The sequence below is a fragment of the Rissa tridactyla genome, chromosome 4 (genome assembly GCF_028500815.1).
Source record: "Rissa tridactyla isolate bRisTri1 chromosome 4, bRisTri1.patW.cur.20221130, whole genome shotgun sequence".
NCBI classification, from domain to species: domain Eukaryota; kingdom Metazoa; phylum Chordata; class Aves; order Charadriiformes; family Laridae; genus Rissa; species Rissa tridactyla.
This window is the reverse complement of record NC_071469.1, coordinates 86,083,481-86,371,838: the sequence shown is the minus strand read 5'-3', so window position 1 is coordinate 86,371,838 and position 288,358 is coordinate 86,083,481. Positions and strand designations below refer to the sequence as shown.

At 37.3% G+C, this 288,358-nt stretch overlaps 1 protein-coding gene across 7 annotated transcripts; it reads right to left on the bottom strand.

Moving 5' to 3' along the window:
* Positions 1–64,210: 64,210 nt before the first annotated feature.
* CDH8 (cadherin 8) lies at positions 64,211–196,313 on the bottom strand. 7 transcript variants are annotated; one of them, XM_054199061.1, is made up of 12 exons: positions 196,003–196,313; positions 157,783–158,077; positions 141,326–141,445; positions 128,125–128,292; positions 124,073–124,260; positions 121,084–121,337; positions 113,867–114,007; positions 100,311–100,321; positions 96,097–96,203; positions 89,227–89,344; positions 65,882–66,133; positions 64,211–64,751 (listed from the first exon to the last, which is right to left on the bottom strand). In XM_054199061.1, the coding sequence occupies exons 1-12, from the start codon at positions 196,252–196,254 to the stop codon at positions 64,258–64,260; spliced, it is 2,400 nt and encodes a 799-aa protein (XP_054055036.1). In that variant the 5' UTR covers positions 196,255–196,313; the 3' UTR covers positions 64,211–64,257. The 7 variants fall into 7 exon arrangements, with proteins under 7 accessions (XP_054055036.1, XP_054055038.1, XP_054055034.1 ...); XM_054199063.1 differs by lacking the exon at positions 100,311–100,321 and adding an exon at positions 101,815–101,859 and having other exon boundaries at positions 96,097–96,218; positions 113,871–114,007; positions 196,003–196,265; XM_054199059.1 differs by lacking the exon at positions 100,311–100,321 and having other exon boundaries at positions 96,097–96,208; positions 113,861–114,007.
* Positions 196,314–288,358: the final 92,045 nt, after the last annotated feature.

Below are 288,358 nucleotides of genomic sequence, written 5' to 3'. Positions count from 1 at the left end.
CACGGGGAAGACAAATGGCAACAGCCCATCTCACTTTTACCTGTTATCAAACTGAGGACAAGCATCACTAATGCTCCACACATTTTTAAACTTCTCTTTGCAGCCACAAGATTTAGAACTCTACTTAGACTTTACTTCGTAAGACTGATCTTATCCCAGAACTTCAGGATCTGTAACTCTTGACGCATGTCCATAGTTGCTATGTCTAAATACATCTATGTACCTTCCCTAGTAATTACACACAGCTGATCTCTCACTTTGAGTCCTCACAGGATAACTAGTATCAATAAATATGTCATGACAGTCAAAAAATATGCCAGTTTATCTGGGGGAGTCTCTCAAAAATTCTTTCACATTATTAAGAATTACAGTAATAAATTTTGTAAAAAAATGACTTGAACATGCTTTCTCTCTCTTTTTACTATAACAGAGAAAGTCTGTTTCTGGAAGAGTCACTATTTGCCCACCAGAATCAGAGTGCTGTGCAGGTACATGCTAGCAGTATCACAATTCAATTACATGGAGGAAGAAGAATTAGAATACTTAAATCTGTTCACAGTGATGGTATGTTTCACAATAATAATAGTTTGTATGTTATTGCAATTAACAGCAATTTCACCACTAAATTAAATAAAAAACATATTTAACCATCTCTGTATCCAGCTGGAAAAAAGAGGACTTCCCTCAAACACAAAGTCCAGACTTACAGGAATGATCTTCCAGCATCTGAAATCCTGAATTAAACACGATTACAGAAGTCAGAGACCTTTTAGACCTTCAAGGGCAAGTACAGAATAAAAGAAGCATCAAATTTACACTGACATTACTTTTTATGTAGGCCAAAAATATGAGTTCTCTCTGCAGTCTGAAGTCAGAGCTAGACCCACTGGTCTCTAACCATACACCCTCTTCTATTTCCTGCTGCTGGTTCATTCCTTTTATTTTCTGAGGGAAATCAGCTACAGACAGCAGCAGAGTCCTACATGCTGGTCAGAAGATTCTAGAGTTTTCCTTGCTAGATTATATGCAGGGCTCAGGAATGTTAATATGCTTTCAATTTAGAATATAATCTTCCCCCCGCCCCGCTTTTGAAACAGGCTGTATCTAAAAGCCAAGAAGTTTGAAGAAAAGAGAGCTTCCCAGCAAAGAAAGTTTACAGGCTTCTTTAGGCCCTAGGCACAGGTTAAGGCCGTCTCCCCCCTGCTCATAAATGGATGATATGTTGCCACATAACTTAGTCTATAAGGACCTTCATTAGGAGTTGAGGCCTTACGCAAAAACCTACAGACCAAAAGGTCTCTGGATCTAGCATGATCACAAATGCAGATTATGCTTTTTTTGCCATAACAGTTACCTGCAACTGTACCATCACCGGATTCAGAAACTGTGTATTCCAGTTTAAGGCTTTCCCAAAGGTATAATTTCTCAAAGGTTAACATGCAATTAAAGTAGAAAATTTATTATACTGGATGGAATTTTAAAAAAGCAAACACACAATCTGTGTTTGAATTACTTTGGAATAGATATTTCTATTATATCCCCGGTAAAGTACTTCCAATAAATCACAGCATTTGTAATTAGTTATTTCAATGAAGCATGCTCAGCGTATCAAATATTCATGAATTGATGATACAAGGCAGAAATCTATGAAATATAGGAGATAATTGAGTTCCTATGCGATTAATTCATCATTGTTTTAGCAACAACAGCATTCTACATAGTCTGTTCAACTTGTAAGTAATGTGTATGTTTTAACAGGCACACAACAAGATGTAAGAAGATGGACATCAATGCATAGTGTTTGATTGCTCAGTGAAGATACAGTCTAATTAAATGTACTTTTACTAACAGATGTTTATGTGTCTATTGTAAGACTGTTTCTCTTGCAACCAATTGTCCATTTTTTAAATATATTTCTGTAAGTTAGCACCTAGCTGGTGAGTGGGGGCAAACACATATGGTTTTGTTTCTAAATAACCTCTGCTTCTCCACATCAAAACTTGCACATTAAAAAATGTAAGCGTGGGATCTAAATCACAAAGCCACTTAAAATGTATTTAGATATTGGTAAGATATTTTCATGGAGTAGTGTGATCTGAAGGGTACAACAATCAGATCTAGAAGTGCCTTAAATCTCCTTACGCCTCTAAAGTCTCTCTCAAAACTCTTTATAAAAAAGCAAGACAGACTATCAACACATTATTTTCCTGTAAAAGTATAGAAGCTTTTATAATATCTAAAATCATTACTTAAATATTGCCATGTCCAGCCTACTCTAAACACCAAACAAATCAGTGCTAAAATTAACATAATGTGTTCAACTTTGAACTCCCTGCATTTGCTATGTCAATCTACAGCTATAACATTTTAAAGTGAACAGGTGAAAGAAATAATTGCAAGATAACAAAAACACGAGAAGATCGCCAGCTTTCTGGGCATCTTTCTCAGCCGGTCACTATAAAAGTAACAGGCAGAAGCAGCCTATTGGCTGTCAGTTTGGGATTTCATCCTTCAGAATGGCTTTCCAAGACTTTATAAAAACTCAAACCTATGTTTTCTCATATTGTAAGAGTCTGGTTTTAACTGTCTCAAGTGACAAATCTTGTACTCTTTCCTTTAGAAGGCTATTCTGCAATCTAAAAATAGAACAGGAGAAATGAACAGTTAACAGGTAGCCCTTACAGAATCTTTTATATGCTTAAGAAGCTCTACAAATATGACACAGTTTTGAACTACATCTGTCAGCTGTGGCCATATTTAAACTGAAGACATTTCTTCATATGCCCCTATCTCATCTAGTCAATAAAACATTCAAAATATCTTTGGCGTGAGGCACTCTCAGTGTTGTGACCCAGGTAAAGCCTCTAGCTTCATCATGGACTCTGATGCAAAACAGCCAAAGTGAATGAGCAAAGCTACCCTTTCAGGCCAAAGCAAGACAATATAAGTCAGTCATTCTAACAAAAAACCTTAGAACAGCAGAAATTTCACTCAAACACCATCAATAGATGACTTTCTCTGCCTTGTCCAGAAAATACCTTTTGCAAGCCAAATGGAAGGCTTCTTTCTTTCACTCTTCTCCCTGCCCCCCAGACTAGAAAGTTTCCTTTTTTTTTTTGTTCTCTGATCTTAATCTCTTATTTCATTGTATAATTATTTGATATCATATATATTATTCGAACAGTGAGCTTTATTACCATCATACTATATTGCCGTATTTACTATTTACCATATTGCAAGTGTCATGGTTTTGTTACCATTGGCTACTGTAAATTTTCAAAAGTATGTGAATTTCTTGGTTTTGTAGGATCTGTGAATTTTTATCAGAAGATGAGTTTCCATCCTTATAAATGAAACAATTTTGCTTGTGCAAACTACTCATCATCACAAGTGAGTCGTTTCACATGAGCATGAACAAAGATTCTCCAGAAAAACCTGCCTGGTCTCTTAGTTTGGAATCAATCTATCTGAATGACATGTTCTTGGAAAAAACTGTTGCAGTATTTTACAGGAACAATTTCACAAACATTTCCTGGGACATATTTGAGGGAATATAATAAAAAATATATTAAAAAAATAATAAAAACTCTCAAGAAGCTAGGACTCACTGCTGAGAAGACTCCACATCACTTTCACCTGGTTATAAAGAAACCCTTAGCTGTATTCCCAAGTAGCCCATCCCGAGTTCTAAATACTGATCACAAGTCAGCTTGTGAATGCTATACTCTTCCGACAAAACTAAAGGTTTATCCATACACCTTGTGAAGGGAATCAACACAGTGCATACACAAGGGTTAACGAAAACCTTCCATTCTTTCATTGTGTACCTAATATTCATGTTGATTACAAATGAAATCCTAAATCAACCCCTAAGCATCCACCATACTGAAAAGTGACAGGTGAATACCACAGGTCAGCACTATCCTCAGTGAATATTTAGTTACAGTAGGTACTCACAGGCACCTGGAGCATGCTTGAATTACTGAAAAAGTTATTGAGATTCTTTTCAGAAGAAGCTACCATAAGTGAGAAAGGGGGATTTCTCCCACACACACACAATCATTCATTATTAACTCCTCAGATTGTGTTTACAATTAAAATTTATGTGGATTCTCCTAGTTTTCTAATTCATACAACAGAACACTCTAGTGACAACTGGAAAGTACTTAGGTACTTATTAACCTACTTAAGTCATACTTCATGGCTTTATGCTGTGCCTAATACTATTAACATCCTTATGAACTCTTTCACATCCTACCGCTCCAAATTCCCCCAATTCCTTCCTGATAAGGGCACTTTTTCCCCTGCTGCTAGCAATTCCCAGTAAAAGTCTTTAAGCCTTGGTCCCTCTTATCCCTTCATCTTTTTCAGATCAACAAAGAGGTCGAGTATCTCCCAGGAGATACTTAGCTGGTCTGTCAACCTAAGTATATGCTCTGTACAATAAGATCTTTGAATTTTGCAGCTTTTACTACACATTTTCTTTATCAGATTTCACCATTTTTTGATCAGAATTTTTGCCTGAACTTTTCACTCATAGTACTCCCCAAATTATCTCAGCAATTGAAAGAAAATGAGTTGTCTGTTTCCTGTAGCAACACTATTTAGCTCTCCTAATTATCTTCTACACTGCATCACCCTCCTTCACTGTTGCTTGAAATGCTCTGAACAGAAAGCCAGCTCTGTAGTTTTGCCTTAGTATCTTGAATTTCTGAAGCTGTCATTGGTAGTTAGTGTCAACATAAATAATACAGTTTAGTGTTTGAGAGAATGTGTTTTTAACAGCTGGCTGTATCCCAGTGTTACCATTTACTGTTGGTCACAAAGCTTTCCTCTCCATTGGAGAGTCTTGCTGTTTGCCTTTCCCTGCCCAGTCTTAGGACAATACTGTTTGACAACATGAGAAACACTATGCTACTTCGTATAGATTTATAAAGCCAATTTCTGCCTATGGAGACTAACTTGTTTTTTATTATAGGTAGCATAACTGACTGTTCTTCATCACCAGCAGAAGCATTTTCTGGCTCAATACAAGCAGTGCTTTTAATGCCATATAGGTTATTTTAGTGCACAGTGATGCTTTTCAACAGTAAATGCGACATCTTCCCTCTGCATTGTTTCTGGGAAAATTGATTGTGTTGCCCTATGTCAAACCACACATTCGAAAGCGCAATATCTAAATTCATTTTAATGGCTGTACCTTTCACCTGCTCACGTGGTCACTATAAATATTCCCAGATAATTTCTCTACGAAGAAATGAGCCACCTATCATGTTTTTCAACACACTATTAATTTTGTTAACTTTCCTAGTTCTAAATAAGTATCCACTGTTGAAGCATTTATGAAACTTTTTCTAAATACAAGCTACATGCAGAGCACTTGGACCCTGTTCTGTTTTACTTACAGATCCATCAGAGGAAGACTTCATAACAAAGCCACTGTTAGCGCAGCTTCTGATTCTTTATTTATTTTACATTATTTCTTTAATACCAAGCACTTTATTTGTTCAACTTTTTGTTCAATTTTTTTCAGCTCCAAAACTATCACACACAAGTATTACAAAGTTCAAAATTTAGACAGTTGCTTAAAGAAATAACGTGAAAGGAATAAAAGATTCTTTATTTCAAAACTGAAACAGTCATATACGAAGACAATATTATATGATCTGCCTTTACGTTTAACATCTTTAGTAAACACTTCAACTGGACCTCTTTATTAAGAAAGGATTATTGGTTTAAATTTCCTATTCCTTAAACAGGGTTCAAAAGTCTTTATAGACATATTATTGCATCCATAAATGAAAACATTTTAATGCTAATGTGCACAAATATATTCTGACTATTATTATTGACAGGTCCTTGGACGAGGGAAAAAAATTTAAAAAAAAATATCAGATTTTATAGGCAGACTGCTTTCTTCTAATAACTGTCCTTTCTGGCTGAGAGGCCAGACTCTTGATCACACTCCTTAACTGATATCAAATTAGCCTATCAGTTAAAGATGATGCACAGTTCCCAGTAAAGCTGTGCCTAAAGCGAGGCCTGGCCTTGTACGCATCTAGAAAAAACTGTATTTTTATATTTGAAGTTTCTCAGAGAGCCAGATCTTTGCCTTTGAAATGCAACTATCAGTCAGTAACTTTGCTGGCAGAAAGGTGAAACAAACCAAAGCTTGTGCTACGTTTCACACAATAAAATTGCGCAATACAAACCTGATGTGCATAATAGATTATGCTACATATTTCAAATTACACATGCACAGGTAAATTTTTCAAAAGGGTGACCTTCTATAATTATGCATTCTAGAGCAGTGTTAAAAATACATTTAACATTTGAAATTCAGATGGTTATAGTTATAAAGCCGCTGACTCATACTATCTGAAAAAGTAATATAACAAGTAGGATCTTAACTTGATGCATGACTTACTAAACCTTAATAATTTATAGAAATTATTAAGTTAACCCTGTGCTACTTAAATGCACTTGTACAGAATTTCGCACAGATTTGAGCAATTAATATTACTTGTATTTAACCTACTTTCACATTTTTTAATTTAACCATTATGTTTCATCAAAACATCTCAAATCTACTCTGTTTTTCCCAAAATCCAGGGGAGGAGGTGGAGGGGCAAAATAATAAATGTATCGCTGTGTGTGTGTTTTGCAGGTAGATGGACCGTAATCCAGAATCAAGTCTAATGATGAACAACTGTCTCTAATATAATGCCAAATTCTGCAAAGCACACCTGTATGACCCTGGATCAGCTTCAAAGCAAAGATGACTGCTGAACTGACACAAAGAAAGCATATAACCTGAAGACTTGAAAGATTTTTTTTTTTAGTAAGTAGAAACAAAGAACAAAAACTTTTGAGTTGGTAGCAGTTTGTAACTCAATTAAGAGAAAAACACAGACATGAAGAGGCATAAAACCTTGAGAGGGAAAACAAAATGAGTTGGAAGGTAGTAGTTCAGAAAGATCAAGAATCACCATATTCCAACAAGCAACACAGGCTGACCCCTTTCCATCTGACTGGTGACTTCCTGGCCAGCAGCAACTCACGGGTGACTCCATCAAGGATGGTAAACATTATACTTAGCCTATATTAGTTCCAGCCTTCTGTATTAGCAAATAAATAGCTCTTCTCTGTACAATCAAAATTTTATCTTCTATTCATTATGACCATTACTTATTATTCCTTGACTTTTTTTCCCCAAACTAACAATAGCAGACTGATAATTCTTTGAGTCCCAACTGGAAAATTATCAACACCCAGTGCTTTGTTATTCCTGAGGGTTCTGACTGCCCTCTGAATTTCATCACATTCTAATTCTTTACACACAATTCAGTTGTTTAGAAAATAGCTGTCTATCTCTATTCATTTACCCATTAAGACTCTCACTACACTACTACTTCAAACTTTCTGTAATTCATTGTTGGTAACTATTTTGGATTCTCAGCTCATTTACTCTTTCACACTTTCATACTACTGCCTCACCTGTTCCTCAAGGATTCAATCCTATAATCAATTATCATCCCAGTGTTTTATACTCCTCTCAAAGAAAGAAAAAGATGCTGGATGTATTACCACCATTTACATTTTTATTACGTATAATTATTAAGTAATGCATAAAAACTAAACAGAAGGTTTAATGTAGTAAAGGGTCTTAGATTTGTGCATGAAATTACCAGTTGAGAAAAAAAAAATATCTCTTTTTATATATCTGACCCCTCATTCACCACATGGCAGCAATTTACTATCATTCTAGCAAAACAACAGAATTGCTGCCTAAGGAAACCCTTACCACTTTCGGAGGGGAAATAAAAAAGGGGCTGGGGGTGTTGGGGGTGTTTAGTTGGTTTGGGTTTTTTTTGGGGGGGTGGAGGAATGTTTCTGGTTGTTAAAAATTTTTTTTTTAAGTAGGCCCAATAATCTGCAGGGTAGCATGTAAAATTCCATGCTAAAACCAAATTATGGATACATAATCTTTTCGAAGAAGAAGAATGGGAAAGTAGAGAACATAGCTTGGCCACAATCTACAATGCTGTTGTACAGTCCAAGCACCTAAGATGCACAAAGAGTTCCTGGCTACATGCATTTTTATACCTTTAGAACTCTAGTTGCAAAAGAGTGAAAAACATCCGAACTTCATTTTTTTTTTTGGAGGAAGTTATGCATTCCCTGTCCACTTATGTCACAAGGGCCTTTGACAGCAATTTAACACCCTGTTAATTTTGGATTTTCTTGCCAAGTACTCCTCCCCCATTTACCTTAGCGTGACTTCAGTGTAAGATTTCTTCACAATATCTGATTCTACTCCCATGAAAATGCACCGTTTCACAAGGACACCAAAACATTCATGCTCCCATACGTTTCTACAAAGTATCCACAGGGTAACATTAATGCTGTCTGAGACCTGGTAAAAGTCTTCCCGCATCAGGAAATAACTCAAACATGTGAACGTAAAGAGGGATATACCTGTTATTGATGGTCCCCCCCAAAACCCTTCAGTTGTACTTCTGAACTGCTTCATCTTCTCTATTAAACCACACAAATATAATTTGTTGTATTGTATTTTATCTTCACAGTATTAATTAACCTATGGATAACTGTGAATGTGCATTATCTGCACTCCATATCAGTCTTCAATTTCTTCACGCAATCTTCAAACCATCTTTTGGACTTCATACTTCAAGATATTCTCGTGGTCCCTTTGTGATTCCCACTACTGTATCTCTGAACATTCTCCCACCAGGTATCAACACGATTTGTAACCTTTACACAGTTTTCTAAAGCCTAAGACCTCTTCTTTGTTAATAGATGCTCCTATCTGTATTTTAAACTCCTCCCAGATAGCTATAACAGTTTTTTTAGCTGATTCTTAATTGTGATACGGCTCCTTCTCAGCCCCAGTCTCACAGGATGGGGGGCTCAGTGACAATCAGCTCTCCTTGATTATCCAATAAAGCTGGATGGCAGTGTTCAGCGGTGTATCTTGAACTGTCAAACTAATGCATTTCATATGGCTGCTGTTAATATCATTTCCTGTTAAATGATTTACAAACATTTTTCTTTCCTATTGACTCAGATATAAATGAAAACGACATAAACAACAAAGTGCCTGAAGAGAAGGTTGGATTTTGTTTACAGCTGCTCCTACTGTATTTGGACAATTCCAAATCTTTCAGACCAGTCAGTAATTGGTTTGAGAGGCAGCTTGGCTCATCAGCATCTGACAACCTGTAACCCCTGCCCGAAAGCTGAAGGCTTACCAGCCCAACCTCTTACTTTTTGCAATAAACTGGGTCTGAGCTACAATTCAAACTCCCTCCACTCTTCTACTGAATTTGTTTCTGAGAAGCAGCCATTAACCACCTGTATACATTGAACAACATAACTAGACATGACATAGTTGTATCTGCCCAAGTCTTTAAGTTTAGTCAACATATTGAATGCTGTTCTAGTATTATCTAAACAAATACAGTTATACCCCATATTCCACAAATAGGTATGATCATTTGCACAATATTTTCTTGTGAACAATTCTCACAACCATGTAATTAACTATAATGCATACTTTGATGTTAATTGTAGTCATGTGCTGCAGCATATTCATTTCAGCAGCATTCCTGGACATACAGATGGAACATTAGGGCGTAAGCAGAAGCACCTGTAGCTATCATTCCTCTATTCTTTTCAGCTCTCTGCAAGTTAGCTTTCTATAGTTGTTCTGTCCCTGACTGGAAGACAGGAGGCTTTTCTCTAAGAGCTAAAATGGGGTCATGAGGGTAAATCGGTCTTGATTTAAGCTTATTTTGCAGAAAAGCATAAATACATTACAAAGCTTAGCTTCTATTCCCCTAGTTCCTAGTACTTGGGCTTCATTTGTGAGATGTTTTCTTTACTGAAAAGATGGACAAAGTACACTCTCTCATACTTCCCTTCCTGATGATTCATATTATCATATGCTATTTATAAATCTGATTTTAGTTCTATAAATAATTCTAAAATTTTAACAAAAAAGGTACCCTGAAACAAAAATATAATGAAGGCAAACAACCAAGGAAAGGATAATTGGATTTTTCTCAGGCTATGCTAATCCGTAGACTATAAATGCTCTCTGGTTACACTTGAATACTGTTAATTTGCATGTAGCTGGGAGCACTGGCATGAACCACTAACATATTAGATCATGACACCTGACACTAAAAGCTCTTTCAGACATCTAGCATTTCATAGTGGAATAAGTTGACGTAGCATACTTAGACACATAAAACTATACTTTTTCTACAACTATAAATGAGAGGAGATTACTTCTAATACGGTATAAAAAAATTAAGTGTGCAAGTATTTGATGAAATGTTTCCAGTAAGCAGAAGCTAACTACAAGCTATATACGCAATAGCTGTTTACGCCTTGCTTGGCGAAAACAATCATTCAGACATTGGTATTCAGACAGTAAAGTGCTTGTCAAGATCAAAATGCTAATCATTGCTTGCTGAGAAAGTCAGTTGTTCCCAGCTGCAGTGAAAGCAACATGTAGCTAGAAGCAGCTGCAGCATATTATCACTATCTAGTCACAACTGAAGCAGGATTCCTAAGCAAGTGTATCAGCAAATGGTCACCACTGAGTCCCGGAAAATTTACAGAGCATGGGACTACAATGCTTTTATTGAAGGTTAAAAAAAATTAAAAAGTTAAATTGGTATTAAAAGGCTCTTAGTTCCTAAATCACAATGACACCTTTTCAATCAGCAAAACAAAACACATCATCTGTGATTTCCAATGATGACTCTTTGAACAAATTATTTGCTCATTGACTCCAGAATAAGTTGTGTTATTCAATTATATTAACACATTATATTAAGTCATACATCTATAAATTCTTACATCTACTTTTCCTAATAATACCATTTCTGTAAAAAAAATTAAAAATATTTTTTTTAATTGCTGGGTATTCTTATCTTGCTTACGTATTTTGAAAAAGACCAAAGTATAAGGATTAAATGAGTAAGAGAGATAAAAAAAAAGGACAAGCCTAGACAAAACCACTGTTTCAGATTTAGCCTGCAATCAGGTTTATGCGTATATAAGTTCCAGTGAACTCAGTTGAGTAGCAGCATTCAGAGATATTCCTCTGTCCCAACACCATGAGTTTAATTACTATTTTATATACTGTGTTCCACCGATCCATTCGAAGGCTTCACACTTGCAAAGAAATTTAAGTGAAATGTGTATATAAAAGCCTCTAAAGAAAACCTGAACAGAATTTTATCATTATGAATTCTATACATTAAAGTTATCAGCACAGAAGTGTCTTAATATCAAATACTCAATCACTGATTTTTGAATGTAAGTTTCAAAACTTATATTGCAGAGGAGAATCTTATTTTTGCACATCTCACAAGAAGTTTCACTAAATCAATTCACTAAATGAATTCAGCAATACCCATTGGGGTAAATACAAAGCGTCTAATTAGTGTGTTTCACTGACCCTACAATTCATGAGCACTATACTTTTCAAATGGATTCCCCAATGAAACAGGTCATAACATCCCTAGGAAAGTCCAACTATTGTCTATTACACCCATAAAATACACGTCCAGTACATATGACTGAAATCAAGATCATTCTAATGCAACTTCTGAGGAGAATATCAAGTATATTTTCAAAATCAGTGTTGTATTTTCTTGGACATTGCACATAAAATTCAAAGACCAAAATCGAAATGTTATTCTGGCAACAAGCAACTTTTTGAATCATCAGATCCTGAGCACCTTTCTGAGATGCCCGAAGAGTAATAAGGTACAGCAGAATTGCTCTGTGTCAACTACTTCAAAATTTATAACTCATTCTGTGAAGGTGAAATCACTTGTTTTCCACCTCCTGCTTACACAGAGACGCATCCATTTTTTTCTTTAATTTTAGGTTAGCACAGTCATCTTGCTGTTTTAGAGCAGTGAAACACTTATGACAAAGCCATCAAGCAATTGTAACAGGTTTTAAACTAAATTTGAATGCAACTTTTGACACTGCATACAGTTTCAGCCTGTGCAAGCCACCAAAGTCACATTAAATTCAGGCAAAGTCTGAAGTGTAACTTAAGATTTCCCAAATGCCATTGCAAAGCAGTAAGACAGAGTTTGTCTATAGATTTGATTCTGATTGTAAATAAGCAATACCATTCACAAACTTGTGAACATCACAGTCATAGGCCTGACGAGAACTTACCTTAAGAATCAATGGTTGCCCTGTGTCCTCTAGGACAATTAAGATGTATGAGACTGAATCTTCCAAGGAATAGCACGTGATTTGCAACTATCATCTTGAAATGACAGACAAGATCCCTCCCTGCACCCCAGCCACCTGTGTCTAGGACAGTCAGAGACAGCACTCAGGAGGATAAATAAAACCCTCAGATGGCTGACACAAACGCTTCTTTCTCTCAAACGTTTTGCTGCTGGAACACCCTTTTCCAAACAACAAAGAAACAGGGCCCTGTTACGCACGGCTGCATTAGGATCAGCAGAGAGGTGAACTAGAAGCAATCTTATCCTTTGTAATAAAAGACAATTTTGGTCACATCTGTTTTCCAGAATTAAACCCGAGGTTCTGAAAGTTTTAAGTGTACGCAAAATATCTTTAAGTGTATGTAAAAAATAAGTGTAAGGGTATCATCAGCCAGTGACCCTAAAAGCCTGAAAAACAATGTCTACCAAAGGTTAGATGTTCTCATACACTTACCACTTCACAATATGCCTTTACAGCTCACTCACAGAAAAACACTTCCAGAAAGAAAGCTGTAGCTATACAAAAAAAAGGCAATGGCAGCAATTTTCAGAGTTGAGGAATTTGCAACTTAAACAGACTTGTAACAAAGAAAAACATTATTTGCCTTTGTTGCAGGGTTAGAAATTCAAGGAAAACTAAACACCTTTCTGCAAATAAAAGATAAAGTGCCACCAGATAAGTGAAATACTGGTTTATATCATTCGCCTGTTCATATCAAGATGTGTTTGAAGTGTAGATGTTAAAAAAAGAAAAAAGGCACCTAGCTTTCAACAAAATAAACAGACAAGTAGTCAAATACTTGTTAAATACAGTGCTAACTTGGCAAAAAAGTCAAAGAAAAATAAGCTGCAAAACACATTTAACTGAAAAACTTTTATCAGAATGCAATTTTTTCATTCACAAATAGCTTTATGGCCACAAGAACCAGAGTACCCACTCGAAACTGGGCAGATGATAGTTAATATAAAAACGCAGTGAAAACCTATGAAGAACATCATTACTAAGCACTATGGTGAAACTGCTATATTGAAAGATACACTTGATCACTCTACAGTTCAGAATGTCACATTCAGTTCTCAAGGCATGGCACAAGCTTTCTCCATAATTTTCCAGAAATGAGCTGGCACTATGTTTTTTAGATTGTTGTTGTTTTAAGGCTTTTTATGTTTTAACATATGGATATCATACCTCAGGATACAGCTTCAGGCAACAGCCAAGCCAATGATTACTTGATTCCAAACGATCCAAACCTTTTCTCCATCACTACCCGCATTCTACTGTTACATCCTATGCCTCAAGACCAATACTCCTTTGACTTCATGATGTAGCCATTCACAAGATAAGCTAGCAAAATACCTAATTATATTTCCACTGAGTTTAGTCCCTATCATCTTAACTCTTTCACATGGCTCACCACAAGCTGAGGTGAGCACAAAGGGTGACACAAAGGAAACACCACTACCTAGCCAGCATCTTTTAGACAGCAAATAGGGCACTAATCAAGGCAGCTGTATTGCAAAGCTGCACCTGAAGCAAATAGCTTCCACTGAAATTAACAGGATTCAGTAGGACCTCTAACCAGCAAATCAAGTATCATGCCTACCCAAACTTGCTAGATACCTAATTAAGATTCTAGTGTTTATTATGTCCGTTCCCAATTCCTTTATTTGTAAAATAGGAACAATAGTACATCTGTATGTATGGTACTCAATTTGACAGTAGAGAGTGCAAGAATATTTTGGATAAGATTTTAATTAACTGAACATTAAAAAAAAATAATACAGTGCTATTGTGTGCATATATAATAATAGTTGCTGTAAATGAAGCCAGACTGATGAATACATCAGTCAGGACATTTAGCCTAGGCTTCAGGCCCTTTAGCCTAACTTCCCCATAGAACCTTTCAGATTTTCAAGAGCTTGAGACAAATGCAGCTTGAAGGAGAGTCAAGCTGGTCCTTAGGTGGATCAATTCACTGCTCTTACCCATCTTAGTTATAAGGACCCAATCTAAAGCTACATAGAGCACGGCTGAATTATCATCTTGAAGTACCCACCCTGCTTTTTAGACCAAAAATATGAAAAGAAGCCATCTTACAAAGTGTCGATCGAAGATACAATTTCACCATTTTTCTGCATTGTAATCCATGTTTGCTTGTTATCAACGCAGACACTCACAGCTGTTAAACCTGCCTGGATGCAACTCCAGTGGAACCTAGTTGGATATACTTGTTAATGATGCCCTGAAGTATTTTTTAATTCAGCTGTAGTGCATTCTTCCATCTACATCACAGCATTATGTATCCTTCATTCACCATTAAGTCCTCTGTATCAGAAACTGTATCATATGCCTCTCAGACTTAAGCCATAGATTTAGACACATTATAATTGCAAGTATATTCATATGCCCATCAGACAACTGGTACTTTCTGAAAGCTCATCTTTATTTGCAGTTCCTCAACTTAAGAAAAGACAGTGACTCTGCAGGAGGATGACCAAAAAGTGGGTGACTGCATGCAAGCTAGTAATGTTCTTTATAACTTCTGAACCTTCATTGGAGGCCAAAGGCTCCTGCATCTAAAGAACTGCTTACAATGTTTTGGTTTTCTAACATTCTTACTGCTCCATGGTTAAAAAAAAAAAAACAACCCCAGAATAAATAAAAAATAACTATAACAAAGCAAGTTTCGCTTAAACATCCAAAACAGCTACCCTAAAAATAAGGAGAAGTCAGCTTGAGCTGTCGGTCTTCCTTCATGTGCTATTAGACAGCCACTGAAAGCCAACATAGATTTAATGTAGTATCAGCAAAAACAAAAAAAGAAAAAAAACTACAACCCAACCAACAGGAAACAAAGGAGAATGAGTTCTGATTGCAGTATAATTTGAAATTATTAGCAATAAAACATAGGTACGCATTATAGTTCAAAATTAATTGCATTTTTATGCATTTACAAGCACAAGTATTTAGAGAAAAGACAAGCAGGGACTCATCTCTTCTCCTGCTTTAATACTCCAGGAACTAACTTATCTATGAATTATCTTATAAACAGCATGCTTTAATGTAGCAAATTATTAACAAGATACTTTATGCACACAGACGTCACCATGAAAATAAAAAATAATAAAAACATATCTCGCATACTGTGTCTCAGTTCCCCAAGTCTGTATTTTCTTTTTCTAACATGTTTTTTGTCTCCTATTTTTACTTTAACTTTTTCAGATTGCTGCCATGTGATACACGGAAAAGGTATTTTTAATATACACAGAGATAAGCACACAGGTTTTTATATATATGTATACACATACATATGTCTGTGGGTGCGCACATATACACAAATGTGGGGAAAATTATTTCCTTTTCTCTTAAGAAAATGAGTAGAGTTTTTATGTTTTCCAACTGGCACTGAACAGAGAAGCATAGAAAAAGCAAAAAATTCACTGGCAGACAATCTGGTAGATCTATGCCAAACATGGGTTTGAGCAGGATGAACTCCATGTGCTTCTCACCTTATGACAATATTTATACATAATTTTTTCCTTAAGCCTTGTTTTTGCCCCTGCCATTCCATGTAAAATTCACATTTGTTCATGTGTCTGAACACTGCAACAAAAAGTGTTTGAAAAATTCTGAGTAGGATTACTCTTCTGCATTGATACTTGCTCACATTAGACTGTGCCAATGTTATGGAACACTGAATATATTTACTGTGGCAAGTGATCCAGTCACAAAGCTAAATCTCTAGGGAATGATGATTTTGCCCATCTGTCCAAGACTAGAAAGTAGACTGTATGCTTATGCCACAATATTTCATTTTTCATGTGTTAGTCTGAGCATGCTAAAGCTGAATATCTATCACAGGCCACAAAGAAAATTACAGATAAGGAAAACATGCAATATAGCTGCAATCATGACACACAACTCTTGTTATAATTTATTGAAAAGGTTGTTCAGCATACTGTATATTGTAAATGAAAGGAACAAGGATACCAAATAATAAATTTTAATGTAAATGTAATTGTTTTACTGTTCTAAAAATAACTAAAAAAGTAGGTTTTTATTGCAATTAATATTTACAGATTTGTAATACATTTCAGTTGGAACTCAGCTCAACCTGAGTTGGAGAGAGCTCTGTTTATTTCCAGATAGAACATCTGAGGTAGCCTCATTTTAATTTTTACCTAGCCTGTTTAACCAATGAGCATCTAACAAGTCAAAAAATTCAGTTTTTTACTTTAGCTGACACAAGTCATGGACCTTCCCCTAGCTACCTTGGGAAGCCATCAAGAAGGCAAAACTGTTTCCCCACAACCTGTTTGAACCCCAGTTCCAAACAAATGATTAAATTCTAAATTAAATATACCACAAGCTAGGTTAAAATTTGACAGGATAATTTGCAGAGCACATGAGAAAATTCTTGAGATAAGAAATGAAAAATAGATTCATTGCAAGTAGAGTAACTGTTGTATGCTGTGCACTTAACACATGTAACCTTCGAATCACATGCACATTAATATTCAAACAATGGGGCTTACAAAATATCTGAGGCCTTAAACATCCTGCAGTGTTTCTGAGGCCTCACTAGGGACATATACCCTTGGTATCAAGGTTATGAACATACTGCTAATAGAACAAAACAGGATTATCTTCCTCATTCTCTTCCCATCAGACAAATATACACGCAGGCATACATGTAATCCTTGCAAAATTGTCTAGCTCCTGTATCAGCTAATTTAACTTTCCCTAAATCTCAAACACTACCTAGTAGCAAAGAAACTAATAGATTTATCTGGCATTATTGTGTTCATCTCTACATTCCTAAAATAAGTTTTCATATTCCCAAACACAAAGAAAAATATTAAATTTATTCCCCCAAATTCAGGTCCATTAGTATTTTATTGTGAGGGTAAATACCGAACCCTCTAACAGTCCAGAAGTGCTTCAAGTAATTCAATTTTGAAGAAAGTCTTAATAATATATGTAGCAGCATTTTACCTGTAGTAGCAGTAATATTGATCTCACACCATTAAGGTTTGCAGCATTTTTAAAACCCATTACCTTACTGCATATTAGCTCTCACTAGAAGAAAGGACATCACTTTTGCTGTTAACTTCTGGCAGACATCAACACAAAAAGGTAATTCTACCTGCTAGAGTGTCTGCCTGCCTGCTTGATAATGTCAATCAATAAGCAAAATAATCACTTTCTTACAGTTATCATAAAACAAGATGTCTGTTACAAATTCAAATACAAAAGTTGTATTTCTGTATTCAAAATATTAATGAGCCTTAAATGACTTACTCATACATTTATTAACATATACTTCATGAATGTCAATAGATACTTTATAAAGTATAAAAAGTAGTGGATTAGCGTAACAGTGGCTGGATGACACCAGAATGGATTTACAACATTGACGGCCAGTGCATACAGCAGGTCATCACAGACACTACTGAATCATAAAAGAAAGACCTGTCAAGTTTCAGATAAAGCTGGCACTTGATGATGAGAAATTATTTACTAAGCGCTCTTGTTGAACCATTAGGGAAATCCTTTCTTCTTCTTTCACCATCCATTCAACTCAAGAGAACGCTATGTGCTTATTTTAAAACAACATATAGCAAAAGAAAGTACACTTTCAGAACAACAAGCAATAATGGAAGTCAATATGAGGATACTAGCTAGGGAAAATCCTGTGCTACAAATGTGAAAGTGTTGGGATTTTCATCAACAACATCAGAATTGTTCCAAATAATGTATCTTGTGAAAGATTATAATTAGGTTAGCAAGGGGACTGGGTGGGTGTGGAATTATTGAGAATGCACATGTAAAAAAATAATTTTAAAGGCATTGCTGCACCTCTGGTATCCATGTTTTTCCTCTGAATTCTCAGGACTTCCCAGGAATGCCAGAAGAAAGGCAGATCTGCCTTAGTTCCCACACAAAGTTAGAACATGGTTAGGCCATAAACAATTTGTGAATAGTCAGCATTGCTTTCTTATACCATCAAATTTTGTGCCCTGCCTACCCATTCCTCAAGCACAGCTTGCTACTGAAGTCTGACCTGTGCATGCAGTTGCCTAAAGATTTCAAAACCCCCAAGAAATTCAGCTCCACTATCAGTTTGTCTGGGTATACAGCTGAAACTCAAACAATTCAACTGTGAAATGTGTTTCTAGGTTCACAAAACGTCTCTAGCAGTAACTGTGGACCTCAGAGGATTTTGGACACACCTGGTTCAAGCCAATTATGAAAAGTTGGTATTAACAGAAATATTTAATAAAAAAGTTACATAATATTTGCCCAAATACAGAAGATTATTTTGGAAGTGAATTAGTGATTTATTATTCTTCAAAGGAAAAAAACAATTTTAAATAGGCTACAAATTTCACTCACTATAGCAAAACTAACACACCTCAAAATTGCATCAGTAAACATTTAAACTGTTCTGGGATAGGATATACCCTAATCCACTAAAATCTGAAATATCTTGAAAGCAAACATGCATATAGCATACAGTATCCATTAGTGCATTAATACTAAATGAACCCACTACATTGTTTCCATCTACTAACATAAATGTTGATAATAGGGTGCTGAGAAATCAATAATTTTTGTATGTCAAGAGAAAAGGCGATATCCATAATCTTTCTCAACAATTCACATTTTAAAATAGATCAGTGATTCTTCCATACATTCTGTGTATAGATTTCAAGGCTTCCCATTCTTAAGTTAGACCAGGCAAGCATACAGTTTCACCTACAAATTTCTCAAGTGAAAAAAAACCTATCTATAAACCCCAAAAACATACAAATAAAAAAACCCCACAGAGACAACTGCTGCTGGGGCAAATCTGTTATTCTGTTTAAGTCACTGAACCTATGGAAATTTACAACAATATTAGATTTGCCTCTGCACAATTGCAACAATATCTATATGTAGGTAGTTGTTTGATCTCTAAGAACTAAAACATACACATATTTACACCGTGTTTTTAACAAATACTCCAACTGAACCCAAAAAAATACAGCTCAAGGAGTAAACTTCAGTTATTAAAAATCACATATTAGCCCTATTTATTTTAAACTTTGAAGTCATGTAACAAAGAGGAAAAGAGATTTTAATAGGTACGTGTTGACATTGCCTAGGTACTTTGTCATGGTAAACAACAATAGTGATCAGGATTCTCGTATACAGTAAGCTGAAGCAAGACTGTAGAAAACTTCAGTCCCTTACAAATACGCTTACAAAAATAAACATGTATGCACATCAACCCACTATTAACAACCTCTTTAAAAGGTGCAAAGTTTAAAAACTTACGTTATGCGTATAACAAGTTACATACAGAACTATTTTTCCCATTAGATTTCAGCATGCTGTAAGATTGTACTTAGTGCCATAATGACCCTAGAAGACATCTTCAGATACTTGCTGAGGGACTGCTATCTTGTTTGGAATGCCAGAATTCACAGTGTAGGTGTACTTTTCACCCTAACATCCACTGAGACTTGGCAGCACCATGTAACAAGTGACAATCTTATCCTAAACAGAAAACAACAGAGTTACTGATCACCTATTAATAAAACACCTGCCTTACTCTGCTCTGCTGAAGGTACAGCATGTGACTCCTGGGAAAGACCTTCCCGTGTAATGCATCAGCCCATGCTGCAGCACCTATCCAATGCTACAAGTTCTTCAAAGAGATTAAAAACCACAGTAAGAACTGTTATTTTTAAAATTCAGTCATAACTGAGTTCCTTAATAAAGGAACAGAAGTAGTATAGACACAAGAAGCTCAGTTTTCATCCAGTATCTTCATAGGAAAAAAGACCTTTTATTTTTGGTGCTTACTCTAAACAGAAGGAAAATCCTCAAAGAAAAAGTATGTTCTTTCACAAGTTCAGGAGTTACAAAAGATCAGGCCTTATGGAGAACCTGATCCAACTGTTGATGAATGCTTTTGTAGGCTTCAATGACTTTTCCATCATGTTGGCCCATAATAAAGATCACCTTCTATGAAAAAGACTTAGGTTACTTGACATGCTTAAGTACAAAAATCAAAGCTCACTTGCACCAAAGGGATTACTTGGTTCCACTCCCTCAGAGGTCAAAGACATTTTTAGCTTTAACAACACAGAACTCTGATTATCTAGTTCATTAAATGCATAGGGAATTTTTTTGTAATAATTAACATACCTGAAGTTTGATATGATTTCTAGCACCTAATTTACGCAGTGAGATGTTTGTGTTTTGAATTTCTGAATTGCTTCTGTGTGAGAGGTAGACTTTGATAAGTTTTTAATTAAACTGATAATATCACTTTAAAAGCTAAAACACCTAAAGGACACAAGTAATAACAGATTTTATACGGCTTAGCAGCTTTATAAAGCTTGCTTGCTTTGTGGAAGAAACTGCTTTTGTGAAAATGTGTATTTGCCATCTGATTGCTTCTGAAGAACATTTAAAGAAGGTTAGACACCTCTGGCTTTAAGAAGTATTGTGTATTAACGTTCCAACAATACAGTTTTGTTCTGTATTTCAAAATGGGAGGGCTGTAAACCTTTCCCACTGAATTAAATAGCTTTGCATTTCATGGTCTCTGCTCCTCTCAGGAAGTGAGCTTTGCCTGTGTGTTAGACTCTATGCTATAAAATGACATTTCTACTTAATTACATTGTACTTGTAGTTTAACTACTACAATTATATAGAAAATATCACTAACATCCTAAGAGAGGGCCACCTTTTAAAAAGGTGAGTTCCAGTCTGGCTCACAAACACTGAAATTAGTCAGTACATCATCTGTGGAATGTTTTACATGCTACTAAGGAAGCAAGCAACCAAGCAGTTTTCACAGCCACAAAGAGCCTGTAACTGGGCTCCAACAGAGCCCAAAAGTATCTCCAACAGATCTGAACATTCTGAGCTTTTGAACACCTCTGTCAAAATGACCAAATAACTACAAAGATTAAAAACTGGCAAGACTGGCAAGTCTACCTACATGGAAATTTACTAAATTAAAGGGTAGAACTGTTTCCTATGTGGGAATGAATAGGAAACTAAATTAGTAAAATCCCAGAATCGAGGCTTCAGCTGCCACGCTAACGATTTTTGAAAATTCCATCAAATTCTCTTCACTGAAGAGAATATAGAAAACCTCAAGTGGCACAGAAAAGCAGATCCATCAAAAGGCATACCTCTGAACATCTTGCCCAAAGTCTCCACATCTTTATGTGATTGACAGAAAAAGAAAAGCTGATTTTATCAGATACGCTGTGAGTTAGGTTACTATTACAACTGACTAGATGGTTCCCAAGCCCAACATCAGACAGCAGTAACAGGAGGACTTAAAGTCAGGCTGTTTAAATTGTAGCCAGACACCTGTTCCTTAATCCAGTCTCAAATCTGCATGGTTTACCACAGAAAGTCCACTGACATCAACGTGATTCTATACAGGGACTAAGTGCAAAATTTTTAAGCGAGCCACGGCACAGAAAAGATGAATACTGCAAATCTGTCCTTGCTTGAATTGAATATTGAAGGAAGCCTTCACAATGTTCTTTTAAACCAAGATTTAAAGACTTGCCAAGCATGAGTTTGACCTCACAGTACTGTATGTTCAATACAATGAGAATCTGACACAAGGAAGGGCAAGACCATACTGTTTGTTATGTACCCAGAAAGCAAATCACTATTGTTTTCATATTTTCCCTTGGATCCCTATTTTTATGGCAGATTTCCATTACCTTTGCATTTCAGAGAAAGCATCCTATGACTAAATAATCAAGTGCTTGATTTTATAAGTAGTTTATTTTGAAGTCCTGTCATTTCTTAATGAGCACTAAACTGATAGATTAAGAAATCCGAAATTATAATTAAGAACTGATTCGAAAGGTATGTCACCAAATACATCTATATTTTCAAAAAAATCTTTCCATAGTATAAATGCATTCATTCTGACCTCAAACAAGAAAATTAGTCCGATATCTTACCAGTAACAAAACCACAAGATGAATTCCAAACAAACAATTTCACAGGAGCGTATTCAATGTATATTATTTTAGTTTCAGTTATGCTATTTTTCCTCCTGAGAGTTTATATAACATGATGTCATGGTTTAACCCCAGCCAGCAACTAAACATCACATAGCTGGTCTCACTCCTCCCCTCCATCCCCTAGTGAGATGGGGAGCAGAATGGGAAAAAGGTAAACCCCTTGGGTTAGGATAAAGACAGCTTAATAGCAGAGCAAAGGAAGAGAAAATAATATTAATAATAATAAAAGAATATACAAAACGAATGATGCACAGTGCAACTGCTCACCACCCACTGACTGATATCGAGCCTGTCCCTGCGTAGCAATCCCAACCACCTGGCCAACTCCCCCCAGTTTATAAACCAAGCATGATGTCATATGGTATGGAATACCCCTTTGGCCAGTTTGGGTCAGCTGTCCCAGCTATGATCCCTCCCCGTTTCTTGTACACCTCCTTGCTGGCAGAGCAGGGAAAACTGAAGTCCTTGACTTAGTATAGGGAATACTTAGCAATAATGAAAAAAAAAAAAAAAATCAGTGTGTTATCAACATTTTTCTCATACTAAATCCAAAACACAGCACTTTACCGTTACTAGGAAGGAAATTAACTCGATCCCAGTCGAAACTAGAATGCATGACTATTAACCGGAAGCGTGTAAAAAACACCCCTGCACACATTTTTCTTGCTCCATATCAAACCAAAAATTAAATCCTTTTTTTCTTTCTTCTGATGAAACAAGTGCAGCCCATATAAGCTCTGAAGTCAAGTCTCTTGCTGTGTATTTGACTATGAAGGCTGCCATACAACAGGAATCTTATTTAACTTCATCCTACATATGAAAAATTTTCTGTAAGTCTAAGGCAAACTCAGCAATAGCTCTCCACTTGTATTTAGCTTTGAAACCCGCTATTTCTATTTCAGACTGCAAGAAGGGCTTATGTGCTTTAGAACTCATCTAGCTTTTCCATCTATAAGACCTGGTCCAATAAAAGTTATTACAAGCCTTGGTCTCCTCTACTTCCTTAGACCATCACGCCAATAGGGAAGTTCCATCCCATACAGGCCTTCAAAAATTATTTGAAAACATTCATTCTCTGAAAGAATCAACTTTAAATTTCACTCATCAGATCATTACCAGCTACAGAGGCAGGGAAATTTTCTCACTAATATTGTTGAAATTTGTAATAATTTGGTTACTTTTCCCTGACTCCCAAGTGAAATACTCATCTGAAATAAGACACCTGAGATGCACAACTGCATGGTCTTTCCATGGTCATAGCAGAGAAATAGTTTACTGTATATTTTACCATGGTTTTTTAATTTTTTTTCCCCCTCAACTGTATTAAAAGGGATTCATACTGCAATCATCAGCTCTATTCTCATAAAAGACAACTGATAACATCTAATATTGGTAATTGCCAAACGCAGTGACGTAATTTACTTCTGTATTTGATGTTATCAGATTTGAAAAGATGAATAACAATGGAGTGGGTAGGACTTTTATTTATTGATCATTGAATATATAAGTATATTTATAGTATATGTTCTTTTAAAAAGTGTGAGCGAGCCACAAATAAGATGCCTGCCTTAACTATCATATCTAGCATCTGTACTATGCATGTAAGCAGGTATACCTTGCTTCATTTTATTCCCCAAAAAAGCATCTTCAGAAACTGGCAGCCTTCAGCATTTCTTTCAATGACATTAAGAGTCCCAAACCTTAGTGTCTAGAGCCTGGTGAAAAGACACTATTGCAATTAATACATTCTCTTACATGGAGTACTAAAACATATGCACATAAATGTCTCTGGATTTAAGATATTTGGGCAGCACTTTATAACATTCTGATCATATATGACAATATATGAAACAAATGTTTCTCCCAGTACTCACCTGAAGAGGTCCCTATTCAATTTACTTTTTTCATAGAGGACTGTATCCAAATACAAAGCAACCAAGGCTCAAATTCTCAGACGAACTCATCACCATAACCATTTTTAGACTGCTAAAACATAGCAAATGCTATATGACAGGTTTCAGGTGACATGCCTGAAACCGAACTCTAAATCTGCCAAAACTTTGGCAAGTTTTAATCTGTTCTCATCTTTTCTTTTTCATAAAACAAAGTTCTAGGATAAGAAAGTCAGAGAGGCTACAGAAAGCAACTCTCCAAACAAACACAGGAAACCAAACGTACTTCAAAAGACTGGCATGGTAATTTAGCTGTTGGACTCCCATTAAATTCCAACCAAGAATGGAAGCGTACAAGAAAAATTCTTCATGCTGCTTTCAAAATGTAAGAGTAGGTGTATCCGTATTCACAACAGGGCTGCAAATGATTGAGATGTCAAGGTTTCCCCCACCCCCAGCCTTTTTTTTTTTTTTTGGTAAAAGTATTGGAGCATAAAAAGTACACCAGGAAATAGTTGAACTGATATTGAAAAAAAATGCTACAAATGTATTCAGAATTCACACTATTTCTGTGCTACATATAATAAACACTGTGGAAGCTTTAAGTTGGTCTTGTTTTATTTAACTTTATTTTCTGCTTTCAGTAACAAGCCTGATCCAAATCACAGAGGATGACCGAATGGAGATTTTTAAAGGACTGTTGCTGTGAGATACTCAGCCAAACTTTCTCAGCACTGGAGATATGCTATGTTCAGATAAACACCAAGAAACTGATGTTATAATCTAAAGTTTCAAATATATAAAAAAAGGCAAGCTGTCCAACTATGTTGTCTGACAGTGTAACACAGTGCATCACAGCACATAAGGATATGACGACCCTCCTATTTAAAACATTTAAAAATAAAAATTGAACCTTATATCCAAGGTGATAATTACCATAATGTTATCAAACAACTACTCTCTACTTCGATTTCCTACTATCAACTACTCAATTTACATCTACTAACCCAAGATGCCTGCTATTGCTGAGGTTGTTTCATACACTTTTCAAAAACTAGCAGGCTTTCTTTTTTTCTAATGCTTCCTTAAAAATTCCCGAGAAAATAGATCGAGGCAATCTGCAAAGCAAGATAGTCAACAATTATTTTTTTTAATTTTTTTTTTTTTTTTTTTAAATCTTAGATAGCATCGACAATCAATTTTTTACCCTTCAGGAAAAAGATGGTTGCCTTAGTAACAGAAAGCAAATGACAAACTAACCAACAAATACATTTTAATGAACTATTTATTTTAAAACAAAAGTGTTTTTAATCTGTACTTATGTTACTACAGAATATAAAATCACTAAATGCCTGCTGAGTGGTTATGCATACGGCAGAAAGAAAATTTCCTAGGCAGAAACTCCTGAACTGTGAACCCTAATTTTAAACCAAGTTTCATGAAAGTCTAAGATAGTACACTGCTGGTAAGTTTCTCTTGTTCACAAGCGTGGATTTGAATACACCATGATTTTAAGATTTCTGGTCTCGTTTGTAACCTCAACTATCAGTCTTAACTTAAGAATCCTATTGCCAGCAATTTATCCATATTTTACAATGGCATACGATCTTCAGAAATACTTACATGATATTTGTTACATACCACTTTAAATATTGCTATGTATTCCTACAAAAATGGACATAGTAACATGAAATCCATCCAGACACATCCAAATACCACAGAAGAACCCATAAAATAGACTCCTTTACATTACAACATTTGAATTGTGGCAAAGGTACCACAGTTTTCCACGGCTTCCTACACTATAAAGATCTTCTAAGGGACTAACATTAACAAAGCTGTGAAGACTCCAAGAAAAAAGTACACATTTTATAAATTCAGGTGGGGTTTTGTTGATTTTTTGTTTTAGCAGGGTTTTCTTTTTCAGATCAATGGAGACAATGGCATCGTACTTTTAGAAATGCATGAGGAGAAATAATTAGTTGTTTAACACTACACAAGAAACTTATCTACTGCATTTTACCCCTACATGAACATGTGTGGAGAGGTAAATCCTGGAGGGATTCAGAGAGATTAAGGTACTGTGATTCTTACAGGAAATAAACAAAAATATTAGTACAAACTAGTAAGCTAGAAAAATACATATCAAAAAAACCCAAACGAGATAATGAAGGAAGCATGGACCACACAAAAGGTTCCTCTGCACACCCATTAGAACTCCCTTTACATCCACAACAACATTGTAAAATGCCTAAAACTGAGCAAAGTCTGTGTTTCTGTAACACTTTACATTACCTAGAGCTGGAAAACGAACTGTGACTTGGTTAGAAGGAGGTATGTAGTACATGGGATAGTTAAACACAATGCACTCCAAATACATAAATGCAGGTGACACTTTTGTCCTGCGGATGAGTTACACGAGACTGCTATGCAAAAGTAGAGAATTCTCAAGACATCTTCTGATGCGGATGAACACCAAACAGGGATGGAGGATACACACAAGAGATCCTACAAGACTTCATGGAAGAAAAATAACAGTTAGCTGGGTTGGGGGTTTTGCATTGTTTGTAGGTTTGGGTTTTTTTCAGAAGCCAGATAACTCCTAGGGATCCCAACATCCCTTCCTTTATGTGCTTCTATGCATAAAGCCCTTTCCCAAGTCACTTCTGACAACCCCATCATGCCAATAATCCATTCCTACTAATAAGAACAGTGTAATAAAACAACTATATGTTGTCATAGGAGGGCATTTCTTTCCCTACCAGCACATAGTTTTCAATATGCAATATAGAGTACAGTATGCTTGACTGCCAGTATTTTTGTCCAGACTATGTATTTATAACTTTATGAATTACTGTACTATTCATTAGATGCTTGGGTGTGCCAAAGTACAGTAAAAGTGATCTTAACTGAGCAGCAGCATTACTAACGTATGGCATTTCAACTTATTTATTTTTTTTTTAAAAATCAGTTTGACGTACAGAGCATTCTTAATGTTCAGTAAATTAGTACCCAAATAATTTCTTTACAGGCAACAAAACTTGTGTCTGCCTGTCTGCCTAAGAACTGTTTGTAAGGCTGTAGGGCCTTCTTCATCTTTCAGTGTAGAAAATCTGTAGTTAGAGGGAAAACATCACATATTTAGGGGAAGACATTTTAGCCTAGTCTCATACAGAAAGAAGGCTTAAAAACACAAACACTTCACTCCTGTCTTCCTTCCAATCACTTCCTAATGTACAGATTTCACAGAAAATCAGATAGGTGAACAGATTATTAAAACCATTCTTAAGGGACAAAAGGATACAAGAAAATCTACCTAAGAGAGCCCACACAAAAAGCTTCTGTACAAGGGTGCTCATAATTAAGTATTTGGCAATTCTGCAAGACAAACCCTTACAACTCTTCTAATATTAGTGTTTGCAGGATTATTTGCAAGTATTCTTACCTTCCTTACAGGAATGCAGTAACATAAGTACTGAGTGTATTAAAAGAGATGGATAGATGTGTTTTGATACATAGCTTGACTTAGGATTATAAAAATATAAATTTAGTGGTTAAGTACAGCCTGGAAAAAGGAGCGATGTTTACACTGGTAATACTCCAGGAGTAAGTTTCTGAGGCTTAGGATTTAGATTTCAATAAAAATCTCTTTTTATTGTCCTCCTCTGGGAAATTAAATACGCTTTCATGCTTTAGAAGCTTCAGTAGCAATCAGCTAATGCAAACACCTAGAGTTGGATCAACTGGCTTTATCACTCCAGAGCCTACCTAGAACCTGTTATATCTTCACTGACAGCCTTGGGGAGACACTAAGTAGGCATGAATTTGTCTGAAGGTCAGGCAGTCTGTATATGCACCACAGGGACTGTAGGGACCACCCAAATTACCTTACCTCTTGTGCCAATCATCAGCCCACCAAGCTAAAACTAGGTGTGGAAATAAAATTTCTCAGTCACCACAGCTTCCGCTTATTTATGACAATTTCATTTTGCAAACATAAACCTTATGCAGATGGTAGATACCCAGTGCATCAATCACTTCTCATACATCAGACCAGGAGGATAGCTCTACTTGAAAAAAACCTTTTTTTTTTTTTCCCCTGAATAAAAATAATAAGGGCAAAACCCCCAAACCTCAAAGTGAAGAGTTGTTCCATTCCAGTCCCTAAAAAATCCAGTGATTCCTTTGCAGAAAGCTCTCTAATTGTTGTACTGAAATGTAATCATCTGTAAGACCAGGCTTGTCAGAAATCCATTGAACAAAGTTGAAAGTAAGAACCTGCCTCCATAATCCAAACTGCATTAGGTCTGTGCAGAGTCCCATAGGGGATAATTACGTTTGCAAGTCTAATCATCCACTGTAATAGAACAGTCTTTGTTCTCACTAAGCAGGCCTTGTTGCAGTTCACCATCTGAGAAATGGGAATATCTGATGTCAATAATCAATTGACCTAAAGAAAACATTTTGCATTTCAAGAACTTCAGACGTTTTGAAAACAAAGAGTTCTCCTCCCCTTGCCCTACACCACATACAGATATTTGTAAAGAATATTTAAGATTGTCTCTTTGAATCCTAATGATTCAAATGCATCACACAACCAATTACAGATATAAAGTACAGATCACACAGCCGCTCCTTATGTAATATGTAAACAGAACTTAATATGGTTAGATCTGTGTAAAATTTAATTTAAACTGTGTCTACAGTCCTCAGGTGTCAAAAATTGAACAAGTGTATAAATGTTTATGCTACCACCCTTGATACCTCACAGTCTGACCAGGTTTAGTTGGAATGCCAATAAAAACCAGGAAAATATTTTAAGTAAATGCAAGACTTCTCTCTTGGCGCAGACTCCCATATTTCTGCAGCAGAACATCTGCTGGACAGAAACATGTGCATATGCACTTTACTTGATGCAAATGATTTGTTACGCAAATTATCTGCAGATAAACATTAAGTCCAACATGTCCCATGCATTTGTTTTGCAACATTTGCACAATGGATCTTGTGAATTCAGAAAGCATAGAGGCTTTGTGCTCATCTAAAGCTGTGAACTGGATTCCTGAGTGTCTATCAGTTTAGCTGGAAAAATTGCTCACTATGCAAATACCTGAAAACTCTAGACACACAGAACAACAGATCTGGAAGGAAAAGACCAGCTGCTTGTGGAATTCATTCACAATATCGACGAGAACAAGAATTTTTAAAATAATATATGGTGTGAGCTTTTTTCAATCGGTCATGAATGCGATCCCTAAATGAACCAAATTCTTTCCTAATGAATCTGGTCCACAAAATCTGTTGCAAAAAGCCCAAGCTGGAAGTATCTGTTGCTCAAAGTTGTTTTATTTAAATGGTTTCTCTATTTCTTTAAGCAGGTTGTTCACTGCTGTATCTTGATTTTACAGGAATTCTTTTACAGCAACGTGTTCTTAGAAGTAAAATTTCTCCCTCCCTTTTATAAATGAGAATACGTATATCCACCTAAAAAATTTCTCTCATGAAACGAAAATTTGAAAATAAATTGAAATATTGTTTGTAATACCACTCCTAAATTTCTGCATTTGCACTACAACAATGGATTTTATATTAAATACCCAAAAACACACCAACCCACACATAATGTGGGCAGAAGACGCCTTCAATAAAGAAAGCTGAAATAAAGAAACCTGAAGTTTGGGTTGAGTTTTTTCCTTCTGAATTCTCAATAGCATCTTTTCTCCCAACACAGCAATTTCAACACAGCTACTATTCATCCATGGCTCACATCAAGAGTCACTAGTAGATATTTTTAGCCAGCTTAGGTTTCACATTGAGCAAGAAACTTCTTTAAATAGTATTGTGGTGATAGATATTATTATAGAAAAGTCCCATTTTAATTTTAAGACACAGAGAATTAGTATCTTTTTTTTTTTTTTAATTTATAGAATAACAAGAGCCAGCTCCCGCCCTACCGACAACAAAACACACCATTAAGACAGATCTGCCTCCATGTTTGAAGGTTCTTCATTCCAGACCTTTTTTCCTGAGAAACATGGTCTTTAACCAAACCAATTTTCTTGCAACAAGGGGTGTAATTCACAAAACAGAAATCCAGACCTCAATCTAAAAGTATCACAATAGTTATGATTAATTTGGAAAGAGAATGTAGTTCATACTGCAAATTCTGTTCGTTGCTGAAATTTGCATCATTCTGGCATCTGGCTCAGATACTTTTTTTAATTACATCACCTTGTTCAATTTGGGTGAAGTTTCAATTTTCTTAGCCAATTCAGAAAATCTTTGTATCTCAATAAACAGAAGACACTTCCATTGAAAAGAAAGGTAAACTGAGAAACACATTTTAGTGCCTATAACTAGCAATTATAAAAGCCACTATCTGCTTTTTCACCAAGATGTCTTTGCCTACTTATAATATTTTAGACTGTTAGTAACACTGAAAGTTGTTTGTGGCAAATACCTGCTACTACACATCATCAAACCAAACCCAAAGTAATCCATTAAAGTGTTTATAAGTTCCCTGCTGCTTCTGAACAACTTGAGGTACTCTGTAACTCATTATTTCTCAGTCTAAGAAATAATTATGCACCCAGCAGATCCTACCCTACTTTCAGCTACCTTGAACCCACAAGTCTGATAGCCCTTCTCAGTTCTTCAGTGAATGTGCACAGCTGCCTGACTTTATGTGCCAAAGTATTTGCTTTATAACCTGGTTCCCCTGAGGTAGGAGACTGCACAAGCAGAATGAGCCACAAGAAGTCCATAAACTAGACAAGAAGGGACCAAAAAACCAGTGAAAATTACACGACACAACACAATTTCCATGCTCTTTAAATAGCACCGCAGTGAAATGCAGTCTCAAGACAGCACTAAAAAAAAAAAAATAAAAATCGAAATGATTTGTAAATTGTATAGTTAGTACATCAGATTCTCTTGCCATGACGTATCACCTCGGTAGTGTCATTACATTTTCCCAAACTACATAGCCATACTGCAGACAGCAAGCCAAACTTTTGTTTATCAGATTAGGACTTTTCGAAAACAACACAATGGAAACCAACACTTTCTTATAAATCAGTTTCAACACATGGATAGCCATCAACTCTCTTCTTCCATTGACTTCTCAATGGCCAAGGTAGGCATAAAGTAAACAAACATGTACATGACTATCAAGAAACCAAGTTTGCGCATCAGCTTGCATATCATGTTTTTTCATTGCTAGGAGAGTGAACTCTACAATGTGTTCACGCAACAGGGAATTTGCAATTTTAAATACTAAAATCCATTTTGAAACTGGGATCAGGTCAAACCAGGCAGTATCTCCTCGCCAATATTAGAATCCCTTATAAATTATAAATATCAGCACATCTACCTTACTAATTCAGAAACAATGAAAACATTTCTCTAAAAATTCCAATTATAGCAGTCAAATCCTCAAATTCCACTGCATTTACTCAAGGAATTCATCAATCCTACCTCAATAACCTAAAAAGGATTACTTCTGACCATGAGGACATTCCTCTCTACAATCAGAACACATTTTTTTAAAAAGCCAACCAATCAGCACAGGAGAATTTTTTCAGTACAGTATTTCTTCCTCCACCACTCTCTAAAATTCAAATGCCACCTCTTCCCCATTTTACTAAACTCATACTCAAAAGAGAGCTTTTTGTCAGAACATACCGGAGAGCCCACACTGTAGAAATAAAAATCATGCTAACATATCCACCATCAAAATAAATGGCATAAGAAAAATAAACATTTTCAGATCCTTCATTCTAGAGCTGTATATACTTCATTTGGCCTACCAAAAGCCATCAGGTGAAAATAAACATCTACTACACTACACAGTTAATTAAGGGGGTGGAAGGGGAGGGAGGAATCACACTCGTCAGGGGACCTACCAGAAAAAGTCACTCAACTCTGGAGTCTCTCTCTCAGATACCTTTCAAAGATGAGCCTAGAAACTAAAAAATAGTAATTTGGATATCAAAACCACTGACTCAATAGAAAGGACAGTGAAGCTTCTAGATCAGTTTCATAAAATTGTAAAGCAACTATGACTGTACCCTATTCTACCTAGTAAATGAATATTTACTTACCTACTTCATCCCTCCAGGCAGGTCGTGACTTTCTGGGTTGGTGATGCTGATTCAACTCCTCAACTGCAGCAAGCTTTGCCCATTACTCTCTGGGTCCGCAGCTCCTCTTGAACTGTCTTTGGCCTGGCTGGCTTGGTCTCCCTCTCTGCATAGCAAGCTCCAATGGCACTGTTCCTACCACATCCTGCAGCCTCTTGAAGCTTCCATTCCTTGAGAGTGCCTGCCTTAGCAGCTCCCTCAGCAGACAATCTCTCCTTTCCTCCAGGAGATTCCCATCAGCAGTCACTTCAAAAGAACAGTGTCTAACACAAAGCAGAAGAAAAATTAAACAAAACCCAAATACTTCTGTCACAATCTTTCACTTTTTTTTTAAGTACTCCTCCTTACAGCTTTGAAAAAGCAAAATTGTTCCATTGCTTACAACATCTTACAAAAAGTTTGTTGGGAAGAACACAAAAATAAATAGGAAAACACAAAGGAAAAGCAAGGAATGAGCTTTCCCCCCAGTAAAACTACAAATAAAAAATAAAAAAATCTGTTTCCATAATATTTCTTCAGAACATATAAAAAATTTTTCACCCAGGTCAAACATTTAAGATTACTCAAGTGGTAAGGCTTTGTAGCATATCACTTGGATTCCTTCTCAGATTCACAGAAGCTGGGAACATTACTAAACATATGAAAGAATCCCTTGTAAGGGTGAAACCTCTAACATGTATGAGCTTACCACAGCCACTCCTCTCTGATAGAAGGGGGAACAGTATTAAACAAAGTATTTTTTTTTCTCTTTTCTCAATGCACACATTCTGCATAATCTGTTTGACCCCACATCTATCCCTTCCCTTCAGAAAAAAAACACAGTGCAGCACATAAAAGGTCACCCTTCAGAATACAGTCATTCACTTCAGCAGGTTCTAAGCTGACGTCATTTGCATCTTTCCACAGATGGAGCAGTGCAAGCGTGAACAATGCCTTTAGATTCACTCTTTATGGAAAATGTGGCAAGGCTGATGAAAATTAAACTTCTGAGGCCAAGTAAAAGTTGCAAGCTCAGAGCAACTTTGTTAGCCTGAGGATACTGCTGAAGTGCACACCTTGATGCAGCCCCAGGTCATTTCTAATTCACATACACACTGCTGCAAGTAATTCCTAGTAATAACATAAACTAAAATTTATGTTGTCCATTCCATCTACTGTTGTTTCTAAATTTCATGAAAAAGTAATTTTACTTGAAACGCATTACTGTGATTAATTCAATATTTTGTGTGCTTGAGCCTAGATGAAAAAGAACCTTGTTTTGGCATTTGTATATAACAGCGCCCTTGATCTATTTATTTTCTAATACATAATAATTCCACCTCCCCCTCAAAAAAAAGTAAAAATATGAAGTATTCCTTTCCTTCCATAAAATAAATGATAGGGCTGAGCCACTATAAAAGTTTCACCTATTAAACATGAAGAAGGTATATACAGAGCAGTTAATATCTGGGACACGTATCTCGGCGCGGGGCGGGGGGGGGAGTGGGGTATGGCGAAAAGAAAAAAAAGCAGAATTTTATGAGAAGTTGGAAATGAGTCAAAATTCACAACTGATTCTCTAAAAAGGGATAGACCTCACTTCCCTAGCATAAAAAATAAATATACTGGGAGTTACACAGCATTGAAATATTTAATGCTGTTGAATTGAAACGAGAAAGAGACTGCTTTAAAGTATTTCATCTTCTATAATAATTTTTCTTTTTACTCTATTTTAAAAAGGAAGAGCTACTTCAATGTTTTAATAAGCAGAAAATATTGTTAATAGAAAACAAAGAGTCTACGTTTCAATAACTTTTTTTAAAAAGAGGTTAAAGAGTAGCAAATTGTCTTTTTCAGGAGTAATGAAAAAAAAAAGAGTTGCCATGGATATGAAACAAAAATATATTCATCCCTACCCCCTCCATCTAAACCACAAGTATTTTCAACTACATTTGAAAGTGTTTCAAAATAAAAAAAAAAACACACAGGATGTATATTAACAATGTAACTCTGTAAATGTTCACTAACAAGAGGCAAGTCCAATTGTCTTGATCCCACCGCTCAGCAGTTACTTTTCTTAACATCCCCAATGAAGACGATAGGCTACTTGTATGAACATCCATGAACCCTTTTTCTCCTTTAGTGAATGATCTGACCTCCAAGGTGGTCAGTTTTGGCCAAACTGTACATTCCTTAAATTGCCATCTGTAATACTAACTAAAATAAGAAACAAGTTATCCTATAGCAGAAGCAGCAGAAAGCAGAGGAAAACAAAGGGTGTAGAGAGTTATGAAAACCTATTTGAATATTGAACCTATTGATTCATGTTTTGCTATGATCCCTCAATCTATGGTTTTATCAGTTTACCCTGCTTTAAATTAAACAGACAGCACAGCACTGAAAATGAGTCACTAGAAGTGATAAAACTTTGACCTCATAAATTTCAAATGAGAACAACAGGCTACACGCTTGGTAGAATCAACTGGAAATTTTGGTATGGCCAGAATTTTAATTAGAAAATTATTGTCTGGACAAAACATCTAAATATGTAAAAGCTTGTTCAAACTTTTAAGAAATTTGTCACAACTGTGGCCAATTCATGCGTTCTGATAGCTGAAGACACAGAGTCCAGTGCAGCCCACAGCAACGGGCACAGATGCCTCTGTAAGTCATTCAAACAGACGGCTCTACTTCACCCTACATTAAATCCATCCATAAACACTAATTCAGTAGCAGCAGACTTGAAGTCCAGTACAGAGCTGCCAAACTGTCCTATACTATCCAATATGCTGTGCAATAGGGATTGCACCCACTGAACCCCCTGAACATGGCTTATAGTTTTGTACAAATCCATACACTTTGCATAACTTGGAGCTTATATAAAAAGTTCGTTTAAATATTCTTAAATATGAAAGGTCACACACCAGATAGAAAAGATAGAAATTAAAAAAAAGATAGAAATTAAGGCAGCTCCATGCACCTTAATGTAGTGAATCTGCATGCCTGGAAAGAAATAGCGACTGCATTTATGCGTCTGAGTTAAATTTCCTTCGGTCCAGTAAAATGTAAAAAGCACTTTGAGAAAATCTCTCTCATTTCTTTTAGTCTGGTAAAATGCAAAAATTACTTTGAGAAAACATCTCTCTTATGCACGCAATCCCATTGTTAGAGCCAAGGCAGACAAAGAGCTACACCTCATTTCTCTAGGAAACCAACCTCCAATTAGTAGGTGACCATGCAATTAGGTGTTAGTTAAACACTAACACTCGTCACTGTTACAGACTTTATTTTGTAATCTTAGGAAGGAATTAATAAACTTTGTTTTTTTCCCGTAAGGAAGAGACCAAAACTCACCAGTTTCTTGACAGTCTCACCATTCTGTGACTTCCACGGCATTAGCTACCAACCAGGCGGGGTAAAGCTGGGGCACCCACCCAGGCTCTGCACCCACCAACACCAGCTGGAGGACGTCACCACAGCCCGAGTGATTTTTAGAAAAGGAGGTAACAGACACTCAACAACTGCAGCGCATGGCCACACCACGGAAACCAAAACTGTGGTAATGGCCATTTTCACTTTTTTTTTTTTTCAGGGCAGCTTCACAGTAGCCATCTCCCCACAGTGTGTTACCCCACAGGGTAACATGGCCGACTCCACAGTTTCTGAGGGAGAGAAACTGCAGGACACACCAGGCTGAGAAAACAAAGAGCCAACAAAACACCGAGCACGGTTACACCGGCACCGAGTGACCGGCTCGTCAAAGGCCCTTGACAAACCAGAGCGTTCACCGCCCGCACAGCAACAGCCGCCATCAGCTGCTCCCTCTCCTACCGAGCTTCCAGAACATTCTCGGTTGCTAGGCGGACTTCGCCTCAGAGACACCCCCGCCCACGGCGCATGCAGTCTTCAGCCAATCCCGCTCGGGTTGGAGGGCGCGTTTTTTTTCGATTGGTGCATTCGGACCCTTCCTTTCTCGTGCCTCACAGCCGCCCCGCCGCGGGCTTCCCACCCCTATCCAGCGGCTTTACCGGCCCTACGGGGAGGGGAGCTCTCGGCTGCTCTTTCTCCGCTTTTCCACATCCCCACAGGTGAGGCAGAGCAAGAGGGGGAGGAAGGGGCCGTAGATATGTGGGGGAGGAAGGGGCCGTAGATATGTGGGGGAGGAAGGTATGGAAGCCCCTTTTTCCCCCCAGGAGGAGCAGAGTATGGAGCAGGGACAGCCTTTGTCCCTCAGCCATTTTCCTGTCGTGTCAGCCTGCCATCCCGTTGTGAGGGAGCACGGTGCTAGAGGACAGTGAACGTGCCCGGCTGTCGTGGGTCTCTTCTGCTGTGGCTTTTCTCTATGGCGTTTTTGGGGCAGAGAATTTTTAATTTATGGAAAATTAATGCAAATGTTAAGATTCCAATGGTATCTCCTAGACGAGAAAGGAGGAAATATCCAGTCCACGTATAAGAAAACTTTCAAAGCAAAAGATTGCCTTTTGTCCCTCAACACAGGCAAAAGCAAGAGCCTGCTTTCGGAGCTGCTTGATAAATCTTTTGTCCTGTCTTGTCTCCCACTCTTCTCTCATCCCCCAAATCAGAGAGAAACATCCAAGCTGGAAACCTTTTAACTTATGTAATTGAAACTTACTGAAGTCAGAATCAAATCGAAGTAGTTTCTGGTAGAGAACAGTGTCAGAAAACTTTAATGGTCAGTGACTCTGTCTTTCCCTGAAGTAAATTTCATCCTGCTGAAAGATCTAGCAGGTATGACAAGTGTCCAATTCTCTTAAAGACTTAGAAGTAATGCTCAGATCAGTGAGGAAAAAAGTTGAGAGAAGGATAACTAGAGAAGCTAGAGCAAAATCAGCAGTTGTTAGGGTTCACTTGAGGGGATTGTAACTTCTTGGCCTCTAAATGAAACTTAAAGTGATTTCCAAGGCATTGGTCCTGGTTTTTATATTTGCCTATGCGACATAAGCTAAATAGATTGTGAAGAAAGGAAGCAGAGAGGCTGCCAAACTTTTTTTTCTATTGGAACAGCAACAGTGGTGATAAAAGATCAGTACAGATTTGGGTGGAAACATGGAATTTATGAAACTAGAGGAATGTAAAACCTCAAGTGAAGTGAATGATTTTTGTCAAATATGCCAGTGCACAAGGTATTATTAAGGTAGGGCTTGATCAGGCAATGTGCAGCTCAAGAATGAGGAGATGGCCAGGCCACTTCTTGGCTGCTGCTAGGTGCTCACAGGACTGGAAGGTAGACATCTACTCCAAGTTAAGTCAGCCTTCAGACAAAGATGAAATCTGATTTCCGTCATTGGGCAAACATACAGCTCTGGGGGTTCACTCTGGCCTGTCCGTTCATATTTATATTGCCTGTAGTTGAATAGTTCAGAGCCATAGAAAAGGGCTCAGTGTAGAGCCATAAGAAGGGGCTCGGTTTCACAGGTGGACTTTTCCTGAAAATTAACAGGGATTAAGCAATACTAATAGATAGGTAATTGTGTAGTTACAATGGAATCAGCTAATTAAAGTGATGCCAAATGGGAAATATCCACTGTTCTGTTTTGGCAGGCAACACAGAAAAAATTACCCACTGCTTGTGTGTATGCCTGAGCCATTTATATCGCTAATTCCAGACCTTTTCTCTGACTGAGTTAAGGATTAAAATCTCTTATGAAAACAGTGTTAACAGGAGAAAAGCAAACAGGAAAGCTTAGTTTTGAGACGACAGTTACATTCTGAAATTACGGTCTGGAAAGTGGTATCCTCCCATCCTGATCAAATTTGATCTTTACAGTTCTTCAGCACATGTTTGTTTGTGGCAAAGCCAAAGTTTCTTTTCACTAAACAGTGAAATCAGAAACCAAGTTAGAATAAATTCATTTTTAATCGCTTTTTATGGTGTTAGCCTTCTAAAACAAGTATGGAGGAGCAAATGGGATTCTGTCCCATGTTCAGACTCAGTATCAAACATTTACTGAATCGGCTATACAATTTGTTGAGGATTACTGAAGACGCAAAAAAAAAAAAAGTAAATTTATTTTATCCTTTTGCTACTTAGAGAATATTTGGGACAAGCATGGTGCATCCTACTTTCATAGAAAAACAGAAATGGTTTGGCTGGAAAACAGTTCCAGTCTCTGGGCCGTGCTTCCTGCCTGCCCCCACTGGTGTGAAAGATGGAGGAAAGACAGAATAGATGAGAAAGCAAAAAAGTAAAGAAATTTATTCAGTAGGTTCACTCATTTCTATGAAATGTGGTCTTTTTTATGAAAATGTGTGTTGGCATGCAACAAATATGAAGTATGATTTTTTTCATCACTTTTGTGAAGGGGAAAGGGAGTGATCACTGTCTGCTTTAACCTGTAGAGTTTTTAGCAGCAAGAACAGTCTCTAGAAATAATAGGATTATATAATTATAATAATATTAAAAAGTCTTTTAGTGGAAGCAGAAGGTGTAGGGAAAACGTTGAAGAAATACTGGAAATCCATTTTCTCAAACTTTTTAAAGGTAGCCAGACAAGCCATTAGTAAAACTAATGTAAGGCATAATCCTACAATAGCAAAAATGACTACATGACTTAATGCATCCTTTCCTTTTTTCTGTCTCCCACAATTCTTTTGATAATCTTATCATTGTGTAACCATCACAAGCAGCATCACCAGAAGTAATGGTTAGCTATTCTCAGACCACTTTTAAATTATTCACAGCAGCTATGTTTCCATTTTTCTGACTCATTCTTTTAGAAATAACAGGAAGTAGAAAACATGGAAATGTAAGAGTTATGACATTACATTTTTAGAAAAACAGAAAGCTAAAAATTATCCAGTCTGTTATTTCTTTTCTCAGCATTGCAAGAAACGTTGTCATCTTACTGAACAATGACCCACTGAAGCACTGAAAAAAACCCCCAACATCAGAACTTGCTCAATGCCGGACAGATCCATAGTTTCTTTTCTGCTACTTTTACAAGGAAAGGGATGCAAGTAAGTACGAAGCTTTGCTAGGATAGAAACAAGATTTGGGTGCTTTTGGGTTTGGTTTTTTTTTTTTTTTTTAAATTTTAATATTAATGAACCTCTATGGTAAGAGTAGCCCCAAAAGGACAATCTCAGCAGACACCCTTTAGTGCATCTTGCACAAGAATGCTTTTAAATGTCACACCCCTTCTGCCCTCCCCAAATACTTCAGTACTATTTTCTGGTTTAAAAAGAAAAAAAAAAGTTATCAAAAAAAGAATAGTCATTTCAACTTAGGCTTTTTATCAGAGATCATCAAGTAATTTACAAAGGTCAGTTTAATTATCCTTATTTTATGGAAGAGAAGTCTGGGGCACAAAGAAGAGTCTTGGCAAAGAGTTGCAGGCAAAGAAACAGAATTGAGGTCTGAACCCCAAAAGCCTACACACCAGCTCTCACTACCATCTGGAAACTGGGCGGGTTTAAAAAGAGAACAAGTTCTCCACAGGGCATTTCACTGTCCTCATTATTTTTAATTCTTTTTGATAGTATTATAAAACAAAACTCTAACAAATAAGTAAGTAAAGTGGTATTTCTAGAAGGTGTAAGAGAGGGCGAAGACAACAAACATGACAAGGGGATGGCCACTCTACAGCCCCTGTCTGCCACAAGAGTATTCCTCTGTTGGAAGAACTCCTCTAAACATTTTGTAAATTGGCTTCAGGGCTGCTCCCTTATACAGAAATACAGAAAAATGCAAGAGAAAAGCTTCTAAAAGGATGATCTGGCTCAAGATGTCTATGGTAATAAACTATTGGACAGAATGTCTTACACAATCTTCCAAAAGCAATTCAAAATTACTTGGAAACAAGCCAGCTGGACTGGAAGCCGGCTGAAGAACTGCAAACAAATGGTGATGTTACACAGTAATGTATCAAGTTGTCCGCTCAGACACCAGAAAGAGCAGTGTTCTGTCAGGTCTTATTTAAGGCATTGCTCTGCACTGGAAAGTGACAAGATAAAATGGCACCTTCTTTCTCAACAAGTCTGATCTATGTATGTATCCAGTCATATCTAATTAGTGACAAAAGTTTATTGCTATTACTCCTGCAGAGCTAAAATAGTTTAGAGTTAACCGAAGGGTATTGCTGCCAGTACCTCATTGAAATAGTTTTGTAGGTTCAAGTCAGTTATAGCTGTACAATAGGGGATACAGAGGTGCCATTATTTTTATTATTCTATTATTATTTACTATTTCCTTATTTATTATTATTTTCATTAAAGTAGTTTAGTTCTTTTTCTGAACTTGCAAATCTCCTTATCTCTTCCTCTCCTTTCTTTGGAGAGGGGGCAGGGAGGGCCATCTGTCCTTCTGATTGGCCAATCCATCCAAAACCATGACAATGCTTTAACTGCAATTATCTCAAGTGATAAAAAAGAATATACATTGTGATTGGGCACTCTTTCTTAGCCACAATGCTAGTGAATGTCTTGGAAACAGTACCAAATTCAGCAGGTGGTATTGATCTATCTTAAAATAAACTAAGCTAAATAATAAAATAGTCTAAGGTAAACACGTGCAATATACTACAACATAGCATACCACATATAATGGATTTCTTGTGGTTCGTGAGTAAGCGTCAAGTATTGACTGCTCATAATAGAATCTAGCACAAATTAGGGATACAGGAGTCTCGGCAGAGACACAAAACTTCCTTACAAAAGAATGAAAAAAAGAACGAGAAATAAAGAGAAGACAACAGTGCTTTCTGGTAGATTTTGATGTAATGACTGATTCATTTTTATTAATAAGCAGAAGATTCACCCACCCAATTCTGGATGATACAAGAATACTGTTTCTAGCAAATACCCAGGAAACAGGAATGCAGCCTAAATTGTTTTTTCCCTTATCCTGCCACAATTACTACTACAGAAAGTCACATGTAATCCTTTGCAAAATATGCCTGGCAAAAGGACTTGCTTGATGTTTGCATTTTGAGATGCACATTTGCTAGGAGAAGGCCTTACGGATGGCTTCTGTCCTATGGCCAACATTAAGAGAGCGTGTCACATATCCTTAATTTGCCCTTACACTCCCCAAATGTGAGACAAACTGTTTCTACAGCAACCAAAGACTAAAACACAAAACCAAAAACAACAGTCAAAACCAAAACCAAACATCCCTTACTTAGTCATATGAAAACTTAGCAATACAACTGAGTTGTTCCCCATACTGTAGGATGTTTTCATAAAAAAAAAAAAAAAATCACAGTTCATCACACAAAAAACCCTCTGAATACAAACTTCATTGTTTCTTGCAGAAATTAACTGGTGTTAACTTTCACCATTTTTCATACATTTCAGCATGTTCATACTACTCCAAACTTTGGAATTCATTCCATTTTTCATTGTGACCTGCAAAATGAGACTGAGGCCTAAAGGTTACTACCACGTGGGATTATAAAAAGAGGCTCAATAGCAATATCAGCAGTTTAATTAAAGATATTATTTCTTCCAGCACACCTCAGTTCTCTTACATTCTTACACCAACTCTCAGTGTGACTGCTGCACACTTTTAAAAAGTTATGCATCTCCTTAGAATAGCCATATGGCTGAATTCTGCATTTTAAGTTGTGACATGCTTACTTCTATTACTTCAAAATTAGTCCTAAACCCAAGATCTTCTTTCAGGAATCCAAAAGACACTGCCACCTTATTCTAAGGGACACAGATTTTCTTGATTATAACTGAAGCCCAGTAAACTTCACCTTATTCTCTCACTTTGTTGCTTGTCAGTGCCCATGATGAGTTGTTGTCACTAAAAAATGTGACTAAACAAATGATGAAATGGGTAAAGAAACTGGCATTTTTATAACTACTTGTGAAGTGAAATCACACTTTGGAACACCTTATAGTGGTGTTTTAAATATTTACATACATGTACTTCCATTGCCTAATTTTTCTCATTGTTAAGGATTTTTTTTCCCTAATGTCTGATTTAAATGTTTTCTTTTATGCAGTAATTTCACGCTATTGCTCCTTATTATGCCATTTTTAGCCACTGTCAATAACACAACAGGGATTCTTACTGCTCAATTATTTGTAGACATTTATGTCCCTAGCATAGTCCCCCCTTTGACTCCTTTTCTCCTGGTTGTGCATATCAAAGTGTGGTTCTGTCTGCAAAGTGTAAAGTGTATATAATGGGATATGGTGTTTATCATCCATCATTTGCCTTTGTACCAAAATGATACAAAATTTGCATGTCAAAAGCGTTTCTCCCACTTCTCCAACTGCTTGAGCAGCAAGCTCTGTCTGGGATCTGAAAGTCAAGCTGTGTTCCTTCTGCTTCATACATCATCTTTCTAATAAAAGTTCTGCAGTGAGACCCAGCTGCAATTCTGCTGATGACGCATGCAACAAAATACATAGCAGCTCGTAGTACCGTTGGCTTGACAGTCATAACAGAAGTAAAAACTAGATGCCACTCAAGTGATTTGTGAGTGACTTGAATTAATCACCTGGAACAGAGCGATGTCAGTAGCATATGCCCAATATCTAAGCAAATGTCTTTCATTTAGATGTAAATTCTGAAGTCTAGCATTGTGTACAAAATACTATCATTCCAGAATACGAAGTACATAATCTTAAAACGTTTTCACAGGTTTAAAGTAGTGATTCATATTTCACTATTTTCTATCAAGTTGTTTTCCAAACGTCCTTAACTGTCATTAAATGTAGTTTCTTCTTTAATGTGAACTCTCACTGCAGGATCTAGATAATGTTCTACTGACATGTGAGGGGAAAAAGAGAAAATCGAAAGCTAATTTTGAGTTTCAGCTGCATAACAGCTTGTTTAATTTAATCCATTTGAGAGCTATCCAGAATTAAATCCTACAGTATAGGACACAGGTCCTTGCATAATCTTTCTACCAGGGTGAAAGTTGCCAGCAGTCATCCACAGCTAGTGTTCAACCCATGGCAAAATGGTGTTTCACTTCTGTAGGTTTTACGGGCCCTACGTTACCTCCCAAATTGTCCCTTGCACATTAGTGAATTAAAGAACTAGACCTCCTATCCATTCTGTGAGAAACTGACCTGAATAGACGATTGTGAATTTGGTAATTTTTGAGATTGTCTGATCCATGCTAAGATACATCAGAAGGTAGGTACAGACCATACCCTTCTTGCAGAGAAAAATCCATGTCCTCCTTCGCTTCTTGCCAGTCTGAACTTAGATTTACCTTTTCATAGAAGCCCAGAAAAAAGTCATAACCTTTGCGGAGCCACTACCTTGACAAAAGTTCTCGCTGCAAATAAGTGGGCTTACATTCATGTTGTGTGATGAATTAGAGTAGTTTTATGTAACATCGTATGTCCCACAGGGCATTTTTTGTATGTTTACCATGAATTTAAGCATAATGTCAGGATTTAGGCCTGATGTTGATAGTGCTATTGGTTACAGAGTCACCAGACTTCTCAGAAACCACTGGCTTTTATTAGATTTGTGAAGTTAGTCTGCCATTGATTAAGGTCATAAAGGAAGTAAGTTACCTAAAGTTTGCCAACTTGATTGGACTATGGCACAGAGACTTTAATGCAGATTTCACAAATTACATTTAGTTCTTTTGAAAAGAGCATCGTTTCACTTGAATTTACAGTATCGGGGTTTGCTCTCTCCTACCCACCAATATCTAGCAATATAGACTGAAGTGGGGAAAAGTTTATGGGGTTTTGTAGATTTTTTGTTTTGTTTCCAAGTAAACACCTGACTCTCAATTCTGTTTATTTCTTTTCTGGAAACAATTGACTGTACAGAGTTCAGAAGTCCTGAAAGCAGCATTCTATGTCTCTGCCTATCCATATGCAGTGTAAAGAGAGGCCAGAACAGGCACAGAGAACAGTGAGTAGCAGAAGCAGCTTTTCTTTGGAGTTGTTTCGATACAAGTGTTTCTCAGGCAAAAATGAGGTATTGGAACAAGGGAAAATGATAAATTGGGACTGTACTATGTTTCTTTTGTAAGGACAATATTAAAAAAGAACGCACAGAACTGAGGTAAGCTGAAACACACAATGGAGCAATGACAGAGTTCTGAAAGCAAGCAGCAATTTGAATCAAAATAGAACAATTAATAGACTTGGTATGAGAAGACTAATACTTAAGACTGAAATACTTGAAAAGATTAATACAAAACAGCAAAACATGTAAAATGCCGAGTCCCTGTGATCGTAACTAGAGTGCTTGTACACTTGTTAGTGCAAAACAGCATCATTAGGCATGCTAGAAATCTGGTCTACTTTAAGAACATTGGACATATGATGTCACAATGTATTTATTTATTACATCACACCATGCTCAGGCTGACAGATTATTTGAAACAATACTACTATTTTCAAAATGCAGAGATGGAAACCTTTCCTAAAGTTGTCTTCTCAGATTATTGCTTTTTAAATATATTTAATAAAAAACATTAGTTAATGGAGACTGTAAATGCACTACTGTGCTACTCTCTATTTGTGGTATTTTAAATTTGATTGAAAACAATTAGCAGATGAGAGAGATGCCTGTGAGCATTCATTAAAATGAGGCTTGTGGATTGTGACTGCTGAATTTCACTGTGCATCTGGAGCTGTTTACACTGATGGCACAGTTTTCCATCATAATAAAAGAGGGACTGTTCCCTATAAAGGTTATGCTGGCAAAAAATAAAGTGTATTAAATTTTTCCAAAACTTCCCATTGAAAAAGCAGCAGCTTGTCACCCAAGGGGAATTTCTATATCGGATGACGATGCTCATGGACAATTTAATTTGTTGTTTAGTTTAACAGCTTGTAAATCCCTCTCCGATAAATAACATGCAGTTGTAAACGCTGACTGCTAATGAGATCATTGACCCTAAAGGTCATACTGGCAGAATCCCTCATTGTTTGCTTAAGGATATAATTTTCATTTCATCGAACTGAAAACTGACATTCAAGCATAATGTGATGAGAAATTAAACAAAAATATGGCATTACTAGAAAAACTGTGCTATTGTTTTATCTTTGAGAAAAAAAATTGTTAGGTTGGACTGAAATGCTACTAAGGCAGTCAGCTGATGAATATGTGGCTGTCAAATGGACTGTAGGAAGAAATGAATATGCTGAAAAATATCATACTGAAAGTGAGCATGTTCTGAACTTGAACATTCAATTTTGTTTTTCATTAAAACCTGGTTGAAATCCAAAACTCATCTGAAGGTGAGGTGAGTGGGGTAAGGAGTGGTTTTATTAAGGTTTTGCTTTTTATATATTAGAAAATTTTGTTGCTGCCTGCTTTTTTAATATTGAATGGATAGAAGAATCCTAGGCATGATTTAAACTTAATGCACTGGAGGACAAATAATATGGAAAACAGTCGTAACATAAAAACAGCCAATATGGTAAAAATCTTTAGACTTGCTTAACCCATTCTACATACCCAGTAGTCTGAAAAAAGCACAGAATTAAGTATGAGGCTGCTGTGTTACCGTTTACTTTCTCAGTATGTCGTAGTAGATGTGCTCCTATTTTATTCTTTCTCTGCACCCTGAGTGAAATTCGTGCAAAAAAACTCCAAATTAGTCTAACATTGATTAGCTTCTACCAGCTGTATATCATCTTCAGCGTTACTTGTGTGATTTCAACTACACACAACTCAACAACTGGAGTTGTGAAGGATCAAAAAAGAACACTAACAAAGTTAGCTCTTGGGGCAAGATCAAGATCCCTCTTTGACTTAGATTAGCAATAGGAGTTGTCAAAAATTCTAGACATGCAGTAACGTGTCATTACAAAATAACTACTTGGAGAAGTCTGGAGTTCAACTTATTTGCTCAGCCCTATCCTTAGTTTTCATACAGTTTAGTTATCATTTACGTACAAGGAATATTTTGAGCTTCTGTGTCAATGTGTGTCTTGAATCATGAATTACTTGGTTAATGTCCAACAGTATACCCAAAAGTGAAATATTTAACAAATACAGGAGAGAACATGCATTACTCATCTGAGTTAATCCAGGAAGATAAATAATGTAAATGAAGTACACAATACATTATAATTTTCAACACATTAATTTGGGATAATCATGGTGATTACATAACCAGCTATCTGATCAAGACACACATGAACAGATCTGTAATGATACCTCTGATACATCAAATATATTGATGGATATCTCAGTACCTTTGTAAACATCTGATAATCTACCGAGGAAAGTATTTCCACAAGAAATACTAGCAGTTATTCATATATTGTTATTATGAAAACATTAGTTATATAAAAAGCTCTAAATCATAGACCGCTTGGCAAAAGTACACAAGATTGTACACAAGATAACTCTTTGCACTACTACAGCTTTTGCATACACATTTGAAAATTCAAGGTACTTTAAAAGGGCAATCTCTGCCATTTAGTTCATAGGAAATGTAACATATACTAACAAAAAGACTAAAATTAGCACTAATACTCACAAATCAATCTGAAGAAAATTATAGGCTGTATGTAGGTAGATGATACCTCATTTTTATATTTATGCATATTCAAAACTGAATAAGAGCCATGTGCTCTCCATGTCCCATTTACATCTCTAAAGGTTCAAGAACAGGGTATTCAGGAATTCCAAGGTCTCCATGGCAATGCTGTGGGTTGAGCATCTGTTCCCTCTGAATAAAAAGTGATGACCATATTTTTATTCTACTTGGCATTGGTTATCTTTAAGTATAGTCACAGCTCTGCTTTTTATGAGATCTTCACATTCCATCATATTTTCCCCTATTCTTAGAGGAGAATTTGAGAGATCATAGTAATCGATAGGAAGAAAAAACAAAGGTTGCTTGCTGGACAGAAGAAAAAGTGAGGATTACAAGTTTTCAGAAAAGACCTGGTTATACCCTTGCATTTCTAATTTAAAAATAATGAAATATTTAAATATCTTTAAGTTTCTTTTTAATTTGGAGCCCTGCACTGTCAGGCAAGCAGTGTAAGCAAGAAGGAGTTGTTATCTGCTTAATGTCCCATTCTTAAACCATTTTACCTGTCTTTTTTTTTAATTTTAAATAAAAGCCAAATATGCTGCTCTGCAGACATCAAACTACTATTCAAGAATTTAGTTTTCAGTGTATATCAGGGCATTTACTATATCATCACCTGGTTTTACTTCATGTTCTTTTTAGCCTACAGCACAGACTTGTACCATCTTAGTTAACATGGATTCAAACAACACCATTTTCTATTGTAGGGAAGCTGTCGCAGAACAATGAGGTAAACATCATTTATCTACTATAGACCACACTGTTTGTAAGTTTAATGAAATGGGGACTTTTTCAAAGAAGTAAAAGAAAGGTAAGTTTTGTGATGTAAAAAATCCCAAAAGAAGAAATTAAATGTTAAGCAACAAACACCCAGCCACACAAAAAGCAATAAAGCATCGCAGTGGTAATTCTAATTACAGATGCTTCAGGATTTGCCAGATTCCTGTATACAAATACAGTGTTTAGAGGTTACCCATCTAGAATCACTCTATTTTCTTGTCTGTTGATCAGCAGCAGCGCTGCAGATTTCCACTGGTATGTTCTCCACATTGGCATTTTGTTTACAAAGTCTGTAGAAATGCCTTGAATAGTCATAAGGCTATTATATTAAACGTACTTCCCAGACCCTCTTGTCAGTTTTCTTCTTAGCTTCCTGGTGTCATGCACAGCCAAGATCACTCATTGTCCTTCTGTTTAGGGCATTACGATTCCCTCTCTGAAGACTGCTGCTTATGATTAGCTAGCTAGCACTGGAGCATCCATTGCTGTTTTATACTAAAACGGCTAAATTTTTACTCCTCAATCACCAAAGAAAGCCACAATCCAAAAACTACACCGTGGGCTTTGCATGAACAAAGGCTTCACTGCAATGTTTTCAACAGCCAGCATCCATACAGGAAGATGTCATGCTGTCCACGCAACAAAGCTGAAGCTAAATGACAGGCTCCATCATCCAGGCAACATTTCACATTACCACTTGATATATCCAGCCTTTATATACAATTACTTTGCTGATACAAGAGGTAAAATAGTGTTTCTCCATCCTCTTTTTCTTCCTCGTTAATAAATTGAAAACTTCCTTATTTAATCCTTTAAAGAAAAAAAAGTGAAGATGACAAGGAGTTGAGGAGGTTAAGTGCATGAAATTTGTATTTCGCAGCTTAAAACTGGTGAAAAAGAAATTGAATATTTTTTATTTCCTTAGAATTTGTCACAGTTGACACTTTCAGTGCTGCGGAAACATGAATACAAGGTTTTGTGGACTTTTGTCTTGGGGGGGAAGTAAAGAGCAGCAGGTGAAAGTATTGCAGGCATATATACAGGTTTTCACAGAAGAGTAAAATCTGGCACTTCTTCTTTACTGCCATTTGACTGACAAGAAGCTTTGTGTTTTCTATCAAAAAGCTAAAAAGCTTCAACTTTGAACAAATTTCTGTAACTTCACTTATTAATTTTAATGAAACACCGCTAGTAGTTTCTGTTCCTCTGCTATTGTGAATATTCCATATACATGCCACTTTTTATTCCCTAGCCACTTAATTAAGTCTCTGCATGTGTGTTTGGAGCGATGAACATGGATGATTGCATTTATGCTAGTACAGGAAACAACATATAGTATGTTTCTTTACACTATTTATGAAACCACAAACTTCTATACATTGTATTTATGGCAGAGACTTATGACTCAACAAAGTGACTGTAAACAATACTTAAATATCTTCAATAAAGAGCAATTGAAATCTTTACATGACAAGAAATAATTGTTTAATGTTACTGGAGAACCCAGAAGAATTAGCAACTTGCATGTAGACCTAATTGTTTAATACATGTGAGAGATGGCAAGGTGCAACGAGAAAGAATTGAATACTGGATTATTATGACATACTGGCTTTATGATTCTTTACAGTACCAAGAATTTACATGAAATTCCAAGTCACCAGTTTCTCTTTATCCTCCAAAATGGAAACTAACTCACCTTTAAGTTCTCTATCCAGTGTGTATCTGAAGATGCTCCCATGTCTTAATCATACCAGCGCCTTCCTAGCAAACGCACCTCAGCAGTTTCATATGGCAGCGCTTATAGACAGGAGTATATGAACAGAAGGACAATAGAAATTTCTCTCATATCACAACTGTAGGAATATGATTTCCTCATGTAAAAGCAAGTCAGATCAAGATGGGGTCATATACCAGCTTTGTAGGCACATTGACAGTAGGTAGAAGAACCCATCTAGTAAGTTGAGCTTATTTTAGTCACTCCATTCCTACCAGTTGGAGGTGCTGCTTTGGCTTATAAGAACTCAGTAGACGGGACAATTTTAGATGCTGAAGTGCAACATCGCTATGTAAATTCTGTGAACTGTTCACAGAGCTGTTCTTTGCTTTCTTCAGAAAGAAAAGCATCTACCAGTTAAATCATACTGGCCATGGTCTTCTGGGAGCAAAAGCTGTCCAGCTGTTAGCGCTTTTTAGAGTACACACTGTTAACTGCTTTATCCCTGCTGGGGAATGCATGATCATTCTCAGGTCAGGGCTTGGATTTCTAGATCAGAATTGAATACTGAGAAACCTAAAGAACACAATAATGGCATTTAAGGCTCGACTATTGTGTATCAATGAGAAAATAAGCGTCTGTGGCTAGAATAATTTTACTTTATTCATAGGCTGGCAATGCAGGGTAATATTCTGTCTGAAAGAATTGCACAAAGAATTTTATTGGACTAATCAGAGCCCCTGGTGAACAGACCTAATTACTAAACTGCCATGGAAACATCAGCACAGTTCCAGGTGATTGATAACTTTTGTTATTTCCAAAACGCAGAGAACAGGGAGAAGGAAATATTTAGATAACAAATAATGCATAAATATAGGGGGTAATGTCATACCTTTAAAGTATGTGGCTCTTTTATGGAACTACTGTTATCTCATCCTTTTATCCATAATCATCATAAAAAGCAAAACAGAAGTCATTTGCAGACATTCTCTTCAGGCCTACTTTTTTTCCTTAAAACACTGAAGGAAAAAATGCCTATGATCTCTTATCATATGGGATAAATAAAATAGAAAACAAGATGAAAGCAAAATTGCTAATGGGAATTGTTATACAGATGTTACCTAGGAGCAATGTCCGTATGTGGGCATGATTAGTAGAAATCGAGAAGCAGGATATTAGGCAAACCCAGTGATGTCAGTCCTTTTCACGGGCTTCATCTGACTGTGGATTACCACTTCACGGAAATTACTGCAGATTCACATTGGTGTAAAAAATGATTAGATGGAGGGTTTATGGAATGTCATTACCTTCTGGATCATAACTATCACTAAAAAGCTCACCTGCCTAGAAAGCCACCTGTTTGTTTAGTTGACAGCCTGACATATTATATTGTAATAAAAAGGAAGAGTAACAGGGTTCTGAAGCGTACTGCATTTCAAGGATTTGAATGAGAAATCTGCAAACTTTCTTCCAGTTTTACAGAGAATGCATTATTTCCTTTCACAAGATGCACCCTTCCATTTTTTCCCCAAGATAAGTTCCCCTGTGTTTCTTCCTTGCAATCTAGCTGAGAACAGACGATAGTGGCCATTTGTCCAAGATCTCCACATGTCAAAGACACTCATTCAGAACCTCGTGTGAAGAGTAGCACCTTGCTGTGTATGCCTGTCAACTTCAGAGCATATGCTCAGCATGGCCAAACTACCCAAGGATGCACCACACTTACAGTGCGTGCAGTATAGAGCTAAGCTAAACATCACTGACGTTCACAATCCTCTCCTCCAGTCCCAGCTCCCTCAGGAACATGAACAACAAACCCATAATAAGCAGTTTTATTCCCTAGCTTGCCGACAGCACATTCTGGATTCAGGGCATGCTCAAATCACTACTTATCTCTATCTGCTTAGATCTAGAAATACAAACATATAATTGAAATGTAAAATTTCTGAGCATGGGAACAGCAGCCTGTGCCACATGATCTCCACTGAGATTGCTGTAGAGTGAATAAAAGCCAAATTCAAACTAATGTCAGAAAGAAATAATTTTAAACAGAGCAACCTTCATCTTTATTTCATCTCACTGATGTGATACAGAAAAGGCCTTTTATGAGGGAGGGATGATTCTAAAATTTTTGAAGGTTCATTTCAAAAGCCTTTTGAATGATTATCCAAAGCATCCCTTTGGTATAAAAAGCAGACTGGAGTAATTTTTCATCTCTTGAGACTACTCTCCCTATTTGGACTACTCAGAAATGCCTTTCCCACATAGTACTTCCATTCTACTCATAGGTACCTCACAGGAGTGCAGAGACAGACATGCAAATTATTAATTTACAGACCAAAAACCCACAGGATTTTGAACTGAGTAAGAAATTCTAGTTCTGTCCATTTAAAAAGATTTTATAAAAAACTAAGGAATGAGGCAGCTCACTCATCTGAATGTTGACAAATCATTAGTTGCTCAGTTGGTCACACTGACATTAGACCCAAGGGAAGGTTCTTGTTTACTTCAGTAAAAGCTGAACAACATCACAACTACGTTAAGAGATTGCAATCAAACAACAGAAACATGAAATCTGGTATTTTCTATTACACTTTCTTCAGTAATAGTGTATTCTGTTAATTTGTCTAAGCTACTGTATAGTCTGCTGTAATACAAAGAGGAAAGAGGGCTATCCTGGTCTGAGAGGACGTGCATAGGCTTTAGGTTAAGGTTCCTGTTTATTACATTTTCTGTGTGACCCTACACAAGCCCTTTAGCATCTCTGTTTCAGTTCCTTAATTTGCGGAAGGTGGTTAATAGCATATTGTTACAACATACATGTGTTCTAACTGTTAAAAATGGCAAGGCATTCAGCTACTACAGTAATGGAAACATTTAATAATGTACATCAAACAGACAGAAGTATATACCTCCCCTTCAATTCTCTTAGACTCTTGATGGAATCAGTCTCTCCAAGAAAAACTTCTTAGTGTCTTGAAGTCCTAGAGTCTCTAAAGTCTGGCTATTAATTAAACTATTAATGTGTTCTTTCTCTGCTCCACTATGGAGGCAAATAACCAGGCTAATGCTTTAGGAACCTCGTGTGAATAGCAGCAGGTTTTTTTTTAATTTCCATTATAATTCTGTCTCTCACCAATACATTCGCTCCTTTTTTCCTTCTTTCCTACCTTTCCACTAACCTCAGGCAATATAAGGGCAAATTGTTCCTGTTCTTTCTTTATTGATGAGATAGACTTCAGGAATTATCTAGCTTGAACGTCACATTTTAATTTTTTTCAGAGACCCTGTAATTTAAAACAAGTTCATCTTCTGTTCTTTTCACACAGATATCCATAAACACAGTACGAGTTCCTGAAAGATACGCTTTTTTGGCACGTAACACGCCCATTTAAATGAATGAAGTTATGATTAAAAAAATCACTTATTACCCAGAATTCAAACACACCTCAAAACATGCGATGAACATACAATTCATCTATACCATTCCAAAGGGGGTTATAATTAAAAAAAAATAACTGACTAAATGACATTCACCTTAGTAAAATACATCTACTTTCATGTCAGAAAACAGAGAGGAGCTGGGAGAGAAGAGACTTGGCAGAAGGGTTGATTTTTTTTTTCTGGTCATCCCACATCAAATAAAAAGTTTGGCATGCAACACATTCCACAGGAACATCATCAGCAAAGCACACAGACATAAGTCAGGAATATTTTTTGAGAGAATAGCACATAAAATAAGACAGGCACAGAGTAAAGGGTAATGAGAAATTGACCATTGTTCTGAAGTATCTGCTTGGGAACTATATAAATCCTCTTTATTGATCCATGTATTACAATGACAATTCCTACTCAAAAATTCAAGTTATTTATAGTATCGTATGACTTCTTTAAGCTTATTGCATATTTTTACAAAACAAGTCCTTTTTTCTGCTCTCAAGAGGAATTATTCTTACAGGGAACTAGATATTTTATGTCTAATCTTCATATTTTGTGGTTTTGATTCTAATGCCTTTCTTTACTCACGCTTAGTAATATGTTCAGTATTACCATGAAAGAGCAAAAAAGTCATACTCTGATCCTCTGATGGGACAGAATAACACTTTCTGATAAAACTGAGCTCATTTAGGCTACACCTAAATAGATAGTCCCAGGAATGCATCCAAAGCATACGTCCACATATAGTGTTTCCTCATATACTGGTTTTCATGGAAAGACATTCCAGACTCAAAGGGGAAAGGAAACCACTACAAATTTTGGACTTATTTAGAACTTCTACCAGCAGGGGAGCAGATCTCTAAATATTTCTCAGAATCTTTCAGTACCTCTCCTCACATTTATTTGAGGTGCAGTCTTCATGAAATTTCTTAGTTAATTGATTCTTACTGTGCTTTTTTAAATACATGGATAATAACAGTCAGATATAGCCAGCTGATCCAGAAATATTGGGGGTGGGGGGGGTGTTAGTGATTTGTTGTGTTGGGGTTTGTGGGTTTTTTTGTTTGTTTGTTTGTTTTTTCTTTTACGTTCAACTTAAAAAAAGCTAAATGCTGAAGTCAGCCCATGGCTGCAATCACTGAAGCTCTCATGGACTTCGACTTAGCATATTGGTTTATGCCAACATCCACCCCAGGGTCTTTACCATTTCTATTATGAAGATTCTTTCCTTCTATCCACTCAGAATTGCCTTTGTTGCAAGTTGTGGTCATTGACTCTTACCCTTTCCCTGGGTGCTTTTGGGAAGAGTCCGACTCTCTCTTTCGTTATTATCCCCCTTCAGGTATTTGAAGACTCCCACTAGGTTCCCCATTATCCATCTCTTTTCCAGACTAAACAAACAATCCTTTTCATTCTCTAGCGCAGTTTAGGCTTGTTACTTTTCACAGCAAACATAATAATTTTTCAGAAATATGGAAGTAAAAAGGATGTGTAGATGGTTAGATGCACAGAGAGGCTATGGAATTTCCATCCTTGGATACTTTCAGAATTTAATTGTACAAAGACCTGCACAACATTGTCTGCTTTTGAAGTTAGGGCTTTGAGAATGAGGTTGGACTAGAGACCTCAGGAGGTGTACTCCAAACTAATTTTTTCTATGATTCTGTGGAAAATATGAGACTGCTGTCTGGCGTCATGCCTGTGTGATATTCACTGCCTGCTAGACAGCTGTGCAGAGTGTATGCTCATTCCCAGCTCAGTCAGTATTGGCCACAGTGTGTGTATCACACTGAAGGATTGACTGGCAATCAAATTCAGGCTTAAACCTGTGACTTCAAGAAGAACTTCTGAGTTATTTAGCTCTTTTTTAACATCAATACTAACATCATCGGGATCACTGCAGTTCTCTCCCTAATACACGTACAAATTAGTGGTGATGGGCAAATCCATTTGTTTTGGAAAATGGTCTCTAAAGAAAAAAAAATTACTACGTTCCTTTGTTGCTGTGAAATTCTACTGAATCCGATGCTGTTTCTCTGAAATTGACCAGGATGGTTCCTTTTTGTAAAAAGATGATGACCTCACATATCTTTCCTTCAGTTAGCAATAGGCAAAGGAGCTGTATAAACATCATCAAATCAAAGAGATGAAATATTGCAACACCAGAAATACTGTAAGATGTTTGATTGTCTTTCACCTTTAGGTGAAAGGCAATCTGAAATAAGAAATTTTATTTAAGGCATAGTGAAATGATGAGACATATATTATTGCTCAGATCATGGGACTCTGATGAAGATTCCTTTTATAACAAGAAAAAATAAAGTTGCTTGTGTTGCAGATAAGAGTAATGAAAAAAATAACCTGAGTAGATGTATAAGTTTTCTAAAAGTTATCTCACCACAGTAGACATGCTTGAGAACTGTATAAAATAGACCATTCATCCTTTTTATAAAGACTTGACTTTCAGGGAGTTAAATATCCATTGCAGACTGTTTTTCAAAATTTTGATAATTTTGTTGTCATTCTCTCCCATACTTCACACACATAGTCTGTCTCATGTTTATAATGTATTTGGGAGAAAGAAATTCTGTTTTTTTTTATTCTCATTTGTACTGCTTTCTGCTTTGCTACTCATCCCAGAAATCACTACATTCCCAATCTGATTTGGGGTTTACTGCATACATACTAAAAATAATTATACTCAGGCTCAGATTGCAACACAGTGATTTGATTATAAGTGACACTTTATGTTTTAGCTACTCATTCACTTTCAACTCTTGTACATTATTTGAATTCTCACCAGCTGACTGGTACAATTTTGAACGTTTTCAGCTTACACTGCACTACGGAATTGTAAAGCCATTGGGTACAGGCATGAAAGTTACAATGATGTATGAGACTGCCAACATAATGGCAATAGCCTGCAAGTTTGAAGCCTATTCTCTATGTTTGTGTCCTCAGAGAAAATCACTGCGGTGCTGAGGGCCATATTTTGTGGGTTTAAGTGTTAATTAAGTGGTATATAGGTCTCCCTCTAGTTCCCTGCACAGGGGAAGCTTTTACCCTTTGAGCTAGGTGAACTATTCACAGCAGCAATTTTTTTTCTTTTTTCAGCTGTACCCCTTTTTCATCATTAGCCCTTCACAACTTCTAGAAACTTGTTTGAATGTTTTACATAAAGCACCAAGTGCTATGAACATAAATGACATTCTATAAGTACTTCTAAATATTCATAATTTGAATTTCAGCTTTCAAAGAAAAATGTTTGGGTTCCTAGGACGAATACAAAAATGATTGCTATACACTTACCTGCTCAGGTATTAGGTTAGATGAGGATGTGTTGTATTACATCTGACTTAGTACCTCAGTTTGTTTCTTCCTTGTTTTTTTGTGCTTCACCTTCCACCTAAAAGCAATCAGAAACAAATGCCAAAACAGAAATAGCCAATTAGCCCTTCTCAGTCTACAGCATTCACACCTGGTGCAGCAGCCACTTGCTAGGACTAAGCAGGTCATTACCCCTTTAGTGAGTAGTACGTTCCTTACTCACAAAAATCTCTACAATAACGTATCGCACTGTATGGAGCCTCACACACTTCCTTCTCTACCGTAGCCTACTGTATAACAAAAGGGTTGCTTACTTTCCAACCAAAGTTTGTGTGGATAGGTCCAGTCTCGGAAATGCTTTCTACTGTTTCTACTGTTTTCTAGTCTCATATGAGAACAAAAAATTAGGATGAGGAAGCATTTAACAGCATAGCGCTAAAACCTGGAACACAACTTCTGTCTTCCTAACAACTTTTCTTACACTCTGTAAGCCTCCTGTTCACTCTGAAGTTCTCACATTGAATGTATGCAAGCTCTTCATGAGGACTACCGCTCCCATAATTCCTTGTTGAAAACTCAAGAGATATCAAGCCATCAATTTTCATGATCCACATGAAAGGACCACTTGCAGCAATAATGTGTCTTCTCTTAATAGAAATAATTTTTCTATGACTGTCAGCATATGTATTTGTTTCCACAAAATAGTCCACAAAGCACTGAAAATATTACTGAAATAAAATGTTATAGCTACTGCTCAGTTTTTCATAAGGACAAACAATAGATTTCAGTTTGCCAAAGTTCCGTGTATATTGGTACTTACAATCAGGCTTGAATGATGTAGGAAGAACCCAAGAATGTTCAGCAGTGGAGACAGAGTTTTCAATGGAAAATGTAACTTTCTATCAAAAAAACACATTATATCAATTCCTGAGTGGAGAATAAGGATTTTATCCATGTACTGTAAACAACGTAAACATTCAGAGTAGCATTTCCTGGGGCTAAATCCAGCCCCCTTTGTCATGCAAAGCTAGCTGGCAGATGTTGATTTCAGTGCAAGTACCTTTAAGTACCTTTGGGGATTATTAGAATCCATATGTGGGAAATGAAAATTAAAGCTGGACTGAATCACTTCGAAAATTTAGGAACAGATATCTGGATTTATTTTTTTAATTTTAAATGTCTTTCTTTTTTGTTTCTATTCTCAACTAGAAGTTGGTTTGTGACAACAAAACTTTCCCATCATTGTGTACTCATTTGACCATCATGATAAGTAGATTCTCAAAATTAATAAATTCTGTTTGTGTCACATTAAGGTTGCAAAAACCTCAATCACCTAATTCTTTTATGCATCTTTAAATGATAAAATATATTTGGCAACAGAAACTGTGGAAAAACTTGAAAAGCAGTTATTAAGGCAATCACAGGTTCATAAGATAATACTTTTCTTCTCTAAGCTGACATTAGCACACTACCTGAAAGGAAAGCGTTCTTTCTTGAGTCAAAAAGCTCTCAAACAAGCTGCCACAGGGACAAGACCAGACACAATGCTAAATTTAATTAATTAATTAATTAAACAAGCCAAAAGGATTCATGAGGATGGGACAGAAAGAAGAGGGTAATGTAGTCTTCTGCTCTGGTCATATATTAGGCTGAGTCTATGCAATCATGGGCTGAAAATTTCCTGTTTGTTTTCTAAATTATAAAAAAGAACCAGCAGACATTATGACAGTTTAAATAAAGCCCCTTTATCATCAGCTGTTACTTTTATTTAAGGAAGAAGTATTATATACAATAAAATAAATGGCTGCTGTTTCTTGTGAAATAAGAGGGTTGGAAAATATCCATTAAAACCCTGCAGCATTTGATGATTCATACTTGACCTTTTTCTGCAAGGATTAATTGTATCTCCTGCTCAGTGTTGCAATGACATTTTACCTAACAATACCCTGCCTTTATTTGGTATAACAGGTTATACTGGGTTGCTACGGCTTGAAACAGTTAAGACCTGAACCTGCAGAAATTGAAAAGAAGCCAGTGCTGACTGGAAGACTGTAAAAGCTCTTGCAATACAAAGACTATAAAGCTACATCTACCGTTCTGTAGATGACAGGCTCTTGGCCACCTTCCCCACTTTGCCATGGAACTTACCTGGCAGGAGGCTGGGATAACCCCCTGCCTCGGGTAACCTGTGAAATACCCATGTGCTTGATAGGTGCAACAAGACCCCTTGGTTGTGTGAAGGAGGGAGGTCATATCTATTGCCGAAATAATCTGTTACTTACCTCTAATCAGCTCTCCACTTGCCTGTATCTCACAGGTGAGATACTGGACCAGGACTTTGAATTCAGCTCTGGGTTCTATTTGTGCATGTGTTTTTGAGCATAAAAAAACTATTCTTTCCTTGTTCATAGGTTTAAGTCATTACATACTTTTTTTGATAAAATATAGGAAACTTAACCTTCAACAGTATCTAAAGAGACTGAGGTATTCCCTTGCATGTAAAACTCATACCAACTGCATGTGAATACAGGTATGCCAGTGGATTTGCCAATGACTCCAAAAGTGATCACATCTGTGTCTGGGAATGTGGGACTGTTGGAGTTTATTTTAAAGGTGATTCAACTGGTTGTGCATTGCTTCCAATTACATAAATCATAGTTCAGTTTTTAAGAATGTACATTTTTTATTTTCATATTAATTGTTAAAACTGTCAGCTTGTGAAATTTAGCAGAATGAACTGTGTCAATGTTGCCATCAGTGAAAGTTCCATTGACAAAGAAAGAAATGACAAAAAGACCCCCTACACCTTCCCCCCAAACATAAGACCTGATTTATAATTCAAAAACCAAGTTGTTATGAAGAGCAGGGAATTGACTTTTTTCTGTTAAAAAAATATTTTGAAGGTAAAAAACAAAGGTTAGACCTAGACAACATGAAAATCCAAGTAAGGTACAAACTCAGGACCCATTCTATAAATACCCATTTTTTTTTTAACCATCAGTAATCCATGCTGTGTGCCTTCCATCTTACTGGCTGGTTATTCCAAACTTCACAAATCAGAACCTTTCCACATCAGTAAAGAAACAAATCTATGTGTTCATAAGCACCATGGAGTGAGTCTGTATATAGGTATCTACCACAGAATAGATGGCCTGCGTTCGTTTGATGAATAAGAATTTGAGATGCCGGTATCAGGCTTTAAGTAGTTCGTTGGGGATGCATAGAAGAAAGAACAGTTCGATTTTGTATAGATTGAGGAGGATCTTTCCCTGGATTATATGTGGGGTGATGAGAATGCGCTAGGGGAACATCTGCAACATTTTTGTTTTTACGAGAATTGAGGAGAGGGTACTGCTGTCCTCAGACCATAAACGCTTCCTCCGTTCATGTAATGAAACAGGTAGCCTCTACTCATCCCCTCTGTCTGCCTGTTATCATCATACAGGCTTCATTTAAGCCAGCATCTGAAATAGTGGAATGAGAAGAAAGAGAATTTTGTAAATTACTATATATCCCTCTGAAGAGAAGGCTGAAATTTTCATTTTGATCATTTCGCTGGTTTAATTTTTGCAAGGGGGGGTGGTGGGGAGGAGAAAAATAAGGAGTAGTTGTGCTGCAATGCTAATGAGCACATTTACAAGGCTCTGCCAGAAACTCTGTGTTTCAGCTTGCTTTTATTAGCTGTTTTGGAAGATGTCTTAGTTGCAGTTGCACAAAAAGCATTGTCAGGGCTTTTATATTTTCTCATTTAGAATACTATGACATTACTTGGAGAGGGACTAGTTCTGCAGCACATAAGCCAGTATCAGTATTGTATAATACAGCAGCTAGACTCATTTTGCAGTGTGATTACAAAACCCATCACAGTGAATTATACAGCAAGTTAAATTGGTTTCCACCTTCTGCAAAGCCAGAATATTATCTTGCACAAATAGTGTACAAATGTAGAAATAATACAAGTCCAACTTATCTGAGCGATAGACTACAGAACGCTTCCACCGCTCGCTCACTCCGTCAATGCTCTCTATTTCTCTCTGCTGCTAATGACACCTGATCCATTGTGAAAGCAAACTCTAATAATGGTGAATACTCCCACTTTTTTTTTTCCCTTTTACTAAGCTTTAATTTGCTAGGACATCCTGCCACTGCTAAAAAATTTCCAAATCTGAAAAGTATTTTTTTTTGCGTAAGTGCTTTTCACTTCTTTTGATCAGAAATACTTGTGAATATGTGTCCCATTTCTAGGATTCAATGACCATGCAGGCTGTTAAAAAAAATTGCCACATGTACATGTAACTGTATGGATATAGTATAATCAATTATTTTTCTCTGTGTATTAAAATCAGCCGAGCCATCCCTAGCAGAGCTGTACAAATAAAGTTATTTCAGACATACTATTTTGCAGATATTCTGTCTGTTTGCCAGATTGAGAATTGTTACTGCTGCGCTGCAACATAGTTGATGGTATTTGGAGTTGCCATAGTGTTAAATGTTTCTCCTGTGATCAGCAACTGCTGATTTAAATGAAAATCTTCAGCCATTTTTTCTCCAGTATATTTCACAGTTATTTCAAATTCATCATAGACAAAAAGGTACAAATGATATCAGGTGAAAATGAGCTTTCCATGATTTGATTTCCAGGTCATAGCACACAAATAGCATATGCTTTCAGCTACTGTCAAGGACAGAACATGTTGAAGACCTTTAGTCATCTGAGTTATAATTAGTAAACATGTACACACATTCACTTCACATTACTTGCATATTTAAATGTGTGAGCTGAATTTTGTGACTGGATGACATCCAGGCCAAAAAATTAGAATTCCAGCTTTTATGTGTGGGATGATTTACTTTAGCAGTTCTGACAAATGAGTATGAGACATAGCTAGGTGAAGGCAAGCCAGAATCAATGGGACTCTAAGGCGCTTGGCACTTGTAAAAGATTTTGAGAATTTAATTCTCAAATTTATCAGTATTAATAATTCTAATTTAATGCATTTTCCTTGTCACTTACAATGAGTCAATTGCTAATTAAATGTTGTTGAAAAAGATGAATTACCATTTTTACATGCTTAAAAAGAATGTCGCTAATATGTCTAAATCTAGATGTGAAATGTAGAACGATATGATTCTAATCCCCCTAAATACCGTTGTTATCCAGAACAATTTTATACTGAGTTAATTTCATTGTCAAAAAAAGGAGCAAGTCCTGGAAAACTGAATGATCAACATTTAACCCTCTAACATGTATTGGTAGAAATTTTATATTCAAATTACACAGAATAACTTTGTAGAATGAATCATTTCCCTTTGGTGGAGCAGCAATGACTTCAAGAAATAGCACATTGCTATTGACAGATCACAAATTCATTATTTTTTTTCTCCCCTTTGCATTGTAGATATTCATGTTTAAAACCTGTATAAATGCACAATTTACAGCTATGCCCAGCAGTAGTAGCTACCAGCTCTTTTTGACTGACAATGATGAGATTTCTGTCATGCTTTGCCTCTCCTACAGTGCCAGTGATGGGATTTTTTTTCCTGGAAATCTTATTACTGAATGCGCTGTCGTGGTCTCAGATGGAACTTTCAATCAAAAAGGCAATCAGAAGGTTATCCATTTGTGAGTTTTCCTACAAAAGAGCTTTGCAAACCTCTACAGTACAAACTATAACTCATAGTCAGAGCTACTTGCCCTAAACGCTTATGTGACTATAGACAATAATGTGATCCATATCTCACAGCACCTTCCTTTGCTCCCAGGAGTGGGATGTAGACTAGAAATTGGCTCAGTCTAAGTTTCGAATCAGACTTTTGCATTTACGCTACTATTAGATTTGGCATGGCAATTCAGAACACCCTGGCACTTGGTGCAAGTGATTAGTAAGAATGTGTTTCACTGTCACTACAGACTGTTACATAAATATGTTTGATTTCATTGAATCTTGATGACTGCTTCTTTTCTATCTTAAGATAACTTCACTGTTTAGTTTATAGTATCACCAAAATTACTAGATAAAGTTATTCAGAGGCATTTTTTTTAATGCAGTGTAACTTAAATGAACTGGATACTTCATTAATTTCAATAAAATTTTTATAATACATATAGAAGTGGTCTTACCATATTAGTTGTCCACAAACTACAGTCATTAAAACCAGCCATGCCACAGCTAAAGCAAAGTAAATGTTTCCATTTTGAAATACAAGCAAAATTGGGGGTGATGTATTAAGACATTTTTGTTTGTAGAACAAACATTACTGAGGAGCTTAAAGAGAGGGGATTGTTTTTTCTAGCAATACTTCAACAAAAAAAGTGTGAGGTTATTTTTCAGCATGGCGCAGTGAATTAGACACACATAACTGCTGTGGTCACAGGCTGCTGCATATCTAATTCTGCAAACGCTATCAAAAAATGCTTCAAGAATTATCCTTTTATATTTTGACTGCATTCAACTAATAAATAAATGATTTTGAAGGAACTACATTCCTCAACAAACTATGAAGTTATTCAGGCAGATTCCTTTCTGCAGTGTACAGGTAAAACTGAAAGAAAAGCAATAACAAGAAAAGTATTTATAAAAATATATTTCACAAAGTAGGAAACAATACAGGAGTTTCTCTGAATACAATACATGGAGTAAATAAACAAACAATAATATAGCTTCAAAACAAAGTAGAAAATTAAAATGATTTGCATGTAATACGTAGTTTTATTATACAATTGCTACTTCTAAATGGCAAGTTTGCATTACAAATTGAGTATGCTTGCAGCTTCTAGTGTTGTTCTTTCTCTGTGTGCAAGAGCCCTGGTGCATCACTATGAGTATTATAGAAAAGAAACGCTAATAACATAAGCAGTAAAATTATGTACACACTGGTTCCTGCTCTAATACAGTGGAGAACTATAAGCATGTTTTTTACTGTACTGTGTTATGTGTGGATTTCTAAAAGTCTATAGTTTAAATATTCACATGAACCAGTTTACTTCCAGCTGTTTGTGCTTGTATTAAAAACACCAGGTACTAGATTTATGAAGAAGATATAAAACTGTCAAAAGTTTTCTCTGGGAAAGTTTTATTCTTGCCAGCATTCTCTTAAAATTCAGCTACTGCAAATGGATAGGTTACTGCTTTAATCTGCAACAATTTGTCATTTTTCTTTTCAAAATGTACATGTATTAAACATTCATTATATATAGAAAAAAATCTAACGGATATAATTTAGTTTTCTTCATAATCTTACTCTATAGATTATCAGTCTTAATAAATAAAAGCAGTAATGGACATCAATAAAATATTTATTTCAAAGATTAAACAAATAAATTCGATCTTTAGCAATAAAATCAGCCATTCTTTCATATATGTAAGTCCATCCCCCTTTCACAGTTTTTTCTTTCCTTTCAGAAGACGAAGCACAGGATTGATCCTTCTTCTACAAAAAGATCCTTTTTGTAAAGCAAGGTTTTGTAGCCCTGCCTCTGAATCTCTGCACATTAGTAGGATTTATTACCCATCACTGGAATGGATTAAGAACATGTGAATATTTTAAGGCTTGACACAATATTTAAGGATGATATTCAGTCTGTGGTTACGTGGCCAACAATTACTGTATGTACAACGTATGGTCACTGCACAGTAGAAGCCAGTAGGAATTTACAATGCTATTTCTATTCAGCATTGCTAAGAAGACCAAGATATTGCTTTTAACATTTCTGTGGTGGGATCTTTGTTGGCAATGCAGAAACAAACCATTAGCTTTACACATACTGGCAGGAGCTACTGTTCAACAGCAAAATCCCTGCAAGTCCATTTTCTAAGAAAGCACCAATTTCTTTTTATTCTTTTCACTCACTGAAGATAATCAAAGATCCAAATCTCCATCTTCAGAGTGGTCAAGTGAATATCAAATATCCAAAGACTTCTAGACACTCCACATACTTTACTTCACACTCCACAAGACTTAACCTCCTAACATATACTTTTTTTTTTTTTTGGTTCAACATTACAATGTAGTTGATTTTATAGATGACTGGCGCTAAACTTGCCTCTAAAACAAAAAGCCACATTAGTTTTAACTAACAGCAGTGGCCCTAGAATATTACATGATCATTAAGTCAACAGTGAAAAAGTTTGTAATCCACTGTCAAGTTTCTTTGTCACTTTCTCCAACTGAGTAAAGTTCTCCAAGTCTTTTAAAGCGAGGACCCCATTCACTGAGGTAGTCAAAATTCTGATCTGAGTCTGATGTAGAGGACTCCAATGAGCTAAGGGAACCAGCCGCTGACCCTCTTCCTTCATAGCCATAAATCTGGATAGAGTCATATGGTGGAGCCGTGGGATCATTATCGGCTTCATGAAGCCTTACATTAATAAATTCATCAACATCAACACCATTAGGAACAGGTGCAAGACCCTGCCTGGGCATAAATTGAAGATCAGGCTTAATATCCTTACGAGGCAAAAATCCATTAATTCCATCTGGATTTTGCAAAGTTGCAATGTCAAAAGCTTCTGTGTCTTCTTCTCCACCTCCTTCATCATCATAGCGAATAATATTTTCCCTCACATCTTCATCATCTTTGATGATTAGAGGCTCATTCTTGTGTCTTCTTAGTGTTACAAACAGCACCACAATGACTGCAAAGAAAGCATCACAGGCTGATTAGGTGAAATTTTCCAATCAAAGCACTACATGTTAAGCACAGTTGTGGAAGGTGTTAGTTGCTTTTTGTGAAAATAAGAGTAATAAGGGTAGTGAGAACCTGAAAGACCTACAACTTCAAGCCGAATCAAGTGATGCAAATTTGATTAGAAGCTCTTGTTAGTCCTCTAGTTTTCTATTATCAGCTCATATTTACATCGGAAATTCAATTTTATATCAGCAATAAGATTTCACGTACTTCCATTTTTAAGCCTCAAATTTAGACAACTTTTCCCTTTGGAAAAGTTACAAACCTAGGTGAAGTCAAGCTATTGTGATTCATTGAACATAGTCTATAATGATCTACATTATGGATGGAGTTCTCCAAAATCAGAGGATGTTTTTTCTGAAAACATAGCCTTGGTGACAGAAGGAAATTGGTTTCTTTTTTTTCACGTTTTGCAACAGGCTCACACAATATAACTGAAAAGAGAACGAGACAGTAAGGGAGAAAGAAAGAGCTTAGATACGTCAGTTTTAGAATCATGGACAGATGCATAAGAAGCTCTAAATTGGTTACGCTGTTGTTTTTGCAGCTTAATGCTGAAATCTCAGTTACTGATGTAAATCTCAGTTACAAAGTGAAGCTGCAAAGTGCAGAAATAGGCCTCTTCCTTCATTGTTCTCTCCCCTACTTGCTTGATGTCGTATACAAATTTTGTATGTTTTATTAAAATATACAGTGCTTCTTATCTTGTAAAACTGTAATGTCTCTTATGCCATTACAATCCAGAGCAAACTCATACAAGTCTTACAAGATATAACAAATCCATTTTCCATCACGCGCAGTATATACTGTGTTCACCTTGTTGCTTAACATACCTGATTTGATTTCCTGTTTTATATTCCATACCTGTTTACTATGTACCTTGTGTATAAGACTACTCAGGATTGGGACTTTGCTTTATATGATTTTGTTCTTAGTACAGCAGGGATGCAGTCCTAACAGTAATGCAGATTACATTCTGTTCGATTTTATGTCCTTCTATGTGACTTCCTTGCTTACTTACAGCCACACAGGAAATCAGAAGAATTTTGAACACCAGGCTGTGAAATGAATACATACCTAGCAGCAAAATGATGCACGCTAATATTGCAATTAGGGCCCCCATACTGAGTCCAATGGGAAGTACGTATGCTTCAACGTTACAGGACTGGACAATACCATCACTGCTGCAACCACAGACTCGAATAGTGAGAGTGCTAGTGCTGCTCATGGGAGGATTCCCACTATCGCTTATTACGATTGGCAGTAGATATACTTCTTGCTTCTGCCGGCTGAATCCACTATGCTTTGCCAATATGCTGAGAGTATTATCTGAAAAAGGGAAAATGTGCATTGTTTCACCACATAGAATAACTGCTAAAACCATAGCTTTTTCTTAATGTGTTCAAAAAGCCTCTATACAAACACATACATACTTTATTATACTAAAATGGCAGGTGCATGTGACACAAAAATCCTTCCCCTTTCTGACTGGCTGCCCATGCCCCAGTTGAAGGGGTGCAATGTACGCATTTTCTCGTGTTACGTGGTATGATCATAATGGCAACCCCTCGCTTTCTTCTCTGCATACATCCCTATAGTTGCCTTCCCGTCATGATTCATTACTGTTTTTCAAGTCACACAGTCATAAAAATTCAACCAGTACAACAAAGAGAGAAATGAAATTAATGTTAAAGTAACCCAAACTTAATAAAGCACGTTCATCAATTAAAACAAATGTTCCATGCATTATAAGCACAAATTGCACAATATTTTGCCAGCTATAAAAGGTTCTTTTTTTTTATTAGTGAGCAATATGAAGACAAAGAAAGGAAAAGCTGAATGTATTAAAATTTGTAGGCCTAATTTTCAGCATTCTAAATGTTTATTTGGCCTCAATGATGGAAACAGAACAAACAAAACAGAATGTGTCTCCTATGAAGGCAGCCAGTGAAAATGAGTCTAGGACATTCTTACCTCTGCACACAGATGCAGATACTTAACTTCAGAAACATATAGAGGCATATGACTACATGATCTCTACCCAGACATAACATTACACAGTTAAACCTCTTATAGTTGCCCTGTTTACTTAGAGTAATCATATAAATTCTATTGTGTATTGTTGCAAAAATTATAGCTTTTAGCCATCTAACATCGTATGACTGTCAAATATCAATGATCTTCTATGTGCCAGAATGCTCAGGTATAAACAATGGTTAGTGAAATCTGCAGAACACTTTAATTTATTTACATACTTAAATATTCACTATAGCTTTTAACTGCTTTATTCTGTGGAATAAAAAAAGATTAATTCAGTATTATAAGTTATATACTAACAGAGTGCATATTGACTTGGTACTAGTTTGGGTTTGTGTTCTTTCATCAAAAATAACACCAAAAGTTAATAAAAAGATTCTGGCACACACAGAATAGGAATGTGTGTGTTACTGAAGAATCCAATGACAAATTAAAAATAAAGCTGCACATCAGATTCCAGAGAAGGAGACTGTAGCTCCTTTCATTAATCTCTCTTCTCCTGTGCTAACAAAGTTAATTTTCCTCAAGTATTGTGAACAAAAGTAAGCCTCCTGATATTTTAGATACGATAAAGACCCAATTATTGAGTTTAATTCAAAAAAAGGTATCCGAGTGCATGACAACATGTATACGCATATACATGTATTGACTGTAAGAAAGCTTTGTATCTACTTTGATTTTGGTATCGGTCAGGTGCTCAATCAAAAGCATGAAACAGTTTAGAAATGTTTAATTTGTACTAACTGTGATCACCAGGAACATTTCTGGTGGCTCATGGTATTTGTGCAGCATGTATCACTGCCCCGACATAAAAGACACGTATATGTTCAAAATAGCTGGCAGTCTATGAAGTACAAAAGCCAGAGAAAGTTGCAGGGAAGGACAAAGAGGAAAACGTTAATGAAGTGAATACTGTAAAGGCATTTTTCACATCCAAAAAAAAAAAATTTAAAACACAGTATTTTATTATTGAAGTCCTTCGTAGTAAGGAGCCATACTGATATGGAATAAAGGTAGTTACAGAGTATAATGATTACAGAATGAAATATCACTAAACTTTATGATGTACTGAACCTATATCAAGATATCAATCAGTAGATAAACTCCTATAGTTAATTCATTCCTGCCATAAAACAACAGATGAAGAAAGATTATTTTATATTTAAGCACATGGGGTAATTGTCTCCTACAAGAGCACAAACGCAGCTTTTCCCATTCAGTGACTAAGAAACTGAACCTCTCTTCCTGAAGTTCAGGGTCTTTGATTTTGCAGTCTTACTGTATCCCTTCCGTGGTGGAATCACCTACCAATCACACTTCTGCAGCCTAGACATGTTCTTACTATAATTTATATTGCAGTTTATGTAATCATTTCAGCATTTTTCAAAGCATTTCGAGTATGTAACACATGAAGATCAACCCCAAAATTAATTACTTTATAAAGCAGCATAAATATGGTCACTTGATAATATCTTTGAAGAACAAAAAGGATTCCTAATGATTTTTCGTTCCAGGAATCCTGAGTTTTTATCTATTCAAGTTGGAAACAGTCACATCAAAACTGATGGCACCCTGGAGCTAAATAAATAGTCTAGTCCTTCCTTGTGCCCTTTTTAAAATTAAAGGAAGCATATGTGTTTACTGAAGATAAATTTCAGATATAAGCTCTTAAGAATTCTGACAACTCAAATAGGACCAAACTCCTTGATGATACCCAGTGTTAGATGTGCCACTATGATGCAGTGGAAAAGTCAAGTATGTTTTAAATCAACAATTAGCACACCTTTAGAATTAAGCAAAAACTGCACTCCTCCTCCTTGGTTGAATGTGTAAGAGATTTAAACCCACACGTGTACAAGTTAAACCACTTCACACTTGCTCTCTAGCTGAACTGCAAGGAACAAAGGGAAATATTATGTGAGTAAAATAATATTGTACCTAGTTTTCCTGGATGTTGGTGTGTATAGCTTTACCAAAGTAAGAGTGACTACCACACCTATTGTAACATGTAAAAGGTACTTTTTTTTATCTGATAGCATTCTTTTCCTCCTCCGCACCACGCCATTTTCAAATACTGAAAAACAAATTTTTATGTACATTTGACTTTCTCCTGCAAAATTAAAAATATCTCAGCATAAATTGCATCCTTAATCCCTTTGCTTTAACCTTTCAAAGGAGAAAATATATGCGGGGCTCAATTTCCAGCTCTTTCTGTCTTTGAGGCAAATCCCACTCAGAAGCGTCACATCTGTAATCAGTTATTCAGAACTCCAGAGACTTCTACAGTTATAGTATTACATAGTGACTTCTTGTGCTCTAGAAATCTGTACTGATACAGCCTGTTCCTTCCTATAAGCCTGGTACAGTCCTCTGTCCAAGCTGGAGGAGGGACTGATATGCTGAGCCCTAGCATCCCTGCCCTTTACAGAAATGCAAAAGAGGTAAGGCGCCTGCTTTAGGAAGAAATGAAGAAAAGAAGCTGCTCTTGTTGGTGACAGCTTCGTATCCCTTCCATCTTTCTGACACACTGCTACTCTGCCTAGTTCAGAAAATTCTAATAAACCAGAATCAGAAAGTAAAACAAAGTAAAAAAGGAAGAGTACTATAAAGAGACAAATGGAAGAGGGCAGAAAAAAACAAGAGGAAGGAGGGATGGAGAAAATAAAGTGCCCGTTTCTGCCAATCAGTGAAGCTACTGTGAGTGTAAGAAACCAGTAATGGTTATTAATTCAAGTTCAAAAGAAATGAGATAAGGTAAAAGATAAGCAATGTATGTGGGACATTCAGCTGAACTATTTAAGTGTAAAAGGAATTGAAATGGCTGAATAATTAGTACTATGTAAGAAATGCAAGACAAGGAGAGAAGAGAATAACCTTTCCTTTTTTACACAGGGTTGTTTTTTTGTTAAAAACTGCTGTGTTAGACTAAAGTTGAATTTGTCGTGCCTGAGAAGAAACTGGCAATCAAAGTAGTCAACAGGAAAAGCAAAGTGAAGTGGCCGAATGGTTTTGCCAATGGATGGCAAGTACTCAGTTTTGCCCTGGGAATTCCTTTCCCTTCTTTGCTATGTCCTAAAATAAATACACCTTGGTATTGCTGGAGATGTGACTCTTGAGTGAAGAACAATGACTCCCTAACTGATGTTTTAGTTGGTTCCGACAACTTGGAAATAAATCTTAGCAGCTGATTAGCAATAAAGTCTGTTTATCTCATTGCTTTCTCCTCTCTGTGGACATTCTCTTTACCGGTAGCTGACAAAACAGCAGGAATCTCCTCCAGGAACAACCTCCAGCACGGCTGCATGAATTAACTTGGCAGCAGGTGCTCAGCAGGAGACGGGACAATCACTTTCCACTCATCTTTCCAATTAACCCACTGATCCTCCATTATAGCGCTGTTCAGGTTATTTATTTATTCATGTTACTTTTAGCAAAACAAGGAAAATTAAATGCAGAAAAAAACCCAACCCTCTCTGTTAATAAAGCTCTGAGGTAACATGCCACAGGCAAAGAGGGACATTAAATCTTTACCTCCAGTGAGATATATTCAGGAGATCCTCTGGCACGCTCAATCAAAATGAGCCTCCCTGAATTCTGTACCCTTCTGTGTGAGGAAGGGATTGAAATTCATTGAAATGCCAGAACCCTATTAAAAACCATTTCACTGATGATGTACCAACTACACGGGATGGACTAGGAGCTATATTCTGTCCTGCAGGCTTAAGGAACAGTATAAAATAAGTGATCTTATTAATTATGTTAACTCATCACAAATTTTTGCATCAGTGTAAAGTCAGAGTAACACAGCCACAGGAATACGTAATTACAATGTAGATATGGAGTTCATTTTTACCTATTTTTAAACATAAGACCAAACCAGTCATTCAGATCACCACATGACTCTCAGTTTCTGAAGTTTACAAGCAGATTTGCAAAACAACCATAAAAAAGACTGTTATGGGAATATCTTCCTCACAGCTGGAACAAGGAATGACAATGCAGAAGGTCTTTACAAGACAAAAGTAGTTTGAATAACCACAACTGAGGACATGGTTACCACAGGGCTAAGGGCTTCCTGCAGATTCCCAACTTTTCCCAAGACCCCCTCATCTTGTTTCAGACTCTTGGATAAAAGATTTTGAGAAAAAGTAAATGTAGTAATTTTAATACAAAGCTACTTTTGGATTTGCTGGACATGAGTGACTTTAATGGCCATCAACATCAATCTGGATGTGAAATCAGCAGACAGGAATCAACGTCATCTTCCACTTTGTACAAGAATGCATGTTGCAATTTTAAGTCAAACAATAAAATGCCGGAACAAAAGTAAAAATCAGAAGCAGTAAGTTTACATCCAAGTGTCATTTTCTCAGCACATACTATTGGAATTCTTTAATTCCCTCACGGTCTCTGATATTTTGAGATCAGTGAACTTCCCTGCTGTGTAACCTTACACCTACATAGCTCTTTTTCTGTATTTCTTTTTCTATCCCTTTTATAATGTTCTTAGAAAGATCAAATCATTAATGGTATTAAAGACTTTGTGGTAGAAATTGTTATCTATGCTGGATATGTTACTTATGTGAAGGAAGAATTTTAATTGGAAACTTTACAGCTGGAAACACTAGAATAACAGAAATATATATTTCTTCATGTTTATTAGAGCTATCTTTTTGTGTACACTTTTTAGCCTTAAACAGATTATCTGTGATAGAGAGTCCTTTGACACAAATAGAAGAGCAGCAAGAATATCCTTATTGTGATACTCCCTGCTTTTTTTGATAATGAAAAGACAAGGACAGCTTATTCATTTCCTTTCTTAGTTCATAAATGGCATCTATTCTCACATAAAAACTTTAAATAACTGAGTAATTAAGTTATTATCATCAAGGTTTCAGTGGAAACTACCAAAGTACAGGCAGAAAAAACAAAACGTAAGACATTATAAGAAATGTTAGTTATATAGTACTTTGCAGTCATCTGCAAATGCACTAGAAGGGAACATTCAAGAGAATGCTAAGATAGCATTTCAGCTCTTTGTGATGCGCTGATCCAGCTCTGTGCTGGATGCACACCAAATACATTTTTATGTGAATTCATATATGTATATATGTTAATATATATATATAAATATATAGATATATATGGAACTGTGTCATGTGTAATATTTTACACATGTACCAGATCGTCCTTGATGAATGAATGTCTCAAACAAAATCCTGTGGAACCGCAGTTTACAAGAAAGATGACCCTTTGCCTAATCTGTATGGTAAAGACATGAATGTTCTATTCAAGTAGAAGGCTTATAATACGAAAATAGAGAGAGACCATTTTTATAGTATATTTTGTCTGATTTATGATAGCCAAACCATATGGGCACTGAAGCATTCACAGGTATTTCAAACTGACCTGCTTTTCATGAATGTCAAAAATTTGTGATGTCTTCAAAAAAGCAGATTGATGACTGCTATCAAATTTGATAGCAGACATCAGGTTCAAAAGAAAAAAGTTTTTGCGCTATAAAAATTCAGCTGACTGATCAAACTGTCTCTCCTGCACCATAGTAAGTCACATGCCATACTGCCATATATAATGGCAATTCACAAAACATTCCTGTGACACATTAGCAAACACTTGAATGAATTTTTGTTTTTCTAGAGACTTGGATTTTCTGGAATCCCTTAAAACACCAAAAAGAACATACGAAGAATATATTTCATGGGCAAAAATGTACTGATGAGGAGAAGAACTGGAAAATGTCACATATTTTGTATCTTTGATTATTTTTTTCTTTAACAGTCGGACTAAATAATAATAGCTTATGCCAGAATTGAACTGCTGAATCAGCTAATCAATAAAAAAACTAAACATGTTTCCAAGTCTTGTATTCCTTTGCAGAAATAAAAAGTGCTGCTGGGAATTTTGAATCATGAGCAAAGTAATAATGTAAAAGAATACATCATTCTCATATGTAAAACTTCTTGGAAATGGGAATAATCATGTTAATACTACTGTGATACCAAACTTGTAGTAAATACATTCTTGACAGAATAAAAACACACGAATTAACAACAAAGTGATGGAATAAGCATTTCCTCCTACCTTTTTCCTTTGAAAAACGTGAACTTTAGATAATAGTCTGTGTAATTTCTAGTTCTATTCCTTTGGAAAAATCTGAACTTTAGATAATTGTCTCTTAAGTATTCTAAAACTTTCCTTTGACCTTTAGTCCAGCAGAGCTATAATCAAACATAGCTATATGGTCACTTACAGTCTAGCAGCAACTCTTATCTTTTGTACCTTGGGGTTTTAACCCATTGAAGGAAGGATAGAAAATCCCTGCTGAAGAAATAATAACGTAGAAGGATGTATTGAGTCTGAAATAACAGTAGTTTTATTGTTAACAGGGTAGAGAAATAATTAGGACATACTACCTCTCTCTTTTTAATTTACAGATAATTTCTGCAAGTCAAACCAGGAAACTTTGGGCTCTGGATCTGTTTAAGCTATGCTGTTACCACAGTTGTCTGAACTGTACCCAACATACCTGATTTTAATCTCACCCGCTGTGATGTTATGCCCGTTTATCTCTCTTGAATCCCATGGTGCCGGTTATGATTGACATTCCCATAATCTCAAGTAAATTCAGGCCAGTGAAGATGTAAGATATGCTAAAACAGCACTGGCTCTTGCCTCTCATTTTTCTCTTCTGTATTCAACAAGCCAGCCACAAACTTGTTTACTAATAATCACATTGCTTTGACATGCTTTACTTTATTCGGATCACATCACTACATGGCATGTGCATTGAATGTTACATCTGTAAAGTGTAAGAATTAATGCAGGTTGCCAAGCTCTAGTTTAGAAGGAGAGATGAAATGGCTGTCAAATGTGCTTAGCATTAAAAATACATTATTAACACAGCAATTTGCATAGACTGATGGATCATTTTTGAAATCTACATATTCTAGTTAATTCTATTATCTTGTTATTTTAACCAAAAAGTTTCAGAAAGTAATACTGTGTTTTATAATACTTTGATAATATAATGGCTATATTTTGCATTTGAACCAAGATATTTCCATTATAATGTTACCAGATTCCAAGAAAATGCTGCAAAGATAAATAAAAAGCTGAAACATCCAAGGCTTTGCCATCTGTATTTCTCTTTATGGATAATGGATTCTTATTCTTTCTATGAATGCGTACTTACTCGTGCAGTCTAGAAGGTGAAACTGATGAAAGATGGGTACCTAAACCCCTTAGGTTACTGTGAGATTTACAGTTTTACGCATTACATTGATTTGGGGTTCTCTTATGTGTAAAGCTAAATCTCAAGCAGATTCAATGAATTTTATAGTACTTTTGTTAGGTGATGGAAGAGTTCCAAGAATTCCGTGCTATGTTATTCACCCTCCTCACTTCACAAACATCCTCCAGTTCTCACTTCAGTGGCTTACTTCTAGGGTCTGGAAAAGTTCAGAGTCTTCACAACTATGAAGACAATCACAGATGTTTGAAGTGAATCTTTCTTTCTCGAATGTAAACTATGAATACCATAGTAAGAAAAAACAGACTTAAGCAGGAACATTTTAGTTTTAAAATGTGATGTGTTCTTGGCATTTAAATGAGTTTCACACTCAGCAACTTAACATCCAATTCACCACGCCATGATAATTGTCTTTTCTGTTCCAATACCATATGGAACATATACACACATGCGCTAAGAATTTAAAGCTATTTACCAGTAGATCATATAACAGTCCTTTAAAACTGAATCTGGAATCAGACATATCAACCATATTGAAGTTTTGTTACAACAGCTAGAGAGCCAAATTCAAGCCATGCCAGTGTATTTCTAATAACTGCTATTTTTTTTAATAATGTTCACTTTGAAATAGAGTGGCAGAAAGCAACAGTGTCAGAAATCAACTGCCAGACTACCAAAACAACCAACCAGTGTTTATTTGAATGCCACCTATTTGTACTGGTGTAATAAAGGTTCTTGTCAGCACTTCTATTAGAAAATGCCAGTTTTCAGGGGTTTATAACTCTGACATAGCAACTTACTACGAGAAGAAATTCAGAATGTGTAGTGTCTGCCAAAGAGCATTGAAAGTTAAGTACAATGTACATTGGCTGAGGCATTTTAAGTCAGAAAATAAATTAAAAAAAAATTTGACTTAACATTTTCTTGAGCTGGTGCCACTTAAGAAAAAAATGAGGCTTTGATTTTAAAAAGTGATGGATCCTGCTGTTCTTATATATGCAGAATTCCCTTTAACTTCACTGAGAATAATTTCTGTGAGAGAACTGAAAGGAGTGCCATTATACATTTTTGTAAATGTCATCAAGAGTTATATTAGCTTTTTGTAATTTGAAAGACTGAAATGCTATGGTATAAGATTGCCCCTGGGCACACAGGCAGCATGATAATGACTTTTTGAAGACGTTCTTATATGCAGATTACGTATAACAATAACAATTTGTTATCATCAGGCCATTAATGGCAGTAATTTATGCCTCTGTCTTACACCCAAAGTATACACATAATGTCTTATTATATGCACACCTCTCAATGAAGATGTCTCTCCTATGGTGAAGACTAATGGTCATTTGAAATGCAGGGAACAGCAAAATGCATCCAGAGAAGGAATTTCAGTAAGTGAAAAAAAAACAATTACCTGTCTATAGAGTGGAATAGATTATATAAAGTTTTCCCAGATACTCTTGGGAATATTTCTGCACACCACGGAAACATTACATAGAGAAAACTTGGCATAGCCAGAAGTTCCAAACTAGCATACACAGTCAGGTTACTAAGAGTCAAAGCAGGTCTACAGGAACACACGTGCATATCCATTTAAATTTCAAGACTGGGACATACTGCAAGACCCTAACTTTGCTATATATGCTCTGTGACACAACACATAGCTTGGAAAGAAGCAGTACCCAGGGAAAGATGTTGACATTTGAAGTCTGCCTCACTGCTGTAGAGATATTACAAGGTCAATGCTTAGATTAGTAAATATCTTGCAAACTATAGAATCAGTTCATAAGATGTTTTAGAATTTTCATAGAATCACAGAATGTTGAGGTTGGAAGGAACATCTGGAGGTCATCTGGTCTACTCCCCTGCTCAAGCACAGCTACCTAGAGAGCCCAGGACCATGTCCAGGCAGCTTTGGAATATCTCCAAGGATGGAGATTCTGCACATAGTAAAACATTTGTTAGTCACAAGTGAAATACGTGCGTGACAAAACAGAAGATGCCTTATTCATTCATTCTCTTCATATGAAGTGGAGAAGTTGTAAGGTACAAATACAGAATGCACAGCTATACTAAGAGAAAAACTTGCATATCACAGTGAAATTGTCCCTGTTGTCTTCTAATTCACAATGAAGAGTCTGACAAAGTACAAATTAAGCGTATAGGCAGAAGCTGCAAAAAAATCTGAAGCAGGATCAAGTAAAAGTATTACAGGAGACTAGGCAATTCTACTGGAAAAGGAGAATGAATCTTAATATACCAAGAAAACCCTCAAGATCATGAAAGAATACCTAAATAGTCAAAAAAGAGTCCAGAAACAAACACTTTGAGAAAGATACATGTTTCCTCACTGGGAAAAAGAAAAGAAAAAAGATTAAGAAAAACAATTTTAGTCTAGAAAAAGCTAAGTTCTTTATACAAAGTTTTGAAGCAAGTAGTTCTGCTAGACAGACTGCATTAGAATTCTATAAAGTTTTTAGCAAATACATCTTTTGGTCTTGCATGTTAACAGACGACAAGCACAAAATAAGGGAAAGTCAATTTGTTATAAAAAATATTTTTCTAATTTCGAAATAAAAAATAGTAGTAGAGACAGAAGTTGTAATGTTGTGGGATAGATAAAGATGATATAGAAGGAGACGTACGGTGTAGAATTGAGTCTAAACTACCTTCCTCTATACTTAGTATTCCAGGTTGTATCAAAGATACAACAATGCTTTAGCTACAGCTGTCATTAGAGTGGGCTCCACCACTTCCTTCCCTGAGCTACAGAATAACTTCTACTTTTTTTCTAACTGGGAGTTTCAGAAGAATCCAAAGAGACACTGTAATGTACTCTTGAAAATCTCAGTCTTTACTAATCTATAGGGAGCTGCTAATAGGTACCATTAATGTCAAATGTGAGTATCAGATGAATGTTTTAAAAGAACATCTGCAGTGTATGCACGGCACAATGACAGGCACAGCAATTAAATGACTTGTCCAAAATCATACAGGAAACCTGTAACCAAGCTATACAAAACTATTCTGAACCCCAGAACAGTTCTTTAACCAAAAAAACCCAGTACTCCTGTAGAGTGCTCTGTCCGATTTTCAGCTGGGATAGAGTTAATTTTCCTTCTACTGGTTGCTGTGTTTTCAGATTTGGTATGAAAGCAATGTCCATAATACATATTGGTGTAGTTGTCGCTAGGTGATGTTTATACTATTCAAAGACTTTTTTCAGCTTCCCATAGAAGCTGAGAAGGAGCAGAGACAGAACAACTGAATGGCTAATGTAATACTCTATACCACAGACGTCATGCTTGGTATATAAATGGGGGTTGGCTTGGTGGGGGAAGGATCTGTAATCACTGCTTGGGATGAGCTGGGCAACCAATTAATCAACTTGTGTTGTATTACTTTACCTTGTCTTGTATATTCTTTTACCATTATTATTATTATTGTTATTCTCCTTTTTCTATTATTGTTCTATTAAACTGTCTTTATCTCAGCCCATGAGGCTGGGTTGATTTTTTTTCCTTTCCTTTTCCCTCCTTTTCTCCCTCTTCTCCCTGCCCTTCTTGGGGGAAGGGGGAGAAGGCGCGAGCGGCTGTATGGTCCTGGCTGCTGGCTGGGGTTAAACCACGACATGCTTTTAGTTCACAAGGTCTTAATCTTCAGTGGGGTGAACACTGTATAATTTACAGAAGGGTCATATATAATGGATGAAAACATTATAGAAAGTGACATGACAGAGTTAAGCGACAAGTTCAAAAAGGCTACATGAAACATTTTAATCTTATTTCTTAATATTTCCTATAACCTAGATTTTAGCTTTAATTTTAGGTTAGACTGAATCAAAGTTTCCTAATAAAACACAAACAACCCTAAAAACTTCTGTGTGTTTTTATGAGAGCAATTTGAAACTTATGTCATTTATTACATTCTAAAAATTAAAGAGAAGAAAAAAAGTCAGTGTTCATATTCAAGAGAGTCCAACGTTCTACAGAATACAACGGAGTACTTTCATCAACATATCTTAATATGGGCAGACAGCTACCACGACTCTGCTGATTCACCGCAATCTACTCCACATCCATCCATGGTACCTTCGAAGGACCCCACTAGCTCTCCCTCTTCAACACCATCAAGCAGACATCTGGTCCTTTTCTTGAAGTTCTTCTATTTATCTCTCCCTAACAAGCTGGCTTATTATCTCACTTCAAACAGGGGGCCATCTTCACTCCCTCTATAATCAGCACTGATTACCAAGTATGCACATCCTATCATTTGAGGATATGCAAACTCTTTCCCCACACTAGACAGGTCAACTTACGCGTTTCATTTATTTTGTACATTTGGCTCAATATATAAGATCTTTGGGTTCAGTAAAATCATGTACTCTACCACTTTTAGGCCTCTGAATGGATTGCTTTCTAGGCATATTTATTATATAAAGTACTAATAATTACATAAATATATCCCTAATTAGTGGATGCTTGCCAAACAGAATACATCCTAATTAGACAGAATTAAACGAAGACCAACAAAGTGATTTATTTTACAACAAGGCCACCCATACAAATTACAAAATCAGAAGTTGATGGGAAAATACCATAAGTGGTACAAAAAAACCCCCAACCAACAGAATAAAAGCTTGGTCTCCCCTATTCTTTAAAGCATGATGTGAGAAGTTCTGGTCAAAATGATTAAAAATTTCAGATTTCCTTCATTTTGCTCTTGCCAGGGAAATACAGCCCATTCTTGAACAGTCATCTTCTTAAAAGGAGTAAGGAGGAAATGAAAGGGTACGGAATAAATGTGACCACACCAGACAGCTTCAGGAGAATGTATAGACACAGAGCTCACATAATAATCAATGTAATGGTCACATTGTAGGAAGAATGACTGAGATACCAAAAATAATTACTTCCTTCCCATACACCACTTGTGTAATTGGTTCAAAACAAGATGCAAATTGGAACATGGTATTTGTCTTTTTAATTCACATTATAATGTTAGTTGTGCAATAGTTTATCAGACGAGCCTTGAGGCTAAGTGTGAAAAATTAATACGGTCTATTTTAATGGAGGAACCATGTACAAATAGTCTGTATACTTTATATCTGTTATAATGACAAAAGGAGATTTTTTACTAATCAAAGGAAAATTTAACAGCTAATATGTGATGATTCCTGCTTATATTGTTTTCATTTTTAGCCTGTTCAGATTCTTCCTCTAGTAGAAGCGTTGGGGTTCTTTTAATCTTTACAAATGAAACTTTAAAATGGGACTCCCATCTAATTTCTCATTAATTGACAAAAGTACAATTAGAGCAACTAATAAATTAATTGTTATTCCCCCTCAAAAGATTGTACTTAGAAAGCAATAAACCAAAGAAACATTCCATAATGACAGCAACCAATAAATTCACAAGATGCAAAAAAAGGAAGAAAAACTGTCCTGTGCCATAATTACCCATTAGGTTCTTAGAGAGAAAATCCAAATATTTGAAACAAACCAAAACCTACCAATGAGGTGAAAAGAGGGGGACTTCTTAAGATGCAATATGTCTCCGTTGGGTAATATATTGAGGTGATGAAGAGGTAGAGGCCCTACCAGAACCTTCAGCTCTAAGACATCATTCCTCCTACTTTAATTAATTTAATTAAACCCACTTAGAAGAAATCAAACATAGTCAGTGCATTGGCCATGAACACTTCCACTACAGGAACTGTTTCTTGCAGAAAACCTGGAGGAATTAGATTCACCCATGAAAACAGAACTGGTACTTTGACAGAAATCTCTTAACATATTTTCAGAAGATTGTTGATTAAAAATCTGGAAACTTATATCCAAATATTCTATATTCACTTAGTTATAAATACTACTATGAAATAATTTTAAAGTCCTAGAATATAATTATCATGGGTGCTGTTGACATTCAAGGAGTTATGGTTTTTAAAGCACCTGGGGAACCTTTGAAAATTAAAGGGCTACTGGAGCAATGTTTAATTGGAAGACAAATTCCAGAGAGACGCTACTGCGGATCTTACTGTTGTCCTTATAGCACTTAGTTGAGAAGTTTTTTACTCATTAAGAACAACGCCTTTCTGTCTGCTAAGCAGTTCAGTTTTGAGACCCTGATTTAATGTTTATTTTCCCCATTATGTGTCTGAAATGAAGTCACACTGAAGATTCAATTTGTTCTTATCTCTGTTATTTCTTTCATCCACATTCCATATTATTACTAAAATAAATTTATTTTCATGCTAATTTGCTGAACAAATTCTTTTCCTCTTCTGTTTTGTTGTCATAACCTTTTATCCCTTACTTAGTCTTTTAAAGTCATGGCAGTGTTGCTCCTTTTTTCTTTAGTTTTATTATGAAATTAAAGAAATAAAGTGGAAAAAGATAAGTATGTTACACTATCTGAGCATGATGAAAGTCCTACAGCAGGAAAATTCACAGCTGTCCAATCCATCTCCTCATCATGAGTAAGCACTGTCGTACATATGGTGCACAATACTGACCTCAGATCTTTTTCACTCAGATTGCATCTGGTTCTTAATTAGTTTGATTTATAAAATGAAACATAATTGACGCCTTGGCAACATTATGTTGCTAGCAGCACAAATAAAAAATTAAGGAGGAGTGAAGTAAAAGCCTCTTTGGTCATGTATGCATAATGGCATGCTGCGTCTATACTGTATTATCCTGTATTTCATCACTACATTTCGTGTTGTTTTGGGCTGGGTCATGTTTACATAAATGTCCTGAAAGAGCTATGTAATTGTGATTGATTCATATGGTTAAAAAAAAGGCGCTCTCTGCAAGGATGCGATGCTGTGGAAATTAGTCTTATTTTCCAACATGCATATATAACTGTTCTGTAGTTGTCTGAAAGTTTTTATTTGTAAGGCTTTGAAAAGAATTGTCATCACAGAGCTAAACTAAAACAGGACTGAAAGGTTAAACAGCATTTGGAACAGAAGCGCTCCCAGAAAAACGCTTTGCCAGCTACAAAACTATAAAAAGTACAGACGTGCTGGGGAACACAGCAGAGCTGAAGAAGAGCCTAAAGATGCCTAAAAGAGGACAATCAGCTTACCAGATGGCCCCCTCCTTGCCGGTTCATTCATCAGGTTGGCCTGTCCAGTCGAATGAAGACTTGATGGATGACATCTGGCTTAGGGCGGAGGAGAGAGGGAATCTGTCTGGAGCCCTGCATCCTGAATACAGGAGAGGAGTGAGTAAGGTTTCAGATGGACAGAACAGACAGAATGGTCAAAGCGTGGAGGAGCTTGGTAGCTGAGTTAGCCTTTGAAGAGCTGATTCTATTTCTCTGACATTCAGTTTCAGCTAGAGCAGCTACGTGCACCAAGAAGGATGCAACTTTCTAGCCTTCGAAGTGGTGAAAAGCACATAACCATTGTAAGAAGGTGTAAATCATCCAGATAGGGTTAAAAAGTACGTTTGCAGAGGAACTGCACTTAGTCTTCACCTGTTCTATGGTACTAATTAGAAGGGAGTCCAGAAAGAGCAGTGATCTGCATGCAAGAAGAAAGATGGGAAAGACAGCAGAAGCAGGTGTCAGTGAAGGAAGTGGCACACAAAGAACCGGAGTGGAAAAATGCTGGTTTCCCATCTACATTCACGTAATCTTCACTTCAGAAAATAACATCACATCCTTCTACACCAAGGAAGTAGTTTTAAATCGCACTCAACTGATATTCAACATCAAGGAAAAACAGAACATCAGGGAGTAACAGAACATACTCAATAGTGATGATAGTAAAGAAAGAAGGGGGAAAGAAGCAGAAAGGTATAAGGTATGAAAGATATATACTGAGAATATTATTTTCACTGACGTTCTCGGACTAGATGGGACTAACACTACACTGCTGTACCATGGAAAAGTGTAACTTTGCTAGGACCACAAAATGGTATAGTAGAAAGAAACTGAATATATTACTTCAACTGCAATGTGAAATCGTACAATGGAAATGGAAATGCATTCAGTGCCGGGCAAGACAGAACTTCTGACCGTTACTGGAATGTATTGGGGTTCCTCGGTAACATCATTAACTTAAAATGCTAACAGTCTTCTAGAAATATCTGTCAGATATGTAAATAAGAAAATTGATTACTTTTCTTACGCAGAATGATCTAACATATTTTCTCATCCAAAGCATTTTCAATCAGGTCAATTGTCTAAGGACGAAGGATGAAGGAACCCAAGTGTAATAAGTAAGAAACTGTATTTCCTCTGTTACAAAAAAAAAAAATTATTTCAGGGACGCGACACTTACCACCTAATGCATAACCACTCGCTCCAGGAAAAGTATTTGCACTGCGTGAATACTTTTTTGCGTATTATTCTAGAGGAAGCTAGAATCTGTCCTTTCCTTTTTAAGGCCCTGATACCCCTGCCTGCCTGCTCCAATCATGAGGGAGGAAAGGTAGCGTAGTGTTCTCTTATCCACACAGCTGGACCAGAATTCTTACGTGCTTCCCAGCACACAGACCAGGACACACTGGAGACGTCTCGGATCCAGCAGTGCAATATAACTTGTAGATCATAAGTAGAAAGTGGTAGTTCAGGCCTGTAAATCCCATTTTGTTTTTAACTGAGAAAGGTAAAAATACATCCAAAACATAATTAATGGTTTTCTGAAACATGATTTCATGTCAGAATAGTCTAAATCCATAGAACTAAACCATTTAATGGAGCTTAGCTACCTTAACTATCACATGATTTTTGATAAAACTTAGACCTTTCTACTCAGCAAAATATCATCTTTATGCTTTCTTGTTTTAACTTCTGTAAATTACAATCTATAACATAAGCAAAAAAGAACTTATTGAACAAAATCTTTCAACCACATTAAAAGGGAAATATTTCAATAATTTTATATTAACAATTTCATTATTAACTATGTCATTCATTAAAAAAATCAATAATCTGAGGTTGTTCTGGTATCCTCAGTTTATAAGAATGTTGAACTTTGCTATTTAAACAGCTCCACTTTTAATGCCATGCTGAGAAAAAGATTGATAGTATGATATTTATAATACGTTTTTTCACACTATGAACACTCCTGGAGAAACATGATGTGTGCTTGTGGATGGCAGATTTTGGGGACATAAGTGCCAGATTATAGGTTACGTTGTGTTTGTTGTTTTTTAATACATTGGAATACTTTATTTTTAACTCTACTACTTTCACACTGAATGCACCTTGCTATGCAAGGATTCCCTCTGATTTCTGGTGACAAAACCATGCCTATTAAGACAGATGCTGATCAATGCTGTTTTCTAGATTATGCAGTATATTCTTTTACAATTTTAGATGCAGTCTTCTAGATGTTATTCCATACCACTAATATTGGCAGACATGATAGAAAAATATTTATTTACAGGCTGCAAGACACATCTCTGATCATATCACTTACTTTTACTTTTCAAGAAAACTACTAACAAGGATGTGATTTGGTATGTTTTAGAATTGTACTTTGAAAGTCTAATTATTGATATATAAAAGAAATGAGGATGTTAATTAAACACATTAGAAGTATACAAGCATGTGCTTTCCCTCGAGAATTGCCATTGTGAAACACCCTCTGGCGTAGATGGCAGCTGGGCCACAACATTTCCCGAGGCTCTTGAAAAATTGCACGAAACTGCAAAAATGAATGAGGATTTACTGCTCATATCCAAGGGACCATATGGGTGCTGTTATTCTAGATGTTCATTGTACATCCATCAAGAAATGATGGGTTTAATGATGTCCTTGCTAAGGCAATTTGTACCTGAGGTCAGTGGGTTAACTTTGAAATTGGGCAAACTGGAAGGAGGGCAATGAAATAGCAGTGCCACCTCTTAGCTCTCTGAGGTATATATTTGGAAAGAAAAGTCAATCAAAACACAGAAGGAGCTTTAGCTGGCAGCTGAGACAATGGCAGAGCGACTTATCAGGAAATGCCAAAAGAAAGTGATTCAGGGAAAGAAACTCATTTTAACACATGAGAGTTACTCTTGTGGGAACAAAAGACTCACCCTCCAGGTATGCATTTGACAGATGCTGCTAAAAATATTTTTCAGGAAAAAGATGTGGAAAAAATCTACATTAAAAACACAGCGACACAGAAGTACTTTCAGAAATGAAGTAGTGATGATCGTTTGTTTTTATTATTTGGGATATCTAAAAGAGAGGTTGCATGTAATTATCTTCTCTGGCTATTTCTAAATAGTTTAGAAATATTTGTTTATTAATGGTAAAGAGGTGATAATAAATAGCAAATATTTAAAAATAAGATGTGCAATAGTATACAAAGGCATGCAAGCCAGTTTGTGATTGAAGTGGTTATACCAGGCTATTTTCTTTTGAATACATGACACATTGCCTACACTTTCAAGGCAGCACAATGAGGACATAAGTGACAGATTAAACTTGCTAGATGGAAATAACAGAAGAAATGGACATTTAAACATGAACATTCTTGGAGCTATTATAGGTACCATAGGTATAATAGACTAAGCGTGGCCGAGAATAAATATGAAGTTCATTATAGAGAACCAAGAGAACAGTTCATCACTGAAGTACATATAATGCTTCAAGTTAAAAAGAAAAAAAACCTCTTTACCATACACTCACTAAAATCCGTTTGGCCCAAATTCAGAGCTCAAATAACCAGATGGACATTGAATATTCTGGGGAGAGAAGAGGCTGGTTACTTGTAGGGCTACTGGACTTCTGCAGGGATATGACCGCAAGCCATTAAGATGGTTCTGTTAACCTAAAGATGAGGCCTGCCCATGTTCTGTCAGCTCGGGGATTGCTTCTACTCCATAAGCCCTAGTAAGAGGGATGTAATATCACATCGATACAGTAGAGATGCACCATTTCTTCTGGCAGAAGAGTTACTGCATCCAAAGGCACTGTAGAACATTTGATTCGGGGTTTATTCCATCAGGAAACAGAATTTGGCAAAAGAATAATGGAATCGCAACGGAAACACCTTTTGGGAAAAACTTTAAGTCTCTACTTTACAGCAAAGATGTGTTTGCTAGTTTTTGAAAGTAAAAATTGCACTGGCAGCATATCAGAAGGTTTACATCTGTGAAAATGCTTTTATCACAAAATTCTGTTCTCACTTGAACAACCTAAGGAAACCATAAGAACATCAGGAATTCAATGCTGAAAACAAGTATTGCTGCGAGCGTATTGTTTGGGATGCAGGAGACGACCCATGTACTGGCATTAGATTTTAGGTAACGCTTTGTGAAGATCACTCACCTGAGAAAAGACTGTCAACAAATGCTAATTCCATTTCCAGAGGCCTCATTTCAATTTACTGATGCCATGACAGTACAAAATCCTTATCAGTTGTCTAAATTCCTGTCAGCTTTTTGTCATTTATTGTGATCCTACGGCTTTTTGGAACGGTTAATTCCATTCAGCTAAGGAATCTACGACACATTGCTGGAGTGTATCAACACCTGCCTAAACACCAGATATTTTCATCTGAAGTTTTAGGGTTTTTCTGGTTTGAAGTTTGTCAGAAAACATTACACAAAACATTTATTTTCATTTTTCACGTTTCTGCTCTTCTGCACAAAGACATGAGAAAGGGAAGTGAACGCACAGCCAGCCTGTATGAGTTTATGCAGTCAAGGATTTGTTATGTCATGGAGCCACAGGCTTAGTCACCTGGACTAACGCAGAAAACATTACCTGATTTTCGTGTTGCATTAACTTCTTCTATTTTTATTACATAATTTATTTCTCTTGTGAAGGTATAAACGTTTATGCATCTGGCAATCTAAATGATCAGTATTCCTTGCATTACAGTTTGAGAGAGTAGGATAGCTGTACTTCAGATTATCAGTGGCTGCTGATTTAGCCAAGGCATGAAGCCTAAGGAAAACCACTCAGTAACAGAAATTTGAGCTCAGAAAAGAACAGAAAGAACAGATCAGGGAATATGAAGAACGAAGATTTCTAAAGAGATGATCTAAAGACATTCAGTGAGATGCATGATGACATTTAAATTTACATTTTTACATTATTTACATCAGAAAGGCACTACAGCCTCTACAGTTTTGGGCATCTTTTGGGCAATCAGAAGGGACTGTGAATATGCAAAGTTAACAGACCAAACAAATAAAGGATACTAGTATATCATTTCAAGGAACAGATTCTGCTAAGATCACAGGATAATTTCTATAATATATAATATAATATTAGGAGAAGTGGAGCTTTTTGTGGTTTCTGATGAAGATAACACCATTGTGTCACTCAGTTAAACGTATTTGGCAATAACAACGTAGCCGATCATAATATTTGTAGTATATTTTGGGCAACACAGTTAATTACTGAAGTATCATGTGAACTTCCCTTAGGGCAATCTGGAAAGTTCAAACAATAGAATTAGCCTGTATGCAGCAAACTAAATTAATTAATGGTTATGCTTATGTTCCATATAGGAAGAGAAAATTCCCGTATACATGCATCTTTTATATTCCTTATTATAAGGGAGAGAAACAGAACATCACCATCTTCACATGGCAGATGCCAAACTGGGTTGTTTGCATACTAGTGCCACCAGATCAGTGGTGTCACTAGTCATTACTTCGTGAAGTAGAGAAGTAATTGCCAAATGCTACAATCTTACCTAAAGCACAAAAGAACCCCAAAGGGTAATATAATTTCGCAAACACTCTTGAGGAGGGGTACTTTCGTTTATCTCTGCACTTGAGAGAATTTTGGAGAAAGGCAAGATATCAAAAATCATGTAAATAAAGAAAAAAATAATTGCTAGTTCTAGCAAATAAAAGATTGGGTTTCTATATTAGGTTTCCTGAGAAAATGAAATCCATTTATAATATCCATAAAAGGATAGCGTCTCTTCAGCAGCCATCAAGGCAGTCTCTGCTGCCTTGAAAAATTTGTCAGGGCCAAGAATATGGGAGGGAGCTGAGGCTGAGGTCACCGCCAGGAAGGTGTCTGTGATTTTGCCCACCAGTATGAGGAAAAGGTTTTCTGTTCCAAGCCTAAGTGGGTTGTGCACCTATCTGAAACAGGATTCTCCAGAAAGTAGGGTTTGTTATAGGCATTTTCTTACATTGCTTCTAATAAACCACACCAAACTGGCTTTTGGACAGCCCAGACACTCATTAGTGCAACTAAGGAGAAATTCGTCTTGCAAGTTCAGTTTTTCTAGGAATACTGGAGTTTTTTCAACAAGAACAATCACTCGTGCTTATCTAGCTGATATATGCAAGACAAAGTCATGGTCAAGTTCATTGTTTAAGTGGCATAACTAAATAAAGACTTACTAAAGATTTATGATGTTTAAATGACACGAAACCTCACCTCAACCAGATTATACCCTGATTTTGGCTTTGACAGGAATATTTGCTTCCCGTGGGAGATCATGTTCTAGCATCAACCACTGACTGCATCGCTGGCTGAGCAATCTTGATAGAAAAGGATGGTATGCATAGTTGGAATTTTATTCTTGGATACTGCAAGATTAAATCAAAAAAGTCTCTTCACGTGGCTTTTTAATTTCAAGAGATTTCAGTTGGTTTTTTAAGAGGATTTACACATTTAACTGATGCCTTCAAAACTGTAAAACTGAGTAGCGACGTTGTAACAAAATTGGACCTATTTTTCTAAAACATGTTATAACGAAAGGTTCCTCACTCCCGTTTAGAACAGGAATCATTTGCCATTGGCTGTGACTAGGAGTAAGAGTGGGTCTTAAAAGGGTAACAGATTGGAAGGACAAGGCAAATTAGTGATGTGACCTAAGTATTTAAACATGAAGAGAAATGCTAAGACCTTTTTTACATTGTCATGCTGTGCAAAGCAAACCACCTCACGTTTAGGATGTTTAATTCAATTTGTGTTACACTACTGATGATTATGAAATGCATTTTGAAGAGATTTGGTTTATCTTCTCCTGTGAGTGCAGAAAACGTACAGAGACGTATTTTCTACTTGAAAGTACAAATATAAGTAGAGACACACTTCATGAATGCTATAAGAGAAAAACATATATAACGAAAAGAAAAATTCAGGATATATTTAAGCAGATTTAAGAATTTAGGTTTTTATGGTATCATTTAACAAAACAGTGGCAACATTCTTCTTGGTTGGAACAGCTAGAATAAAAAATGAAAACAGCATTTTCCCTTTATTTGACATTTCATGTGTTACTTTTATACTCATGCACATACATCGCACACATACATCTTCCTATTAGTAATGGACTAAATAGGGATATCCTTCATTATCGTTCAAATAAGAGAAATAAGAGACTGAATTTGACTAAAATTCCTGACAGGGTAGTGTTTTATTAAAAAGCCAAGTTGGGAAAACTTTGTTGAATATTCAAGTAAGTGCAAACACATAAAGCACTACTTAGAGCATTCTTGTGGTCATTCCTAGCTCTTTCTCACATGACCTTCAAATATATCTGTGTGCCAAAGAAAAGGATCAGTGTAAATTTATCGCTCAACGCTATTTATTGGGTCTTTTTTCCCATCACGCATCAAATTCCATTTCTGTAGTACTACAAAATGACATTATGCCCTTCCAGAAGTGCTCTAAAGCTTAGTGATACAAAGTGCCCTTCTGGGCTTTGCTGACCTAGCAGATTTCGCTTTCTAGTAAAAGTGCCTAACTGGAATACTTTGGAACCTTTATAGACACAACAAACAAGCTTAAAAGGTGTTTCCTTTGGGGGATTTAGTAGATACTTAATTTTATGCTCCCATCTATGTACAGTCAATGTAGGATCAACATTTATTTATCAACATAGTTTCAGATTTTCATCTTACAGCATGTCTCTGGAATTTCAAATTAATAGAAATAAAGCAGGCAGTAAATCCATCCTTTCATTTTATTTAAGCCAGTGAGCTGTCTTCAGGATCTAAAAATCAGTATTCGTTTTACTTTCTTCTTATCTACTGTAAAGATATTGGAAATAGCTTAAGAGAAATATTGAAGGTACCATTAAACATACTATTTACATTGTAATTGCTAAGGGACAAACTGTTAAAGTAACTGGAAGTCAACAAAGCAATTCAAAACTAAGTTGTTCAGATACATATTTTATATTTACCTTCATTTTTCTTGATGGTGAAATTTGGATTGTTGACCATTTCAGGAAGAAGACTGTACAGGAAATAATGCCCATTTTTAGGATCATCTTTGTCAATGGCACTGACAATCTGAATTACCTGCAACAGAAAACACTCTCATTAAGTATTCCCACTCCTGATAAACATACAGTATAGAAAAAACCATTCCATTCTATCGGACATATTCTCATTTGTCTACATGCCAGACTAAAAATGCTGATTTATAATCTTGCAAGGCTTTTACAGACCTTAGACTGAAAGTCCAGGGAACAGGGACTGCATCTGGCCCATTTAGACTGTTTCCAGAACAAGGAGGCAGAGAATAAGGAGAGACGGGTACATAAGAGAGGCCAGTAAAAACTGCTGATGATTTAGGCAAGTAATAAGTAATCGTTCAGCAATAAAGACGAAGGAAAACTGTTTCAGAAACACTTATGATGTCTATGGTAGCCTTCCATTCATACAGCCATGCTTCTCACTGGACCAAAATGTATAATCGATCTTTAATAATTTCTCCTTTCCTCCACCACCATTGTTAACTTCATTAAATAACTTTTTTTTTAAATTCAACTTTTTGTGTGAAGTTTTATATGATAAATAATCTAATCTGAAAAAAAAAAAAAAATCTAAGTCTATATTTGGATTTTTTCCTTGATCTTAATGAAACCTCAGTTATTCCTGTACTAGGAACATAGGTTTGTTTTAAAATACCATTATTAACAAATGATTTCCAGAATAATGCAGGATACCAAAGTTAGAAGACAAGAGGGTGTTTGATTATCTGGGTAACTTTGAATAATCGAATAACTTTGTATGAAGCACCTCATATGATTTACATGACCAACTACAGTATCTGCAGCGTATTTACCTCCATTTACCTCTGTTACTTCCAACATAACTCAGAAAGATACTGCAGTTGATCATCTTCAAATCATACAGAGCTGCATAAGAATATGAAAAAAGGAAACATTATTTTAAAATAATGTGGAGATCTGAAGGTTTAAAAAAATATTTGGTGCAATTTTGATTTCAAGTATTTTCCAGAGAAGTAGAAACAAAGACAACTATGGATCCAGATCCTGCACTCAGAGTTGAATTTCAGTGGTAGTTAGTTTATGCTAGATGAGGTTTGTAAGAAATTTAATGAGATTTATTGACCTTTCCCATGCCCATTGAATTCAGTAATATTTTTGTCTTAGGTAGTTATTTTTGCAATGCCTAAAGCAACTGACCAATAATTTCTTGGACAATTAAATTCAAATTAGGAATCACTACAAATTTCATTTTTAAACAGTACAGTAAAAAACGAAAACAGGGTCTGAAGCTGTCCAAATTCAGAGACTTATACTTTAAATTTTCAAAGTTTCACTAACAAAATGTTAATAACTAATATTTTATACTGTAAGAGAAAGGACTATCAATCTGTGTATGTTACGTATATGATCACAGTCAATATTCCATTCTTTCTTCTGTGTTCTTCAAGAGTCAAAGAAAGAATAAAATCTTACTAGATAACCACAAGGAGCAACATAAAAACATAAATATTTGAAATTATGTATGTAAAAAGATGTTTGAGCAGGTATTGATACAGGCATACATAAGACTACCCACGAAGGAATTTGTGACAATTAATTCCTTGCCTAATCATATTCTGGATAGGTCAGATTTATTATCAAAGATCTACTGGAAAAGGTTTTAGATAGTTTAAGTACCACTTTTATGTGGTATTATTTTTTTTGGTAACAAGGTGGAAACCTTGATTGATAGCATTTCAAACAAGAAGTATGGTATTGGAAGAAAGGGACAAGAAAAGGCCTAACATAGATTTTGCTTAAAGAAGCAGGTCTCTAATTTAATAGCTGCATAATGGATCCTAGAGAGCTACACAGTGTGAGAAAATATAAACAGCTGAAAAATATTTAAGCAGATGTTATCTATCCTACTGCAGAGATAGTCCCGTTTACAGATGTGGAACATTTTCAGCTTCCTCTTTGCAGAGGTGAAGGTGGCACAGCAGCTACATGCGTTGGGCGCAGGGCTGGAGTAGGTACTAGTAATTCTGCATCACAGCTAAGTGCAATTTCGAATGGAATCCCGAACAATTATCTTTAAACAGATATATTTTATGATCGTTCCTTTTTTGAAACGCTGCTAGAACAGGAAAGCAATAGGGGAAAGGCACAATGGCACAGTGAAGTCTGGAAGGCCAACTGGTGCAGTTTACCAGATGGTTACGCAATTTTGTCTCTACTGGCTACAAAACTGTTAATTCTTTCCACTATTATGTAAGAGAGTTGACTGTAAAAATTCACTGCACTGTCTCTAGGTTTTCAATTAATATACCTGAAAGCCAGTAGCCAAGATCATTAGTAATATGGGTTTTCAGTTCACAGAAATTTTATGAAATAAGCTTAAAATATCACCTAGATTGGAAATTTTCAACAAATAGAAACTGCAAATTTTTTGTCCTTCCCCCCCCCCCCAGGAACTATAGATACCTCTTAACATCCTGTAGAATTATATGAAAAAAATTACATTTCAGTTCTTTCCATCCATTCCTTCCATTGTTTACCAAATCACTCTTTCTCTGAAAATGCACTGAAAATTATATGCAAAAGACAGGCTCAGTGGAATACTACATTTGTTGTGTTACACGCACACATCAAGGAATTAAGAGTGTTCCCATAGCAACCTTATTTCTTTGTGCGTTAGCATTAAAATAAGCTCTTTAAAAAAAAAAAGAAAAGGCATAACATATATACAGTGATACAAAGATGCCGTATCTTTTACTGCATAGGGGTGAAAAAAGTCCAGTAATTCTCATTACCACATTTTTATTAGTTTGCTGATGAGCATACCTTATTGCGCAGTGTTGTGTGATCATGTAATGGAACACTACTGAAGTCATTCTCCAACTCTGAATTTGTGGCTTATAACATGGTAGAGAATCTTCCAGGGCTGACCTGCCTTACCTACCACTAGAGATATTTTTTCTTTCCCAGTAATAACATGCATAACAAAGGTGTTCCATGTAACAAAACTGGTCAATAGTAGTAATAAAGGAAACAAGAACTGATTTTTTTCACTGTGTATCCATATGCACAACAGTGAAAGTTAATAACCCTTTGGGTGTTCAATCTTGAAATTTCTGAAATTCTTCCATGTAAAATTTCAACTTTGATGTTGTATTAAAAATTCATGCATATATTTGATTCTGTACATGCACTTAGTAGACACATAGTAAATCAGCATATTTTGCATAACAGGCAGCTCTGGATTGAAATGAATTGTTAAATGATCCCCTAGGACAACTTGGCATTATCGTCTGCAGGTTTGTATTGCATTGCTACAAAGCCACATATGACTGAAAGAGTATTTATATTTTATAAAAGATTACCAGTGTAATCATAATGAACGATGTAGAAGGATAAACAACAAAACAAAGTTCTCATCAATGTATCAGAACTTTATGTGTGGGATTTTAATATACAATACTGTTTACAAGTCTTTCCCTGCAATGCAACTTGGTAACCTAACTCAGAATGGTTCCTTATCGTTAGCAAGGATATTAGTAAGTTCTGTTCTTCCAACTCTGAACAAAACTTATGCAGTTACACTGATGTTCCTGGTTATTTCTGAAATACTTTGCAGACTCATAATACCATAAGCAGTAGACTCATCACAGCACAATTTTAACTTTGCCTTTTCAGCTTGAGCCAGCCCTTTACTGCTAGAACCTGCATTTTGCCATTTGAATGAGCTTTGGCTCTCCAGAGAGACAGACATCTAGCTGAAGATTTCTTCCTTTAGAAAAAGCTGATTCTGTTAGTAGAACTGAATAAAATAGAGACAAATTGTGAGAGACTGGAGGAACACTGTACTCAGTTTTATATTGCTCTAGTTTGAACACTGGCTTGAGCACTGATACATCATTGTCTGCACTACTTAACCGTTTGAAATTTTGTAGCTTTGTTTTGAGCCAACAGCATTTCACTGGAAGTCTGGGTATGGACTGGGGAACAGTGAGCGAGGCACTTTTACTCAGCAAAGCACATGTTCTGTTCTAGGAATACAGGAAAATAGTTTAGCTGGGCTGCAGAATAATCAACTCTACAGCTATAGCCAGCAAAACCATGAACGTTCTAGCTCTAGTAAGTGGAATTATGTGAAAAAAAGGAATAATAGGGAAAAGCATGAGCTGATTTAAGGTTAACTTAGAGGTACTGTAACACTACATTCAAATCTTTTTTTTTTTTTCCCCTTTAAAACTGACAAAAAACATTTCCGGCAACTTTCTGTTGTGTGTAAAGATGTGCAAGGAGCACATAAAGATGTGCATGGACAAATACATTTCCTCCTCCTCTCCCTTTCCTACTAGCTAGCTGTAGTACCTCTACTGTTAGAGGTAGGTTAAAGCAAAGAAAATGCATCTGGCAATGTTATACATCAACAGTTTTTAATATAGTCTGTCACATCACCAGCAGCTGCACTTGCCACTTGCAATTATATCAGAACCCAAAATAGAACACTTAGAAACTGAACTGGAATAGATGGTTCAATGTATTTAGGGGCTGCAAATAAGGTTTCATAAAAGGTTCAAATGTAATCTCCCTTATGGTAATTCAAATTTGATTTAAACTTAGATTTAAGTTGAACTGCAAATGTAAATAGATTGGAATATCATAACACAACTGCACCTTTCCTGCACATGTAACATTCAGGTTTAAACTTTGGAGAACTATCCAAATTAGGCTTTTGTCATTACATAAGAGAGTAGTGTCTTTCTCATATTAGCTTTTTCGTAGCTGAGACATACTTAATTTTTTAAATTCTACATCTTGACAGATTAATATGATTTATTCCAAAATTTGAATTTAGAATAATAAGCATAAGAAAACCCAATCAGGTAGTGTAGATACTAACATCTTTACAGGAGCAGATAATTTTTGAATGACGACTTAAATTTACAACCTAACCTTGGTGATCATTCTGGACTGGTTACTGTTCCAATAATATTATTTGTTTAAAACACAGAATAAATTGCAGGATCAGTGCCACCTCATCCATGCTGGCAGTCAAATATTTAATAACCATCTGTAAAGTTCACACAGGGATTCAGGCTCAAGAGTGACATCTGCCATCCGATCAAGAGTGTAAAAGGTGATGGTAAGATGAAGAATATTATGGTTTAATGAAAGTTTTCCATAAGTGCTTAAACAAAAGCCTCTTTTACCGGCTGAGTCTTAATCATCTCATTTATTGCTTTAGTCCAAAATGAAATGCGAACATTTTTCACCATCTCTCAAACCACCTGAAATTTGATAGGAATATATAGATACGTATGTTCAGAAAACACTGTGCAACACGGCTTCCTGATTTCAGGGAAGCTTACTGAGCCCTGGATAAAGGTATACTCATTAGAATTTAATATATCCTCGAAAATGTAACTACTCAGTATCTGAAATCCACCCTGAGCTAAACAGAAATCCATTCTGAGCTAGAAGAACTTAAATACCAACAGTAACATAACTGTCTGCCCATAAGGGCACATTTCAGTAATCTGTTCTTCATCAGTTAGAGAGAATTCTCACTTCTGAAATGACACATTTTTGACACCTTTTTAATAAACAAAAAGGGGTGCTAGAAGTCAAATCATCTTCTGTAATAACCTAGTCATGGCAGAAGTAGGTTGTCATATTCTACTATATAGGTTGTCATTTAAATACTACTAAAGGAAAATGATTTCTAGTTCTATTGTCAGGTAACCTTCTTTGGAGAATAGCGAATTTAATGCCTAACACCCACATGAGACACAGGCATAGTTGGATTAACAAGACTAGTGTCATGCTGTCAGCTGCTGTTTATTTAAATAAAATGTCACAATCTAGAAATAAATTAGAAAGTTTAAAAACAGTGAATTGTTGTAACATACAGTGTTTCTCAGGCTAGTTAAAAAGTTAAATCTCATTTACACTGCATTACTTTCTAAAAGTCTGGACATTTTCTTGCATCTTTATCCTGTCATTTATGTGGCGTATGAGATATTCTTCCCTATTTCTGTACATTTGTGCTTCAAAATGGATGCCTTTTAAGAAATCTGTTTAATTGTCTTTGAAAAATGCTACACAGGTTAAATCTTGCTTCTGATATCTTGCTGTGTTTAGTTCACCTTGTAGAGTGTTGTGTAAATTACTTTGACAACCCCTTTATTTCATTAAATCAAGAAGCAAATAACCTGTTAAGTCTTTTTTTTTTTTTTTGGTGAAGTATAATGAAAACTCGAACTCCCCTTCTCCAACACCCCATCCCTCTTTAGATATTTCACATGCAGTTACAATTCGCTTGACTTTCCATCAAGCTCTGGTTTGCTTTCTTGTTTTTTCACAATTGTCATAGAAAAGTGAGTAAGAACTAAATAGATAGAGGTTATAACTGAGGTATGGGTAAGGGGAAACGGTTTTATTGTTTTAAGTATTTCTTCTAAATTATACCTGGGACCAGCTGCAATATAGTTCAATAACTGAACTGGATTTTAAGTTGGATTATACTGTTTACATTGGATTATACTTTTACCTGTGAAGTGATGTGGGAGCTTAGAGACACTCAGCATTTTTTCTGGATATTGTCCCAAGATACCTACCTTTACAACCTATACTTCAAATATATATATGTATGTCCATATAGAGACAGACGTACCACAGAATACGATCAAAGGTTTATCTTAAATGAATGTTAAGAGTTGTTAGCATGAACATAGGCACATATTTTGAGAATAAGGATAAGATGGCAGGGAGGAACTGCTCCCCACTCACACACCAGAGTACACAACATAAAACCACGCAGATACGTACTTGTCCAGGCTTCCCATTCTCACATAAAAAGGCTTCGTGCTCTGATGCAAACTCAGGAGCATTATCATTTACATCAAGAACTTTGATAGCAACAGGCACCCGGGACACTTGACTGTGGTTCCCTAAGAAAAGAAATCGGAGCATAAAAGGTAAACATATTTAATGCAGGACTGATACATAAATGCTTACAGAGTAACCATACTCTTCCTGTCTTCTGTCCTTGCTTAATTGGGTTGTCTTATCGGTAATGGATCGTAGAGTTGGAGCACGAGATAAAGAAGGATGGCCAGTATTTTATGGTTGAAAACAATAAATAGATCCCTATTGCAAACAGCATTTGTTGGAGATTAGCTCAATGAAGACCTTTCTTGGACTAAATTGGTGAGATTTTTCTTTGATGAAGTTTGTATTGTTTTATTGATAAAGTCCATTATACATGGAAAAGGGAAGGCTGTAAACAACATAGATTTATTTCTTTGTTTATCTTTGGCAGAGCAGAGAGTATTTTACTCTATTAGTTGTTCTGACTGCACATCTATTATATCTTCATTACAAATACGATTAATGCGGAGACCCACATTGTGAGAAAGACAGATGGTAGATTGACATAGGCAAAACTAGATAGTACCTTGGACTATTAAAGCACTTTGATTCATCTGCGACTGACCACAAGTATGACCTGTGAACTTCTTTCTTCACCAAAGTAAAGCCTCATTATTTTAGAGCTATTTTGCATGAAAGTGTTTATCACTGTAAAGAATAGAATAACCTGGTTAATCTGTAAGGAAAGAAAAGCTAAACCAACAGTTCTCATTCTACATCGAGTAGATTTCACAGTCAGTTTCTAGTGTCTTTCCTTCTATTTAGTACAGCTAATTTACTTTAAGAGATTATTCATAAATATTATATAAATATTTTTCCCCAAAAGTGAATAATTTTTCCCAAAAAGTGAAAACATGAATTCAGTTTAAACTGAGGTGACCAGCTGACCTGAAGAGATTAAAACACTGTTCTATAGCACGTGCATACCTCTACAAGCAACTCCATACTAGTTTCAAAATCCATCTCTTAGTAAGTATTATTTTACAACCATAGTGTTTTATCTTGTTATTTCATCAACAATTTGAAGAACTGCACACTGTGCAAATTAAACTCTGGATCTGACTTGTAATTGAACTACGTGCTTTTGCCTGAATTATTACTGCAGGCAAGAAAGCTGCTACCATAAGTCAGGGTATCAACTTACTCACAGGTGTGAGAGCTTAGCAGCTGCCCAGAGCTGTCGTCAGCCCACGTGGGTTCTGTTCTCCGGCAACAGAGAACTGGCTTAGGGGAAGGTAAGACAAAAGTTCCTATTGCCTGGTATTCAATGTACCTCCTGTAAGAAATGTCTACAAAGTAGAAGTAGGTCGTGCTCCACCAGTGGGCAGGTAGCTCCTGATGGCAGCCATATAAGTAGAAGAGATGATTAAAGGAAGAACATACACTGTTATTTTGTGTGGTTTCCATCAAAGTTATTGTTTGTGTGGCCTAATCAAACTCTACCTCTTGCATCCTTTTTTTTTTAACTTGTATGTGTAAATTTCAATTGCTCTACTAACATTAATTTGAAAGTTACTATTTCGAAAGACACAAAACCAGGCTATCACCAAATGTACTAGTGCTATAAACGAAGGCTTATGTTTGCTGAGATATTAAAATTCCACCCGATTAGGATATAAGATTACAAGACATCAGACTTTAAAAGCTTCCTATTTGAAGCAGTCAAAAGTTTTAGTTCAGAAAGATGTTACAAAAGAAAAAGAAACCTCCACCAAAATAATGTAAGAGTAATATTCATGTCCATTTTGAATCATATGATCTTCCTTATTAACAGGTGAGTTGAACACTTATGCCATGAAATAATAATGTATTTGAAATCAAATAAAAGTTAATACGCAAATCATGAATCCCAAACATTTTAAACGCTTTTTTTATCTTAACTTGATAAAAATACAGACAATGAATCTTGAGCTTATCAGAATTCTTAGCACTAGTGTCATATTTAAACACTAAAGATTTACTTTTATCTAAATTAATGAAATGATGGCAGTTCAAATTTTAAAGACATTACAGAGAAATGTAATTAATTAGATAAGCTTCTAAAGAAATTATTCATGTCCCTTGTGACTGTCCCCAAAATGTTTGTCTTTCATCAGAAATACAAACATTACATTTAAAGATATTATAATTAGAAACTTGATGAGAATTCATTTAAAAAATTAATTTACTAAACACAAGAGGGACCCAACTGGTTCGGAAATCTCCAAACAAGGGGATACCCACCGCCAATTAGGGTTCTTGTGACTATGCTGAAAGTTATTGTTGAGAAAGAGAGAGAGAGATGGAGAGGGAATTTTATCTACTGCTTTACTGCCCACCACGCTGAATACATTGCATTATTTTGTCATTGCAAACTTTTCAATTAAATTTCACTTTATGCTTTTTCCCTGTAAATAAAAATCAGCCTAAGCACACCTATTCACAACCAAAGTAATGAATTGCAAGCAACTGAATTGCAACTGAATGAACTAAGCAAATGCAGGTTTCACTCATGGATGAAAACTCTGTCAAGACAGAGGAGTTTCCTCTGTCTGTTTTCACACTTCTAATGTCTGCAGACTTCTCAGTGGTAAAACACACACACAGAGGATGTCCCTCTCAAGTTTAAATCCACCTCTGTTAGCAATACCCCATATCCTTGAACTTAAAGTAGAAAGTGGTGGAAGTGGATCCCCTCTGATCCACGGAGTGCACAAACTGTTACATTTGCACGGGCAACTGTCCTTCATACAGCTGGTCTTCATACTGATTAGTATTCAGGGTTCAGAATTCTTCCTCATTTGCATGAATGGAGAGTCAGTTCTTTCTAAACTAGTGACGAAACTGAGTTTTAATCACTGAGGGGTTTTGTTTGTTTTTGTTTTTTTTTCCCCCGCTGAACCACCCAGTCAATAGAATTACGGGAGACTGAGTCTTCTTGCATGTACCACACAGATAGTGAGACTGATTGATTACATTCCAATCAATTATTTTATGCAAAATCATACAAGACTGTAAGGTTAGAGACTCTCTAAGGAACTAAACGAATTTCTAAAAGCTTCACCACGTGTATCAATTGTGACACACAGTATAAAAAGACCTACCTTGAATTTTGCAATACAAGTATATCATTAGGACCGTCACTTGAGAAGCAACGGCTTGGTTTGAAAATTTAGCACGTTGAGGTGCAAGATTAAAAAAAATTGAGAAAATTTCCACTAGTCTAGTTTACTGAAATTCTTTTCAGAATAAGGCTGCACAGAAGAGTTTTGAATTTCAAATACATTCAATTGGTCATTTGTGGACACCACTGCCACAGCAGAACGCGTAGCTATAACACACACATGCAAATTGTGCACATAATTTCCTAGAAGTAGAGCTCTTTTCTGTCTCTGCTGAAGTCTCAATTACTGCCCACAGTTCTCAGATCCACCAGCCTGCTGCAGATGAGCACAGCGCACACACAAAGAAAGGAACATCTAGACAGATAGAAGCAGAGGATGTCTCAATAAAAATAACTAGTGGAACTTACTAGGGATGGTAAATAAATTTCCAAAAATAATGGGAAGTCCAGCTGAGTTTAGAAGTGCATACTGAAAGTTTAGAAGAATTGTAAGGATCTAAAAAGCTCTTCTGCTTTTCTCCCCAGTTTTCAAGATTCTATTGGAACATTAGATTCTTGAAATACACACTTGCTGCACTCAAGTAACGTACCCACTGAAACTTACTCAGGATTTAAAAAGGCTGCAGAATCTCATTCAAAAATGAAGAGGTAGATGAGATAATCAAAGTCAAATTTAAAAAATCCCATTATAAGGCTATTTAGTGTCTCCAAACATGAACTTCTGGAGGCTACAGACCCATGCTGTTGGGATCAACTCGTTCCTTCCTTCCTGGAAAAACCCTACATGTCTGAGACGTGTGTGTATCATTGGAAATTTGTAAAGCAAAGCACCAAGCATTGTTACCGTTGATACTGCAAGGCAGCAAGAAATACTAGGAGTAACTAGAGATTATAAATCAAATTTTTGGTCTTGTGCCATAACTAGCAGAACATAAACTCCCATAAACACTTAAACACTTCATAAACATGCTTAAAACACTTCTCCACTCTCTTTCCTTGGCAGATGGACATAGAAGTGGTCTTAAAGAGCAGTGGTCTTTAGGAAAGAGGATCATTGGCTGCACAAAATTAAGTTAATCTAATCCAAAGAAATCCAGTTTAACCCAGTTTTTATTTAATTAAAGAATCCAAAATCACTTCAAGGTTCTAAAGTACTCAGTACCTGAATAGAAAGTAGACTCCTAGAAAATAAGACATCTTTTATTATTATCATCATCACCACATGGCTTGGAAATAGCTATTTCAAGCTTCTCTGATTCAGTGAAATTCCTACTATAATAATATTTTAAATTAGAAGTAGAGGAAGTCCTAGTTCTAACAGAGAAATCAAAACAAAATCTGAATCACTGACTTAATAAAAACAACAGCATTTGTTTTACATCCCTTATATTTCAAACTTATTAAGTTGTATTTTAACAGATCCAATCCCCACGACTTTATCAAGATTTTATCTGATGACTTTACTAAGATAATCCACATGCAGGACAATTTTATTTCTTCCCTTAGGGTTTATGTTGTTGTTTACTTTGTGCAATCCTTTACCTGTACAACAACACAGTTTATAACAATTTTTTTTGCCATGTAAAACTGACAAATCGAATTTCAAGAATCCCGAGAAAGAGAAATGCTATTGTGAAACTGAAATTTTATTTATGTTGACATTTAAGTATAGAGATCACATACTGCAGCAAGTACCATGTTCATTTGTCTGAAGTGTTATGTCATGATCTGATTCAAGAGAGACCGAGTGCCTGAAACGGACTCTGAAGTTGTCAGGAAAAGCCATCAGTAACTGGCAATATTTCTGTTGAACATAACGGAACATAAGCTATTTCTGAATTAGGATAAAATTCAACCAACCAAACAAAAAACCCCAACAGGACTGGTCATCATGGACATTTAGATCTCCCTTGAAATTCTTGTATCTTTAAAGGATGAGAAAATACTAAGAGTTGTGGAACATCTATACAGTAATATAAAATTTATAAATAAATAAGTAAATATAAAGCACAGCAGAAAGGCTTTGTGCAAGTTGCGAGGACAAGAAACAAACACTGCTTCAAAACTAATGTTCCATTTATATTTATTTCAGCACACTGGAGCATATTAGAGGAGTACAGATTGTGGCAAGTCTCTGCGTGCACGTGTGTGGGAGGCAGGGAGAAAGAAAAAGATGTGAAACGTATTTCTCGGGTTTGTTCCTTAAGTCATTCTTTGGGAGAAAAATACTAACGGAGTTGAAAAGTTTTGTCTCCTTTCAGTAGATCACTCGCTGTATTTGATTATGGTCTCCAGAAGAAAGATGAACAAGTCAAGAGCAAAGATACGTTACGTTCTATTTTTATTTCCTCACTGATAGACTGTCACGAGTTTAACCTAGGACTTGCTCAACATCTTCCACCTCTTTCATTCTTGTCCACTTTTCTACCTCTCATTGCCATGAAAAAGATGTCAGACTCTTGCAAAAAGCATGCTGCCACAGGCATGGACAAATGCAGAAGAACCATACGTACCCGCTAACCAGGTGGAGTGCGAGGAGGGAATTTCCACTGCGTATCCTGGAAAGGAGGAGGGGAAACTGAGGACAGACTACATTTTCAAGTCCTTGATTTCAAAGCTGAATTTTTAGTTAAGAGGTTTCCACGGTTTAGCAACTCCATCTGTAAAGAGGTGACTAAGAGAGGCCACATACACCTACCATATATACCATAAACCACCCATACAGAAGATGTATAGCTTGAGACTAAAGGACAGATTCTACTTCCAGGTTGCTAACAAAACCAAAAGAAAAAACAGAGTAAAATTCCTGTGACAGACACACAACTATGCCAGAAAATGTTAATTAAATAAAGCTATATTCTTCAGGCCCTGTTCAGACAGTTTTCACTCGCCTTCATTTTCTGTTGGGTTTTCTTTGGTTTTTTGCATTAGTGCATGTAAGACTTAAGATTTGCTTAATGTAGCCCAGAACCAATAAGAACTTTGAATCAATCACCTAAAATTTGCAGAAAAATGAAACACACCTGCAAAAAGACCAAATGGGTAATTTTTTTCATCAGTGACATTCCACCCTGCCCTGCCCCGAGTTCTTCGCTTGCCATTGTAGTAGCAAAGGACCGTAACCAGACCGTGTTGGGCTGCACTTCCCTTCTCTTCAGGGCCTGATTCACCTTCTACTGAGGTTAGTCAGATCTCTTCTACCCTGGAAGTTTAATTTAGTCCCTGACCTTACAAATTTAAGATTTAAAATGTAAATGTAATTTAAATTAAAACAGGGGGACTTCAACTGGGTACTTTGTTAACTTTACGGTATTAACATTGGTTTATAAAACTTGATAATCAAATTCTATTTTTAAAAAGTTAGTATATTCCTTTAATACAGATACAATACTTATTGATGGAATCAGCCTTCATTTTGCTTATCTGAGGGCAGGCTATAATTTGACGTTCAAATGCAACCTCTTTGTTATTTTTCATACCATTAAGCCGTGCAGTTATTCAGCAGTCTAACGAATAGCTACTCTGTAATTACCTCTGATACTCTGTGAATTGGAAGATCCGTTTGCAAAACTGGGAAATGTTTGTAATTTTTTGCAGAAGTATCATATTTTGTTTGGTGTATATGCATGATATTGTCTTGTCTGAATGCACAGACAGATCAAAAGGGCTTGGAAAGGCAAAACTACATCGGAAAAGCAAAACATCCCCTCAAACGTAGTTTACAGCTGCGAAGAGGGTCTCTTCTACTATAACCCTGCTTATAAGGGGAAATCAAAAGACACTGTTTTGTTTAAATTTAGCCATGCATGACAAGAGAGGAAAAGTTATCTGCTGCTGCAATGTGATTGAGAACAGTAAGCGAGCTGCAGTTTTGTCCTTGAGGGAGTAGAGGATGCTGAAACTAATTTGTCTCCACCTCAGAGCTGGAGGGGCATGGGAAGCACAGGCCACCCCCACCCCTCGCGCCACTCTCCCAAAACCCAACAACCCAGAAACAGAAGTGTTTCTGGTTGTTATAAATCACTTTGAATGATGGTCTCCCTTTAATCGCAATGTTAATGTTTCGAAAAATCCACCTTAGTGTCACAACCTCCTGCTCATTTTCATGGAGCCCCAAAAGAAAACGCTAGGAGATAGAGCAGATACCAGATGTACTGGGTGCCACAGGCGTGCTCACCACATGTAACCTACATATTGCTTAAGGAGTGATGAACCTGCATAGGAGGAAACAGAAGGGGATATTAAGGTAGGGGGAACAAAGAGATGGGATGAGGCTTGAAAAGAGCTAGAAGGGGCGTCTGAATCATAAACTGTAGCGCTTTTCAATTATTGAGTAGCGATTACGGGTACTTGTCTCTTGTCAGAAGCTCTGGATGCAAACAGCATGTCCCTAGAGACTGTTCTTCTGCATATCTAATTTTGACCACAGTGAGCTTTATATTCATCGTGACACATAATCAAGATATATGTGACACATCAATATTGAGTAAACAAATACATAATTCAAAATAAATTATTAGTATAGCTGCTTGAGCGGGTTGTATTGGAAGCTGCTATAGTCACGTCAGGTTTATGACAATGAAAACAATTCTGTTTTATTCACAGATCCTAAATAAATCCTTAGGGGAAAAAAAAGAAAAAAGTGCATTGCCAACATCTTTCCACCCACACATCTACCCAGAGACCAAAGTGAAATAAATGCTGACAGAAAACAACCTGTATTTCTGATACAGTACTGTGTAATTGAGCCTTATTTGTCCCTAACGAGGATGCCAGTCAGGCCGTAGTTTGCAGTTATGTCCCTTTCAATAAAGGAACTGTGTTACGTATTTCACTGGTGAACTGTTATGAATGCAAAAATTAAAAATATGGTTTCAGTTTTAGCAACTAATAGCAGTGGACTTATAAACTATAAAGAACGGCAAGCTAGAAATGTCTGAAGTTAGACAGTTACATTTTTTGCAATAAACAATGCAAATTAAAAGAAAAAAGTTATACCTAACTTCAAGGATAAGCAAGAACAAAACAGCATTTGCAATCTCTGTAAGCAGCTGCAACTAGGAAGCACTATTCTACAGAGCCATCATTTTAGCAAAAGTCAGAATCTACTAAAAGCTTTTGAAAAAAGTTTCTTCCACATCCTTGTGGCAGCTACCAATAAGAAGGGAAAAAGAGTTAAGAAACATGGAACCACAGAAAACCATAGGGAACCACATCTTTCTGTTACCTTTGTTATTATTGCTAGCGTATATAATAGTGTGATGAAATGCTGCTACATCTTTACTTCTTGTGGATTCCAGATTTTCTGGGGCACCGTAATGCCTTACTCGTTGCGAGGAAGTAACAGGTTTTCATCTTTAAGTATAACAATGAGAAAAAGTTTCCAGAAAATAAGATGGTGCTATTAAGTGACAGAAAAGGATTTGCCTTAAAAAATAAACCAGTGAATAGGCATGAAGAAAACTGACTGAAGACAAGTTTTAGGACACAACAAATATACCGGGACATGATTTGCTGCTGTGTTGCTCAATTCCAGCTTAATCGAGGGAGTTGCACTAGCATAAAACAGTCAGGAATCTGGCCCACACTTTAAAGCAATTATATTGTTAATATGCTAATACATCATGCATATTAAAATGTTATAAAATATTGACTTAGATATGCAAGGTCTTATTGTCAATTATAATTAGCAATGAAATTTTATAATGACTAGCAGCAATAATAACAACAAGCAGACCGATTGAGGATAAGATGCCTGAATTATTTTGATTTTTTTATTTTAAATGATTTCGTGATCGAAATAAAATACTTAGTAGCTCAAATGAAATCCCTCTCTTCCTTACTGATAGAAAAAACATCAAAATGCTTTAATAAAACTTTTATTAAACACAAATTTATTACAGAAACATTCAAATGTCACTCACTTTATGGCTCATTTCTTTTCTGGGACTGGTTTTCTTAATATTGCAATTTAATTACTCTTATGTTTCCTTCACAGATAAAATATTGCCGGATATGCTGGATTTGAATCAGATTCTATGAGTTTAGCATCAAACCATTCTTACTTGCATGCCTTCCACAAGACTCAAAAAGATGTCCCCGATATATCAGTATGTACCTTTAAAAAATTCTCTATGTTTTTTAGCCAGAAAATACTGTCATTCTTTGCTATCCAACAACTCTACCAGAAGCTCAAAGCGTGCTGCTCTGAGTAGACTCGTTAGTCTAGGAAGTAATGTGCTTGAAGAAGACTGACTAAAATGATACTCAGTTACAAACCTCTTCTCTGACCTACTCTCCTGCTTCAGCCTCACGGAACAAACAGCCGAGATTTCAGATAGTCACATTCCGCTTAGAAGTCCATGAATTCTATTTATCAGACTCGATGAATACTACACAGCATTTTTAAGATCAATCACATTTTCTTCAGAAATTCTAATTCGAATGTTCCAAGTGCAGATGGCCAGATGTTAGTTGTTCAGTTTAACAATGCACTCACTTTGCTAATACAACATGTATATATGCCTCCGGTTTTCTCAAAGTAATTAACAAACATGCTTCACATGAATTAGTCAAGTACATTTTCACTAATGACCCCTGTATTCCTTACTTGAATCCTTATCTGTTTGGTGCCCCAGGAATCACGGAACCACAGAATCACGGAATCTTCAGAGTTGGAAGGGACCTCTAGAGATCACCTAGTCCAACTCCCCTGCTAGAGCAGGGTTGCCTAACGCACATCCCTCAGGGCTGCATCCAGGCGGGTCTTGAAAATCTCCAGAGAAGGGGACTCCACAACCTCCCTGGGCAGCCTGTTCCAGTGCTCTGTCACCCTCACCGTAAAGAAGTTTTTCCGTGTATTTGAACGGAACTTCCTATGTTCTAGCTTGTGCCCATTGCCCCTTGTCCTGTCGCTGGGAACCGTTGAAAAGAGTCTGGCTCCATCCTCCTTAAACCCACCCTTTAGATACTTGTAAACATTAATCAGGTCCCCCCTCAACCTTCTCTTCTCCAGGCTAAAGAGTCCCAGCTCTTTCAGCCTTTCCTCATAAGGGAGGTGCTCCAGTCCCATAATCATCTTGGTTGCCCTACGCTGGACTCGCTCCAGTAGTTCCCTGTCCCTCTTGAACTGGGGAGCCCAAAACTGGACACAGTTTTGTGTTATTCCCTTCTAAAAGACCAACTAGTATTTGTGTTTTAACCTTTTAACAGTGTTCTCAATTCCAGTATGTTTTTGTGAAATCAACATTTGTAAACCCAGAACTAAGATGTCTGTAATGCTTTAGAATGCCCTGAAACCGGAAATAAAAGACAACTGTTCACGCATAGCTCTCTCATTTTGCTTGCAATTATTATGTTTATTACCTCCTCTGACTTTTTTTTGCACTGAATTACTCAAATGCTGTATGCGCAGCTGCCTTACATGCTTTCCTCCAAAATCAGAGGTTGCTAACTTCCATTCAGCATCCCATACCTGAATTTCAATGCCTGCTCCTGAACTACCGAGACCATTTTATCTAGAGATTGTTTCATAAGAACGTTCCATTGAGCTGTGAAAAACACTAACGAGAATGTTTGTGATATGTCTGAATGCACTTTCCCAGCCGAGAGCTGCAAACTGGCCTTACGGGATATACCAGCCCTCCACTGCCCAATGGCAAATGCTCTGCGACCCGTTAGAATCTATGGACTTCCACATTACCCCGTATTTATGAGCAAATGAATAAGAACCACCTTACTAAATTCTGTGTTTCTGTGCAAAAATGATGGACTATCTAGTTTGAGTTCCACTAAGCCTGAGAAAAAAGGGTCAAGAGAAAAAGTTCATATTCCTGAGCTTTTCCTGTTTAAACCTCCATAAAGGCTTATTTCCTTCTCTTTCTAAAACTTTGTGAAATTTACTCAGCCCTAAATTAGAGGTAATTATATGATGCACCAACATATCTTCCTAAAATGTTAGAATTACTGCTAATAACGCCTATAGTCATTTTTACAATAAAAGGCTAAATAAAATTAAATAAATGAAAGCATGAGCAAAGGTATTCATAGCATTAAAAAGCACAGTGTAGCTGAAGGCTTATTCTGAAGAGTAATTATGGCGCTCTTCCTTTTTAATTAGTGTCCTTGTATTTTTTAAAGGAATATACAATATAGATAACTTTAGTAGAGCATGTGCCGAGTGATGATTCAATTATTGTATTTATACTCTTGGTAAACCATAAAGAGTCTTTCTGGCTTTATGCCCTTTCCCATTAGGTGATAAAATTGCCTCATACTTCTTCATTTCTAAAGAATGCAATTGGTATGGGTAATTACCTTTGTCAGATAGAGCCCACAGCTTTGTCCTTGAGATTCCTATGCTCTATGCCTGGAAAATATTTCTGGTCGTCAAATCAGCATTTCCATTTCAAGATCTTGTCTATATTTTCATCTGTTGCTTTGACTAGTCATTCACGCGAATTTCTACTAGTCATGGCAGTTCTGGTACTTTCCCACGTACTCGGGCAGGGGGGTTAGCTAGCCACTGGTATGTTTTTTCCTTTAGCAAGTGAAGCTGAGTACCAAGAATCATTTGATAAAGCAGTCAATCAAAATGAAAACACTAGCTCCATGACTGCAGTGCCTGGAGAATAAGGAAAACAGGAATTCCCTTAAAACCCTTCATTCAGAGGTTTAAAGCTTGGCTAAAAGCACTGCTGTAGGCTAAGAGAAATACCCTCTCCCAGGCAGTCCTGCACTGGCTCTGGAATTCCCCAGCGGAATGATTTCTTGCATGTCTCTGCATGTGATGCAGAGTGTGAGAAGAGGGAGAGGTTTTAGAAGAGCCTTCTGTAGCCTGACGCGACAGGGCACACGGATGGACACTCCATCTCCCTAGTTCCCGTGTGTCTGAAAAGGCTTGAGTCTATGCTCATTATAAAAGAGCCTGCCTGTGCTTGAATATGCTCACCGTAGTGCCTCACAAACCGCAACCGACATTCCACCTGACTGCAGTCTGAGGAATCCAGTGCTGCACATGGGCATAGGAAGAAAATATAAATCCTGAGTACCTCACTCAATGTTATGTCAGGTGAAAGAAAGCTTGGGGACTTTTAAGGGATCATCATTTATCGTCTTTAAAGTTTATGAGCCATGGTTTCTGTTATTTGCTGGTGTGTTTTTCACAAATCTCAGAGGCTGCCAAGTGGAACATGTTTAGCAGTTCTTTCTTGTTGAAATCTATGGTATGTATGGTATGATTCAATGAATTTCTACTATGTAATACCCATAGTCTTGAGAAAAGGATTACCGCACTTTTTTAAAAGAGAATTCCAGATAAGCATTGCTAATAGTGAATGCTTTCTGTTTTCAAGTATACTTTTGTTTTCAAAGAATTCACTAGAATCCTCAATCTCAAGCAGATCTCAGGTACAGTTTAGGAGGGACGAATATGCAAATATCAGGATATTCATATTTCAATTGGAGGAATGTTATGCAGTTAAATTATGTTGCTAATACACTTCTTTCTTGCCTAAGTTAAAAGAGCTTTTCTGAGATAAGTCTTTGCTTTGGTTTCAAACTACGTAGTTCTCCATTTATTACTGCTTTTGTTATATCAATTAACCAGCAATGACTGAAGTATAGGGCATTTCCTTAGTATTAATGAGGCACGAAGTGAGGATGCTGGAGAAATATCTGCAATGTGGCTGTTACAGCCATTAGAAGATGGAAATGGAAATCCATGGTGCTGGGGGCAGAAAGAAGATAGAGTTTAATTATTATATACCTTACACGTGTACGACAATCTGATAGCTTGAATGATCCGTGATTCTGGACTCCAGTCAGAACCTGTGCAAACTGTAGCAAAAACGTTCTAATAAATAAATGATGGCTGTTTGATTTTCTTTGAGTAGCTGAGTAGCATTAACAACACGTAACTCAGAAAGTACCGCAAAACCTGTGGGGGGAACAGAGAATCCTGAGGAGGTTAGCCCAGCCTGCACTCTGCTCTGCTTCACTGCCCAGCAAAATTGCTAACCAGTTAATGCCAGCAACACGAGCATGCCAATGCGAACAGTACTTAAAGCTATAAATGTAACTTATACAAACTAAAAAAGGTATTTGTGTGTTCAGATGAATGGGATCACGTTATGACTGAAAGGATCCTGACTTTACTAGATTTTACTGAATGGCAGAAAATTCCATTTCAAAAAAGTACCAAAGAACCAAAGACGTGATGAGCCTTTGTACACACAAAAATAGATGCACCAAAAGAATGTCTGTAAGTTAATCATTCATTCTTACTGCGCTGCAATCCGGGCTCGCAGAGAATACTTGCATATGGCCCCAGATTCCTTTCCTGTTCAGGACACAGCTCCAGACAGCCCAAACCTACGAGCAGCACAATCAGGCTCGACTTACAAAGCAAACCTATATCCCCCCCCGTTCTCTCAAGCATCCAGTTAAAATAAACCTCCCAACCTTGGCATACAATTTTAAGCTCATGTAAGTCTCAACTACATAACAAAACAATGAGAAATCTCAGTAGCGTAGTATTTAAAGTCCAGCATCAGTAACAGAAAACAAAGTTCACGCTTTATACCCTCAGACCAAAAGGTACGTTCTCAGGGAAAGGTCATTTTGCCAGTGATGCTGCTTCCTCCAGCCTGTAATCACCTACGTGTTCCTGCTCCTGACTCGTTCAGCACAGCAAACTTGGATGTATGGCAATGTAGAAAGAAAATTTAAGAATCAATTCATAAGCGCAATAACTTTCAGTATCCCCCTTGCCATGAGTGTCAACACACTTATTTCTTCTGTGAATCCTAAGCCTGTGTTTCAGAGTGATCTCTCAAAGAGGTCAAAGCTCTTTGTAATATTCTTTTCTCTTGAAAATCCATGGGACAGAATTCATCAACGTGGAGGAGGCACCACATGAACAGAGAGGAAAAGAGTGGAACAACAAAGAAGCAAAAATTCATTTGACAATAAAAGAAAGAAGTATAAGAAATCACACAATAGAAAAAAATGTGTAAGAAGAATGGAACATTTAAGAGTAGACAGATTTAAGGGTAGTATTTGAGAGGATCAAAGCTGCAGAATGAAGTTATCTACTGGTTTTTCATTAAATTCATGGAAAATATGTAACTTAATCTGAAATAGTGAAACTGTCACCTAATTATCAGCTGTACCATGTTAATCACTTGCAGTCCAGTCGTTGTCACTGATTGCTCTTTGCATTGTTTCATCTTTAGTAACCAAAAAAAAAAGATTCACATGGATGAGATATTTGAAGAATTATCTTTAGGGGGCATGAAACATAGTTACTGTGATTTAAACAGAAGGCATAAAACTATATGCAACTTGCTTATGTATTTTGAGAACCAGAACATAAAGGCAATACAAAAGTTTGGGCAACAGCCTGAGGGAGAGCCACTCGAGGCAACTTTTCCTTAGTCTGCCCAGCTAGTTATCCACCCGAGGAGAAAGCAGGGAAATGACAACCTCCAAAACGTCTCACATGGCACAGGGCTCAGAATATGGTAGTAATGCTATTTGTCACCAATAGCACGAATTTGTTCTAAATTAGAACTAGCCAGACACTTGCCTGTGAATAGGAAAAGAAAATGTCCTTCGAAAAAACCCCACCAAACCGGTCTTTTGTCTGTGAAGTGCTTACAGAAAAGTCACAGTGCCCATTGATCATGCGTTTGTGTTTCTCCTCCCAGTTTTGCTAGACATTAAATGATCGAGTTCACATTTGGGGGCACTCAGATTACAATAAAGAAGTAGCATGTTTAAAATTATCAGCACACATTCTAAATCTGATCACTTCCCAGAAGATCAGCCAGACTAAATCTACATATCTTCATCCTCAAGCCCAGTGAAAATGCAAGAGTAGTTATGCTCAACTCAGCCAGACCAATCTTGTCTTGGAAGGTTCCCACCCGAGAGACTGGCTGAGGGGCGATACAAAAGAATAATTTTGTCATGGTGGCAGCAGAAAACTGCTGAAAATACCTGTGCTTAAGGCACAAATTTAGCTGCAGGTAACTTACCAACATCAAGTTCTGAAATAGTGATGTATGTTTTGGGAAAACTTGGTGTTCGTATATGAAAGTGTTGATAAATCGGGGTATATTTAGGATCTACCATGCTCGGAATCAAGAAGAAAAATACCAATGTCATGGCTTAACATCGGTAAGGAAGTGTAATGGCAATGAAATGGTCCCATCCTTGCCCCACAGCAACAGAGGTGAGCCTCGAACTGAACCCGAGGAGCAGCTAGCCTGGGAAGAGAAAACGTTCCTGGACAATCGAAGCTGAAATATTTATTTTTACAGGAGAGATCAGCAGTCCAGTAATATTACTGTCAGTGAAAGCATCATAATGACACATTTTGTATTTTCATTTACTGCTTGTGTCTGCCTCCAACAGATTTCTGTTATTTTTATAACAGAGATCTTGCTTATTATTGTGTTGGGAAAAAAAAAATGCCCATTTTACCCTGCCTGACCGTTCTATGGACACATTTAGTTTCTGGATGAAGAGTTTAAAAATAATTTCTCTTAAATAAGGAAAGATAGCAGTCTATGAAATTAAGCTCTTGTTTTATGTAATTTAGGAATTTAAAAAAAAGCCATCAGCAGGAACACAAAAGCTTAGAATGAGATTTGCATTCTTCTTTTCCTAGCCAGCCTGATAAGATGCAATTTTACAATAGTGATCGATGCTGAGGCTCCCATGAAGTCTAATCACAAGGATAATTTCTGAGAAAATTCCTGAGCATAATTACGTTTTAAAAATCTGAAGATGCAACAGGCAGACTTGATCCTGATGTGGCTTTGTAAAGTGGGCTTCTGTTACCTCTGCTCTGACACACACAGATAAGGGAGATAAAAACACAAATTGGAGGGGTTTCTTGAAAAAAAATATTCTTTTTGCTTTATTCTTTTTCAATGTGCTGGAGGAAACAAAATGTAAAATTACTTCCCTTTCATATCTTACTGATCCAATGTCTGAAAACTTTGGATCACAAACTATCATACCTTCCCACGCCCCTGGTGAATCTCATATCTGACATTCCTCATGTCTTGAGAAAATCAGTATGAAAATTTTATATCTTTCTCATTTAAAAACATCAAAATTATTAATTGGTTTGGTATTAACCTGGTCAAAATATGCCCCATGAAACCAGAGCTTGCTTTCTTTCCTTATGTTGTTTGATTCCCTCTGTTGGCTTGGCTCTTGCACTTACCAAAGTAGTGTTTGCGGCAAGATTTAACAATAATTAACAGGGCACTGTTGGCACTACTGCATTATTGGTAATGAAATACACAAATTATTAAGGTAGGTCATTAGAATACAGTTTATAAGTGTTGTAAGTTGAGAGCTTAGTTTATGCTCAGGCCTACCTTACTCATTTGTGTATGCCATTTTACTTACCTGTCACGTTTGGTTTTGAAAACAAGTACCATAGAAAAATACTGGACAACAAAAATGGGCCAAACAAGCATATTTTACCCTCCCATTCATTATATTCATACCTACAGTATTATGAAACTGAGCACTGAAAGTTCTCCATCATAATACTATATCCTTTAAAAAAGATACTCTGGGGGAAAAGCAAGCATTAACATCGCCCTGTTTTCTATATGCAAGAATTAGCAGTGCTGATCATCCGGCTACAAAGACAAATATTCTTATGACAATGCGTCAAGTGTGTATGCACGGATGGGAATCCTGCATATTCATTGATCGCAGAACAGACGCATCAGCAGAAACATTTTCTTCGTTGGTGTTTCAGTTAAGATGATGACATGGGATGACAGGCCTATGTGCTGAATCTGTTCTTTCACTGCAGTATGTTTATGTCAAATGTATAGTCTAAAATACAGTATAATTTATTATAAATATTAGCACTGTCATATGTGACCCTGTCAGCAGCGCTTACAATTCCAAATTAATCAAGAATTCTTCTTGATTAAAATCTAGGAACCATATTCCCAGACTGGGCAACAATCCTGGCTCCCAATGACTTAGGTGTACGGATAATCCCAATAGTTTTGTGGATCTGAACAATCCATGTCCTTGTCTATAGCTGTATATGAGTAAATTTATTCATATGTATCCAATAGGACTGCTTTCGTGCAACATTACGCATGTGCTTAGTCATTTATGGTACTGAAACAAAATATCACTCAGCGTTAAGAACTTCTGGGTTGAGTCTATGATTTACTTCTACAATAGCAAAGCTTTATTTTTTCTGTCTTAATGTAACTAACTAAACGTAAGGCTTTGGTTTTGGGTTTTTTTTTAAACATTTTTTAATTTATCCTATATACCTGTACAAATGTACTCAAGTATTTCTTCAATATCTGTGCTACTGCATTCACTGAAAAAAAAGCAGTTTTGAAAGCGAAAAGAAATGGAACTTCAGCAGAAATCAAGTTTTCTTTCAAAAATTCTGTACCTTAAAAATCCAACGCGTTTTTCTTTTTCCTGAATTATATACAGTTTCCACTTCACACGCTGTTAAAAGTAATTAGAAACCCAAGAGAACTAAAAGTCGGTATATACAAATACTTACTAGTTTCAGTAGCTACAATAGTTATGTTGTGCCACATATTTGTTTCTCTGTCCAGGGGCGTTGCCAAAGTTATTTTCCCATCTTCTGCGTTAATGTTGAACTGTCGCTCAAGGTCAGTGTGCCGATCGATGGAAAACCTGCAAAACAGACATCCCTGTAATCTACTTGACGAGGCTGGTGTAATCCATACAATCACAAGACAATTTAGGGAGCCCTCTGAGAGCTGCAGTTTTATAGCCAAATGGATGGAGAAGCTCAATAGCATAATAATTTATAAGACAAAATGACAAACTGAGACTAAAAAAACTTATTAATTATTGCCCAAGGAGTAATTAGCTGTATACCCAGTGTGAAGGTCATAAAATGCCCTCAGGTTCACTGGGTAACATCTTTGAAAAACGGTGCTGATCAAGAGTTAATTACACAATCCATCACGTTTATTAGACAGTTTCTATGGTATTTCACAGTAACCGCTGATAATTTCAACTGTAATGTATTAAGCACACAAAAATGGTGGGCTTCATGGTTATTTTAGAAAGGGATGAATAATATTATTTTACCAATAAATTTCAGATTAATCAAGCATAAGCTATTCACCAAGCCCATTATTTGGTTATGGTTCAAGCAGCTCCATGGGCAGAACGCAGCTAGTGAATCACCATTCTCCTATAAAACACTTCAAACTCTGAAGGACGGATTGTTTTATGGATTGACACTGCTGATTTTTAACAAAACACGTTTCATCTGACAGGGAGTCAGAGTTTGCAAGTGTGACTGTCCAGGTAAATTGTGCCGCCCAAACAGAGCTGGCCTGACAACACGAGCGAGCTGCAGTAGATCGCTCCAGCAGCGCATTAAGCAGGATGATGATTTAAAGCTCAGAACAGGATCTCCGGGAAAGCTTTTATGTTTGTCCATTTTCACAGAGCTATTCTATTAATGTACTGTTCGCAAAAAAGAAATTAAATCACAAAATTAAGCCTTCCAATTTTTTGACAGGACAGGTACGGAACAAGAGAGTTTAGTGATAAACTATTGATATGGTTCAACAAAAATTGACTTCAAGGGGTTTTAACTGAATCCTAATTGTGGATTTATATAAAAGCCTTTTAAGCCTTTGTGCCTATGTATTACAGAACCTAACAGCATGCACTGACAGTTTTTACATCTGTTCTGCATTATATCTAGGCATAATAGGGCGAGTTAGGATACAGTATCAGACTGGATTACATTCTAGAGTGGTCAGAAAAGTGACTCAGACTGTCAGTTTCTCATTTCTACTTTTTGCAAATATGCTGTTAAATTCACTGATAAAAGAACAGGAGCGTATTTTGCTACAGTGACAATGGCAGAGTTATCTGAAAATCAGTTATTCCATTCTGGTTTATGCTTTATCATAACCAATTGCCAAAAAAACCTTCTCATTCGGAAGTTCTTTTATATGCTACAATAAACATATTCTGATGAACTCAAACTCATCCCAGCATAGCACAATTGATTTTGGTAGACACAGAATTAGGATCTGATTTCAAAGTTTAGGATTATAGCTTTCATCTTTTTTGTTTCAGTGTCGGATACTTTCACATTTAGAACAAAAGATACATTGCAATTAGATTGCTTGTGCAACGCATTCAGTAAGATACAGTTAACATTCAAAAATTTAGCTCTCAATTATGAAAATTTATCAAAATCTTAACATTTAAATGTTTAAATGTATTACTAAAGATCAAGGCTAGCAGGATCACATTTGCAAGGTACTTAACAACTAAATGGACTTAAGAGTGAAAGCCCCTGTTTAACTAGGAAATGGGATTTGTTAGACATTTAAGTTTTCTGTTTTTAAACTCTGAGAACTAATTTTACTAACTTAAAAATGAATAGCTTGGTTAAGAAGAGTACCAGAAAAAAAATAAAGTAAAACTCCAAATACATGTGCCTAAAGCTAGGCACATGCATCTATATTTGGACATTTAAGTAAACTGATTTTCTAGGGAGCTCCACATACCCAGTTCTCACTGGTTTAACGGGAATTGCACTATCCTCAGCATTTCTGAAAATCAGGTCATTTGTGTGGAAGAATAACGCTGTAGGTGCCTAACTTCAGGCAATCATTTCTGAGAATGTATCTTAACCTTATTTGATGTCTCCCTAGTTCCAATTAAAGTATTAGAAGTAAAATTCTGGTACAAGTGAAGTTAGTAAAAAACATCTTACAGACTTTCACAGGCTTAAGATTTCACTCAAGAAAATAGGAGAAAGAGAGCAATGAAGATAACGTTTTTAAGATGTCATCACTTAAAACTAGACCTTTTAATTCTTCATGTTTATGTAATGATGCAGAAAGAACTCTTCTGATATCAAACATTTATGAAATTTTTACTGTCCACAAATGAAATAAAATACAAAATGCTCATATGCTATTTAATGTTTAGTTGACCTCGGCTTGACATAAATTCCACCGAGACAAGACACAGTTTTTCCCTAAGGATGAATCCTTTTTTAAACTTCCATATAGAGCCTTCCTGCAGTACATTTTTTGAAGTTATAGAAGTGGGAGCGTAACATCTGTGAGTTTATTGTATTGCATTTCATCTCACCCCAACAGTGTTTATTCACAATGCAAAACCAGCATTCAAATTGAAACATTTTTAACGTAAGTTACATGGCTTTACAAGACTACAAAGAGGTAAAACCCTCTCCTGATTCTAATTTGATAAATATTTGGTACAAAATAAAAAATAAAATCTGCAGCGTCATAAACCTGGGAAAACTAATAGTACATTTGCAGTTTCCTTTTCGTGATAATGGTATTGTAACTCTCTCTAATGGGAATGCATAGTCAGATCCATCAGCTGTACATAAAACATACACTTCTCTAAAAACGAGAAAATAATATCTTGGGAAATAATATCTTTTGAAATTGCCATAAAGCCAGCACAGGTTATTGGGAAGTTTTGGTTAGTTTATAGGTCTACTATGGCAATTACAGGAACAACCCCACAGTGGTTTAACATAAGACTTAAAATTATTCTCCGTCCTGCTCCTGCACTATTGATATTGCCGTTATGACTTAATTTGATCTATGCTTTATTTGCACCAATGTAAATAAGAGCAGAAATCCTTTTTTGCTGCACCTGCTGAGATTTGAATCGTAGTACTGATACCTCATCAGTGGTAAATCACCATTGTTTATTAATGCCAGGCAGATTGGACATGCTACTTAGTGACAGATAAACGGCTGTACCATTAGAGAGGCAGAAAATATCGTATCTAGGTTTTTAAGGCCTGCTGTGAATTAAGAAAATGATCAACTGCTGCCAAAGATGAAATCTCTGTCGATATGAATGGGGAAAACCTGCCACAGTGAAGCTTATCTCTCCTCGGAGAAAGACACTGAAGGGCAGTGATTTATAGGAGGGCAGAGACAGTAGAGGAAGAAAGATTATTGCCCATGCTTTTTCCTATGCGCTTGGATCATGCTTTATCCAAGATAATTTACTGCAGATAAATAGACCATGGTTATAAAATAACAACAGAAACATGAAATAAGTACTACTGGAATCAATAGATTTGTATGCTAATAATGATCTTTCAAGCCTAATTATACTGTAAGCCAGAACGTACCACCCTTACTAAATAAACTACAGTAAAGCTTTACAACTAGCTTAGCTGAATTCACTGGGTCCCCTTCCCAAGGGAGATGCACGCGGTCCAGACGTGGTAAGGTGTGAGCCTCCACCGCACGCTTCTGAAACGACTAGGCTAGAATAAGACAAGCTACTGACCATTATTTACAATTACTACCCAAATTTGTAAATCCTTTTCACCATCAGGCTTCAAAGTGAGCCAGGCCCTTAAGCAACATGCAGAACAGAATAGCAAATAAAGATGGAAGAGAAATTTTGCTGCTTATTTTAAAAATACAGGGTTATGAAAGACAATGACATAGTTAGACTAACCTACCAACTGATATGAAGAGATAGTTCATTTTCATTGGAGAACCAGATAATGAATAATTCAGCTGACTCTTACTTTATCACTTAGCCATTCAAAGATGCCTCTGCTCATCCACAATTTGGGCTCAACAACAACAAGAAAAGTCCCATACAACATATGCATCCTTCAGTCCCACCCAGCTAAACGTGTCTAAATGTCTTTGTCTGGTCCAGAGATTTCAGACTAATAACCAGTGCCAAATCTCTGCGTTTGACACAAGACTTTTTAAATAACCCTCTTCAGGTAAATCCGTGAGGTGGGCACATTCAGAACCAGGCTGGTAACCCATCGATGGACCCGCTTGTAAATCTATGGTAGGCTTCGTGCCTTTTGGATCAAGTGATGGAAAGATTCAGAGAATACATTTCGTCTCTTCTAAGCAAGCATAAAAAACAAAGTACTGTTCCATTGGATAGAAATGAGGTTAAACTTTTGTTTAAAAAAAAAAGAAAACATAGGAGAAGTTTCTTCCCAGGCTGTTTTCTAGAATAATTTTTCTAAATTCTTTAACGTTTTGTCTCATGACTCAATTATCAGACTATTTCTATGTTCAGAGATATCCAAGTTTTATTTCGTTTACGGTACCGCAATACTCTGAGTTTACTGAGTCTTTGTGTAAGACTAACGTGCAGCAGACGTGGTACTGGTAGCACATGAGGTGATTCGTATTTTCTTTTGTGTTGATAGAGTTTTTATAACAAACGCACACAAATGCTCTGCCTAACCAAAATACTGATAGAACTGTTATCTATTGAATTGAAATGCAATTGGTCATTGTCTCCTAAAATTCTGTTTTTTAAAAAAAAATGAATTAAAAATGCCCAGGCAGTATTAAAACAGTCCATTATTTTTAGAACAGAAAGTTTTCATTCTGTTTTTCTATTTTTTAACTTATGTTTAATATTTTTGAAAGTATACCATAGAACATATACATAAAATTTATGCCATATACATGATGCCATAACAGAATAAATGTTTAAAATGCACAAACAATATGAAACGTTCCAATCCAACAAAACAACGCTCCCACATATTTTTGTTAGAACCTGACATGTTCCGATTTTGTTCCAAATTGGAAAGGAAGTAACTGCATTTCTGCTCCCTGATATTCTTCCTCTAGCAGTAGAATTAATAACATGAAATCTCTTTATTTGTCTTAAAATATTTTTCATGCAAAAAAAATGAAAAAAAGGAATTTGCACTTTCCAGAGCTACCCCAGATAAAGCCAAATTAATCAGGTGAGCAAACAAGAAAAAAAATTGTATAGGAAATAGAGCTTTAAATATTCCTTAATTAGCTATCAAGCCAATATTGTAGAAAAATTCAATCCAGTACTGCATATAATATTTTTAAAGAAGATATAAATCACACTAATTACTTACACTTTTGTTTAAATGTAATGACTTTTGGCCAATTCTGTTTCATATATATCTATTGTTTCTATATGACTTGATAAACAATAACATTCTAATGCAGTTTGCATATATAAAATATATTTGCTTTTAAATGTTTAAAAATATCTCGTTCTATAAAACGATGAAAAAATAGAAATGAAGTAAACATTTTACTCAGTTCAATTTTTCAGGCTTGGACAGAATAAAGAGACTCAAGTTTAGGACGTAGATGGGCTTCTAGCTGGTCCAAATTATTAGGAGTTTGGGGCAGGGCTAGAAAAGTATTCCAAGGAATCAGAACAAGACTGCAAAAACAGCCAAGGTAAAACAGAAGCAGAGTTGAAGCCAGGCTGAGACAAGGAACAAACGGGACACAATCAAGAGGCAGAGGAGCACAGGAGCCAGCCAAGAGCAAAGCAGAACAGGGCAGAGGGAAGGAACTAAGGTTAAACTGAAAGAGAAATTGCTATCGAGCTGGAGGAAAGGGAAGAAAGCCAACTTGCTGCCACCATGCCTGGCTTCACGCACCCTTTAGAGGACCCTGTCTTTGTAGTGGCAGCACAAGCCCTTTTTCCAGATGCCAGTGGACCGCAGTAATAAAATCAGGGGTGGAGTCACTGCTTCAATTGTGATAGATCACACTCGGTGCATTTTATATTGCTTTTTTCTGTTTAAGCAACATTTTTCTAACCTGGGTAACTCCCTTCAATTTCCCATTTCTATGATCAGATTACCATCTTTGTTCCTCCTGACAGCTCCTCTAGTAAGAAAATAAATTCTGTGTCTATTAACACTGTCTGGGTTGTATACTGCAGTAGAAAACATATTAATCAACTAATTTGTAAGGAAATCTGTGATAGTTAACGCTACATTTAGCTCATTTTGAAAGGATGATTTAGAAACAAGAGACTCCAACGTACTCTCCAACATCTTCATACACAAGTTCTAACACATTCAAACTTGTCAGAAATTTTGAAATTCTAATTCTAAAAATACTAAAATATGATATGCAACCCTAAATAAAGGTTTAAAGTTTGGCTCTGCAACAAACCTGATGTGACAATGATAAGAAAATAGTCTTGAAAACTGCTAGTGTAGCTTAAATTCCCTAAGGCAGTAATGTACAGTCATGATTACCATTAGACTCCCGCCAAATACACCTTTACTATGAATTTGACATTTTGGTCTTTGTTTTCATAACACTTTTGCTAATACACGTAGCAAAATGTGTTTTGGGAACACTCGCTTCATACCATACTAACCACTACAAAAGGGAGGGGAAGATGTGGTCTCCTCAAAATGAGATAGAAAACACTGATCTGATGAAATAACAGATTTTGTTCAAGTTAGATCAGAAAACGAAAACATTGTAAATCAAAGACACAGAAGTCAGACCGGCATAATCATCTCTGAATTTCTATCTTAAAACCAGGACTGGGTTTAGCCAAAGGAATACAAAATATGTTTTGACAACCTTATAACTACGTGGGACAAACTGAGTATTGTTAGTGCAGAAACTAGCGGATTATTTACAATAACTGCAGAGATACGCACTGATGACTCAACCCCATCAGACCTCATACGCCCTATTTCTCATGTTCATTGCATTCCTACTGTTTCATGAGACTACTCATGTGGCAAGGAGTATTTTTGTGATTTTGAAAATGATCTAAACTGATAAATCTAACATCATAAAATAAAACCTTTACAAGTATTTCTGTAGAAATAAAACGGCACGAAAAAAGTATCATACAACATATAGGAAAATACACTTGGCATTCTGCCAGCAGTTTCTTCAAAGAGAAGGTTAAAGTAGCACTACCTTATAGGGCTGGAAGACACGTCGGGGTCATGGGCAGCCACCTGACCAATCACAGAGTTAATGGCAGCATTTTCATGCACTTCCAGTAGGTAAGTAGGCGATGAAAAGACTGGTGGCTCATCAGCATCCTCTATTACAATTTTTACTGTTGCTGTATCCTTGAATGGTCCTCCACTGATGAAGCGAGGATCAATATGAACGTTGGCTGCTTCTACCTTCAGAGTATAGGATTTTTTGGTCTCAAAGTCCAGTGGCTGTTAAGAATGACAAAGACAAATGTCTTCTACTAATGGCCACAGAGAAAGAACAAATGAATATAATGCTGATGGATGAAAGTTATGTGCGTTTAAGTACATTCAGTGAGTTTTAATGCAATCGCTTCCCACTCCCAGAAATCCAACCTGCAATTTTTCTAGGCATATATTGATATCTGTTTATTAACCAGCCTCAGAGAAAACAAGACTCTTTGTTTCCTTGCTTTTCACAAGAAATTTACCAAAATATTCTCTCATGAATTATACCATTACAATTACATAACAGATAAATACTACAAATTTGTTGGCGCTGACGACTTGCATACTAATCATGCACTTAATCAGTGCTTTGTTAGTTGGAGATAAGAAAAAAAAAATACTAGCTCCACAAAGAATAAATATTTTATTACTTCCAGAACAATGTGAGAAATGCAAACAACTAGCAATTATTATTTGTTGGATATTATGTGGAAAAATGTAGAGCTAATCATATAAGAAAATACTTCAATATTATTGCACTTCAGGTAACTGCATTTCTGTTTATAGGGGTAAATGAGGTAGACATCTCTCAGGAATTTCTCAAAACTGTAGCAATTCCTATTTCTGTATCTTATTTTTTTTTCAGAGAGAGAAACACGAAACCGATTACTTTATTCTATCAATATATCTGCCATGTCACCATTGTTTTTACTACTTTACAGTTCCATATTAAAACGTAAAAGATGAAAACACAGGGGATTTAAAAGAATGAAATACCAAATAAAAACCAAATCTGTGACACTTTTGAGTATTAGAATTTTTCATTATAGGAGATTCAAGTTTGTGTCTTGAAGCACATCAGTATATTCACTATATAATTCTCTTGTGTCTCACAATGATTCAAATTTCAAAGATGCAAATTGCCAAGTATTGGAAAGATATTAAGATTTGCATTACAATGTCCCAGGGATAAAAAGAAAAGGACATAGAAACTCGGAATCTGCAATGCAAATATCGGCAAGAGCGCAAATAGGGACCTTCAGGAAGTCTGTCAAAGCCTTCAATATGTACATTTTCAAATTTTGTTGAATTTTTTCAGGTATGAATCAAGGTCTAATGGGATTTGCTCTTTCTCACAAATTCTAGTAAACACGAGAAAACCTTGCTTCTTTAGCAGCTCTTAAATTAGGAAGCTTTTGTAATTATGAATGGTGATTTATAAATCGGCATATTCACAATTTGCCAATCATAGCTCCTATATAATTTTTTTCAATTGCTTTTCATATGCTTTACAGAAATGACAGCACCCCAATACATTTAGTCACGCTTAATCAGAATATCGTATTGAAAATTTACTCTGCATTGTCTAAAGCCCGTGAATTTATGCTGCAGGAAATCTGTTGGTGAACAGTACCCTCCATGCATCGTCTACTGTAGTAGAAACAAAGTGATTATTGCTGTCAAAATGAATATATGAAACAACATCATGTTAGAGACTCAGTTATGAAATAAAGCCTAGGGAACTGGGGCAAAAGGCTAATTGCCTTAGTTTACGAAAGAGGCCACAGCATACAATAAATAACAGTAAGGAAGATCAAGGATGTATATCATAATTTTCTCTTTAGGAAAACAGATCTCAATTTAGATAAATATACATCATTTTATTATGTATCTACAGTGCTGACCTACTCACTGAGAAACAGAAAATTGAAACTTTGGATAGGTACTCTGCCTGACCTCTTTTATTACAGGTACAAGTTGCATATTAATTACCTGTACTCACTGGAATGTAATGGTTTGGTTTTTTGGTCTTTGTTTTGTGTTATTTTTTTTTAAAAACGCAAACCAAAGATTCATTTAGAGTGCTCTATGCTACATATTTAAAACCCTCTATGCCAGTGTTATAAGTTATATTCACATCCTTTTTCAGAACACAGCGTGAGAATCAGCTCTCTTCTCCTTCCCCAGAAAATAATAAAAATTAAGTCTGCAATTAGCTTTTCATTGACTTTAAAAGCCAAGTTCTGTTCTAGATATGCTGTCTCTCCCCATGTTTCTGTTTATAACTAAGTGGTCCTTCTGCTGTGTACATGCAAATACCTCATCTTGCATACACCAAGACTGTACAAGCATAGAAAAGGTAATGGATTCATAGTCTTCTTTAGGGCCTGAATTTGGCACTTCTCATGGGAAACAGTGCTGGTGTCCTTGATAAGGTTCAGTGAAATCACTATTCATTGAGCGAAGAGTTCAACATGAGAAAAGGTGGACAACGAAGCCTCTCACACATCAGGTCCTTTAAATAATATGCTGTGATAATTTTTTTCTCTAAACAGTATTTGACCAGCTATACAGCAAATCAAATAATAGAGAAAATTTATTTGATGAATACTGAGCCAAGATTTTATGGAAGTTTATACCACCACCAAAGCAAATTCCCATCTACTCTTCTCCTTTGGAAACAAGGAAGCAAAACCTTTTGATTTGACCACATGGAAGCCCAGATAAGATTTTAACACATGCCCAGCACAGAAAATACTTCCATGGACATCTCCCCAGTTGTCGCCTAAATGACAATTTTGAGGGACATGGCTAATATGTCCCTTTTTTATCACTTCGCTGGCTTGACACCTCATCCATAGATAAAAGAATCCTTGGAAAACCCGCATTTTCTCACAAAGTACAGTCTGGCTGGGTAGTCGTATGTACAATAAACTTTTTTTTTTTTTTTTTTTTAAAACAGAAATATCATTTACCTTTCTCACTCTAATAATGCCGTCCTGAGTTTGGGCATCTGTAGTAATTTCAAATATATCCATTCCATCTCCTTCAATAATATCATAGGATGATTTAGCATTTTCTCCAATATCCAGGTCATTCGCTTTCACCCTTCCTATCGGTTCACCAAGAGCAACATCTTCCATTACTGAGAAGTGATACAGACCTTACAAATAAGAGGAAAAGACTAAACATTATACCCAATTCCAGTACCTCTGGTGTGCTCTTCATTTGTTTATACTTCCCCAATGCAAACTTTTGAGATGTGCAACAGATACAAAGCACATTTACACAAGTTATTTACAAGTTATTTTCATTACAGGAGTATCCTGCTTCTTCCTTGCAGGGATGCTTAATGTTGGCAAACATAAATATTAACCTTCTTCCAACACTGGAAATCTGCAACGTTCTCTACTGCAGGCACTGTTGAACTTACCGTTTTATTTACACACATGCAGTTATATTTTTTATAGAATTCAGCTGTGAAACTTTGTCTTTTACTCTGTAGAAAACTAGTCTAATACTTTAAAGACACCTTATACAATTTCAGATCTTAACTACTTTTTTGGCTCTTCTAGTTTGATTCGGTTTTGGTTTTTTAACCCCTTCCACCTCCCTTTTGCGATAAGAAACTAATTAAGAAACATTCAAGGAAACTTCCAAAATTTATGTTTTAAAGGAAATAATAACTTTTCCTAACAATCATCGCTGTATTTATTATTTGGTTGTAGGGTTAGACTAAAACCCGCTAGAAAAGTGCTATTCAAATTGTCAATATTTTTATTTTTTGCAATACTTGCTTCAAACCTTCTAACCTAACAAGTGTCAAAAATCTATTTAGAACTTGCAATATATTGTTTTAGGTAAGCATTTTATCAAGAGAAAAAAATCTAAATACCCGTTTTCTATTATAACTCACAGTTCTTAACTGTATTCTGAAAAACAGAGGACATGTGCATGCTTTAGCTCAAACATTCTTTATTGGGTGCCTATTTTTTTACCTCTTGGTAATTTACACTTATTGAAGCTACAGTTAATACGTGATCTAATTAACTGCAGTGCTACTTAGTAATTAAAATCGTCAAAAGGAATTCAAGGTTAGCAGACAAGACCTTTAAAATGGTTTTTGACAAAGGGTTCTGGATTTATTCTTTTCTATCCTCACAGTTGTTCTAAGAAAATGTGTGATTTTGACTGTTATGTGCAGCTAGTAGTTTTCTAAAAACAAAATGTTCGGAAGTTACTGCTTTAACTGTTTGTAGGCTGACTGCAGTCGCAACATTTGAACGTAGGGAGGAAACTGTGAGGAATCCACAAGTACATATATTAGCTATACATACAGTCTGTCCCAAAGTCAAAGATTTTTTTTTTTTCTTTAATGTTTCTAGGCTAAATTATTAGAGATAATTTGGAGATCATCAAGATTCCTCGAGAATATTCATAATGGCTCACAAACAATGAGCAGCCAAAGCAATCAAGTGCCTCAGGAGACTAAATTATGTGTTCATAATTTATACTGCCGTCCACACTTTGTGGTTTGAATCTCCAGACACAGCTGATTGCATTTTTAAGTTGGTATTTTTCTCTCTGATTTATTAAGATAGTTTACAAAATATTGTAAAAAAAATTATTATGATGCAGCTGACGCTTTTACACAAATTGCTCTCAAGCATTATGAATCGCCCTGTCAAGATGTCCTAGCACAGAGCTGACCAAAAATCCACATTACGTATCTTTCAAAACCCTTGGTTTTCACGGCAGTGCATGGTTCTTCTCAACAAAATTGTATGGTAAATTGCCAGGTTAAAAACTTCTGTGACATGAAAAGCCTCTAAAATTATTTCAAAGAGATCACAGAAGTAGTGAAAGTTCATCTTTTTCATTTCTAAAACCCAGGAGGCTAACACTCTTTGAAATCAAACCATAAATATACATTTCTGTCCTGCCTGGAAACAATAAACCGATAAAACACACCGCTTTCTGAGTTCATTACAATTTATTGTGAAAGCAGCATGTATTACAACTTATGAATTTCTATTTCATTTTGGTTAGGCTCTATTGTAAGTTTGATCCTTTCTTATTCTCCTTTCTGGGCAAATGCAAACTGCGCTTCAACGGTGTAAAAAAAGACTCGATCAGCTCTTCTGTAAGGCCAGAGTCATGACTAATCTGTAATGCTAGGCAGCATACTATCAATGCTTTGTTTTAAGAGAAAGAATTTGTAATAATATCCAGTTACAATGCTTACTGTGGCTCATCCTCCTTAAATGCAATATATATATAATACAAAGTTACAGTAGATGCAGTTTTTGTCTAATGGTAATGGTCAGAGCTATAACAGGGCGGTTATTCCTAGATGGTAGCTTGAATTCTGCACGGGAATGCACCAGCTACAGTGGCTTCAAAGACAACAACTCACTCTTCGTTGTAGGAAAACTAATCTACATTTTCCACATAAGAAGTCTGCGTCAGGGATCTGCGATGCTGTCTTCCTCACGCGACCCGGCCCGGGTGCCGCTGTGTCCAGACGAGGGGAGCACAGACAAGAGGCAGCAGTTCCATCCCCCTGCGCCTTCACTCCTGCTGCCCGTCGACACCACCAGCAGAACCACCAGTTAGTACCCCTTGTGTGCCTCATTTTCTGATCTGCTTTTCTCACGCTGGCACTCAAAGGCTTTTTGAGACAGAAAGCGCTGATACAAATACAACGGCCAGGTAAGCTGGGAAAAGCAGATCTGTATTCACAGAGTTAGAGCTGCGGCACACGGCAGGTATAAAAGAAATGCCCCTCTGCATGCTGGCGATACGGTTCAGCCAGGACTCTCATCTACAGAAGTTTACATTATTAGAGAAACTGTCATCCTATTTTGGAAAACACCACTACACAAGTGCAAGCAATGCAATATGATATGAAGTAAAAAATTGATGCATTTCTTATTTTATAATGAGAAAACCTTTTATTGTGCACAGAGTGCTTATCTGTTAAAAACCACTAAGATGAGGTAATAAAATATATATTTTGCAAATAAGCTTTTACCTCTGCTTATTTATATTTTTTCCTCTCTATCTTTCTGTATATGAATTTTCTAGACTACAGGAGAGTGTTTATCACACACTGGGTACTAGGACAAACCCATTTCACTCTTTGTGTCTTCAGAACAGGGCAAAATGGATTTCAAGTCATACATATGTGGAAAAGAATTAATCTTACACTGGGTGCATAAGTACCTTGTTAGAAAAACATGCTTCTAATAAAGTAAAAATGCTAAAAAGTCTAGACGTGAACATTCTCCAACCCTAAATAGACTCTTAATACCTTACAACTTCAGTTTTTCAGAACAAGCTGGATAAAAAGATAAGCATTAGATTGCACCTGTTCCAAATAAAATCAATCCATTCATTATGCTCTTCCCTCTTCTTTTTTCTTTTTCTCTTCATCTTTGAAATAGACTACAAAGCTTGTAGAGAACCTCAGCAGGATGGCAAATCATTTTAACCTAGCCCAGCAAGACACCATTGGAACCACAGCAGTAAATATAGATTTTGGATTAAAGATCAACAATTATCTAGACTCAGACTTATTTTCTTTGTTTTTTTCACTATTACCTGATTAGTCAAACCTTTATTACTTTTGTCAGTATATATGTCTTTTGCTGGTAGCGTCACTTGTCTGCATGAGATGGAAGCACATACAACAGCAACTAAAACTAGCACTTAGAAACAACTGCACTGAAAGCAAAGAAGTATATATCAAAAAAAGTCCCCAAGCCTTTTTGTGTGGATGTAAGAGGGGCAACACGGAAGACAGAGAGCTGTGTGCACTGTTGTAGACATAATTCCCTCTTTCCTAAGCTCTTAATCAGGCAGAGGACTATTAATGTTTCTCTGGTAGCAGCTACATGTTTTTAAATTACATTACAAACCCAGGCAATATGATTAAATAAAAAAAAAAAAAAAGAGCTTGATAAAGAAACGCCAGCGCCATATAACTTTCTTATATAGGAGAACACATACACGTAAGAGCACTTACTCTGTGCAAACTTAGGAGGATTGTCATTAACATCTGTGAGTGTAATTGTCACTGTTGTAGTTCCAGAGAGTCCGCCCATATGTCCTCCCATGTCCTTTGCTTGGATGACCACAAAGTATTCTTCTTTGGCTTCTCTGTCCATGTTGGGAAGAGCTGTTTTAATTATAGCTACAATAATGGGAGGAAAAAAAAGTCAGGTACAGAACCAAATTCAGTTTTGCAGCTATTTTTACAGATATATGTATTGGTATAAAAATTGAATTGCTAAAGGTGCAGTTAAATTGCCTCTTAATACCAAGGCTAAAGAAGAATTTCAGATATTCAAAAAAGTATAGTAGAGGTGACCTACCTTGATTTAATTAAACGTGCAATGAAATTGTGGTCCAAAACCCAAGAATTAATTGTACCTGTGATACCAAACTTTTTGGTTTCTGTTCTACTTCCCACAGAAATCCATCCATTGCCCACAGAATTCACAAACAGAAGGCAACCACATCGTAAACTTAATCTGTAAACACTGTTAACCGTATCTGTCAGATTAACTGTTTCAAATATTTTAAACCCAAACCCATTATTTAATCTGCTCTTGTATATCAGGCAGGCTACGGTTGTTCCCTTAAGTCCTAAATCAAGCACCTGAACTTCTACTGGAGAACGCCAGCATGTCTTTCAGCGTGTCTCCCAGCATAGTCACCGCTACTGCAAACTCCCCAAGTCACTCCGTTGTCCCCACTCAAGGTGGGCTGCTTGCTGGATGATGATCTCAGTAAGCTGCTATCACCTATGCTATTAGGTTAGAAATTTTTAAAGATAGAGAAGTTAAATAATCTGCAGTATATCAAAAAATAGAGTGTCAGTGGGCTAGCAGGAAGGTCTCTGCAAGGGACAGACCAATTAAATACAGGGCCAGATCCACTGCAACCTCCTATAGGTTTCATGGACAGAAGAAATAACAGAAGAAATAATATTTTTTTCTTTCCAAAACTTCTCCACCTGTAATGTGCTATTATATTCATAACACTCAGTATGGAAAGTGCAATACTAAGGGGTAATTACTAAATGGTAAATTTAAATAATGTTCATCGCAGTCTAATAATGTCCACCGTAATAAAAAGATAATAATCATCTAACGAAGTCCCATTAAACATAGGGAAAACAACTCTAAATGTTAAATGGAAATATGGTGGTTTTTTCCTTTTAATCCTGTTTTTTAATTTTTTTTTTTTTTTTTTTAAATCATTCATCTGTGAAAAGAGAGCACAAAGTTCAAGTTCCTGAATGATCTTAGTGGTTAAGTGAAGGGTAAGAGTGCCGAGGGGGACTGAATCCACCATTGCAGCCGTTCCTTTAAGCCATGGTGCTTGAGGATTCTTCTCAGGCATAAAGAAGAGCCTCCCTTTTCACAGGCCTGGACTTCCGGAGCTGAAGAACACAGTTTATGGGCAGACATTAACAGTAACTCAGCAAGTCTTCGGAATTCATTAAAAAAAGAAGGTAAGAATTCTATTTTGTACTGTATGTTTGTTAAGATTCGCATGTTGAATAGAGTGGCCAAGTTCCCACCCGGGATCACACATACCTGTTACTGGGCCTGATCATATCTTTCATTAGCTCTCACACCGTTTGGGGTTTTTTTTAACCCATTCTTTGTTAAGTCTTGTCAGGAGTTTTTAGATGTCAATCAATACTTATTGCAAATCTGTTAGTTTTGATTTCTCTATTTAGACTAATGTAGCTGTGGAGATTTCAAATGCTTTTTTTCTTTCACATGTGATAGTTTCTATGAAATAAGCTCCTTGGAAATGGCACTGGCTGAAGTGCCAAGATTATCTATTCCTGTGTTTATAGTGGATAAAGAAATATTCCTGGTCTTATCCTTATTGGCAAAGGAGCAGACCTCGGGCGCAGCCAGCTACACTTCTAAACTTCAACAACGAAACTCCTTGAAGGAGGTGGTGCTCTGGACCCTGAGAAGCACAATGTGAGCTGGTGCTTGTAAAACCAGCAACGCAGCCTTGAAGTACAACATTCGTGTAATTTAACTATGTTATACCATCTACAGGAGGGGACAGAAGTTATTCTGCAAAACATTGAAGAATATGCTTCTGTTAAATTTTCTGAATGAAAACAGGGGAAGAGTAAACCCAGAAGATAATAATAAAGGTTTATCAGATGTGATAGGGGCAAAACACATTCAGTAGAAGAGTAGGGACATTTCCTCCATAGCAGCCTGGGTAAGCAGAGTAAATGACATTTATTTTTAAAAGCATTTGACAGTTGTGACTGGTTTGAACTGATTGGTTTACTATTTAGGAATAATATGATGCATTCTGTGAATAATTCTACTGTTATAAATGAGATGACTCATACAAAAGATGCTAAAGCAAACTTAGTGTACCAGAATTTGGTCCACATCAATTTTTTTCACTAGCAGAACCAAACCAAAGATCAGCGAAACCGTATTTCAATGGGTTTTCTATTAAGCCTACTGTAACTTTTTCTCCACTATTATTTTTCAGACAGAGTTTCCCTCGGGCTGTTTTTTTTTTGTTTGTTTATTGTTTTTAACCTTGATTTAGATAGTTAAGTCTAGCCTACAGATGACTTGTATAAGATGCCACATTTTGTATTCTGTAGTTTCCTCTGAGACAATTAATTATTTCAATAAAGTGATGATTTTTCCTAGATGTATTTTAACTTGTCTCTTAATGTATGGAACAGTCGCCCTTGTCTATGGTTTGAAAGATATCAGGAAGATTAAAATACCTTAAAAAGTGCCTAAATTAGAATTACCGTTTCTGACTTTTAAGACATAAAAATTTGGGGTTTTTTCTGTATAAAGATACTAACACAACCTGTTATTTCAATAGTTTTATACCTGTCTCTAGCTGCTGTCTCAGCCCATAAACCATTTGCCAGAAGCTAAGAGTCAAAGACAAAGTCAAGTTTCAATTTCAAACACAATAAAAAGCTAAAAAAAGTTTACTGTTTGAATTACTACAAGAGGAGCTGAAGGTTTTTAAACATCAAATGAATCCCAATTACACAGGCTGATTGTTACCAACAGTATTTCTATATTCAGAATCTATAGAATGGAGGTCAGCGAAAGACAAGTGTCGGTATCTCTTATGAGGCAAATTAATATACACAAAAAGGCTCCATCCTCACCTAAATAACATGATCAAGACAAAGACAGACTAAGAGACTTAGGCATAGAGAACTTCATGGATATTTATTTGTTCTTTTGCTTCATTCACCAGTTCTCAGGCTGGGCTCACAGGAAGTACTGAAACTTTCAATCTATTTTTAGAAAACAATTCAGGCTCACCAAATCCTAATACGCATACAGCACACAGAACATTAACTCACTGAGCCTTCAACCTCCTCTACTTCAATTCAACCCAGAAACAAATCGAGAATAAAAACATAATCACTTTCAGCATGCTATGATGGATGAAAATGATATGTGCCAAACAGGAGAGCAGTTTAAAAGCGGGGAATGAGAATTACCGTAAACTAATGTAAGGCAGGTAGATGCTTGTTGGAAGACTGTATTCAGAACAGTTATCAATGGCTCACTGTCAAAGTAGATAGATGGATGGGGTGGTTCACAGGGTTTGTTCTGCTTCTAGCATCATTCAATATTTCCTGAATGACAGAGGACAGGAAGAACTTATCAAGCCTTTCAGATGACACAAAGTTGGGAGCCACTGCAAGTACTGGAAGAACAGGATTAGAGTTCAAAACAATTTTGACAAATTGGAAAGTCTAAATAAGAAGGATGCAACCCAATTTGGCAAGTAAAAAGTATTCTGTGTGGGTGAAACAATTAACTTCACAATTACAATAGAGCAGATGACTCACAAGACAGAAAAGAATGTGGAGTCAAAATGAGATTAATATGAGTCAACAGCATTTGGCTGATAAAAACGCTCAACCATCTCCTGGTATATTATCTAGTGTGTTATATGGAAGAACTGTGGAATAATCCTTCCAGTTCACTCATACTGGTAAGGCTGCAGCTGCAACGGTGTGTCCAGTTTTGAAAAAAACTGGTTTATACAGTTAGGGAAGTATGAGGAAAGACTTCACAGCCCAATATGTAAAAATTACTGGGAGCTACTCTCCTTTTCCACTGGGGATAAGAGAAGAAATTATGGGCCTGAAACACAAACCACAAAATGGGTTTAAATTGCAGCAAGAGAGCTTTCAGTTAAACATTAGGGGAACACTTTCTAAAAGAGAAAGTAAGTGCAGACAGAAGGCTGCCTGTAGAATTTGTAGTATTTCCATTAGTGAAAGTTTTTAAGAACCTACCAGACAAATGAGAATGAAAAGGGATAAACCTGATTCTTTTCTGGGGCAAGGGCGCTCACCGTGTTCTCGCTTGAGGTCCCTTCCCTCCACATTGTCTATGATAAGGCTTTATCTCTATGTATTCTATAATATTTCACAGACCTTCATCCTGTGGAAACCTTCAATGGACATGCAGTACAACCAGCAAACAGATACCTGCATCCCAATTTGGCTACAGAACCTCTGACTAAAGCTGGAAACATCAAAAGAGGGCTGGAAGGTAAAGTAATCTATTTCTTCAAAGAATGAAAAACACCCCCAATATTGGAAGTACTTTTTTTTTTTATTATTTTTTGGCTGAGTTGCTTTTCCTAAACAGCTATTGGTGTCACACTGCTCAATAGCAAATAAAACAGCTGCAAAACGGGGTTTACTTTTACAGTGGTCCTAAATGCACACACTGAGCAATTTGCACAATCTGCCTCACAACTTGAATCGGTTAAAATGCACCCCTGTGGACTACTTTCAAAAACCTATTTGGAAGAATATACACTGTCTCGCACTGAAAAAGATCAGGGGAAAAGAAGCAATGTGTCAGAGGCCAGAGCTGATGAAGAGAAAGAAGAGAAGTAAAAGGAACAATAGAAGTAAGGATCTGGTTTTCACTTTTCACTTTCCTCTCCCTTTTTTTAAGGATCTCTTTATGGTACCACTATAAAACTACACATAATAGTAATTGAGAACATGGAACAAAACTAAGCAAGCACTACGCAGAACTGGAACCCTGCCCTGAAAAGCCTTTCTCAAGCACCTCATTCATCTCACACATTTTGATGAAGACTTCCTGCTATTTCAACTTGCTTCCTTGGAACTTTCCCCTCTTCATTTTGGAAGAGCTAAGTAATTGCTTTGATCTTCCTTCCGTGCTAAAATCTTGGTGGAGATTCTTATTAAATATAGCAGTCATTTAGGGCCCAAACTTCTGAAAAATCAATCTTGTAATTTCTTCAGAGAGCCGTGAGATGCATTCTTTGTATTCCCATGAAGCACACTCACTTCAGTGATGTTTCAGCAGTCCATAAAAAAGGTTCACTTGGACGTCTGTGGAAAACCCATACAATAATTCCTAAAAAATTAATAGATCACGACTAACTTTCTTGAAAATTAAAAAAAGTCTAGTACTTCGATGATGTTATAGAGGCATACTGATCCACTATTTCTAATTCAATTTACCCTTCATAAAAATCATATTTTAAATAAAAATGATCATCAAATATTCTCCTTTCTTATTTAGTTGTAATGCCTTAGGATTTTTATTTTAGCAAGACAAGAAAAATAACTGCAGTCTCTATCAAAGTTGGTTGACTTTCTAGTAAAATTATCAAATTACAGAAGTTGTCTGAACTACATTCAAATGTAGATATATTTCAAATCAAAGACTTCAGCCACAGTAAAAATAATCACTAGGTGAGGAACTGAATACTGTGGAATACTATTTTACGTGGAGGGATTCTGTGCCATTTTTGTATTTTCAAGAGAGAAGCTAATAAGTGTACATATTTTATTACCATGTTTATTTTTTAAAATTGTGTGGGGAAGATGGCACTGCCTGCGTCTCTGTTAAATTGTGAGATGAAGATCGAATATTGTTTTATTAATTCTCTTGTTTCTTGAGCAACGTACAATTCATTGTATTTTCAGCCCACATTACTTCAATTTTTGTGTTTTCTGATCATGCTTTCCTTCTGAAGTAGACCTTGCAAGTTTGACACTGTGCATAAATTAACACTACCTATCTTTCGCTATATGTATTCTGCTTGAAGAATATCATAGAGGATATGATTGGATAACACCTATTATAATACCGCCTTTTTAACTCAGATGAACTTTTATTTGGGTTTTATCGTATGGGTAAAAAGCCTTCATCTCTACTTCCCAGCCATTCTCTTTTCCCTGGGACCAAGTTTTGCTGGCATAGTGAAAGGACCGCCCTCTCTCCAACGGAGAATTAATGCAGTAAATAAATATTTTGCACTGCATTGATGACCTTGCTTCCTTAGGATTTTATTTGTAACGATCCTCTCATACCTATAATTATATTAGACACTTTACAGAAAGTAGCCTTACATTCTTTTCCAGATGCTTTCCAAACCTAGCTGTGTAGTTCAAATTTCTCCAATTCAGTCTCTTGAAGCACAACTTTATTTAGATACGCAGCCCCTGTTTTCCTACTCAGCATGAGGAACACGGTTAAGTCCTAACTATCTCACTAGCTTTCAAAAATGATAGAGGCATTGCTCTGAAATACAAGAAATGTGTGGTATCAGCTTTTTTGTTACTACTATTATTAGATAAACTCTAGAAGCAGAATTCACTTCTTTTCAAATGCCAATCTGTCTTGATCTGAAGCCGCTCATCTTTTAGCAACTATAGACCATCATAACTGTTTTCAAACGTCTCTGCAGTGATTTTATACTTCCTTTATTAATCAGAAAAGACAGCTCTTGCTGCTCCTGAAGGACCCAATCCCACATACCTCATCTGTAATAGTTGCACCTTGTACTTCTAAGTAAAAAGCAGGAAGGGTAGGACTGACCCTCAGGGTCTGCTGCACTCGTGGTTCGTCAGTACAACTCCCTCTCCTAATGGGCTGTCACCAAGACAACTCTCAGAATCACCAAAGAATCCCTGTACAAACACCTTAACGCAACTCCTAAGGTTGCACAGCATACTTAGTACACAATGACAAGAAAAGGCTTATACTGGTTTGAAAATAGACTCTATTTTCAGCATCGGGCCTAAGTGCATCAAATGCTGTCAAGACAGAGCTGAAGGTGCTGTAACGGAATCGACCACACATAAACTGCAGAAACCCTTCCATGTGCTGGAGCCGATCCTGCCATCTCAGGAATGCTGCTCTCCGGGCTGCACGGACCTACCTCTGTACGCTGCCTTCTCCTCTAGGAAAGGAGTTCCTACACCTCACTTGCTGAGACAGAACAACACCTACCCACCTGTCCTGGTTCCGGTGGGGATAGGGTTAACTTTTCCTGGTATTCCATGCCATGTGAGCCACGCCCACCCTGAGCTGCCGGGGGAGGGGGCAGGAAGTTGCTGCTTAAAAGCGGGCTGGGGCGGCCCGGGTCCGGCCGGCGAGCGGCGAGGGAGCGGCGGTTCCGTAATCGCGTTTGTATATTCCCCTATCCGTGTTGTTGTTGTTGTTGTTGTTGTTGTTTGCCTGTTCCCTTTGCTGTTCTGTTAAACTGCCTTTGTCTCAACCCAAGAGTCTTGCCTTTTCTTACGATTCTTCCTGTGTTAGGAAGGCAGGAGCGAGCGGCACGTGGTTCTTTGTTGCCGTCTGAGGCTAAACCACGACACCACCCCAGTTCTTAAACTGATTTCAGTTAAAAAGATTAGTTAACTTAAAATCTGTAGTAACTGGCAAGGATATCACAGCAGCAGTAGTTAATACATCGAGGTAGAAAACAGCAGCTTAACCCAGGCTCCGACTAATGTTGAACAAATTCTTTCTCTACAATAATCCCATGAGGGTTTAAATCTAAACTATTTAGACACCGAACTATTTAGAAAGGCTCTGTTGAACATGAGTTAGTTCTGTTCCTAGCAGCTCATTACTTTCCCCTTACAGTTGCAGATTATTTCCTGTATAAAAATTGTTTTCCCATCTCTCTCTGGTTTGAAAATGCTACCTTGTCATTTTGTCATGAGTAATTACAGAAACAGTCCCCATGCCTCTCTTTTATTAACACCTCTCAAATATTTGTGCAGTGATTTCATATCCTCCTTTAATCACCTCTTATCCAGTTTATACAAATTAAGTTCAATCATTCTTTCATTATAAGTAATATCCTTCTCACCTTAGCTACCCTGCTTTGAACTTTCTTCAGCATTTCAGTAGTCTTTTTTATGATGATGGGTCTCACCAGTACTACATGCTATATTCTGAGGGCAGTTTGTGCTATCATTGACACGTACCATAACTAATAACATTAACAACCAGATAGAAGAAATAGTCTGTAACATCACAAAAATGTCTGCAAGTCAAAAGTTGCTGTCATTTCTCCTCTGGCTGCCTCACTGGTTTTCATTCTGCTGGACTGTATTTCAAGGTCTAGATGGAGGAAGATAATAAAGACTGCAAATTAAAATAAAAGATTCAAACCTGACTTCTGCTGAATGCCATTTTCATTCCTCCTAGGCCTACTCATTTATGTTCCTATTTCAGAACCACAGGGTTCAATACCGTGGTCCAGAGAGGGCCATATACTAAATCATTAAAAGGTCTGTTGATTAAAGCACGTGCACTATCACCTGGAAATTAAAGCTATGTAGAGAAGAAAAAAATTAATTATTCACTCTCCAAAGAAATACCCACATTCTATCAGGAGAGTCTTTATTTTCTAGGTCTCCTGACTCTTCTGTTCATCTCAGCTTTACTAACTTGAACTTTGCCTTTGTACCAAATGACTATATCCAAGATGTCAGCGTTTAAAATCTATTCTTTTTCAGATACAACAAGGGTTTATGCTTGAATAGTACAGTATGTTTTCCAGTGCAGTAGGGCTTTTGGCGTAATTTACCTTGTTCATGTAACTATATTTCAGGTACGTGTAGGAGTGACATTACTTAAGTTCATGTGAAATGTAAATAAGTCAGACACGGCTGAAAATGTATTTTCTCTGCCATTCCTATATTGTAGAACACAGTGTCACTTCGTATTACGTTCCATTATGATAATCTTATTTTAAAGCTGACAGTCATGATTTAATATTCTTGAAAAAGCTTAAAAGTGAGAAGTGTACTTTAGCTACTTTTAGCAGTCTTAAGGAACTCCCTTCCCCAGCATTTTGATTGTCATTATTTGGATTATGAGAGAATACATACAACTTCTGTACCTTTATAAATAATACACACGAGTCAGGAAACCTGTCATCAGTTAGTCAGACATAACGATAATGATTTACGGAATATATTTTAGTCCACTGTGAGTTTTGTTACTAATCTCATGTCATCACATTGTAAATTTAGCCACTTATAGAAAATCTGAATCTGTATCTTTGTGATGTATTATTTATGTTTACTCTTTATCCATTAAACCAGTGGTCATATTAAAATTCACCAATGAAAAGTGAGAAATATTCAGAGCAAGCCATCAAAAAAGCATTTACCCTAAGCCATATTCGGAGCACTGAATGAAAAATAACTCCTGAATTACCTTCTTTCATGTGTCTATAACTCAAACAGAAGAACTCGTGAAGCAGACCTGCAGAAGTACATGCATTTTTCATCTAGCATAATGGAAAATTATTGTTTTATGGGTCACTTACCAGTACTTATTTCTGTACACCCAGCATTATAGAATTGTTTCAGCAAGGAGTCTCAACCAAGAGCGCGATTCAGATAAGGACTACACCTAGTTAAGTTATTAGGAATAAAAAAGCAGAAGAGTAAGCAACTGCTTTCCTCAGGTTTACCTTTAGGCGTAGCGACCCCTTCTACCGCAGGCACAGAGCCATATCCCACACCTTTGCTCCCTCTTTTCATTCAGAGTGCTACAGAAGGGAGAGGAAATCAGGAGGCGTGACTGGGATTATCCCTGATGGTCAGCTCTCAGCATACCATTAAAACAAAGCAGCAAGGTCAGACAATCTTTAGTCTGAGCCAGGAAAAGGAAAAATTATAGGCCCCAGTGCTGGCAGCTGCACAGACCTAAATCTAGTCTGAATTTCTAATAAACAAAGCTAATAAAAGGCCAGTCATCTAGAATAACAGTAAGCAGATCAGCTCTAAGTAGCTATACGTTTGATAACATTTGATATGCTCCTATGAGTAACAGAAAATATTTACATTCTTAAATGGATCACTTTAACATAGTCCATTTCTTAAAAGAGTGATTCCATTTTGGGAAAGACAAAAATCCAGACACAATATCTGTGTTCAGAAACAATTCTGTTTCAAACAAATTGGAAAGGCTTTCAACTTAGCAGGGGCACTAATGACATGTAACCACAGAGACAGCATAGCTATGCACAGGCTCCCCCCGCCCCCTCTCCCCCCCAAAATCCCCAACCTCTAAAACATCCACCACGCTCAAAGGGTCACCTTCAGGTCTGATTTGTTTTGGATAAGACATTACTCCACCTGGCTGTTCTGCTGTGATTTGTACACTGCTGCCATGGTACCCAAACATCTTCCCACACGACAACTTTCACTGCGGTTCCCGGGTACATACAAATGTGTAAGAAAACACGTTTTCCTGGCCTAGTTACTGAGAGGGAACAAGTATTAGTTGTGATGGTTCACATTGCTAAGGTTGGATAAATATAAAGAAAAAATTAACAACCCATAAAACTCTCTCTGGCAGGTAATAAAGATTACCATACCCTTGCTCCAAACTTCCGGTATTGCCAAGAAAATCTGCTGCCTAGTTCCTTACATTTTCTGAAATCAACACTTCTCTTCAGAAGAACCTCAACTATACGGCTGCTGGGGTTTAGAGCAATCTTTTTCACCCTGTATAACATACGGCTGTAGTTTCTACATGACTACCTGCATCTGCTTTGCTAAATGACTAGACTTTTATGTATATTTATTGTTTTCATATTCTAAACAAATGCACGCTGGAGGGCTCTACACAATGATATTCACTACGGCTAAGATTTCTCTAAGTGAATGAAGACACATCTCAGACACAAGAACAAATTCTGCAAATTTTAAAACATTACAAGCAATGGAGAGATCCAACTAATAGCATAGAAACAACCCCGGATTTAACAAACTATTTGGTGGGAAGCTGTAAGAGCAGTATGGTAGCTACACTACAGGTGAAGGCCATTACATAGAGATGGAAAAGAAACGGGCGGACGGCCCGAGTACATAAACTCATTCAGTTGTAATGGTTGTAACTGATGTGCTCCACAGATCTAGAAAAATAAGGAATCTTGAAACCACTTACTCATGCAGAAGCAGCTCCATAATATGAAGCCACTTACTCAGGGACTGTGGCAAAGCCACAGTTGAATTCTTTATGATTAAATTCCCTTTAGAAACTAACATGTCATTTTCATGGTAACTGAATTGCTACTCAAAGGAATATTTGTAACTGGAAATGAAGGAGGGGGAATTTAATGCGAGTGAAAAAGGAGAAAAATCATGATTTTCAGGTTCACCAAAAAGCTTTGGAGTTTTCTCTGGCTTTCATGATAATGGAAGTCACTTTCCTAGGAGATGAACAGTTACTTCATTGGATTAAGCATAAGGTTTTAATGCAATAGATATAACAAACCTGAGTAAAATTAAACAATTTTTTACATTTGGAATATTTCTTTCAGACTGGTTTTGCGCGAAAGAAGTGAAAAATCTTCTGTGTAGGTGGAGAATACACTTCCCAGCTCCCCCGCTAAAGCGCTAACTTTCCCTAGTAGAAACTGAGAACGAGCCCACAGCTAATCCCCCTCTAATTAGAACAGCTAACTCAAGTCATTACCGCATGCAATAATCTGTAATATTAAAGAAAACAGAGTCATACTTTCTGATACTTGACTGTCAGGGGCCTGTTTAGAGTTTTATTTCCATATGACTTGTAACAAATCAGCCAGCATTAACTAAGGGGCTTGACTAATAACACCTTCTTGACATCCTTATTTTTGAAACAAGCTCCTGTTCTTCCATCATGCTGTGTTAGTTATTCTTTGTAAAACTCTATTTCACATGTAGCATAACATAAAATACTGAATCACATTCCAGAGACTGTTTTCACACTTAGGACAGCTGTCCTTCAACCAGAAGAAAACCCTTTAATCTACTAATCCATTAATCTATTAATATTTATCGACCTACACTATGTACTGAACGTCCCTGCAAGTTCGGGCATTTCTAGGACAGGGAAATAACTTTTCCCATGCATTCTCGACAGAAAGAATTAAAGAACTTCCAAGACTTTGAAGAGTCTAAGAGTGCTCTGTTTAATGTTGGTGAGAAAACTTAGCACACTTGATCTAGCAAAAGCACCCTTTAATTATTTCTCCTAGCATTTATTTCACAATTTTGCTAATCTGCATGAGGACAAGAATTTTTACTCCTGCTTTAATCCTTTATGGTCATATAAATTCAGGTGGGTTTTTGTATGTTTTAAAACGAGTTATAGTTTTGTTCTCCTTCAAGAGATCACAGCTGCTTGACTCAGTGATTAAAAAAAACCCTTCTAGTAACAGGTGAAAGAATGTAAGAAATAATACCAAATCACTTTAAAAAACACTTCTCAGTTGTAACTAAATGAATTTGCTGTAAATACGACACATGTACAGAAAACAAGAGGAAATGGATTTATTGGCACTTCTTTCAGATGACTTTCAAGACTTTAAAAACCACAGAGAAATAAAGTCACCTTAAACGCACATTAATAAAACTTCATACCAACACTCAGTGTCATGTTCTTTCTTTCCCCTGATCCATCCAATCAAGAAAGAAAAATAACTTTTAATGAAAACATCCGATACAGTCACTAAAATTCACAAGTTAAACTGTACTTTCTTTAACTGGAAATACTACAGTCTCATTGAAAATTACGTTATACTCATTAAATTCCTCAGGCCAAGTCTTTCAATCCCTAATCAGTTATAAGTCACACGGCATTGCCACTGCCTTCGGTTTTGCTTCAGTAACTTCTGTAATATTAGCATCACCATCACTTGCATTATCTTTAACATAGATTTTTCTTTGTCTTTTCACATGATCAGACTCCGATGGAATACAAGTGAGATGTTACAACTCAGTAACACTGACAGACATCTACTTACGCTCCTTGTTTAAGTATATTATATACTCAAGAGAGATGGTCACTTGTGTAAATCTAACCCAGGGATTCACACTCAGAGTCACCTACCTGTATGTGGCTCAATAGAAAAGTAAGGCTGTCCTTCCAGAATGCTATAAACCAGCTTGGCACTATTTCCATAAACTGGATCATCTGCATCTGTAGCTGTGACTTTAGTTACAAAGGTGCCTAAATAAAAAAAATATATACAATTAATGTTTATTCACTTACTAGAAACGTGCATAACTTATTCAAAAAAATAATTAGAAACAAAAAATAACTTCCTTGAAACTCTAAAGAAATCTCTGAGATATATGACAATAATAAAAGAAGAAAAAAAAAAACATCAGTAACAACTTAAAATATTACTTGCGGAACACAAACAAAACATTTTCCTTCAACATGATATATGCCAGCAGACTGGGTTTCTGGGTAAAGGAAAAACCTTTTTAGCAGCTGTATTATTTAAGGTTTCTTTGTAGAACGCATTTAAAGCTACCTGATAGATCTGTGTAGACTTCAAGCATTTGCAAAGGAATCATATCAAAGGGATACGAAATACAAGGTTAATAATACAATATAATATGTTGCATTTAAGATTCGCAAAATCACATTTGAAAGAACCTTGCCAAGTTACAGAGGCTGCATAGAAAAGCAATAATAAAAAGGGTTCTTTTTTCTCCTCTTGGCTCGCAGACATAATAACGGTTTGATGTGTCCACAGTGAGAGAGTCAGGACAACATCTATTGTCTCTGAAATGAGTCTCTGCTACTGAGGGGGCCATTGTCTAGCCAGAGGTATAAATTCCATACTCTCTCCAAAAAAAAGTAAGAAAAAATTAAGGAAATTGCCCTTTTTATTTCTTAGGCAACACAGCACTTTCCATTTCTGTAAGAAGCAAAACTGAATGAAATTCAGTAGGTTACATTAAGCTTGCTACAGAGAGGGCTTTTTGGATAACTTATAATGATGACATTAATTAGGCTAACTATAAAGACACTATCTACAGAGTGAGAGAAAGCAAGAGTAGGAGAGAGGTTAAGGGCTGAATTATGTTTCTTATGTTCAGAAAGGAAAAGAATTACAGCATCCACCAAAATACCCCCTTTCTGAATATGCCAATAAAACCAGCCTCCTCTTCCCTCTCACACCTTGTGTGCTGCTGAATCCAAATTCCACCACACTTCAGGACAGGAACAGTAAGGGGGGAGGAGAACCCTTTGGCATGTCCTTGGACTGTGCTCTTTTTTCTTCTTTCTCTGTACGGCGCATCACTGCCACGGCTTTGGGCAGTTTTCTGCATTACAATACATGCAAATTATTTAGAGGAATATTTGCATATTTAGAGATAATTTGCATATCACCCAACAGCTTCCATTTCAGCCTTTCCCACCTGGCCACTTCCAGGACCAGGGCAAGCTATGGGGCTGGCAGGATTTGGGAGCGTCTCGAGGGACGGATAACACCTCATTCCTGGAGTGGAGACACTGTGGTGCTTGAAGTTGTGGAGGGTTTGGTGCACGGGAATAGCCAGACAATTCCCAGGCAAGGGAATGTGGGTTGCAGAAATACATCACACTAGAGGAAAAAAATGCCTATGGCTTGTACTGGTCATATATTTTGGCTACTGAATTAAATTTATCCATTCTTACATGGGGAGAACATCAAAAGAGGGAAGCAGATCAGGTGGCAGTCATGCAAGCTCTATCTACCATGGCTCCATTTGGCAGGAAAGTGTCCCACCAGCCTCTCCTGCTGCTCCGCAGGGTCCAAAAGAATCCGCACGCCTGCACTGATTTGCACCACAAGAAGAGGAACGCGATGCTGATCAATATTACGTTGCATCTATCTTTGACAGATGCTCACTGAACCTGTTCTTGTAAAACGTGTAAACTATACATGTTTTGAAGCATACCTGGTTTTGATGTTGAAAGGTGATCTTATACCTAGCCTTTAACATAATAATCTTAAACCAGCCACTGGGCAGGAGGAATGGACTTTATCCTCAACTTGATGGTTGCTTTGTAAGCAATTAAGATGGGAAATTTGTTGTCTAACTAATTACAAATTTTGCTGTATACCCCAGCACTAACAGAGAATGCCTGGCAGCTTTGAGTGAAAATGATAAAGGGGACAGATGACACGAATGTGGTCCCCAGCCTTGTAGTAAGTACAGCAGCCCCAGCCTACGGATGATATCCTGAATGACCTCCTTCACATACAAGGGAACAAAAACAGTAACAGGGAAGCAACCATGGGGCACGTTCAGAGGCCACGGCATATGCTACAGAAAATAAATGAAATAGGGAACAATGACGAGGAAGCATGCAGGAAGCTTGAGTTTGGATGTTGCAGGAACAGAGGAACAAAAGAACCCTTTGTGGCTTGCCCACAGTAGTTACAGAGCACGAAAAGATGTAGCTGTTAGAACTGTCTCACGTATTTAAGTTTTGTTGCCTTGCCTTCTCTAACTCCTACACCAGTTGCACGTTCTCTGTTTTGTGGTTCCCACAGAAAGCAATCTCTTAGCCAAGCTGGACCGCCCCTCCGGCAGAATTCAGGCTACAGCCCCGCCACCCCAGCAGGACATTCCCTGCAGTTCACAGCTGCTGTTCCACGCCTCAGACCAAACACGAACATAGAGGTCAGGGCTTTCTGCAGCTGGACTCAAACCAAAATATACGTGTAGGTTACTGTGGGAGAGGCTGCTGCCATAAAACTCCTGTTTTGCAACCTTCTAAGACAGAAGCGGTTTGTGCAGAACATCATACAACGGGACAGGGCTGGAATCAGATAAGGCTCATCGCAGAACACTGACAATTTTTGTAAGAGTATTTTATCTAGGCTGTTTCATTTCGTTTCCACAATATATTTTATACACAAAGGAAAATAAAGTGGAACTGTTGACTTCTTTGAGATTGTGTTTGATTTGCCTAGCTGGCTCTCATTTCAAAGGACTTCAGAAATAATTACAATGCTTGTTTAGAAAGATTTGATACATAACGTCTATTCTTTTCTTATTTCACTTGAGAATTCCTGAAGACTTTTACAGATATTTATTTCAAGATTTCAAAACTTAAATGGGTATGCTGATTCTTTGATAAACGCATCCTTTATCCCAAGTGTTCATTAGACGTTAAAGTTGAATATGCCTTAATAAACAGAGGCAATCAGTGTCTAACATTGCTTCCAATCCTGATTCTCAGCTCTCAAGATTTTTTTCTTGTGATATAAAATAATTTAATCACTTATTGAGGCCCCAAATTTATCTGAAATGTATACATACAATAAAAACACATACATAATAGTCAGTATTCCCATTCACTGTTTATAGACACAAAAGGAGGGGGAAAATGGCATACCCTCCTTTCTCTTTCTCTTACAGGTCACTGGAAGCGTGACTATAATCTCACTTAATAAAACTAATGAAGGGAACGGAAAAAGAAAATACTCTTCCAGCTCCTAGAAATCAATTTCTTACACTGCCAGTCTCTGCCACCCGGCACTTCATTTCCAACCATCATACACAGTTCTGAGGAGGTCTGTCAGATTCAGCATTTTGCTCCCAGCAATCTTATTGATGAAAATTGTTTATGAAAGATGTAAGCAATCAGGAAACAGAAATTAAAGAAATTACTTCCACTATTGAAATTAGTTATGCTTTTACGTAGTTTAAATGTTATCACCTTGAATTTGAAGTTTTTTTGTTTTATGCCTGGAATCAAATCTTCTGCAGGTGTGAAAGATGCCACATTAATATGTTCGTACTGGCAATAAGAAGTATATAAAGGAGCAAAGCCTGTCCCCTCGGCAGCTGCAGAGGATGTTGCCGCATCAGTGCGGCTCTGGTTCCGCTGCAAGATGCAAAGGGCCCAGAAGAAGCAGCAACTCATCCCACTCCCACAAGCGACAGAGCCCTTTTCAACCAAGCATGAACAAAAGATTTGGAGCACCGGGAGATTTTTGAGGGTGAAAAGTAATGCAGAAAAAAGGAACTCACAGGCATCATGGCTGTTATTTAGGCAACCTCCCGAATGCAGCAGAACTCTCCGTGCTTTGGTCTGGAGCTTTGGATTAGCAATATTTAAGTAGGATTTTACTCCACTACAGACACGGCAGTTATAAACCACATGTACATAAATATTTTTTACATCCTTAAAGTGCTTAAAGTTTTAAAGATAAAAATTTTGCATTGAAAAAGCAGTAAGAATGCAGGCAAGAGCATTTATTAAGTAAATGCTCTGAAAAACAACATTCTGTGTTCTACCCAGCAAATAAACAGCTAAGGTTTCTGTTTGTGTTTAATTTTGACTGCATTTGGCTTGTGTTTGCTTCTTTGTCAATGCTACAACAAACTCATTTAGCTAGAGACTAGAAATTTGAAATGGTGCCATTTTTATAAGAAAGCCACTATTATAGTCCAAGGCACTGTTGTCCTAATTACAATAATATAGCAGTTTTATATAATCTGGCCCAACAACATAATCACTGTTTCTTTTTTTCTTTATGTACCTAATATTGCCTTATATAAAACAAAACCAATTTTTTTGATAGATGAGGCAAATTTTAAGATGTTTGGTTAAAAAACTTCCTGCGTTTTTTTCTAAGGTACAGGTTTGCAATGCTAATGACCCTGAGATTAAATATGGACTGCAAAGAGATTCAAGAGATTTTAATTAATGAACACTTCTAATGTGATTTAGCCATTAACCATTGCTGATTGTTTTACTCTGTTAGCGTCAGGTTTCGTAGTTTCTCTTTGCAACAGGCTAGCAATCAGAGACGCAATTAACAATAAAAGTATTTTTATATGGCAAGCTAAGAAAGCCTGTGTTTGCTGGCAAACTAAGATTAAAAGCCATCATAAAAATAAGAAGTGTGTGCTCAGCTAGTGCTCTTCTGTTGTTCTGGCTGGGTTTTTATGTGCAAGTCAGGGTACAGATTCTGCACATTAGTCAGAAAGAAAAATGCATATGCTGCCAGAGGGAGTAGGAAAGCAAATTTTTTGGTGTGGCAGTGAAGTGTGCGTACTGAAGGAAAAAAAAAATTATATATAAAAAAAAGAAACTTGTGTGTTCTAGAGGAGGTAACGCATAGTCGGTGCCAGAAATTTACATGAATCCATATTCAATGAAGCAACCATTTTGTTGAAAGATTGTAATGGCTGGTAAAAATAAAAAATGTGACCATAATGCAACCTAGTGGGACCGTGTTTTATCATCTTCCCCAAGGACTTCTGGGTTGTTTTGCTTTTCTGATGCCCTTTTTGGTCTCTCTCACTCTCTCCTACTCCTCCCAAATCTTGACATGCCGAAATCTCCACTTAATTCAGAATATCTGATTACCAATCTGACAGGGCGCTAAGACTATATTTGCATGAAAAAGACCTACCATTATTTACCAACTGTTTTGTTTTTCTAAGAGGATCACTGTGCTTCAGAACCTCCAGCTAGATTTTGAGTTTGGGCTGATAGTAGCGGTGCAGCCAGCAGTGGTCAAAGCAAAGCATTGTTTGTATTCAGCAGGTCAGATAAGCATTCTTTCCAAAATGAAGCCTTTTCTTCTCTGTCCTTCTTTGCTATAATCTCTCAGGTAGCATGACAGTTGTTGTCATGGTAACTATTTTTTATTGAATAAAACTGCAATAATCTCATAAAAACCTGTATAACTTCTTGACATGTAAATCATTACTGCCTCAAAGCTGAAGAAACTTACTCTTATTTGTTTTTCATTGTTGCTGATTTTTTTAAATACAAAAAAAAATAATTTTAAGCCTTACCATCCTGTATTATTCCATGGGAGACGATTTCTAAACACAAAATCTCAGAATTAGAGATTACACTAGCCAAATAAAGAAAACGTATATGGGATAGAAATCTGTGTACTGCACTTCAGAACTTGCTAACCCGTGCAAAAATCACATATAAAATACGACTACTGGTATCTTAAATTGCATAGCTTGGTGTCTATGCAGATATTCACACATCTATGTGGGTATGTTGTATGAGAGTTTTAGGGTTCTTTTGCAGATTGTACGTTATTTCACTCCTACTATCTACATCAGTACTTGAATGTATTTTTATTATTATTAATAGTTACTTTACTGCCAAAGCTTCAAAAGCCCAATACGTGGATGAGGTCCCACAATGCAAGAAAGCCCTCTCCCCAGAGACTCCAAGAGCCGAGTACCAGGAAAGAGAAACGCAGAGAGAGAACTGCAGAGAGAGGAGGAGAGGACCCAAGGATGGAGACGATGCTGGGACGCAGTGCTGTCGGCACACCGGGGTGCTGCTGCCAGGTTAGCACAACTGTCCCCAGTGCCTACAGGACTCGGGCATCATGGAAGGGTTTTAAGGACTGCTTTGAGGACAGATGACAGAGGTCTTGGTGTGGGTTTTTCAGATCTTCCCACACTTAAAGGAAAGCATACGAAAAATAGAAATGCACCTGCTTTTTAAGTGTCCAGTGGCCCCCTTTCAGTGTCAAAAAATTAATGTAGGTGGGAGATGACATCCTAAGCAGTGGAAAGGGGTAGAGATATGGGCCAGAATGGTCCACTAAAGGAAAAATGGGCAACTTACGCTTGACATGCTAGAGAGACAGGAAGGCCAGAATGCATTCTACTATATCTATAGTTGAATCCTGTACACAGCCACTCCTAGAGGGAGAAATGAGAAAGAAAATTTGTGTACTTTACAGATGTAATACTGATACGTGGGTGATGAGAACCATACAAATACATAGATAGATACAAGACTTCACTTAATCTTCTGCAAAGAGAAAAACAACAACAAAAGCTTCCTTACAATGAGAAATTGTACAAGGAGGAATAGCTCCCCAAGGGAAATAACAGAATCCTCCTCACTGAAGAGTTCACTCTATTGCACAGGATGCTAGATAATGTATTCTAAGGGAAAACCCTAGAAAGACAGGAAGATTAACTAATAGGGTAATTTGTCTTTCCCAGCTGTAATTTATTTGACTCTAAGTAGTGAAATACTGTGATGCTGCCATGATCTCGTTTGTGATGATTAAGATAAGGAAGAAGGAAAAGAGGGTTATTCATACAACTCAGTTTTAGGCTCAACTGGCTAAATTAGATACCTAGTTGCACTAGCTTTCTGCTCTATCTAAGAGAGGAAGGCAGAATTGTCCTCTCATGGGATCCTTCTTTCTTGGTTGACCAGAGAGGAATCCAAATTAAATTAGCCAGCTAATGTGAATGTTTACATTTCAATCATATGACTACTTTCTTATGTGTGTGTACTCCAAATAGGCCATAGCAGCCTATAATACTAACCCTCCAGGAACTTCAAGCATATACGCTGGCACACCAACATACAGGACAAGTACAAATCTGAAAGAAATTTGGTTTTGTTTACCTTATTTTCCATAAATTTATATGAACACCTATATGCACTTATATACCCATACAGACAACTTCCTTCTGAAGTAAACTACAATTGATATATTTCATACTCTGTTTTTTAAAACTAATCTAAAAGATTACAGTAACAAAGTATTACTTGTTTGTTTTATATAAGGAGTTGTATGCAACATCACTAAAATGCCCAGCAAAAGAGATGTGAGAACCCAATACTCTACAGACCTACAGGAAATGGCAGATGCTGCCCCGAAGAACTGACAGTCTAAACCAAAAGTTTTAACACTTCCGAAATCTACTTTAATAAAGGGATCTGAAAGAATCAAACAGGAGCAGCTTGGTCAACAGCAGGAAATAAGCACTACAATAAATTCAGAAGTGCCATGCTGGAAAATGCAAGAAACTCTTTCCTGTTTCCACCAGGAAAATAATCTTTTCCTATACCTCCGCTATACTGTCAGGTTTAGCTCCATAAGCAGAAAAGGAATCTGAGTTGTTTCTTCCAAATGTTACATATTTCTTAATGCAATTTTTAGAGTAGACAGTTTAGAAAATTAATGAAATCTTTAAAAATTGTTAATATCATGCAGTAATCGTAGGAGTCAAAATCTCCGAACAACTGAATATGCTACCACATGTAACGCAACAATGTTTTTAGATTGCTCATGTGTCATTTTAAGGATTTTTTTTATCATGTGAGGGAAATGGGAAAAATATACTGTATGCAAATGTGTAACTGCAAAGTATGAAAGGTGCTTGCTATGCATAGGAGAAAAATGCCTTCTGTACAGCCCACAGACAATGGAGCAAGCTGGCAGCCTTCAGCATTTACAGCTGTATAATGAGGGCTGTAGGAAGCGTGGCGGTGAAACCTAATAAGCTGCATATTTTACAAATTTTTGTGCATAAACTAATTGTTTTAGAACTCTGATGCTGCCTTTTAAACATGATCTTTTGGCAACAAAACTGTTTTACATCAGAAATATATATTCAGATCTAGTGATATAGATAACTCTCTGGCAATTATCCTTGCTGATGTTACCTACTGCTTGGATTTAGCTTGTGTGAACCTAATAAGGAAGGACAACGCCTTTTCAGTTTTAAGGTTGGCAGTTCTTTCTTGCTACAATTTATAAGATGGTGCCATTAGAGAGCCTGCAGGTATTTCTTTATAAATTCCCCTGGGTGGCTGTTTGTTAGGATTAGAATACAGTTTGTAACATCACAGCCAACAGTAGAAGGGTAAAATATATTTTATGTTTGGCTTAAGGAATTATGTTTTCTTTTCATGTTATTTTTTTATCCTCCCTTTAGATATCACTGTCACTACAGAATATTAATTGATATTTGTGAGAGATGTGGGAAATAGCTATTCTTTTGTTCAGGACGTTTTGAAAGACTGCTTGTCTCTAATCAATTGACTATTTCATCAGGATTCATTCTGCGAGATCCCCAGGCAAAGACAGTAAAATTGGATGATCACTGTACACTATATTTCCAAGCAGAAAAAAAAGTACCATAAGGCTTGTTGATTTCGACGGAAGTTTCAGGTTGTGCCCAGGTGTATTGTATAAAAATATAAATAAATAATAAAGTAGCCCCAGCTGTTTACTGCAGAAATTCTTTCATTTGTAACTTTCTGTTGTGAAAACAGCAAATGGCTGGTATAATCTTGTGGTTTTGATGCTCTGCTTGCTTTGTTTGGTAGACTGAAGCCTACATGGCAGCAACCGTAATCCAGGTTGCAACAGCAGACTCTGAAATATTGCCCCCCCAGGCCAGCGCGGAGCCAGCATATGGCAGCAGAGAGCGCTTGGGCCCCGGGGAGAGTTGGATCCGCTGCCCAGCAGTACTCCACCGGATGATTCACCGAAAGCCGTATCGACAGCAGCTCCACGGGCAATTGCTTATCTGTATTCAGGAAGAAACATTAAGTGCTGCAGATTCAGCAACTAAACAGAGACAGAGGTACCAGTTCAGGGCAGGGTGGGGAATGACCGGTGCCAGACAAAAAATGGATTCTGAATTGGAGCTAAATCTCATTTTCACAAATGTCGAGTGTGTCCATCAAAGAGACGTCTACCACAGCCCATCTGAATTAATCGAGTTTGAGGAGCATTGGTCCCCAGCGTTCTAAAGCTAAATCTTTTGCGTTACAAGAGTGATATAAGTTATATAAATAAAAATTTCTGTGAAAATATTACCACACTGAATTTTTCTGACCTAGAGCCTTCTACCTCATGGTTAGAACTTGTCTACATTCCCCACAATTGAAAAAAGAGAGAATATGTTCCAGTCCAGTTGTGGGGCATTTCCCAGAACCTCCATCCAGCAGGAATCTGTACTGGTCCGCTGTTTCCTACTCAGGCATCATCCACTGGCCAGCAAACGGGCTCACATCACAAGCGTAGCTGCTTGGAAAAATGAAACGGCATGCTTTCAAAGCCAACAAAACCAAACCCCCGCCACTGGTTTAAACAGTTTTTTCTTCAAAACTTGAAATTTGGGAAAAACTGTGAAAAATTCTTGCTAAGAGTGGATTTAAACTTGCAACCAAAACAGAAGGTATCAGAAACCTGAATGAAAGACTTATTTCCATATAGTCGCGAACAGAAATACAACAACATGTTTGATATGCACAAATGAAAGCAACGACAAAGGATTTCAGAAGCAGAAAATCTGCAATGAGAACAAGATGTTTGTGACTATGAGATAAGAATCATCTGGAAAAACAACAGCAAGGAAGATTCTTGTAGGACTAGAGAAGCATGCACATAAGACTGCCAGAATTTTCTCTGCTCTGCCCTCGTATTAACAACATATAGCGATGTCCGTCTGTCCTCATCCTGTGAAAGAGGAACTTCACAGGAAGATGTATTCCTCTATATGGGACTCCATTAGGAACTAAGACTTCAGTTCTGATCCAAAAAGCTTTTTCCTGAGGAGTTTATCTTCACTATATGTCATTTGCACGACGTTCCTTCGTGCAAAGGGAATGCACGTGTGCAAAAAATGGAAAAATTTTTGGTGGAGAGGAAAAAAGGCAGCTTTTGCCTAAAAAACCACTACGCATTAATAGCTCCATACTTTGCACAGGGAACTTAGGGCTTGTTTCTAAGAACCAGACAGTATCTTCAGAACCTGAACATTCAAGCACCTGCTGCCATGGGTACCAAGTATTCTGAGCAATTCCACCGATTTTAGCAACTTTGTATAAAGTCAATGAACTAGCTTAGTACATTTAGGACAATGTAGGTCAGTGCAACTAACGGGTCAGGTTATAAACCCCTAAAGAACAGTATCATAACTTCACCCATGGTCCTCGAGCTCATAGTGGTCATTTAAGAATATTGAAGAATAATATAAAAAGACAATGACATTTTCTATCAGGCCTCATGAGAAACTGAAAATACAAAAATAATAGCACATACTCAGAAATATGTCTTATTCGAGACCCAATAACAAGTCAAATAAGGAGAAGACTGTCTTGGGTTTGAATATATCCTAACCAATTACTTAAGGTTACTTATGACTTTGCTTTTGGAACCGCGTCTCAGAGAAGCAGAACATACAGAAGACTTTAAGCACATGCGCACTCACTAAATAAATCTCTCACGTAAAATCTCTGCAGTACCACAGCTAGTGAATTTGATTATGCACAAGAGGAACAAGTGGAGGAACAAGACAACATGAAGATATACATTTTCTAACAGCTGTTACATTGTTGCCATATTTTACAACATCTGCTGGTTTTTTCTTAGCTTTTGCACTCCCTTTGCATTTACCCTTTGGGATAATTTGTAGTTGACCCCAGTAATGTAGTCCTTTTACTCTACAATTTTGTGACAAACTATCATTGATTTAACAGTCGTGCTCAGTGCCTTAAAAATCAATGAATACATAGGAAAAAAAACCCAGTAAGACAGTGTGGTTGATCTTGATAACATTTCAGGTCAGGTTTTTATCACAACTTTCTAATTTATCAAGTTATTTTATCACTATTCATATCAGACATTGCATGTTGATTTCATATTCAGCAGATTCTGTCCTTTTGCAAACGATTTGTAACTGGAAGAGAACTAATATCTCTGGGAGAACTGGAAAGAAAAGCTACGCTCTGCTTCTACTATACATGGCTATACTAAATAACTCTGTTCTGCTTTTGAAATAAAAATAATAAAATGATTGAATGATTTCTTATTTACAGCGGTGTAATCAAGGGCAAACTTTGATCCAAAGGAAAACATCGCTAAGGAGATGCTGGTGCCAAAATTGGAATCTGATACTCCGACTCAACTGAAAGCCTAAACCCTTTCCAATAAAGACCTTTTTCCCCCAGTAAATAGTTTTCATGGAAGAGTTTAAGGACAAAAATACTATTCTAAGCTTTCTCACAGTGTTAATACTTTCAAGTATTAAAGGAAAAAACATTTCTAGAGCAATGGCAGACTGAATTCCACTGTAAGTATTTTAAGATGGAGGGCTTTTTTATGGCTGTCAGGGAAATTCTTAATATTTGGAGATTAAAGTTTGTCTGTTTACCTTAATTCAAGCAAACTATGAGAGAATTCTCTTCCCTTATGGCTTTTGTTCTTTTTCCATCTGTGTCCTTTTTCATTTTACCAACACGTTTGTCACTCTACTTCTGTCGTCTTCTGTCTTTCAACATGACACGAGCTGTCTAAACACTCGGCTTCACTAAGAATGAAATCAAGAAATTTCACTCCTCATTCCTCTCCTGAAAAAAAAGATCCTGGAACTATACTGTTGGGAGATACTATCCACTTTTGCTCCCATTATCACCTCTGCAGCACGCTTTCAGGGAATTCACGAATCTGTGTGTAGCTGAGAAGGGCAACACAGAAACAGAACGTACTCTGGGGGGGAAGGTGGGGGTGGTTTGATGTGTTGGTTTTTTTCTTTTTCCTTTTCTTTTCTTTAAACAAGCTACAGGACCAGTTCCAATTACCCTTGTGGATCTTCTACGATTGCTCATTCATTTACATAACATGCTATCTTCACTGCAGGCATATATACAGAGCTCACAGACAAATGGGGGAAAAAAAAACATGAGTCATGGGGTTCTTCCTCCCAGCAGCTTAGCTGAATCTCTTGTTAAAAGGTTTTAACTAGGTTTCATTCCCAGTGTGTCCCCTTTACATCTAAAAGTGATTAAGCAAGATTTACAGACAAATTAAATTATTTCCTATTTGTGAAATGCAATACTGTCACAATGAAGTGATTCCACAGATTTCACTTTTTGATCTTTAATTCTTTAAGAAAATTAATATCAGAATTAAAAGATTAAAGTGCTGAGTTTCAGCAAAGAACATATTCTCCACATACGTTACTATCTTTCACAAGCAAATTCATCGCTTTTGAGCTGGGGAACAGGGCTCACTATGGTAGCTTATATAGGAATTACATAAAAAAAGAAAGGAACGTAAAGATGAAATAAGGGAAAATTCAATTCAGCTCTCAAAACTTTTTCTGGAACGCGCTCCTCTCTTTCCTCAGAGAGAGAAATAAATTATTTCAAAATAACTCTGAACGTGGTGACGATACACAGCACTCCGTACGTGTGTGGGTGCGTGTTCTGCGAAGACAGCTGAAAAGTGAGCATCATTCCTACCGGAGATAACACAGTGTAATACTAATAGTCGTTGCACCAAGTCGTGGGAGGAAAGCCATGCAAATCCTTTTCTTTTGTTTTTGTAGGGAAGCAGGATTTTCCAGATATCACTGATACCTAACATAAAAATGAAACAGGCTGCATTGTGCCCATATTTGTGCGATAATCACATATACCGGCAAACACACACATTCACACGTACCACTTGCAGAAAGGTTGCGCATACACTGCAGTTCTCACGTCCCCACAGCGTACCGTTCGCGTTCTAGACAGCCGTGCAAAAATACCACTGACGTTCACATACTACATAAGACCTGTAACTAATGCACCTATTGAAAAAACTGCATTGTGTCAGAACCTCAACATTACCTTACAGAATAATGAAAGGTTAATGCGTTCATCTGTCCTTTATGCATTTCTTTCCACAGAGGTCCAAAAATAAAATGCCTTGTACTGCATCCTCATTACATAAGTGCTATATATATAGCATATGAGCTCCTCTTCTGTTTCAGAGCAGTCAGGACTGGTATAAGCATTTTGAGGAAAGAAGAGGTTTAGTATAACTTTGTTTTATCCCGAGTAAGAACACTGCCTAGTAATGACTGTGTTGTAGAAATGTCAAGGCTGAAATTAGCCGTGGGTGGAGATCTCTTTTAGGGGAATTAAGTAAGTGGATAATGGAAGTGAAATACTCTTAGTGTGGCAAAAAAAATAAAATAAAAATTTCCTTGAACTCTGAAAGGAGACAGAGTTGTCTTATAACCATTATAGAGGAGTTACAGTAATTTTAAGAGGACTAACAAAACTTAAAGAAAGTTAAAATATTTTACGGAGCATCATTTAGTACAGCTCTTGGTGTTGCTACCTGTGGGTTAAGAGAGGAAGACAGAAGGAAACAGTAACAGCAACATTGGTGAAGGGGTAACGTTCTCATCTTCAGCTTTCCAGCCCTGGAATTTGGTTCCATCAGAGATTAGGATGAGGCTTGACTGTGTATGCTGCACAGATTTCACAGTCATTCGTGACCCATGTAATGCAATGGCAAACATACTCTGAGTTTTGAAGTGGCAGCTGAGAATTAGGTTTTGTTTTTCAACAAAAGAGCAGGAGTGTACGTTTGTGCTTCTTTAGAGAAACAGCTTGTAAACATGCACTCCCAGGAATGTCACATAAAAGACATGCAAGGTCCAGGGATCATAAGGGATAAACAGGCAAAACTTGTGTCGTTTCAGTAATAAAGGTAATAAGTGGTACACTTCTGATATAATCTATAATGAATTTCTACCTGTATTTGTGTTGTTAGAATAAATTTGTTTTGGAACAAACTCTTCCACGCAGCCTAAGAATACAAAAAATCTGGAACTACATGATTTCAGAGGCAGTTCAGGGAAGAACCATGCTAGGGGAAATAGGTGAAAGAATACCCTCCAAAAGCCAGCCCCTTTCACTATTCCCTGAACTGACGTCCACGTCCAGGCAGTGGTCATTGCTTCTACAATCTTCTACTATAGAGTCTTCCCAGATAACGCTTTATCTTTTTCTTCAACTATCATGACCTTCCTTTACATTTTCCCCTCCTCTTTCACCCTAACACTTTTCTCAATTGTTTCACTTTCCCTCTCTTTTATTAATGTTTTACCTTTTATCCTCTTGCTTCTATTGCACTTTTACCATCTTTTAAACCTCATGTTAACCAATTCACTAAATTTTCATTCATCTGATCTTCTGACTAGTTTCCTGTTAGATGGGTTGGTTTTTTTCCTCATCTACTTTACAGTGAATACCTCTTGGATAAGGGCGATGTCTTTACTAAGTATTATAAATATCATGCATACGCACAGATATAAATTATTTTTAACAGTAGCCATTGTGATCAGAAACCATCTTTTCTTGTCTGCATATATCTTCATTTTCTTTTTTCCTAGAATACCAGACAAGTCTCATTCATATAAGGATTAAGTGCCTTCAGTTTCCCTTCCTCCTCCTCCTACTCCCTGCTCTTTTTTTTTCTTTTTTTAATTTATTTTATTTAATTAAGCCATTTTCTTGCCTAGAGCTCAGCAAAAATATCTTCTGAAAGCAGGTCCATATTATGTTTCTGCTGCTCTATAATTAAAAGTAACTTAACAAATTAAACCTATATTTTGGTAAAAGAACTGACATGCAGGCTTGAAAATTCATATATCGGTTTTGTCACAAGCAATTCAATGCAACCAAGACATGAAAATCTGTTGGGGAAGTGCTGATAAAAAAAATGAAGCCTCAGGTATCACCATCTAATCAGCACACCACGGTTACATTTGAAAATGACCTGCTACAACTGGTTGTACTGAATGTGAGAGGATGGTTCTGGCTCCTTGCAGTCCTGCTCTTTTAAACTAAATAAGACAGAATGGTGGTTTTGAAACTTTTTGATAGGGTGCTGCTTTATTTTGCAAAGTGCCTGGGCACTCCTTCAATTATCTTGCTTTGACAGATGTAGACAAATTGCTGAAAAGCACATTATCCTCAACCTAATACCAGAAAACACTAGAATTTACTCTGCGTTTCATGGCCAGATGTTGATGTCTTTGCTTATACTGAATTCTTATATTACCCTGAAATTGACTCTTTTGGTTTGGTGGGTTTATTTCCCTTTTGCTTTAGTGACAGCTAAAGATCACCTGCACTGGAGATGTATGTATCAGGGGACGGAGGACCAGAGTACATAAATACGTACCTCTGTAAGTACATACTTATACATTTGCAAATACAGAACAAGGGACAAGCTACGCCAAAAAAAATTAAAAATGTAATATATTAATCCATGAGGAAATACATTCACATTAATCCGACAAAATGAATAAATGTAAGTAAAATCTATCAAGAAGATTATTTCCTACTCCTGTCTTTTTCTCCCCTTTCACACAGTTAATTTCCCTTTTCACCATCTTTTTCCCCGGCTTTCTCTGTTTTCCCCTTCCATCTTCTGCACAAATCCTACGGCTAATTGGTTAAGTCCACTCTAGAGCCTAACCATCAATTCCCAGACACTGCATCTTTCATTTCAATGTTTTTTGGCTGATTACAGTTGCACTTAGAGGAAAACAAATAAGTATGTATCAACATACTGCAAGCGCTACATCTGTGTATGAAAATACACAAACAGATAATTAAACATCAACAAAATATCAATAGGATTAGAGCGTCATGTTGGAACAAATCTTGATAAATCCTTCTCAATAATAATACTCTAACTACAGCATCATAAGGGGAATATAAATTTAGCCCATTAAAGTGTTGTTGGACAAAGAAAGACACATTAATACATCTGTTAGTCATTTCCTTACTACTGAGGGACTCTACTATTGTGCTGCAGATAAAAGCTTTGGCCAAGAAGAGATTTGAAAATATGCAAATTAATGCTAACAACATAATAAATATCTTATTATTCATCAACAACTCAATGGCATACTGGCATAGTTTAAACTGTGAGTAATCAAAGTTCGTCCATGTTTAGACATACGTACCTACAATAGACATTTCTGGAACCGTGGCATGATACGGGCCATCAACAAACTCGGGGGCATTGTCGTTGATGTCTTGAACCTTAATAATGAATTCTGAGGGAGGCTCCAGAGGTTTGTTTGTGTCCCTGTCGACCGCTTGAGCTGTTAGAGTGTATTCCGCTTTTTCCTCACGGTCAAGCCTTTTCATTGCGTGAATGTCTCCAGTCTTGTCATTGATCACAAAGATTGTTCCAGCTCCATCTCCTGACAGGATGTACTTGATTTTGCTGCTGCCAGGATCCAGGTCTGTGTGTAACTAAAAGGAAAAAAAGCATTTTAGAGACAAAAATTACCCCCAGATTTTTTTTTTGCGTTGGTCTAACCATGCATTTTGTCAAGCTATTCTTCTGTACTTTAATCTTAGCACCAGTGATCCATATCTCAGCTGGAATACACAAGGAGAGTAGGGATTTGTATGCATACTAATCAAAAGTGAATGTAATCATAGGCATAATTAGACTTTCTATTTAAAAAGCAGCTGTTATATATATTTTAAATCCCTGTTCTAAAATGTAAATGTCTTCAGAACTATTATCAGTCAAAATGAACAAGCACAAAATGTCCTTAACCTATTAGATCATAGGGCGAATGAAGGATTAGCAATAATATATATTTTAATCTAGCTTCTTATTTTTAGTTATTACTTTCAGCTTATTTTCAGGTGACTGAAAATGGCTGAACACTGGCATCTATGTAAATGTTGTCAGGGGAAGCATTCACAGAAATTTAGAACCGTATAACTCAGCTGTTAGCAGAACTTAACGGGTTCTAAGATCTTTATTCTAGAAATATTTTCCCTGAAAAAAAGCTTTGTTAAAGCAAGTTTCCAGGAATACAAGAACCCCTCTTACACACATCTTCCCATTTTCCTTAACGCCCCATTAGAAAAAACCAATATTTAGACTGTACTTTTCAAAAAACAAGATAGGATTATAATAACCTGAAACAGTATGGGAAAACAGGTTTTCTTCTTTACTTTGAATTTTTTTTGTTAATTAAAAGCCTGAACTGACGAACACTAGAGACAAAGGATTTCCTTTTTTTTTTTTTTGCAGGCTCAGAGCCAAGTAATAAATATCAGATTATCTCCAATAATTTTTAACTTGAGAGGGCGAGCGCACCAATTGGTGAACCATATGTATTAGTGTCAACACATTCAAAAATACGGGATAACTTAAATATACAGTAATAGTGCTTTATAATTCTATTTACTATTAAATCTAAGACACTCAATATGAACAATAATTAGTGGTGAATAACACGTCACTAAAAATGTAACTTACATTCATTATTATTCATCTCTGCCTCACAAAAAGTCTGAAGGAAATACACGGAACCTGTTGAGGAGAGCTCCAATATGACTTGCAACAACTCCTACCAGACCTGTTCCCATTTGCTCATTTTTGTGCAGAGAGCTTAACAGAAATTGTTGCTGGTTATGCATTTTACTCTTCCATTGGCAGCAGTGGCTGCTAGGGCTGGGTAGCATTATCATTTGAGAAGAGAACATACATTAGGATATTAAAATAGGTGTGGAAAAAACCCCGTGTAACACTGGCTACAGCCAAGCCAGGAGCAGACTTTTATGTCATACCACAAGCAGGCTCTGCAGGTTCTCCAGTAGATAACTGGTCACACACAGCAAATAAGCTGTTCAGGAACAAGAGCTTAGGAAACTCATTAACAGCACCTTACAAAAAGGAATCTGGAATTGTTGCAATGAGCACAGCAGACAACGGCAGTCGGGTCTGATTTTCCAGTTGATCTGGTTTAATATACGTACAAAATCCCGGGCCACCAGCGTATTCTCTGCTCTGCAATAATAGCAGAACTCCCACTGACTACAAGAGATGTAACTTCATCCTCTGTGTTTTTGCTGGGCAACACATTATTACCACACCATTGTTTTAACAACTTTTAAAAAGCACTTTAACTGTCTGTGAATATGAATGACTCAATCCAGTTCACTCTTCCTACCCAACCCACACAAACATACACGCAGACATCAAGTGACAGCTGAGTCTTTTTTCCAAAAACTCAGTCTGGTTGGGGTTTTTTGTAGGTGCCTTCAGCTTTTACTTGAGAACAATCAGCACAATTTACATTACCTTAATTTAAGATAATAGCACTCTCCTGTTGGTTGGTACTGCAGTTTTGTCTGCTCAGTACGACATGTTATTACAACTCTTTCTCTTAAAGACTATTATCGCTATGAGCAGGACTATACTCAATCTAGGTATCAGCAACGTAAAAAATTATTTTCAGGGTCCCAGAGACTGGCAAGATCAATCCAGAAACTGTTTGTGTTTTAAACAGATTGTTTATACTTTAAGCATCTGTTTGATCCCTGAATAAAAACTATACATTATTAACATTGCATATGAAGGCTTTAGCAGAATATTCACAGCTGAATTACAGCGAAGTCATATCAAAACATTGTCTGGACACACACAGCTCAGCAAAGTAATTGGGAACACCTCAGCTCACCCAACTACACAGAGCCCTACAGTGAAAAACTATAATCTGAATTTCTAAAATGCACTAGCTGGATAAACTAGATATCCCACACGGATATCTGAGAATGCGCAAAGATTCTCCGATTTGCTAATAAGTAAGAGAGGCTCTTAGTATAACCTCTAGCGTAAGTTTTACCCGTATTATCCAACAGAAGTTATGGTTCATAAATCAATTCTGACATAAATTAATGTAGAGCTATAAAACCTTTAGTGCTGGTAAGATATCAACAGTTAAAAATGAAAAAAAAAAATATCTATGATTACTATTAATTGTTTCTTCTAATAACTTAAAGTCATTTGTACCAAAAAAAAAGAAATAGATATTGCTAATTGAAACACTATAAAATGAAAGGCTAAACATTAAACAAGAAGTGGAAGAGCTAGAAGCATTTTATAAACTTAAAGTTGAAACTGCGTCTGATTAGCAGAAGATCATTTTTTTTACCCAAAGATTAACAGTGGCAAAAATGACAGTAATTTGTTTTTAGTTCTTAATAAAAAACAAGCCATAAATATGTTGTTTCATGAAATCATACACACTTCTAATGGTGAGCATCCAGAGAGACAGATTAAAATATCTCCTCTAGGTTTTGAAGCTCTTACACTCTCAATATCAAAATATTATAATAAATGACCTACAGAAGAGCCATTTTTCCAAAATCATTTCAGTGTTTGGATTTAGGATTAAAACATCTTCATCTACTTACAAAGTTAAAACACAGAACTGAAGTGAAATTCTAAGACAGAAAGCCTAGTATTTTTTTCCAAGTAATATTTCCTCTCTTCTACTAGATGTGAATGATAATTTACAGCAATTGTCAAGCTTCAGCAAGCTGTGTTCATGTGAAGGTTAAAGATCATTAAACACATAATTATATAGGGTCTGGGTGAATGATAGAGAGGCATAATGAATACGGTAAATGAATATCAGTTTCTGCTGAAAAGGCCTCACAAATGTTGTAAATGTGAAACTGCTTTCCACACCTGTAGCTTTATTTGTTGCGCCTGTGCTTGAAAGCTGACCTCTTATTTTCCAGAGCAATATTGAGAAATGTAACAAGAATTTCTATTTTAAAAAAAGGAGACATCTATAGCTAGCCCCTATGTCCCACTACTAGACAGCATCCCAAAACAAAAAGAAAACCATGTTTCCTGGAAAACTTAATCACGTTCAGAGTCAAACTCACCTCCTTTATGTGAGATTCAGTTAAATAGACTTCAAAGGAAGTGCAATCATCTTCCCCCACCACTGCCCTGCCTGTGGGACTACAAATTCAAACATCTCTCTCCCTTAAAGTAGCGGATGCAGCCCCATCACCCAGTTCGTGCCTGGTTTTAGGGCAACAGGAGAGGGTGTGGATCCTCTCCTGTTTTAATGGTGATGCAGATGCCCTCTATTAATACCCTGCTAATGGCTCCCATGTAGCCTCAGCACAGGTCTGTTCCTAAAACATGAACTCACTCAAAACGAACCCTCTGAACACCACAGTTACTAATCATTCCTTTGCTATTCTATGTTACAATACAGATGATAGTCAATAAAGCCAGTATTAATTAACAGCACACACAGTGTACTTCCACCAAACTAACGTTATTTTCACTAATAATGAATGCGTATCTAAAAGTATTGCCAACACACTATTCAAATATATAACATATATTTATAGTCTTCCACGTACGTGCACTACAAACATGCATAATTACAATCAATGCAAGAGAAATTGCAGAGAGGAAACTCAAAGAGCCTCTACATTCCGTACATGTAGAAGTACTACTCTGCAGTAAAAAACAGATACATGAGCACGTTACTGATATTAAATTCTCCTATTCCATAGATGCTTCGTTCACCACATTTTTAACCATATTTTCTTAGAAATCCTTGGTTCAAAACTACGTATGCAGCCAAGGACTTAATGTATGGCCGAAGGCTGCAGAAGCTCCAAGCTAGGTTTGTGAAGTTCTTGTGCAATTCTGAGTACAGAAAGAGATTTATGAGTCTCTTCTGCAGATGGAAACTGTCTCACCTGCGCTCAGTCAGCGACCTGGCAAATCAATGGGAGTCAAAACAACAGCTTGCTCAGCACAATGAATTTCATGTTCGAGCCATGTGTTCACCATCGGGAAAGTACATAAAGCACTTGGGCCGGGTCCACGCCCAGAATTAGCAGGAAGCTGCTGACTGCCTTTGCAGCAGGATTGGGCACTTGAAGTCCTCTCCAGGTGTGGTCTTGATGCACAACTTGATACAGACTAGCCCGTAATGAGATGCATCATCGGAGGCAGGATTTGTAACCCCAATTTCCTCATATTAGTAAAAAAGCATAAATATATCAATAATTCACAAGAGGGGGGAATCTACACATTATGAAAGTGCTCCTGGACATTTTTAATTAAGAAAAGAGAAGAAGGCATTATGTAGTCAAGTTTTTATTTGAGTTTGTTAGAAAGTAATTAATTCATCCTCATGTAATTGCAAGGGAATTACCCCTTACTTGTTTCAAGGGAAAAGGCATAACCTGCCCTTAATAATTCATTTTAACATTTGCATCATTCTTCGCCTTCCTAACTCTGGATTCTTTTTTAAGGGATTAACAAGTGCATCACTGATTTTCCCCTGATGTTACACAGATACACACACAACACACCAACACTATCCTAATGTTTCAGGTTCTTCTATTTTTTACCTATGCCTTGCAACAAAATTCCTCATTTACGAGGCAGACCCTGTTTAATGAACTGAGAGACAGAATTTCCAGCTTTTATGACTTTTTTCCAAAACTGCTGGGCTCTAAGAAGCTCTATCCCATTCTGTGAAAGTATGGAAGGATTTCAGTGACGTTTACAAACATTTATACATACCAAGGCTTTCAAAATCTGCAATGTACCTTACTCATCATGTGTTTCTTTCTGTATGTGACTTTGCAGGGTCTTTTTTCCTAAAACTATGAACATCATTAGGTGTTACAGAAGGTTTTTTTGTGTATTGTTGATGTGCTCTGACACACAATGGACAATGAGCATGTTTACTGATGACCCACAGTTTAAAAAAAAATCATTCATAATTTAACTATTATAGATAGGTTCAATTCATTTGCACACAGCGCAGAATTAATAAAGTGCAATTTCAATTTAATAGAATCTTTCATTTTCTCCATGGATAGGCTGATCCCATCTTTAGTAATGGGAATTACAGCGGCACAATGGGGAAGAGGAAAACCAAATATTCTGCATTATTATCCAGGGTAATGACAAATGGGGACACAGACTTGATGTACCTGACATAATGTCAGTACTTGGAACACTTTCAGAAAGGAAACAGACATGTCCATGGTCGACAAAGGTTTCATTCAAGATACAAGAATCATGTAACTTGAAGCCTCTGGAGTAACTGTCAAAAGACATTACCACTCACACTTCTCAGCTGCAGTTTCATAACCATATTCAAAGAGAATTAAAGCAATAATATCCCTAACACTTTCATTTAAGATCATAATCTCTGCTTTTGTCTGCCTCAGTTTCCTACCATGTCATTTGAGTATCTTTGATTCCAGATGGCTTCTTTTATGTTTCTGTTTATTCTTTGCTACTGCTTTTTTATTCTATTTGATTTTCTAATTTTGCCTCTGTTTATATTCATACTGCAACTGTGCACAAACTGCTTTTCATTGCTTACCTTTTGGCATCATCTTATAATACACTAGAGTGAACTGTTGTTTAAAATCTGGAGACGAGATTGGGATCTAACAATCTGTTTGTTCTAATTCACTGATTATGACCAACTGATGCAAGAAAAGAGCTCTTGAATATGACTGAATCTTGAGCTAAGTCCTTCCTGGTTAGAGCACCATTGGTCCTTTCTGGACGTGTCACGTATCGCCTTCCTCAGCAGGCTGAATGAATCAATTTTAATACCTATTTTTGCTCAATGACTTGGGAGAAAAAAAAAAGATAGCTACACTTGTTTTTACAGATGGAAGGAACAGAGGAAGAGATAAACCCACGTTCAGTCTCACAAAGATCCATGTAGGAAAAAAACATCTAGACCGTAGGACTACCCAAGCCACTCCTAAATAGCTCTACACATTTGTCTCCAGTTAATCACAGTGTTAAATTTAATTAGACTTCTTATGTATTGCTGGTGTTGTTTTGCAGAAGTTGTTCCCCCTGCCAGGGGAGCTCCCTAAGAAGAAGGAAACCATGCCCCCAGATGTAAAGTCTTCCCCAAGTCCACAGTCCCATGTTCACCTTCAGTGGTTGTGATGGCCACAAAGACAAGGTAATTTGTTTCTGCTCTTTGCTATCTTCATTCCGAAGCATGGTCTCAGGTTGATTTTTCTGTATATTTCTTATATACCTTGCTTCTTCTGAATCCTTATGTTAAGCCAGATGATAGCTAAAGCTTTCTGTTTTCCTAGTTCTGGCCTTGGCCCTTTCCATTTGGGAATACCATCTGTCTTCCCTTCTGTCCTGAGAACGACGCCACCACATATGACCTGTGTCCCACCGCAGCTTGGACTGTCGCCTTTAGTCACTGCTTTCTGCAGCTATTTAACGCCCAAGTGTCCTGTGTCAAGTGGCCTCAGATGGCTGGCACCTTTTTGTAGTTGGCTTTCTGCCTAGCTTGGAGTTCATGTGACTATTTCTGAACCCAGACTGCTGTTCCTTCCTTGTGTTCCAGCAGACGTGCTCCTGTAAGAAGGTCTTGATTTTTTTAACCCAACTGGTTTTGATACTTGGACACGTGCAATGAAATTGTGTCATGTTGCCAAAGAGGAATCCTTTCCCATCTCATTTACTTCTCTATTATTTCATCTATAGAGTACTGCAGTTCACCACAGGAGATCTGAAAGCTGGGTACAGAGAGCCTCAAAAATCACATGCAGTTTTAGTCTTGTAAAACACATTCCCTCTTCTGTGTCTTTATGTGGAAAAAAAGTATCTGTCTCTCATCTCCTACTGTTTGTGGTCAAGCACTTATACTAACAATTCCAGTGCTTCAGGCATTATAATTAACAGCGGCTCCTGCACTTGTCTCTTTTCCCAACTCGGCGAAACAGCAGTAAAGCCATTTACCCTCTCCTCCATCTTGTCAGTCTTGGACACAAACTATGCTGCAGTTTCTACTACCTGTAAGATGCTGTGAGATCTCCAAACATGACTTCAAAGACTGTTCCCTTTTGGCTGTCTGTTTCTGCCGCCAGCAGAGTCCATTGTGCTGCTCCTTCTTCAATACAGACAAAAGATGGGGAAGGCTGTAAAAAACCATAAGCCATGGGAATTTCCCGTTCAAGGCGCTAGCCAGAAGTTCAGCAGTTCCTATGTACCGAGTCCTTCTCTTTTGTTCCTTTAATCATCATCGTCTTATTCACACTGTTCTGAGCTTTTCTTCCATGTTGTTTGAGCTGCATTTTTTCTTTCCTCCTTAAAAGCTTATTATAACTTGCTAGGCTTCATTCTCAGCACAGAGTACATTGCACTTGAGCGCTAAGACCTCTTTGTGTTTTTCAAATCATTTTCTCAAGTGAATGTCAGAGCAATATCTTATAATACATACTCTTAGGATTGCAGAAGAGGAATAAAAAAGTTAATCACTACATACACGCAGCAGTAACTTGACGGCTGCTTACAAAAACTGTCAGACAAGCTACAGCCTAGGTTCAGCAAAGGCAGAAAAAAGTACAATAGGCCAGCATGGTCAAAGGTGACAGGGTATTTCTATTTATTTAAGCATATTTAAGTTGTCACGATTTCACAATCCTTCAAGGCTCTGCTTTCAGCTGCTTTCACCACACCGGCTTCTGATCACGCTTTGCCCACAACGATTAGGAGGCTCCCCGTGATAACATATTTAACCTGTCTTCCTTTTTAACAAAATAATTTCATATCCATGCAGAATGCTTTCTGCTATTTAGTAATAATTAATAAAACAAACCGGAAAGCATTAAATACTTTTTTGAATGTAATTTTTCAAACTTAAGATGACTGCTCAGCATACTTCAGTGTCTGAACATAAGGAAGTAAGCACTGTCTAAAACCACATAATGTGTAAAGCTGGCAGTGCAAATAGAAAGCTCTTTTCTAGCAATTGGCTGTCAAACACATCTACAGTGCAGAAATATAAACATCAGCTATGCAGCCAGCTTTGAGCTAAAATTGAAAACTGCTGAGAAGGTAACCAAGTGAAATAAAGAGAACTGAAAAATTAAATTGCGAGTACTTACATATTGATTATCTTATAAACTATCTGCTTACATGTGATGATATAACTTATTTTTAGCGTACTTACACTGACCTGTGAACTGTGCACAAGGGTACAGTAAACATTTTTTCTTACCAAAAATATTTGTCAAGTTCCTTGGAATGCGAAAAAACACAGCTAGGAAATGCCACAAAGCAAATTCCTGATGAGATGTCAAACAAAACATTACTTCTCCAGAGTTACTATGTTTGCAGTTACACAGTAACATCAGTGTCATGCATCAGAATAAATAGATATAACATGAGGATAATTTGATTATTTTTCCTCATTTCCCTGCCGTTAGATGTTTATTAGGGATAACTCATGCAGAATTGTGTGTTATTCAGAACAACTTGGTTGAAACTAGTTATTACAATTTCATGCAGTTTCGGAAGACATTATTTGCCACATCACTTGTGTGGCTTTCAAAGCTTCCTAATGTAATTTCCCATGCATTTCCACTAAGTCAGGCGTTCCTGTGAATTTCTTACAAACTGACTTGCAAAGGTTATGCCTCTCATAATGCGATCAATTTGCAATACCATTAAATTGGAAATATTTTTTAAACCACTGGAGACAGATCATAGCTTCTGCTTTTGTTAATGCTTTTCTGGAAGAATTGACAGAGGAGAGGAGAACACAAACCAGTACACACAGACGATATTAAATGTGCCCACTCCAGCAGGGTTTGATATTTAGTAATGTATTACCTCTGATTCTCCAGCAACTTGTACTGAGTCCTGCAGCCCCTTTCTCAGTACATATGGAGACTAAAGTCTCAGTGACAATTATCACTTTTTTTGGCACATCAGATAACCTGACCTGTTTCCAAGGAGGAAAAAATAGCAGTGCTATGATTATAAGTGTGGGCACTGTTTGGAGTATTTATGTCATTCGCTGTAAACACCTAACCTAGCTGTGATTCAAAACATCCCAAATTTGGGGTCAATGTCCCATCAAAAAAGAAATTCTGGCTCAGCGTGAACACAGACAAATTGTATACAAATCAGTATCACAAAAGCTGTAAGTGTGTAGCATATGCCAATTTCAAAGCAGCCAGAATCCATACAGACTTAGCAACGGTTTAGTCTAGACCTTTATCCAAATCGTCTGAGCTCATGGTGAAGACTACTGTGGGAGGCTGCGGGAGACATCTGTACTAATTTAATGATGGTTGAATCACTGTCGGTTTTCTCTACCCACACAATCTCGGTAGTGCTCATATCACTCTGTGTGCACAGAACAGCCAAACCCCATATGGTCCTCTCCCCATTCAGCTGTTCTCTGCATTTCTCTACCGGGACATTCTTCTTCGAAAGGACAGGTGACCAGCTGTCCTGCACGAACATCTTCTGGGGTTGTGAGTAGCAGAGAAGATGCACAATACACACTAAGAAGCAAAGAAACATATTATGATTTCTCAGGACCCCTTTTCAAATGATACGTGTGTTCCCCCTCCTCCAAAGGACTGATTATTAGGTTGCCCACTAGAGAACGTAATGGCCATAAAAGGAACACCAAAGGAGGGAAACAGATTCATAAGGGAGATCCTTGAAGATCTCCAAAGTCTCTGCTGATGTTACTTGAATACAATGAGTTCAGGCAACTTATTGGAAGGGCTCATGAAAAAAAAAAAAAAAGAAAAAAAAAAACCCCCACAACTTAAAAAAAGATGAGAAATAGGTAGAATATTGAGAACTGAAGTTTTTAAAACGAGCTGAATGATACCCTAGATACAAGAATGACACAAAATCCAAATATCTTATGTACATTCCTGCTATTTATCTGAAAGAACTCTACCGAGAGAATAAAATGACAGCTGGTTAGCTGGGCAGCTGACAACGGCAGAGTCAGTACTCATCTATAAATAATGATTATTAATTACTTGTATTACAATAACACATAGAGGTCCTTGTTGACACAAGGGCTCTGTTATACCGTGTGCTGCAACCTTCACTGAGGTTATTTCACTGTCCTCTGCTTACAGTGAAACATCAAATGGCTTTTTTCTCCCCTTTTTCAGAAGAAGAGACAAGGAACAATGAACCCAGAATACGTAATTTTAGAAATGAGTTTCTAAGACATTGGCTAATTTCTACAATTACCACCTATGGATTCAGTACGGCTCAAAGTCACGGAAAAAATGGGGCTGAATTCTGGTATAAACTTATAGTTCTAAAATTATTTTTTAATTATTTTTTTATTTTAATGTGAAGAGTTGCAGGATCTAATATAAGACCCAGGAACTCAGTAGAAGCCTCTCTCTCAAATTTCAAGGGACACTGGACAAAACTCCTTATTTGAAACATACATAGATTTATAAAGACAGATACAGAAGCAAAGACACCCCCCAAAAAAGAAAAAAAAAATCACAACAGACATCTAGTTATAAATTCATATTATGACTCCATAATTCATAGTCCAATTAAACTCAGAACTTACCACTATCCTGCAAGTTTATTTTTTATACTTTTCTGATAACTAATAGACCAGGTGTATCAAACTAGATAAATAATGAGATTAACAATTGTCTGACTGTGAGATAATAAAGTGTTGAAAATAGCAAGACCCTGAAGTAAAATATTTGAGATTATTTATCAAGTCAGTAAAGCTGCCTTTTCACATTTACTCAGGATATGGGAGACGGAATATTTTGTTTGCCTATGGAGATGAGATCATTGGGTATGTAAATGGACATTGATGGCAAAGTTAACCGAAAAGATAACCTGATGTATGATGTCCTTCAACAAAACATTAGCAGTATAAATGCACTGTTGCTCAGTTCTGTCATGGATATTCTAACACAAAAAAACCCCAATACAGTTAACAAATGTATCTTGGCTTATCAAACGTTAACTCTTTTTTGACACAAATTGGGATCATGGCCAGTCAAAAGTCACAATCACAGCATGATTAAACCAAACTCTTTTTTCCACCCATACTGAAATTTCAAAGCCATATTAAATATATCTCCCTCCTGACCACATTTGGTTTCTGAGTTTGTACATGCTTATCAGCTGGACCACAGTTCCCTGTCTCAGCTAAGCCAACTCCACTAATGCGTAGCTTTTCTCAGAGAAAGACAGAAGCCCACAGGATGAAAATGCTTGGAGCCATAATTTTCTCATCTGGTGTGTAACTGCTTCTGATTATACAGCATCGATGTTAGCAAGGTGGCTGAGGGAAACCCCACGGGTTCTCCAGTCTCCTTTTCTTTTGCCATATGTGCAAAAATAAAGTACAACATAGTGGTAGAACTGGCTCAAACATTATTTTCAAGAAAAAATAATTAGCCTGAATATAACCCTGCCCTTCCAACCAGCACAAAACCCATACGATCTTAACCTGACAAAGAAAAAACACAGCAGTTTTGGGGGAGTGGAACACTCGCATTTCCTATAATATGATAGAAATTCATAAGAAAAGCAGAGAGCCTGAGCAAGCTATATATTCTGCTTTTGTTACATATATTATTGATATGCAGGTTTAACAAACAGTTCCAAGTCTGTGAAATAATCCAGGAAGACTGAAAAATTCCTCTGTTCGTCAATTGTTACAAATACAGTCCCTTACAGATGAGTCACATTCATGGAGATTGTAGCATGCACAAGTATTCCTAAAAATCACCATTTAAAGACTCACTTCTTGATCTGTGAATATCATGGATTTCTTACAATTGACCTGTAACTTCAAACCTTTGTATGCCGTTTGCCAGTACGGGCAGTCTCTACTCAGTCCAATTCTAACTGTTTGGATGAATACTACATTAATTCCGACCATTCTCTAGACCTGAGCAGAATGTAGATTTGTAAGACAGAACAGAAGATAGTAGTGAAGTTGTATTATATACAGTGAACTTACCTTAAAAAAGAAATTACATACTTGTAACTTAACTCTTATACCTTAAAAAGAACTTTAGTATACAAATTAAATAGTTAGAAGTCTGGCATCTGTCCTTTACCAATAAAAAGGAATGAGGTTATGCAGAGCAGGTGATAGATAATAGAGAAAATTTGAAAAGACTGTAAAAGGCCTCTGTCTAAAGTACGCTCTATTGTCACAAGAAAAAAAAACCCTCTTATTTCGGCTTTCTTCCATCTGATGAGATATTGTTCCAAAGGGATGGTGGTAGTGAAAGTCAAAAACCAAACATCAGCCAGTTTGGAGGATGAAAACAAACAAGAAAAAGAAATATCTAAAGTAAACAAAGGGGAGAGCAGGAAGAAACAAAAGGAAGTAAATACCAAGCATATGGCTCCTAAAAAAACACGTAGAAAAAAGTTACATGAATGTTAGGCAATTTAAATCTTGCCACAGAAAATGAAGCTGAGAATATTTAACTTCCAGATGCCAGTTTATTGATTACAAGATGGTTGGGTTTGTTTTTTTCTTTTTTGTTATAAAAGACAAACAAACCACAGCCTTACAAATACCTAAAGCAGAGGAAAAAGGCCCCAACAATCTATGTATGTGTGCGATAATATTCACTTTAAGCATTACCTGGAGAGTTTTGCATTTGATAAATACTTTTTCTTTCCTTTTCCTGCTCTGGTCTACAAGAGATTTGACAATAACAGAATTTTTAAGCCTGTGTGGAGAAACACTGGAGAAGCAGTCCCTCACCATCAAAGGGATGGGAGAGTTGCTTGATGGGAAGGAGCTCTTCCAAGAAATCCGCATGAGAAGAAATTAGAATAGCAGCTCGTTAAAAATGAAGGAGAATAGAAGAAATTACATTCCTGAAAGGTGGGCCACAAGTTGTTTGCAAAGACAATATAGATTTCAATAGCTTCTTTGACTGCAGATGATAGCTAAATGAATGGATACAGAATATGAGATCGATAGAAAGCCTCTGAGTTTATCTTTTTTTCCCCAGAAGTAATACCTGATTTGGATCTCATTATATTCAGTAGTGAGTGTATTTCTTTGCTAAGAATACTCACAAATCTTATTTATTCTGCCTGGAATCTTACTGCCAAGCTCATTTCTTCTCACTCCCTGTGGCTAAAGCTCTCTTCTGGCCTGATTCTCTTCTAGAAGTGACACTTTATATTGATAGCCCAAGCAGAGAGAGTCATCATCAAACCAGCCGTGTCATTCAGCCCCGGGGTGCAATGCCGAGAGTGATCACACATCCCGAATACCAGCAGTTCACTCGGAGCTTTGCACAAACCAGAGATAACCTTTTATTTGTCTTCCTGCAATCAAGGTAACGGTTATCGTCATCTAAATATTAATACACGGACATCACATACATTACTCCACAATCTGACTGTATCACTACAGTGACTGAATGAGCCTCACCACACCGCTGCAAAGCAAAAAATTAATTTGTCTTCCCATTCTGCTGATGGGGAAACAGAGTCACAGAAACACAATATTCAGAAGAACCCGAGCAGCTGAAGGTCCTAAGGAGAGCTGCTCCAGACTGCTAAGGCGGCACCCCCAAAATACCAGCCCTACCCTTGTAGCTGCCTCTGTTTTTTCACCTGTATTTTTCTGGACAAGAATAACGATTCACTGACACTCACTTCAACCATTCACCTGCATATTACTGAAAAGTTGATTTAGGAAACAAATACACGTTTGGGGCAAGACCAATGCAGTATTTTTTTCTGAACATTTCCTGACCAGAATGCTTCAATGTTATTTTACTTTCAAAAAGATTTTATACCTGTATATGCATTAATTTTATTCTTTTAAAGTATTTACCTTTTTCGTACGTAAACGAAATATTTCCTTTTAAATTAATTTCATTTGTTATTGCATTAGGGGGTTCTTTTTCATATAATAAAAATACTATGCCTAGCTCAAAACCTTTTTTGATATTCCAAAAATTGTATTTGGAGTGACACAAAAGTATCTTTTCTCCCCAACTTTTCAAAACTGCTCATGAAATGAAAATCTGTTACTCGTGCCAGAAGAAGCACTCGAGTTCCAGAATTAAATTCTTATTTGCTTTAAAAGCAAAACCATTTCTGCTGCCTACACAAATCCTCCAATTAAACCTTTACTTCGAACAAAAATAAGGCAATTTCATTCCCTTTGTTTATCATAATTTAATTATTTTCCTTATTAGAACCAGCTTTATTTAAATGTTTTAGTGTGTTATGCTATGACTCATTCTGTAGATATCTGAACAGTTTTCTGCCCTGCCTTTACTTCCGCAGCAACACAAACATAATTAAAACATATTTGCTGTGATTATATTTCAGCATATACAGATCAACATATATTTTGCTCTTAGGTATAGAATCCCTATTGTTCATGTAATTACTATGAAGAAATAATGCAAATGAGCCTGCTGGAGACAATTATTGGACTTTCTTTTTAACTTTATAATCTTATAAACAAGAATTGGCATTCCACTCAGGGGTGGACAGCAAACACTCATTTTATTGAATGCTTTAAAGACTTCAAATTAACAGAAGCCAAGCGACCGTTGTAATCATTCATCTAGTACATACTAGTAACTCCAAAATCAGATCTTAGACGGTGCTCTAGAATTATACGCATCAAGATATCTCTGATTAGTATGTCTTAATGAAGAAAATTAACTATTGTGCTTCTGTGACAAAGAACATCACTTCTACGACATGGCAGCTGCCTGCACAATTTGAATAAGTAATCACAGCAGGACGAGTTAAGACCAGAGTAAAATCCACATTTATAGTACCTACTGAGAGCACTTCTTAACTTGTGTAGGATTTAGAAATACCTTGAATTTATTTAAACTTTTTTTTTGTAGTTTGCAATGAAAGCCATTGAACTATATCACAGGATGATAAACATCCACATACTATGTTCTCCTGAATTCGTTTCCTCTCACGCCAAGTGCCAGAATTCCCTTACGGTTACTTCGAAATCCACAATCAACACAGAGAAATCTCACCTGTGAAGACAATAATTTTCCTCCAGTAAACAATCTCTTAATCACATACCCATGTTGTCATGGTCCAAAACACCAGAGAAGCACAAGACGCTGCAGAAGTCTACCTCTGAAATGGACAGGCAGGATTGACTCCTGCCACCAGCCCAGCTGACAGTGCTCAGAGAAGGGGAGGCGACAGGGTCACCCCACAGTGTCAAAGCCTCAGACGTTCAGTCAAACCAGTCTCTCCATTTTTCCTTTCTCCCCCCCTTTTTTTTTTTCCTAGTGTGCTTTTCTTTACACTATTTGGGGTACTGTGCATAAATGAATACCCTGCTGCTTTATCTAATACCCAACTAAAATTCTTGCCGAGTACTCTGCTGACTAGGACGTGCACGCCAGCCGCACCAAAGGAGAAGCTGACAGGGGCCATGCCAGATGAGTGATCCCTTCGACAGGGTCACCACTGGTGTCATCGGATTGATCTATGAGGCACTCCAGACAGTCCCCTGGACTGACTCTCTTTCCTCTGCTCTCATCAGCCCAGGCTGAGTCCACAAATACTACAGGGATCCAATTACTTATTTTTTCCAGGGATCCAAAAATTATATGGTCAAAACATATTCTCATCTTATACAGGATAACATTATGAGAAAAGTAAAGTTTTCATAAACAGAAAATATCATATAGGAGCCTGATAAACTTAACCTAATGCAAAAGGTCAATGCACAAGCACGCCTGAAAGCTGGTGGACTGAGTTTTGGGGAAGAGAGAGACGTGATTAGACCCGGTATCTTCTTAGTTCTTCAACAGTCTCTTCCTAATCGTTTCTTCCTGCTTATCTTTCACAGATCCTAACTTGGCCAAAGGATTTTGGAATACAATTTTTGACGCCCAAACCCGATCATTCCTTTCTGTTATTGCTTTGAATATATTTCACTAGGAAACTAATCTGGGTGACTTCGCTCTGGCTTTGCGAAGTCTCCAGTCCTAATTTTTGAGGTACTTTTTGAAATGATATATTTGTGCTGCGGTCCATATTTTTCCCCTTTCAAAAAGCGCAATCAAAAGAAAGGATAGCAACTCTCCTCTGAATGTGCCGTGATGTCTAGCTGAAGTACAAACTATCAAAAAGGGAGATACAAGCAAAACAAAACCCAAGGTAAAAGAAAAAAGGCATTTTTTTCTGTGCTGCACTAGTCGGCTCTCCCATGTTTTCATATCTCATTATGCTATGTAGTAGCAAATTTTTGTCTATCCCTATGCTGAACAGAAATCCAATGTTATAATTATTCCAACATTCTAAGAATCTCCCCAAATGCCTGTATTGACAAAGTTGCTCTTTAATGCTAAGTTTTGAGTTGTATTTTAGTGATTTCTTTATTTTAAGCAAGGGAATGAGGGAAGAACTCAAATTATATTTGTTCACATGGAAAGAAAAATCATTTTTCAGAAAACTAAAATTAAACTTCAAGAGCTTTTCTTTTTTTTTGTGCCGCCTTGTACTATAAAAACGGAAAGGAATTTTTACTTGATGCATATCTAAACTCCTTCAACTTCTGTAGTACACGAGTTTGAATTAAGTTGGCATTTTTTTCAAAAGGCTAAGAACTGCAACCAGTTTTGCTCTGTTCACCCAAGCAGTGTCCGTGCTTTGAGCTGACAGAAGCCTTAAAGTGCAAAAGCTCAGATAAGCTGATAAAGATGAAACCAGCCACATCTGCAGTTATTTAAATCTAATTCAATTCACCCCTACCATATCACGAATCTCAGCTATTCTTCCGCATTTCAAAACAGTATTACTGTGGGGTAGTAAATAATAAGCTTGCACAGATAATGAGATCTCAGACAAAAAGAGAAAAAAAAAAAAGATTATTTCTCGGTTCCTGCTCCCCCAGAATATAAGTTGCTACAACCACAATAAATTCCCAAACAATCACAAAAAAATCCCAAACAATTTTACTGAGTTATTAATTAGAACTTTCCCCTTTAACATGGAAAGGGCTTTCCATTCCCAACATAAAATTAACTGGACAGAACAGCAACATATTTCACACATTACCTTCTTGTTACATTTACATTTGGCTAAGTGTTGTGGTTTGGGCCGGACTGGCCCCTGAAGCGAACAACAGGACACTAAGATCAAGAAGTTTGGCTGACTTGCACTGTACACACAGGAAAAAGAGCAAAACTGGCACTACCCTGCATTCAGTCCTCCCTATACTAGCAACTCAGATGAAACACGGAACGTGGGCTACTACAAATCATAGTTTAATTTCCAGGAAAAAAACAGATTGTTGGGTCTTGTTCCCCCACCCCTGAATTTGAAGGTCATTGGAATTAAATACGGTGGTCGGATACCTTCTTTTGGAGAGCTAAAAAGCTCTCTGTGCACAATACCGGCATATAAGCGGAATAGGAAACACGTGTGCCACCTGAGGATTCCCAAACACCAGGGCAATCAGGACAGAAATGAGTCCACACCGCCATACTGGCCCATGGTGGCCAAATCAGTTGAGTGAATGTCTTTTAGCAATCTGTCTGGCATTAACACAGTGCAGCTGCGTTTTACCCTCCTTGTGGGCACAAATGAACAATATCAACTCCAGATGTAATTGGCCCTGCCGTGCCCTTACCAAAGTCAATGCAAGTCTGCAGTGCCAACAAGTTTTGTGACAGCTTTTAATTAAAACAAACAAACAATGAGATTAAAATGTAAATTAAAAAAACCCCAAACATTCAGGTAATTGCATGTTGGTTAAACTTTTTTCTGTGTGGCCACCAAAAGCACACAGGTAATTTAGTATTACAAACTGATTTTGCAAATAGATTAGCTGTTAATGTAAAATTGTTAAGCAAATCATTTCAGGAGAAAACCATTCTGGGATACAGTTATGGGAAGAGGTCATATATGCAAAACTAAGCTTTGCCCAATTGATTTCTAATTATAAAATCAGAGGCTCTAGAGTTTGTGGTTAATAGTCCTTCCCTTTAGCCTGAAAAAATAAACTTACAGCAAGCGCTCACACACAAATACACATACACATAAAATGCTTCTCATTGTTTCAGTAAGCAAGTATGTGTCCTGGCACTGCTCAGCCCACAATGAATCAGACGCCGCCTCACTGAAGGCCATCCATGGAATTAAGTCTACAATGCCTCACTGATGGCCAGCTGTGCTACAGCAAATTGTTCCTTATAATAAAGCTACAATAATGTCCATTTGGGGAAAAAAAAACAAGCCATGGGCAGATTCTGCAAGAGCTGAATAAATTTAAATGCCAATATTGTATAATTACATAATTTTATGTTTTCCTTTGTCAAAAGATAGCGGCTAAGAATTTCATATATTTAATGCATTCATTCTTCAGCACCAAGTGTAGATTGCCAGGACATCTGAGTCTTTTGTTTCTTTTCATCTTTGTATGAAATTGGACAATTCTCGGGATGAAAGAAAGCCAAATACTACAGTTTTATTTATTAAGTGTGCTCAACATAACGATGCTTTCTGAGTACATTCTGCACCTTCATCACAGACTAAAGTGGCATGAAGGTGAGTACACTTTGTCTATAATAGAAACAAATTAGGAAAAGCTTTAGTTAAGATGTGATGTGCAAGAGCATTGGATTCATAGGTCTACCTGTCTATTTTATACCACAGCTGTATGCAGCATACAGGCATTGCGTTTTAGAAATTGATGATTTCTTCTGAGTTCATAATTTTATAATGATAAAATGCTAGCACACTCATAAACACTGTGAATCTTTTTCTTTGGGACTCTAAATTCTGTGCTGTGCTGTGTGATTACTCAAATAATAAATTACTACTCCTCATGACAAGAAGAGAAGAATTGTGATCTATATAACTTGTCATCTCCATCACTGATATTTACAAATGAATGCATTTAATGATTTGGCTGCTAGAAATTTCACCCTGTAATATTTGCTAAAAACTTAGTCATCTTCATTATTTTTCTCTATATATCTGTAAAAAAAATTTTCACAAGAAAATTACTTTTAAAAAGGAAAAATATTTTCTTATGAATTATTACTTTCAGTTCTGGGCTTGATTTTATGCTGCATGATTTCCCTTGCACATCTATGAGAGTCAGCAGAGCAGAGATGACATTTCTTGAAGAAACAGGCCTTTCCTTGCTCTACTCCAGTCCCTTTATCACCCATTCAAAGTTACACACAGTAATATAGAAAACAGTGCCACAAATTCAGGTGCATATATCTGAGTAACAGGTTTTTAATCATGTATTGCTGGTAGACCAGCTTGCAAGCCAGCAGTCAAATTTTGTGGTGGCATCACCCACAGATGTTTCACAGAAAGGGAGACACAGGGAGTTGTCAACCCACTGTGAATCAATTTATTCATTCTCACCAACTCTCCAGTCAATTTCATCCTTCAAGGTGCAAATTAGAAATACAGATGTATTCTCTGCAAAGCTTTCCAGAGTCAGGTTTTTAAAAGCAAGTTAAGAGCCTGTTGGCTCTCATCCAGCGCAGTATCGGTTTAACACTGGAGGAATACTTCTGCAGGGAGCCACATCCCCAGCTTTGAAGTGAACTTTATAACACGTATTTATATCAGTTATTATGTCTCTGCAGACCTAAAGTCCTAAGACCTCATAGCCGCAGTCAAGACCTGGCAAAATGCCTTTCAACTTTCAGCCATTTCTACCGAAAATGGAAAGTGAAAGCTTTAAGACCATGCCATTGACTTAAACTACCTGTTTGACATTGGTAGGACTGGGGACAAGAGAGTGGAGGAAAGCAACTACCCAAGACTGCTGTACGAATGAGGGGGAACTTTAGTACTTTTTAGCTACATAGAGCAGTGAGATATCCTGCACTAATTCAAGATATATTCCAGCTGCAATGACCTGGAATAGAAGGTAAAAGGAAACTGGAAGCTGAGTCAATAAACTATACAATAAAGTCATTAGACATCTGCGATGTGATGAGAGGAACAGCAACAACGGAACAACAGTGGTCCGTTACATCCGTCGCATACGCTCTAAGCACTGCTGAGAGGAATTGTGTTCTTGTAACTTGTTACTTGCTGTGAGAACTTGCACGAGTCAACAAATAACCGAAGTCTGACAGGTTGTCTACTACCCTAATATTTAAAGATAGTGATTTTAATAATGGTACAATATTTTGACTGATAGAATGTAGATTGAATTTACTTGCCTAATTATGCCTTACCTTGGCCTAACCACAAGCACTATGAAGAACAGGCAACTAACCCCCGTAGGCTGCTCTGCTGTCCTGGGTTATCAGCTGCAACATTCGTTTCTCTCGATAATATATTCCAGAGGATGAAAGCAGAAGACTATGTAAGGTAAGAAGCAGCAATGGCTACCCTTTTTTATTTAGGTAAGACTGCTTGGAGCAAAATATTTCATTCTATCTCAGAGATACTGCTAAAATTTTTATCAATATGCATTGCTCTTTCTTTTTAAATCTTACAAAATTGATTCTAAAATAATACTATTCTGGATTCTGAAATACAATTATAGCTGAGAAAGTATGATTTTCTACCAGTCACAATGGCAACGCTATCTCCTTGTTTTCATATTCAGCCTTTATTTTAATATGCAGGCAGTAATGATCCATAGCTATATAAATGTAAATACCAGAGATTCCATTTTAACCAGGACACATAAAAATAACGTATGGAAGCATAGAGACAAAGCAGTACTTCATAGCAGTAAGGCGCACACACACATACAGTTTACATGTTTGTTATTGCCAGTGAATTCTTGAATTGCTCTTGCAAATAGCTGTAGGATAGTGACTCAGCCAGGGGGGAGCATCAGCCAAAATCCAACCAAAGGAGGAAAAACAATGCATAAATTTTTCATTTTGTTTATGACACAAGAATGAACACTGTACTCTGACCGAGACTCTTTCAGGAGTATAAAGAGTACGTGCTACAAAGGCTTTAGGGTGCTCCATGAATGACTCTTTCCTTTTGAGCTACAGAAAAGCTTGTAATGGACTCTTCTGTCTCTAAGGGAACTTTTAAAAAGCCTAAACAGAATTTCAATAATATTTTGCAGATAGTATGAAATTGTTGCTATAAACCTAACTGCAGATGCACAGATTATATTTAAGCCATATTTTTAGAACAAAGAAGTCAAAAATCAGTTTTGGAGGGGTAAGCTTTTATCCAAATTAATAGGGCAGTGCATGCAGCTGGTTGACTTACGGCTAATGTGGCACTTTTCAGAGCTTTTAACACACTTTGCTGATTGTTTGCTCAAGGCATATGGTTTGAATGAGCTGGGCAGTGCACAGTACAGCTGGCAGACTAGATATCAAAATCTGGCAACAAGCCTTAGAGCTATGTGTGACTAGGTATCAAATTTGCCTGAATTTTATGTTATGATCTTTACCATATCAGTGGTAAATTTGAAGTTACTTTAGATTCTACTACAGTAGACGCCATTGCTTCCAATCTTGCAGCAATTAGATGTAGCTGACCCACGTTGGGGAGGAATGGTCTTAAAAGGGCAAAAGCTTTTTTTCTAGGGCAAAATAATTATGAAAAGCTTTTATTAAACAAACCCAGTATTTTCAAAATGGGCAAGTATCATTTTCTCTAGTGCACAGATTGGGAAACTGTGACAGGTGCTGTTCCAAATGCACATTCATTTCAATCAAGCAAAGAATGGGAAGGTTTTGGCAGCTTGTCCTGTTTTCACTATTACCTCCCATAACCTGAGTCAATGGTTTCAGCCTCAGCTCTGACATTCAGGAAGGTCTAACAAAACTCTCCAGCAGCATCGGAATACAATTTTTGTATTAATTTAATAAATGAAGCATCATTTTTAGACTCTCAGCATAATAAACTCTCATTTGCACTGAGTAGATTCATAAATTCATGCTGTTAAAAACTGTTTTCATCAGAAATGGGCCAGCCTCCCACGGTGTCCATTCATATTCCAGTTCTGAACTGCAGGAGGGTGTTTGCCAGTCACAAGTGTTCTGTTATTATTACAAAGTTTCCTTTATTGCGGCTTGAAAAGCCAATATAGATACTAAGAGTGACTCTCTCATCTCAGGGTACATACAACTGCGTATTTTTGAGTATATATTCACAGTGTTTTCAGTGAAGTGCATCACATTTTTATGCCACATGAGCTCAATGTAATGAATTAAGATGAATACTAAGAGAAACGGAGAAGCAGCAAGTTCCCTGCTACAGACCTGCATGGCTATGTAAAAGTACTTTGTAATAAAATGTGTGTTGTAATGCAAGTGCTTCACTGAACTCAAATAGCATTTCAAGAACAATGGACTTTTTCGAGCAAAATAAATAAAACAGCACATAGCCTCTATTCATCTCAAATACTATTCTCTTAAGTTTAGAAAGAAACAAATTTTCAAAAAGTCCTATTTCCAACAGTAGAAGTGTCATAAATTTGTGAGGTTGACTATTAAGTAACAATGAACAGCTAGAAAATTTGTGAAAACTTATTTCAGTAAAAATAAAAATTAATTTCTTTGAAATCTTCCTTTTTGCTATTCCCACAATCCTTTCTTTGCACTCCCTAATCGTTCCTAATGATAATAATATTGAACATGGGGTCAGGGTAAATATGCTATACTTGGACAAACCGCAAGTAAATAGTAAAGCAGGTTTTTGGTTTTTGTTTGGTTTTTTTTCTTTTTTTTTTTTTAACATCTCAAACTTCAGTTTCCTTATCAACATAAAGAAATATAGAGAGGGAGAAAAGTATCAGGAAAAAAGGTTGCATATTCTTATAGTAGAAGTACCACCACTAAGTTCTTGGAACCTTTTGAAGATGACCCTGTGAATAATGAATAAAACGTCAAAGGACACTGTTTTACAGGACAAAAAGATCCAAACAGAATAAAAATGTCAAATATATTGAAGTGAAGTTTGTGAAAGCTCATTTCAGTAGGAATGAAGCACGATACAACTGGAAAAGATGTATAGTACCATTTCTATATCAGCAAATAATACAATGTGCTCGTACAGGTTCATGGAGAAGCTCTTCAGAAAGATGGTACGGCATATGTCCCGACACAGGAAAGTGAGCATGCCACACCTCTGACTTCACTGCTGGGGCCTTCAGAGTATCTGTACTCTAAGGCTGACTTTTCATTATTTTTAAATTGTATTTTTAAAACTGAATACATTATCCAGTCCTAAGACTTGACAAAATGTACAGATCTGTATTCCTTTACCTGCAAGGCCTGATTTACAGACACGCTCAAAGTATATGTGAGCTTCAACAAGAGCAACTGAAGTGCTGAAAAGTATTAAAAGCAGCTATATACAAAATAGACTGAAACACAGTTCAAAGACTGTCGAGAGGAAAGTAAGGAATGTTAGAGGTCATCTCACCTAAAAAGAAGTGTCATCAGAGGAGTACAAAATTTTATTTCCTAAGCAACTCTCAGGTCAATTAGCTACCAGGTCCCTTTCAGGTCAATTATCTAGCAATAATACGGACATTAGCCGATGGCTTCTTAGGTTCACAAAGAGACTTAAAAATCTACCAGCAGCTTTGGGCAACTGTATCTAAACTCTCTCTCTAGCCCTGAAACAAGTAAGTGTCGTTTGCCAGATTTGCGTGAAAGCTGACAGCCGTCAGTTTGCATATATTTCAGCCTTCCACGTCACTTGGATGTAAAAATAGACACACCGCACAGAGGGCCTGGTTTATAGAACCACGCAGCTAACTTTCAGAGAACACAAGAAATATGCTGACAATTTCCTCATCCCACGTTTTATTCACATAATTAGGCAAATATTCGAAAATCCTCTCCCCCAAGATCAGAACACCGAACAGCGGCTTTCACCCCTCTTAATTCCCTTCCCCTAAGTTATACCATTCCTCTTCATCCCTGTTCTTCATTTTGGCCATCGATGTTTAATTTCTTGTGCAAAGGGAAGAACTTTAAGAACAGACCCACCTCAGATTACCAGGACCCCGTGAATGAAGGCTGTCTCTCTTCTGGAGGGGGAATACTGGCCTGAGCTATGAACCTAGCGCAGGAAAGGACCCACACTGACTCCGCGTTAGAGGTACTTTCTGCCTGGGCTGAAATTCCAAGCAGACACAGGTGATCTGAGTTTGTTCTACCAGCAAACAAACTCAACAGATCATCAAAACTATCAGCCAAGTTACCTCATCTCCATTGCTGTTTTAACTCAGGTTAAAAATGTAACTTTTGTATTGAGGGCTTTTGTTCTCGCCCTTTTTTTTTTTTTAAATCATACTTGCGCCAGATTTAAAAAGCCAATTATCCCATTTTTAACGATGTTTTCACAGTAAATTAAGACAATGATTAACAAAGAACTCACAAAGCAAATTATCTTAAAACCCAAGTGTTATAATTGGAAGAACCCTGTAGATATTTTCATGGCAATGCAAAAAAGAAAAATCTTTGTCCAAGAACATTAAAAACCCAAATTCAGACCTCAATTATCAGGCTTTATGTATGTTAGCTATGGAATAATCTGGCCAACTGAAAACAGAATTTTAAATAATCCAAAATTTGGTCCTGGAGAATGCGCATATTCCCACCACAAAATTCTTAATTACCAACATAAACATTTAAATATGCAACTAATGAAAAGTCAAACTTTTAAACTAGAACAGGAAAAAAACCTAAAACAACAAACCTCTTCACCAAGTGATCTAGCATCTCCTTTAAAATAAGCACAGTGAAAATGGCAGCTATCTTGCTGGGTCCTACCAGAATCCTGGTAAATTGTTTACAGCTGGAGAGCCACATCATCTTTCAGTATCATTTTTCTCTGGGTTCTGTATTCACGAGAGCCATTGATACCAAAACAAGTGAAAATAGAAATGAGAACGTTCAATTCCACAACAAAAATAGAGACTGAAAGATTTCAATTGTAGGTCTACCATATACTATCCTTGAAAGTGTTTGCTCTGCCTGAAACCAGTCCTTAGCTTTGTATCTGTGATTCTGTATGGCTTTCGTTGTCTCCCACTTCAACATGATTTACGTCAGAAGGTTTGCAATAAATTAACTGTTCTACGGTGTATTGCAACCAAGATGATTCTAAAGGCATGCTGATCTCTGTCTTTCTCCTCCCCCCTACACATTTATTTTGCTCAACCTAATAAGATAAAACCTGTATCAAGGTGTGGTTTTGAGTCCTAAGTGGGGAAAAAATAGAATTATTTAGAAAGGCAGTAAACTGCTATAAGCCAGTGTTTAAATAATATGTTAGACATACCTATATATACACACACCGAGACACACACGCATACACTTAGACTAATATATATATATTCCCCTGCAGTTTTGTATTAATCAAATGGACTACCCTGTAGGAGAAACACAGTACTAATACCTCAAAATAGCACTTCTGCTCAAGTTGCCTTGTACAAGCTTATTTGAGTTCTAATTGTGTCCTGAAATTCTCTCTTTTAATGCCTAGGTTTATTTGAAGGTTAGCTTTTGGTCCCATGGAGATAAAGGAAAATGTGCCAACATTTGAGAGATTTGATTACCTGTATAAAATTACGCTTGCTCATTTTTCCTAGGCGAGATACTCTTGGGTAAAGTTATATTAAAGAGGGAATAGAAATAGTGTACATCCAAAGAAAATATTTCCCAATTATGCTTCACAAGATGCAGAAAATATTACTTGTGATAGAGGATTATGAATGAGATAATTACTGAAGGCCTAATGTACCTAAAGCTACAATAAAGGACAGAGAAAAACATTAATAAGTGGTTATTGACTGTTCTTCCTGCTCTTTGTAATAAAAGGCCAGAACAGTACCAAGGACAAACCTTTCCACGGTTTTGCTGTGATACATTACATACAAGAATACCTTTCCTACTTACATGCCCCATCATTAATTCCTATATGTGAAACCATATCAGCTTTTATTTAACACCCAAACCACTCTATGCCTCTCGAAACAAGCTCACATACAAAGATTTAGAAATACATAGGATAAATGCTTCCTCTTTTAAATTATTTCATTTCACACATACCTAATGAGCAAGCTGCACTTCCGAAAGAATCCAGGCTAACGTTGGGTTGGTAAGGCACAGAATGGCGAAAGACTCTTGACTTTTAGAAATTAAAGCATGTCTTATTATCACTTTTCGATTCCCCAATGAAATACATGATAACTCAATTATGTCTGAGAGGCCCTAGGAAAGACTATTTCAGCTTCCACATACAGTACTTCAACACAGGTCTGATCAATAGGGAAGACTGTAAAAAAGGGATTTTAAGCAGCTGCAGCTCTTTTCCTGCTGCAGAGCAGAACTTGGAATGCCATGCAAAATTACCTTTAGTGCATTTATTTTTTTTATTCAATTTCAGCTCACAATACTGCTGCATCAAGTGTGAAGGTACAGTCACTACAGAAAAGGTTAACGGTATTTCTAAAAGAATGACAGGGGACGTGAACTTTGCAAGGGTCAATCTACATGGAGAGGAAGCTGTGTGAGCGCTGTGGCTTTCTTATGCTCCTACGCTTACTTAATTCCAGAAAGACCAACAGCTTCACTAATGAAACACATGCCTTACGGATGGATTGTTGTGGTCCCCTCCTCTTAATGGGAATCCTTTGAATATTCTCTTAGATACACAGTCCAACCTGTGCATACGCCCAATGCACACACACCAGTCTTCATCTCAGTGTAGTCACTGGTTTTTCTCTCATCTCTCCACCTCCACCAGATACTGCATAAACTGTATATAAGGCTTTACAGACTTAATGCCTAGTGACTTTACCAACCCAACTTGGAATGAACTTGACCTATTGGATCTGACGCAATTCAAAGTATCTAGAAGGCTGGACCCCTCAAAATTATTATCAACTAAAAGCAGTACTGCAAAGCACACAGATTCACAAAGCAGAAACTCAGGCTCTGTAACAGAACAAATCACAGGCCATAATAAGGACAAGCGACTTATAAATTAAGTGGCTGAGAAAAGAATAAATTAAGGATTAACTATTACTGGATTATTGGTCTCCCTGAGAATTCTCAAACAAATGATCTTGGAGAGATTTCTTTTGATAGTGTCTCATGGGGACAATGAAACACATGAGTGCCTGAAGACCGTATCATGGTTATTACAGCAGGAAGGTCACCAAGAAGAGAGACTCCCGAGGTCGGTTCCTTTCCTACACCACCCAGATCCTCCTTCGCTACCGAGGTTCTCAGAGCTAAATACAAAGTGGACTATTAGATGAGTAGTTGTGTTCTTCCAGGCTGACAACCTGTCTTCCTCTTCCTCTCACAAAGAAACTGCCCTTGGAAACTGAGCCTTAAGACAAAACGGAGCCACGTTTGTGTGTTTTAGAGCGGGTAAAGTCTCCCTCATGTTTTCTGGTCTTTCTATAATTTTGCAGAATTTACACATCTATCCCTGATTCTGCATAGGAAATATCAGTTGGAATAAATAAGGACTTAGTCATACTATGGTTTTTTTTCACTTTACAAGTATGAAACACCTACATTTCATAGCACATTCAAAGCACTGCAGTGAACCTGTTGTCAGGCCGGAGGCCCGCTCTGAGACTAGTAGAGCAAAATTTTGCTTTACTATCCATCAGGCTTTGTCCCACAGAGAGTTGTCTATTACAGTGTTTGTGTAGAGTGCATTTAATTTAGAGAGAAACATTTACTCACAAAAAGTTCCCTTAAAAATCCAAATACTTATTTATGCAAATATAATTCTCAATTCCTAGCATTCCTTTGCTTATCAGAAATTTGCAGTAATTAGCAGATGGTCTTCTGGAGTGACAGAATTTAGATCAATTACAAAATGATTACCTAATCGGATGATCAGTGCAGTTGCCTTCTACACAGAACGAGACGCCCAATTCCGCCTAACAACTTACATTGTTTGTCATTGTCTGTCTTTATTTTTGAGGTATGGTAACTCCACTGTGTCCATAAGCCTTATGTTCAATATCTTTTAGTGTACATATATTTGCTATTATATCACATTTAAGTTATTAATAAATTGCATAGGACACATCTCTTACAGAACGTCCCTCACACTTGAGAAGTAATCACTTGGTTTCTTAGACGTCCCAGTAACATTCTGTCTCTCCACCTTGCGACACCAGTACTGGCTAGCGGGAGACAGCACTGCCTAAGGAAATTAATTGAAAATCAGAAAGCTTTTCCCCAGCAATGCCATGGACTTCAGACACAATTATGGACACTGAAAATTCCTTGTCTGCACACACCATCTTTCTGCGTTTACATTTCCTTCCTCGGTCACAGTCCACATATCCAATTTAGACAGTAACAGCTTTGAGGCAGGAATTGTCTCCTACTTAACAAAACCAATAAAAAATTTAGATAAGGCTTCTTAACAAAAATGGCAGCATCAACAGCTTTCACATTTACTGTTACTTGATGTAGCATTCCTCATTTTCTGTAGTTCAGTCTATAAAAACGCCCTCCATGTATGCTTTGAGGGTAGGTACAATGTTTTAAAAATTCACACATGAACCAAGTCCATGCCAAGATTCCCTTAAAAAAAAAAAACCATGGCTTAAATCTCAATTTGGTCTGTAAATCTTTTCATGCTAAGTAAAATCCTGGTACATGCTTAAAATGATTTAAGTAACTTCTGTTTATTCACATGAAAGCTCAATAAAAAGTAAAAGTCCTTTTACATTTACATCAGCACCTCTTTCTTAGTTAATCAAATATTCTAACAAGCATGTGGGATATCCAACAAAACAATCAAGACCCATTAATTATCAGAAATAAACTAAAAAAAAATTGAAATATTGTGTTGGCATTAAGTCTTGTTTCAGATGATTTTGCACGAAGGAAGAAACACAAACATTTTGCCTCTGGACATTGTGTTTTCTTGTCTGTATGACAAAACAACAATAGGAATTGAGAAGTGTGCCTTAGACTACACAATAATTAGAGAACAGGTTGCCTGCAAAACAGACAATCTAAGGTAAAAAAAAAAAAAAAAGGAGTGAAAAGGGAACAGCAATGTCAGTAGTTGTATTTAGAAAACTCATTTTGTAAAAATATAGTAGATTTTCATTAAGCTATTTGAGTTGAGTAGTATCAGATTCTGAGACTTTTGTACCATGCTTTAACATACAGGATCATGTTGCATCAATCGTGTTGCAGAGTATCCCAAATTATTTGAAAAAATACATTTTTTTTCCCATTCACTTTACTATCCTGATTTCTTAGGTTCGGTGTATAACATACCACAGCTCTTAATGATGCTTATAGTTTGATGACCTTAGAAAATAATGCGATAGAAGAGATATGGTTCGGTTCAATTATTCTGTCCTCTGTGTACTTCACATTTGGATGCCCGCCACAAGTTCTGCATATACTAAAATTCACCTTTTGTAGCTTGATAACAATACTCCTATTATATGTAAGCAGTTCTCTCAGCAAGGCAAAAGAAAATGAGATAATATGGTTTCTGGATTTAAACCAGCAGATGACTAGGGCATTCTGAACTACTAAGAAATATCTTTAGCTGGTTCTACCTACAGCTGGGCTCCTTGCCTCCAGTGATCCTCTCTGAGTCAGTCTGATTTCACCACGTTCCCTCTCACTGAGGTGATCTGACAGCACCGCGTAGCACAGCAAGTTGAAACACAAACCTTCAGCTTTGCTTCTATTCACCAGGGGCTGGGTGCAAAACAGTGATTGAGCTCACACCCTGAAACAAGAAAAGGGACTTCTTACGTTGCTCCTAATGATTCCTCCGGTTAATTCAGGAATAGCATTGATAGTCTCCAGGGAGAACCACACTTACTTTTTCTTAGCTGCTGGCATGACTGCTATAAAATAAAGGCTTTGAAAGAAATTATGGAAGCGGAATCTTTACACTAATAGAGAGTCCTCAGGAAAAAGGAAAGTTATACTCTACATTGCTACAGGTGTTCCTCAGGGATCACCAAGGGGCTACATAAATATTTGATTAAGTATCTTTAGGAAAATTATCTACATTTATTTTCAATGCCACATACCCCACACATTGCTTTCAAATAATAGTTACCTATAAACGGTGCCTAAAATACTTAATGCTGCAAATTATTTCTGTAATGAAGATAACTGCTTCATATCCAGGTTAAAGTGCACAGCATCAACGTCCCTGGCTTTGTCCAAAAAAGCCCACCAAAAACGAAAAAACCCTCAGCTGTGAAGTCCTTGGTCTGTTGCACAACACGTTACGCCTTCCTTTTTTTTTGCTTTACTAGAATAGGAAAAAACCCAACTTTTAAAACAGAACTTTCTAGAAACAAAATTTATGCAAATTCTTTCCCATTATTTTCACATGCAAACTAGTTTTTCTTGTGATTACTGTGAATATGTATTTATTACATGCTAAAAATACAGAGCTGTCCACCAGCTACAAAGCCAGCCTTTCTCAGATGTAATTCAGTTCACGAGGTATCACCCACTTCAAGCTCCAGAGCTCTTACTGGAAGCCTGCAGACACTAAAGGAATTAGTCCTAAAGCATTTCTCACGTTAATGCAACATTATTTTTAAGGTTTCCATTACATGAATCCGTGGCAAATTAAGGACCATCATATCAGGACCTGAAAACAATAAAGACACCCTTTCACTTTACTGGCTGAAAGGCAACAACGTTCTGTCACTTTTGGGAAGTCACTACTATCTGATACCTTTTCAGTGGTCTATGGGAAATACGTTTGTCAAGTTCAGAAAGGACAAACTTTTAGCAAAAAAACACCATCACAATTGGCACTAATTGGTAGTTAAATTGACAACTGGAACTGAAGCATCCTGACAGCACCAGGGGTGGGCCCTACAGGTAGAAATTGAAAACCATTTACTAACACAATGTTGGAAAGACTAAACGATCATAGGGCATCTGCAGAATATCATGCGGAAGGCTCTACTTAATTTTTCAAACTGTCACTTCAGCATTTTGCATGCATACTTGGAAAACGTTTCAATTCATTGAGAGAAAGATAAAGTGTTTAGATCATTATATTGAACCAAAGAACACAAGCTTCTAATTCTTCACAAACAAAAAAAATCACAATATTAGGTACTTTTTTTCAGAAAATTAGACACCTTTGTGGCTTTAGAAAAATGTGACAAGGAAATGTAAGCAAATAACATTAAAGTAACATCAGGGGATCCAAATGCCTAAGCACACACAGTGTAATCATGTCCATCATGTATACCATTCTTTTTTACGATAAAAAAAAACCCAACACAACACCAAAGAAAACCCAAACAAAAGTCCCAACCCAAGTCTTTAAAGTTATTCTACACTTATTGTCTATGAAGGTTAAAGTTTAAGATGCAAATCCCACTGCAGAGGTGTTCCCACTTTAGTAAAGAAAATATAGACAGCTCAGAAGATGCCTGGCGTTTTGCAGGCTGGCCCTTTACTATGCAGGATTTATAAATAACTTGACGTTATAATGCATTCCTTTAAGTGTTTTCCACATTAGTGGCCCATACTGGCATGTGGCACTTTTAAACTCTATTGTTTTAAGAGTATGAAGTAGAAACAGAGGAGGCATCTGATGAAATGCCCCTTTGAAGTTATTACCAGTCAGTTGTATTAGCTGACATACATGTGTTTTAAGTTGTGACTCTACTTAAATTGTGTTTATATCATGCCCCTAGACTGGAAATGAGGGAGCATGAAAGTGTTCAACCCTACTCAGTGATACTCCCAGAAATATACAGAAATGACATTTTAGAGTCTGAAGATACATCTTGTTTGTTAACTCTAAGAGAGATCAGTAAAATCATTTTTACACTGTATTGGAAAATGTAGACACTGTAGGTTCACTTCAGTCAAACTGTCCTTCTTTAAATTTCTACGTTGCAAGAAGAAATTTCTTAGAACTTGTACTTAGTTAAAAAGAAACAAATGAAATTTGTGCAGACTCACGAATATTTGTTTAAAATCCACTGCTTTTATCAGGCTTCTATAAAACGGTGTATACTATGTTTACTGTCTTTGCAGCAATATTTAATTGAGTTTTTCTCAGAGCTACTTATACTCCTGCTTACTAAGCTGATTTAGACCATGTAAACTGGAGCATTCTATGAAGTATGCAGTCATCTCTTCTTCTTCAGAAGCACACAAAAGGCAGGGGGAATTAGCATTTTCCATAACGAATACAGTAGCAAAATAAATGATACATTTCAGCTTCTGGGAGTTTATTAAACATAAGTAGGAAAATTAGTGTATAATTACAGTTGCAAAACAACAACAAAAATCTAGGGCTCAGAAAGCAATGTTGACTTTGCAACATTTCAGATATTGAATATTTTATGCCATGCATTTAAATCATAGATAGCAAAACATACAAGTGTATAGTGGAAGAAAAAGAGGAGAATGTATATAACATGGTGCTCTGATTTCTGTTGTTCCAACTGTGAAAACTTTAACAATGCATTAATGCAGGACCGTGTTACACCCTATGAAACCTGTGCTAGGGCTATCTACACCTGTATTTCACAATGATTTCTTCCGTTCAGGGAAAGAGCATGTAATTCATCCCTAAAGCAATGCGAGCCTCAGTTACATACACTCTTGGTTTGTATCACTTGAGTGATTTCAGGCAGCCATTATAATCACAAACTTAATGCAGGAATAAAAAGGAAAACATATGGAAAGAACTTGTTTAATTAAAACCTTGTTTACTTTGCATATATGTATCACTTGTACTTCAACAGAACTATTTATAATTTTAAACAAGTACGATTTTACCATTTCCTTGTTAAGAGGTAAAATGTATGTTGGCAATGAAATCAAAGATTGCATAAAGCATGTATAATGTAGAACATACAGCTTGAAGCTATTTATAAGTGCTCTCTGCATTTCCAGGTTCGTTTTTTACAGTATAGCAGCCTGAAGCCTTAACTGTGAAAACATGATGCCTCTCTACTGCTCCTCCTACAGGAAAATTATTTCTTCTCAAAAGGCCTGAACCTAAGCCCCATGCATCAAGGGAAACATCTCCATTGCTCTAAAAAGCAAAAGCTACCTCCCTCCCTCATCCTACAAAGCATAAAAAAAAAATACCTGCATTTAACAGAGTGAAAGACACATACCATGTAAATCAGAATAAAGGAAGAAAAACTCCACAGCCACAGATTAAAAATATCTACCTGAGAGACAGAAACAGCACCCATCTGACTGACCATCTGTGGTTTTTTGCATCTGGACCTAGCTCTGCTGATTCATCTAGTGGTAAGTCAGGGAATAGGAAAAAAAAAAAAAAAAAAACACCAACAAAACACCACGAAACTTCTGTCACCTTCGTTCCGTCTTTGGTTCTCTCCATGCACTGTACTTACAAACGACAACTGTTAACACATTAACTATCCCAGGTTTTTGCTTAAAAACGTCTATTAAACCAGGTCCTATCAATTTAAAACATCACAAACAGCGGAAGCTCCATAAAACAGGAGCTACAATCATACACCGAAAACCTAGTTTCCAAACGCTTTTCAACTCTATTATCTATTTCATTGAGAATTCAGCGCCTGTCTCCTGTGAAAGAACAGTGGCATTTGCTGCACCGCAGATTTCACAGCACATCTGCTACGGTGCTGTAAATGGATGCAGAGGAGACTGAGGAAATGCAGCAGTGGATATCAAGTAAAAGTTCTATCTCCCTAATCAAGTCCGCAGGGACAGCATGCCGTGCCACAAGACGTACCACTCTGCACTTGAATGAGGTTGTCAGCCACTGGGAGGCCTGCAAACTGCTGACAGCAATAGCCAGCGTATGGGGTCTTCTAAAGTAGAGGCAGCAGCTTTCTGAAGTACCTACCTGTTTCCACAGCTGAAGCAAAAAAAATAATAATATGAAAGGGTATTTGTACATCTATCCTTCTGTATTGTACTGCTATGAACAAAACCAAGCTCACTGGAAATGCGTCACACGAACATGAAAGAGGTTACTTTGTAGGTTTCTCAAAAGGCATATATACATTTCTACATGTACGGGTCAAAACAATATGGAATTTGTTATAATAGCGTGTGTCAAAATAAATGCAATATTCATACAAAAAAGAAAAACTAGAATGTTTGTAGCAGTTCATAGAGAAATCTCATAAATTCAGAAATCACCCTAAGAGATAAGTATTCACACACTTTTTTACAGATCTGTGAGCTCAAGTAGAGCTGCTTATTTTAAGTTTGAGCTTGATCCTACTGAATATAATGACGAAAATTGACATGAAAAGTGCATGTTGTTCAAAGTCATTGTAAAAAGTTCGAGAATGAAAGCAAAAGATTTTCTCCCGTCCCTTACTTCAGTCATTGAAGAAAACCACCACGCTTTAAAAAACAAGTCACATTAAATCCTCGTATTAGTCTCACCCCAGACACATTGGGAGTGTATTCATTAATATGTGTTCATGCAGAACAGCAATGAATAAATACCTTTGAAGAGCGTGCAGTTGTATTGCAACACTTCAAATTCTAAAGAAGGGTCTTTTTGCCTAGAAGCTGTTTCTCCTGGAAAACTGTGCAGCCTAATAAAAGATATTACCTGTCTTTGTAAATCCTGTCTTGCTAAACTTCCTCTGTACTTCAGGAACTTTGGTATGGGATCTTTTTAACTTAAAGAATGAATGCATAGACTTTATATTCAGGCTTTGATTTAGAAAGTGTATTCTTTTTATATTTATTATAATTCATCTCAATTTTCAGTTTTATTTTGCTGATATACGTTTCAATTCCACTAGAATCAACTGCTTCTCCTCAGTGCCTTCCCACCCACTGACACGAAAAACATTTTTTAAGTATCAATATTACCCTGAGCAGTTCTTAAGAGCTGAATTTTCAGTGGTCTTTAAAGGTATATTTGAGAACATACGCAAAATTCTGCTTGTGTATATATTACTTTTGTTTGAGCAAAAACTTACTTTTACATTCACTATCTAGAGAACCTAATTACATGTTTGTATGAATCACATACGACTATGAAGTACCATGTACACTACAAAAGTGTAGAAGGAGACAAAAACTGCACCCACAACCTACGTAATTATATTTGCTTCAAGAATATTCCTTTTGAACCAATTAACTGCCTAATAAGAAATTTTTTTGGAGACGATACTGGTACTTTGAACATGTAAGCAGCACATACAAGCAACGTCGCCTCTGTAAAGGCACAAAAGCACATCTATGTCTAAAAAATGCAGCAAACGGGTGGCATATGTGTTTGCTATCATTCTCTCCACAATACCAAGCCTCTCTACATTAATTCACTATATTGTATTTTACGGAGTGCCCTTTATTCAAAGTCTGGGGGGGAAGAAAAACAAAAACAGAAAATCAAGGTAAGTCATAGGGCAGAAAAATAGTTGATAAAAGAAAGTCACTGAATGCACGAGATACCTCAAGTGTGCAAATCCTTTGGCAGGGGGCAAAATTGAAAGGTTTGACGAAGAATATAAGTAGAAAAGAGATGAGCAGGAACTAGGTGAGCACAAATCTACTGTGAGTTCTGAGAAGAAAGTTATTTTTAAATTGCAATGGATAAGAAAAATGAGCGTGACAGAGGACAAACCATAGCCCAACTTCATCGAGAAGAGAATTTTCCTTGGGACATTGTATACACCTTTAAATTTTGGGAAGAAGGATTGCCAAGAACTGTAATTAAGGGAGTTGCTGCTTTATAGTCAGGAAGGATTAAGAGCAGCTCTGAAAGATGTGGAGTACCTCTGTTTCCACTGACAACAGCAGAGTTTGAAAGTGCCCATAGTACTCGTAAACCTTAGGAAGGAAAAGTCAGTGAGAAATGCAGATGATTTTTCTGGAGAGAGTGAAAAAATACCAACAAGAATTACAAGAATATTTTAAGCCATTTTCATGAATAACCCAAGGATTTCTCCCTATGGGAGCAAATTTCACTTCTTGCTCGTTTCCATCTGTACCATGCAGTGTTTTAATTATGCAGCAGCCTCAACAAATAGATTGTCACAGCATTTTAGAGTAGCTAATTCTAATCAAAATGCTAGCAGAAGATAGGATAATGTCTTTATTGATTTGGCTTAGTTTAACCCACACGCTTCTATTCGCTAATGACTTGAACAATTCAGGATATTATATCCACAAAAAAAAAAACCCCTTATGTTGTGAAAATATTAAGACTTGGATACACCCTGAAAATCAAAGTACTACAAAGTACAAACTCAGGATTCTCCACAGCTATTCAAAAGAAGCTCAAAATAATTTTAAAAGCTTGATCAAAATATTCTAAAAAGAATGGGTTGGATAAAATATTTTAAGATCTGAAATAAGCATATCACTCTCTAGTTGAAATAAATATGTTACTAACCACGGCAAAACAAATGAGAACAGATATATAACACCTGTTATAAACATAAATTAACATAGTGCACAAAAGTCACTGGATATAAAGCTCATTACACCTTCTGACCCTACATTTCAACTGGAAAGCAGCTACACTAGGAAAAATTTAGGAATGCACTTGATGTGTGTTCTCTTCAATAATAGATATAGCTATTGTCATTCCCTATACCATACTATATGCTATTAATTTACCCAGAGAATTTCCAAAATTATAATTAAATTAATTGATATCCATAATTTCTGTTCTTCAGGGGTTTTTTTACTCAATTTCAGTAGCCAGGTACTACGACGATAATGTACCTGGTTATTCAAATGGAACTGAACTTTAGTGATAAACAATCAAGATATTTATAACTGCTCACTATAGGCCAAACACGCATTTAGGAGCGGATAATTCTTTTCCAAGAATAATTCTAAAGACAATTCATTCCTGATGAATGCAGCTGGCCCTTGATCTCTTTTTAGAGAAAGTGCAAGGCTGATTCACTGACTGGGAGTAATACACTGAGCTACGGAATAAGCTACTGCATGGCAACAATCATAGGTTTAAGGCACCAGGCAAGCTAGGACACATAGAAAAACATGATCGTTTTCCTTGTGTTATCTTCCTAACTTTGAAAGTAAATTACAAAATCCGTGGCAATGACGTTATTTCATATTTGTGCATATCAGGAGCTCCCTATAAAGTATTACCTTGTAATTTGGTGTATATACCACGATTCACTCCTTGTTTTTGTTTTTAAAAATTCTCAGAGCATAAATAACTTCTGTGTAATCAAGCTGGAGACAGAAAATAACCTACAGGTGTAACAACTTTTTTGAATGAACAAATAGGAACATATTACAAAAAGCTGCTTTGGTGAAATCTGCATCTGACAGAGGTGAAGAGTGGTGACTAACGATATCAAAGAAAGGACGTGTACATGGCTTGTGTATTTTTGTCAAATTGAATATGCATAATTTTGTTGTAGATAGCAAGTTAGGTAATCAACAAACCACACCCTTAAAGTGAGATACATGTAAAGCAAAAATGTATAGATTTTAGAGAAGAATTTCAGAATAACAGATCACCTCAAATTTGAATTTCTTAGAAGAGTCCAAATGACTGAAGACCTTCACATGCTATACATTTACATACTCAGAGAAAAAAACAAAACAAAACAAAACAAATCTTGTCTTACCCGGCCAACAAGTATTGGTTCAGGTCCAGAAAATTCTTCTAATACAAACATCTGATTCCAAACCCAGCCTCTCTTGGAACGGTTCAAAACTCTTTGTTCTTCAGTTAGCCTTTTTAGTCCTGTACTAGATCCACTTGGTAGTACTTGAGATTGATTCATTGGAGCCATACAAATGGAAGGAAGGACAGTAATCCATAATATTATTAATGAAGTCCATGTATCCATAAGCATTTCCGTTAGTCTTTCTGGCATTGTACCACAAGCTATGCAAATCACCACAGAAATGAAATTATTATTTTGTTTTCCTCCAAACTGTAGCAATCCAATTCATCATGCAGTACAGAACATTTACTTACAGCTCCTCCATGTGTTTACAGCACAGTCAAGGTAAAAATAGTTTAGATTATAAAAACATGATCCATTGAGTTTTCCAGTCATTAAAGATCCCTGGTGGAAGGAAAAAAAAAAAAAAAGAAAAAAAAAGGTCAAATCAGTGACTAAAGAGCTTGGGAAAGCATTCTGAAAGATCTTATTTACTTTTGTGTCATAAACAAGCCATATTAGGTTTTACATTTGTAGTATATAATACTAGTGCATATTGAATGGGTTAAAAAAAATAAATGATTCTGTGAATTCCTTCATTGCCTGAAATATTGAGAGAAGCCCCAGAGAAATGATTACACACACTCGGGAAAGCGTTTTACTTGCAGTTTGTCTTAGCATCTGAAGAAGCTCCTGGCCTCCTTGCTAGCCTGTACTTTTTATGCAGTCAACTATAAACACTTAGCACGTCAAATAATAAAAGTCAAACAAAATAATGTAACTTGCGTACAGACTTACTCTCCTTTCTGCCACAAGAAAAAGAAAAATTACTTCTAATAAGCGTACAAGGCTCCAGCAGTACATTCTCATGTCAGCAATCACCTCGCTGCAGCAGCACACAGCTCAGCAAAACCTTCACAGCCCAGCAGAGGACCAGGACAGGTAAGTCCACTATGAAATCCATCATCCCAAAACCAGACCACAACCAGAATCGAAGGCAGCTCATTTATGCACATCTGCACTACAGGACTCCCAGCGTCTCCCTCTCGCTTTCAGAGAAAACACAGGGTCAGATCTTATTTCAAAGACATTTTCCTTGATGGGCAGTTGAGAGCATTTTGTCTTTCTTTGCCCACCCACTCTTTCATGTATTAGAAGTCCACATCAGGTTTCATCTCAGTGTAAATATTCCTTGAAATGGACAAACAAGTTAACGTAGCAGGGCTTGCTAATGCCACAGTGATTGGCAAAACCTGAAATGCAGCCATGGATCACTTAGAAAGACAGATGGGACATGGCTCGGGGAGAAGGACTGCATTACAGCTACTCTAACGAGGCTGGTGTTTTGTAAAAAGATTCCTGATACATTTTCATCGACTGATTCATATCCAAACACTCTCATGAGAAACCACTATATACAAGATAGGTAGAAATGTCTACTCTTAAGCTTATGCTGTGTTTTAGGCTGCTTTTTTTCCACTTTAAAATGAGTTCCTAGTGTTGCATGTCTATGAAAATCTTGGGGGGTTGGGTTTTTTTTGGGAGGTGAGTGGTTTGGTTTTGTTGGTTTTTTTTTTTTTTTTAGGTTCTTACACACTCATGGAAGAAAATAGCTGAAAACATGAATAACACCAGTAAAAGTCAACTAGTTTTTTTAAAGCAAACAATGTAAAAAGTCATTTTTTTTAAACTTCAGTAATTGCCAAAGCAACTGTGAAATCTGTTGCATGAAAATCTGAAACTGTGAGAAACTTGTCTTGTTAAAAGGGAGAAGAGCTGTTATCAAACTAAAACTCAATATCTCAAATAGCATGGAAGAATGGTAAGCTAATAGCGCATTGCTTTGACAATGCATCAAGAATGAGGTGAATACCCATTACAGAAGTAACCGTGGCTTAGAAACATCGTTTAGGCCTCGCTGCCGACTGAGACGGAAAGAAAGAAATCAGAGAATACAATGTGCTTTTGCAATGAAATTTTGGGAAAAATGTGAGGGAAGCAAGACAGGCCTTCAATCTCTCGGCACTCTCTCAATCCCAGAAAAGGGAAAAGGATAAGGAGGAAACAGTCTAATTGCTTGATGGGAAGGGTCTGTAAAGTCACCCTCTGAAAACCCTCTTTGGTCTAGGGAATTAACTGGAGGTTTCAGCTTCTGCTTTCTGGCACACGTTAAAAAGCTAGATTTCCTGGAGCACGTTTGGTGCTAGAAGAGAGAAACAGCCAAACTTTCAATGCAAACAGTAAAGTTTGTTTGTATGGGATCCTTGTGCATACATGAGTGGACTTGTTCGTGCGTGTCTCTGCCAGGGGACAGATTTTTCTGGTTCCTTCAATGGAGCAAGAATTGAAACACAGGGAAAATAGAACCACTGTAAAACAGAATAATAGACATAATCTTCAAACAATATTCAGGATTAAATTCAAAACCAGGGGCATAAATTGAAAACCCAACTTGAGAGTCCTTTTGTATAGCTGAGAATTTTCAGTGTTTATATACAAAGTGATTTTTGACGCAGAAATACAGGCCCACCAGAAACAGAATAATACATTATACCTTTGCCTAAGGAAGCTTTAAAAAGAACCCAAGTGGGCCGTGACTGACTTTCTTACTCTGCCAGTACAAATTGGTATAGTTCTTTTTACTACAGGACAAATTAATAAAAGTAAAGCACATCTTTTCATATTCAAGAGGCTTTTTGAAAACAATTCCTAATTAATCTACACAGGCTGCCTTCTAAAAGAGATTAAATAAATGAGATAAAACAATACGATGCTCACAGAAACATTTTTGTTTGAAGAAAGAACAGGATATTTGTTTTTCAGACTGCCACTCTGAATCCTTGGCAAGCATTAAGTTCCTTTCAGCGCATCCCTGCTCAGTTCCTCCCCCAGACTCCCCACCTGTTACTCTTCACTTACTCCAATCAAATGTAGGTCCTATCCGCTACCACTAAAGCAGAAGATTCATTTTGACTGGATTGTCCTCACGGTAGCTCCCTATTCAGCAATACCTTAAGGCAAACAAGAGTCAAAAGCGCACCAAAAATCTCAGTAATGCACATACCATGTCATTAAACCTGATTTAATGAAATAACCCGGTGAAGAGTACAGTTAGACAAGCTCAATGAACACAAAACTGCGAGATTCTCAAGTACCAACAGGAAAGGTAGGCAAGTGTTAGTGCACGGTAAAGAAAAAATCTGATGCGACTTTAGCATGTATCAGTGCGTGACAGTAGAGCTGGATGAATTTCTCTACAGTTCAACCTAGACTCCTGGAGCATGTTGAGATTTATTTGAGAAAGAGACTCTCATTTGTGATTCGCTGCTCTATCAGTGAATCATGGAATTTTCTTTGTGCAACGTATGGAGATTGTCCTCTCCCCAAATTTCTTTACCAAATTTGGAAATGAATTGTCTTCTCCGTTCCTGGAAGCGCAACACCATGTATATGGTTGGGAGCTGACGGAAGCCATTATTACATACTCAGCCCTACAACTTTCATATTGGCTAACACAAAAAAATCAAGAAATGCCTGGTAGTTAAATTATAATCCTCTGGATTAGATGCACAGGAGAAATTGATATTGGCAACTGAAACAGGCTACTCTAGCAAGATTAAAAAGCCAGGTGTGGAGGGAGATCTGGCAATGAGGGAAGACTAGCAGGTGAGGCACAGTAGTGTTTTCCCTTCTTGTATTATGCCAGGGTCTAAAGAAGTAGTGAGCATGGAATGACAGCAAGATTATTCCAGTGAAGCCAGAACCACCCTTGACAAGAACATGGCCCTCAAAGAGTATCTTTCCACCCTCATAAAGATTTTGCTCATAGAAGCATAATTTGTGCTTTGAATTTCCAGGTATGGCCCTGAGCTGTTTTCTTTTTAACAAAACTTCACTGTTCCTCTAAGTGGTTTCCCTGTATAGTGTACGATATATACAACTATAGATACAACCCTACTCCAGCAAAGCTGTTCACAAAACAGCTTTAGCTCTCCATGCATCCCTGAGAGGGGAAGTGATATTTAAATACAAAGAATTTCTTTAACGTAGCAAATAGATGAAAGAAAATGTGACACTATGTCAGGTAGCAGAGATTCAGATAACTGCCTTATGTTTCAAAAACAGAAGAGTGGATTCATAAATTTCGTTCTCCATGCACAACCTATAGAGAAATACAGATAAAGCTGAGCGATTTGTTTCCCACTTAGGTATGTGCTAATACACTTTTCGAAAAATACTATTCTATTAAGAGGAACATGCATCTTAGAGCACTACTTGTACAACTCTAGGCCACAGAGTGCGTAAGTTTTATTCAAGTACAACACGGAAAGTGATTACAATGAAGTAGAAGTTTATAACCTAACACTAGAACATAGTGTTTGCATACCAACTACAGAAATTAATGTAATATACACAGCAACCTCTTTTGGAACTAAAAATCTATGTAGGTTACTTGTGCGAGTGAACTGCCTGCATAAAGGTAGAGTCAGGTACGACAGTAGGTAGTTATAGCAGATATACTAACCGATGACAGCTCTCATTTTGTATACGAGTGGTGGAAAGCTTTATGATGGCTAGCATATCCAATGTGACTAATTTTGTTACAATTACTTTAGAATCATCTTGTATCTTTAAAGGGTGAACACTGGAACGCAGCAGATTTGTTAAAAAGATCAATAAAGTTAATAAAACTAGTTTAATATATAAAGTTCTTATTGAAAAAGAAGGAAAAGTAACATCATAAAAAGCTTTAAAAAAATCAATTTATTTTTAGGTTTCAAACCACAGAATATCTATCTGGTCAAGTAAAACACTTTATTACAATGCTAGTGCATTGATTTACACCGTGATCCTAGGTTAAAAGATTTTAGAGCCACTCTAGTGTTTCTTCATGTAAGGGACACAGAGGGTTGTTGTAACAATTGCAACAAAGTTTTTTTTCTTTCATTCTGTATTTACCTTATCATTTTAGTGATGATACACAACAGCTAAGCCCTTTGACCTCACTATTTCATTAGGGATTTTATCAATTCCTAAACAACTGATGTTGTTCAAGGGCACAGCGACGTGCCCTCGTGGCCAAAAAGGCCAATGGCATCCTGGGGGGCATCAAGAGGAGTGTGGCCAGCACATCGAGGGAGGTCATCCTGCCCCTCTACTTTGCCTTGGAGAAGCCGCACCTGGAGTGCTGTGCCCAGTTCCGGGCTCCCCGGTTCAAGAAGGACAGGGAACTGCTGGAGAGGGTGCAGCAAAGGGCTACCAGGATGATTAGGGGACTGGAACACCTCTCTTATGAAGAAAGGCTGAGGGATTTGGATCTCTTCAGTCTGGAAAAAAGACGGCTGAGGGGGGACCTTATCAACACTTATAAATAGTTAAAGGGTGGGTGTCAGGAGGATGGGGCCAGGCTCTTTTCAGTGGTGCCCAGGGACAGGACAAGAGGTAATGGACGCAAACTTGAGCATAGGAAGTTCCACCTAAACGTGAGGAGGAACTTCTTTACTTTGAGGGTGGCAGAGCACTGGAACAGGCTGCCCAGAGAGGGGGTGGAGTCTCCAACTCTGGAGACGTTCAAAACCCGCCTGGACGTGTTCATGTCCAACCTGCACTAGGTGACCCTGCTCTGGCAGGGGGATTGGACTAGATGATCTCCAGAGGTCCCTTCCAACCCTATGATTCTATGAATTGTTATTAAGGTTAAAAAAACCACAAAAATCCCACCAACTTGAAGTACTGGTTTATTTAAATAAGCTACACTAGAGATGCCAGACAAAAATTAGCGATTTTTGCCTAAAGCAGGGGGTTTGGGTCAGAATTTTCAGGATCTTTTATGTTTTGTACATTAAATGACCTCTTCCACATGCATTCAGAGGACTGATATCAAACTGCCACAATATGAGGAGGTAAACAATACATAAAGGCAATGGAATTCCAGTGAAAACGTTTTATGTATCTTTATGCATAATCTCTACCTTTGATGCCCACTCCATGTAAGCAAATCCGCATTACAATGCAAGCAGCCTCGAATAATTGATGAGAGGTGTTCATGTACTGATCACCTAGCGAGTTCCAACTGGCACTGTGCGACAGCAGGCAGAGAGCCCCTGCATTCTGCACGCTTCCCGTGGAGCCCTGAGATTCCATGCGACCCACGTGGGCTTTCGGGTCCAGAAGAATGTATTTATTTTAATTTCTGCCAGCAATAAGGACCCTTATTCTGTCAAGCAGAGCTGTGGGCAACAGTTTTATCATAGGTTAGGAGAATAAAATAGGAAAGTTAATCAGGTGGCCTTGACAAGAATTTACATCTTGTGACTTTCTTTATCTGAAATTCCTTAAGCAACAGTGAGTTTCTCTTTACGCTATCACAGGTTTCCCACCGCTCATGGTCAGGTATTGCATTTCCCCCGTCAAAGGTCTGCAAACTTGGGATCCATTCTGACAGCCTGTGCACAGGTATAGGCATTTTGTACCTTTTGGTGTTTCCTTTGTTAACATACAAGCAAATTCTTTGTTATTGTTTAAGTTACCTCTTTTTTTTTTCCTTCCCCTCTGGCCCTTTCTCTCCTTCCTGTTTTTTTCTCCCCACAGTAGCTAGAATATCTTTTGGGGGTTTTTTTGGCTTCACACCGTTCTTCCTGTTCCTTAAGCTCTTTGTGTTTACTTTTACTACTGCAGGTATCAGCGATGCCACCACTTGTGCTTACTAGTCCCCTTTCTCAAGGATTCAGACAGGGTCCTTTTCCATGAATAGCAGCAACATGATGCAAAGCCTTCCCACCGTGGGAAGCACAATTATCTTTCCTTCATTGATCCTCTTTTGGCAGCACAATAGAGCCTTAACTTTTCAATAGTAAAAATATAAGGCCTTAGCAATCCAGTCTTAGTTGTAGGAATAATTCTTACTCCTAAGGGAACTGTGGTATGGACTTTAATTTGCCATTAAAGCAGAACAAAACCAAAGTCCCTCAGAATAGAACTATCAAGACACCATAAACAACAAATAATCATGACATCCTTGCCTGCGTAACTTTGCTACACATTCATTGTGTGTCCAGTACATATCCATCATATTGTATCTGAAACTGATTTTAAATTACCTTGGATAAGGCAGCATTCTCATGTTTCTGCTGCAAAGGAATAAGGACTTATTGCCATAAGGAATAACTATTATTCTTCAGCGGATTACTCACATGTGTAAAGGTTACTCACCCCCAAAAAACTAAAAAGCAATTCTCCACCTTACTGCGAGATGAAGAGGGACTGAGGCTGTAATCAGACACGCAACTACGGCAGTAGCTGAGATGATGCTTACAGTGCCCACTAAGTGCCACTCGCACGCCCTGCTAGACTTCGCTGCCTCTCTCCTCTGCCAGCATAACTGTATGTGTAGTCACTCCCTAACCCAGTTCTGTCAAAATGATCTTGTTAACTTAAACGCTTTTAATAGTAAGGTGTTTTTAAAACCAAATCATTTTGACAGAGCTGGGTTAGGCCATTGCTTATGCTATTCTTCCACCAAGAGCAATTTTAATTTCAGGGTTTTGCCCCCCCCCACCCCCAACATGCCAGCTACATGTTTCCAATAATTCTTCTCCATCCCCATTCCTTTCTTCACCTTCACTGCTGTTTACTATCCCTGCGATTGTGCTATTTGCAAAGCAACACTGCAAGCCAGATGAGTGAAATGTGGGTTTTACAAAAAATTGCAACAAACCCCTGATTCAAGCAGTCCTTTCCTTCAAGTTTATAAGCCAGATGATTGCACTATCTAGCTTACAGCATGGCTGCACAAGCAGTTGCATCAGCACCACTGAAGAGCCCATAAACTACAGCACAACACCACAAAGTTTTGCAAACAGCTGTGCTGCCCAAGAGCACATGAAGTTTGACTTCACGCTTTAGAGAGCAGTTGGACAAATAGTTGAATCAACAAAACTGAGAGGAGGATAACTTCGGAAAAGAGGAGAGAACAAGCAATTAGGGACCCTGATGGACTCCTAGTATCTAACCATGGCAGTCTGATGCAGCTCCAGTCATGGATGCTGGCAGATTTTAGGGATGGAAACCTCTCCCGTCTCAGCCGCAGCCAGGCTGGCGTCGGATGTGCTGTTCTGAGCGCAGCCCCTCTCAGGAGGAGAACTCCCTGGGATCCTGACCACCAGCAGCACCGGCTACCGCACAGCGGAGAGGGGCTGCACGCAGCTGCCAGCCAAGCACCTGAAATTTCCTCCCAGGCACAGCCCCAAATCATAATCATGCTTTGTAGCTGCTCTAAATTTCACTGACTAACAGTGATTTTAAGGGACTGTTATGTCACCCGGAGTTAACCGTAACATCGAAAAGCATTACCCACACGTCCTTTCCTTTGGCCAAGCACCTGAAATTTCAAAGGAAGGAAAATGAGATGGGAAATGTTACGTTAACTCTGTTATAGCAGCAGGGTGACATACACGTGAAGTATACTTTGTGCTGTCAGAGATGTGCAGGAGAGGATCCTGCAATACAAGTGCAAATCAATTGTCCAAGTTCATTTTGATATATTACGTGTGGCAATTTGCTTATGGCTGTCCAGAGAACCAAAGGCAGTTATGTAAAGAATTACTTATTTCAGCAACAACGGTAACAGACACTACCTCTCTCTCTTTTGGTCTTAGATGTTGTGTCCTACACACACACACACAGAGCACCCACTGTGCAAAGCTATGCCACCTTATTTTTTATGCTTAGTCATGCATTGCTGCCCTTTATAGTTAAAGACATCTGGACAGTTTGTTACTTTAAGTTAGTTATTAAGCTTGTATCAAATGCCAAGGGACCGTTTTAAGCACAGTGTTCATCAGTCTTTGCATCAAGCATATGGCTGCTGGAATCCATCTATTTGCACTGAGGTAATAACAGACATGCAGAAATATACATGCCAGCACAGAAATGCAATAGTTTCCTCAGTATTTAGACCATTAACATTTATTGGGAGATTTATTCATCTATCTGTAAGATTATTATTAGCAAAAGCAGGTTACTTCAGTTTTAGGGGCCTGTTTCAGAGGCCGAGGTAAGGAAGGGTTAGAAAGGCTTCTCTAAGATAAAATCTTCTTCCTTAGTTTCCTTACCCCTTTGGTTTCCCTAGGAAACACTGCGACTGGTGTTCTGAAGCAGAGATGAGGCTCCTACAGGATATAGGTCATTACACAACTTGACTAATGCTTTGGGATAAAGAGAAAATGATATGCACATCACATTGAAATATATCTTCTTTAATCAAAGTAATATATTGTAACAAATTGCTCGTTATTCTTTGATTGCTTAACATGATACTTTATCATATCTACAAAGTCTATTTTATGTTACTGACTACCTACATGTTTTTTAAACTTTTTGGCAAAGATGTACTTTCAGGAAATCCTTTTTTTAAAAAACAAAAAAACCTGGCCCTGTGATGTCATGCTGATGTTTAACTTCTATTGGAAACCATACAATTTCTTACTGGGGATATGTTTTTTACTCTTCAATAGTAAATTCAACGTGGGCCAACTTTAAAGCTGCCAGGGCTCAGATACTGGAAAGCTGTCAGTCTTTCCAAAAGCGTTCACTATTTTACAGAACCAGAGTGCATGTAAAAAAATACCGAGTGTGTTGTTAGCACTTTCAAACTATTTTTTTCTACTTTATTTTACTATTACTTGCATTGTACAGTGCTCAGGAATTCCAGTCCTGAATCCAGCTGTGCCAGACTTTGGACAGGTACAGGACCAAGAGGCAGAATGTGCTCCACTGCCTGTGGCTGAGTAGTATGACTTGTTTGATTGCATTTCCTCTCCAATGAAATTAGTATGTACAACATGTTGGGAGCTTGGGGGGTTTTGTTGGATTTTTTTTTTTTTTTAATTTTTCATGACAGCTGATACCAAAAGAATAGGCATTAAAATCATAGAATGGGTTAGGCTGGAAGGGTCCTTATAGCTATTTTAGATCTACTGTAGAACAAAAGGTATCTGCAAACTTCCTTTCAACCTCTTATACTTAGAAAAGAAAAAAAAAAAAAAAGATTTGTTTTCAGGTTTCCAGAATGTGTGTCAAAACATCAGTTCACCTCACACCCTTGTGCTGAGAAGCTCGTGATGCCGGCTCAAAACAGAGGGAAGAAAGTCAAAATCTGTTTGAACAACCAAGGTGGTCCAGAAACTTAAACATGACAAAAATAGCTGTATCTGTATATTGTTTTTGTTCTATAGTAAGAGGAAGAAAGGAACTGAAGTACTTTTTTATTCTCTACAGTCCACTGAATTAAAGCGATTTTCCTGTGACTAAAATAGAACTGAATTACATATAGATTTAATAGCTTCAGCTCATGCCAACCTCATCTCTCAAACCGATGCTCATTTTTACGAGGGTGTATTACATAATTTGAAGACCTGTATCACTTTTAAAGGAGAGAGGGGAAGAAAAGCAAGTTGTGCACAATGTGAAGAGACCTCATAAAAAGGCAAACAGATTGGCCTGCGACTGAGAATTAGGTGTTAACCATGCTCTGCCTAGGGCATCGTTTACCATGAGAGTTTCAGCAGCTGGGATGTGCTTATCCTGTACTTGCTGAAAAGTGTTTAAATATTAATGGAGGACATAAATATCTTCCTTTCTGGGCTTCTTTTTCAGTCTTTTTTTGATATACAACAGAGCTTTTATTTTCATTGGTTTTCTTCAGAGAGAGTATTAGGTACTCTCTATATAATTAAACAAAAAATAATAATTAAGGAAAAACTCACAAGTTTTCCTGATGTATTCTGATTAAACTAAGAATATAAAATTATGACTGGTCATCATGATTTAGTGAAAGCTATGTAAACTTTTCAGACATATGCATATTTGTGTGTACATAAAAAAATCTTTAAAAAGTAAAAATGTGAACATAACTGGACTTTTTTAACTACATACGGTACTTCTGCAGTAAAGCTACTGAAATCTTTTTGGCTAAACCACATGAAATTAGAAATGAATTTTGCATCATTAAATTTGATGGCAGTTTTATCATCAACTCATTTGAATTGTTTGGAAAGAACTGGGGTCCTCCAACATGAAACTTCTTTTGCAGTTGCCAGGTTGAGTGGGGTTTTTTGGTGGGGGTTTTTTTCAGTCTAACTTTTGGAAATGTGCAAAAAATAAAGGTCACAGGCTAGAATACAGAATTCAATCCAAACTTCAGCAACATAAGAATTAAGTTCTGATGATCTGTTACTTACATGGCAATCATAGCTGTTCCATTTAATTCAAAAGAGGTTCACATCTAAAGTGTTGCTCAATTGCAAAACTCAACTAATTAATTTCACTACATGTGAATGCATACAGTCCATTTGCATTAGTATTCAGGGGCTTCAATATAATGATTTATATATATATGTATTAAAACCCCATAAAAATAATCATATACACGTGTATATTTTATATGATAATCGGTGATTGCAAAGGAAATGAATTTAAATGGTTATCTGAGTTCCTCAAATTAGGCTGAGCATTGGTTCCCTGGAGTAAGCTACTTCGACCGAACGTACACCAAATTAGAGTTGCAACAGTGAACTAATGGCTGCCAAGACTGAGTGCTTTCATAATGTTTTGAACTCCCACATCCAGTTGCAACAAACTGAGCGAGATACTCTGAGAAACACCTTCCTGAGCTTGCCTATGACTTAGGCACCGCAGGGTACAGTAGACACTTCCCATGGAAGGTTTCACTTATTCAGATCTAGGACCAGTTGACATTACTAATTTCAAATCTAAGCCAAGGTGATGATCATTCTCAATGCAAAAGATTTTCACAAGACACATCATGCCCTACAGCTTGGAAAATCAAGTCTATGAGTATTATCATTGCAACCCATGGATACAGGCTAGTCTCATGACTAAGGCAGACAGAAATCAGTCTCCTGCCTGGAGTCAGATGCTTTAAACTATCTGTTGGTAACTGAACTGGTTCAGAAATCACCTTTCCTTTTCAGCTTGCACTTATCACTCCAGATACCATCAGTACCCCAATGTTTTTGAACATTTTATTAATATAGTTGAAATGTCACTGTGCTGATGTTATTTACTTGGTTGACAAAATGAAAAACGTGCTGAACAGATTCCAGAACAAAGGGCTGGGGAAGTGTGTGTGTGTGGGGGTGAATATATCTATACACGTTTGAAATCTCAAATTGAACTTTATTTTGTTCTGTTTCTATCTACTGCTCAAATAGTTATGTTCAGAAAGCTATGAAGTGAGCCACCTTTTCTATGGCAACAACACTAAGAAAAATGTTGAGTTTCCATCATCTGATTTAATTCTATTGATGCGATCTTATGGTAGCGATGATGTTTAAAATGTTCCAAGCTCAAAATGCCTTAGCATTTCCCTCCCACTGAAAGAATTTAGTTTGTATGATTTTAATCTCATAGTTGAAATATTATGATACAACTATAGTGTATACTGTAAGCATAGAATTGTCATTATTAACAGTATATCCAAAAAGTCAGGCTCTGATAATATCAAAATGGAAAACAAAATAGAAAAGGAATACTGTTAAGATATACAGGATCTTACAGTTATTAGATATGCTATAAAAATATCTGTTCATACTACATAGCATGAGCAGTTGCTTTCTGTTACAGAGTGTGTATAATCACCTTTTTAGAGATAGGCAGCAGCAAGAGCTTAAAGTACACATTCATCTTTCCCTCTTGTTCATAAACTTAGAGGTCAGTATTTTTTCTCCTTGAAAGTCTCAAGTTTTGGAAATTAAATTATCTGTATGTATCAAGGGTCAAATGGGTGGGTTCCAGGCCCCTAATTTCAGTAAGTCGCTGAAAAAGTCCCAGCTAAAGTCTGTAGGGCACTTAGGTCTTCTGAAATGAAGATCTTAAAAACTGAAACCGTCAACTGTGTAAGAAATAGAATGAAAAATCAGGAAGTACTTCATGGGGTAATAGACCTAAATCTATAGACATGGCAGATTGAGTGTTCTTACTTGTAACAGTTCTATATCCTGAAGAAGGGAGTACCAGTATATTTTTTTTCTAGAGAAGACGATGCAGCCTATGTTAACAATGATACAAATAAAGCATCCAGGGATCAATTACTTTATTTGGTAAAGGTGCAATATTACTGCAAAAAATTCTGAAGATTACAAATGACAAAGAAAGTGAATTTAAATCTGATTGTGGGACTACTTCCCCCTTTACAACTCTCTTTTGGACTTCAGTAGCAGGAGCTGATGAGAATGACTGGGGTACACTGAAAAAGCACTGAGCGACTTCATCTAAGAAGTACTGTACCTCATCTCACAGAGGTGAAAACTGGTGGGTTTTTTTAAGTGAAAGGTAAAAGGAGTAGATGTCCTATACAAGGATACTTCTTACTAAAACCAGCTGCGTTTGTTAAGCAGGCACACGTACTTCTTACTGATTTTTTAATATAGAAGAAAATGTCCAAAGTTAGTTTCTTGGCTAGCAGCCTGCTCAGTTAACAAATTGCTCACCTGGATAACTTAAGAACCAACTTGCATGAAATGATTCGATCTTCAAGGACACTGAAGGCCCTCAGCTTACAACTAGGCACGGAAATCAAAGTTATTTAAAGCCAGCATGCGAGTTTTTAAAAAAGACGGGAGAGGTAGTCAATAGCAAGCCTAGGAAGAAGCTAGCAGAAAGCTGTGCTCATTCCGTAAGCACTAAGGGTGGAACAATAAGGCTGAATGGATGAAAACCTTAGTCTAGAATATCACATAATAATCACTTCCCTTCCTTGGGTTTTCCTGTTGCAAACATTCATACAATCAGGCTAGGAGGTGAGAATACAGAGAGCTTTGGGGTTTTGATGTTATCACGTTTTATGGTTGTGAAATGTGATAATTTCACAGGTATGCAAAATACTAACTTCTTCTTGCTGCTTTATAATTTTATTTAAGACAGGTAAAATGTACACTAGGGCAATTTTTCAGTCTTCCGAATGTATGTATTATTTACTTATATTTACTGAGAAGCCTATTGTAAAGTCTCTTCATAACAGCCTGGTATCGAACGTAGAAAAAGAATATTGTTCACACGAAAGTACTGCGTATTTCTCTTTATCCTTATTGTAAAGAAACTCTTGAAGAATTTCCAAAAGAGGATGAACGAAGTTAAGAGGATTCTTTATCTATAGCTTTGGTAGTTATCAGCTCTATCCTTTAATTGAAATTGAAGTAAGCAGCTGTTAGCTTCCCTCCCATTAAGCACTAACACGGTAGATTTGAAACAATGAACAGTTAATGCTATTTGATATCTTAAAACCAGCACCCCCCAAAAAACATCTGGCTGCAATAGCCAGAGACACAAATGCCAAGTCGTTTATGCGATCAAGTTGCCTGTTCAGAAGCATCAGCTTTTATGAAAGTTGCATGAGTATTTATTCCTACTTTCAGAGGAAAGAAAGAACTGTTTGCATGGAACGGAGCATGTGTGTTTGTGCCCGTCTGAACGAGCAGAGGAGGGAGGGAGAAGTGAGGGTATGGAGTTTGATACCTGTTGGCAACACGAGCAGGTTTGTGTAACGCCGCTATGTGCCAGGTTGGATTGATTCCACTCTATTTAGTCTGGTACTAAACATAAACTGTTTGAATTGAGACAGATTCAAGACATGACTGAACAGCAGTGAACCACAAAGGAATTTCTGCCTATGTTAAGTGGTGTCATCTTCATGGCGGTAGGCAGTGTCTAAATAAGGATTTGAATTAATCTCTTCTATAATATCCACACAGAAGCTGCCACGGGCTTTCTGTGCTGAAGCTTTGCAGTGCCTCCCAGGCTCCCCAGCCAAGCACCGCACACAGGTCTGATACTGTCTAGCAGGGATGCTGTCTGACAGCTCGGGGCTCCCGATTGGGATGCTGCTACCCAGCAGATAGTGTAGCCAAGCAGAATGTAAGGATGTGTTACTCCTCTGCCTTCCTCAAAGAGAAGATGAAGCATTTAGTGGAACAGCCTGCTTCAGGGGTCGACAGGCTCCTGCATTTCTTCTCTGGGAGCTCGGCAGTCATACAACTAACGAGCGACTGGAGCTAAGGGGCTTTCTCCCTCTCCAAAGTTTCAAGCGGGTGCATTATCTGTTTAGTCAACCAAAGAAAGGGAAGGAAAACAACTTGTGGGACAGGGATGACTCCTGGCTAGTTATGGCTAGAGATTCATTCCCATCTCCGCTTTTAAGAGGAAGAGCAGTATTTCCAGGATGCTTTCCTCTCTGAAAGTAGGAAAGGAGGCTATCATACCATTCCTATGTATTTATTTATCTAGGGGGTGCAAAGCTTTGTGGGGAGAGAAGACGGTGATAAATCAGGGGGATTTCCCCCCTTCATGGTTCTTCCAGCCTCCTCCTCCCTCATTTACATATCTGGCTGGTGGGTGATTTTTATTCTCAGCACGAAAACTGCAATCTATTTCAATGCATGAATGCAGCCCTGCATCTATTCAACACAGTGAAATAGCCCAGAGATTTATTGTACTAAATAAGAAAACAAGGAAAAGAAACGGGTTCTCCAGCCTTGGAAGCAACCCTCTGTGATCCGAAGTCCTCCCGATCCTTTAACGGGGGTGAAAGAAGGGAAAAAAAACCACCCCAAACCCACCCTAAAAACAAAACAGGAGGGAGAACAGACACACCACCACCTCCTCCCAAGGGAATAATAAAAAAAAAAAAAATCCTAACTAGCATCCCATGACATTTTCATTATCGGGAATTTCAAAACATCCGACTTAATGAGCCACTACAGTTCAGCCTAATACCATACCTATTAACGAGGAAGGCACTCGCACAGTGCACCTTGCAAGAACACAGACACTAAGTCAAAAAGAAATCTATGGAGAGACAGCCCTCTGCCAGCAAGACATAAATAATATTAATAAAATGAATACTCACTCTTTCAAGGACCAAGGAAACCGCCTGCTGACAGCCACTTCACGCACGGATTGAAAGGGTGAGGTAAAAAACACTAGCCTGTCCCTGTGAACAGGCAGGATTCTCCAGATTTTCTTTTCATGCTTTTTGAGGCTGCTGATGCTGGAGGAGATGCTGGTTACTCAGCGTCTCGGGTTTCTGTGCCTGCATGCTAAAGTGCAGTTATTAATTTCTCCCCTTTGCACAAGCCAGCGGCAGCAGCACGTCTCCGGGAAAGCAGGGATATTCCAAATAAATCCACTAATTCCGGGTCTGAGCGCTCCAACGTGCCTGCCTGCCAAATGTAACTGTGAAGTGATGTGGAAAAGTGAGCTGGGAGCCTCCCCTGACAGCTCTTATTGGGCTGATCTCGGAGGCAGGTCTAGCGCTTGGAAATTCGTGTAAGCAGTTTTGGGTGGCGGTTTTTCCCCCCCCCTCCCCTCTCCCTCTCCCTCCGCACCCCCCCACCCCGCCTTCCACAGGCGAAGCACACAACTTTTCCTCACACCCCGACGCCGCTCCTTCCCCGCCGCCGCCAACTCCGCGCCGGGGCATCTCCCTCAGGCCGGGCGGGAAGGGCGCGGGGAGGCCGGGCTCTGAGACGCCCGCGGGGCCCGGGTCGGCGGAGCAGGACGGCGGGGCCGGGACGCGGCCGCAGCGCCGGCGGAGGGGCAGGAAGAGCGGCGGCGAAGCGCGGCGGGGGCGGGAAGGAGCCCCCCGGGCGCTGAGTCGATGGCCGCCGCCGAGGGGAAGCCGGGGCCGCCGGGAGACGGGCGGGGACGGGGGGACGCGGCGGCGGGAGGGGGCAGGAGCCCGGGGGATAGTCGTTCGCCTCCCTGACAGGCGGCGCGGGAGAGACGGGCGGGCGCTTCGGGCACAGGGAGGGCATCCTTTAAAAAACCCTTCTACAAACAAGCCCCCAAGAACTGCAGGCGTTTAAATTTTCTCCTCTGCTGTTTTAAAGCTAAGGGTGGCAACCAAAGCATAAGCAGGAGCCTGAACCAGCCTAAACGCAGAACAGAGCCAAGACCTCCACACGGCAAGAGGTAGCTGAAGGGCAATCAAGGCACAGTAAGTTGTTGACCATGGCCCCGTTTCCAGACCCTCTTTGTGAGGGACAGTGCTCGTGTCCTCCACGCTTGCGGAGGGCTGGGAAGACCCTGAGCACCGAGCATCCTCAGCTGCCTCCCACTTCCCAGAGCTGGAGCTTGCTCGTCCCCTTCAGAGGGCTCAGCAGGGCTGAGGAACACCCAGCCAGCACCACAGCAGAGGTCAAAGTGACCCCTTTACCCACCTTCTTTATCAATGGAGCTTATGAGGTTTCTTCCTTTATATGCTGCATGTATTATCTATTAGAAGATTAAATGTATTATATTTAATAATTGCATGCATCATAGCTCAAAGTGTTACCACCACCTGTATTTTTTTCCCCAGTTTAATGTTTACCAGTAGAGAAGCACAAGGTATGGACACAGGCAGGTACAGACAACAACTCTTAAAATGGAGGACTGATCCAACACGTCACTACTACTGCTGTGGAAGCTTAAGTGCACTTGGTTCCATCCTCTTTCTCCAACTTTCCTTGACCAGTATTATATTGTGTTTAAGATCAGCATTCAGTGTGGTGCTGTATTATTGAAGCTGGCTTGTTTTGCTCAACTTTATTTTTAACTATCTGGTCATCTTAAACTCATTCATATAATCTGAAAACCTTTTAACCTTAAACAAAAAAAAAAAATAAGATGACTACATTGTTGAAGATCTACTAAGATTACAGAATGTGGACCCTAGTATTCCTCTATATAGTAAGAATATCATATAACTTAATTTCATGATTGCTAATCTTATTTTTCATGCTGATACTGTGTGTACGTGCATGCATGCAAGACAGTGAACGAGAAGAAGGGAGAGACCTGCATTTGGAGCTCTTAGGTGCTTCGCTTTATTTTAACTAATGCAAGTTATTGCAGGTAGCAGGTGCATTTCTTCTTGCATAAATATTCATTGAAGAGTCTCAAACTTATCAGAATGTAGCAAAACATACCCAGAATTTGGCATTTTTCAATGGCAAGGAAGACAAACATCTAACTATTTCTTTGCTTCCCTCAGCCCAAACGTTTACTTTCCCAAACTGTGAACCTGGGATGATTCCTTGGAGAAGGATGGATATAAAATACACAATACTTGGTTGAAGCCGGCAGAGCACCTTGAGGGAAATACAAAACACTCTGCAGTGCAATAGATAGCATCAGAAATGTGGCTTCCCTTTACCTGGGGTTCCACTGAGGCAAAGGAGTATTTTTCTCCCCCATCCTTACACCAGCTGAACAACACCATGAGACTATAGATGCTGCCACAAAGAAGCATGAAGATATTTAGCCTGTCTCTACTCCTGGTGATTAACAGTTTTCAAACTTTTTTTTTTGGTGGGGGTGGGTGGTGTCAGTAAGAGTAGCTGTGCACCTTGTTTTCATTTCTATTAATAATACCTGATGGAAGGAACCAAGAATAAAAATACTTCCTCATAAGAATGTGTCAGGTCCCTTATATCTGCACTTTAAGTAGATCATACAGTTGTCTGTGGGAAGAAAGCTAATGGTAGAGGTTGTACCTCCAAGTACAGCTTAAAAGTTTAGTTTTTGTTTTGATTTCAACCTTTGACTTTTGCCGTTTGTTCTATGTGACCTTTCTTACAGTTGGAAATTACTGGGGCAAATGCTATGCTCTTTCATCCTCAAGTTGTTGTAGGAGAGGGTGGTAAGTGTCTTGTTCAAGTAGATCATGTCATCCATGGATTCCCCTGCTGGAAAGCCTTTCAGATGATGGAGTAAGCCTTGACAGAAAGAAATGCATAGATTCATATTTAATTTAAAAATAATCTTGGAATAGCAAAGGAAAATTTACAACTTTCTGCATCCTGTCCAAATTAAATGATTTAATGATATTTATCAGAGAGAGAGATATACTGACATACACAACATCACGTAGCACTGATGAGTATGCTGGCTAAAAATTGCTTCCTCTGAAATACATATTACAAGGAAGATACTTCTGTCTCCTAAATGGTCATTTCTTTTTCTTTTTTTTTTTTTTAAAGCAAAAAGCAGCTCTGACTCCAATTGAAATGGGATCAAGATTTTTAGTTTAGTAACTGTAGTGAAGAAAAATAATCTGCAAGATGTATGTGACTGAATATGTGTCCTGGATCAAACTGGAATTCAATTTTTCATATTAAATCTTTGTAAGCAGAAAAAAAATTACACAGAACCTTCACAAAATGCATTGGTTTGTGGTGTGGAAGGTTGTTCTTTGTTTATATTTTTTGCCTTATTTTTGTGACTCTTTGTTGTGTGTTTTTTAGTTTCTGTGTTTTTTGGAGTGGTTTGGTCCCCCTCATCCCCCTGGGATTTTTTGTTTTGTTTGGTTGTTTTTATTTGTTTCGGTTTGGGGTTTTTTGACTGATTGTGACTGATGGGGGGGGTGGGGGGCATAAATCAATATCTACTTGGAAGAGAACCTGGAGATTTTCTTCCCTATTTATTTTTATGAGTAAGAAGGATTAAAACCCTAATGTGACTTCTCATTCATATACAGACAGGAGATACCTGTCTGTCATCTAACAATGTGTGGCATAATGGAATACAAGCATGTTTTCAACCTTTTATGTTTCTGTGAAAACAGTTGTTGATTATCATATAATTCTTTGTTCCTGAGCATTGCAAAGCAGTGCAATAAACTGTTCTCTGAAGACAGAGAATTTAGACCTTACTGCTTAAAAATATTCAATAGAAGTGACTTGAAATGAGCTCTTCAGGGGCAACTCAATCACAACACAGCCTTACAAGGGCTGCTGCTGATGTAAGTGTTCAGCGTCATCTCATTTAAATAACAATGCAAAAGTCAGGAACTTGAAAGGGGTGGGGAGGAGAGTGAAGGGAAGCATGCCTGGAAAAGAAACCACTGTGTTAATTCCTCATATTCAGATTTTATTCCATCACCTAGTAATGAGATATTTCCCTCAAAGTATCAGTAGCTGATTTCAGTTTTTAATATACAATATAGGGCCTGATCCAAAATTACCTGAGGTTAATGAGTCCAGTGTGAATTACCTGATTAAGATAAATGACTTTACTGCAAGCAACTTTTGCTTACAGGGATTACTACTAGCATGCCACTCCAAAGTAATATTAATACAAAATTAATAACTGCTCTGAAAATTACTAAAGCAAGTTTACAGAATAGTGGTGTATCCTACCATTATCCTATTAAAGCTTTAAATTCAATGCTGTTTGCTCAGGCAATATCCAAACGCTCTACCTAGTTTGTACCTTTTGCTCAAGTTATGTGAGGGATTATCCCTAAATTTAATTTGCTTTGAAAGGCTAGAATTCACATTCCATAAACTAAGAAGAAACAAGATAAGTCCAGAACATTTCTGAATAAAATAAGCGCTTTTATCAGTTCAGCATGCCAGTACAGAGGCATAATTACCTTTAGAACATAGGTTCTTATCACTGTCTTACAACCTTTAAAAGCTGCATGTATACTGTTATCACAAGTTGGTTATCATGAAAAATAATGATCCCCTGTGTTTGGGAAGTCACTGAAAACACCTGTAACTTTAAAAAGTTCATTACATAATGCTTACAACCCATACTAAGATTAAAACAAAGGAAATTATACAAATGGCCCATGAGATAAAACTATATGTTTGGGGGTAGGCTTTTTTTTTTTGTACTGACAGAAATTCATGGCTTCATTTTCATTTTAACAGGGAAAGCTAGAAACACTGAGGAACCTAAGTGAGGAATTTGCAGAGGAATGCCAGGTCTTTATAGAGATCAAAACAGGTTAAAATTCCATATCCAACACTGGAACAGAAAGCTTGAAAAACCCCACTGAAGAAAGAACAGACCACAGAGCAGCAGCATCCGTTAAGTGACAAAAATTATTCTCAATCACCTAAAAATACTTGTTTTCCAGTCTGGCCTTCTGTCAAAGACATCTAATCAAAGTCCATTCCCTTATTTCTTCTCGTGTATCGAGTAACAAATGCATTGATTTTTGACTAAGTTACCTTTTCTTTGATTGGACAAACATTCTCATAGCCGTGCAAATTCCATTTCCAGCCCATGGACTGTCAAACGGAAAGAAAAGGTTTAACCCAACAGCAGCACTGGGGCTTTTGGGCCCTTAGCAAATCCTCTTCCCATCCCAAAATTACTCCATTTAGTAAAATAAAACATAACTAGTTCTGAGCCCCCTTCACTCTCTAGAGATTTTAAAATATAAAACACACAACTACTAATTTGTGTACCATATGTCCCAGTGATATTATGGAGTGCATAAAAATAACAACACATTATCAGGTTTTATTATTCCTTGGGTACCGTTTGTAATTTTGATTAGTTGCTGTCAGGTTGACTATTAGAAAAACAAATATTTGTTTTGTACATCAAACTCTAAGATAAGGACAAAAGAAAATTATAGCAAGCAAGGCAATCAACCATTTTTTGTACATTAATGTTCTGGATACAATTTGTAAAGTTAATCTGCTTTTACTTTTCAATATGCCTTGTGAGTGTAGGTAACTGGATTGGTTTCAGAAGCTGTGCAAATATTTTTTGCTCTACCTCAAGTGCCCTCTAGTGTGCAGTAACTAAGCAGGTTAATTTTTTTTTTTCTTTTTCCTAACAGCCACTCTTCTAAATCCCAAGCGTAACACTGCTTTTTGTATCAGAGCAAAGAGAAATTCAGTGTTCACTGCATTAATTGTGTGGATATAAATGCGTTGTCTCCTCTATGTAAAATCAAATCATGCTCTTTACTGTCATGTTTTTATTCTTAGAGATATTAGTTAAATAAAGCCCAATAATTCTTCCAGACATTGTGCAACTGTTGTTGAGATACAAACAGTTTTCAGTGTTATCAGAATCAAAACAACAGCCTTCTCTATCTGCAAAAGGAAATTAACATATTCATCAGCAAAATGTGACCTTAGTTCAAGATTCAACAACCAACCCCCTAATTATGCTTTTAGAGTTTTGTTGTTTGGTTGTAGGGTGTTTTTTAAATATATTTTTAAAGTGCTGGACACCACTGATAATCTTAGCTTTTAAAGTTATTTTTAGCTGTTCTCAGCAAACACAAATACCCTCTATAAATACACACTAATTTGTGAAAAACTGAAGTACTCTTATATAGACACATATATCCCATTCTTTAAGGCCTTACTCAATCACTTGCTGATATTAAAAGTGCTTTTTGTCACCATTTTAGAAAACAAGTAATTCTACATGGATATAAATCAAAAAAATGACCGAGGCACACATGTAACAAGTTCTGTGTGTTCTCATCTGTCCTTAACAGCAAGATTAATCTGTCCTTCTGTTACGCTGATGTGCTCAGTCAAATTCTGACATTACGCAGTGGGACAAGTTGTGTCGTGTCTGTCAGCGATATGAAGTTCTGTACAATGCTGCTTTTTGGCTGCAGGAGGCAATGCATGCAGCCAAGCTGTTTTAGGCTGTTTAACTGCTACATCAGCAGGACAGAAGGCAGAGAAAGAAGAAAGGGAGGACAGGAAGAGAGAGGATGCTGGGAGGTAGCAGTTTGGAGACCAGACCAGGTACAGCTCCGAGAACAAAGAATGAAAAATATCCGTAAGTACCTGCGAGAGGTAGGTGTTTAACTGAATGGTATTTCTAAGGGGCTCCCCTGTATTTAAAAAAGCAGACTTAACACTTGAGGTACACACCTGACTTTCTCCACTGCGCAAATGAGTTTATTTTGGGGGGAAACCATTGAAGACTTTTTCCATTCCTCATATCATTGTGGTCTGACTTCAGAGCCAAGTACTCACTTTCAAGCGGGATTTACCATAAAATTCTATGATAATAGCAAGCTTAAGCATACTCTAAATAAAACAGATTTCTAATGGACTTCTAACTGAGAGCTGATGTAAGAGGGATGGGTGGATCCCAGGGGAGATGAAATGCTTGCATATACTAGGGATATGCTACAAGGTGAGCGAACTGAATCTTTTATAAGTTCTAAATCAGTAGGACTTCCTACAAGTGGAAAGAGTAATCATGCCTGTATCTCGGCTAGTGCTGTGGTTGTAGGGCTGTGGTTTCCAAGTGAGGTGCTGAGAGAAGCCAACAGGATTGTTTCCTGTTTGCTAGCTTAGACTCCACCCCGCTTGGAGTGTTGGCTCTTTTGAATGTTATTTTTTGTAACTTAAGTATTCCTCACGCATTCCACAGAGAATATAATTTTCTAACATATAGTTTTCTAATAGCCTATCTTAGGTCCATGTGACAATGATAACAGGCAAACAAACTAGAGGTAGTTGTGGTTAATAGAAGCAAAAGGAAATGTAGCACAAGCCTCAGGTTTCAGCATATACGACCCGAAGAAACTCCCAGAAAGGTAGTTTTGCATGCCCCATAACTCAAATCTAATAGCCACACAAGCCGAAGTTCGGCTGCTAGTCCAAATCACATTTGTCTTTCCATTCTGAATGCAGTGACAGATTAGGAGTATCTGCTTATTTCAGAGTTCTTTTCTCCTGAGATTTCTGTTTTGTTTCTTTAATTAAGAAGGTAAGTCAACACATTGCCCACAAAGTGATTTTTTTCAGCAGATGCTGACATCATAGTTTGGCAGACTGATCTAATAAATAAATAAATATTTTCTGGTGCATATGTAACAAATATTGCTAACGAAGGAGAATATAAATCATTTAAATCCCCAGGTCTTAATGCTGGAGTACTGCTCTTTTTCAGCAAGCAGCTAAAACAGCAGAGTACGTAGAAGAATCATTTTACTGATAAGAACTAGTGTTAATGCCAGTAATTTAGTGAATCAAGTAAATACCTCCTGAAATATTATTCTACATCTATTTAAGAACTTTGATAGGTGGTGCTTATTGTTAAATCGTAGTAAAATCAAGTGAATAAGTATCTGAGACTGAGGTGCTGGAAATAACGTCCCCCACAGGAAACGACATGAGAATGATTCTGTTATTTTTTGATCCTCAGCTTCTTTGCAAGCCATTTGAAGTGAAGAGACAGCAGTAAAAGGCAGTGTTCTCCGTGAATTACTTGAGCCAAATAAACCAACTTTGGTGTAACTGAAGCAATAGTGGGGCCTGATTCACTCCTATGCTAATTTCACTTATTCCAGTTTAATGCTGGAGTAACACTGTGGTAAAAGATGACACATTTTTATTTAAATTAAAATCTCTAATATTAATCAAATATTTATAAGAATATATAACAAATAATTGTGGCAAACATTACATAATAAAGATGAAAGGGAAATTAACCTTGTGAATTTTTAAGCTGAAGAATAAAGACCATTACATTAATAAGACTTAATTATATCATTAAATATTTAAAATTATGTCCTCTAATAAATGTTTTTATTTAACATATTTCTTTTTTATCTATTACTTTAGTAAAATGCCTTTAAGATATGAACAAAAACTCAGCAGAGCTTTTTTTTTTTTGATAGTCATGCAATTAAAGAAAAAGCAAGAAGGGAGCCATATGTTACCTCTTCAACTCAAGGTCAGCTCAGGGGATAGAACAATCTGTACTTCCAGAAGCCTCAAGCTCCCTGCTTGGATGGGCTGGTGAGGGGCTGCATCTTTGCTAAGCACTTTTTTCAATTATTCTTTTCTTTTTCTAGGACTAGCTTGGGTCTGTCTGTGCTAATGAACTAACTTAAGCTAGCACAAATAAATTGCCATCCGTGTTTCCAGCATTCCGTTTAACATGTAACCCTATTAAAAAGGGTATAGAGGACAGCATGTTCAAAGACCCACTTCTAGCCTGCCCTGGTGAGTCCTCCCTTGCTGTCACTGACAGAACACAGGTGGAAAAGCAACAGCTGGAAGCTCTCAGGAAAGCTTCAGGGAAGTCAGCACCTCACAAGCAAGGGAAAGGCTCAGTTTGCTCGCAAAGGATTGGAGGGTACAAGCTTTGCAAGGAATATTACCCACCCCATCATCCCTGTGTCAGTTCTTTTCCTTACGTTGATTTATCCCAGTTTATCATCTTCAGATTTTTACTATAATTCTACAAAACAGAAATCCAAGTAAGAGTTACAGCAAAAAGCTTCGATTCAAACCAAATGCCAGGCAACAATTCAACCCACAACAAGGTTATAGTCCTACCAGAAAGAACTTTTGTCCTCCGGCACGCCTCTAAAACTTTTAATGTCTTCCTATAATTATGGCTCTTCAAAGTAACATTTATGTCTCTCCAGTTGTTCTTTCTGCCTCAGCTCTACCTATAAACCCCACACCCAGGTAGCCCACATGTCTCAGCCTTCCCCTGAAAAACTGTGACATGCACTTGCAGAAACACTGATTAAAATCAAATGGCAAAACACCAACAAATCAAATCTAACTCATCAGCATTTCGGATTTATCAGAGGCTACAATTTAATGATGCTCTTCATTTACAAGCACACAAATATGTGGTCCTGTCTGTTTAGCTATTGTGCTTTTTCCAGTTAAGCCAGTCTTTCTGTTTACCACAGTAATACTTTTTCTGATTTAATCCCTGCAAGTTCTTGTTTATTTTTGTAATATTCTTTTGACTTGTGTAGATTGTGTGTTTTGTTGCTATGATTGTCTTCCCACTATCCCTCCCCATTTCCCACTCATCTATCCGTCATCACCCATACTGTAATTACAGAAGTGTTATTTGCTGGTAGACAGATGCATAGGGTTGCTGGCAGGAGTACTACCATTATGCAGTGCAAATACTGTGCAGAATATTAAAAATATCATATGAATCAAATCTTAGTGAAAGAGGATTCTTGAGAGTTATCAAAAAGATTGAACTAAGTCTGGTTTGCTTGTTTGCACGTTGGACAACTCATCTGGAACTAGGTAACATTTATTTACATTTGGCAGCTAAGGGTGTACTGGAGATACAGTCTTCTAATTAACATGCGTGATGCTGCAAATATAAACAGGGATAAACACATATTCCATTATGTATAGCTGCCAGTCACATTGTTACAGAACTCTTTTCTTTTCAGTGCACAAGTAAAACAATGCTACAAAGCAAACAAGCACCGAGCTTTCACTTCAGTACCTAATAAACAATCTCCTGGAAATAAGATATGCCATTATTTGGAATTGTTACCCAAAAAAAAGCAGTTTCCAGGCAATATCATATCCCACCACTTCATTTAACTAAGGCTCAAGAGGCAGCAGAAATAACAAGTGAGCTTCCACTAGTATTATGTTTTACTTTGCCATGAAGTTCGCACAAATAAAGCATCTGTTTCTACCTGACAAGGTTTGGAAGAGTGAAAAGTGACATTATGCTTACAAATAAAAAGTTTAATCTGTAGAACAAATAAGGATTGATATATATACTATGGGTCAATTAGATCACCACTGAAACCCAAGGTAAAAGTCTTCCTAGGCACCTGTACAAACCAGCACAGCGAGGTGGAACCAGAGCCAAAGATGCTTTCCCATAGTCATTTTGCCTTTCCTCTTAGCGTAAGGGGACAATTCCCAGCGCCCCAAGCGCTCTCCTCAGCTGATACATGTGTGTGCACTTACAGGGGCAAGCATGCACACGTGCTTACATCTGAGAGGTTTACAAATGCTCAGTACAGTGCGAGGTCTCTTCTGAAGGGCAGGTGACTGCTGTCATGGAGGTAAGACAGGATTTATCATCTGCTTCAGAGTTCAGCCCGAACAAGTTTGGATGGGTGTATGTTTTCCACACAAAGCTCTCTGTTAAAGTGCCTTCAGACAGACTTTTAGTCTCCACACCACAGTTCACTGCACACCCTTACCCTGAGTTGTCTCATATATAATTTAAATGTTTAATGCAAAGTAAAGCTAGCGTTAACAATACATATTTTTGAAGACTGACAGTATAATGCTTTATTTCCTAAAGGAATAACTGGAGTGATCTATAAGCAAATATAAACTCGAGTAACACTGTCTGAACAGATATAAATTGTGCTCATCCTTGAGGAATCTGAGAGTTCACACGTCCCCCTTCCTCCTTCTCCACTAGGCAAAGTGCGATTTACTGTGTGGTTTTCTTTCAGATGAGGTATTAAAAGCTGCAGCGTGCTTTATTCTGTATTGGTATTAATGATACCTTCGGAACTGTGATGTCTTTGATATGTATTGTGCGCCGCTGACTGATGGCTCTTTCTAGCCAGGAAAGGTACTTTGTCTTAGCAGGTTTGTGTGGGCTGAGAGCGGAGGCCACAGGAATATTTTGAAGTTGAGAATTTTAAATTAATATAAAGTATCATATCATTAAAGTTGAGATAGTAATACCCTCTAAAGTCACCCTAAACTTTCTTTGTCCATGCAGGAAATTATTAGATATTATCCTATCTTGGTTCGGGTTATTCTTTATTGCTTTTCATTCCCAGAGTTGGTGGATGAGAATCCACACAAGCAAGAGCAGGGACAGCAGAATCATCCCCTTTGTGCACATTCTCTCCCGTACTTGCTGCAAGGGCCTCCACATTCTTTTATAAATGCTCAGAAGCAGCAATTTGGTAATCGTATGACTAATATCTTCATTATCAGAAAGCGGTATCTTTCATATACAACAAATGGGATGATACTAACATCAACACTGAAAAAAGGGGATTTAGGAAAGGGGAATTATTTATCAAAGGGAAAAAAGATAAACTTAACAGATTAATTTGTGGCACGTGTTTTTCTTAACCTGTGTTATAGCCTGCTGTCTATAGTAAACATACATCAAATAAACAACTTGCAAACTGGTTACACATTTTCTTGCCTATTTCTTTTATCATACCAGTAATAGTTAAAATAATTTTGCTTAAGAGAAGACTCATGTTCTGCTATAAGATTTTAATTATGCTATCTGAAGTGTGAGCTGTGGTTCAGAGCACAGAAGGTTGGAGAGAGAAGAAGAAATTTGGCTGGGGTAGGAAATGAGATGGTTTTTAGGAACTGAAAGCTATGAACAACTCAGCTGGTTAGTGATCAGTGCAATTTCTAGTAGAGAACTCTTTACTCTGCAGAACCCCTTTTGCACTAGCACCAAGTGTCAGGCATCTTGCCAGTCTCGGGCAGAAACAGGACTCTGGACTGTGCTGGCTGAACTCCTCGGTCCCAGGAGCAGCCTCTTGAGGTCAGGTTTGAGAAGCACCAGCCAGGCAACATGGGGAACAATTGGTGCTGCTGCCCACGCTCAACCTGGTCTATGAATAGATACCTTCAATCTCTAGGCTCGTCAAGCTGTCACCAAGGAAAAATAGAAAGGAAAATTAAAAGGTTATGATGTTATCTTCTCCCAAAATAGGATTTCAGTCATCCCAGAAGTGCTGCGCTTGGATATTTTCACTGAGGTTCTGCAGTCTGCTGACATGTCCCCACTGTCACCAGGGCTGAGCTTCCTTTTGGTACTGCTAAAGGTCACACAGAGCATGAGGGAGATAGAGGGATACCTCCACTTTAATCCTGAAGACATTTTCTTATGGCCATTTACGTGAAGCAGAAAGAATTGAAACAGGTTTTTTATGTTTTTCTGCTGTTGTTGACAACACTAAAACAAGTAGCACCTTCCGTTATTCAGCATCATCTTAAGTCTATCAAAGACCAAAGGTTAGTTCCTAAAAAAGGATGCCACTGACTGAACTAGTCATTCAGGTAGCCTGGTTTCTTATACTTCTGAGCTAGCACAGAAACCAAAGGACCACAGATTGCAAGAGCAGAAAAGACTACTGGAAAACAATCTAAGGAAAACAGAAAACCAACTGGTAAGTCTCAAATATTAACTTTGTGAATGAAGAGAAATTAGTGAATGTTGCTATCCACTTTACTTGGAAAGACAGAGTTCAATGGCATCACTATATATTAGAAGAGAATCCTCTGGTATGAAAGCAAAGTAAGAGACTAATTCAGTTCTCAGGGCAGAGGATAGTAATGGTATGTCTGAGCCCGTACGGTGCCAAATGCCACATGGTTGCCTACAAGCTCAGAGAGCTCAGCACTTCTGAGGGTCAAGCCTTTGGCACTCTGGCATTTGAGATTCAGTCTCTCTGTAGATTGGGATTGATCTCCCCAGCGTCTGGATAAAAAAAAAAAAAAACACAACCAAACTGTAACCTTGAAATCGTCATCCAAACCTGGAGCCCAGCCAAAACAGCAGAGACAGAATCCCCTTGAGAAACAGAACAGCAACCCCAGAGGTCACTATTGATGCATCAAATAGAAACAGTGGGTTTTGATACAGCAAGGCCTTACATAATTTCATTTTTATTCAAAAACTGAAGTGTAATCATATTTTTTTCCCCTGAAATGCAAAATTGCATTCCTCTCCATTTAAACACAGATCCTCAGAGGGTTTTCTTAATATCCTTTTGGAATTGAAAATGCACAGACACGTTTGAAAGCCGTACAGTTAGAGAAGACAATGTTCTTACTCCATGGTAATAGGATAGCATTTTGCTCCCCTCTTTGTTGTTTTTGGGAGCAGAAGGAGTTGCCAGCAGGTTCAAAGCCATACAGAGGAAGCCAGCCGTATTCAAGCTAGCAGTGGCACCAGTCAGCTCTCCAGAGGAGGGATAACCAGTGCTCAAGCTTTTATAGTCCATTCCAAAACAAATGAGTTTGGATTCTGAGTTTTGGTTTTGTATTTTTTGCTTTATGTGAGGCAATATTCTCGGTTCAAATGAATAAAGAACTCAAGCATGTTGTAGGTTCTGTTTCCTCAAAAGCCTAAAACTCTTACTTCAGATTCACCAAAACCGAGGAAAGCAGAGACCACAGAATGATATTTCACATGTTTGTACTTAAACATTGCTTGTGTTCCTTGCATATGGTTTCCTTACTTGTAATGGGGCAATACCCAGCAGACCAAGCAAAGGCGTAACCGTACAGAAAGATGCACCCTCCACTCCCAGTGGTTAACCAAATCAAAAATTCCAGACATTTAAACTTCAGACCTGCAGAATATCAATCTAGAAATAAGAAAGGGAATAAAAAAAAAGGAAAGTAAATGGGTAACAGTGTACATAATATATAAAAAGAGCTGCAAGATAAAGTAAATTAAGAATCCCTCAGATTCAGCCAAGGGAGAAGTACTATATAAAAACAGGAATAAACAGAAAGAAGCAAGTGTTTTGAAGGAAAGTGAAAATAGCTTGATTGCTCTATCAGTGACTATGTTGGTTACACAGTACACCTACCAGGAATGCATTTTATTATCTAATATTTATCACTTTTGACGGTCACAGGTGTTCCTACTTCAAAAAGATTTTAGCAAATGCCCCTAACTGTGTGACATCTGGGTACTGTCATCACACTAACAAGAGGTAACTTTTGCCACTAGGCTCTGCTCTGGCAGATGTGGTTTTACTGCCACTGTTCATTTCCTTCCCTGTTAAAATGCAAAACATTAGCTTTTACTTACAAATAGATATAACCTGTTCTTTTCTACACCATGAAGTTGCTCAGATCCTTCTATACTGTTAGTCCAACCAGAAAAAATAGCAAATAGAAAAAAGTTGTACTTGCTAGAATACTGGGTCAGATTCTCAAGTAATATAAATTAAAGGCCATGGAGCTATTATGATTAACACCTTTTGCTAAGTACCCTTAGCATGTTTTCCATGTTGTTAAAAGACTGTTTAATAAGAAACCTCACAGTAAGGAAATGGGAAGTTTTCCGCAAACCTGCAGAGTGAACAAGCTCCTTTGAGGTGACAAGCTTAAAATATTTTGCAGAAAATATTTTTCACAAAAACGTCAAAAAAACCTTTGGAAACTCATTGTTTCTGGAACCCTATATGTAGTACTGAGTGAAACTAACATATTGTTAAGTCCCGAAGAGTATGAGTTCCATTCAGCTGCTGCAGCACTCCTAAGGGCCCATGGAGGCATCCCCTGGGGACCTCACGTCTCCCTTTGGATGGGAAGGGCCCTTCGCCAGCTGGCTCTTTATGATGGCTAATTGGTCCTGTGCCAGTGACTTCATGATTTCATTAGCATTTCATCTCTGCAATAATCTAACACAGGGCAAGATCCCTGAGCTCAGACCCCAGCCACCTCCTGGTCTGCAGAACGCAGCCCATCAGAGGGGGCTACTCACCCAAGAGCTGGGAAATGGGGTGTTTGTGGGGCTCAGGGTGTCCTGGCGAACACTGTCTGGTTTTGAGATTGCCTGGTTGTTGGAAAGCTTTTTCCTGATCAAGTCCGATTTGTTGGGATGAGAATACGATGGAAGACATCTAAAAATTTTTTTGCAGGAGGGTTTTTACCAACTGGTACTTTATTATTATCCCTTGCAGAAGTACCCAAACAGAACCTAGTAGGCTCTAGCAAAAATATGCTTAGCTAAACAGTTATCTGTATTAGATGACTGTCACATTTGTAATATGCACTATGTTTTACTATTAACTGGCAGAAACAGACAATAAAATAACAAGTGTGTGCATATCCAAAGTGAATAAAGAGAAAGAATATTATGAAGTCAGAAAAAAATTATAGGATAATGTTTAACTAAAAATACTAAAGTTTGTGTATTACTAAGAAAGGACATAAAATTGCATCTAGACATTTTTGAAAGCGTGAACATCACAGATTCAACGAAATACCACTGGTCTAGGGAAGTTCCACTTTTACATAATGTATTAATATCAATCTATGTCAGACTAGACAACCTACACTGATAGGGATATAAATTCTATTCTCTGATCCGAGGGGTTTTTGGCATATTAAATTATATAAAACATTCTACACTTATGCCTAATTCCGTAGGAAATTAAAACCTATGATTATCAGTTGCCTAACAGCATCAATGTTATAAATTAAAGGCTTTGAATAATGGCCAGCATGCATCTCGGCCATATTTCAAACTTTTAGAAAATAATCCATTTTTGGCAGACAATCTGACAAGTTCACAACTTTTGATCAAGGCTTATATTATGCATCATCAGTATTCTTTTGTTCATCTCCTACCTATCAATTTCATTCATCAAAACCTAGGGTTGTTTAAAACGTGGAAGAAGTTTGCCATGTTACGTGGGTCATTTATGGAAATCAAGAACATGATTTAACATTAATATACATAAAAGTGACTAGAAATTATGCACCACAAATCCAGATCAGTTTGTGGCTTTTTAAACTCCACTGTATAATACAAAGCATTTTTTCAGCGAGAGACAGAAAAATTCATGTGGAAAAAAGATATAATTAAAAATGGAAATCTAGCTTAGTTGAAGCTATGTAGTATATTAATGTTATTCTCATCTCAGCAGGATATTGGTAAATAAGACTTACATCTATGAATGTTAATTTTTAAAAGCAAAAACTAGCACCTCTCCTTCAAATGCAAGCTAACACCTAAGTGTTTCTGAGTTCTGGTAAAGTTTACTGCAGAACTGTAGCACCACCACGTATGGGATGATCCTTGCTTTTATAAAGAGTGAAGCGAAGATCACTACATTAACTGAAAATATATGCAAACACTACAGAAAGTAGTTTTTCAAGAATGCATCACCAGAACAGGCTTGACTGCGTAACATAATGGTGTAGACTAGCCAAGATATTCCTAATTATTAGGGTTTAGTGCCATGCTGTCTTCTGCCACCACTGATTTATCGTAACTGCTTTTGTAGAACATTTTGCAGAGATTTTATTCTCTGACTAAAAAGCAAAGACTTACGTGTGACAATGAACCAGCAGAAAATTAACACAAATTATAGGCTCCTCCCACACCACAATTAGGTGAGAATTCTGCATTTATGAAGATTGTCTGAAGCTAATAAAGTTGAATTTGGACACAAGACAGCACAGCGTATATCGTACTAGGAATAGCCTAGCATTCATTCTGTTGTCTCATTTTATGCTTTCAAAAAAAAAAAACACAGCCAAGTTGTCCCCCTTATTTTCTTCCCATTTCTGCCTTTGTACTTAGCTAACATTAAAAAGCTTGGCGTAAGAGCAGGGGGATGACAAAACAGACACACATACACAAAAATCCATTAACTCAGTACATTTAGGGAGGGGGTTTGGCCCTGCATTATTGCTCCTTCCAGGCTTCCCCAGTGCATCAGTCTCCTACAGCCATTTATCCCTTGTGTGTAACCTGCACTAGCTTTACTGGGCTTTTCTTTTGCATCATTTGCCATGCGAACATCTGACTGTACCTCCTTCCCTCCACCTGGGGGCCAACACCAGCACCATGATGAAAACTGAACAGCTGAGGTGCTGCAGCCCAGTTTACCCGCACTTACAACCGGGCTGCTTAAATAAAACGCCTCTCACTTTCTAGGTTTGCATCAGAAGTTTAGCTCAAACGCTATCCTTATCCAAAAAGGATCTCTGCTGCAGCAAAGTCTTGGGCTGTAATGAGATTGCCAAGGAACTGCAAGTAGTCTTTTGCAATACTGTTATTACTGAAGTGCAGCCAAAGGCACTGCAGGCCCTGCCAGAGGCTCACAAACACAGGAGCACCCAGAAGGTGACATGCAGCACATAGGCAACAGCTGCAGGCAGTACCAGCCTTGCGATTGCAAGGGTGTTGCTGCGATTTAACTTAAATTCATGCTGAAGCAGGATGACAAAGAGATTTTGGAATGAAACTTGTGCTGCTTCCACTGTTCCAGTTGTTCTGACCATGCAGGACAGTGAGATGGTCCTGGGGCCAGTGGGTGGGAGCCTGCAGGCGCTGGGCATCCTGCAAGCAGGGGGTCCCCTACTGAACCTCCTTCCCCAGGAGTCCCCAGCATGTCACTCAGCGTGGGGGGGCTCAGACGGAAGCACCAGGCAAAGGCAGAACAGCTCAATGGCTGCTGCTGCTCTCCCCTGCTGCTCCCTCAAGGGCTTCTTGAAAAACGAGCACCCGATTTGCCGTGTTGGACAGGTACGGCTCCCCTTTTCCTTGGCATCAGAGCTTGCCTACGAGCACAAGGCTAAATTCAGATAAAACTGTAAAGTAGCGTGCAATCCTGCTAATGTCAAAATCAATAGCTTTGCCATTGACATTGCTGTGAATGAAGTCAGCACACTGAAATAACTTTGAAAATGTATTTCCTCAATCACACCTGACGTAGTGATTCAGATTTGCTAATCCACACCGTGTGTGCCCTACATCCTCTTCACTCATAGCACCTCAATTTCACAGACTAGTTCCGATTACAGGAACTTACTGCCCCATATAAGACAACAACAGAAAAAAAAAAAAGACAAAACTCTCTCAAGGGACAGTGTAATGAAATTCTAGCAACTTATTTTCTGCTCCTTACTTCCCTTTATTTAACTTTTATTTTCCTGCTTCTTGACAGACACTGATTCTGACTCTCTCAGGCTCAGAAGACTAAATTCAGAACTGATATGTAGAAGTTGCATATCTTCAAATAGGTACTGAAGTTGGTTTTATCTTTATAAGCAAGTATATGTTATTTAGTACCAAAGTAAAGACACTTTGGAGTGTGTTCTTATGAGTTTGGTACTGATGAAGTTCTTTTTGATAAGATAAAGGATGTTTTACATTGTTGGAGTGTTACACTTCCAATCTTCCTGAAGAGTGCAAAGAACATGTTAATTTGATTATAAATGCTCAACAAAAGAATACAAATCCTAAGTAAAATTATAAAAAAAAAGAAATGGCAAACCATTGTAGATTATTTTCTTGGATGTATTTGCTGTGAGGCTTAAAAAAAAATCTGTAGTTTTAATAATATACTAAATTACATTAAAAAAACAACTTTCCTCAAAATGCTGAAATTTGTCTTAGATGGTGGATGTGTGGGGATAGAGAGAAAAAGAAAAAAACCACCATGAATGCTCACTATCTCCTCCAAATTTGATATACTGAAGTTTATAGATTCAGGAACATGAGACGTTACCATTTATTTACAAAAACTATGGAGTTTTATTCTGAATTCACTCCTGCTCAAAGATTCTCAGATCTGGGGTACGTCATATGTAAAATATACCTCCTTCAACATGAACCATATAGAATGGGGAGGAAAAAACATAAGTAATAAAACTATCGAGCTATGTTTTTCGTTTTGTTTTGTAACAGCAAAATGCATTAGCAAGAAATAATCCAGCAGTCTGCTATACTGTCTCTCTTTTATCTATTTTTGTTTAGGTTTTGTTGAAATCAACACCTTCTATCAGGGTAAGAATTTCTGTTTCATTTGTTTGCTCATTAAGAACAAGTGCATAATCCAGAAAGGCTTGATGTACAGATGAAGCTGTCAAGAGCAATACGAATTCTAACAGAGCAGTTCCTCAAATGTGATAATTACTATTTATTTTATAGGCTTACACATGACATCCCATTATTAAAGTAACTCCCACTTCAGCTTTTATTATTAACCACACTTTTCAATCTCTTATCGACCCCAAGCAAAACTGTATTTTTCTGCACAGCAACAACAAAAAGCTAACACTCAATGTTTACTTTACCAGGAATTATTCTCAAAGCTATTTCCACATTTTAAAAGGTGCCTCATTTGAAAATACCGATGGCATCCATTAGAGATTGAAATTGCCCTTTAGAATAGACTGGATAAATCAAAGTGTAGGGAAAACCAGCAGGACTTTCAGAAGCATTTGGAGCCAGTCCAGCTGAGTTCCCATACAGATCAATGGGGGTTTTAATACCACTTTCAAGGACAATAGGGATCAGAAGGGAAGAGCCACACAGCTACTTCATGCAGAATTCTGCCCCATTACATTGGATAATTATGGGGACTTCACAGGCCACCTAAAAATCCGTACCTGGCACAGTCGGGTCAACCTATGGTTTCATTCAGAAAGGCAGTAAATAATCTCTCTGTCAATGCTTCGTACAAGCAGACTGCCGTCGGCCATAGGTCCCTACTCAGTATGTTTTGGCTGTCGATCCTCTTTCCAGCCATTGATTGTTACCACCCCCTCTATTATTTATTACTCCATGAGTATGAAGTGATGACCTGTCACAATTTTGGTTTAAGCCAGCGTTCTCCAGAATGGAGTTTACTCCTGAATGTGGAGGCAATACAAATGTTCCACCACCTACGAGCCGGGAAGGCACAGACACCAAACTACTTCACACCAGCAGGATCACACCACCAGATCCCTTTACATCCCTATGCTGATGTAAAGGGATCTGTCACAGAGTACTATGGTAGAGAGCAGGGGAAAAAAAAATTTGAACTTAAGAGATGAAATTGGCAAATTCAGAATAAATTAAAACACCCAATAACCACAACACTAGGAAGAATCTCTTGCAGAGAAGAAGGAAGGAGAAGAAATGGCAATCCCATGGATTGGGGGAGTGAGAAAGAACAATCACAAAAAGGACCAGCAATTGTTAATAACAGGAGGAGAGCAGAAGAGGATGTGCTGGATTGGGTCCAGTGGAAAACGAGCCATGAAAGAGTTCAAAAAGAGCAGAAAAGTCAAAGAAACTAGTCCACAGACCATACTTGAGCTTTGTAAAAGGGAAGGGTGATGAGATCAGTCTTACAGGTCAGGGGAGATCTCAGTGTCTGTGAAATAAGTGTTCTTCCTCAGTGGTTTTGTATGTATTTGTTACATGGATGGTAGATTTTTGATCATATATGCTTCCAGAGATGCAGTGCCCTGGCAAAGCACACTAGCAAATATCACAACACAATAAGATTGTAGAAAGTATAGGATTTTAGGGGATTTTCACTGAACACCTTCAAAAAAGCACAGCTGACTGAAAACACTGTTGAGATCTATTGGAGAGTCTAATAATAAAGACAGCACATATATACCACAAAACTCACACTAAGATTTAGAGAGGCTGCTTGCTCCTGACAAACACTTGGCTTTTTCATTAATAGCCCAACATCAGTCTTCAGGATCCCACTGCTTTTTTGCTCCCACACACACAGCCCGCAGAGACCAACGCTGCTGTGCTCCTTCATGCCTACAGTTTTGCTAAACGTACCCACATGTGTGTATGTTCAAATTTTCCCATAATGGTAGAGTTCCCAAACAAAGGAGCAGTAATGAATACGCAAGACCTGCACACTAAGTTAAAAAAAATATCCCACAAAATTTCACAACAAAAATATGGACACTAACACCTTCAGTTACTGCCAATAACAGGAGAAATGACCAGCACTCAACCACTGACTTTTGTTCATTTCCTTCTTTTTAAAGATTTCCCTGCTACCCTTGTTTTGATATGCTTTTAGTCTGGTCAATTCTGCTCCTTTTTTCAGGAATTGAAAGTCATACTAGAACTTTTAACTATGTTAATCTTTGGTGAAATAACACTTTTTTTTTGGTCTGAATTATTATAATTGTATTCAATACACTCTTTCTTGCAGCCTATCATCCAGATGGCTCTGTTGAAGAAATGGAAAAGCTAATATAATATACAAAAATCAAAATTATCAGTAGATCTGATATTGTTTAAGTGACTGAAGACTTCTGCCCCCCGAGATAAAATGCAGTATTCCTCAAAACCAGCACCCATATTCTACAATACAGAAGCAAGCAGAGATTTGTAAATCCTTAAAAAGCACCTTTGATGTTTATGTTTTTGTATTCCTTTGATCAGTGATTAGTTGCTAAAATGCAGAAAAAGGACAGCTTACTGATACACAATGAACTTTAAGAACCAACGTGAAAAAAGCCCCTAAAATACCAGATTTATTGGCCACCACAGCTGAAATAGAACTCAGTTAAGCATGAATAAGTAGAACACTAATCTATAATTTCACTTAAAACATTTCCTAAATGATCTTTTTTATTTAACTGAAGGGAATATGATAAACAGGTCTCAAATGAGCATTGGCATGTTCTACTATGAATTTCATTATACCATTGAATTCTAATGTTTCAGGAGAGATGTCACAGAGAACTTAATTAACATTCACCAAAAATGGCTACTGCAACAAAATTCAGAATAGGACATAACAGCCATCTTCTCCTGCATTTGTCAGATTGCACTGTCAGACACACTGGAGTCTGAAAAGTTACACAGAAATTGCGAGAAGGTATCACTTTCAGTTTTAATTCCCCATTTCCTAACTGATTTTAAAAGTATTTTGTTTTTATTTTTTTAAGCAAGACATCCTAACATAAAATCACCGTTGTGAGAGATAAATGGTAGCCATTAGGGGACACAGAAGTGGGATGTAACTTCCTAAGATTCAGTTTAAAGGGAGTATTGAATTTGCACTTGGTAAGTTTTTTTCCCCTGTGTAAAACTAAAATTATCTCCACACACAGAAGTCATTATACAACATTTATACATATAGCTCATGTTTGAACATGTAACTTACCAAGGAATTGTAAAGGCTGGGTTATATTGATTTTTCCAATTATTTCTACCCTCTTTTATATGGTTATCCTATGCGTTCAGGAAGGACACATATGCATCTTACAGAAAAGAATTTTATACAGTCATTCAGACCTACATCATGAGATACACGAACACAGAATTGAAAATATACATAGTGGAAAAGAATTGGTTTGTCTTTCCTCAAAAGATATGACTTTGCAATTTTTGCTACGTCATTTTCACAGCAGGAAGGGAATTAGTTATATCCCTTTCTTACTTACAACTATGTTATGTGGCTTGCTTTATTACGGTTGGTAAAGCACTTTAATTTCTTGGATGAAAGCTGCTAAAGAAGTGCAAGTAATTTCTATTTTTAAAGTAATTTCAACCTCAGTGTTATACTTCAAAGATCTCAAAGCTCTTACCCCAAATATCGTTTTAGAAAAACAAGATTGTTGTTCTGCCTTAATTAGTGCCGAGGGTGTCAAAACCAACCACAGATATCATTCAGTTAGGTAATTGCCTACATACAGATTCCTTAACCCCACTGATGACGGCATCAAGGACAGCGCTTTAAGACTCTCCACCCAGTGACCTCTATCAAAGCTCTCCTGCAACACACCACTTCCAGTTTTCTCCTCATTCTTTTACTGGCATGTCAGACTAGCTTGAGGAAGACTGGAAAGGAAAAAAATCTGACAGTTCTAAAATCCAGCTCCCCTCCAGCCTCTATCCTCCATTCAGGTATGAAGAGATGGAAGTTGAACTGTAAGCCTTTAGCTCTCCAGATGGAGCTCTGCCATGGGGAGTGACAGAAATGGAGAGACAGTAATAGAGGCTGCTACTAATTTATCTTTTTTTCCCCTCCTGTCTTTCCAGATTCACTGTGAACTACTTGAACAGACTAGCAACTTCAGCGATTCCAGTTTCCAGTACGTATGGACAACAGTTACTGATGATTATTCAATTTGACAAGTCTACCATCAAAATAGCTGAGAAGCAAGTGGACTCCAAAACCAAAATCACTTTTCACTTCAACTGATAGGTTTCCTTCCCCACGTTAACAAAGTAGAGGAAGGAGGCAGTGATGGGTAGCCATGGAGTAGTACACAACCAATACATAAGAGTCCAAACTGATACTCAGAAACGTTAAGGAAAAAACCAAACCATAAATTGTTTGATCTTTGATATGGGTCTGTAAAGCAGGTTAGCTACAAAGTTTACATTTCACTAATTATGTTGTTCTGTCAAATGGATCTCATCCAGGCTGAACTGAGTGATGTTGCCCTCCACATCATCATCTTGCTAGCTTGATATCCAACTTCATATACCATGACAAGGCAACATTTTTATGAACAAGCCTAGTGTCTGTGATCTGCCTTCGTATGAAATTAGTTTCTTCCCAAATGCCTGTTATTCCAGTTGTTAAATTACTTTAAGTCATGCTCCAAGGCATGTATAGTATACTACAATCAAACAGGAACAACACTTTGCATATCATTAAATGCCAAATTCTTTCTGCCACTCTGGAAGCAGAACTGCAGCCAGAAATGTGTGCTTTCTATGCTTCTTTGCAATTCCAATTGCCAAGTGAACATAGGCTGGGGAAGCAGTTCTGCCAAGTGTCAGCGCTGTGTTAATATTGTTATTATTCTCTAGGAGTGAAGTATATAATGCTATTTTCTCCGAAGGCATTATTGATACCAAGGATTAGCATTACAATTTGTATAATTATTGCAGTGCCCACAGGACTTCATGTCATCAAATATTTATACAACTCAGAATAGTTGAGTGCAAGTGATTTTAGAAGCCTTGCTGGACCTTTGGAAGAAAAAACTGATCAGATCAGGTAGCTAATTCAAAGGAAATGCATAGCACAGTATTGTCACAGGATGCGTGAGAGAGATTTGGTCTCAGGATAACCTTGGAATCTCTACTACTAGATTATTACTTTTCTTAATCAAGGGCCCTCACCTTCTGTATTGTGGGTTTTTTTTTTCCTGCTAAGAACCTATCTAGTTTTAAGCAACCACTGTCCTCTTGTCACTTCACATGACCTGGCCCTGCAGTATGCAGTGTCTGCCCGTTCTGCTTTACGCCTCCATCCCACAACTACCTGCTCAGAGCACAGCACAGAACGCCCAGTTATCCAACTGATACTGTCTGCTATCAATGTGTCCTTCGGTGACAGTGTTACTGGTTTACTCTATTTTTTTTTAATGGTAACAGCAGGATTGCTGTTTATGAAAAAACACTGATTCATTCTAAGATATATTCTGTCAAATATTTCTAAATTAGGAAACAATGCACTTTGTTCAAAACCCTATATAATTTGAAGTCAAAGGCAAATGTCCCATTTCTTTCTTAAAGAGACGCAAGGTAATGCCTTTACCTTTGCCAAGGCTCTGAAACCAAGACAGACTTTAGAACAAATACGTACACAGGGTTAAAAAAAAAAGTAGTATCAATTAGGCACTTTCTCAGGATAGCTGTTCAATGAACAGGCCTTAGTATGAACTCCTTGCTCTACTATAGATTGCACCAAATTCAAAAGAAGCTCTCAGATGTACTAACAGGAGCTCAGGATCCAGCATCAGGTGTGTGCAGCTTCCAGTGACAGGATCAGTGTCCAAATCAGTAATAAACTTACACGCAAAGGAAGGGTCAGAAAAGCTATTTAATATACACTTATTAGTACTCTGAGGATCAGCCCTGATGCACTTTTTTGTGAATTCACATTTTGTGAATATTGTGAATATTCACTTTTTCTGTATATTTGTTAGTTTTGAAGAAACAGCTGTACAGAACCTTACGACAAAGCACCAGGTTTCAAATCACAATATGTTTACTACTGCTTATTGGTTGTCAAACTACTACAAAATGAAAGTCTTGGTTAATTGACTAAATTATCAATACAAGCTGCCTTGACATCTGACAGAGAACACTAAATTACATGGTATTCATCTAATAATGCCCTTGAACAGCAGTCCTTCAGTTTTGACTTCTCAGATTGCAAGTGAAAAGAAGGACAACTATAATGCTGCCTCTGAGTGGCTGGTTTTGCTATATTTTTAAAAATATTTCTTTCTAAAAATTGAGTTACTCTTGAACTACGAAATACTTAACGTTTCCCAAGTCCTTATATATGCAAGTACAACTGTTCTATCCTGGAAGAGCTCAATGAACAGTAAAGAGTCGTTGATCTTTCCTTTGCTACATTCCTGCCTTTCTTTGGAGGCTTCTCCTTCCCCAGCTCTGGGCGGTCAGCTGGTCCCTCCGCAGTGAGGAGAGCAGAGCCAAAGCTGACAGCACGCTGCTGCACTCCTTCATGGCTTAGCTTGGCTCATGAGAGGAAAATTGCCCCCTAACGTTTTTTGAAGCAACTAATGACTCTTCAACTAAGTGAGTCTGATGTAAGAACTTCTACTACGTGGCTGATATTTATAAAGCCAAAGCCTCTGGAAATACTAATGATTACAATCTTTTTTCTTCACACTGAAACGCGAGGTGACTATCACAGAACAGTCATATACCAGAAACATCCAAAACCTTAATATCGCTTAAAATGATATGAGCCCTTTTTCACTTTTTACACAAATACCACTGCTTAATTTGTTATCTCAAGTTAGACCATAGCTAAAAAAGAGTGTAGCCTCACAATGCTAGGATGAGTATCAGCAAGCTGGACTTTGTGGCAGAGAAAGCAGGACATTCAGAAGCCAATGATAAGTTATTATCACTATATAATGCACGTTGTTCAATAAACATACATGTTACAAACTGAAAGTAGTGTGCAATAGTTAGGCATTACTATTAGTAATGCCTAACAGTTAGGCCAGGATAAACCTGGCCACTTTATTTCAGTCTTGAAAAGAATTCCATCTGAGATTGTTTGAATAGGTAATATTGAAGAGATCAAGAGCAGGATCTAATAAGTAACACCCCATTGAAGATAAAGCAATTAGCAAGTTAGCAAGATACTAGGCAACTACAATTTTAATATCAGCATTGTAGGAGAAACAGTATAATCATGGGTTAGGATGTTAGAAACACCTCGCATTAAGATTGTCAAAACCTCTATTTTCTTTCCTCAGTGGCTTGTATTTGGTCTCCTCTAAGTATAGGCAACATTACTTCTACAGATATCTACAGTGTTCTGAAAACTTGTCTTTTAATTTTGCAGCTAGAAAAAGGTCTGCACATTAAAAATAATCCAAATACAGTATATGCTGCCTTGTATTTTCAATGGTTTTTTTTCCCCTCAAAGTATAGTCTATTTGTAACAAAAATTCCGGAATTGGAAACATTGCAATGGAAGCAGTACTACGCTCCTGCAAAAACAAAGTTAAAAAACCATGAGGGACTAGGTGGTACATGATCTCGCTTCTATTAAGTGGGTTCCTATTCAAACCAGATCAGGGCTTTGATGAGTATTTCCTTGGAAAATAATGGGCCCTGAAAGTCACTTTGGAAGCAGCATAACTAGTAAATTTTCCAACTCCAGTGAGGTCAAATCAAGTAAAGTGAAGCAGAGAACATGGCCCACAGCTTCACCACACTGAAATATTGTCTGTGTCAGAAAATTCAGGCGATTGATTTAGTTTTAGGTAAACATCCAAACTTAATTCCCTAAGACATCTCATAGATACCCTTCAACTAAATTACACTAATAATAGCAACTACTAAATAAGAGGATCACTAGTTTCTAGCTCAAGTTTCCTTTTAGCTTGTCTTAACCAAAGTTGTATCACAGTAATTGCAAATGACTTTACTATCATTAACATTACTAAACTTCATGGAGAAAGCAGTCTGCAGGGACATTAAAATAAAAATCAACTTTGCAAAATTAAAAGACTCAACAACTCTTCTTTAAGGCACTGTGATACTAATTAGCAACAATTGCTTTCTGTTTGAGGATTTCTCTTTGTTGTTTAAATCAGAGAAGATGCTACGTTTTGACTTATAGCAGGCAAATTGGCCCACTATGGCTTTTGGGGGAAGAGGGGAAAAACCAACCAAACAACACTCCAACAACAACTGGTAAACAATTCAGTTCAATGCAAAAGGTACTGAAATGCCCACCCATCTCATCCAGGAGACAAGCTTTAGACAAAACACTTCCATGTCACATGATAGCAATTAGGGAAGGAAACAAAATTTCAGAACAGTCTTCTGAGTAAACACCAGCAGCAGTTATCATTCTAGTTTTGTATGAAGTCTTTCCTCACTGATCACAGTTTTGGCTGCTTCTTACATGTGTGTCAAGATCTCTGCCCTTTCTGTAACCGATGCGGAGCTGCACACGGAATGAATGCAGAGAACTTAGGAACAATCAACACTAAGAAAAATAATATATGCTGCAGTTTCACTGTCTTAAATTTTTTAGTTGTTCCCTTGGGACAGAAGAAATACCAGTTTTACATTTTCATGTGAGAAAATGTATTGCCACTATTTGAAAGGAAATTTTTTTTCTTAAGTTTGGAATCATGCTTTAAACTTATTTTTCCTAATTGCAAACCAAACTTTTATCCCCCTTTACTTTTTCTTTACTTTGAGGGTGGCAGAGCACTGGAACAGGCTGCCCAGAGAGGGGGTGGAGTCTCCATCTCTGGAGACGTTCAAAACCCGCCTGGACGTGTTCATGTCCAACCTGCACTAGGTGACCCTGCTCTGGCAGGGGGATTGGACTAGATGATCTCCAGAGGTCCCTTCCAACCCTATGACTCTATGATTTAGAAACAGCTGCAATATCCAAGCTCCCCTGAATTCCTTGTTACTATTTTCTACCTATTCGGAAAGAAGAATGATTATGCCAAAGGGAAGGGGACACCTTTGAAAACAGACAGTACCAAAGCGCAGACCTAGAAGGGAGAATGATCCATCAGAACCCAACCCAGAATTCAGACTGTACAGGAGGTTCTCACTCCAGATGAACAAGAGCTATGGAATGAGGCTTAGTATTAATACTAGCTCAGTAGATGAATTATGATGACATCTTTATTTAAGTTAAATACAGAAACAAACATGGGACTTATCTAAAAGTAAATAGTTATGTTTACTTGTAGGGTGTACATTTTTAGTAATTGATTGAGTGGATACAATAGAGTTTTGCAACTAACAGCAAAGCACTGATTCTTTGGACTATGCTATCATTATAGGATGCATTGCTTTCAGACTAATCTGCTGTGACTTTAGCAGATGGGAGTTCTTTGTTTTTAGCTCTTAATGTAGATAAAAAGCAATTAAAGATATGAAGACAGCAATTTCTAGTAAGTACTTATAGCTACATAGCTGGGTTATGGAGATTCTTTAAGTTTAGGGCACATAACACCGAAATCTCACTTGCGCTGAAGAACAGTAAAAAGTTAGGGAAAAATATTTACATAATAGCACATTGTCAAAGGAGGGATATTTGACCATTTTCAGTTCTTAATAACAGCACTTAATATTACCAATAGCATGTTATTATTCAAAAAATAAGGGTTTTTTTGAATGATGGAAAATAATAGAAATGCTTAACTGGCTGAGGCTGTATAATCTCTAGGAGACTGACTCAGGTTAAATTCTGATATCCTTTTTAGCTTCTTGACAATAATACAAGTTTCAACAGGATGCTGAAGCAAGTGTTGGAATATACACAGTACAAGTCTGGACCCTGGGCTGCTACTTCTTTCAGAGCAGATACCACGACCTCATCTTTTAGGGAGCTATCTTTCATTGTTGCCATGAAACACTTGAAAAGATAACTAAAGCCTAAGACACCCACCTAAGGAGGTGTCAGCTACCATAACTCTGATACATACAGTTTGGTAGTTGGACACAGCCAACTGTAGAATAGGATACAGGGGCCTTACAAATGCAAACCAACATTTCTATTGTATCAGGATGGAAATGGGTCCATTAAAAGAAGGGAAGTTTGTTTTCCATTTGGGTGCCTAGTAGGTGGTCTCCCAGAATAATGTACTTAAATTTAAGGAATGTACTTAAAGCTGACCCAAAGAGAAGTGAGTGACATGTCCTCATGAAGGATCCTTCTGCCTCCAAGAACTCTAGGTTCTCTTTGTACCACCTCACACAGAATTGAGACACAGCCACCTCAGGGTCACCATTGCTCAATCTACTTCACTCCTGAAATTCCCATCTCACCTGCCCCTCTCCCCCCCAATCATAACCTCCTCTGACCCCTTCAATTCTCCTTATGTCCTGCAACTGTGCACTTTTGAGCCTGCCCTAAACCCCAACACCCTCTGCAAAAGAAGAACTTTTCTTTCCTTTCTCCTCCACACTGTGTATCCTTCCCAGCTACTGAAAAAAAAAATGAGAGAGGTAGAGAGCTATAGCCCTCTCTTACTTCAGGAAACAAAAGAGCTCAGAAGAAAGATGTACAACCCAAGGAGCAGTCCCAAAAGATTGGATTTTTCCAATTCATAACTGTAAAGGCAACAACTGAAGTTTGAAGGAGTTGCAAGAGTAGGAAAAGAGATGAGCTGGAAGCAGCCAACTCCAGCCCCTCAGACATCAAATTGATTTGTCCTCCCATCCTAGATTACAACATCCTTTGCATATGCCTTGAGCCTGTTCTGCATAGCTCCTAGCTTCACTTGTTCCGTAGCAAGCAATGTCATTTCTGGAGACTCTGCTAGTTCCTAATGATGTAGAATATAATGTGTCACCACTGAATGCAGTTAAGAAATATGCAAAAGAGAAAATGCTAAACTTTGAAAGAAAATCCTGTCTTAGCATACTATTAGACTAATCATGTGAAAATGTTTATTTGCTATGAAGTCACAGTTATTAAACAAATTGGTCCATTCTGCAGTGCCACAGTACTCTTACATGGTATTGCGAGATTTCTTTAAAATTACATTGAAAAAGATACATTCAGCTAATGAAATTAATGAGCTTTAATACTCCCTTGAAGTACAGGTTTTCAGCACAAATTTGCTTCATTATCACAGCTCTGTAAGCCTTGTAATGCATAATGGTCACTGATGCTACCCAGAACACAGTGAAACATGGCAAAAGTTTAATTGTACATGCACCTACATTTTAAAGCAAATAAGGCAGTCTCCAAGGCTATTACTATAACAGACACCTTTTATAATTAAAGGGATAATGTCCAAAGATTAGCTAGAAAGTATTTTAATTAAAGTTAGTAAATTACTGTTGAAGTCATCATTACATGGAAACTCAATGAAAATTAGATGCTTCATTTTGCAACAGTGCAGGAACGACAGTTAAGTTTTCCAACATTTGCGTCACACATAGAACCCCACCTCACACACTGAAACACCTGTTTTGGTACAAGTTTTCCTCATTTGCTTAACACATACTGTGCTGTAAGGGAAGAACCAAGTCTGGTGCACCGTAATATGGACTTTATTTTTCTTCCTGTGTTCTCAAGTAGAAGACTTTTTAAAATCTCATCCAAAAAGAGTAACATTCACATAAAAAGTCATTTTAACGAGTTCATAAAAATATATTCACATAAAACACAATATTAGCACTGGAAAACGCTTTCTGTGGACACCACTTTAATGAATGGGTAAAGAGGCACAGAAGGACTCAATAACTTTACTGGAGTGCACTGGCAGTACAAATACAAATCCATTACAGGAAGTCTATCTAAGAGCGTATTTCAATAGCTCAATTTAGTAAAGGTTTACAAGGTCTTCGGATGGTAAAAAGTGACTCTGACAAGTAGTTAGCATAACTAATTATAAGAACACTTTTTTTGTCTAGACAGAGAAAGGATTACCCATCTATTCTTTTTTTATATTAAACTGAATAAGTGCATACACTTTTTGTCTACCTCGTCAATTTTAAGTTATTCAGTGCAGTAATATGTGACATCAGGCTGCATTTCTATGGTTTGCTTTCTGTGTCACTAACATATCTAAACTCTCCAGGCCATTCACAGACTGAAAAAGCTCAGTCAAACACAAAGTTTAAGAAAACAGTGACATGGATATAGCCTTTAGAGCACTATGGTGAAAACCCTGAATGAACAGTAACAGTTTTTATGCCCATTGTTCACCAGAAGCCTGAAATTAGATTTGCAGGTGGTACCGCTCAGGAAGCGGTAAATGCCCATGTTTTTGTGCTATTAGTCAGGGTAAGTGACAAGAAAGGGGTTAGAGCGGTAATCACACACATGCCCAGTTGTGGCAGAGGAGCTGTGGAACCTAGAGATGAAGATATCTTTATTTGTTGATTAGAGACCTCCAAGGTAAGAAGGTAAATTTAAAAGCAGGCAAAGACACCGAAGTTGCACAGAAGACACCTGGTGCCAAGGCTGAGTTGGGGTGAAGAAAGGGAAAACATCCAAACAGTTGAGTAACTCCTATCAAGCAAATGCTGCTGCTGAAAGCAAGCACCCAAGAACTTCCTCCTGCAGCCCTGAATTTTACAAGCTCTTCTCTACCCAAATAACTACTGTAAGTCCACACTGGCACAAGAAACAATATTCTTTGTATGTAACTCTCAAAACCAGCACAAGCTGTTTGTGGGAACTATTTTATATTTTATTACTGCATTAACATTCAGCACACTGCACCCCATACTGCACGTTTATCCTGTCTGGTCTGGCACTAGTGAGACTGTTTGAGAAGTCAGATTCTACCCAGACTGGACAAGTGAGAGACTACTTTTATCAATATTTCCCTTTTACTAACGCAGTCACCACAACACTTGCATTCGATACACTGCACTGAATTACACAAAAGAGCCCAGACCACAGTGACCTTGATCTGTTGGAAAGGTCATTATGATGGCTTTCATGACATGTGGGTGCTGCACAGTTCCCAGGTATCTTCCCTTTATAGTTCCCATTACAAAGGCTTCCCTTACCGGGCTCAATTCATTTGAACAATTGTTATGCGGATTGTACGTGGCAGACATCTTTGGAACTCCAGTAACAGCAAGGAATATGCTTATTACTTGCTCTGTTAATTCACCAGGAGGCAAAGTTTAATTCTGTTAACTCAGCAGGAAAAGCGTTCTGGTGCCCCTGATGCTGGTCAGACAAGTGGTGTTTTCCATATTGGCTTCTAATTGCTATAATGTGGATGAAATGTGTGTTTTAAGAATTGATGTACTAATCACTTTACCTTTCTAAATTAAAATTACTGTTCATGCAACAATAGGCAGAGTAAAGGTTAGACTGCCAAAGCTGGTTGACAAATACAATTCATTTCAAGACACCAGTTTACTGCACGACTTGCACCTCCACAGCACAAATACCTCCTATTGAGTCAAAAGCCGAGATATACCACAGAGATGAGCATACATCTAAATGCAATGTCTGAAGTGTTATTGATTTTTATAGCCAGAATATGTTCAACAAAATTGCTGCTTTTACTGGTTTTGACCAGCTCTGTTGACTCCATTTACAAGAGTGTCTTTGCATTTCAAAAAAGTGTTTAGTGGGGAGACAAGGAGGAATCCATCAGAAAACAGCATACATTAAACTGCTGCAATCAACAACACAGTGTTAATAGCACTGACAATGCTGAAACTGCCTTTCTAGTTTGTTTGCTTCAGTCTTAAAAGAATATATTGAAAACTTAAAATTGCCCTTCTCCACTAACTCAGCACTGTATGTATTTTCGTTTTGTAACTAGACTTGCATGGAAATTTCTTACAAGCATTTTTAACCTTTTTGCTATCGAGACTTCTGCCCGTACCTTAGTTATACCATTCCCAGTCACCCAGTAACTCAGAATTTCTACCAGTGTGAACTTCTCATGTGCTATATTTCCTGCTTTTTCAATAGCAGGATACTAATTAGCACTTAATAGTTACTTAATACATTCTATTGCAGCAAAATGAATTAGGATCTTTATTAACCCAAACTGAAAGATTATGATATTGTCTATACAATCACTGAGTATATCACTGCATTTGTATTGTGTTGGCTTTCTTAGGATTCTACTGTATTTTCCTCATGCTGGGATAATAAGTCTCCTAAATTGCTATCTGCAATAAATTTCTTGTGAAATGGTTCAGTTTCCTTTTCCACTCCTTCATTTTCTGCTCTGAATAGAGAACCCTATAGTGAGATAGAGATTGCTAAGAAAAACAATTCAGAGAACACAAATCACTGGAGAGTTTGGAAGAGGCTAAAACCAACAGGTTGAGGGATTGCAAATGCACCAACTGGTCATTTCAGTTGCATTCACACCAAGTCTTATTCCGAAATTCATTTGATAAGTTTGTCAATAATGTCATTACCTTTTATGTAATTTTTTTTTTTGCTTCTCTCCAGGGCTGAATCTGACAGCTGTGTCCTATTGATGCCTTTTGTCAGAAGCACATCACCCATTCTACAACACCAACCCAACCCTCCTCTATCAAGACTCTCTCATTTACTCCCCACTGTGTCTCATCCCCACCTCCGCACCACCCCCCCCCCCCGCCCTTTTTTTTCCCCCCTCAGAGGAAACTGCTACACCTCCTGGGTGCTTTTATTCTCTTCCTTCAAAGTGCAACCATTTTCTTGAGTCTTTGGCAGTTAACTCCTCCTCAAAGTCATGAAGCAAATGAATGTGGGTTTTAGTTCATCAAATTGGTTTGGTTTTTTTTTCCCCTGTAAGAGTCATCTCAAGGAATACAGGTATGACACAGAACTCCTTTGGAGGAAGAAATTAGAAGCCTTGTAAAGGCCTCTCTTCCACACTTAGGTGCTGACATCAACAAGATAATCAGTGGGGAGAGAGACTAACTGGGCAGAACTCTTGTGCAGCTGAATAAGTGCAAAGACCCGATGTCTATTTAAAAGCCTGATATCAAATGAAATAATGTTCTGACAAAGACCAAACAGAAAAAGAAGGCCCAAGAATTTTGTTGTCTTGTTCGCTCACCAGAACCAGTTATAACAATATTTTAACAAGTGCCACAGGACCTATGGATTTACAGTAAACTGTTTCATTTAGTCCTGTCTTCTTTCAAACTAAGTTCTATTCAAGTCAGCTTCGTAGCAGCAACACTGGCCTTAACTGCAAGGGGATACATGTAAGACACATTTATAAAAGGGCTCACCCCAACCACTTTTTTCTTTTTCTTTATTCCAACAATAAACTATTGACTCCAGTTGAACTACTGATCACAGCAATAGTTATATTCATGAGGAAAAATACTCCCAAATAGGCATTTGAGCCTGAGCGTCTGGACTCTCAGACATGGCATAGCAGGGTAAAGTATGCTACAAGTAACTGCTTTTAGGGTCTTAATGTATTTTGCTGTTTCCTACTCCTGCAAGAAAAATTGATATAATCCCCCCCATAGGGTAAGGATGCCTACTTATGCTTAACATCATCACCTTACCTTCTCTTTTCTACTTGGGACAGATCTATCCCATGCTTCATCAGTGGAGTCTGACTGCCAATCTCCGTTTCCTTCCCAGCTACAGATATATTCATGCACACCTACCTCTCACTTTAATACTTAGCTTCTGGAACCCACAGTATCCAAGTATTGTCCATCACACTTAACACACAAGTTATGTTTCAAAGCTCAACAACAGAGTTGCATTAATTAATACCAGAATTTGGCTCTTTTAATCTTTGAGAGTGTTTGATTTAAATATGTAGAAGGATCATGCTCTAAATCTAGCTGGCTCATGGAAACGATGATCTACATTAGCTGACTGCAACTAATTCTGACTTGCCACTCTTTTCTCAGATGGCTGTCTCACACCTGTTTCCATCAATAGTCACACCAGCTATCCCCAGGGTGTTCAGCCTCCTGAGCTGGAACATAAGGATGGAGAGCAGAACAACCCACCCATAATCCAGGAGGAAGCAGTCAATGATCTGCTACTGCACCTAGACGCACATAAGTCTATGGGGCCAGATGGGATTCACCCACAAGTACTCACGGAGCTGGCGGGAGAGCTCACCAAGCCTCTCGCCATCATTTATCAACAATCCTGGTCAACAGGGCAGGTACCAAATGACTGGAGGGTGGCTAATGTGACACCCATCTACAAGGAGGGTCGGAAGGAGGATCGGGGGAACTACAGGCCTCTCAGCCTGACCTCAGTACCAGGAAAGATCGTGGAGAGGATCATCTTGAGTGAGCTCTCACAGCAAGTGCAGGGCAGCCAAGGGATCAGGACCAACCAGCACGGGTTTAGGAAGGGGAGGTCCTGCTTAACCAACCTGATCTCTTTCTATGACCATGTGGACCCGCCTTCTGGATGCGGGGAAGGCTGAGGACATTGTCTATCTGGACTTTGGTAAGGCCTTTGACATCGTCCCCCACAGCATTCTCCTGGAGAAGCTGGCGAATCATGGCATCGACAAGTGTACTCTTCGCTGGATTAAAAACTGGCTGGATGGCCGTGCCCAGAGAGTTGTGATTAACGGGGTGAAATCCTCTTGGTGGCCGGTCACCAGTGGTGTCCCTCAGGGCTCAGTTCTGGGGTCAGTTTTAATATCTTTATCGATGATCTGGATGAGGGGATTGAGTGCACCCTCAGTAAGTTTGCAGATGACACCAAACTAGGTGGGAGTGTTGATCTGCTTGAGGGTAGGAAGGCTCTACAGAGGGACCTGGACAGGCTGGATCGATGGGCCAAGGCCAACTGTATGAGGTTTAATAAGGCCAAGTGCCAGGTCCTGCATTTTGGTCACAACAACCCCAAGCAACGCTACAGGCTTGGGGAAGAGTGGCTGGAAAGCTGCCCAGCAGAAAAGGACCTGGGGGTGCTGGTGGATGGCCAGCTTAACATGAGCCAGCAGCGTGCCCAGGTGGCCAAGGCGGCCAACAGCATTCTGGCTTGTATCAGGAATAGTGTGGCCAGCAGGAGCAGGGAAGTGATCGTGCCTCTGTACTCAGCACTGGTGAGGCCTCACCTCGAGTACTGTGTTCAGTTCTGGGCCCCTCCGTACAAGAGGGACATAGAAGTGCTGGAGCGTGTCCAGAGGAGAGCTACCAGGCTGGGGAGGCGTCTGGAGACCAGGTCATATGAGGACAGGCTGAGGGAGCTGGGCATGTTTAGCTTGGAGAAGAGGAGGCTGAGGGGAGACCTCATTGCCCTCTACAACTACCTGAGAGGAGGCTGGAGAGAGGTGGGTGTTGGCCTCTTCTCCCAGGTGAATAATGACAGGACCAGGGGAAATGGTCTGAAGTTGTGGCAGGGGAGGTTTAGATTAGGTATTAGGAAGAATTACTTTACTGAAAGAGTGGTCAGGCACTGGAACAGCCTGCCCAGGGAGCTGGTTGAGTCACCATCCCTGGAGGTATTTAAGAAGTGTGTAGATGTGGCACTTCAGGACATGCTCTAGTGGCAGAGATTGTAGGGTTTTTTTTGTGTGTGTATGATTGGACTCTATCTCAAAGGTCCTTTCCAACCACAAAGATTTATGATTCTATGATTTTTACTGTAGTAATTTACTTTTTATCCCCCACCTGAACTATTGTGTTTTTGAAGCAGATGCATGGCACACTAAATTGCACCAGTTGCATAGTACAAGAACTCAAGACTCCAACACAGATGCATTTCCTTAGTATGAATGACATTATGTGGGAAGGTTAAAACACTAGTCACATCGCATTTGTGTGGTGTTTTCTAATAACAAGAAAAGTTTAAAAAAGTTTAGCAAATATATAGCAGTTATTTATGAAATTAGTCATAAATCTTGGAGCCACTAGAGGCTCAATAGTGCTCTGAAGGCTTCTGATCTTTTAATTCCTTGAGAGCCATATATCACCATCAATGTTGTTAGCCCTTAAAATGTACTGTCCAATTATCTTCATCATGAAGGAAAAAAAAACCAAACACTTACGTCTCTCTCCTAAGTTCTTTAAGAATGCTGTTTTACTTTTAGGCCTAATTAACTACTTTTCCCCTCTACTTAATGACAGCTCTTTAGATAACATTATATATATGCCACAAAGAATTGCTGGGCACAGAGAACAAGTTATCCAAACATTATGAATTCAATTGTTGGGGTTGTTTTGGGTTTATTGTTATTGTTGTTGTTTTTTTTCCCCAGAAAAGTACAGATAATAAAAGGTGTCTAGCTTCATTCACATAATCAAATAGACTTAAAAAACAAATTCATTTATGATAAAAGGCAAAAATAATTGATCCCTAATCACCTTTCCAACCCAATTATCTTTTTTTAAAGATAGTTACCAATAAAAACTTGTTTGGTGATGTTTACTTTAGTAATACAGCCTATGTTCTCGTAACCACTATGTTCTCTTTTTTTTGTTGTTGTTTTTTTCTTTTACAGGAGATTCAGGTGATAAACTCCATCTTTTCTTCAGAAAGAGATCAAATCGAACACAAGGAAATCTCTGAAGATACAAGGATTCAGATGTATTGTTTGCAAATGTGCTAAAGAGAATCAATTTAATGAAGCTTTTCCCAATACTAATCGATTTTACCATCCTTAACGATTACTGCTGGAAGATAAAATCCAACAGTAAAGAAAATAAAAAGTTGGATAAAATCCATTTAAAAGCACTTTTGAGAACTCCAGGATCTCAACCACAGAGAGGCTGATCATGGAGGCCCTGCAGTATGATTTTGGAGCAAGACACCTAAGCTTCACCCACATATTCTTTTAACCTTCTAGACCTTTTCCTTGCCCCTGTGCTATTTATAATGCATAAGTAATTTTGAGCTTTAAAATTCAAACTGTGACTGCCCTTCCTTCTTGAGCCACAGTATGTAGAGGCAGACAGAATTCCCTGAGGATCCAATGCTCTCCATCATATAAACCCCTCTATAAACTTATATAGTTCTTTTATTGTAACAAAAAAGAACTTAAAAAAGGACTTAAATAGTATCAGGGTAAGAGAGAAAGAAGAACAAAGAACCAATTAACTTCGCACAATATAAAAGTATATCTGATTATGTATATTCAAGCAACAACTCCTTCTCTGCTGTCCCCATTTTGCTCCAAAAAAAAAAAAGACATTGTTAAAAGACAACAGTTCTGAGAATACACTAAGAAAGACCCTTACATACAACTATTAATTCACAGATGGTTTTCTGCTTTTTATGGCTAACAAAGTCATTTGTAGAGTTACTTTGATTTGAAATACTGCATTAATAAGTAAGGTTACTTAAAACATGAAGCTTCAATAAAGTTTAGTTATAAAGTAAAATGACTTAAAGTTTACCTCATCTTACTTTATCTTAAAGGATGAGCAGAATGGCATTGGATATTTGATCACATTTTTTAGTAGTAGGGTTATTTCCCTCCCTCCTCCCCCAAAAAAAAGAATTAAGAAGCCTGTACAGTCTGAGTCAGCATTCCGGATCATTAAAAGAATTCAACACATCAGGACATGTTTCTTATTCCATGTTATTTTTTACTTGCTTGATGTAGAGTTATCTGCTAGATTCCCCGCCCCCCTCCTCCCCCAAGATTCATCACCATGTGGCTCTTTGCCTTGTTTTTGCTTGGGCTTTTGCTGAGCAAAAGAATCAATATCTGTATAAGGCAATTTTTAATTAAACAAGCTGCTCTTATACAGACATTTTCCTGTTTTTAATATTTATATACATACACACAAAAAATGTCTAATTATACACTATAAGCCACATTCAAAGCTTTCTGAAGTAAATAGAATGACTTTTCATTTCCTTGAGCTTTTGAATTAAGTCCTAGAAGCAAGCATCACCAGAGATCTTATTCAGCCAAGTGGAAGAAAAGAGATCAATGTTCTTTTCTCCCTCAGTTGGTCCTGCCTGACTGCAACAGGAAGAAAATCAAATGCTAAAGAAACAGATGCTCTGATTTATTCAGCGAGTGCTGTGGAAAATTATCTGTCCAAAATTTTAGATTAAGACTTAGTTAAGACTAAAGACGAAAAAAGACTCGAGTTTTACAGCAGATTTTGAAGTCTCAAAGAGATTTAAAATGTTAGAATTGAAGATGTTGTCTCTGACAGAAGGCACAAGACAGAGTGCAGAGGAAGTGAAATATGAACACCAAATGCAGGTAGGAAGTACTCCTTTCCCCCTCAAGTTTCCTTTGCTCTCATCTTTAATACACACTGAATGAACTGGCTCAGAATTTGGGATGCAATCAGATAGAATTCTGTGCAAGTATTTAAGACTATTACCGAACTGATGTACTTTAAGGGTAGCCTGTGCAAGAGCATTGCTTGAAGAATAATTGCATTTTCAAATAGTAGACCATCAGGTGCTTCTATGGTGTGAAACACGGGCATAGAGTTACAACTATTCATGTAGAATACCAAGAACAAGGTGGGCAATCAGACTGAGGAAGATCCAGCAGAATAAAAAAAAGTGCAAGTCTTGCAGTTATCTTCAAGATTAACATGTGCTGTAAGCACTGCAGTCATACTGCTTCCCAAAAGAAGTAAGGAATGAGCAACAACAGTCCTATGAACTGTGGTTTCCCTAAAAATATTGGTGTAATCTCATCACTAGCTGGTACAGTCCCCAAAAAGGACTTCCATCAGCATATTCTCCTCAGAGGCAGAAAAATATTTCCAAACCACACGTCAAGAAAGTGAGCGGTGCTATAGAAAAGAAGCTGCCATAATCTGCTTTGCTTCTTGCAGTGTCTGCCGTCACACTGGACTCAGTAGTTAGATCCTTACCTCAGGTCTGTTCCCTGCCACAGGAGATTTAAACCCACCTGCTTTGGTCTTACCCTCAGGCTGTGGGGAGTGAAACACTGAACATATGAAATTCCACCTCTGCGCAAAAAGTTTAAGGTGAGAATTCGAGCTCCCTATGCAGCTTTGGTGCACGTACAGGGTAAGCAACAAGTGATTCTTCAGCATTACAAGTTTTGACTTGGGCAAAAACATAGCTTCTGGTTTAGGATGCTGCATCCCGTTTCTGTGGAGAAATCCAATGGCAGGGCACAGCTCTGCATGGCATTCTGCAAAGGGGCTCAAATCAGGATCTAGTATGCAGAATTTAAAACTGTCTTTCTATCAAATTTTCTCCTTAAGACATACTGTGCAATGGAAGGGAAATAGTTCTGTGTCAATTTACACAGGATTCAATAAAAGCAAATAAAGAAGTTGTTTCCTATTAAAATCTACATAAGTTTTCTATTATCATGAGTATTATTAACTGGAGATATATATGCTAGATCTTCTTTTAATTACAGGCATATAACTTACACAAAAAGAAGTCATATCTTCCAAGTAATTACAGGCAGCTCTAAAGTATATTACTGTATCATTAAATTAAAAAAATCCACTGGTAAGATCAGAAATTAAATATGGAATCACCCAGCATTCAAAGAAATAGTAGCCGTAGATAGAAGTGAAATAAGCTAGATTATTCAGATTTAAAATACAATTTCCACACAGAAAAGAATTATATGCAGCTGCAGTGTTTTGCTACAGTTTTCTAAGTCAGATGTAGCTACCAGCAAACTATTCAGCTCTCATTAAAACAAGCAAAGAAGTAAAGCCAGTTTATCCTGAAGAGCAGTCACAGAACATTTCCCCCCCGCCAATGAAATCATTTCCAGAAAGATCCCCCATGCCTAGTAAGATGAGGAAAATGAACAACAGCATCATACAATCAGAGCATAGCGCATTAAGCAATATTGTCTAGCCTCAGTTCTTCAGAACTTGTACATATCTATTTGATTTATGCCCTCTTTTTCCAGCTAAGAACTCAGAATCCCTTATACTGTCCAATGGTAGCACGGCAAAGTCCTGAAGAAAGAGGCACGGGCTTTACTCCAGATGGATTAAACCTGCAAAGCCCTCATTTTTAAGATACCAACAGTCCAAGTCTGAATATTTTATCCACGTCTTTGTTCAGCCCTCAGGAGACAAGCCTGGCTGTGTGATGGCCACAGATGACCTACAACTCCCTGAAGTCATGCTTCTTCATTTACCTTAGTCTAAACTGCCCCATAAATTGTACTATCCAGTCATAAACCAGTTCAGCTTTCATTCCACTCTAAGTCAGCAATGCTCACCCTGAATTAATAATGAGCCTTAATAAGATGGAAAATAATACAGATTAAAAAGGATCATAATACATAAAACTGCATTTTGAGGTTGAGCTGGATATGGACTTTAAGCTAGCGCTTACATATTTTACAGTAGATTTAGAGCAGGATAACCAGGAAGCATTTTCAAAGCTACTTCTAAGAGCCATTACGATGTGACCATGGGGAGGCAAACAAGTTCAGTAAAATCAGTGCCTGTACTAGATACAGATATTTAAAGCATACATTTCTTTACGCCTAAAACAAATGTTTAAGGTCCAAAATATTGAAATGTTGTCTCCTTCTTCCTCTATTAGTGTCCTGTAGCAAACAGAATCAAAACTGCCAAAACACTGCATGAAAGATTATTTTCAGATTTCCCTTCTGGTTTTGCATGCTCAAAAAGGTCTAGAAATTTGTGGTAAGTTCTGAACATCTGGATGCTTGTTTTAGCTGAACTCAAAGCAACCCCTTGTGAAATCTGCCCCACTACACTTGCGTTCCAGTAAGATCACAACTTGGCTACTGCATCAGAGGCTAAACCAAAGTCTGGCTACACATGTGAAGTGCTGAAGATCTGCCTTAATGTTCTGCAGCTTGCATGAGCGCCTCTTAACTTTGTATTTTTATAAGCCACTGCCACTGGTGAGTTTTGTCATGATTTTGTAATCATTGCCTTTTTTTTAGATTCCTTTTCCTGTTAATGTATAGTACTCCTATAAAATAAAGTAGAACATTTTCTCTCCCTACATGTCAATAGCACACGTGAATGCTTTTTTTGTTGATTTTTCCCCATCATCTTGATACAGAGGAGTAAAAACTCCAAACAAAAAGGCCCAAGAGGTTATTCAGTATTAAAATATATGAGAACCTTTGCAATTTTAAACAAGTATCAACTACATTCATAGCAAGATTAAAAAAAAGTTTTATTAGTAATCTTAGGAAGTACTCTGCTAATATGAAGGCCATTAATTTTTATAAGAAGTAACACCCTAGAAAGTGCTTGAAATGTCTGTCCACCCCCCCAATGACTAAGCTGCCTTTGGCCACATCTCAGTAGGGAAATACACAACACAGTAGTTGGACTACATAAGACAAGGAGTGCGCTGGTTTCAAGCTCTTACTGCATAAGCGTTTTTATTCTGCCTAATTCAAAGTGTCATCAGAGTGGATTAAAGGCAGAAGGAAAGAAAAAGAGCACGGGAGAGAAGGTAAATTAATTCCTCCATACCAGAAAGCCAACTTTCAGTCTGCTTTTCCCTGGATGTTTGTATCTGCAAGCCTACTGAGGATTCCAGCAGAAGAAAGTCTATTAATTTTCCATGTACTTGTTGACGAAAAAGCTATCAGGATTATGGGTTGAATATTTCTAGAGTAGGGAAAGTAAGGGATGCAATTAATCTCTGTGAACTAAAATATACCTCTTTTCATTAATCTTTTATTGTAAATGAGCAAAGTAATTGAACCAGTACCACACTGTCAGAATAAATGCAATACCAGTGGGATATGCATGAGAGAGCACATACTGATTGAGTATTAAATATCTAACGGCAATAATTTATGGTTCATTACCTCTTTTTGGAGTTCCTTAGTTGCAGAGTGCTTGAATTTTAAGTAGACAGACTTTCAGCAGAAACTGCTTTCAAATGCTGAACATAGCAAGTGTGCAAAACCCTCAATCTACTTCATTTTAAGAGTTTTGTACTTAGTTGAGCCAAACTCCATGCCACCAGAAACATGGAAGCTATCTGCGACTTCAATTAATGCAATTGAAAATGCAGTGATGAATACTTCAAGGATTATATACAAAATGAAAATTAGAGATTACGAACAGAATCATAAGAGGCCTCATGTAAAAATGGTCAAATACCTTGTTACATGTTTTCATATAAGGCAACTTCAAAAGGCTAAATTCTAGAATTTAGAGCACGGCCGCTTACATGACTATGTTACATGGTATAATTTAGTTATTAAATTAAGAGTAATTACTCCAACTCTTCAAGGGGAAAAAAGTCAGACATCCACTTGTATAATTTTATGTATAAATAATGTTAGCTCTTTATTATGACTTGAGTATTCCTGACAGCATCAGTTTTAGAGAAAATTGTGGCAATGGTTAGATCTAGTAAGAATTTGGCCTCTCGCCTCCCTACCCCTTTCGCAGACTCCAAGCAGAATCACTTGCAGGGAAGATGTCACTTTTGCTAAATCGACACACCACGACCTCCTTTACCAACAGGCCTCCTGACAGATTCCAACTGTCCTGCTTTGACAGAACCTTTCAAGGATCAAAGAGAAGATCAAACTGAAAGTGGAAATAAATGCCCCAGTGTTTTTACACCCTCTTCATACTGACTTCATACAAGCGTAACTGAGTAAGTCTGAGGCAAACCAGACAGGAGTCAGACCACACACACAGATTTTAATCCTCTTTCTGAATTTTACTCCTCCTGCTGCCTACTGGAATTGGTCCTGGAATGGGTGCAAGGCTTTGTGGACTCCTGAGCCTATCTGTTCCTTGTGAATTCTGCTCATTTGTTGAAAATTAAACTGTCCTATTCAGGCATTGCTCACTTGGCAGCACACTGCTCTATGTTTACTGTTTATTGATTTTTGTTAACTGGGACTATAGAGAAGCAGCATTTCAGTTTCAAAGTCGTCCCAGAGGACACTGGCAGGTTACAATCACTTATACCGTAAAAAAGCTTCATGTTAATTAACTCTATATTTACATATTATGAATGCATATTTTAATCTGTTTTACATGAATAAGTCCTCCACAATGAAGATTTCATTTCCTTTTTTAAAACAACATAACTACTTGCCTTATTTGAAGAGACAAATCTCTTCTAAATTGTTTTGACCTTTCCTAGTGTCCTTTCTTAAAGTGGAAGTTGTATCTGCCTTCTCAGTTCAGGAATTTCTTATCTTAAAAGCAAAGGGATGAACCCAACTTCAAACCGAAACTATTCCATTGTGCTCTTTCTAGTTTGGCAAGTCACCCTATCTGTCTATATTTGAAACAGACAAATTCTTGACGAGCTCAACTAAATTATTTTTAGTCACAATAGACAAAAGGCTAAGAATAGGCCAGCTTCAGCAATAGACTGGAAAAGGTTTCTGGTCAAAACCAGAAAGACATGGAGATATCCTGGACTAATAAAATAGGAAGGTCAGGACATTAACCTTGTCTAGAGCAGAACCGACTGAATGTGGCACTCGTACATCTCAGAGGCACCCTCACCTGCTGAGGGTCCTGCTATTGCTGTTTAATATTTTGTCCTCAACCTTGGCAAAATTTCATTCTCCTCCTGTACAAATCTTTTGTTTGAAAGTTTCAAAGACAATCTGCATTTAGAAGAAACACCTGCTTAACCAGCTCTAATTTCGTCATCATCCTATCAGGTCTCAGCCAAGACAAAACCGAGACATCAGTAAAATAATATGCACTTGCTCAGCACAGTCTCTGGCCTCAATGCTTCATTTTTAGGCACAGAAAATTTTTAGTAGTAGTCACCTCCTCCACCGTCCCCCAAATATTTATCTATGCTCTGCTGTTTTCCAAGACCACAGGAAACATTAAAAGCCAGCTGTGCTAGGCTCTGAAAAGAGAGCAGGACAAAGCTGTCCTCAAAGTACCTGACTTCCTTTGCATAGCAGCCATGCATTTTCCTGAAGTATTAGCTCATACAAAACATTGCTACTAGCAAAGATAAATGCCTCCATCTTAAGGCTTCAGGCGAAGCTCCAATAAGGAAGCATCTTATACATTTCTATTTGTCATGCGCCACATTTAAAGCATTGCAATAAAACAATTAAGCATATTCACAGATGAGAATGCTGCAGCCCTGAGTGTTATTATTCCATTTCTTTATTCTCAAATCACTCTCATATTCCTTCAGTAAATATGTATACTCTAGGGGCTTATCTGTTACTGTTCTGTATCTTTCCATCACCTTTGTAGCAATATTCTTCTGTGTTCTGAATTACACCCTGCACAAATTGCTTCCTGCCACTGAGACAGACCAATTCATTTCATTACTACAAATCTACATGAATGTCTTTTCTATAGTATTTAACAATGCAAGTCCTTCCACTTGTTACTCTTGAGCATATCAAGGCCTGTCTTTCTGGAGACAGTAGTATACGCAAAGTTCATAGCAGTTTTTATTGCAATTAGAAGCTACCTGATGTTCCCATGATCAATACAGTGAAAACATATGTGCATTAAATTAAAAAGTTAAATATAGGCAAACAAACAAAATACTAGTGACAAGCAAATGCAATGGAACAGTTACAAAGAAATAGTTACAGTTTATATTTTTAATCTAAAAGCCATTCTAACATCATAGCAGCATCACAACAGAATATAGTAGCAGAGTGCATACGGAATTTAATTTTGAATGGTATTGAAAGGTCAGCGCAGAATTGCTCAGCTCATATTTTTGTGAAGATAACATGTGTGAACTAGTTATTTCCTCCTTTTAACATATAATGACCTTGTCCATTGATTTAATGAGAAAATTATACATGCTGCACTCAGATTTAACAAACTCTTTAGAATTAAAGATATACCAAAGGAAGACAAAAAATAAAAAAGGAATGAGATTGACACACACTTGCAACCCAACCATCTGGCAGAAGAAAGCCCAGAGATACCAACACAATGACCTGCAGAGCCTTCGTTATGACACATGCTGGAGCAGAGAGGGGAAAAGCTGTGCAATAGCTCGTTCTACCTCAGGTGCACTGACCTCATTAATGTGATATAATGTGAACAATGCATACAGTTAAAGTGCCAAGTCACACATGTGCTGCTGGCTGCAAGGAATCGAAAAAAGATGACACTGGCTAAAACACTGAACTGTAATTGTAACTTGAGATGACTTTTATGTTCTTAATTACACTCAAGTTGCTTAACCCTTGCTAGGGTCACATGACTCAATTCCAAAGGTTCCAGTAGAATCCCTTGTCAAAGGAACATTCATTTGTTCATTAAAAAAATCTTATTTAAATTGCCAATGAATTTTAGCATTTAAATTGATCTCCTCAATTCCTATAACAAATATTGAGACCTGACACCATTAAAGAATCTCTTCTAATGCTTAAGTGGAGTGAATAAGAATTAATTTTCTTTCTATCTCTGTTATAGCCACTTCATAACCCTGACTATGTTTCTTTTATTCTCTATGCCTTTAGGCATCTGCAAATCGTCAGCATTCCAAAAATTTGAAATTTGTGTGATTAGCATCTCTAGGCCCTGTAAGACAGAACTAAATACTGTAACAATGCAATGATCTGCACTTGCTTTCCACTGCTTCCTAGTCGCAGCTGAAGAAATCAGGTTTGAGACACAGACATTTAAATAGATTGCTAATTGCTTGAGTATTACTTTTCTTGCTGATGAGATAAATCAGCAGTTAGGATATGGGAGAGAAACGCTTCCAGATTAAAAAAGGCAGAAAACTAGTTACGGTGCCCTCACTAAAGGTTATGTTTCTAAAGTGCCCTCACTAAAGGGTATGTTTCTAAAGTTTGGTCCTTTTGTTTTATTTTGGAACAGACATGATCAGGCTGCCTCATCTACTAGCGATCTACCAGAACGTCCTCATATGGTAAAGACACAGCCCTGGATCCAAGGACATCTGCACTCAAGTGACAGAGGTCACGGTCCCCGTGGCTGATACACCATGCCAAGGTAGAACAGGGCGATGTCTGTGCCAGAGCATGGCCTCGAGACAGCATGGGCCTTGTTCCCAAACCAGGCGCTGCTTAACAGGCACGGGCTGACTACTCTCTGGCTTGGGCAACAGATACTTAAAGAAGCAGCTTTAAAACAGTGATCTGTCTTTCCCATTCCAGCTTATTTTTTTGATTATGTGCAGGTTTTTAATTTCACATGCACATTGAGGAGATAGACAGATGAGATCAGAAATGGGCTTCTGAAGAACAGTTCTACAGGGATCCCCTAAGGGAATCCATTAGAGGCCCTAATGGCAGATAGGTTTTTGAACAATGAGCTAAAGGAAGTATTTAATGAATATTAGATTATATTAAATATAGAGGTTAAACCTGAAGCCTGAAAAACAACTGGATATTGAAATTTATTTTGCTTTGGAAAAAATTTAAAACAAGAACAAACTTCAGACTACTGAATTTATGTTGGTTCTCATGATATTCCCCTCCACTTACTTCAGAGCAAGTTTCTCACAAGAATATGAAAATCTCCCAAAGAAAAATGCTGGATTCAGTGAAATAAGAAAGAAAAACAGGAGTCAGTCATCTTAATACTCTTCATAGCTATCAGCCTTACACAAATCTGTCTCATCTAAGAGATTAACAAGGACCAAAGCTCTGTACTGTGGTTTTAGGGGTCCACAGATGAGTTTCTTGTTTAGGATCTATCTTCCAAATATCCACAGTGTGGCAGTGTGGCATTCCAACTGCAAATGTGCATTTACTTCCCTAGAGCCAGACAACAGCTAATGGAAAAAAAACCCCACCAAAACAGAAAAGCACATATGGTGGATGACAGGTCCTCTAAAACAACTGTTTTGTTCTACAGCTCTGCTTCCATCAGTCTACATCACTTGCAATCATGGACATGCCCAGGCTCCCATTCTAGAGTCTCCTGGGGTCCCATTTTGCATGAATGCCTGTGAAAGCAAGGGTGCAATACCCAGTGCTGGGTTACTGACAAAAGCTACTGAGGTCCAAGTTTTGGGATTGTGGAAAGGGAATAAAGAAGGCAGCTTCTCTTCAGTTCTGAAAAAAATCCATCCTAGCACTAACATTTTGTATTCAGTGAAAGACTTTTGACAAACCAATATTTTCTATCAGAAAAAACCAAGTAAAATATCAGAGCTCCACCCTCAACATCCACATGTGACACGAAAAAATCCTGGCCTACTCCTATGAATATTTCTGTATCATTGCAAAACATTTCACAAGGGGACCTTTAAGTCTGGAGCAAATTTGTACTTGAAGGTCATGGGATGAAACAAAACAATTAAAATCCACAAAGCATTTAAAAAATATATTTAATCCATCAAGACTGCAAGAAACTGTTTAGATATAGGAAGTGCTACAGAGGTTTATTGACTGGTGTTTAATCAAACCTTCCAAAGTTGGTTTTTTTCCATCTTAAAATAATATAAGACCATGAAAGGCTGTAGCAGCTCAGTCCCTCTCTCAGCAGGTAGCATGAATTGCCATTCAGCTCTCCTGGGGCCTGTCACCAGCACTACTTCATGCTTCTCATAGCTTTCAATTGAAACACTGATCAAGTCTGACCCTACTGAATTTGTACAATTAAAGTTTCAAGGTGATATGCTATGGCATAACATTAAGCATAGATTTCATTTGTCCTTCATTAATAATCAACCTTACAGTCAAATATCCATTAACATGAACTGCATAATAAAATCAACAACAATTTCAAATGAATTCCCATATGAACAAAACATTTCAAATGCTTAATATTTCACACTCCTCTCTCACCAGATACAGTTCAGTAGCAATCTAGGTCTTTGAAATCTTCATAATGCTTTTTATCTTTTGAAATGAAACATTTTCCTTAAGCTTTCATATCATCCTTATTACTTTACATCAGTGCCAAGTCAATTCCCTTTCTGGATTACATCTGTCCTCTCATATCTCCTTTATCATTTAGCAAACAAAATCCTTCCTCTGGATCTTCTCTGGGTATTTACTCACAAGAAACCTGACACTGTTCTAAACTAAATTAGCAGAATCCGAGACAAAGGCAGCCCTCCTCTGCTTCATAGGCTGGCATGTACAATAAGTAAAAATTGAGAGAAAAAGCATGAAACAAGCAAAATTAACAGTTGGCTTGATATATATAGCTTGTGTTGGCCAGGTAGGCCCTTTAGTATCACCCATTGGTGTATTGAATTGTCATGAAAATAATCATTCGACAATGTAAATTTATGTCTCTTTTCACTGTCCTTTAGAGGTTTTTTTTTTCCTAAGAAAGCAAAATTTGATCTGGTATGCACATGTAACCTGGTGCTATTCTGTTCAGAAACATTAAGCTCCAAAGAACAAAACTCTCAGCCATAATCAGTATTAATACAGAAAATTTTACCAATTGTGACTGGAACATCTCAAGATTTCAGATTTAACTACTTTCATGGATGTGAACAGTGTGATTGCTTATATTCTGCAGAGTAGAGGTGACTTTGTCATGCTCAAAATCTGTGCTTTTTGATGTTAACTAATTTCCTATGAAATCCTGTGAACGTAAGATAAGGAGGCTTTTACCTGAGAGCAGCTAAGTCTGATAAGTGAGGTGTTTGATTAAGCTCAACTAAGATTAGGAGAAAGTTACGATGCCTTATCTCAAAAGGACTATACAGTTAGATAGCTACCTCAGTAAGAAGCCCTCCTTTTCCTGAACTTCTGACAAAGCCAGAATCTAACCATTTTTAATCCAATCCACTTGGAGAATTCAGACAATACTATTCGTTTACTATAGCTCAAGTTGCAACATTTCTATGTTAGATTAGAGACAATATTTGTGACAGGATCCAGGACAGTACATATGGAATTCTCAAGCATTAAATATTTTAGACAATAAAGACTTCCTAACATTTCTTCATCTTGAGACGAAAGCCCCTGACTTCTAAAGTACTGTTGCCATTACATAATATTGCTCTGAACATAATGCAGAGCAATTTCCCAGTACTTTATGAAATCTATTCGTTTAGGCTACCATTTACATCCTAGGAACTACAGTGCCATATCAGGCCATTTGCATGGAGAGCATTAATATTTAAAGTGGAACATAGTTAGAACTTAAGCAGTTGAAAAATCTGCCATCATAGAACACACATCCCCCCTTCCCGTATGCCATTTTGCAGTGGAAATGGCCATGCATCCCCTTTCCCCACTGTTGTTTTTTTGGGGGCAAGGTGGTGTGGTTGTTTTTTATTTTAAGTTTGAAAGTCTCCTGTTGCCTAGACAGCACAAGCAATACCTGGAGATACGAGTCCAGGATCCTAGAACTGTTTTGTGAAAATATTGACACTGTTGGGAATGGAGAACAGAACAGAGTAAAAGACCTTTAACCACTGTGTTGTGTGACCTCTCCTCCCTGCAGCCCACGGTGCCCTAAAAATGGATCTGAGAAGTGGTCTGCTCACCTCCCGTGCTCAGCATTCCTTCCTTGCCGCATCCCTGCCTCTCCAGCTCCCTGCTCAGGGTATCCTAGTGTTGCATCTCTCATACCGAGGTGCCCAGTTCTCAAAATATTGCTCATCTAATGAGCAGTTCTTGACTGCAGACTTTAGTATGTGTGTCAGCGGCCCCAAACTTCTAGGGAACTTGATTTATTGTTGTTGGACTGATGCGAGACCACTCTTGGACTTTTACTGAATTTGACCTTTTCTCTCTCCTTCTGTAAATTGCCTGACACACTGCTGTAAGTATACAGACGTAGTCAAGAAATTGCAATTATCGAAATGCATGAAACTGGAGATATAATTTGCACTTGTTCATCACACCATTTCATTTCCACACAGTTTTATTTTCTTCTCATTTTAATTGAGTTACTATGCTGCAAATTAGAGTTACATAGCATTCCTGCTTTGTTGTCCTTGCTTAAAGCAATCATCTATGAGGTATCCCACTGAAATAGCTAAATTCTTCCTGTAAGGGATATTTAACTTTTCTTGCTAATCCCAACTGCATTAACCAAATTAACAAAGGTTTAGCATTGGTTCTGCATTATTTTCCAGACCATGCCTACTTCCAACATACAAAAATGAATGTTAAAAAATACCCTGATATTTTATCTATCTGTTCCAAATAGACTTTTGAGATCGTAATGACAGGTACAAAAATACAGGTATGATCTCTGGAAGTTGTGCAGGTAACCAAACTAAACAAAGCTAGGTAGTGCTGCATTTAATCTAGCACAAATATGTATGTTCTCAAATATAAAAAGAAAGTATTGATTTGCTACCATTACAACATCTGTTTCCACCAAACACTACCAGCTTAGAGCCCTTTCTGGAGTATACTATTGTTGATCATCAGATACAGCACATTCCTACATCAGCAGCGTAGGAGGTAAGATTATTCCTCTGAGAATTACTGTATTCAAGAGGCAAGTGATAAAATCATCACAAAACAGACAAGTTACGTTTAAAATGAAACAAAATAACGCATCAGAGGCTTCTGCACCTACTAATGTGGTTTTTTTTTTTATTTCCCTTGTCTCCTACTGGATCAGGCAGAAGAGTGTTTTACTCCCATGAATTTTTAATTTGACTATCAAAACTGTGGTGAATTCTTCCTACCTCTTTCCTACGCAGACTTAAAAACAGCTTTCTGAATTTGTACAGCTGACAGAGGCTCAAAACTCCAGATGAAAGCATCTATTTTATCTGTCAGTAAATAGGCATGCTTTGCTTAGAGCTCATATTTTGGCAAGTCAGGAAATTCACTTGTTTGCAAATTTCATTCAGTTGTTTCATTCATTTCTTAAGAGTTTGTAGGGCTCACATTCTAGCAACCTTAAGCCTTGAAGTAAGAAAAAAAAAATCACCCACTCACCCACAAACCACTTTACCATTACTAAAAATCTGCACTACATCCAGATCATCAACTTCACACGTAGTATTAGAGTTGCACATCTCTAGGCATTCTCCAAGAAATGGTCATTCTGAACAGCATATTTTTCATTCTTACGCACTGAGATGACTTTGTTTCCTGATACAAAGCTTATAAATAAAGCAACCATTCTTCTGGCAGAATCACTGCAGTGACAGTTTTCACTGTGAGTACTACCAGAGACCTTTAGTACCACCCTGCACTGTGTAGAAACTCGAGTACTGTAAAGAATGCAAGGAATTTCTGTACTACTTATCTGATGAATACAGTTTAGGCTTAATTTCTCCACTCATTCTTTTCTCTGAAGAAGTTAATTCATTTTGCATGCAAGCAGTAGCCATTTTGGTCAGTATGAAGAAACTATTTTGGACTGTCAACATGCATCTATGGGAGCCTTGAGATAGAACGGAAGACAAATTGACCAAACATTGATTTATAACAACAGTCAGCCAAAGCAGGCAGAAATGTGAAAACAGTGCAAGCAGAGTGTGAAATAAAAACCTGAACTGTCAGGGAACTGAAAGAATAACCAGATGCTTTCTGCAGTGACATAAATTGAAGTTGAAGTCACCAGGCACAGACACAAGCAATACTACCACAACAACACGTAAATAATCTGACTTACTCTAAAAGAGTTGTTCTGTGGAGCTGAAACCAACTGCTGGTTGCATAAATCACATCCACTCTCAGACGCTAACATGCATTCTTCAGAGAACGGAAACTACGTGGCAGAGGTGGAGTATTCTCTCCTGCTACAAATGCAATCTAGAACAAAGAAATTGTCATATTTAAGGTTGGAAACAGTGCCCATGGATTAGAGAGTAGCTGTTGCCGGCACTACCCTTTCAATTTATCCCCAAGTATCATATCAGCATCACTGTTAGTGCTTTCTTTCTGCATTAAGAGATGAAGAAATTGGTTATGTACCAACTAGAGACCATTCAAACAAATAAGCAGGCTAAAAACTACAGAAGCAATAACTCTTTAGGGAACATACCACAGCGTTACACGATGCATAGATTTATACTGAATTCCACAGATGACTAATTTTATTGTTCCTGTAAGTCAACAGGTAATCATTAATTAATAATCAGTTAAAATAGCCACAATTTTCTTGGTTTCAAAGCATAGAATTGATATATTCTATGTACATATCACATTGCTATTTAATCTTTTTCATTGATGTTTTATATAAAAGCACCTTATGAAGTTTATTCTGAAATAATGGTATCACTACTAAATACTCAAGATCAAAGCTTTCAAGTATGTGAACATTGATTTTGAAAAGAATATCTCCAAAAGCCAAGATCTACATCAAACAATTCCAGGGGTCACCATGAACTAATTAAGTCTACTTAACCTCACCTACAGGGCTGGTTTGTTGTTTTTTTGTTTTGTTTTGGGTTTTTTTAAAATAAATTTATCTTTGATATTGTGAAACGTTAACATCTCAAATGAACATAAAAATATGATCCCAAAGCTATTACAAAGGACGGTATATGCTAATTAAGTAAATTAGCTATCACATTTGCGTATAACAAGGCAAAGGCAAAAAACCCACTCATTTTCTTCAGTTCAAACTTTGAGAAAGGCATTGGACTCTGCTGGGAAATGTCTTCTCTCAAAGCAAATACCAGTTCAATCAACAAGAGAGAGGAGTAACATAATACTTGGATGTGTCTCATTTTCTTTTCCACTTTTTAAGTTTGTCTATGCTTTAATGCAAGAAATAAAGATACTTCCTCTATACACCTTTTTTCATATAAAAATACAAATACATACAAAGCATTACTGGAAAAAAGAACATACTGAAATCTAAGTGCATTTTAGCAGTATAGAACCTTTTTCACCTTGCCAAAAAATATACACTCGATAGAAACATGAAGATAAGGGTGGGGGTAAAAAAGGGTACCGTATTGAGGTGAGAGATAAAGGTCAGTATATCACATGAACATTCTTATGTCAAGACTGAGTCAGAGTCACAGGGTAAATTACTCTGTATCCCACATAGTGTCTACAGAAAGTTGTTTAGAGATTCAAACCCTGTACAAACTAGTCTGCTGGAAGAGGGTGGAAATCAAACTATGAACTGAATCACTCCTAAATAGATAATGATAAAAAAATTCCCAACATAAAGCTTGAAAACATTCACCAACAGAAATTTAAAAAGCACATGTTCATTTTGTCCACATTCTATAAGCAACCATTCAATATGCACAAAACTTACTGGAACGTTTTCCACTGAATGGAAGTTTTTCAGAACAATCATATCGGAAACCAAAGGCCTCTCTACCCCACCACCCCAAACTAAAAATAACTCCACCAACTTCTGAGACAGCTTTGCACTGTCTCCTCTGTTCCTTGTTGTCTGCTTGACTGCTTCAATTTTGTCATCAGGTTTGTTTTGGCAGGTAGATCCATTACAACTTTGACAATAGTTTGCACTGTTTTGTTCTCTTCCCCTTTCTCAATATGTTGAAAGATTTGCCTTTAAAAAATGCTTTATGACAGCATAAAAAGGTGATCTTACTCTAACACTCAAAAGGGATGAAAGGCTAGTACAACATGCCTTAACCTGAAATCCAGCACAGAAAAAAAAATGATTATAAAAAGCAGCAGAAATCCAGGCTTTTTGTCACTTTCCCTTCATCACCATTTTGCCTTTCATGTTTTATGCGAATCTTTCAGGAATCAGGGTAACAGAAGACTAAACCAACTGCACTTAACACACATTCCAAGACAAGACTAGGTAAACAAAATGGCATTGATTGATAAATCATAGTTTCAGTGTCCACACATGCACACAAACTGCACCAAGAATAAGTATTTTTGACAGATCAGCTGGGAAATATTGCAACATTATTACATTTTCTAGGAATAACTGAGCATCTGAGGTTTCAAGAGACAACAGAACATACCAAGGCTAGAAAGACCTCATAAACATTTCCTGTTTTTAAAGGAGTAAGGATAATTTGAAACAATGCAAAGAACAGAATTTCAGCTTCTGTTACTTTCAGAAGCACAAGATGGAATTTGCTTTGTAGTATTAACATGAGAGAAGCAGAACTCCCAGTAGATATTTGTGACTTTGTCACTATAAAAGAAAATGTCAGGATTTCGGATTCATGACACTGAAAAACACACATAGTATAAAGGTGCTCTTTGCAAAGTGGTTAAATATATAAGAGACAGCAGTTGAGATGCAGGAATTTATCTCCTAAGCAAGCCTATGAGATCTTCATGCATTACTCCAAACCCTACATCTCCACACAAAATGAAAGGGTCAGCGATGCTAATTGCTTCTCTGTTTCTTTTCTTATCACCTTCTTGACCACTACAGCATCCAAGCTGTTACTCAGAAATTTACTGCAAGACATACAAAGTCCCATCAACACCCATCCTTCATGATTTCTTGTTGTTTGACCATCAAAGAAATTACTTAAAAATGCAAAGATCAGTGGATTGTGCGATTTAAACAGCACCAGATCATACTGCACTGGAAAGTGCTTCAGGAACATGCAGGAGCTACTTCATATCACCTCAACTACGACAGCTGTCTGTCTGGATGCTCTTAGTCTATACGAAGTATACAGTAAATCAGCTCAGCTTAGTCTGAAGTGAACGACTTCTTCTACATGAAAGTTTTCTTGCAGTTGATAGTAGCAGGAAGTATCAAGCATGGCAGGGACAATTATCTTAGGTCAACACAGAAGCTGTGTGTGTTAGCTGTAACTCATTTCACAGAAAGACATCAATCTAGAAGCCAAAGGGCTTTTGGAAAAAAGTAACAGAAAACAGACTTTTCTGAATACTTTTCTTCACATCTTAAGCAGCTTTCAAGGATACAAATGACTCTGCTAATGGAAAGCTAAAAACTATCTGCCAATTTACTGAGAAAACACTATTACTTGTACAGTCTCATTCTTTCTTTGCCTCAGCAAAGTGATTTTTATGTTACTGACAAAAAAAAGATGATGTTTTAGGCTTTTACATCAATACTGATAGTTACATCCAATCCATACTTCAGCACGGCCTTCAGAAAACTCCTAGTTCTGTTCAGTTTTCTCTGTAATGCGTGGTAAGAACCTGTTGCATTGCAGGTTTATTAAACGTATACTTATTTTAGATTAAGGGTAATAAGCTCTATTTCAGTAAATAATCCTTTTATCTTGAAAATACAATTCATATATTTTTTGCTTCATAGCTCGTAAATGAATTTCATTAAAAGAGGTGGGGGTTTTGTTTGTTTTGTGGGGTTGTTTTTTTAATAACTTGTTCAGAATTATGACTAAATGATTACAATTGAAGTAATTCTGGAGCCTCAATTTTTATTCCCCACACTACAAGACCTGCCATTTAACTGAGAGCTGGAATATTATTTATGAACTTACAAGAAGTGTGAACTTACAAGAAGTATGAACTTTGTGCAAGGATAAACAACATGGACAGCAATGAAGGGATGTAAGCAATGATCTGTAAGTGGAAAGAAGGGGATTTAAACAGTCTCCCGCATTTCACTCAAGAAAAGAATGATTTCACAAAACCCCTTATTGTTATTGGTTACAGAATTTTTTATAGAATGACTTATTCTGACTATGATTTTAATTAGTCTTAACTGATCATCCAGATTGAAAGGCTGATGTTAATTTCACTCATCTATTTAACAGAAAATTATCGTATATATATAAAAAATCATATGCATCATATAAACAATTATCATTGTTTATTCTGTGAAAACATAATATTCACAAAAAATAGGGTAAAGGAAAACCCAGGGGGTTCATTTTTTAGAGCAGACAGAACATTGCTCTGCTTCCCTACATACTAGCCTCTTGTGGTAGTTCTTTTCTTTCTGCACAGTGATGACAACAAGATTCCATATGCCCCTATACTGGCAAATTCATTCTTGCACTCTAATGAAAAATATCTCAAGTTTATACTTTTATCTGCCTGTATTGTTGTCAACACCAATTTATATTCCCATTGTGCATAGCTAATTGTTCTTCATTCCCTTGACGGTAATCCAGGTTGTTCATGCAGAGCACTACAGACAAGATTACACAGACTTCACTTACAACGCTTAACATCTTAATCCACAGCAACCCTCTCGAAAAGAAATACAACTACTCAGAGCAGCTACTTCTCAATTTTTCTAAGTTTTTTCTAATTTCTTGTATCTCTTTTCCTTGCTCCCCAAACACAGTAACATATTTCACCAACTAACATTAAGTACTATGCTTTCTATTGTCCCTTCACCAATTTCCTCACTTTGCATTAAAAAAATATTTGACTGATCTAGCTTTTGGTACATACCCATAATTTACACCAAGCAGATCCAGATCATTTAAATTATGTATCTTCACTCTGAAAAGTTACTTGGAAGTCTTACACAACCTTTTATTAGATTTCTACTACTGAAATAAAGTTGGGTCTGAAATGCTTTCACTACCGTTGCTTTCTCATTTACCCTTATGATTTCTATTCCCTGTTTTACTTCAGCATTTACTACTTTAAAAAAAAAAATGAACAATTTTGTGAATCTTAGAAATTGCAAATTTGAAAGTTCTTTCTAATCTACACATTACACCTAGGAACGGATTCAAAACCACCTCAGTGAATCTTAACTGCAAAATTTGAACACAGATTTCAAATTCTTTAAATTTCAGCGTTGCTCTGGCTTGTTTAAAATCAGGAAATCAGAAATGCAGTACCTGTTCATATGCAAAGGTTTTTCTTTTTTTTAACTACTTCATTATTTTAAAATAAAGCACCTGGATAAGCACTAACAATGGAAGAATAATTTTGATCTCAGTTACTCAAAACACTAAAAATAAACATTTTGCCTGAAGTCAATTATGTAAGATTACAAATAGATACACATTCAGAACCTTCTAACTGCAGCTAATCAAGGAAATTGGAAAGGTATGATGCTTCTCAACTAGTGAAATCAAAACTCATAAAAAAAGAGATGGAAGCATAAGATCTCATAATAAATCAGTTTTCCCCACATTCCGAGTTCTTACAGACTAACAGCTCCAGACAGCAAGAGCAAATCAGGCCACGGGGCTTCAGAAACTAGAACCTTTTTATCAATGGACCTTTGTTTGAGTAAAAGGAGGCACTGTGGTTAAGCATTTCAGATATTTTTGTTGCATTATATATACACTTTTCAGTGATCTCAAGAAAAAAAATGTTTCCTCCTAGAACTTGGTTTCTTTAGCCTGCTATATGATGCTTTCAGTCTTTCTCTGCCTTAGGGCATTCCCTCCTGTTGGTCTTCAAACAGAAAAACAGCCTGCTGTAGAACCAAGCATCCTAGTCTGAATGAGATCATTAGCAGAATCACCTTGGGAAAGCTGAATTAAATCAGGATAAAAAGAAACCACTATTTCCCTTCACATGCATACCATTGATTTGTGAACCCATAAAGCTGTTGAAAATCCAGGGAGATACAATCGCTTCTGAAGATTTTTTGCCTATATCACCTGTGTAAAAGCACCACAAATCTATTCCACGGACAAATGTCTATAAAAATAACTAATTATAAGGATGCTAGGACATTTGAAGTAGTTACTCAGTCACCCATCAGCAAAATTAAAAATAAATTCACATATGCAATTGTAGATATCATCATAACTTCTCTACCATTCTATAAAACACACAAATCTTCTTATCCTTGCTTATTCTGCAGTTAAAGCAATTTTCTCATTTTGGAACCAGGCTGTTGGTCAAACAGCTTGCATTTAGAAACCCAAACTTTGGAAAAGTTATTTTAAGCTGAATCCTATTTAACAATGTAAATTTTAAAAAACTTTTTTTGAAGTACCATGTGTCCATACAAGCTGCAATCATCACAACCGCTCATCCTGCCTGATGCCCTGGAAAGGGCACCCTATGCCTCCTATACACCATTAACTCCTTCAACAGTGCAGTCATGGCTAACGCACTCATACTCCCTTACTGCTTTCTTCTGCCATGAACTTCTAATTGCTACATAATCACACATTTTCAGAAACAGCTGTTTGGGGTATCCCAGATGATTGCATATGAAGTCTATAGGTTAGAAAACCTACATTTAGATATCTTCAGTGTAAGGAATCAAAATTTACCAGCAAGAATGTTGCTTTAGCAGCAAGCAGCCTAACCAATATAACATTACATACAGTATGGCATCACATAAAAGATGAAATTGCTGTAATTTAAGAAAGAAAATGGTGATGCTCAATTCTTTCACGTGTTTTTCAGGCATTTACTATTAGGAGAAAGCTACAGACCTGGTAAAAGTCTAATCTAGGCTCCAGAAGTGATAAGAGTCAAGATTTACTGCCATCCGTAGCTGGCTGTGGGGCTGCTACCAGAGTGCAGTTTATGGATTGCCCTCTAGAAGCAACCAGCTCCCCCATCCCACGGTAAAGGAAGCAAGACTCCCAACCCCACACCACTACTTCCACCTCAGGCAGCAACTGCCAGGAAGCTACTGGAATTCCCCTTACCCCCAGGCTGAGCTCAGATGTCTACATGGACCCATGTCTTAATGGGAAATACTTTCCTGAATTACAGCCTCCACGGTCAAGTACAAAAACCTGATTAAAGTTGTGTGATGGTTTTGGTTCTCTTGACATGCACAGAGCAGATACATGCCATGGGGAAAGTGTGCTGTATTCACCTTTTATTTACTGCTTCAAATAAAAACTACGAAAACTTAGAACAGTTGTTCATTGCAAAACCTTACCCCTTTCAGAAATCTAAATACAATACTTGAAACAGCACAAAATTTTTTAAATTTATCAAGAGAAAGAAAAGAGACTTGTAAGTTTTTTTCCTGTATCAGCGCATAGTTAATTCTAACAAAGAATGACATTTATTTCAGGGATAAAACCTTTTAGCAATAATAATAACACAACAATAAAACCTCACCAGTCCCAACTCTAGTTTCAGATAGAGGAATATAAACAAATCAAGTAACTTCACTAAAGTCAATTGGATAAAAATAAAAATAGAAGCACATTCAAAGTCTTCCCAATCAGTCTCTGTTATTAAGATTAGCATGCTTGTGTAACAGAGCCAGCACCTCTTCTTTACATGACTTTCTAAAGCAGATCCATCTTATTCTTACTGACATTTTTATTTAATACTGAAAACAAATACTAAATTAATATCAAGACACCAACAGAAGGCATCGAGCCTTTGGGTTTAGATTTTTAGAGCATAGCTATTTAGCCCCCCTCTCCACTTAGTTTCCCTGTAGAGCCCAAAGGCATACTCTGAAGAATCAGAAGGACTCAAGAAAATTTACTGTATCCAAAACACATTTTAGACATAGGTGTAGAGAAAGAAAAGCTACTTGAGTGAATTCTCCTCTTACAGATTACTTTTTCTAAGGGAAAAACCTTTTTTAATTCAATAGTTATCAGCAATTGATTTTAAATTCAATAATCTAATTCTAATGAAGATTAATTTACTTTTCACTTCTGTAGGCTTTTTGGATGCAGATCTTGCTTCCAGTGGAAGCCAGTTGCCAAGACTGTCACAAATTAGACAACGGAGAAGTAAGCAGCAAGTCTGTTAATTAGTAGGATTAATTTAATGAACTTACTCTCATTAAGCTTTATAAGCCATGCTGTCTATAGGAGTGTGTGAAAGTCCACAACATAATACAGCGATGTCATGAGGCAATTAAGGACACCGATGAGAAATTTTGTAAAGGGGAAAACAGCAAGGCAAATGTTTCATGGAAAACAGCATTATTACACAAAGTTAAAACCAGCTAACTGAAAGAATCAAATAAAGGTAATTTTAGTCCCAACAAGTTATCAAGAAAGTATATTCTCTTCTGAAAGCAAACGAGCATACACTTCAGCCATAGGGTTACATGGCAGCCCGTGTTGGGTCCATGCCACTCCTTGGGTAAGAAATTCCATAACGAAGTCTTCCCACACCTCAGTCTAATTACTACTGATACCTAGCTACTAGCCTTTCCTTCGGATATCAGGGTGAAGCCAGCATTCATAGAAAAATATTACTAAGGGTACATCATTTAATAAAACCCCACAATACAACATTGCTTTCAAGCACTTTGGAGTTTAGAAATATGAGAATTTATAAAGTTATAAAGTATCACTCATAAAACAAACCCTACTTCTCACAATTAATCAAACTTACACCAGAAAAGACCAACACAGGTTGAAATTGTTACAATTACACAAGGCTGAAAGACAGTTTTTTTTCATCTTTAAGGAAGGTTAAGTTACAACCTCCAAAACCTCTAAGCTCCAGACAATTGGATTTGATGTACCAGAGGAACTTCCAGCTTCCCAAAAATATTTCAAAAACACCAATATTTCTAGAAGAAATAACACCACCCTACCCTCTCCAGAGAAAACACCTCAAGCACATCAGCAGTTTGAAAGCAAACAGGAACAACTGTGAACATACCTATGCTCCGAGGGCAGCAGCAAGGCCATCCAGTGCACTCCCGTACCCTGCCTCAAGCTGAAGACCTCCACTCTACCGTTGCTTTTACCCCTCAAAACAACAAAACCTCTGCAAATCCCTCCTGGCACAGCTTTATAGTTTGGAGTGCAGCTACATTAATCTACTCCAGCTGTGAGCCTGGCTTCAGCTGCAACGCATAACCAGTTAACGCACACGTGCAGTGCGTCACCAGCAAGGTCTGGGTGCAGGGGTCTGCAGGGTGGGCTCTGGGAGCAGAGGGTGGGGCTGCTCCCAGACGGACACAGCTGGTTCCCTAATGAACCTGTCACAGCTGAGCCAATTAGCAAAGCCAGTGATGCCTCTGGGAAAATGTATTTAAGGAAGGGTGAAAGAGTGTTCAGGTAGAGAGGAAATAGCTTTGTAAGCACTAAGGTTGTGGGGGAAGAGGCTTGCTATACTGAAGCAGAAGTTCCCCTATAGAGAGGACTAGCATGGTGCAAAATTTCCCTGCAAGCAGTAGAAACGCTTTTTGGAGTAGATATCTATGCTGCAGCCTGTAGAAGGCCCTGTCCCAGAGCAAGTGGGTGTTACCTGAAGGAACTATGGCCTCTGGGGAGCCCAGGAGGGAGCAGGCTCCTCCTGAAGGACCACAGTGTGTGAAAGGACCCATGCTGGAGCAGGGGAAAGCGTGAGGAGAAAGGAGCAGTGAGCACTAGCTGTTACGGAGTGGCTGCAGCCCCCGTTTTCTGTCCCCCTGTGATACTTGGTGTGGACCTGAGGACCTGGGAGTGAGGGACCAAAACAGCCTAGGAAAAGGAGGGGTGGGGTAGGATATGTTTTTGGTTTAGCCTCTGTTTCTCACCATCCAAATCTAGTTTAATTAGTAATATGATGAGTTATCCCTGAGTCTGTTTTGCCTGTGAAAGTAACTGTAAGTCATCTCCCTGTCTTTAGCTTGACCTGTAAGCTTTTTTGTCTTATGTTTTCCTCACATCTTCTTGTGGTGGGAACGTTGAGAGCAGCTGCATGGCCATCTATCAGCCTGCCAAGGTCAACCCACCACAAACTATGTACTATGACACAAGTGCAATATTCTTCCCTCAGTCGTATGGGATACGCTAAATACATTGTGGGTTATGTATGTAGCTAATGGGTATGCTCACCACAAATTTAAAAAGAAAATAGTTCTAATACTGTGACTAATTATCATTTGCAGTAGCAATTATTATGTGGAAATTACACACAAAACCTATGTATTCCATTTTCTTGAAAAGCCATTTCTCATTATTTATAAAGCTTTCATAATCCTTTTTTTTCTTCTAGGGAGAGTATTTTGATGGAAGTAAAAAGGTATGTTTTCTAACTTTTCCCTTTAAATAATTAAGGCTTGATATTAATGTTTGGATACGTAAGGTTTGCTGTTCTCTTAACTAAGACATAGCAGATATTCTATCTTATACTGCTTTTTGTGAGCTTATGGTATGAGCATATTGGTACTGATTAGGTTGAACACAGTAGGAAGAAGAAGTGTTTTTAGTATGAATACAAGAAAATGAGTGGGTGTTGGAGAATAAATCTTTAAAATTTCTACCCTTGGGTAAGAAATAGAAGTACAGCAGCATTTTTCTATTTGTCTAACATACGGTATAGATAAATGTCTGATGCTGTTAGTGAAAGTGCACTGATTCCCTACAGAAGAGTGCTATCTGTAGCTTTGATCAGTACACAAATATTCAGATATTAAATACTAACAAGAAAAAAATGGACATGACAAGTGCTACTTTTGATGTTATTTAAATACATAACTTCATGAAATTACATAATTTCAAATAAAAAGTGTTTTCCAGTTTTACAGATAACTAATAATTAGCTACTCAAATACATTTAGAGAGCGTGGTATCTTCTTCCTTCTCCATAAATTATTCTATAGCTGTGTTGGATTCCAGTAGGGCTTTTTAAAGTATTTTTTTAAAAATGCAAATCTAATTTCTTTGCTGCTTTGAGCTTCTGCTAGATGTGTGGGTGGAATTGAGGTGGACACATCCCAAAGAGCATTATTTTTTTAAACGTTAAAGTTATTACGGAAAAAAAGCCCTGGTCTATCCCAGACTGTTTACATGTTAAGTTTTGATTCTGCTGTAACTCAAAGAAAACACCCTTTTAGATGATTATACAAGTGAAATAGTACATTCATTTTAAAGTTTTAATGTCATAATTACTATGATAATCACATTTTCTCTGGTAAAAATACAAAAATAGCTGGGTACAGCACTTGAGGATAACACTAAGAGCATATATTTCAAATAAGTAGGTAACAGTACTGGAATCTCTTTCAAACTGAATTCCTTCATGCCGTGTATTTTACCACAGCCAGCCCAGCTTGAAAGGGGTGGACAGGCTCAAAGGCACTTTGCATGCTTCCTCCAGCACTGCCTCTCAGTACCGGCAGGAGACTAAATTTCTGCTATTACTTGTTACACACTTGAACAAAATGTCTGTGTCTCTGTCAGAGCAAAAGGCAGTTTCTAGTGTTTCATCTTTGTTACAGTGTGTTATACTGTTAATTAATGAGGAAAAACACACAAGTAAAAATAAAATACAGGTCCAGACACTTATACTTCTGGGGTGAAATCCTGTAGCTCCTCAAAGCTGATGGGGTTTCTGCCTGTGGGTCAGTGAAGCTGTGAACCCTGTAATTTTTCACTCCACGTATATCTGTTAATCTGAGTGTGTAAGTGTACACTTGTGTATATATATGTAAAAATGAAGAAATACTATGGACTGTTTTTTCCCTCAGTCATGCTCCTGAGAAGGATATTAGGTATTAGTATATTCACAACCAATATGAACAAGATCAAAAGGGATATGGGGTCAAAACCCTGTCCGTAATAGTTCAAAGCAATCCTTGGCACAGTGGAAAGATGAACATGACCGCACCTTTCCTCTCTCCGGATGCTGGTGTGTTGAAAGGCCAATGCTAGAGGAAGCCTGTGAATTTTTCATTTGTAACATCCTGCAAGAAACAAACTGCCATCTCTAATTTGAGCTGAAACAGAAAATGACATTTTTCCCAATCTGTAGTGAAAGGGGGCCGGTGGAAAACAAAAGGCTATCGGTAGATGTGTGTACGCATTTTCTTATACACATACCTTTAAAAAATAATATTTAAAAATAGTTCCATACACTAGAACTTCTGTACTAGCCATAGGTACACTCTGAGTCTATCCATTCAGCTGCGATGTTATTCTTGCTTTCTATGAAAATCCTATGCCTCTGATAAAAAATAATTATCTAACATTATTTAATGAGTCATGCCAATCCTGGTAATTGTCTCAGCAAAAGGTTAGCGTGGTGATTTATTCCTACTCTTTTACTGCTGCTCTGAAACTCAGGTGTATTGCAAGTGTTTGATGACAGAAATGCTTCTTTATGAAAATAATTTGTGTGTGTACTTATATATGTGTACATTCTGAAACTGTCAGAATTATAACGAAGGACTTAGTTTTTAAAGGCTTGATGGGTTTCTGCGCAGCTGCATCCTCCACTTCCCATCGTACTAGCAGATGTCACACTACCTCGTAGGAATTTCCACATCACGATTAATGCAATGATTTTTTTGTGTGAGGAAAATTTCCCGTTTTTTGAAAATAATTACAACATAAAATGACAGGGTAGGAGATACTGCTTGTTTGTTTGCATATGTTAAGTAGTACTCATCTTCCCAAAAATCACTTCAAATCCAATATAAAATTGTCTCCTCAAACAGAAGTTACTTTCAGGACTGCTAATATAATTATGATTTTAAAACTTCTAAGACTCACATCCTCACCTAGAACCGTAAGTCCTTAAAGGCATGGAATTACAAAAAAGTACCTAAAACTCTTCCTTGGTAATTAAAGATATTTTGCCTGTCTGATGCTGAGCACAACTTCCACTGAAAACGTGAACAAAATCTTCACAGTGCTACAGCCTCAGTGTTTAAGATCCGTCCCAGGAATGCTGAAAAAAGTGATGACTTTAGAGAGAAAATGTAGTTAGGATGACAGAAAACAGCACTGCAGAAATATTTAGTAATAAGCTTTAGATAAGGAGCTTCAGTAAAATGGGGACAAAGCTGACAAGTCCTCGATTTTAAAACACCTTATGTGGAAGTGGATGAAATGGCTCTTAATTTACTTGTGTACCAACATCTAACTTGAACGTGTTATTTATCTATTTATAGAGCTTTTAGTAACACAAACATTAAAAGAAGTAAAATGGCTATAGACAATAGCTGCCTATTCAACTGATACATTAACTATCTGTTTGCTAAGGAAGGTATGAAGAAAAATATGTAGAATTTCAAGACTAGATTTTCAAGAAATTGAACTAATGTTTAAATAGGTCATTTTCCATTCATCCTGTTTTTTCAGGATGGCCTCTTAGGAGTACAAATTGGCTTTTGTGATATATAATGGTGCCTTAGACTTTACAATGTCATGAAGTCATTAGGATAAGTAAATGAAATGGGCAGAGAGACAATATTCTCCTAAGAAATAACAAGATTATTTTTTTAAGGGAAAATCACCTTTTATCTAACATTTTGCAGTAGTTTACATGGACATAAGGATAAAAATATTTAAGACTGTAGTAGAATTTGTGGGAAAACAGGTAGCAAGTACAGAAAATAAATATCACAATGAATATATTTTAGAGAGAGGAAGTACCAAAAAAGCATTTTAGTGTGGTCCTGCTCAAATGTTAAATAGAAAAGATCTGGAAACTCAGAATATTATTACTCTAAGAAGATCAACCATGGGGCTTTTTTATTATTATTATTATTATTGCTCTGCCTATCTACGAAAGTGTTCCAATAAACAGTCCAGCGGTGGAAAACCCCTAGTTATTCAGCGTTGTATTGCTCCTCCACAACACAGGGGACAGAACTGTCACAAATTAAATTTCTTTTTTGATCCCTTATGTGTCAGTACAGTATGGAATAAAAACTTCCAATAAGATACAAAAGGAAAAGTAAACTGCGTCAGAGAGTGGACTATCCAAGTAAAGACAAAACAAGTTAATCTGAGACCAACGAATGACAAATCAATAGTACCCTTCCATTGTACACTTTATGTTTGGATTTGCTAACAAAATGGCACGGAATACTTTTGTAAATGATTGGCTTTAAACAGGTACTTGAACCATAATTTTATCTTTTTTTAAGTGTGTGTAATGATTACTGACTCAAAATCATAAAAAGTATTTAAGAATAAAGAAGTCTGGTGCTGCTACATTTTGCCTTCATTTTGAGAAGAATTTTTAATTGTTTAATTTGGTCTATTTTTAATGTATTTATTACTTTTAGCTCCCTTTCTACAGTAACAGTAATGGTACTTCTCACAGAAGTGTAATGATAATTATTTCTGAGAAAAAAAATTTCATCAACTAATTAAAGATTAACAATAGGAAAAAAATATTCTCAGCTGAGATCTATTTTTCTTTTCTGAAATTCTGTTTTGTTACTTACACTGTAGTGCAACAAAAATAACTCAGAGAATGGGTTTTCAAGTGTAAGGAATATAGGATCATTGGTTTTGAATCACACCTTTCAAATCTTTCCCCATCCCCATATCAGATGGATATAATAGTTCAAATAAAAGTTATTTTCTGGTTATGAGCCAAATTAGCCATCATGGCAGAGAATAAAAAGTGTCAATTAAATTCACAAGAAGGTTTGTCTTTTTACATTTCCAGAGAAGGTTTTCATATTTAGGTTACTTTTTGCACTGTCACCTGAACTTTTCCAAGCTTCTCTCAATTAAAACATCAAATCTTTCAACATTGATTCATTAATAACTAGCATGCCTATGACATAACCTCCTTTCCAGTATTGTTGCTGTTACCGTCCTGCCCTTTGTATTGACCATCCTGCCTTGGATTTGTTTCCTCAGCATATTTCTTTGCCTTACTACGCATTTTTTCTTCCAAATTATTTATAAGGTAAATCAGCCAATACATCTGAAAACAGGTTAGGAACCTGATCTTTTGTGCACCTGCATTTATATCTCTCATTCCTAAAGTCTTGTCATTCATATTTGCCCTCTGTCACTGAGATCCAATCAAGTTCTGCATCTATTTGAGCTGGTCTTATTTTGTAACTTACTGATCTTGCTGATTAGTCTTTTGAATTTTTAGATTGAATTAGATTAGTCTTGACTATTTTCACCACATATAAAAAATGATTTCTTAAATGCCCCAGTAAATTGCAGCTAGGGATTTCCCACTCAATGCTTTTCGAAAGAAGAATTTTTAAAATGTGTTGCAGTGACTTCTCTTTGATAAATGTATCCAGATGATCCATAATCAAATAACAACCCTCCATAGCTTTTCTTACCATAATATCTGATAAACCTTTCTACTCGTTATTGTATCCAAACTCAACCTTTCTTACCTGGTCCTTTTATATATAAAAAAGGAACGTTCTCATTTTTCCTCACAATTTTTAATTTTATTTTTTAATTTTATAGCTTTAAATTTTAAAAAAAATTTTAATTTTAATTTTTAATTTTATAGCTTCTCTTACTTGTGTCTGGACCTAGGAACAAATTTTGCAATGCAGACTTCCATTGATTCTTGAAAGGGCAAAGTGATTGGGCTAGGAGATCTGGATTAAGAGAAAGTAATTTTGACACCTTATTTTTCTTGTAATAGGATATGCATTTTCTTTAGGTAATGAAAAACCCACCTGAGACACTACTATTAGAAATGACATCTACTTCCCATTCACGCTAACACCTATGAAAGTAACATGGCCTTTTGTTACGGTTGTTCTGAGTCAGTTCAAGCTTTGTTACTGCCAGCCTTCCCCAGGCTGACAGGGTGGCCTAGTAATGTGAAGCATCTTTCAAATGATTGCATTTTTAGCTCTTTGCTGCTTGTTCATCATTCTCATCCAAAATGCCTGACCTCATTCAGGAATATCTCCTAACACCTACTAAATTACAAGAATAGAGTAACATTCCAATGGCAATTTTGCTCAGGGCACTATGACTTTGTGCCACCAACTCTAAGTAACAATCTTGCACTTACGGTGAACAACTTATGACAGGTGACACAGCAGTGATATTAATCTGCCAACCCAATAGTCAAAGCAATCTTGACTCAGTGGCCCATCAAAAAATCAACTGTACAGTTGATAATCTTGTGGAACAATGACTGTGACCAGACTGGGCCTGTTTTTATCACCTCTATATGTGCTCTGCACATAATGTAAATGTGAAAAACGTAAATATCAAATTCAACAAAAATTAAGATAAAGGGAGATAAAAAGGAACAGGAATTCAACTACCTATTTGGTCTCGCTTATTAAGGTGCACAAATCCATGGGACCTGATGAGATTCATCTGCGGTCCTGAGGGAACTGGCAGACAAAGTTGCTAAGCCACTATCCATCATATTTGAGAAGTCATGGCAGTCCGGTGAAGTTCCCACTGACTGGAAAAGGGGAAACATAACCCCCACTTTTAAAAAGGGCAAAAAGGAAGACCCAGGGAACTACAGGCTGGCCAATCGCTCAGTCTCACCTCTGTGCCCGTCAAGATCATGGAGCGAATCCTCCTGGAAGCTCTGCTAAGGCACATGGAAAATAAGGAGGTGATTGGTGACAGTCAACATGGCTTCACTAAAGGAAAATCGTGCCTGACAAATTTGGTGGTCTTTATGATGGGGTTACAGCATTGGTGGATAAGGCAAGAGCAAAAGATGTCATCTACCTAGACTTATGCAAAGTGTTTGACACTGTCCTGCAGTGGGACCAGTGCTGTTTAACATCTTTGTTGGCAACATGGACAACGGGATTGAGTACACCCTCAGCAAGTTTGCTGATGACACCAAGTTGTGTGGAGCAGTTGACACGCTGGAGGGAAGGGATGCCATCCAGAGGGACCTGGACAGGCTTGAGAGGTCGGCCCATACACTTCTCATCAAGTTCAAGAAGGCCGAGTGCAAGGTCCTGCACATGGGCTGGGGCAATCCCAACCATAAATACAGGCTGGGTGGAGAATGGCTTGAGCGCAGCCCTGAGGAGAAAGACTTGGGAGTGTTGGTTGATGGGAAGCTCAACATGAGCCATCACTGCGCCTGCAGGCCAGAAACCCCCGGCATCCTGGCTGCACCCCCAGCAGCATGGGTGGCAGGGCGAGGGGGGGATTCTGCCCCTCTGCTCCACTCTGGGGAGACACCCCTGCAGTGCTGCCTGCAGCTCTGCGGCTCCCAACGTAAGAAGGACATGGACCTGTTGGAGCAAGTCCAGAGGAGGCCAAGAAGATGCTCAGAGGGCTGGAGCACCTCTCTTATGAAGACAGGCTGAGAGAGTTGGGGTCGTTCAGGCTGGAGAAAAGGCGGCTCTGGGGAGACTTTACAGCAGCCTTCCAGTACCTAAAGGGGGCCTACAGGAAAGCTGGGGAGGGACTCTTGATCAGGGAGTGTAGTGATAGGACGAGGAGTAATGGTTTTAAACTGAAAGAGGGCAGATTTAGATGAGATATTAGGAAGAAATTCTGTACTCTGAGGGTGGTGAGACACTGGAACAGGTTGCTCAGAGAAGCTGTGGCTGCCCCATCCCTGGAGGTGTTTAAGGCCAGGTTGGAGGGGGCTTTGTGTAACGTGGTCCCAGGTCTAGTGGGAGCTGTTCCTGCCCATGCCAGGGTGGTTGGAACTAGATGATCTTTAACATCCCTTCCAACTCTAACTGTTCTATGATTACTTATCTAGTTTCACTTGCCTTCAACGCAGTGCTGGACCAGATAACCTACAGAGCTTCTTTCCAAACAAAATTATTCTATACTTCTACTGGAAAGTGATAACCTTCACTCTGAAGATGGTGGAAGAAACTGTTGCTAAAAATGAAAGAAAGCTTACAGACAACCAGAACACTGCTGACTGCATCATTCCCTTCTCCCTTATTATTAAAATATACTAATACTAGTAATATTAACTCATCACAAGTGAAAAGAGAGAAAAGGACATAGAATTGCCTAAGCAATTCTTATTTTCTCACAGTTCATTATATTTTAAAATAACACATGCTTCCCTTCAGGACCTTTAAACCATTTTTATCACAGCTCAAATGTTCTACACTAACAACTCCAATGTTCACCCTGAAAACAAGAACTTTGGTTCTTCTTTTTTCCCAGTCTGTTTAAAATTAAAAAACAAACAAAAATACAGGCAAAGTTTAATAGAGGCAAAAATGAACATGTTCTAAGACAGTTTGAATTTCAAAGAATCTTCTGTTCAAACTGTTTTCTTGCTAATTTTGTAATTTAAAAAATCTTTTTTTTTTTCTTGAAAGACGGCTATTTACAAGAACTGTCCTGAATTGTGAAGTAGAAAGGCAAGCTCTTTTGCTCGTGTACATAGCAGTGTCATCAATGGGTGTATGCACAGATGCAGGTGTTAGTCTGCAATACGCATCACACAGCTGGAAGTACTGAATATTAATCTCATTTTTATTGCATATATTTAATAACCTAGTTACTTAATTGATGGATCCTATCCTGCAAACTGTGAGGGCATGGAGCATCATCTGAAATGAGAGGGAATACATGTGTACACATGTCACAATTTGCCCAATATTTGTTAAGCTAATGTCATATTATAACTGTCCAGAAAGAAATTCACTAATTCAGAGAGTGCAATCATAATGCCAGTAACACTTGATAATTACTCAAAGGTCACGCAAAACAGCAAGTTTTAAATCAAACTTAAAATATTCCTTCCTGAAGCACATGCCATCTGGAAAAAAAACAAAAGGAAAGATGGAAACTGGAACTGAAAGAACCAACACACTAAACCACTGAGAGACCTGTTACAGGAACAGGAAACTTCTGGTTTCACTTAGCATAAGCCATACATGTACTCCATCAGTTCTGTTTTTTCTCCAATATTTTTACCAAATTTAGGGGTTTTTTTATATTTTTCCTCCCAATAAAACATGACAATCACTTTTAAAAAAATCTGATTATTACCAGTACCAGTGCCTGTTTACATTTCCTGATCAGTACTACTTCTCTCATGGTGCTAAACTTTAACTTGACCATCGCTGCTGCTGTTGTATCACTAGCCCAACTGAGGTCATCCATTCAGTTTGGGCATCAGGTAACTAGCACAGGATAAATGTGAAAATTAATTACTATCTGCTGTCTATTCTGTGTAATTTCATGGATGAAAATCTGTACTCAATTGTGAATATGATTCTTTTATTTTTTCCAAAATAGTCTCACATTTCCAAAATCATTGATTGTGTCCTTAAAAAAGTATCTGCACAACACCTCAAAGATACTCATTAAAAGTCTGTATGACAATTTTAGGAAAAATGTTTCTTACCCTCTTTAGATGACCATTTTTGCAGTTGAATAGTGTCATTGCAAAAGTCATTCCAGTTTGCTAGAGTATGAACATCGGAGAAAGTTTAATCCTTTAGTAAACAGATACCTCTTCTCAATGATTCCTATGTCCTTTTGTCCTTTATAAAATATCTGAGAATGTATATATAACCATGATTTTTCTCATGCCCAATTTTTCCAGTACATATATTTTTCACTGAGCTAACAGCAGTGTCCATTTCTATCGCAATTTCAGCCACTGTTACCTTTCTGTTTTCAAGTACCAAATATTCAAATCCACACACACTGATTTTCAACAAAGCTGTCCTATGCAGTTCTTGTCCTCCTGGACTCCTTTACATATGATTATGTGCTTTCTCCTTTCCCTGGATAGTATGAAAATGCTTAATTCATGTCCACTAATTCAGCTCCAAAACAATAAACTTGAGCTAAATGACGTTCTTTAATATCGAATTTCTTAAGCCAAATTCTCCTGAGAAACAGCTCTTTCTGCTTTTGTGGTCTATTTCTGTTCCATCCTAGAAAAAGCGTAAGCCTATTCTTAAACCAGTGCTCAGATAGGTTCTGACATATTTTACCCATCACTGATCAAGCACTTCATCTAATTAGCTCTCTAATAAGCTACTCAATTGCAAAGCTACAGGTATGCTCGATCTTTTCTCTAAACTACTCAATAGGAAGCCTTTTAAAATATACCCCACGAGTAACAAAATTCCTTTTTTTTTTTCTCTCTCTGTTACTGTCTATAGGGATGTGTAGTTCTCCAGGTTTAGCTGACCCTCTCTCCTCTTACACAAGCCCCTGTTTTTGTAAAATCTAGCTGTATGTCTGAACAGCCTCTGTCTGCAACGGAGGGGCAGATATAGAACAGAAGTTATAAACTGGATTAAAGTAGGTAAGATAAATAGCAGTTTCTTTGCCTGCTATTGAACTGGGGCAAGGAAATGTTATGTGTGATCATTCAAAGTTGGCATTTTATGTGCTTTGTGTACAGCTCTGCAAAGGACTTGATTCCTCAGCTTCTTCAGTAATCACTTCTTTTTGTTGTACTTTATACCAAACCTTTAGACCGGCAACAACAAAGGTTAGAGATAAAACGTCTAAACTCCACACTTCAATGGAAGACCATTAAACTGTAGCACACTAGTAGACTTTACCATTTCACACAAATCATGTCTTGCAAAATACATCTGTCTTGCACCATCATCAGCTTACCCAATGAGTTCTGATGGGCTGTTAGCTGACCTGCAAGGAGTCGGCTAAGCTGTCCTCTGCATATCTGACTTCTCGTGTCTGCCAAACTACATTATCCATCTGGCTGGGCAGACTTCTCTGTGCATCCTGTTTGACACACAAAGGCAATAGGTCTTCTGCAGAACAGCTACAGTCAACTTTTCTAATAAGAAAAAATAAAATCGTGAGCATCACCAGTTGCTATGAAAGCTGAGAAGTACTCAGAGTTTCTGAGGAACAGACTATTATTTAAAATTCTAAGCATGAATTTCAGAGTCTGACTTCTGGCTCCTTTCTAAATACCTTATTTTTTAGAATACTAATAGAAAAAACTGGCCAAAACATCAGAATGTAGGAGTATTATCTAGGTGATTAATACCATGGAACGGTGCAAAAAGCCAGTCAATGGCAGCTATAAAGCACACGACATGCTTAACAAGAAGCCACAGGCAAGCTTTGAGCGCAAATCCCCTAATCCTATTGATCCTGCTTCAGAAAAAAGTGAAGCTCTTCTGTGACTCAGAAGGGTGACAATATACAGTAAGTGCAGACGGCAAGCAATGTATGCTTCAGGAAACTTAATCACGTAACCTTCTTCATTACTTGAAAAATCACTTCTGTCAATACTCAAGCCACATCCTGACTGACTGCAGCTGTTTAAGATGCTGTCAATCTTCCTATATGATTTTGTGAACCAAATAAATTCCAAGTCCTTTAAAGGTGTTATTATCTCTGCTGATAACATTACCCCATTCAGGAGTTGCGGAAATAGGAAAATAAAACTTATTTCAATCCTTTTGTTCTGGCAGTTTCTCAGTCTCATAACATAAAACCAAAAGGTTTCAACCTAGAATTGGAGACTGAGTAAGTATTTAAACATATTCTCATAGACATAAATCTGCTTATAGCATTCAACCAGGAATATATTTCTATTATAAATCAAAGAAAAGGTTATTTATTTTTTTCCTTTATAGATGCAATTATCTTTGAAAGCAGGCATTTCATTCATACAGATTACCTGACATGCTGGAACAACCCGTTTGGTTAATTTTTCTGTAGATTTTACCACTTGGGTTTATACACATTTCCCAGAAGAATGCAAATTCTCCTCCCTAAAGTGATTGTTATTACTTATGTCGGAGATTACTATTGCTTTACATGGTTTGATATATCACTCAAACCACAAAGCCATAAAAAAATTTATTGCTGATTCTGATTTGATTAAAAGCGTGTTCAAAAACTTCTCCCGTTGTGAGAAGAGTTTTATCAAAAGCTTTTTTCCACCTGTATGGTACTGGTTTTGTTTTTCAAAACTTCAGCAATACAAAATGCTTATCAAAATGGAGGCTGGAATTACTGTGTTAATGGTAATTTCAGTTTTTATTCTGGCTCAACTGGCAAGCTATCAGCAATAATCTAGATTCCTAAGTGTCTGTTTCAGAAAATAAGTCAATTTTTAGTTTATGGAGGAAATCTAGGCAAGAGATTGTAAATGCATTCTGGGCCTTGAATAAGAAGCAAGAATTATCTTGTCATAACAGCAAGGAAGCAATGAAATGTGATTTTGATAATCATAAAATATCCTTAGCTCTGTAACTCTCAGAGAAAATAATCTGCCCTTGTGTTGCATTTTCTTAATTCTTTGAGTCGAAGTCAAGACGGGTGTAAAAAATAAAAGGAAAAAAAAATCTCTGCCCTTTCACATCTCTCTAACTACAATGAACACATACCAAAATAAAGTAAAAAAAATGTAGTAACAACGAGATACTTTTTATGCCAGGTATACTGTGAGTAACTATTTGAATATTCAGCAAAGAAATTGTGCAATTAATTATTCTCACTTACTGTTCTGGAAAGAACAGAGAATCATGAAAAATAAGGAGCGGAAAAATTTGAGATGATGATTCATCTGTTTCTTGACTCAATGCACAATCAACGACTGGCAAGCAACAATATAAAATATGCATAAAGCAACACGACTAAAATTATTGCTCGTCTTGTTGCTGCGTGTTCTTTTTTACCTTGCATTAATTTTAACTATAATTTAAATAAATATAAAATGCATAAAAAGTATCTGCTTGATACAGTGGGAAGATACAAATTCAGTTGCAGGAATGGCGAAGAAACTGCAGTCTGCAAAATAAATGTGTGGTAGCTATGGTTATTGTACACTGAGAGAAATGGATCCAGAATCAAATCTCATGGGTGAAAGATGCTGTCATTAGAGATTGGTGGGAATCCAGGCTACAGAAACATCATCAAGTTCCCAGAAGATGGAAGGTTTTCAAAGAAAACATCAAGTGGCAATCTTCCATGACACCTCACTATTCTCTGGAGCAGGCATTGCATCACCCTTCCCTGGAAGATTTGATCTGCAGAAGTCAGATGTATAGATACAAAATTCAATTAGTAATTTCGGCCTATTCTGAGAAGGCACCAGCATCTTGCTCCAGTGAATCTCACATAGTCCCAGTGTTCACCTACACTGATGGTAATAAGGAAGTGTTAGTGCTTGAAGGACAGAAATCCAAAATGCAAAGGCAAGGGATCATGAATGTTTGACAGCACAAGAAAGATTAACATCTTGGAGATATCCTTCCCATCCTTTTCATTTTAGATGTGAATAAAATATGTAGACCTTTTTTTCTACATTTCCTTGTTTCTGTATTTCTCTTAGAATCATATTGATGATTAGTTAAGCCTGTAAAATTGGGTTACAATGCCCTTGAGCAACTGAGGACCTTCATTCACCACCACTGTGCTGCCTCGTCCAGAGTGGAACATAACAACTGCTGCACCACAGAAAACATCACGTAAAATAAATGCTAGAGATATTCTGGGTAAGTAGGCAACTACTGGAATTGGATAATTTGTAAAAAACAATCACTTAGGCAAATTTAACCTGTTTTCAAGCCTAATATTTTTCACTGGTTTGCAATAATTGATCATTTTTTTAGCAAAGCTGCAAATTACAACAGAAGATACACTGCAAACAGAAATTAAGTCTTACAAAACAAAGTTTAAAATTTGACATTTAATGGGCATTCTAATAAAGTTTGAGTGCAAGGATGCTTCTAGACATTTATTCAAAAAGGTCATAAAAACCAGTCATAAATTTGCTTTGAAATTTAAATGAAAATTCACAGCTTTATTTTTGCACTGTTCACTCTCCGGTTGTTAATGCTTTTAATCACTGGACATGAACTTTGGCTATGACACTCTGGCTAACAGTCAGACTCTTAGAACAAGAGTTCAGTGAAAGCTCCAGTGCCTGCAAGTGGCTGTTAGTTTAATGTCCCATTGGAAAGGCAGCGCCTTCCTTGCCCTCTAATGCCAGGGTGAGACATGCTCTTCAGAGTTAAATATGGCACTTAGTGAACTACCAGTACTATTTTCGATAGTCTATTTAATGACTATTGCCTGCACAGATTTCACTTTTGTTTG

Excerpts from the sequence above, each read along its gene's own strand:
- CDH8 (XM_054199063.1), bottom strand. The coding sequence starts at position 196,254 with ATGCCAGAAAGACTAACGGAAATGCTTATGGATACATGGACTTCATTA. Across the intron at positions 158,078-196,002 it reads AACCAATACTTGTTGGCCGG|TTACACACAGACCTGGATCC; the intron begins GTAAGACAAGAT and ends TTTTCCTTTTAG. Across the intron at positions 114,008-121,083 it reads GTGTCTTCCAGCCCTATAAG|GTTTTCCATCGATCGGCACA; the intron begins GTAGTGCTACTT and ends TCTGTTTTGCAG.